At 42.6% G+C, this 288,358-nt stretch overlaps 1 protein-coding gene across 1 annotated transcript; it reads left to right on the forward strand.

Moving 5' to 3' along the window:
- Positions 1 to 60,870: 60,870 nt before the first annotated feature.
- On the forward strand, positions 60,871 to 227,274 carry LOC132592620 (glutamate receptor ionotropic, delta-2-like). Its single transcript, XM_060278450.1, has 2 exons — positions 60,871 to 61,289; positions 226,776 to 227,274. The coding sequence occupies exons 1-2, from the start codon at positions 61,202 to 61,204 to the stop codon at positions 227,042 to 227,044; spliced, it is 357 nt and encodes a 118-aa protein (XP_060134433.1). The 5' UTR covers positions 60,871 to 61,201; the 3' UTR covers positions 227,045 to 227,274.
- The last annotated feature ends 61,084 nt before the right edge of the window (positions 227,275 to 288,358 follow it).

Here is a 288,358-nt window from a genome sequence, read left to right on the forward strand (position 1 = left end):
TACTATACCTTACTGTGTTTGGTACAGTGGCTCTCAAGTTATATAGGCTTGTTCTAGAGGAGGGCTACAGATATGGTCCCCCAGATGTTGTTGAGCTACACTCCTGCCAGACCCAGCCAGCCAGGGATCATGGCAATTGTGGTTCAGGAAGATCTGGAGGGCCACAGGTTCTCATCCCTGTCCTAAAGGAAGCTTCTTGAACTGGACAGACCAGTAAGGAAGAAGTTGATGGGAACATTTTGGGGGGGGGGGAATAAAGAAGAGTTTGGATTTGATATCCCGCTTTATCACTACCCTAAGGAGTCTCAAAGCGGCTCATAAACTCCTTTCCCTTCTTCCCCCACAACAAACACTCTGTGAGGTGAGGGAGGCTGAGAGACTTCAGAGAAGTGTGACTAGCCCAAGGTCACCCAGCAGCTGCACGTGGAGGAGCGGGGAAGCAAACCCGGTTCACCAGATTATGAGTCCACCGCTCTTAACCACACTGGCTCTCCATGTTTTATGTACTTCCCCAAACTAACATATGCCTGAAAGCTCCAGCAGAGTGTCATAACAAATATTTCTCCAGGGCTAAATGTAGCCATTCTCTACAGCGAACCAAATATCAAGCCATTTCCCATGGCAGTTCATTGGTCTCTCTTATCTTTAAATGCCAGGTGGAAGAGATTATATTTGCTCATCCCTTCTTCTTTTTTACACATTCTTCAAAGAGGAGTTGATCTTTTGTTGAAGATTTGATGGGAAACCTGTTCAGCATCTTGCTATGTATTTTAAGCATGGACACAAGAACACAAAATTACCACACGGGGGTCTTCCCATTGGTGGTCACTACATTTTGCCTCCTGATAGTAGTAGCCAGACAAGTTCACAAGCTCAGCAGCCCAGTGGTGCTCTTTTTCACGTTGTTTGTACACAGAATCTGGTAGCATGCTATTTCCAATCTTGGGGCTGCAGCCACAAATGTGTTATTGCCTAATTAGCCACTGCTTTAAACAAAAACTCAGCAGCGGCAGCCATATAACTTTCCAGCTATATTCATGCTGGTTCTATTTATTTATTTATTTATTTAAAAAATGGTGGAAGGAGGAAATCATCTGTTCTAGGCAATCAAGCAAGTGTCCCATACAGTATACAGTGGTACCTCTACTTATGAATTTAATGCGTTCCGAACGCACATTTGTAAGTAGAAAAAATTTGTAAGTCGAATCCCATAGGAATGCATTGGGAGAAAAAAATCGTAAGTCGAAGCAACCCTATCTAAAAATTCGTAAGTAGAAAAAATCCTATCTAAACTGCATCCAAGATGGCGGACGGAGCTCCATTCATAAATAGAAACATTCGTAAGTAGAGTTATTCGTAAGTAGAGGTACCACTGTACCTTGGTTCTCAAACGCCTTGGTTCCCAAACACCAAAAACTCAGAAGTTTTCAAATGTTTTTTGGAAGCCGAAAGTCCGATGCGGCCTATTGTTTCCGGGGCGCCTACACCAATCAGAAGCTGCGCCTTGGTTTTCGAACTTTTCAGAAGTCAAACAGACTTCCAGAATGGATTAAGTTCGAGAACCAAGGTACTGTACCACTGTATTTGGCACTTTTGGTTTTGCTATTTATTTTGTATTTTTATTTTTGAGGCTTTTTCAGTCAATTTATTTTTGTGACTCTGTGGAACCCAGTTGAGCTGATTGATTGATAGTATGACTGCAGAAATGGATAAAAGTTTCATCTCCAAACAATGACTATCATCAAAACAAGTAAGAATTCTTTTTTTAAAAAAATTCATCATCTACAATACTGTCTTATTTTATAGTATAGTATATTGATTATTGTTTTCATTTTATGGATCAATGGTCTCCTTAGAGAGTAAAATTCATGTTAAACTGCTGTTTTAGGGGTTGTTTTTTAAAGTCTGGAATGGATTAATCCATTTTGCATTACTTTGTATGGGAAAGCGTGCCCTGGATTTGGAACGCTTTGGTTTTGGAATGGACTTCCAGAATGAATTAGGTTTGAGAATCAAGGTACCACTGTATTACACTGGAATGAAAACAATGCCCTATGTGATGAATGCAAAGGGAAAAAGTAAAGCAATGTATTCTTACAGGTCTATGAGGTGGTCTGCAGTGCTCCCTTTCTCTCTCTAAAATTTATGTTCTTTAAACTTTCTTAAAATGGCTAATTAAGGGTCATGTCATGACACATGACACAATGGACATCAGTGGATATGTTGCCACCCTTTATGCGCACCCATGCTTCTTTCCCCCCATGATTCACCCATGGCAGGAAATAACTGTATGCAGGACTACCAGTTATGTCATGGGAGCAAGCAGTGGTTGTGATCCATGAAAATTGCATGAAAATTGCACTGCAAAACTCCCATGGATTTTCTGGGTTAACGGGGCTGCAAATGGATTTTTATCTGGAAGCAATTAACATGGAAATAAGTGCTGAACTTCCACTAGATTCTGCTCCGTTTCCAGAAGCAGCTTTTACGTTATATGAAAGAACACATAAAACACGGAAACTATTAGATAAGGAAATGTTGAGAAAACGGAATAAAGCGCTGTCTGAATGCAACCTCATTGTGTCAAGAAAATATGGTGCAATACACCCACAAGGAAACACCAGTCTGGAAGGGCAGCAATGTTGGTGCTATGTGTGCTTATAATAACATTTTCTTGTACTCCTCTTGTGTAAAAAAAAACCCACACAACCTGCCTACTTTTTACCACAATTCCAGCGGAAAGGTATTTCATGTCCTTTCTTCTTCAGATACCATCACAACTTTAATTACTAGTTTGTCACTGTCCCTCGGGGAGGGGGGAGCATCTCTTGTCATCTTGTCACACCAGTTGTGTCCTCTTATCAGTCTTTCCTTGCTTCCTGACCTCCTCCCGAGTATGCCAGATCCTTTACAACATCACCACCACATTGCCTATAATTGTTTTTCCCCTTCAGGCTCTACACAACTTGTCTAGATGATTTTTTTTTTTTACTCTCCTCCATCAGGGTGGGGGTGGGGATACATCCTGGGCCAAATTCACGGCATATATAAGCAGGTTCGTATGGCGGCTGTTCCTCCGACCCACATACTCTGCACTTAAAATGAAGCTATTTTTATGTATATCTCTCAAAACATTTAATCGTTGCAAAAACACATCACACATCCCGACTGCGGAAAACAGAAAAGGTTAGTGAAATAAAAGGTGTGAGATCTACAGAGGAAAAAAGAGGAACACTGTTAAGTAAAGGTCAGCAATTTTAAAGGTCATATTAAATAATAATACTGTAAGGTCAAATTTTAACCAACCCTGTTTAACTTTAAATGCACAGGCCAAAGCTCCTTGGTGAGAAGTCTGTAGCTTAGGGAAATATGCGTGAGGGAGTATATCTTGATAGTCTTCAGTGTGTCTTATTTCTCTTTCCCTTAACAGACACCTAACCTTTCTATAAGGAAAGCTTCTGTGAGAATACCACCATATAGTAGATATCTCACACAATTGGCTATGAAGGGCAAATGTCAAAGGGTATTCTTTGCACTGAAAATTACAAACAAAACCATGATATAGAGGGGAAATAATTAATTATACTCTTATACCTCTTTTTAAACACCTATTCAGTTTTCTAGTGTAGTACATAGTAGTTAATGAACTATCAAAATAGAATCATTGAATGTAGAGTTGGAAGGGACATGGAGGGTCATCTAGTCCAGTGGTCCTCAACCTTGGGCCTCCAGATGTTTTGAGACTACAATTCCCATCATCCCTGACCACTGGTCCTGCTAGCTAGGGATCATGGGAGTTGTAGGCCAAAAACATCTGGAGGCCCAAGGTTGAGGACCACTGATCTAGTCCAACCCCCTGCAATTCAGGAATGGCTGTAATTTCACTTCTGTCACTTCTCCCATCCCTATCACACGAACCAGTGCCTATCTGCAACCTTACAAGTTATGATGATTTGCTACGTGGCAGGCAAAACCCAAATGGCCACAGCCAATCAGCCAAGTGGGGGAAATTCCTGCCATGCCCCTGTCCCAATGACAGACAACACATGATGGCATAGCAAGGTCAATCACAAAATGCCCTAAAATTAGGGAGAGGTGTGTGTGTGTTCCGATGCACAAGCCAAAAGAGGAAGCTCTGGGACACGTGCATGGGTTTATATAGGTCCCTCGATCACTTTAGACTGTGCCCCTTTGGCCAGATTACACCCAGCAACGAGGGACCTGCCAATCAGGTGTTGTGGCTATCCAATAGACCTACCCACAACCAGGAGGTCAGTCTCCAGGTCTCACCGCAACACATGCCCTCTTTTAGGGAGGTCACTATATATATATATATATATATATATATATATATATATATATATGTGTGTGTGTGTGTGTGTGTGTGTGTGTGTGTGTGTGTGTGTGTATAAGGTAAAGGTAAAGGGACCCCTGACCATTAGGTCCAGTCATGACCGACTCTGGGGTTGCGCGCTCATCTCACATTATTGGCCAAGGGAGCCGGTGTACAGCTTCCAGGTCATGTGGCCAACATGACAAAGCCTCTTCTGGCAAACCAGAGCAGCACATGGAAACGCCGTTTACCTTCCCGCTGTAGCGGTTCCTATTTATCTACTTGCATTTTGACATGCTTTCGAACTGCTAGGTTGGCAGGAGCTGGGACCAAGCAACGGGAGCTCACCCCGTCACAGGGATTTGAACCCCTGAGACCTTCTGATCAGCAAGCCCTAGGCTCAGTGGTTTAGCTTAGGGCCTCAATCTCTTGGGGGCCCAAAAAAATTTTAAAGGAAAGAAAACCTGGGTGTACATTTCCAAAATGTAAGATAAAAAAACAAATAAAATAAAACCTACACACAGCAACAGTGTTTTGTGTTGTATAGGCAACGCAAATGGCTTTAGGTACCTATTAGGTCCATAAATTACCATATAGTATATATTCAACACAAAAAACAGCAACAATTTGTTATTGACAAAGGACAGCTGGACACATAAAGGGCCCCATTACCTTCAGTAGCTTAGGGCCCCATCAAACCTAAATCCGGCCCTGGGAGTGTATATATGACTAAACCATGAAATGAAGTCTAACACCAGGAACTCTTTCTGCCCCCCCATTAGCAAATTCATTTCCTATTATCCAGTGTTTCCAAGATGAAAGTAGGGGCACCCATCTGCATGTACCCGTCACTGCATCAAGGATCGCATCCTGAGCCACCCTTCTTAATTATATAATGCTGATGTTTTCAGTGTAGAAAATGCCACACTTAGATTTTATCTATACAGTGGTACCTCGGGTTACAGACGCTTCAGGTTACAGACTCCGCTAACCCAGAAATAGTACCTCAGGTTAAGAACTTTGCTTAACAAAAATCACGCGGTGGCGGCAGGAGGCCCCATTAGCTAAAGTGGTACCTCAGGTTAAGAACAGTTTCAGGTTAAGAACGGACCTCCAGGACGAATTAAGTTCTTAACCTGAGGTACCACTGTATCTTCAATGAGTATCTATATTCTCTGTAAGTGTAATGGAAATGGATTGAGCACATACATTTGGAGCTGTCCAATGTCCTTTTCACATTGGGCTTTGCTTTCACTGGATCCCTCCTTCTTCCTCCATGGGCCTCAAATTCCCACAGAACTTGATATAAGTCTAATGTATGTAGAAGGAGTAGGACCATTTTTACCACAGATGTACACAAACACCACACCACAGGCTCCACCATCCCTGTCTGCAGTGTTTACATGTCAATTGTTGGCATTGAGGTGCATGCACCTAGGTCTCAACATGATCAGAAGTTCATGATTGTGTAGAAGCCTACACATGCAGATGTCTAAGTACATGGGCTTCCCCTTTGCAATCAACATGCAGATGTTAGGTCAAGACCAGCAAGGTGCATGGAATTTGGGTCAGGACTGGGAGGCATAGTCCTGCTCCATGTTATTGTATTCAAAGGTGCTAAATTGCTAACATGTGAACTAGCATTAATAATACATAAAGCACAACTATATCTGCTTCACTATATGGATAACAAGGTTTTAAGGAAAAAACCCATTTTCTCATCTTGTGACATTTTCCTATGGAAATTGATTGTGCCTAAATGTAGGTAGGGAACTGTCAGGAGATTCAGTTCCACCTTAAGACTTAGGCATGTTGCTGCTGATATATGTCACATGTCTAGGTATATCCTTTTATGGACTTCTACTTTCAGTTCTGTACTGGTTCTGTTCTGAGTTCTGTTCTGAACTGTTTGATCTGATGGAAGAGAGAAAGCATCGTTCGCTCTCTCTTCATGCTGTAATATAGCTGTAAATAAACCACTTTAAAATGCCTCTCTGCTGCTGCCTTATCATCTCTGCTGAAACTGCGTGGGCATCTCTGCTGATTGCGTGCTCAGGTTGCTGAGACCCTGAGTCATGTTCCATGGGAATCACCGGGACTGAGACGAAGAGGGAGCTGCCGGCTGGACCTCCCAATGGTGAAATCCCATCAAAAGGGTTCCGGGCCCAGAAGTACAAGGGTCGTCAAGCCCAGAGGAGATGGTTGGTGGTCTCTGGACCAGCCAGTTATGGATCCAGGAGCAGGCAGTGTGTTCCGAATGCGGCTTTGATCAGTGCTGAAAACATCGGAGCAATTGAGAGGTATGTGTGGAGAGCGATAGGCAGCAAAATGTTTATTCAGCAAGCTGCTGGCTGCTGCCGGAGAAAGCTTTGAAACAGACAGTCGTAAACCTGTCCCAGTGATTAATTGACTGTGAGATAGAGCTGGAGCGGAGGCATTTTTCCAAAGTGATTGCCTGTAACGGGTGGCTGGAAAAATGGAGAATATGCTTGGAAGCTCTAACCAGATAATTCTTCTGGATGGGACTAATTATCATACATGGAAAATATATGTAGAAGGCAAGTTAAGACTTGCAAAGCTCTGGCATGTGATTGAAGAGAACCCCCCCGCGCCTGTAACGAATGCTTGGACTCAATGTGACTCACAAGCTCGCGGTTTGATTATTGGATGTGTCTCAGCTACAGAATTAATTACCCTTGCTAACAGAGCGTCTGCGAGACAAATGTGGGAGGGACTACGTGAAGCCCATGAACGCAAACAGGCAGGGTCAGTTCTATTGTTTTTTCGGACTCTGCACAACATGAAACTCCAGCCGGGAGGTGATTTACGTGCCCACATTCTTGAAATGCAGCGGCTGAGGGAGGAACTGGTGAATCGTGAATTTGTTTTGCCAGAAGCTGTGTTTGCAGTGTTGATTCTGGACTCTTTAGACCACAGCTTTGATGCCATTGCTAGCCAGTTAGCAGCCCTCCCCACAAGAGATTTAACAGCAGCTAGAGTAATTGCTGTATTGCAAAATGAGTGGGATCGGAGGAGAGCTGAGGGTGCCAGTTGCAAATCACAGGAGCCAGCTGCTACGTGCCAATCTCAAGCTGATAACGCTAGAGCCTTCACGATCAGATGCTATGGTTGCGGAGGTCAGGGTCACGTAAAGCGAAACTGCAGAAAGAAGCAAGATAAGCAAAGACCGATAGCTGCTGCAAATTTCAAAGGCAAGCAAGGAAAGGGGGGTGGCAGCGGTGGAAAGCAGCCAAGTGGACAGCGTAAAGCTATGCTGGCTAAGATAACAGCAACTTCAAAGGCTAATAACTTCTTTGTTGTCGATTCTGGTGCCACGAACCACATCTGCCGAGACCGACATCTTTTTGTTTCATTTCAAGCCTTTAAGGGGAAGATTTTACAGGCAGGTGGATCATCTTTGGACATTCAAGGAACTGGGACAATTGTGTTAGAATCTCTAAACCTAGAGATTGCTGATGTGCTTTATGTGCCAAAAGCAAAGGATAATTTACTTTCAGTTCCACAGCTGGACAGAAAGGGTTTTCACATCTCTTTCAGGAATGGCATTGCCATTATCACTAAGAACAATGAAGAATACGTACGTGCTGAAAAGGTTGATGAACTGTTTTTGATGACTTTTGATGATGTAAAAGTGTCTGAGGGTGAACCTGATGAAAATGTTGCTTATGTTGCTAACACAACTAATAGGCCTCTTCATGCAGGTTGTATTCACGAATACCATCGCATTTTTGGACACTTAGGCTGGCAAGCAGTGTCCAAGATGCCCAAGGTTGTGCAGGGCTTGAAGCTTAAACCCTGCAAGTATCATATGAAGTGTGTTTCCTGTGCACAACATAAGGTGAAAGTTGCACCCAAAGGGAAAGTGTCTGGGAGGAAGGCAACCCAGCCTTATCAGGTGGTCCATGCAGACCTGGTAGGTCCACTTTCACCATCTGTGAGTGGATCTAGGTATTTTATGATCCTAATAGACTCCTACACCAGATATGTTCACGTGTTTGTGCTAAAACAGAAATCAGATGCCTTTTTAAAGTTCAAGGGTTTCTGTGCATGGCTTGAAAATGCCAGGGGCCAAAAGATAAAGTGCCTATTCAGTGACAATGGAGGGGAGTTCACTTCTCATGAATTTAAAGCTTTTCTGTCTGAGAAGGGAATTCAACACGATCTGGCATGCCCCAGAAGTCCTTGGGAAAATGGTCTGTGTGAAAGGGCAGGACAAACCTTACAGCAGGGACTTAAAACCTTGCTGCATGATGCCAATTTACCTGAGCAGTATTGGGCCGAAGCACTATCTAATTTTGTTTACACTCTTAATCGCAGGTGGCATTCAGCGATTGAGTGTACCCCTTATGAGAAGATGTTTGGCAAACAGCCTTACATCAAACACATGAGGATCTTTGGATCTGACATGTGGGTATACACCCCACAAAGTGGTAAGCTGGGGACACGAGGTGAACCTGGTATATTCTTGGGATACGAAAATGGAGCGTACAGAGTGTTGATGAAAAACACTCAAACTGTAAGAATCACCAAGAGTGTCCAGTGCAATCCCAAATGGGGGGAAAATGTGGGGATTTTTCAGATTCATCCTGTTGATGAAGAAGAAGAAGAAGCACAAGCTGAGGATGATGATGAGCAGGATTCTGGTTCTGATTCTGATTCAGTAAGAGGCGCAGGTGCACTATCAGCATCTGATAGTGACACTGCAGATTATTTAAGTGCAAAAGCCTCAATCAGACCATCAGATGCGTCTGACACTGAACTAGAAGAACCTCTGTTCACCATTGGTCGCTTTTCTCCTAAAAAGGAGGAGTTAAGTAAAGATGAAGAACGGACTGTTCGAAGGTCCGAGAGGGCCACAAAGGGGAAACCGCCCAAGAGATATGCTGATGAATATGCAAAGACAGCTGTTGCTGTTCTTGGTACCTCTGAAAAAATCTTTGAACCTGCTAGTTTCCAAGAGGTTCAGGAATTGAACCCAAAGCAGGCTCAGCCATGGCTGGAAGCCATGAAGGCTGAAATTGACTCCTTAGATAGAAATCAAACCTGGGAGCTAGTTCCAGTTGTCCCGGGAATGAGACTTGTTGACAGCAAGTGGGTGTTTAAAGCCAAGACTAACCAGAATGGAAAGATTATGAGACACAAAGCAAGGTTGGTGGCCAGAGGATTTTCGCAGGTACCGGGGGAGGACTTTCACCAAGTCTTTGCTCCTACCGTGAAATACGAGACGGTGAGACTCATGCTTAAATTTGCGTCTGAACAAAAGTTTCAGGTCGCCCATCATGATATCGATACAGCTTTTTTATACGGGGTTTTGCAGGAAGATATATTTTTACTGCCCCCTGCTGGTGTGGATGTACCAAAGGGAATGGTATGCAAACTAAAGAAATCACTGTATGGGCTCAAGCAGAGCGCCAGGTGTTGGAACACCAAACTTACAGAAACATTGCTTTCCTTAGGATTTAAGCAAGGTATCGCTGATCCGTGTGTATTTGTCAAACAAGAGGGGGAGCAAAAACTGTACTGTATTTGTTTTGTTGATGATTTGCTGTTCTTCTGGAAGAACAAAGAGTTGTACCAGAGTACACTTGCTCAGTTGAAGGAACACTTCAATATGAAAGACCTAGGTGAGGTTTCCAATTATCTTTCTCTACAGGTTGAGAGAAACAAAGAAGGTACTTTTCTGGTACACCAAACTCAAAAGATTACTGATGTGCTGAACAAATTGAATTTAATTGACGCAAATCCTGTTGACACACCTATGGTACAAGGTTATAAAGTTGATGATGATGCAGAACCATTTGCCGACACCACACTGTATAGATGTGTGTTAGGTAAGTTAAACTTCATCGCAAGAGTTTCAAGACCTGACATTGCTGTTAGCTGTAATTTGCTGAGCAGACGTGCCAACAATCCTACTGTTCAGGATTGGCGTGCTTTGAAACGCATTTGTAGGTACTTAAAAGGAACCATGCACTACAGATTGCGTTTCACAAGTCAAAAGACTGGAGGTCTGGAAATCTTCGCAGATGCAAGTTTTGGTAGTGATGTCACAGATAGCAAAAGCACTTCAGGTGTTTGTTATGTATACAACCATTGTCTTTTTGATTGGATGTGCAGGAAACAGACAACCGTTTGTCAGAGTTCCTGTGAAGCAGAGCTCAACGCTCTCTCACTCTCCTTAATGGATTGTGAATGGTTGTTGCAACTGTTCAAGGATATTGGAGTTAATGTGTCTTGTCCTATTCAGGTATATCAAGACAATCAGTCCTGTTTAGCTTTGCTAGCATCCGAGAGTTGCAAGCAGAGGACCAAATATCTGCAGATAAAATTACATCGTGCAAGGGAATGCATAAAGAAAGGACTGGTCCAAATATCATACATGCCAGGTAATGAAATTCCGGCTGATATGTTGTCCAAGGTTGTAAATAAAGAACAGTTGCACAGTTATATGCAAAAGCTACAGTTTGGAACTGCTGAGCTTAAGGTTTCACAGAATGGGGGAGTGATGTCAGGAGATTCAGTTCCACCTTAAGACTTAGGCATGTTGCTGCTGATATATGTCACATGTCTAGGTATATCCTTTTATGGACTTCTACTTTCAGTTCTGTACTGGTTCTGTTCTGAGTTCTGTTCTGAACTGTTTGATCTGATGGAAGAGAGAAAGCATCGTTCGCTCTCTCTTCATGCTGTAATATAGCTGTAAATAAACCACTTTAAAATGCCTCTCTGCTGCTGCCTTATCATCTCTGCTGAAACTGCGTGGGCATCTCTGCTGATTGCGTGCTCAGGTTGCTGAGACCCTGAGTCGTGTTCCATGGGAATCACCGGGACTGAGACGAAGAGGGAGCTGCCGGCTGGACCTCCCAATGGTGAAATCCCATCAGGAACCTCAGGCCCAGGTCCAAATGTGGCCTCCTAGACCTCTCTGTTTAGCTCTTGGGAATCTCTCCAGTGCACACATCCCACCAACCCTTGCCTATGCCTTCCCCACATACTTTTGCATGGCTGGAATGAGCTCTTAAACTGTAATGCTGCCTCTTGCTTGCCTAGATAGAGGATGGAGCAGGCATCCCCAAACTGTGGCCCTCCAGGTGTTTTGGCCTACAACTCCCATGATCCCTAGCTAAGAGGACCAGTGGTCAGGGAAGATAGGAATTGTAGTCCAAAACATCTGGAGGGCCGAAGTTTGGGGATGCCTGGGATGGAGTGTGTGTGTTGTGTAGAAATCTCAGTATTTTGCATAGCCAGAATGAAGCCTACAGCACACAGGTAAGAGTTGCAATCACTGCTCCATCCACCTCTGGCTCTCACCTACCTCTGGCATGCAGTGTCTGGAAGGTTTTCCATGTGGAAGCGCAGTCCTTGAACTAAAAACCCTAAACTAAAGGAAAGGAAAACAAATACATTCTCAAAGGCAAATATAGACCTTGTAAGAGATCTGGCTCGTTTCATGCTGATGCTGATACTCTAATGCAGGCATCCCCAAACTGCGGCCCTCCAGATGTTTTGGCCTACAACTCCCATGATCCCTAGCTAACAGGACCAGTGGTCAGGGATGATGGGAATTGTAGTCCAAAACATCTAGAGAGCTGAAGTTTGGGGATGCCTGCTCTAATGCTTAGGAACCTCAGGCCATGAACTAAATGTGAGCCAGCATGGTGTAGTGGTTAAGAGCAGTGGACACGTAATTTGGTGAACCGGGTTCATGTCTCCGCTCCTCCACATGCAGCTGCTGGGTGACCTTGGGCTAGTCACACTTCTCTGAAGTTTCTCAACCTCACTCACCACACAGAGTGTTTGTTGTGGGGGAGGAAGGGAAAGGAGATTGTTAGTCGCTTTGAGACTCCTTAAGGGGAGTGAAAGGTGGGATATCAAACTCCTCCTCCTCCTCCTCCTCCTCCTCCTCCTCCTCCTCCTCGCTTCTCTTCCCAGCCCCTGGAGGCTCCCTCCAAGCAACACATCCTTTCCAGCTACACCCCTGGCTGACCCTGCGTTGGAACCTTCTTGAGAGTGTTTTTGCCTGGTTAGAATGTGCCCTTGAATTCTGACAATGCCTCATGTTCAACTGGATGGAGAGTGGAGGTGTATGGTGTAGAAACTAGCCCACTTTTGCCTCTGGCTCCACTCACCAATAGCATGTGGCCCCTGATAAGCTACCCAGGAGGGAATGTGGCCTTCAGGCTAGATAAGATTCCCCACCCCTGCTGCAGCCACACCGCCACTGATGCCATTGGGTTTCTGTATAACGCTCCTCTATTTTACAGTAGAGTGTATAATATGTTCTGAGCAGGACATTGTTTCTTTTTTGTGCTGCAACACCAATGTCATGCTAATAGATTAGTTTTTTTCAGTTCAAAGGAATTTCCTATTTAGTGTAAGAGGGCTAACGCTGATATGCTTGATATGCTTTTGTCTTCGATAGGGCAGGATGATCCTATGGTCCCAGTATGCCAGACAGCTGCTTTGCTAGGGCTAATACCAGCATAGCGTAATCACTCAACCAGAGGCAGAGTCAACAGTAAAATAATAGCTACAGAAACAAACGCAAACATCAAAAAAACAAGAGATATGTTCACAGCGTCCCTGGAAGAGAAACCATGCCAACCACAATCATAATGCCATCTGCTGATAAAGCCCCTGCTTTACCTACGTGTGAAAGGTGTCTATTGCCATACAGCAATGGATGATTGCCCCCCATGACACCATCCTAGGGTCATCATCTCTCTGCATACAAGGCAAAAACCAGGCAGCCTGAAAAAGGGGAGCAGCATCCTCAGGCCTGCACACACTGAATATGCATAAGAAACACTCCGCTGCAACAAACTCCATAAAATTAAAAGCACATCGCATTTGTACTGCTCTCCTTGTGTCAGAGCAAAGCATTGTTCATGGAAGAAAGCAGCTATGTTTGTACACCCCAAATAATGGAAATTGCATTGCAAGCTCTCAGCAGGCAACACCATGGATAAGAGCAATGCAAAGAGAAATGATGGCAAGATTCCTGGCCAGGATATATATAGGAAAGGATTACTGAGTGTATTTCCATCCATGTCACTTTTTCATGTGTTCATCCGTATCTTCACTGTCAGTGAAGCCTTTGAATACCAGCTACTGAGAATCACGAGTTAAGAGAGTGGTGTTGCGTTCAGCTCCTGCTTGTGGACTTCCACAGGCATCTGATTGTCCAGAATGCTGGACTACATGAGAACTTAGGTCTGATCTAGCACAGCACTTCGTTTGTTCTTAAGACTGTTCTGTCCTGTTCTTGCATGAATCTGCATTTTTTTTAAAAAAACAACAACTATCCATGCAAAACTTTTCACTTAAATAATGTTTTAAAACATCGATAGTATTTCAAATTATTGCTTTTAAAATCCACAAAATCATGGCATTTAAATAGCATTTTTAAAATATTTTGTGTCAAAATACTGTACACACTTTAGGATGCATATTGGTACTTTTTTGAAGCCAAGGACTGTGGCAGAACATTTTGGGCAGTACAGAGATCAATGGATAACTTAGTGCTGATTGCACATTAATCTGGAGGAAGCAGATGAGGTCATTGTATATAAGGATATGCAAAGATAAAATTTCTTGAGCACCCCTAGATGTATACTGTTGGGAATACAGTAGTGGAAGACATGGTCTTCTCCAGGCTCTCCAGTGTGTGGGATACATAGACAGAAAAGAGGTGATCTCATATTAGTTTTTTATTGCAATGTTGACATATCCAGTACATATACCCCTATTTGTAAAACATTAAAAACTTCTCAATAATAATAATAATAATAATAATAATAATAATAATAATAATAATTTATTATTACTCATTCTGAACCTTCAAGATAAGGCCATAAATAAAAATGAATGAATGAATGTGTTCAGAGATGTTGGAAGTCAAACTAACAATAGAAATATAGGCAACTACCTTTATACAATATGACAGTTTTCTTTAAACATGAGGCTTGTCCTTGAACACTATCTGTGTTGCATAACAGAGAATGTTTTTAATTAATAATACTATTTATTAATGCAATATTTTAAATTTAAAACCCTGTGAGCTTTTCATAAGAAACCATTGTACATGTAACACTCAAGAGGCTGGGTTTTGAACACAGGTGTTATATGATGAGAATGAAAGCTTTGTCACAACTGGCCACATCAGACCTTTTATTTTTCAAAGGATGCAGGTGTAGCTTATGCCTTGACCTAGTATCACCTGAATGGTCTGGAATGAAGCATCAGAAATAGAGACATAAGGAAGCATTCTTTACATAGTGGGGCGAGAACACAGACTTGTTCGATCTAAGCTGCAGCTCAGATGGAGCGAAATTAGATTGTGTCTCCTGTGACTTCTTCCAAGTCATAAGTAAGGTCACTAAGGTGTCAGGAACAGGTCAGTAACAAAACACCTGGTGTCAATGAAGTTGACTCTTGATTCAAAGAAACTAAAACAGCCTAGAGATCACAGCAACTCTTCCCAGTAGGTCTTGCACCAATGAGGACTTCAGTTGTGAGGACTGAAGGTCCCCACCTTCCCACCTCTAAGATTCCTCCCCAGGATCCTTCCCCAGCAAGCTGATGCTCCTTGGCCTTCTCTCTCTTTGTTCCACCCTCTTCATTCCTCTTTGTGTTTGGGAAGACCATGGAAGAGGGGAGCAGGTCACAGCAGCAGGAGGAGACTCCCTGGCTTCTTCCACACTCTGCCTCTTGGCCTCCATCCTCTCCAGCCTCCTCTTATTATCTATGCCTCCAATTCTGGACTGATCTCTGCCAAAACCTCTTCCTGTTCATTAAACCCTGTTGCCTCTTCAGCTTCCAAACCTTCTCCTCTCAGTCAGCTCCCTCTTCTCCCTCTGACCAGTCATTGTTGTCCTACCACCAATCCCTGGGTTCTGAGCCTTCTTACCCTAGGGCAGGGGTGTCCAACACGTCGATAGCGATCTACTGGTCGATCCCTGTGAGGCTTTGGTAGATTGCGGTAGATCGCTGGTCCCCTTCCAGCCCCGTCCCCTGTCCCTGCACTGGCCTCTATTGCTGCAGAAGGAAAGCCAGAGTTTAGAAACGGAGGCTTTTATCCTGTAAGCGATCGTAAGGTTAGTGACTGCTTCTGTTCCTTCCCCAAATAGTGTGCTTTCCTCCTCCCTCAGAAGAGCTTGCAAAAATTCCCTGAACCCCTTCAAAATGGGTAATTTCCCCTCCCACCACTCCTCAGCATCCAGCCAGTTCATGACATAATGGTGTGCAACTCTGTCAACTTCAGTTTATCTGTTCTTCCACATTTTCACATCAGTATACTTTTTTTTTTTAAAAAAGCTCTTCATAAAAGCTCCTAATATGCAAAATTTATATGTAATTTCCACTAATCTATTCATCACTGCAAAACAATTTCCCATGATATCATTCACTTCTGTATATTGCTTTTACTCATATAAGCAGTATCTTTTTCTGTACACTTTACTTGGCAGGAGAATTGCAATGCAAAATACAGAGAAGGTTGTGTTCCAGTTTGCATGTTGTTTTGGAAAGAAGACATCTGACGGCAGACCTGTGAAGGTAAATTTTTAATGTTTGATGTCTTACTGTGTTTTAATTTGTTTGAAGCTGGCCAGAGTGGCTGGGGCAACCTAGTCAGATGGGCAGCATATAAATGATAAAAATTATTATTATTATTATTATTATTATTTGCAAATTAGGTAAATTCACCTTGCAATGTGAACTGAATCAAATTTCTTTCCCATCCTTAGTCACATGAGATGCAGATCAGTTTCCTTCCCTATGGTATAATAGGGGATAATATGGTATAATAGGAGTGCCTGGTGTGCTATGGTCCATGGGGTCACGAAGAGTCGGACACGACTAAACGACTAAACAACAACATAATAGGGGAACCAACTGTGCCACTTGCTGATCTCTGGCTATGTCGCCATGCCCTCAGGCGCTGTACACTTTTCTATTGAGGTCACATGGCTCCCGTCCAGCAAGCCAACAAACCTCTAACAAATTACTTTACTCACACTCTGTACTATGAGACTGAGGCAAAGGTGCCAAGTGCACTTAGATAGCTGCTCCATTGAAATCTGTAGGCATGCTTCCAGCTATGGAGCATACAGTCCAATGGACAATTATTCACAGAATAGTTGGACCAATATGCTACTGAAATTTGCCTTTGGATTTCTGAAGTCCCATGACGAACAATCAGATTATAGATGCTGTTCTTCCCTTTCCAGAGCTACATTCTTTTAATGGCAAATTTAAGGAACCACAAGTGATGCTTGTGAAGGATGCATGGTAAATAGAGAGCATGTAACGTGTGTAGGGGTTGGGGTGGAAAACCACTTGATCATTTTGAGTCAAAGCCAACCAAGACCCCTTCAACCTTGGGGCTCAATCAAAATGGCCACTCTCTACTAGGGCCTTTGCCATCATAGTGCCCTCTAGATGTTTTGGAATCCAACTGCACTTGCAGGGGCTGATGGGAATTTTAGTCCCAAGCATCTGGAAGGCACTAGATCAGGCATCCCCAAACTGCGGCCCTCCAGATGTCTTGGCCTACAACTCCCATGATCTCTAGCTAAGAGGACCAGTGGTTAGGGATGATGGGAATTGTAGTCCAAAACATCTGGAGGGCCGAAGTTTGGGGATGCCTGCACTAGATTGTCCTCCTGCCATGTCCTACTGCCATGTGACCTTCCTTATTATTTCACCAACCTTCATCAACATGAAAGAGAGGAGGTAACCATTGTTGGCCGGGGCTCTACCCCACGCCCCATGCCCCACACCAAATGCCAAATGTTAGAAGCACTTTTCTGGCAAAGGGGGTGACCAGCAGTAAGATGCAAAGAAACCTCTTTTGATTTTTGAGTCTTCCTTTCCAATGCTCAAATAACATCTCAAATAGTTATTGCTGCTATTCTACAAGTGGGATTCAATCACACACTTGCAAATTCAGGCTGCACCACTTGTGCATAAAAAATCCTGTAGACTTGTTGCAGTAAAGATAGTGATGGGGAAATGCACTAGATTGTAGAACCTCTGCACAAACAAATCTGAATGAATGCTCCATAAGCAGCTTCCATGCTACAACCTCTTTACAAGCTGTAAACAAATAAGGATGATTGTTCAATAAACAGGACATCTAGAAGATATGTTTTCAGCATCCCAAAGAATGCTGAAAAAGTTGTGTCATTGGGGTAAGGGAGCTGCACATTACTAGGAATTATTGCCTTAATGGCCTTCTCTGTTAGATGTAGTGACTATCCCTTTGCATGGGTTCAGCTTTGCCCCCCACTAAAGAGTAAGGTCCTTCCTGCCCATAATGCTTTGCACTGAACAGACTGCTGGAGTGGGCTATTTGTGTTTAGTATTATAGTGCCAGCTTGTTCTTTAGCTGTTTTTTATACAAGTGCCAAGTCAGCTCTTTCTCTGAGCTGGCAAATACCCAACGTCTTGAATCAGTCCAGAAAATAAGGTGGGCGGGGGGGAGAGAGAATAAGTCATGAAGAAGGGAAAATTCAGACTATAAAATCAAATGCAGGAGGCTCACTAGATAACTTAATACTAAGTTAATGCCATATCCACAGAAGTGATGCAACAAGAAGTTCTGCATTTTTACCACTTAATGTAACTGATTCCAGATGTGAAAGTGCAACACTGCAATTAATATATTAGCAGTCAGTTCCAAATGATGTGCCAGCAGCAGAATTGATGCAACAAATCCATTTTCTTTGGTGAATGTATCCTCATCCCCCCCCCCAATTTCCTGAACAATTTTATATCTGTACCCATGCAATAATTACAGAGGTGGTTACAGTTGGTATAATTTTGATGAGCACCCCACCATGTAATAGCAAACTCAGGTGTTGAATACCAACAGAATTGGAACCACAAACCCTGTATGGTGACCTCTGTCAGGAGAGAAACAGGGAAAATATGTCCCTGTTAATTCCTCAACCTCTGAGCGGCTTTTGATACCATCAACCATGGTATTCTTCAGGAGCAATTGTCCCAAGTTAGGTGTGGGTGGCATCGCTTTGCACAGAATAATGTGTACCATTTGTGGATGCCAGACTCATGAGTTTCAGACTCCCCTGTGTTTCTAAGAGTCAGACACTGAACCTCTGGATTCAGCAAATGTTAAAATATAACCCAGACCAGTTTCTTGATGAGGGAATTGCCTGCAGAGATGGACCATTAGGAGAACAAAATGAAGATGATGAGCCATTAGGAAAGTGAAAGAGAGGGAGCTCTGTGCCAGATGGCAAATGGGAGGGGCCCCTCTCTCAACTGAGAGTTAATTAGAAGACAAAGGCAGAGTTTGAATTAGACGTTTTTGGTTGGTATGTGAACTGAAGGGAAAAGGTTGCAATCTGGTAAAGGCTGCAAGCTAGAGAAAGGGTCGGGGAGCCACGACTGATGTCTGTTTGAATCCACAGCTGCAGTTATGAGAGAAGCAAGACCCTCTTTGGGTATGAATGCTGTGAACCTCCATCATAGACTCAGGTTGCATATATGTGTAAATAAATCATATATCATAAAGACACCACAGTCTCCACTGTGCCTCATTCCCAAAAGGAAACACAAAGACACCTGGAACCCCTGGAATCTCACATTGCTCAGAGATTGGGGTAGCTTGCAACCATATTATTAGCACAAGTGCTTCATTATGTTGTTGACTGCAAAATAAATCTCTCTGGCAGTGTTAAATCAAATGATTTCTTCATTGTAGCATGGGAATGGTACAGAGAATGCAGCTCTGTTTTTACAGGTACAGTGGGGTAGGCAGGGAAGGTGTTAGTGTGGGGTGTTGTATTGTGCTTTTGCTATTTTTTGTTGGGACCCACCCAGAGTGGCTGGGGCAACCCAATCAGATGGCTGGCAAATAAATAAATAAGCAAGCTGAATCACACAGGAGCATTAATTATCAAAATGCCTCTGGGTCAGAGAGCAACGGGCAAGTCTGTAAAGTGTAAAGAGAATGAATTGGTGCAGGAAAAGTGAACTGAGGGGGGAAAAAACATTGAAGGCAAAACAAGTATTGGAAAAGATTCTTGCTGGACAGACCAACCCCCTAGTCCACAGGCCACCAATGTGGCACCCATAGGTGGAGATGCACCCACAGGTTTTTCCTGCCGAAATCAGATTTGAAAAAGGCATTCTACTGTAGCAAATAGAGTATGTTGGGGAGTTTGCCCATGACGGTTTCTCCAGTTTGCAAATGAGAGCCGGGGGAAAATATTGAAGATAAAGCAAGCCAAGGATGAGCTGATTTCAGAACTATGTTTCACACAAGACAGAAGGCAGAGATGAACTCAAATGTACTTCTCTCACCCCGCCCATACCACCTGTCCCAGAATGCTCGCTAAATTCTTCTGGCAATGAGGGACAAACTAGACAGAGCTAGTGCTGTGCCAAAAATCTCTCCTCCAATTTCTCAAAACTTTTCTCCCCCTTCAAGGAAGGCTTCCATTCTGTCTGTCCCACCCATCCCGATTCTATGCAAATACTGCACAAATATGCACACTGATCTCCTGCACACAAGAGAGACTCCTGTCCCAAATTCATGGAGAAAAGCATTATGGCCATAGACACACAGACACTTATCACATACCTGCCAAATATATAGACAGTGCCCCAATCACCCCATACATTTAAAGCACTGTTAATACCACTTTAAACAGTGATGGCTCCCCACAAAGAATTATGGCAGATGTAGTTTGTTGAGGGTGCTGAGAACTGTTAGAACTCTTCCCCTCCTGGAGCTCATACCCTCCAACATTTCCCCAATGAAAATAGGGACGTCCCATTCCTTAATGATAATTTTACTATTTATACACCCACACATCTTACTGGGTTGCCCCAGCCACTCTGGGCAGCTTCCAATGTATATACAGTAAAAACAGAACAAAATATTAAACTTTTGTTGTTGTTGTTTAAACTTCCCTATATATACAGGATTGCCTTCAAACATCTCGGGAGTGAAAAAAAACTCTGTACCCTCCAACGTTTCTCCAATGAAAATAGGGACATGCTAAGGAAAAACGGGACATTCTGGGATCAAATGAGAAACCGGGACGACTTCTTTAAATCAGGGACATCCCTGGAAAATAGGGACACTTGGAGGGTCTGAAAGCTACAATTCACAAACTCAAATTGTAGGTCGGGGAAGGAAATGGGGGTCTCCTAACAACTCTCAGCACCTTAAACAAACTACAGCTCTCCCAATTCCTTTGGGGAGAGCCATGACTGTTTAAAGTTGTATCATAGTGTTTTAAATTTGGCCATGGCCACAGCTCACGTCTGTGAGCAATTCTATGTCCCTGCTCACATGTTCTCTCAACACATGGTGGGTGGTTTGAACTCACTACAGCATAATGCTGAGGAAGTAGAGCAGACTATGCCTTTTCAAGCTTTAGAGCATCTTTGAATGCTGTTTCATAGATATATGAAACTCTCCCTGCAAGTAAAATCTAGCATGAAGCCGCCAACCTTTTAGGGCCCATAGGCACATTTCAAGCTAGAGAAAATGTTGTGGACAGCACACACACAACAAATAAGTGTACACCACCACCCAGTCTACTGACTATAACATAATGCTTCTTTCAAGCCTACTTCTTTGGAGGGGCAGCTGGAGTGAACTTATGGGTAACAAGAAAAGCATCTGCAGATGTATGTGCATCCGTGGGTACCACACTGGCAACCCCAATCTAGCACATCAGGCAGAGCCAGTGTGGCATAATGGTTGAAGTGTTGGACCAAGACCTGGGAGAGCAGGAAAAAGAAGGTACTTTTTGCCATATGTGGTGGGAATGTAAGAAAGTGAAGGACTTCTGGAAAATGATTTAGAATGAGATTTTTAAATGTTGAAATATACATTTGTAAAAACAAAACAAAACAAAACACCAGAAGCCATTTTAATTGGTATTGTAGGTACAAAGATTCATAAGTGTAAGGGGAAGAGAATATAGGGATCCTCCTCCCCTCATCAGAAGTAGCTCCTCCCCAAGCAGCAATGGCAGCGAGGACGCTGAGGAGAGAAGCCAGGAAGTGGAGAGAGGGGGCCAGGGCTCTCTCAGCACGGGAGAGCCCCTGCGACACACGAGCGAGGAAAAGAGAGAGGGGGAAAGGGGGGAGAAGGAAAACATGGAGCGTAGACCCTTTCCTCCAGTTCCGGAATTACGCAGGAGAAGGAGGGGAAAGAGATTTGCTGTCCCAAGACTCTTATGCTGGAGGAGGTCCAGGGGCGGTCCAGTGCCGGATTCTGCGTCGGACTGAGCAGACATGTTGTACATACCCAGCTCACTGTAAATAGGCTGCACTAAATAAAAACTGCTGAAATACAAGCATGCGGAGCGTCGTTACTCTAGAGTAGCCGCAACAACCCCCTGACAATAAGCATGATAAAAAATTATTTTAATATGCGACAACTGCAGCAAGAATACTATTAGTCCAACGATGGAAGCAGGAAAAATTACCAACAAAAGAGTGGCAGGTGAAATTGATGGACTATGTGGAGTTGGCGAAATTAACTGGGAAAATTTGGAACCAGCAAGACCAGACTTTCCTGAAGGACAGGAAGAAATTCATGATATATTTGAAAGACAATTGTAATCAATTGACATCGCTTGTAGGGTTACAAGAAGTTTTGTAAGGAGAACTATATGAATTATTGCGAAAGAGGACAAAGAATGAGTTTATTTAGGATTTGGATTTTACAGCAATAACTATTAAAATAAAATGCAAAATTAGAAAGGAAGACAGAAAATCATCAGTTGAGGTTGATGGAAGTCCTAGGCTGTGATAGCCAAAGGTCTGTTATATTGTTTAAACAAACTGTTTTATTGTTTAATACCAATAAAAATTATATTAAAATGAAACTTGGCACAAATATTGCAGGTCACTGCACCCCCCAAAAAAGGACCTGGGAGAGCAGGGTTCAAATCCCCACTCAGCCATGAAGCTCACTGGCTGACCTTGGGCCAGTCACCATCTCTTAGCTTAACCTACCTCACAGGGTGGTTGTGAGGATGAAAATGGAGTAGAGAAGTAAGCCACTTTGAGCCCCTTGGAAGATAAAGGTGGCATATAAATTTAACAAATAAAATAATAAAGAAAGCTTTTAGCCAAGTGTGTTCTCTATATAGTCATATAGGCAGACATACAAACAGGTATAGAATCTTCTTTTCAACTGATCTGTGCAGATTCCTAGAGAGGGGTGATTTGAATCCCCATCAGAGCACTGGTCTCTGATCAAGCCATTATGGTTCCCCCACCTGACGTAAAGATATATATATTGCTAGGTAAGTGTATGGGAACAGCCAGTGGGAATGGACAGCATCATGTCTCTTGCAGCATCACTGCCGGATACCTAGAGGGTGCGGAGGCAGGGAAGGGTGGTAGCAAGCTTCAGAGCAATGCTGGCACACAGGAGGAAACCCCAAACTGGCTCTGCTGTTGCACCCATACTGCCCCAACCTCACTGCTGCTCTGCTCCACTCTGTCCCAATATCCAATGGCCACCACTGCCAGCTCCACAATGCCCATCTACACCAGCTGCTTCTCACTGTGTAGATTTGGTGAGACGGAAGGATGTGGTTTGCAGCTGAGAACTCTTCATCATGCAAACTTCAGTTGCTGTTGAGTTTGTTTGTTTGTTTCAAAGCAAGCTCCTAGATGGCTTTGGAAATGTGTGGGTGATACTTGTTGGGATGATAACTGGGAAGGCGGGAAGGTGGAAAAAGAATTGATAGTAGTCAAGGTAAAGGGTTCCAGAGCTTCACATTGCTCTTTTCCAATTATTAAGAGTAATTGAAACAGAATAAATTGTGCAAAGTAGGGATAAACATGCAAAACTGGTGCGTGGAAAGAATTCGTAGGGCGATACATACCAGATCTCCCTTCAACTGAGCACGCAGCATGTTATTAAAAGAGACATTCCAAAGTCTTTTCACCTTATCTATGTCTCTCTAAAAGTGGGTATGACTTTTCCCTCCAAATCCTACTGGTAATGAGACAATATGGAGGAGGGAGTTACTTTGGGGGGCTAGGTATTCAAAATTCTCCACCACCTACCAGCCAGTAATTAGACATGGAATAATGTGTATGCAAGGCACAAACAAAGTGGCCCAGAGCTCCATCTGCAAACCCACCTGAGAATAGGCAAAGGGCATAGAAGCCAACTCCAGGGAGCTGTGGGTGCTTGGGCACCTACAATAATATAATTGTGGGGGCTGGGCACCCACAAAGTCAATGACAAAAGCCGGCAGGCCGCAGCAGTGCTGCCAAAGAGAAAAGCAGTTCAGCTCCGCCTTCCAGCCAGCGAGCAAGACACCCTTTTCCGGGGTGTGTGGGTGTGTGTTTGTTTCCGGATGTGGAGGCAGAGAGTCCAAGTCCCTCCAGAAAAGTGTGCCTCGTTGACTGTGGAGAGGAGGAAGAGGAGGAGCTGTCACTGCTGCAACACGGACGTGCGATGTCACACACACACCTGCACATAGTGCATGCAACATCACACACACTACATACAGACGTGTGACATCGCACATCCACATTGCAGCGGCGGGCACCCACAATCCTGAGGGTGAGGTGGCACCCCTGGTAAAGGGAAAGAAAAGCTGAAGTAAGTTCTCCATAATATAATGGGGTAATGGATTCAAGTGGGTGTTCTGGTTGAGCAAATATAAAACCTTCAGCCGGAAAAGATAAGAATGGCTGGAAATGAACAAGGCATTGCTGGAGTGATTTGATTCATTCAGACAAGTTGCTAAAATGTCTCCACGGCACTGGATGAGCAGGAGAGAGGATCCTTCACAGGGGTTGGCGGTCAGAATCCCTTGGAGGCAAATTGACCCATAGGAATAAATGAGTGTATCTGTGCCCACCCCTTGCAATTGACAATAATCAACAACACAGACTTTCCCCCAATCCCATTATGGGAAATTAAGAGACTATAGCTAAATGTGCTGGAACTGTTGCTACATTAATACACCTTTCTGCATTCAACTGGAACACCAGTTGTACACATGCTCAGAGTTTCAGGGAAGCTTTACTCTTCCTATGACTCTCAGATTTGCAATGTCCAATAATTGGAATATTCTGCTGCTGCAGTTCACTTTCAAGTGGATAAAACTGGTAAGCTTTAGCTGGTAGAGTATATTACTGCTGATACCATCCATTATTAATATCGAGAATTTGCTGTTTACCTGGTGGTAGGGATGGAGGAGGAAATTTTTATTTTTATTAGTTTTTGCAAATATTTTAAACATAACATTCAATTTATATATAATGTAGAAAACATTTGGCTACAACAGCCCCTGAGACGTCCCTCCTCCTCGACTAATGGTTTTCCCACTTACTAGCTAATGCTGCATTTTGGAATTATAATTATTACTATTAAATCCTAATTGTAAATCAACAATTTATAAATTATACTTTGCAATAATTGATAAAGTCCACCTTACAAAACTTTTTGCAACCCTAAAACCAAAGCAATCAAATTAGAAGTTTCCAAAACAATAAAAAAAAACTTGGAAAACAACCATACTTCAAAAAATTTGCACTTACCAGAATTGTGGGATGCAGTTTTAACTATGCTTACAAAAATATCGATATATGGGTAAGTGTGCATTAAAATAAATATGTTCGTGAGAATAGCACTTTGAATCAAGATGGCAGACTGAACTTTTCAAAACTGCACTAATATTTGGGTTTCTTGGAAATTTTCAAGCAGGTTGCTAGTAAGATTGAAATAGAGAGCACTTTTTCAAACACAAGCCAATGAATGGATTGGGCACAAGACAATGAGCTGGTCAATAGGATGAAAGCAATGGAATTTGATAACTCAATTAAATAGATGAGATGGTGTGACCCTCTACTCATGTTTACCCCATATGACTGACTTGCCTTACTTTCCCCTTATACTGCCTTGTCCCTTACACACCAACCAAATCACTGCGGTCACCTGGAAAAGCCCTCTTGAAATGTCCCACAGTTATGTCATACCCATTTAGCTTCCAAGTGCATGAAGACTTTTAGGGGTATCAGTATTTTGGAATGCTGTGCCTATTGGAATCAGACAGGCACCTCCAGTTTGATATTTTGTTGCTTGCTGGAAAGGTTCTTGTTTTGCTTTGCATCCTTGGAGAACTAATTTAATTCAGTGTTGGTCATTTGTTCCGTCTTTCATGATATTATAATGGTGTGATGTTTTAATGACTTTTTAATACCCTGCCATGATATCTTTTATGAGTTAGCAGTTTATAAATATTCGTATAAATAAAATTAAAAATACTTCCCAACTGCAGCCTCAAGCACTTTCTCAGGGTTGTATCCTATATTTGTCTAGCCATCTGTAGCACAACATAACACAATACATCTATCAGTGCAGATGGCAATGTAGCAAAGCTGTAGATATGCCCGTAACCTCTTAAAACTGGGAACTATGAGAAAGAGAAAGAGAGAGATGTGAAATCATAGTGGGTTATACAAGACTTCATAATTTAGCACTAGGGGCTGAGCCAAATCCTTGGCAAAGCAGTCTGCAGAGTTTCTCTTGTAAAGGTGTAAAGAACACACCATATTCCAGCAACTGTGTTCATTACTACCGGTAAGCTCAGATTAGTAATTAAAAATGAACCATGTTGTTATTTTGTGCACACATCTTCATATATATACCAATAAAAATGACTAGCAGTTTTGAAGAATAATTGACAACAGGGACAGCGAGCTTGTGACATTTCAGAGGATGTTGAATTGCAACCCCCATCGTTCCCAGTCATTGGCCTTGCTATCTGGGCTGAGCCCAACATATGTAGGACTTTTTATGAAACCTGGAGGGTCGGGCTGATCTCTTGCAAGATGGCATCTCACCACAAACTAAGTCTGGATGAATGAAGTGTGAGAAGACGAAAATATTTAACTGCGTAAGGCAATGTTCCGCTATCTAAAGAGCTCCTCCACTTACACCCAGTGGAATGTTTGACTGCTGTCCTTTTTGAGTGTTCCACAGACATCCCAAGTCATTTTACAAAGTGCTGTTTAAACTCAGGTTCAAGAAGAAGGTTGCTGGGGACAATAGGGAACTGCTGTTTGAGAAATGCTAGTTACATTTCCCATGGGTGAGTAGGACTAAGCATGCTGTTGTTTGGATCCAGGCCAACAGCTGAAACTAGTGCTGTTATGGAGAGAGAAAATCATTGTCCGCTACCTAGTGAAACCAAAATCCTGTGCTTTTAAATTGAGCGCCAGGAAGAATCTTGCCTGGGGTGGAATTTCCAGGCACTGTTAAAAGTAGCCACACACTCACCAGAGATTGAGGGGGAGAGAAAGAGAAAGAGCTTATCAGGTCCACAAAAAACCTCATTTGGGTTAGGTGTTGGCAATCTTAGCAATTCTGAGTATTTTAATCAATCAATCCATTGATTAACTATGGTGCTTTCACTTATTAATCAACCAAAAAGCCTTTCCATCTTTGACATTCCTGCTTTTTATGGGGCTCTTAAAAATCATCCTCTAGGTACAGAAATAATGAATCATAAAACAGCTTCATCTATTAATTGTATGTAGTTTCTGGAAGAAGATACAGGCTAAACACCCACCCACACCAGAGCTGTTCACGGTACGCTTGTGTCCACTTACATGCACATAAACATTCTGTGTAAGAACATTATCTCAGTTCTGTTTCTGAAATTATATATATACATATATATAAGTAAAGCTCATTTTCCTAACTATACTGCTTAAGTTAAGGCTGAGTCAAAAGTCAGAGAATTTTGATACTAAAAACATTTGCTTATTTGTTTAAAGTGTTCCTCGTGATGTCATAATGTAGCCAAATCCAATGGCTATGCCAATCCAAATGATTTTATTTACTGACATCATCACATCAGATTTAGTGGCATGACATCATCCCATCCATTTTATTATTCCTGACTGGGTGAGCTCATCTATGCAATCAATTCAGGAAGTACTAGGAAGCAAAAGCTAGAGAAAGCAATGGTGCTGAACTGTATTGGAAAAAGATGAATAATTCACAAGTGTTTTTTCAGCTCCACTGGATTGCTAGTTTCAACTAGAACATCTAAACTGGTGAATAATTGACACAGATATGCACTGCAGTCTTAGTCATGTTTACTCAGTCCTGATATCTTCATTGACTCCATGCTAGAACACCTGAGCTTCCCATATTTCCATTTGTGTTTGTCTGCAAATGTATATATGCAGCACATGTAAGAACATAAGAGAAGCCTGCTGGATCAGGCCAGTGGCTTATCTAACCCAGCATCCTGTTCTCAGTGGCCAGCTGGTGCCTGTGAAGTGCAGGTAAAACAATATCCACCAGGGTTAACGCTTTATCCTTTGTCTAATCCTCTTTTAATGTTATCCAAGTTGGTGGCTGTCACTGCCTTTTCTGGGAGCAAATTCCACAGTTTAGCAACCCTCTGCATAACCTTTCTTTTGTCTGTCCTGAATCTTCCAGCATTGGATATCTAAAGGTTCTAGCATTATGAGAGAGGGACTATCCACTTTCTCAATACCATGCATAGTTTTATCATGCTGCCTCTCATATTGCCTTTTACTCAACATTTCTCTGAAGTAAAAACAAAACAAAACCCAGATGCTGTAACCTTTCCGCATATGTGAGGAGCATGGCCTTCTCTCACTCATCCATGTGAACTTTTGAGAGAATGGCTATTTTCCCTGACCCCAAGTGTGTGGACCAAACACTTCACCCCAAAGTAGTCCTATTTCCGATCATAATGATCTAACCCAGTGGTTCCCAACAGGTGGTCCGCGGACCCCCAGGGGTCCGCGAGCTATGCCAGAGGGGTCCGCAAGATGCTATTAGAATAAAAAATATATTAAATATATTTCGTATGATAACAGATTTTTTGTTTTGGCCGCTTCCTGCATGAGCAGAGTCTAGCGCAAAACTAGAATTAGATAGAGGCAGTAGTTCTGCTGTGAGCCGTTAGGTGGCGCTTTACAAACACTACTGTTTTGCAAAGAGGCAGCGCACGCATTCTACTAACGCTCACCTCCCCAAGATGCTTTGCGCGCGTCGGCTTCATTTGTGTGCTACTGCGCAGGTACCCTGTCTTCTCCATTTACCTCCCTCCTCCCTGGCGCGCGCTGCCTCTTTGCAAAACAGTAGTGTTTGTAAACAAAGCGTTGTTTTTCGCAGAAGCTACAGTTCGCGTAGTTAAAAATGGACTGTTGGTTAAAAAGTGGTTCATCTCACTAAGAACTGAAAATTAAAACTAACTGTATACTGATGGAGTACTCTGTTGTAACTGTAAAAAACGTATAAATATAAAATATTAAAAAACTTAATTTGGCTCTCACTTTTTAATTTTAGGATTAGGAATTAATGGGGGTCCTTGTCACAATAGCGGCTCGATGAGGGGTCCTCGAGAAAATTTTGTTGGGAACCCCTGATCTAACCCATCCTCCTTCACATTAAACTGGTTTGGCTATCAATGGGCAGTTGGGAACAGGCGTGCTAATTCTAGGGGGGATTGAAGGCACCTCGGCCCCGTCGAAATTTGTTTTAAAGGAGCCGCGGCCCCCTCATGCACATCAGGTGTGTGTGACGTCACAAATGCATGTTGCAGGTCCAGTGGGCTGCTCCTCCTGCACTCAGCCTCCTGCGTCTCACACATGCACAACACACCCAGCCTCCCCCCTCCCAATGTTGGGGGCAACCTGGCGCCTCTGGTTGTGAGTTTTTTATTCAGCATATTCTTGAAAGGGTATTCTCAAAGGGAAATCTGAATATTTCAGTCTAATAATAATAATAATAATAATAATAATAATAATAATTTATTATTTATACCCCGCCCATCTGGCTGGGTTTCCCCAGCCACTCTGGGCGGCTTCCAACCGAATATTAAAACAGTACAGCATAAACATTAAAAACTTCCCTAAACAGGGCCGCCTTCAGTTGTCTTCTAAAAGTAAAATAGTTACTTATTGCCTTGACATGTGCTGGGAGGGCGTTCTCGGGTGCCACTACCGAGAAGGTCTAGATATCTTGTTCCCCTTTACTTGGATGGTAGAGACTGAGGCGAGTAAGTGAGTGCTTGCCTACAGGGCATGGAATTTCAACAACAACAAACAACAAACAACAACAACAACATATTATTATTATTTGTACCCCACCCATCTGGCTGGGTTTCCCCAGCCACTCTGGGCAGCTTCCAACAAATATTAAAATACATTAAAATGTCACACATTAAAAACTTCCCTAAACAGGGCTGCCTTCAGATGCCTTCAAACTATTGTTCTTTAGCAGGCATCCCCAAACTGCGGCCCTCCAAATGTTTTGGCTTACAACTCCCATGGTCCCTAGCTAACAGGACCAGTGGTCAGGGATGATGGGAATTGTAGTCCAAAACATCTGGAGGGCTGAAGTTTGGGGATGCCTGTTCTTTCTTTCTTTCTTTCTTTCTTTCTTTCTTTCTTTCTTTCTTTCTTTCTTTCTGGGCAAATTTTGAACTACATTTTCCTGCAACTAAGAATTTGGGGTTCCAGTTGTCTAGATCCATCTCTCTCATGGAACCATCTATACAATTTTCCTCTTCATATTTTCATTAAAGATTTCTTAGTTTCCAAAAGAATGTGCAATGTCTCTTTTTTTCAAGTTACATTTTCCACAGATAAGTTTCAGCACAAAACCTCCGGATAAAAACCTGGCAAACCAAAGGCTTATATCACCTAACAGACTTCTACAAAAATAACAAACCCTTATCAACACAAGAAATACAAGACAAACTAGGAGGCACCATTTTCCTCCTCAGCAGGAGGTTGGACTAGTAATTCCAATTCTATGATTCAAAGTTAAGTGCAAAATTAGTTTGTCCTCAAACCCTCGCACCGCACCGCCCAATATTTACTACTTTTTAATAAAAGCATGTAAACTTTGGTTTCCTTAAATAACCATGTTATTTATATATCTGGGGATAATTTCACACTCAACTGTACTTGAGACTTGTTGAACCTATGCTATTAAAGGGTCCGGACAACTGCTGTGCCAAAATCTGTCCTCCAGTTTTTCAAACATTTTCTTCCCATGAGAAAGAGGTGTCCATTTTCTTATCTCTTTCTCAATGCACTTTAAAATTTCTTTATAATATTGGTGGGTGCAGGGTTGAGCTTACTTTATTGTTGTAAGGTGGCTATGGGTCTCTCTAGTGTTTTGGACAGAATTTACCTCATGATTCTGGACAGAATTTACCTCATGATTTCCCTAGAGTCTTAATCAAAGTGTGGGAAGCTAGGGGAGGTTGCCTACCAAGCACCTGAGGTTGGTGCAGTCACCATTTTTGTTTTCAAACAAAGTCCTGACTTTTTTTAAAGAAAAGAAAAGAAAACCTGCACCAGTTTCTTTAGGAGTAAAACAGACTTCACTTTAAACAAAACTGAATGAGAAACAACTGTCAGGCACACAGCAAACAATGTCCAACCCTTTGCAATGCAGGAATCTTTTGCCCAACATGGGGCTCAAACCCATGACCCTGAGATTAAGAGTCTCATGTTCTACCAACCAAACTATCCCAGCAGTGCTTGAAGGCATGATCCCACCCACCCATCAGGTGATGAGCAAATGGGAATGTGCCTCAAACCCCCACTTCTCTTTCAAATCTCTGCAGGGGGTGCCTGAAAGCCCTTTGCAAACATCCGTATGCAAGAATGTTTACACACCAAAAAAAAACCCTGTATGGAAGCATCTTTCAAGTACAGGCAATCAGGGTTTCAAAGGGAAGTATCACCTGATGTCCCCATGTCAAGTGGTTGACAGTGGGTGGCAGCAGGGGTGGGGAGATCATGACTAGGGGTCGTCAGAAAGAAAATCAGTCAGATATTGGTATAGCATTGGGCTTGTGTTTATGTTAGCTTCTTTGTCTTACCACAAAATGCTGATAGTAGTTTAATCTTATTGCATTTTGTTTTTCTAATTTTATTTAATTGTTTTTTTAATGGTTTTCCTCTATGCTGCCTTGAGAATCCCTTTTGGGGCAGAAGAGAAACTTATGAATTGTTAATAGCTCCTAGTTCCAACAGAATTTGCTTCCAAGTACATGCAGTTAGAAATAGGGATGGGGCAGAAATTGAGGTTGGTTTGCAGGTGAATGGAAACCTATCTAATTCATGCTCCCTGAAACTGCTAACCTTCCAAATTTGCTGACCTTTAAAGCCCTAAACGGCCTCGGTCCAGTATACCCGAAGGAGCGTCTCCCCCATCATTCTGCGTGGACACTGAGGTCCAGTGCCGAGGGCCTTCTGGCGGTTCCCTCATTGCGAGAAGCCACATTACAGGGAACCAGGCAGAGGGCCTTCCCGGTAGTGGTACCCGCCCTGTAGAACGCCCTCCCACCAGATGTCAAAGAGGAAAACTACCACCAAACTTTTAGAAGACATCGGAAGGCAGCCCTGTTTAGGGAAGCTTTTAATGTTTAATAGATTATTTTATTTTAATATTCTGTTGGAAGCCCCCCAGAGTAGCTAGGGAAACCCAACCAGATGGGCGGGGTATAAATATTATTATTATTATTATTATTATTATTATTATTATTATTATTATTATTTCTCCAGATTTTTAAACGTTTTTCTCAAACCAAAGAATTTGTGTTCAAAAATTCATGTACTGTATTGGGGAAAGTATGCAGAAAAATGCAGAAAATAGTGTATATATAGGACAATGCATTATATTAGGGAAAGTTTCTTGCAAAAATCTGTATGTTACGGGAAATACTGATGAATTTTCATGGGGAGTTTTTTTTTAAAAAAATAAATAAATCACAAACTGATGCAGAAATGTAACATACTGAACTCAGCACTGGGAAATTGAGAAACAGAAAGAAACCAACAATGCCAAACCCATCCATCCATCCCTACTCATAACTGAAGAATTTGCAGACACGTACATTTCTCCAAACATCTATAAGTGCGCTCACTGTCCCCCCCACACAAACCCCAAACAAACTGCTGCCTTTTAGTACCTCTCAGTAACAGGTAAGTGGTATTAAACTGCACCATTCCAAAATATGGCATGGTATATGTCCGTGGGATTTAGGTTTGGGAAAGTTGGCAGCTTTAGACATATGTCATTTTTAGTGCCGTGCTTTCAAGTACTATTGAAGTGTATGGTTATAAACACACCTCAGATCCGTAACATTTTAAGGGACTAAAGCTGTGGTTCTTAAAGTCTCAGACAGGTATCCCTGTGGAGGTTCAGGCAGTTACCCAATGATCTTACAGTTTCTTTCCTAACCCTTCCTGAATTGGTATTGCATCAGAAAGTTTATTCCACCGATCAAAGAGCACAAAGTGATGTGCACAACCCTCTGCCACCTGGTTTTACAAACAGACCTTCTATGGCTGATAACAGATGCTTGTGGTTTAGAAATCCAACAGGCAACATGTCCTGCATTTCTGTGCAGTAAAATAAAACAAAAAAACACTTTAGGGCAACTATTTCTTTATTGCCTGATAGGGTTAGTATCTATTTATGCTGCATTCACCTTCATTGGGTCTAGTTTCCCATGCACCCCCTCACCAGCACCAGCAAATCTCTTGTAGAAAGATCAAGCAATGGCACTGAAATGCCGTGTTTCTCCGAAAATAAGCCATACCCCCAAAATAAGCCATACCCCGAAAATAGGCCATACCCCCCCAAAATAAGCCATACCCCGAAAATAAGCCACTGGGGTTTTGGGGGGGGGTTGAGGAAAAATAAATATAAGACGGTGTCTTATTTTTGGAGAAACACGGTAAGTACAGGGTAGAAGATGGATTTAATGACAGAAAGAACAGCTACAAGTTAAGTGCACCACAAAATTCAAAGAGAAATGGTACAGGAATATCTAACTGAACAATGATGAAATAGTTACAGGTAGGTAGCCGTGTTGGTCTGAGTCGAAGCAAAATAAAAAAATTCCTTCAGTAGCACCTTAAAGACCAACTAAGTTTTTATTTTGGTATGAGCTTTCGTGTGCATGCATTTCGTGTGTATCTGAAGAAGTGTGCATGCACACGAAAGCTCATACCAAAATAAAAACTTAGTTGGTCTTTAAGGTGCTACTGAAGGAATTTTTTTATAATGATGAAATAGTTAAATGACGACATCTATTAGGAAGGGTCAGGGCCAGCCCTACTATCAGGCAAGGGGGACATCCTGCCTCAGGTGGCAAGTGCTGGAGGCTAGGGAGTTGCAGTGAGTTGATGGAGGACTGAGATGTAAAAGCCAGGAAGCCTTCCCTGTGCCTCCTTAACCAGGCTTCAGGAAGAAGATCCCTCATTGCCAATATTGCAGTATGATTCAACTGATAGTCTGGTCAACTTCTGTACATGCAGTGGACAGGAGCATCCTCATTTGCCTCAAGTTTGCCTTGGGCTGTCCCTGGGAAGAATGGAACCAGTGGTGGTTGGTCCAATGGAATTAATGTGGCACTACCCCACCAACTTCCATCTTCCTCAGCCAAGCCCCAACATTCTCCCTTCTTACTAATATTCAGTCCAGGGGATGGCCCTGGCTGTCAGGTTTTCCTCCTTCTTAGTCTCAGTATTGCCTTTGTAGAGCTCAGCAAGGTGGAGGATGGGCACAAATGCAGAATGAGTTGGCTGTGCCAGGCATTAGCTCTGGTGCCACCTGTTGTTGGCATCTCTGCCAACAATGGGCACCAACTACCACTGAACGCATCATAAAGCCCTCGACTTCAAGGGGCCAGATTACCTTAAGAACCACCTGCACACATACCAATCTTGTCCAAGCTCGAGATTGGTTCCTCTGACCCACCTTTGCAATGGGCTTCAGGAAAGAGGCATAGCTCAGTGACAGAGGGTCCCAGGTTCAATCCCTAGCATCTCAGCTCAAAGCGACGAGATAGCATGAGTTGAGAAAGACCTCTGCCAGAGACCCTGGTGGTCCACTTTGTTAGACACCAATGTAGATGTTCAATCTGACCTGGTATTGTCAAGTACCACCTTGTCAATGTGGCACCATAACTGCAGAATTTGCTCCTCAGATAAATATTCCTGGCTCTCTCTTCGTCTGCTTTTAGGCTATCTTTGAAAATAGCTTTCATGTTGCAATCCCATACCTGCTTTCTTGAGAGTAAATCCCACTGAAATCCACAGATCTTACTTTTGTGTAGACACATAATGTATGGTTTTACTACTGTTTTAAGTTACCCCTGTTTTTGTGTAGTCCAATAGATTGTTTCATTGATTTTTATATGGTTGCTTTGGTTTTGATTTTTCAGAGCTGCTTTGCATATTCAGAAGAGCTGGGGGTTTTTTTTAATAAAGGGGGGGGGCTTCTTTTGCAGCCGAATGACCTGGAACATCATTTGCTGTATCCATTTACTCACAGCAAAAATAATATCCCATTTCCAAAAGCAGGACTTCAGGAATTCCCATTGCAAAAATAGGTTCACCTGGCGTACATGTACGCTCACATCAGCGAGATGTGTGAATCCTCATTTCAGAAGCTACAGCAGATGGTAGCTCCCTCTTCCTGTGCTTTTATTGTCAGCATTTTCTGCAAGTAGGATATCAGATGTTTTAAACTCGGCAAAAGGTGAAAAACCATAACACAAGCTATGATCTGCAGCAGTCAGGGTGAATCTGAAGAAAATAATCACCAGGTTTTGATGAAGGGAAAGGCGTAAAAGAGAGAGAGTGCAATATCAAGCATATTTCCATCACTTCACACATTTTCAGTAAACCACTTAGGGCTTTTGACAATTAAGGGGTATATGCTGTAAATCCTGTTAAAATAATGAATAAGTATTTGGGAGGGGATGCTTAAGAGTTTAAAAGTCAAAACCTGTTTCTGGTGGAGAAATGAGCACCTTATCTTTAATTCCACATACTTCTAAAAAGTTTCATAAATAAATAAATTCATTTTAACCCTACTAGAAATAATTGAGAGAACAGTTAGATATATATTCTCCCTGAGCATGCTGTCAGTTTTGCCAGTTCTTTCTTAATTTATGACAGGAATACTGTGGTTATAAGGTAAATGTCAGGTATAATGATGCTCTGTCTGCTATGGGTGGAAACCACTGGAAAAAAGAACTTATGTTTAATGCATCAAAGCCAGAAATTTCAAGCAGGTTATCCCAGCTACATCTATTGTATTTTTAACAATTGGGCTCACCCTTCTGAAATGGAAAACCTTGTAACATGCTAATAATAAGGATCATTGCAGCCAACATTAGTTAAGGACACAATTACACTAAGAGGCAAGGGGAATAAGCCAGAGCAAGTAAAAGACACGTTTCCACTGAGAGGAAAGGAATAATCTGCAGTAGAGCTGGTTCCTGATGCTGTGCTGGAAGGGCTCAAAAGCAGCTATGTCTAAATCCCTTGGAAGTCCTTGGACTATTGAACACTCTCTCCTGCTGTGAGTGCCCACAGGCCCTGTCCCTGCCTCTTTCCACCTGGTCTAGGGCGGGGCCTGGAAGGCCTCATAAAGGACTGCTGCCGCTGCTCTGCTGCTGGTGCTGCCCAGGACTCTCTCCTGCTGTGAGTGCCCACAGGCCCTGTCCCTGCCTCCTTCCACCTGGTCTAGGGCGGGGCCTGGAAGGCCTCATAAAGGACTGCTGCCGCTGCTCTGCTGCTGGTGCTGCCCAGGACTCTCTCCTGCTGTGAGTGCCCACAGGCCCTGTCCCTACCTCTCTCCACCTGGTCTAGGGCGGGGCCTGGAAGGCCTCATAAAGGACTGCTGCCGCTGCTCTGCTGCTGGTGCTGCCCAGGACTCTCTCCTGCTGTGAGTGCCCACAGGCCCTGTCCCTGCCTCCTTCCACCTGGTCTAGGGCGGGGCCTGGAAGGCCTCATAAAGGACTGCTGCCGCTGCTCTGCTGCTGGTGCTGCCCAGGACTCTCTCCTGCTGTGAGTGCCCACAGGCCCTGTCCCTGCCTCCTTCCACCTGGTCTAGGGCGGGGCCTGGAAGGCCTCATAAAGGACTGCTGCCGCTGCTCTGCTGCTGGTGCTGCCCAGGACTCTCTCCTGCTGTGAGTGCCCACAGGCCCTGTCCCTACCTCTCTCCACCTGGTCTAGGGCGGGGCCTGGAAGGCCTCATAAAGGACTGCTGCCGCTGCTCTGCTGCTGGTGCTGCCCAGGACTCTCTCCTGCTGTGAGTGCCCACAGGCCCTGTCCCTGCCTCCTTCCACCTGGTCTAGGGCGGGGCCTGGAAGGCCTCATAAAGGACTGCTGCCGCTGCTCTGCTGCTGGTGCTGCCCAGGACTCTCTCCTGCTGTGAGTGCCCACAGGCCCTGTCCCTGCCTCCTTCCACCTGGTCTAGGGCGGGGCCTGGAAGGCCTCATAAAGGACTGCTGCCGCCGCTCTGCTGCTGGTGCTGCCCAGGACTCTCTCCTGCTGTGAGTGCCCACAGGCCCTGTCCCTGCCTCCTTCCACCTGGTTTAGGGCGGGGCCTGGAAGGCCTCATAAAGGACTGCTGCCGCCGCTCTGCTGCTGGTGCTGCCCAGGACTCTCTCCTGCTGTGAGTGCCCACAGGCCCTGTCCCTGCCTCCTTCCACCTGGTTTAGGGCGGGGCCTGGAAGGCCTCATAAAGGACTGCTGCCGCTGCTCTGCTGCTGGTGCTGCCCAGGACTCTCTCCTGCTGTGAGTGCCCACAGGCCCTGTCCCTGCCTCCTTCCACCTGGTCTAGGGCGGGGCCTGGAAGGCCTCATAAAGGACTGCTGCCGCTGCTCTGCTGCTGGTGCTGCCCAGGACTCTCTCCTGCTGTGAGTGCCCACAGGCCCTGTCCCTGCCTCCTTCCACCTGGTCTAGGGCGGGGCCTGGAAGGCCTCATAAAGGACTGCTGCCGCCGCTCTGCTGCTGGTGCTGCCCAGGACTCTCTCCTGCTGTGAGTGCCCACAGGCCCTGTCCCTGCCTCCTTCCACCTGGTTTAGGGCGGGGCCTGGAAGGCCTCATAAAGGACTGCTGCCGCCGCTCTGCTACTGGTGCTGCCCAGGACTCTCTCCTGCTGTGAGTGCCCACAGGCCCTGTCCCTGCCTCCTTCCACCTGGTTTAGGGCGGGGCCTGGAAGGCCTCATAAAGGACTGCTGCCGCTGCTCTGCTGCTGGTGCTGCCCAGGACTCTCTCCTGCTGTGAGTGCCCACAGGCCCTGTCCCTGCCTCCTTCCACCTGGTTTAGGGCGGGGCCTGGAAGGCCTCATAAAGGACTGCTGCCGCCGCTCTGCTGCTGGTGCTGCCCAGGGGAACTTGAAACAGCACAGAGTCCTTTTTAAAATGCTTTTTAAAGAATTTTTAATGTTTTTATCTTCTTTGGGGTGGTAGGTGGGAGGGATTTTTAGTTGGGTGTGGGAATCTGTTAAATTTTAGTGTATTTGTAATTTTTATTGTTTTTGGTTTTATTGTTTTATTGTGTTTGGGGTGGTAGGTGGGAGGGATTTTTAGTTGGGGGTGGGAATCTGTTAAATTTTAGTGTATTTGTAATTTTTATTGTTTTTGGTTTTATTGTTTTATTGTCTTTTTTGTGTTCTTCTTTTGTTGAGTTCTTTGCTGTTTTTTACAGAGGTTTTATTTTGTTTTTAAGGGGAGGGGTCAGGGCTGCCCGGGAGGGGGTCCCAGCAAGCAAAATGGCTGGGGCAGATTCCACAGGGGTGTGTGCACTGGAACAACCGATCTCAGTGGTCACGGGTAGGAGGAGGAGTTACGCTAAGACCAGACCATGTCATTACCGAGGAGGCAGACTTAGTCGTTGTCTGAGGACTATCCCTGCCTCCAGGTCTGGTCCTGACCGGACGGATATTGGAATCAGCAAGGGATACCCACATGACCTGAAGGTGCTGCTGTGCAATGCCAGGTCGATGATGAATAAGACCACCGCCATTCACGACCTGATTGTGGATGGAGGATTTGACCTGGCATGTGTGACAGAGACCTGGTTGGAGGAAGCCGATGGGCCCGTTCTTGGCGCTGCTTGCCCACCAGGTTTCTCTTATGCACAGCAACCCAGGCCATCTGGGCGGGGAGGGGGGGTTGCAGTGATTTTTAGGAAGTCATTAGTTTGCACCAGGCGTCCTATTGGGAAGACCCAGTTCTCTGAGTGCATGTTCTGGAAGTTGGGCAATAGAGGCAGTACAGGATTCCTTTTGGTGTACCGACCTCCCCGCTGCACCAAGGATTCCCTGCCCGAGCTGCTTCAGGTCGTGTCGGATGTGCTCCTGGAGACACCTAGCTTGGTTGTCTTAGGGGATTTTAACATCCATGCCGATACGACCTTACAAGGAGCCGCTCGGGACTCGTGGAAAGCATGGCCACCATGGGGCTGTCCCTGAATAAGTCTGGCCCAACTCATAGCCGCGGACATGCCTTGGACTTGGTGTTTACCTCTATGGATGTTGGTGATCTGACATTAAGTAAAAGCGAAACAAAAGAAGTGCCATGGTCAGATCACTTTCTGGTGCAACTGGACTTCTCCGCAACCCTTTCCCTCTGCAGGGAGGTGGGACCGATTCGGATGGTCCGCCCCCGCTACTTAATGGATCCAATTGGCTTCCAAAGAGTGGTAGGGGATGTTTTATCCCATGTCGATGGCCTTTCAGCTGATTCCCTGGTGGCCCGCTGGAATGCGGAGTTAACCAGCGCTATTGACTGTCTGGCTCCGAAGCGCCCTCTCAGATTGCATGGAGCCCGGACAGCCCCGTGGTTTTCCCCGGCGCTGAGGGCAATGAAACAGTCGTTGAGACGGCTAGAGCGCCGGTGGCGGAAAACTCATTTTGAATCAGACCGGACACGGGCTAGAGCTCAACTTCGAGCCTACCAAGTGGCAATGGCGACGGCGAAGAGGACCTTCTTCACCGTCTCCATCGCATCTGCAGAAAACAGCAGCAGGAGACTCTTCCAGGTGGTTCGCAATTTAGCGGAACCACCTGCTCCATCCGGGCCCAGTACGGGCCACATGATCTCCTGCAATGATTTTGCAAAGTTTTTTGCAGATAAAGTCGCTCAGATTCGGGAAGAGGTAGACTCCACCGTGGGAGCAGGGCCGGGGCGGGGGAGTGCTAGAGTCCTGTCTAGTCAAGTTTTGTGGGATCAATTTCAATCTGTTACCTCCGAGGATGTGGACAGGCTGCTTAGACGAATGAAACCAACCACCTGTCTCCTTGATCCTTGCCCATCCTGGCTTATAAAAGCTAGCCAGGAAGGGCTGGGCGATGGGCTTCGCGGGTTGGTAAATGCTTCTCTCCATGAGGGAGCCTTCCCAGACCCGCTGAAAGAGGCGGTTATTAAACCGCTTCTTAAAAAACCATCTTTAGATCCGGCCAATATGGCCAACTATCGCCCAGTCTCAAATCTTCCATTCTTGGGCAAGGTGATTGAGCGAGTGGTTGCGGAACAACTCCAGGCACGCCTGGAAGAAGCGGACCATTTGGATCCCTTCCAGTCAGGATTCAGGCCTCATCATGGGACTGAAACTGCCTTGGTCGCACTGGTCGATGATCTCCGGCGGGCTAGGGACAAAGGTAAGAGCTGTTTCCTTGTTCTGCTGGATCTCTCAGCGGCTTTTGACACCATCGACCATAACATCCTTCTGGACCGTCTAGAGGGCTTGGGAGCTGGGGGCACTGTCATGCAGTGGTTCCGCTCCTTCCTCCTGGGCCGTGTTCAGAAAGTGGTGGTGGGGGATGAGTGTTCAGACCCCTGGGCGCTCACTTGTGGGGTGCCTCAGGGTTCTGTCCTCTCCCCCATGCTTTTTAACATCTATATGCAGCCACTGGGAGAGATCATCAGGGGGTTTGGGCTGGGTGTCCATCAGTATGCTGATGATACCCAGCTCTACCTCTCTTTTAAATCAGAACCAGTGAAGGCGGTGAAGGTCCTGTGTGAGTGCTTGGAGGCGGTTGGAGGATGGATGGCGGCTAACAGATTGAGATTGAATCCTGACAAGACAGAAGTACTGTTTGTGGGGGACAGGAGGCGAGCGGGTGTGGAGGACTCCCTGGTCCTGAATGGGGTAACTGTGCCCCTGAAAGACCAGGTGCGCAGCCTGGGAGTCATTTTAGACTCACAGCTGTCCATGGAGGCACAGGTCAACTCCGTGTCCAGGGCAGCTGTTTATCAGCTCCATCTGGTACGCAGGCTGAGTCCCTACCTGCCCACTGACTGTCTCTCCAGAGTGGTGCATGCTCTAGTTATCTCTCGCTTGGACTACTGCAATGCGCTCTACGTGGGGCTACCTTTGAAGGTGACCCGGAAACTACAACTAATCCAGAATGCGGCAGCTAGACTGGTGACTGGGAGCGGCCGCCGAGATCACATAACACCGGTCCTAAAAGACCTACATTGGCTCCCAGTACGTTTCCGAGCACAATTCAAAGTGTTGGTGTTGACCTTTAAAGCCCTAAACGGCCTCGGTCCGGTATACCTGAAGGAGCGTCTCCACCCCCATCGTTCTGCCCGGACACTGAGGTCCAGCTCCGAGGGCCTTCTGGCGGTTCCCTCATTACGAGAAGCCAAGTTACAGGGAACCAGGCAGAGGGCCTTCTCGGTAGTGGCACCCACCCTGTGGAATGCCCTCCCACTAGAGGTCAAAGAGAACAATTACCAGACCTTTAGAAGGCATCTCAAGGCAGCCCTGTTTAGGGAAGCTTTTAATGTTTGATGGATTTCTGTATTTTAGAATTTCTGTTGTTTTTTTTTGGAAGCCGCCCAGAGTGGCTGGGGGAACCCGGCCAGATGGGCGGGGTATAAATAATAAATTATTATTATTATTATTATTATTAACACATTACCCTTATTGGTATGAATCAAATTAATGGTTCCTTCACATGTACATGTTGTTGGCTACACTTTCATCCTCCTCTTCCTCCAAAGCCCTTAAGATGGTGTACATAGTTCCACCCTCTTTATCCTCACAACTACCCTAAAAGATAGGTTAAGTTGAGGGCAGGGCAAGATCACCCATTTAGCAGCAATTTGAAATGTGTTTTCCTATCATCTAAGGCAGGTATGGCCAAACTTGGCCCTCCAGCTGTTTTGGGACTACAATTCCCATCATCCCAAGCTAACAGGACCAGTGGTCAGAGATGATGGGAATTGTAGTCCCAAAACAGCTGGTGGGCCAAGTTTGGCCATGCCTGGCTAAGGCCTGTGCTCTAACCACTATACCACACTAGCTGAGATTTCATAACTGCTACTTCAAAAGTAAACTTGCATGTGTGAATGACCTGTCACATTTCAAATAACATACAACCAGTGCTATTTTTCTAGGGGGGAAAAGAGGTGTCTGAACTCACCACGAACACTTCCCTTGTTCTCTTATAATGACAATGGTACCCATCTGGGAGGTGCTGGGATTGAGTTCCAGCTGGGGGGGGGAACTCTGTGTACAACATATGGAACTTTCAAATCATCACAAACGCAATACTTCTCAACTGTGTCTGTTCGTATTTATCAGTGCCATGCCATCAAGTGTTGAGTATTCAAGTAGTGGCATGTATATGAGAACCTGCTCTAAATTATAACCAGGTCTCCTGCCCCACTCAAGATTCGGCCTAGAAAGACAACCCATGGGATTTTCTTTCTCTTTAGGTCAGGGATGGGGAAAATGTGCTCTTACGGTAATTTTGTCTCTGGATTAGAACTTCCATCATCCTTTGCCATTGGCAATGCTAGATGGGGCTGATGGCAGTTGGAGTCCAGCAATATTTGAAGGTACACATTAAGTAATACAACACAAATAGGTGGGTGTACTTCATTTTAAAGAGATGAGCAATATCCTTCTATAGTAACAGATTACAACCTGCATATGTCCCTTTAAGACAACCAGATCTCACCCTCCCTGTCCCTTTAAATATTACAGGGCAGCTGCTGAATTTTCTGCCCCATTTATACACCTGTTTATTTAGTTACCCTGAGGACTTCCAGCTTCCATCAGCTACTCCTTTTTACAGCATCTTGATGGACAGCCACTCACAGGTAATCAGGCTTACAGCTAGTCACTTCTGCACAGCAAATTGCATTCATGAAGATACAAGAGCAGGTTAAGGCATCTTCTTTGGTCAGTTGGCAATGCCTCCCAGTTTCTGTCTGCTTTAGCAAATAGAACTTGGCTTTACCCTTTGGTGGACAGAGGAAGGGATAGGCAAAGGAATGGCAGGGAGTGCAGTGGCCTCTCCAGCTGCCTCTAAACACCGATGGACAAGCAGGGTATGGGGTTGGCACTGTGGCACAAACAGGCAGTGTTTACTTTGCAGCTCGAGTCACAAAAGCGCTGGCCCATTCACAGTTGTATTTATATCTGCCCCACCGACTTCCCAGCACCAGAAAAGAAAGGTCTCTGTAACATTCTCCCTACCCCCAACATGCATGAAGTGAGCACAACCAAAATAAGAAAACGTAAGGAATATTGCCTCCGAGATAGGGTAGCACACAGTCCACTCGCACGTATACCCCAAATCCTAAAACAGAGATTAGATTACTGCAACTCACTCTGCCTGGGGCTGCCCTTGAAATCAGTTCCAACCTCAACTGGTACAGAATGCAGCTGCTTGATTACTGGCAGGAATAAGCCACTATGAACACAACCACACTGCTTTTAAAACAACGCCACTGGCTCCCAGTTTGTTTTTATGCCCAATTCAAGGTGCACCAATGGTCTGAGTTCCTAACTGGGTGGAAAGCGGCATCACAGCATTCAGAGAAGTACACATTTCAAATGCTAGCAGGGTTTGGGTCACTTAATTGGGCGGCATGCACACCGTACATTTAAAGCAGACAACTCCCCCCCCCCAAAAAAAATCCTGGGCATCGTCATTTCTTAAAGGTCCTGGGAAAAATAGTCATGTAAGGGGTAAGCTACAGTTCCCAGGAGTCTTTGGGGAATGTCAAGTGCTTTACATTTGGAGTACGTACACAGTCATGGTTGGGCAGGGTTGCATTAAAATGCAAACGAATCAAATTTGCCTCCTGCCTCCAAAATCCCATATTCTTTTTCTTTCCCCAAACAAATCTTGAGTAGTTTCCCCATGTACCATGGGCAGGTGGTAGTGGGTTGGTGCATTTTGCAAAATTAAAGAATACAGTTCTTTATATGCACATATATTTTAAAAAGCCACACTTAGTAAGAGCAAGCAGTTGCTCCTTTGATAGACTTACAAAAAGAGGGGAGAAATGTTGATTCATATATAATCAGACAAATGATTTTGTCTTAACTCTGAATAGGGTCAGAAACTTCATATCTGCTATAAGTCTCCATAGGAAAATAAGCAGGGGAAGTGACATCCCTCCCCCCTTTTAGAAGTACGGTATTATGCAGTTGGGGTGGCAGAGACCCATAATGTTATAAATTGTCACCACTAGGGGGAGCTGCATGGTAGCATCCAAGCACTCTTTGCCGCTGGAAAACCTCTGCAGTTTTCATTCTCTTTCCCTGCCAGTTTATTCTCTCTTCTATCACACACATGGCATGCAGAAAAATGTGGGTAGGAGGGGTAGGGTGAGGAGTTTACCACCTCTGCATTGTTAATGTTTCCATACCTCGCACGGCATACTCTGTTACTATGCATATATGCCATGGATAACAGGAGCTGTTTTCTTAGACTCCAGCTCACTCGTTACATTGAAATGTTAGGTTTATTGTGTCTTCTTTTCAGAATGGGGAAGCAGCAAGTGATCTGCTTGCTGGCAGGTGGGGAGAGAGAGAGACCTTCATCTCTTGACCTAGTGACAAAGTGCGCACAGTGGTGCTACAGAGAGTGCAGAGTCATTAAGTGTGAGGGGAGCCATTTGCCTTCTGGAGGCAACACGGGAAGATGAATTTCAGGTTGTTGTGGCTGCTGCTGGTAAGATGGCTGACTGCAGTTATATTAAAATAAACAGTTAATAAGCAGTAGTGTCTGCTAAGAACAGATGTTGCCCCTCTACCCCAATTTGCTGGATCAGAACAACATGCTGGATCAGACCAAAGCACACACGCAAAAACCATTTAAAACAACTTGCAATCATAAAAAGAAGGTGAGTCCTAAAAAAATGCACCTCCAGTGTCAAAGGCCAGAGTAAAGTCTTCAGTGTTCTCTAGAAGCAGTAAAATGAAGGTGTCAGATGCATGCCACTGTCCCCATCCCACCCAGATTCTGAGGGCTGAGGAACTACCAAGATCTCAGCACCCAAGAGGGTCTGAAGCGAAGGAGGCCATCTTTCAGATATTTGTCCAGCATCCTGATCTTACAGCGGCTAACCTGTGAGAAGCCCACATGCAGGACCTGAGCACAACAGCACTATATCCCTCCTGCAGTTTCCTGGTACTCAGAAGCATACCGACTCTGGCAGTGGAGGTAGGTCATAGCCATTGAACCATTTCGAAGTAAAGGGTTTTCCGGCTGCGGTGCCCACATATGTAAGAAATGAAAACAATAAGAAGGACACACACACACCCCAGCATTCAGGGGTCGACATGAGGAGCCTATCACTGACCACTGGAGTCTTCCTTCCCTGTTCCATTCCTCAGGTGCCATGCAATAAGATGCACCCTCCCCTTGTGCTTTGACCCTGTCACTTGGTCCTGCCATCCTCCATGTCAGAGACTGAATATCAGCTGCAGGGAGCTTGCTGTACTTATGCCCTTTGCCAGATCTTAAGGCTGCGATCCCAAACAATTACTATTCGGTAGGACTTTATTCTAAGTATACCTGGATTTTGCTGTCAGAGAGCAAACCTGTGCAAGTCTGCACAGTACTATGTGTCACTGAATTCAGTGGTACTTATTTGCAAGTAAGTGTGTAAAGGAATGCAGCCTTGGGGCAGTAGGTCCCCCTAAATATAGGATTACACCTTTCATGTCCTCTGTGCTACCAAAAAGCAGAGCTCACAATAAGACATCCACCAGAAGTTTCAGTTTGCAAAGTCTGTCACTGTCTTAGTTGTGACCCCACCGAGGGGACTGCATTGCCACTAGGCTAGAAGAACATTCTGGCCTCTTGAAAGTTGGGCAAGTAAGCAGCCTGCTCTAAACAGAGCTCTAAACACCAGCACTGAAAGGAAAGCGAAATCCATCACAGCAGTAATCTCCCTAATTTACTCTGATAACACCGATTGCTTTAAGCACAGACTGTACTTCATAACCTCTTTTCAAGTCCTGGTTAGCAAATCTGAAGGACACAGGCCATGGTACGCAGGCTTGGCAAAGTAAAAATCTGGATGGTTCTCGTTGTGCATCAGACACCAAGTTTTTAACAAAGTAAACACCTCCAAGGGTTAGCCTGGTGCATGTATCACCTTTTCTATGTGATAACACTTACAGCCTGTCAGTCTATATTCCAAACTGACAGCAAATCCTTTTGTTGCAATTCCACTTTTGGATTTACTTGCAGAAACATCAAAGGAGGGCATAGCTATCTGTTCACACACATGTTTGGGACATTGGGGAACAGATAAGACAGAAGTCTGATAAAAAAGTGATATTTAGTATTTTCTATCTTCAAAACATTTTGCTAGAGAACACACCCTGAAAGTAATATTCCCTCCACCCACTGTTGTCAAACAGAAACTACATGAATTACCAAATGCTTATCATGAGCTAGCAGGACACCAAGGAAGGGGAAGCAGATCCTGGGGAGGGGTGCAGCCACGAATGGTACACACCAGGACAAGCAAAGATGGGGTGGGAGATGTTGGGGACTTAGGAGGTACTCACAGGACACCAGAGAACATTGCAAGGGCAGTAGACAGTTTACAGGAGCCAGAGGAAGGAGACATATCACCAGAACAAGAGGTGTCCCTTGATGTAGCAGACTCTGGGGCATCAGAACAGCAGGAAGTGCACTCCAGGAGACTAAGGCAGTGGACCAGGTGGAGATCATGGGGCTCATTAGGTCTGAGAGGAGGTTTGTGGCCAATCAGTTGGCTTAAGTTCAGGGCAGGTGAGAACCACAGGCTTCATCAAGTGGAGAGGCACAGCTGGAGCAAACTAAGGTGCAGCAATCAAGATTGGGAAGGATAAAAGGGAAGCAAGGCTTTGGGTTTGCTCAGCTTTCTCTGTTGATGGACCATGGCTTGGCTGCTTTGGGAATGCCACTGGACTGTGATTTTGGGACTAATCCCAGGTGTTCCAACCCGGGATCCTCTGCTGACGTGTGAACCTGACCTTGCAGATGAACTTCACACCTTGCTTGTTGTATTGTACAAGGGCTGGCATTTGACCATTTGGACTGTCTGACTACTCTGTGTGCACTATCAGGACTTGTCTCTTGGTACCCTGGGATTCAGGACAATGCTGCTGGTGCCCAATCACACTTGGATCCCAGATGTTCTTGCAAAGGAGCATAGAGCTGTATTATGCCATGGGAAGGGACATAGCTTGATGACAGAACACATCTTTTGCATGCAAAAAGTCTGAGGTTCAGTTTCCACCATTGCCTAGGAGGGTTGGGTTCCTTTCTAAAGCCCTGAAGAGGTGCTGCCAATCAGTGTAGTAAACAGTACTGAGCTGGATGGACTGCTGGTTTCTCCAGAATGTTAAGTAGATGTCCTTCACATTATTATTTTATTATTTTATTATATTTTATTTTATTTTCACCTGCCAGGGATCGAATCTAGGACTTTCTGCATGCAAAGCTTGTGATCTACCATTGAGTTAGTCCTTCCCATCCATCTCTGCCTTCAAACATCTAGCAGTACCAACCTTACTGCCCCACTTGAATTTGATTCAGGACTGCATTTACCCATTTCTTGCTGTAAATAAATCCATGCTGTTTTTTTATTTGCGCTGCTATTTTTGCTTTTAGCCAATTGTATCTCAAGGACTTGCTGTGTGTAACAATGCTTTAAATGAATTTATATGTAGGAAAGTGTATGTGCCAACAGTTAAATGTACCATTCAGTAATTCTTGCTGTCAAATTTAAAATACATATTAAAACTCCCCCTTCTTCCAGTTGAGCTATAATAAAAACCACCCACATTTTTTTTAAAAAAAACCTTTAAAAGGTGTTTCTTGCTGGTTGCATATCGTGCTAAGCCAAACCTTGGCTTAGTGTGAACACACAGGCATGCAGGCTCAATGAGAGGAGACTGCAACCACTTTGCTCTCCCCGAGTCATTCTACTCCTGCGCTGTGCTGAGCTAAACCATGGTTTGATTCAGTATGCCATCCAAACCTGGTCTCCTCCTAACCTTGAGGGTAGCATGAGTGCCCCAGTGGAGTCAATCTAGTGTTCACATGATGAATGTCAGAGGCTGTTGTTGTGACTACTCTAGAGTAACGACGCTCCACATTCTTCTCTTTAGACAGTTTTATTTAGTGCAGTCTATTTACAGTGAAATGGGGGTGCAGAAACATGTCTGCTTAGTCCGAGCCAGAATCCGGGAATGGCGCGCCCCTTGTCTTCTTCCAGCATAAAAGTCTTGGGATGCCAAACCTTCTTCCCCGCCTTCTCCTGCATAATTCCGGAACCGGAGGAAAAAGGGGCCTGCGCTCCATGTTTTCCTTCTCCCCCTTCTCCCCCTCTCTTTCTTCCTCCCTCATGTGTAGCAGGGGCTCTTCTGTGTTGCCGGAGCCCTGCATCCCTCTTCCTCCTTCCTCACTTGACCCCTCCCCCTCCCCGCTGGCATTGCTGCTATTGGAGGAGCTGCTCTTTATGATGGGAGGGGGGTCTCTGTATTCCCTTCCCCTTACAATGAATCTCACACTTCCACAACTTTGCCCCTGCCCTATCCCCTCATTTGCACGTGACAACACTATGCAATGCAATCTGAGTACAGATTTCAGAAAAGTACAAAACTTAACTGAAAATTTTAGCAGTAGACTTGGTTCAACAATTAATGGAGAAATACCTAGAAAACTCCTGAGTCCCTGATATATGTATGTTTGTTTGGTTCTCTGTGATATCTCCTCTGCCCCCCCCCCGCCCCCAGTAACAATACTGGGAAGGTTATTCTGTGCAGGGAAAACTGGCACTCACTTGATGGGAATCGACCATTCTTGGCTTGTTCTGCATAGAGCTGCTTCATTTGCACATTGTCTTCCATTCTTGACATTAGGAGTACAAGGAGGTTATAGGGAAGCCATTTTCCAAATATCCAATGCCTACATTGTCAGTATCGCTGATTTTTCCTTCAGCATGACAAACCAGACTTGCTTTGCAGTTGACTGTATATCTAGGGGTGTACAGACCCTCTTTTCTGTTGTGGACATCAAAAGGAGAGAGGAAAACTAGCAAAATTACGACTAATTCTCTCCCCCCCCCCAGTCATATCTGTCCACTTACAAAAAGATCCTCAAGGACTCCCAAGAAGAGGGGGCTGTGGTGTAAAATGGAAACAAGACATATTAAAAGTCCAAAAATAGCAGCGAATCTCTAGCATTAATAGGTGGGTCTTTCTGGCAGCTTTCCCGAGTTTAGATGGCATCAATAACAATTTGGGTATGACTGTTCGGCATTAATGATGGATGGGCTCTCTGCTTTTAGGGCTGATCGGTTCTTTGTGATCCTACCCACCAATGCAAGAATACTGAGTTATTAAAAAGGGTGGGGGAGGAAAACTGGGGAGTACATTTTGAATTGAACACAGTAAAGGAAATGCTCTCTCTCTTTTTTGGTCACCTTATAATGCCAAAATTCATTGCTACAGAAGGTCACTGAGTTAAATGCTGTGGTTGGAGTTTTTCAAAGGCTATATTCATGACCGTTAACAAGATTTGCAACTATGCATGCTAAATAAATATAAGAATGAATCTCTAACTTCTCAGGTGACCTATTGGGAATCAGAAACAAATGGCTCCCTTGCCGCAGCCCAGAGGCTGCTTAAGGCTTCATTCCCAATGTGGCAACAAGGTGCTATTGTGTGTGCACATTACAAAGAGAGGCGATAGAGTGTAATGGTGTGAATGTTAAGCTGCAAGACAGGAAGTCTTCAGTTCAACTTGCAGCTCAGCCCACCATCTGTGATATGGTGATAATAATACCTGCCATCTCTATAGGGCAATTGTACGGATTACCAAGATAATGTATGTGGAGTGCTCGGAATGCTTTAACGCACTATAGGAATGCTGCTATCAGTGTTATTATGTTAAACCTGTCTGCCAGAAGCAGGTAGTCACAGCAATTGAACTAAAGCCCCATCTCTAAAATGAAGCAATCCTGTCTTTCAGTTATGAACAGGGAAAAAATGGAGCAGCCTCCTCACTGGATCAGAACAAAGGGCCACTGAATTCTGGATGCAATAATGACCCTAAGTGTTGTGTTTGTGCGTGTGTGCATGTACACACACACTGGGAGCCAATTCCCCAAGCTACATAGCACTGGGCCAAAGTGGAAGCTGTACAAAGACTATGTGAGTTGGGATGCTAGCAGCAGAGTCCTGAATTTTCTTGATCCTTCGAGTAACATGACCCAAGAGGGAAGAGGGACATCATATAAAAAGAGGACTCGCCATGTGTTCTTCAGCTACAATGAGAACCTGGTTTCGCAACTGAAATGGCAGATGTGCAAAAGTGAATGCTGCCTCAGCAGAAAGGCTTAATCCTCTTCACTTACCTGTTCACCCATTGCTGCCTCCACCCTCTCAACTGAGAAACATTAACACACTTCTAGGTTTTTGAAATAGGTGGAGACTGTGTCCCTTCTTTGGGAGTTCTGCACCAAGTGAGATGATTCTCTGCTTTCTCTCCTCAGGAGTGGGGGGGGGGGGCATAGCAGGCCTGTTCTCAACACTTCATCCAGATCTTCACGGGAATGGAGAAAGAGGAAAGCCTTTTTTATATCAGGCATCAGGTCTCAAGGTAGCGAAGAAGCAAACCTCCTTTAATCAGAGGCATCTGACTGTCAGGAGGTCGTACACATGAGTAGGAATCCGGCAGAGAAACATGCCCGACTGGCATGTTCTCTCCCTCCTGGTCAGTCGTTCGGGAGCTTCAAAAGCTTTCTCCAGCCCGAACATCACAGTGACTGAAACCAAGAGGCATCAACACACTTCAGGATTCTGCAGAGTATTGGCAGTCAGCGTAATAGACTCAGTAGCACAGCGTTTGGCTACACTACATTTATTAACATACATACACTTGGAGCATCGAAACTCAGCTCCTTCCTCTTCAGCATCAGACAGCAAAGAGAAAGAGACAAAAGACAACAGACAACAGACAACAACAACAAAAATTATTATTATTATTATTATTATTATTATTATTATTATTATTAATACCCCACCCATCTGGCTGGGTTTCCCCAGCCACTCTGGGCGGCTTCCAACAGAAAAATAAAATACAGTAATCTATTAAAGATTAAAAGCCTCCCTGAACAGGGCTGCCTTCAGATGTCTTCTAAATATCTGGTAGCTGTTTTTCTCTTTGAAATTTGATAGGAGGGCGTTGCACAGGGCGGGCGCCACTACCAAGAAGGCCCTCTGCCTGGTTCCCTGCAACTTGGCTTCTCGCAACGAGGGAACCGCCAGAAGGCCCTCGGTGCTGGACCTCAGTGTCTGGGCAGAACGATGGGGGTGGAGACGCTCCTTCAGGTATACTGGACCGAGGCCATTTAGAGCTTTAAAGGTCAGCACCAACACTTTGAATTGTGCTCGGAAACGTACTGGGAGCCAATGTAGATCTTTCAAGACCGGTGTTATGGGGTCTCCGCGGCCACTCCCATATACCGGTCTAGCTGCCGCATTATGGATAGTCCCATGTAGAGCACATTGCAGTAGTCCAAGTGAGAGATAACTAGAGCATGCACCACTCTGGCGAGACAGTCTGCAGGCAGGTAGGGTCTCAGCCTGCATACCAGATGAAGCTGATAGACAGCTGCCCTGAACACACAATTGAACTGCACCTCCATGGACAGCTGTGAGTCCAAAATGACTCCCAGGCTGCACACCTGGTCCTTTCAGGGGCACAGTTACCCCATTCAGGACCAGGGAGTCCCCCACACCTGCCCGCATCCTACATCATGGAACAGAGTAATACAAACATCCTGTCTCCGACACTTCCCACTATGTGGAATGAAAACATACACCGTCATGTGATAAAACCAATCCCATGACTGCAACATGGGAAAAGAATATTAACACTGACTACAGTACAAGGTTTCAATGGAAGGGATAAATACTAAAGATTTTTCTGTCAGGAAGGAAGAGGTAAACCTCCTTTGACACTAGACATGTGGCTGCATTGTGTTTCTCCAGCTGGAGGAAACACAAGTAGTGGGTTGGCAAGAGGGCAGGCCAGACTGATGGTGGAGCCAGGATTCCAGAAGAACATAAGGCGAGCCCTGCTGGGTCAGACGAAAGGCCCATCTTGTCCAGCGTCCTGTTCTCACAATGGGCAACCAGTTTCCAAAGGGAAGACCATAAGCAGGAACCGAGTGCAACAGCACACTCCCCGCTTGTGATTCACAGCAACTGGCATTCAGAGAAATACCACTATTGATAGTGGAGACGTGCTGATATATATGTCTGTGCTCACCCCACTCCAGTTGCAAAGCTAGGAGGAAGCCGCAGTAAATTCCTATTTTATATTATGTGTGCCTTCACCCCACAAAAGCCAATCCCATTTCCGTCACACTCCCCTAGTCTTACTTAGAAATGAATGGAAGACCTCTGTGCCTCCAGGACAACTGATCGCTCCTGGTGCTTGCCACTTCTTAAGCAGAGTACAGTGGAAACAGCCTATTTCTATTCTTCATCTCCTGCATCTTGGAATCTAATATATACAGTTGATTTGCGCCTCCTCCTCCTCCATACAGTTCTTCAATTACAAGCACTTCCACAACAGAAAACTCCTCATCCTACTGGAACAATAACATATGTTTAAATTAACCCTCATTTATGGAAATGTTAATGTTTACACTAAAAGTTCCGCATTACACAGTTATGTTCCAGTGTGCTAATTGCCTCCTAACACGGGAGCCGACAGAAGGTTATAAATGGGAGTTTTATTGCTATGTTCAATTCCTCAGTAACTACAGAAACCAAAGTTCCCCAGATCAAAGCAAGCATTGTGCCACACAAAATACAGAAGTGAGGTGGCTCCCTTGGCTAGCTGCTGCTCCTTTGGGGGGAGCTCTTTAGCCTGCGTGGAGTCACGGCTGTCTTCCCTGAGAAGACAACCCTGCAATGGGCCATGGTTCAATTTCATAGCTGAAGGAGATCACAGAATGGCTTGTTCCAAAGAGCAGGGCACTGCTGCTATTATTGGAGGGAAAACATGCTGCATTTAAGGTACTGGTTGCAGTTCATGGCTTCCTCAATGCTTTGTGCTGAGTTTATCAACACAGACAGCACAAAAAGTGGCAAAACCACATTACTGGCAGCTCCCAGGCTCTGATTTATGGAGCTGAAATAAGCAACTCTTTCACTTGCTTAATGTATGAGTTTTTATAAATACTATTCCATTTGTAGGTGAAGCTTGGATGGGATCCTGTCAAAAGAGCAATCCTGCCCCTAGTCCTCCACCCCACCAATTATATTTTGCAAAGGAAAAGCATGAATGAGAACAGCATGTTGTGTATTGCCTTCCCACCACTGCTGCACTTACAGTGGTCTGTTTCAGCTACTGCCAAAGACTGGAACAGTTTGGGTCAGATTGACCTATGTCAGGGGTCCCAAAACTAAGACCCGGGGACCAGATGCGGCCCAATCACCTTCTAAATTCTTTTACATGAGTAGAATGTGTCCTTTTATTTAAAATGCATCTCTGGGTTATTTGTGGGGCCTGCCTGGTGTTTTTACATGAGTAGAATGTGTCCTTTTATTTAAAATGGGTTATTTGTGGAATTCGTTCATTATTTTTTTCAAAACATAGTCCAGCCCCCCACAAGGTCTGAGGGACAGTGAACAGGCTCCCTGCTGAAAAAGTTTACTGACCCCTGACCTATGTGGTGGCCTCCAGATGTTGGACTAGAACTCAACATCTGGAGCAGGGGTCAGCAAACTTTTTCAGCAGGGGGCCGGTCCACTGTCCCTCAGACCTTGTCCCACTGTCCCTCAGACAATTTTTTTTTTTGGGGGGGGGGATGAACGAATTCCTATGCCCCACCAATAACCCAGAGGTCCATTTTAAATAAAAGGACACATTCTATTCATGTAAAAACACCAGACAGGCCCCACAAATAACCCAGAGATGCATTTTAAATAAAGGGACACACACTACTCATGTAAAAACATGCTGATTCCCAGACCATCGCGAGTCGGATTTAGAAGGCGATTGGGCCGCATCCGGCCCCCGGGCCTTAGTTTGGGGACCCTGATCTGGAGGATGCTACATTTGTTACTGATGAACTAGAATGGCATGGTGATAGTCTTGGGCAAATGTAATCAGAGATGTGCAACATATACCTGCTAAGTAAACCCTCTTTCCAAGCACCACCCACCTAATTCCAGAGAGCAAAGGAACTCAAGGAAGGATCTCTAAAGAAAATCCCTTCTGCATTGCTTCTAGTGGAAAGGTGCAGTCCTTTAGATATCCAGGTCGTAAGCTGTTCAAGCCTTTAAAGGCAATCACCTGCACTTTGAATTGTGCCTGAAACGCTTATGTCCAATGCCAGTTTCCATGGGGAGTCAGCCGTGCTAGAAGCTCACTGAAAAGCTTGACTTGAGCATTTCGTCTGGCATAGTACATTTTCCCCCCCTTAAAATGCACCATTTGGTAGGCTACCCATAGGGTTCAGTCAGCCCCGAAGTTTCCTAACTTCTACTTTGTGAAGCAGCTCTAAAGTGGGAGGACATTAAGCAGAATGAGTTCTTAGAGCATATTCACCTTCTGAACAAAAATGGTGTTTTATATGAGTAATTGTGTTCCCCAAAGAATTGTGGGAATGTTCAGGGTGGCAGGAGAGGATGTATTGTTTATTAATATCCTTCCTAACTTGCACTAGCAAGTTCCTTTACTTAGCAGAGTGCATTCCCCTTTACACAGCAGAAAACTAGTTGCAAACTTGTGTGTTTCTTAAGACAATACGCAATTCAATCTGGCTTGTCCAGATTGAAATGTGTTCTAATATTTTCCTCGTAAGACCCCTTGAATCCCTCCAAAAAGAATAAAGACACCACAGTCTTATTCATAAGCAATAAAAAGAAAGTTTATTCATGATCAGGCAGAGCACAGTGTGATCCCTGAAGAAAGGCTTTAGGCTTAAAGTTACAAACGTATATGAACAGGTTTACCCCATAAGGGAGAGGACCTGAAGGACTGCTTGCTGGTAGCCAGCAGTTCATTCCAGGAAGTTCACAGGACAAAAGGAAGATGGAAAAGAGGGAGAGTGGCAGCATGTCTTGGCCTTTTACCAGGTTTGGAAAGGTCACACCTACCCACTAGTCACATGCAAGGAAGGATGCACCAGACCAGGAGGAACAGGAAGTTTCAACTGGCGGGACCAGTCATAGAATCATAGAATCAAAGAATCATAGAGTTGGAAGAGACCACAAGGGCCATCCAGTCCAACCCCCTGCCAAGCAGGAATCACCATCAAAGCATTATTGACAGATGGCTGTCAAGCCTCTGCTTAAAAGACCTCCAAAGAAGGAGACTCTACAACACTCCTTGGCAGCAAATTCCACTGTCGAACAGCTCTTACTGTCAGGAAGTTCTTCCTAATGTTTAGGTGGAATCTTCTTTCTTGTAGTTTGAAACCATTGCTCCGTGCCCGCTTCTCTGGAGCAGCAGAAAACAACCTTTCTCCCTCCTCTATATGGCATCCTTTAATATATTTGAACATGGCTATCATATCACCCCTTAACCTTCTCTTCTCCAGGCAAAACATGCCCAGCTCCCTAAGCCGTTCCTCATAAGGCATCATTTCCAGGCCTTTGACCATTTTGGTTGCCCTCCTCTGGACATGGTCCAGCTTGTTCCACATTCCCTTGCATGTCCACTCTAGGAAAACAAGGAATGTTGTACTTGACTGCTCTCAGTGGATTACATCCCACAAGAATAATGGGAATGGTAAACTGGTGAAAGTGCTGAGGACACTCTGTTAGATGTCCCAACACATACATACACACCTCCAGTTCCCAAGATTCCTTGTGAAACAGGCATGACTGAAATCAGTGAAAGTCTGAGATGAGTACCAGTATGAGTTCTGGGTATAACCACATATAAAAATATACAATAAATCATTTTGCGAGGTTTCACACTGCTTGAAAAGGATATGCCGTCATTACACTGAGACTCTTGGGCTTGCCAATCAGGTCAGCAGTTCGAATCCCCGTGATGGATTGAGCTCCTGTTGCTCTGTCCCAGCTCCTGCCAACCTAGCAGTTCGAAAGCACGCCAGTGCAAGTAGATAAATAGGTACTGCTGTGGCGGGAAAGTAAATGGCATTTCCATGCACTCTGGCTTCCGTCACAGTGTTCCATTGCACCAGAAGTGGTTAAGTCATGCTGGCCACATGACCCAGAAAGCTGTCTGTGAACAAATGCTGGCTCCCTCAGCCTGAAAACGAGATGAGCACTGCAACCCCCTTTGAATGGATGTAACCATCCAGGGCTCCTTTACCTTTTTTTTTACCTAGCATACCTTAATTTCTCTCTAGGGAGCACAAGACAGTATGCATGATTTCTCTTTCCTCCTATTTTATCCCCACAACACCCCTGTTGGGGTTAGGGACAGTGACTGGCTCAGGTCACCTAGCTCCTATCTGAGGATTTGAACCTGGGTCTATTCAGTCCTTGCACAGAGCTTTAACAGCTTCACCGTTATTGGCTGTTTCTGTTTGCTTTTCAGATATGTAGCAATTTCTATGACAGGGGGAATTCCATCCAGTGGATAATTTTGTGAAATACTAGTACGTCCTTTAGTAATGTCTAATCTAGTATGGATTTATCTGGCACTTTAAACCAGCCAGAGGACACAGCTTGCTTTTAGATTAGGCATCAAAGCTCTTAGCATTAAAGTGAGAATTAAAAAGTTATCAGAGTTGACTAAAAGGGTTTCATCACATTTTGTACTCCACCTGCTGTGCATTGTACATAGTTAAAAGAGTACTTCTCCTACATACTCCCCCAAGAACCAAATTAGCATGTTATGTGAACTCTTTTATTTTGTGGGGAAGTCATAATGACTCCAGATAAAAAAAGTTTCTTGGGTATTTATATTTAGTAAAGTTATTGCCCAGTGGATTTTCTTCCTATATACATAAAATGGTAAGTCTGCTCTCATGCTGCAGTTCACATGACTGCCAGTTGGGGGTCATACCAATTCCACCATGATGACAAAATGGCAGGTAGGTAAAGCAAGCAGGTGGCCCAAGCAAGTTGTTACGGTAAATGACGATGGGGAAGAGCTTGAGAGCATTTTGTCAAAGTGTTCTCTGAAGCACCTCTCCCCTCTTTTAGAAGAGGCTGGGGGAAAGCTGTGATGGGAGAGGGTGGGGTGAGCTGTGAAGGGATAGGTGACAAGTGGGGTGAGATGTAAAAGGAGGACATTATTTAGCTTTTCTGTGGGTGTGAGATTTTGTTGTGTGCTGGCTGAGAGTGGGGTGGTCCCCTCACCCTTGTTTCCTGTACAGCCTCACCAGCTGCCTGCAGTTCCTGGTCTGAGAAAATCTCACGGGAAGAGCTACCTTATGATGTCTCTTCTGTGCTTTAACAGAAGTGCAAGCACCTGCTATGGCTGCAGAGCACAGACTGCTGGTGAGATGGTTTGTAGAATGAAAGGATAGGTGAACACTCCTGGACACCAAAAAAGTAAGGTAAGCACACGCGCGCGCACGCGCGCACAAACAAACTAGCACTCCACTATGGGCTGTATTTTTAATATAGGACATCATGTATAATTGCTACTTTTAGTTTTGCTAGGTGTAGTGTTCCAAGGCATGGCCTGAGGGCACACAGCATAGAAGAAAGACAGGATAAAATGGACCAAATAATTATTAATCTGAAATGTTTAAATACATAATAATGATTCATTATTAAAATAAAGAACGTCTGCCAACATTATCTCCATCTGACTTGAGGTGATTTTAAGGATTTGTCTCAGGAACATGCTCTTCCTGTGCCAAACCTGCCACCGTGGTCAACTCAAAGTTTATATATAGATATAGGGGCAAAGGGTAGGTAAGACAAGTAACCATTTTCCATTGGAAAATTCAGGTCACATCTGCAGTAAATTTGGTGGCCTTAGCTAAGTGCCTGCCAAAAGTATAATTCTACCATAAAGGTTTCTGAATAAGGAGAGATCAAGAAAAGGACACTGGAAAAACAGGTGCCTGCATGGCACTGGAATGAACTTCACTGCTGTTGTTTGCAAGTGTGCTATTTACCCAATCTGTTCAAGGCTTTGTGTGCAGAATTTCTGCTTTGAACAAGGCACTGCCCCTACCAACCATAGCCAGTTTCTACCTGCTTACCAAAGGGTGGCACTGGCTGTCAGCTTCTTCCTCAGTAGCCTCAGTGTTCATGAGCTCATAGAATTGTGGAGTTGGAAGAGACCATGAAGGTCGTCTAGTACAACCCTCTGCAATGCAGGAGTAATATTTCACCCAATGTGAGATTAAGAGTCTCATGCTTTACTCACTAAGCTATCCTAGCAGCTCATCAGGGAAGTGGATGGAGGCATAACTAGAACCAGTTGGCGCTGACTGTCATTGGCTCTGGTTCCAGCCACTGTGGGCCTCCTGCTTCCTGCCGTTCCAGTCTCAATGAGAACCAACCACCACTGGCTTTGGAATGACGAGGCATGCAGAGATCCATGGTGGCATTAAAAGTTTTCCAACATTTGTTCAGACAAATTAATGCTTATATTAACATGGAAGGAGATAGCTGGGCCACACTAACTGGATCCTCTGCTGCTCCCAGCCCATCCTCCAGGTTGCCCCTCAGTTGAGGACGGAGGGGAAGTTTGCCGAACTTGTACAAGCTGCCCCCGTGAGTTGGAACCCTGAATGCACCATAAGCAGTCCTTCGTGTGGTGTAGTGGTTAAGAGCGGTAGACTCGTAATCTGGGGAACCGGGTTTGCTTCCCCGCTCCTCCACGTGCAGCTGCTGGGTGACCTTGGGCTAGTCACACTTCTTTGAAGTCTCTCAGCCCCACCCACCTCACAGGGTGTCTGTTGTGGGGGAGGAGGGGAAAGGAGATTGTTAGCCGCTTTGAGACTCCTTCGGGTAGTGATAAAGCGGGATATCAAATCCAAACTCCTCTTCTTCTTCTTTAGTCCTCCCAATGTACCAACAGAACTGATGCTACGTCATGAATCCTTATTTCTCCCCTCTAAGAAGGCCACAGCAGATGACCTCAGCACACTGCACTGTTCCCATTGTGGCATTTTACAGGGTTGAAAAATGGGGAGGGTTGCTTGTCACAGAAAAGCTCGTCCCAGATTAAAAGGCGAAGTTTAACTTTGGCCACCTCATCTTAATGGTCTCCTAACCCACACTGTGGATTTGGCCTCATCACTTTGCTTCAAGATGTACAGGTGACTGCGTGAAGGATTCCTTAAGGTCTAGAATCCAGAATGATAAATTAGCTCCTGCACATTTTATACAGATCTGTGCCCTCTTTTCCCAGATACATATGACCATTAGATATTGGCTTCTGACACCATGCTGTTGAAACCTATAGTATAGGGCAGGCATGTCAAACATGCGGCCCTCCAGATGTTTTGGTCTACAACTCCCATGATCCCTAGCTAGCAGGACCAGTGGTTGGGGAAGATGGGAATTGTAGTCCAAAACATCTGGAGGGCTGCAAGTTTGACATGCCTGGTATAGGGAATACCAGACGGGAATTTAAACAAGAGCTTTATTATCTCTCTTGAAGAACAAGAAACTCCACCCAGCTACAACTAAGTCTTGTGCCACCTAGTGACTAAGCTATGTAATGACACTGCCCCCTTAGGGACTGCTGACATATGGGGGGGTTGTGTTTCTCCCCCTTTTCCCTGCTTTGGAGTCTAAACTAGGAAAGTAGCTTAACTAATACCCTTCCATGTCACACAAACAGCAGCCAGGGGTTATTCAGGCTACCATTTTATGATGGAAAAACCACTGCTTTCCTTCTTCCCAGAATCACACTACCCCCTTCCTCCCTGGAGTAATTTCCCAGCCTTGAGATTCATTTGTGAGCAAAATCCCATCAAAAACGTCGATAATTAAGCGCATATTAATAGCACTCTGGAGCCTTATTTTTATTCTCCTCCCTTCGGAATCAGCTGCCCTGGATACTTCCCCCTCCTTCCCACCCCGCTCTGGCTCCGCATCTTGAAGCTCTGCCCCTGATTCACTTTCCAAAGACTCCCAACTTGAGCTCTGCGGTGGAAGTTGCAAGGTTAAACGTGTCGAGAAGCGGAAGCCAGCGCGCTCTAAACTAGGGCAAAGAAATGCCCAGGTTCCCTCATCCCAACCTCTCGCCTTCGGATTGAAGTGATCCACCCACCTGACACCTGCTTTTCACACCCACTAAAGAACCTCCTCGCCGGCCCCCTACCTACCACCACCACAGACCAGCATAGCAGGCGGCGCTGGAGCTGTTCTAACGTTGCTTCTGCCTCGAACACCAGATAGGGGGAGAAAGTGGTTGTTAGGAAGCCTGCCTCTCGGTTCTTCCCCTCTATTCCTCCTCTCTGGCTGATAGCACTCTTCTCTCTCTCTCTCTCTCTCTCTCTCTCTCTCTCTCTCTCTCTCTCTCTCTCTCTCTCTCTCTCTCTCTCTCTCTCTCTCTCTCTCTCTCTCTCTTCTCTCTCTCTCTCTCTCTCTCTCTCTCTCTCTCTCTCTCTCTCTCTCTCTCCTAGGTGATCCATTTCTAAGCAACGTGCTAGCTAGCGGCGGAGCTGCCAACAGCTAGGGGACTCTCTCTCTCTCTCTGCATCCCACCAACCAAGCAAGCTCCAAACCGCCTCCTCGGCTGCTGCTGCTTCTACTGCAGAAGACCACCTTCACAAGTCCCGGGGCTGCCGCTGCTTGGCTTCCTGGCTGCATCAGCCTCTCCGTGGAACTGCTATCTCGGGTGACCACGTTGGAGAGCCGTTTTCGCAGCGGTCGCTCTCTTCACTACCCTCACCAACCAGCTGCAGGGGGGAAGCAAAAAAGCGATCAGTTGCTTCTCCCCCTCCCCACCCCGTTTCTTTTGGTGGAGCAGAAAGAAGATTGAGATCTAGTTCTGCATTCCCAGCTGCATTGCCTTGAAGTTCACTTTGGGTGGTTTTGTTTTTTTTAAATCATCGTCATCATTATTATTTTTTGGAGGGAAGCTTGGAGACGAAGAGTGCTCTCCCTCGCCACACACACACACACACACTTTGCAAGGATCTAGTCCCTCGCCTGGGAAATTGGAAAGAAAAGCTGCAGTTATTATATATATTTTAAAATTGTTTTACCCCCCCCCGCTCTCGAGCACCGGCTGGCTGGCTGGCTGTGGGGGGCACTGGAAGGGTCCGTCGGTTTGCCGATTACAAGTTACCCCACTGGAGTGGCGTTGGGGACCTGGCCTTGCGGATCGCTCCGAAGGAAAACAACCCTATATATTTAAAAGATATACCATTGAAACAAACAATAAAAAGGCTGAGGATGGTGTGATCGACACGGGCACGCCGAACTGCTTCCCGATTGACATCTCTGGCGGCGGAGGTGATGTGCTGCTGGATGGATTTGCTGCAGCAACTCCCCACAACTCTGGTGATGCCCGGCCGCCCCCCGAAGTGACGCGGGGCTCGTTGCGAGAGGCTCCCCAACCAGCCTGGGATCGGCTCCCTCTTGCAGCTTTTTCCTTTCCCCCTTTAATTTTTTTTTTCTCTTGGAGGATCCAACCGGGATTTAGAGGCTCCTCAAACTCTCGTCTCTCTTTCTCGGGCTTCCTTCGTCCTTGTCGCTGGTGTGATCGCTAACCTCCTGCTCCCCCCTTTCTACTACCCCCCGTTTCCCGAACCAACCACTCCTCCCCGCTTGCCCGAAGCGCAGGAGATGGAAGTTTTCCCCCTCGCTTTGCTCGTGTCCGTGTGCTGGACCGGAACCTGGGAAGCGGCGCTGGCAGACTCGATCATCCACATCGGTAAGGCGCGCCGGAGCTGCGACTGCAGCGGGCTTACTTCGCAGCCTTTCCCCGCTTTCCTCGCCAGCCTCCTCCCGCCTCGAGCTGCCCCGGGCAGTATTTCTCTCTCCCCCCGCTTCCTCCCCGCTTCCTCTTATTGAACGAAATAATAACCGCCCCCATAATCGGCTACGTGTCGTTTGCTGCATGGGTTTTCTCGATTCGAGCGCGAGTATGTGTGTTCGGGAGTTTGCGGGGGGGGGGGGGGGTTATTTTCTAGTCCCCTCTACAAATGAAGGTAAACAACCAGACTTTGCTTTTTGCATAGTGTGTGTGTGTGCAGCTAGCTAGCTAGTTCTCTCGAGCAGAAATCTCTAGCCTCAGGCTTCCCGCCGCTGCTAGCGGGGAAAGCCTGAAACGCGCCCCCCGCCCCCTCCTCTGTATATGTATTATAAAGCTTGCAAACCTGTACCGCACACACACGCACATTGGCCCCACGTTGCAACACAACGTACGTCCGCCCCCGTCCCCTCCCCCCCCCCGTACGGAGGAACAGGTGGTTTGGCAACGTGCGCTCTTCCATTTCGCCAAGCAGATCTTTGCGAAAGGGGAGGGGACTGAGCGCCGTGGGGCTCAACCTCCCTCCAAACGGGCGGGAGGCAGGAATAGCGTCCAGGTCTGTGTCTCTCTCTCTCTCTTTCTCTCTCTCCCCCCCGCCCCCCAGCCAGGAAGCCCGCGACGCAGGAGGATCGTGGGCTCTGTAAAGGTTTATACATTGACAGGGCCTGCCGCGCGTGCCCCACGGCCACCCTCTACAGTGCTGGTAGGATGGTGGTGTTGTTCCCCCCTTCCCTTTTGGGGAAAGGAAGAGGGCAGCGGGAGAGCCAGCCCCGCTTCGCGTGCCTCCTTTACAGCAAAGAGTGTTGAATGGATGCAGCACGGCAAGGGTTAAAGGAGCCGCGGCTTTTCTCTTTACCCGCGCTCCCCCGAAGCTGCTTTTGGGCCCCACCTATTGGCAGCCGCGTCGACGGCCGCACAGAGATTCGAGAGCGCGAGGAGGATGAGGAGCATAGCAGTGCTTCTGATTCACAGAGCTCTTTCTGCAGGGAGAGCAGCCTGAAGCTCACATTTGCCAACCATTGGAGATGGGGGGGGGGAGAGAGAGTGGGAGGCACAGGAAATAACTCCATCCCTCGCTTATTCAGAATCCTTGCAAAAAAAAGAAAAGAGAAAAAATCATCTGGCCAGGGCTTTCCCCCGTCACCATCAAACCGAGAGGATCCTCCAACTCTCTGTCCCCATTCTCCTCCTGAAATTTTTCAAAATGCATCCGTGGGGGATGTTTTGCTTAGCAAAAATAAATAAATAGTGTGTTGGGGAGGAGGAAGGAGTTTGTGTGTGCGCGCGCGTTTGCTGGACTGCTTTGCAAGCAGCGCACGCAGGCAGAGAGAGCATGGAACGAGCGGGCTGCTTTGGCTCGCAAGAAGATAAGCGATCCAAACGTACTGGGGGTGGGGGAAGCCTCAGAGTCCCCCTGCTGGCTGGATGCGGAGCAGGGGGACAGAGCAGGCGCGCTCCTTTCAGGTACCAGCAGAGTGGAAAGTCTTGTCTCTCTTCGCTCACACTCCTCCCTCCCTCCCTCCCCCCGCTCCAAAATGTGCACGTCCTGTGCTAGAAAGGTACAAATAGAGATCGTTCCCTGCTGTTCCGGAGCTAATGCCAAGCAGCCACCTACCCCCACCCCCAATAAATAAATAAAAACCACACAACTTGGTGTCTATCGGGGCTTCATCGTTTGAGAGATGCTCGTTTGTAAACATGTCCGCCAGCCCTTGGTTATAATGCGATGTTTCAGGGAAGAGGATCAAGGCTGAGAAATCCCTGCTTTTGAGTGTGTGTGTGAGAGAGAGACCTCGCACTATAGGATTTGGGCAGATCCTGGAGTGTAAGTTAGCTTAGAGTTTCTAAGGCAAGAGACCTCTGTAGGAGTCCTTGCTTGGGTCTCTGAATATTATTGGAGGGATTGAAGGTTAGCAGCATCAGACATCCTTTAGAAAAGAGGCAGAGTATGGTTTGTTCATGGCATTTAAAAAACTTGAAATGGTGGCTTGGGGACAAGAGTGTGGGCTTTGTTACAACCAGGTGAAGTTGCAGCCTTCTCTGTCTATGGTGAAAGGTTTTGGAGCCGTTCTTGTATTCCAGAACAATATTTTCACCAGTGAATAGTTGGGTTGTGATGTGTGGTGGGGGGAGAGACTCCCAGAGCAAATACCCCTTTCTTTCTTCTTTGAGCAAACAGTTCCATGCACTGTGGTTTTGCATCAAACAGCCCCTTCTCCCCGCCTCTCTTCACATTAATTGCTATTTATGTTTGCTGGATGCCCACTTTAATTATTTATCGCTGGCAAATACAGCACTGTGTAATTTATTTTTATCCCCCTCCCCCTCTGGCTTTCTTGTAAGTGCCATTGGTGGTTACAAGCAGCAACAAAAGTACATTTGCTTAGAAAGGGGAGGGGGGAATCCAAAGTGGCTTCTCAGACAATTAATTTCACTTGGAAAGACAATTAGTACATTTGACAAGGGGATTAGCTCTTTTTATGGATGGCTTTATGTTGCCATGAAGCTGGCAAATTGATAATTGTCATCCAGAGCTCTCAATCTTTCTCTCCACCCCCCCCCCTTCAATTTCCTGCAGGGTATGGAAAATAAGTAGCCAGGAAACAAACAACAATTTCATGTTAAAGTGGGTCAGCAGCTAAATGCAGCAATTCTTCCAAAAGTATAGAGGAATTCATCGCTAGTTTCCAGGTCTGAAAATATTGTGAGCTGTGACTCTGGTGTATTCCCACCCCCACCCCTTGCACAAACTTCTATCTTACAGAAGACGCAAGAAATAAGAACTCTTTTTGTTCATTTTAAATTTTGGGAGAGGGTTTACAGAGAGGGTGGAAATTAGTGTTCGAATCACAGTGTTTCCGAATGAGGGTTTGCAAAGACAATGAGGGAAATGAAAGTTAAACATTCCCTTGGGGGAAAAATATTGAAGCAGCAGGTATAACAGATGTTCTGAATTCAACGAGGAAAAGACTGATGATTCCTCAATGTAATCACACTTCTAAAGTGTGCAAAAAAATAATAATTCAGTGTATCTTACAGAGAAAAGTATGTGGGGGGGGGGGGAGAGGGTGAAAGTAACTGGGAATTCTCCAAGATAAATGTAACTTGTATGTGTTTCTCATCCATTTACCCAATATTTGTATTTATACAGTTATCATGTAGGTTACCTGTTTAGAATAGGTATCTCTGATAACAAACTCATCTCTTTGCCAGCCACCAGAATGGAAGCTAAGAGTTAGCTTTGGTTGTAAAAGAATTTAGATGCTATCTCCCCACCCCTCGCAAACCATACTCCTCTAATTAATATAATTATTCTGGTTATATTGAAGGGAATCCATGTTGCAGGCTATGTGTTTCTGAGCATTGAGAGGGTTTGTATAGTTGTATGTGTTTCTGCTGACTTGAACATTACAGAGGGGAGCAGGCAGTTCAGGAGGACTACATTATGCATGCTTATGAAAATGCTAAAAACAATCACCTCCACTGGATATTTTTTTTTGAAGCATGCACACTGAGGAAGAAGGGGTTCATTCTCTCATTTTTTACATTCTGAAACTATGCAATTCTGCATTATGCTGCTTCCTTGAGCCTATGCATTGATTGAATAATTTCATCAGACTCGCATTACTTGATTGCTTAGAAGTTTCCTAATGATCTGTATGCTGTAGGAAGAACTCAAAAGCCGTGAGCGGAATGGCAATGATATTGTGTTTTATGAGGCTATTCAAAAAGTCGCTCTGATTTATGCAGCTCAAAAGCTCTGAAGTCTTTGAGATTAGCCACGCTGCCTGCTATTTTCTTCGTACATTGCTTGTCCTATACTCTTCACTCCCTAAACACAACAGGAGTTGAGAACACTGCTTTAATTAAGCAGGGATTAGCTGGCATTTCCACCCAAGTGCACAATTTATGTATGGCTCATAGCGGGTCTCATGTTCTAGTATATTTAGTGATATGTGATTGTCTGTTGATTTTGACCTCGAAGTCCTCCAATGAGAAGTGTGTGTGTGTGTGTGTGTGTGTGTGTGTGTGTGAAAAAGATGAATGAATTTACCTGGATAAACATTTTTTCCCCTTCAGATCAGCAAGTGCTGCAATGACATGACCTCCACTCAACTGAAAGGGAGAGTGTGTGTGAATCTTCTACAATCCCCATTCCAACAAATAGAGGATACACAGTGGTGGTACATTGTGGGTGCATTATCTGCCTCTAAATTTCTCGTTAGCTTTGTTTGCCTGTAAGATTTACAGCACTCGTCCTGTGCACCTTTACTCCGAGCAAGGTCCCATTGAGCTCAATGAGATTTGCTCATTTGTATTACTAAAACACTAGCACATGACTGCACTTAGCATAGAATTACAATGCTGTGCATTACTACTAAAATACCAGGAAAACTGGGATGGCCTTCTCAAAAAGAAGTTGTGCCAGATGAATATCATTTCTTTCTTTGAGTTACAAGCTTGGTGGACAAAGTCCCCAATGATATTCTGATGGAGAAGCTGGTAAAACATCGACTGGATGAGGTCACTGTTAGGTGGATTTGTTGTTTGTTTGTTTGTAACCAGATTTGTAGCTGGTTGACTGACTCACAGCCAAACTAGGACAACTTTCCAAGCCTTACAATTCTGATCTTTGGCTACATTACTATTTACATGCAGTACACATTTCTTGATCTCAAGATGTCCTGGCTAATAGGTAACATGTCTCTTTGGGTCCCAGAGAAAGCAATATGTGGTCCACTCTAATCATCCTCTGTTCTATTTATGTAATTTAGATTTGCCAGCCCACTTGGTTTGAGGGATCAAGTACATTACTATCTGTTTCCTTGCACATGCTCTGTACCTTTAAGTCTTGTTACAAGAGGCTTTCCCTGCAAAAGGAGACAGTCAATGCACAATTTACAGCATAAAGACCCATTTAAGTGAATGACTGATACCTTTGCTGGAAGCCAGTAATTTGCAGGGCTGAACCTGCCATGTAGCAAGTTGATGTGACCAGCTTCAGGGAGCATCATGTGGTGTGGGATAGATGAAGGCAGGAATTTATGTCTGGATGGTGCTGCAAGACTTCTTAAAGTGTTGTCCTTAGAATGGGAACTGGGCATTTGGACTTTGCTTCAAGCAGCAAGAATGTATTGTGCACTGCAGGTAACTGGACTCACATAACTCTTCTTGGAGGTGCTCAGAGTTTAGTGTATCAATAAATCCTCACCAGTTACCTCTATTTTAAATATGTAACATTGCCCATTGAGAGTTCTGGCCTCAGAGTCTGAAGCTGGAACCTAGCCTACTGAGCTACCATGGACAGCGTGCACCAAGTCATCTGAGTGCTTGTTTAGTACTGAAGGTAATAAAGGCATTCAACATTGAGAGCTGGTGTGGTATAGTGGTTAGAGTGTCTCAGACCTGGAAGACCATGGTTTGAATCACCATTCAGCCATGAAGATCACTGAGTGACCTTGGGCTAATCACTCTCACTCAGCCTAACCTACATCACAAGATGTGAGAATGAAACAGGGATGAGAAGTATACATGCACTTTAAACTCCTTGGAGTAACGGTGGGACATAAATAAGCAAACATTGGCCCCTTGGATTGTCTGGCAACATGAAGTCTTTGGATTGGCACAACTACTAGAAAACTGCCCATTCATTAGTTGCATTTACACCTCACATTTCTTCCAAGGAGCTTAAGATAGCGTGTGTGGTTTGTCTCCCTCCATTTTGCCCTCTGGACTATCAAGTGATGGAGGCTAAGCTGAGAGATAGTGACTGGCTAGGTGGAAATTTGACATTAGTTCTCTCCAGCTCTGGAACAACATTAGCTTCTACAGCACATTGTATTCTTGATCTCCAGGTTTCAGCCTGTGAGCTTGGTAATCCTTCAGGTTACACCATGGCCCTCATGTGGCCCCCTGACATTTTTCTGGTTTCAGTAATGGCTTGTAGATAATCCTTTGGTTGCTATTCTCCCATATATTCCACATATTCCTAAGGGAAGTTGGAAATCGCAACATGCTGAAGAGAGAATTGTCATGTTAATAGTTATTTGAGAGCTAATGGTTGTTGAAGGGAGAATCTGATGCATTTTATTTGCAGCAGAAACAATAGGTTTCAGTCCATTCTCAGTTAAATTTCTTTCCATGATATTATGCACTACATGACTACAGAACATATGTATAATTTGTTTAAAAATGGAATAAGCAGACCTGATTCTCTATAAGTGCCATCCTTTGTTCATCATTCCACATCATTGCTCTTTTTTGTGATGCTGATAAATTGTCTTACAGTAGCAAGCCAATCCACTGTCAGCATCAGCTGAAAGATAATCTATTAATTTAATTACAGCCATAACAGAGTGTGCAATTGCTCTTCTAGAACAGCTAGAATGGAGTGATTCAGATGCATATTTACAGTATTAACCCAAATTTCTTAAATGACCTTTGAGTGCCAACTTGGAAGGTGAAGATTGGTGTGTGAAAAGACAGGAGATGAGGATGTAAATTAACCAAATTTTCTTACTTCTTTCATTGCTGAGTGGCTACACTTCTCTGGATGAAGTAACCTTGCAAACCCATGGATGTTGTGTAGTAGTTAGTGTGTTGGATTAGGGTCTGGGAGACCAACATTCAAGTCCCCACTGCAATTTCAAGTGATAATGTGCATGTGTGAATGGACAGATCTAACCTCATGGATAGATCTTCCATAATATAGCATCTGAAATACAATGCTTCTCAGTGGAGACAATTTGCACATGTAGCTGCCAGTCACCAGCCATCGAGAAAAATAAATGGCCTGCACATAGTGTGAACAAAGTCTGGAACTATCTGAATTCTCAGGAACTGGCATGATTATGGCACTGCTCTTAATAAAAAGCAAAGAGAGATGGAGGCTTATAGGAGCTAGTGAACCTGGTCATGTGGTTGGCAATGATTGCATTTCTATTTAAATGTCACAGAAGGACCAAAATAGCATCTGAGCCTGGTAGACAAATATAGCTGCAGGCTGTGCCTTTTAGATGATGGATATCAGGAGAGAAACCCCATCATTGTAGTAATGTTCTGTAGTTTTGTCAGGATGAAAATTAGAGAAGTTGAATCCATCTTGTTTATCTTGTCTGAAGTAATAACTAGCTGAAGATGGGCCAATTCATATAAACCAAAACAAAGGAACAAAATCTTCACATAACATGCCCTGGGTGTCCTTGGGAATCCTTTTCGCATAGGGAATGTCATGTGTGATCTGGGCAATTAATCAGTGCAGCCATAGCTTTCTGGTGGTGATTTCTGCAATTGTGACAGCATATTTTCCAGCTGTGGCTATCACAAGAAAGTCTTCTGAGTAGGTGCAGTCAGAACTGTGGCTTGCCCAGGTTACAAATATAACATTCTTCATAAGAATATGTTCCTGTGGATAGTTGGGGTAAATGTGTACATATCTTAAATGGTCTTGTGTATCAGTATGTGTGAGATATCAGTAAGGACAGTTCATTGCTTTTCATTGCTGTACCACTTGAGCAGATGTTTTCTCCTTTTCCCCATCCTTTTCCATGCGTGAGGGGAGGGCTGTTCCTCTTAACTTTTGGGAGGAAGTAACTTGTCAAAGATCCTGGAATTGGTGCAACTGCATACCAGGTTCTGTGCAGCTGAAGAGATTCTATCTAAGCTCTTGATTTGCAATGCCAGGGTATTTTGTGCTCTGTCCTGCCAAGAAGTGGCTTTCAGACCTTCTACCCTTGAATCATTTCCATATCAGCTTGTTTGTTAGGAGCCCCAACACATTTGCCAGGGAACGGTAATGTGTTGCCAAGGATTCTGCATCATGCTGCATCTAGGACCTCACTGTTGTCTCATCTGAGCTAACAGCATGGCTTAGAAGAACACACCCTGGATTCTCATGTGCAGTGGCTGCATACAATAGGGAAGATCAGTAATGAGGTGTCCGCTGTGTTTCAAGGATGTTTGCCACTATTACTGATCAAGAACGCTTGATGTGTTTCAAAGAACTGCCAAGTTTGCTCTAGACCAGCCTTCTCCAACCTGGTTCCCTCCAAATGTTGTTGGACTCAAACTCTCAAAGACCCAGCCAGCATGGCACATTGGTCAGGAATGATGGGAGCTGTAGTCCAAAAAGATCTGGAGGGAACCAGATTGGGAGAGGCTGCTTTGGACCATAACTGGAAGAGGAGGAAGCAGTCTTGGGGAGCAAAGACCCTAATGGGTGTGGTGCTACTCATACCCTCCACTTCCAATGCAGCACCTGTGCACAACATAGTTCTCCTGTGTTTCCCATGTAAACATGTTGGGTATTAGTGTACAGGATCTATGTGGTTCTCAGGTGACCTTGCACCTTGCATATAAATATTTATGCTGCATTGTCCCAAACCTCATTGTGAAACGGAAGCTGAAGATCTACAAGATATGGTAAACTTTCAAACAGCCAGTGATTAAAAGGACTTGACTAGACTGGAAAGCTTGAATATAGACTGGTTCTTGTTACCGTATTCTTAACACATGACTACTCCAGGTATGTGTGAACAGGAAAGCTTCTGCTGTATAGCTTTACATTTACTTTGCTATAGGTTAGATTTTGCTGGATTAGATATGCCAAAAGGCCAACATTTGCGGTTTCAACAAAGATAGCATAGCAAATTATTATATTTATATGTGATGCTCAAATTGTATTTCAGGGCTGTACTAGGGTAGTAAACACAGTGGTTCCTGCAGTTGTTGTCTGATTGGAATGAGATCTGTGAGAGCAAGGTTAAATTTAAAGTAGGTTTCCTGAGCACACAATGGACTGAGAATTAGAGATGGAGGGAGGAGGAAGATGAAAGGCAAAAAGTTTCTTGAAAGTTGTGCTAGGTTTATCTGACAAGCCATGCTTAAAAAAGAAATTGAAAAGAAAGATGAGGGAGGAAATGAAAGTAGAGGGATAAAAAAAAAGATATCAAAAGCAAAAAGTCCCCAGTAGGCAATAAGCTGAAGCTTGTGCTGGACTATTGTATGGTATTTCTGCTACAGTGGAAAAGATTTAAATCAGAAATCTTACACATAGTATTTAGCAGAAAAATGCTGTGTGCCTTTTACCAAGTTAGGCAACACATATAAGATAAATGATATTGTTCCTAATTATTATATATTTCTTGCTCATGAATAAATCATGTGAGTAATAAAGGCTGGATTTGAAATGGACTGATAATTCTTAATTTTTATCAGGCAGACTTAACATAACTTAAAAGATCCAACATTTCTTTTTGCTCCCTGCTCTTATTTTACTTCATTGGCTGCTCCTAGGGCTGCCCAGCTTCCCTCAGCCTGGTCAAGAAATAGTCATAGGCTGTGTAGCAAAACTCTTCCAGAACTCCACTGCTAAAGTTAAATACACACCCCTTTGACATCTACCAACTACCCAAGTTGTTGGGATGTTGGGATATGAAAAGAAATAATCCCTCTTCAGGCATTGGCAAACATGTGTAGGTTGGGAATGTGTGATGAGTCAAGGGTGTCCACATGAATCCCACCCGATAATGTGAAGTCACTCTCAGACCACAGGCAAAAAATTAGGCAGAGCAATGAATGCAGCTCATTGTCCAATTGATTATATTCCAGTCATGCAAAACTCAGATGTTTCTGCATGAACAAACATGCACACCTGCCCATCCATACAGCAGGCATTGAGGATAAGGCTATCAATGGCCACTAGCTATGATGGCTATGCTCTGCCTTGATGGCTGGCATCAGCAGTAGGTCTGGTTTAGCCCACACAAGTGGGGAGAGTGCTTTTGCACTCTCTTAGTTCCTACTTTGGTTTTCCCAAAACAAACAGTAGCTGGCCATTGTGAGAGCAGAACTTGATGGGCCATTGGCCTCATCAAGCAGGCCCTTTTTATGTTTTTACATTCTCTGCCCATCTCTGCCAAGCAGCTACATGAAGTTCCAGGGGTTCCAGGTGCTTATACTGGATTGAGTTTCCTTTGGGAAGATCGAGGCACAGCAGAGGCTAGTGTCTTTAAGAAATATGGTTTATGAGCACATATTTACAGGTGCAGAACATGTCTCTTGTTGTCCCTCTCACGGCTTCAGCAAGGTTGGGTCCAAAGTAGCAGCCAGGCATGGATCCTAGTCTTTTAGGGCAGCTTCCTCCAGCCAGCACCAAGCTGGTTTTTACTTTGTTCTCCTCCTCTTTCCCAGCACACCTTTAGCCCCCAAACCCCAAGCCTCCTGTGAACTTTCCCTGGCACCCTCTGTTAATTGCACAGACCTGAGCACCTTCTTTGATGTATAGATAGATGCCTGGGTATTGCTTCATAATGGCATATATTTAACCAGCCTGACTAGGCTAGTTTGCATAGTCTAAACCCAGGAAGTTCCTTTAGCACAGTTCAGGAGAACTGCTGTGGCCTGTATCCTTTCCTTTCAATACCCCAAGTATTAGCTAGATTCTGACTTTTATTGATTTCTTGGGTTTAATGAGGTCTCTAACCCCCCCTCCCCAAACTTTTAACAATAGCAAGTGTTTTAGACAATATTGAGGCAACCAGTGTTGCTGTGGGAAGTAACCATGCCAACTAGGTGATTCAAGTGATAGGCGGTTGCAAACATTGTTGCTGACAATGGCAACCTGGTATATTGCCTAGCTAAGATATGAATAGGGATGCCACAAAGATCATTGATTCCTCCACTCCCCGTATGAAGCCTGAAAACTTGCCGGTGTGAATAAGTGCATGGATAGCAAACATTTTCATTGCATTTGTGAAAAATAAAAAAGAGGCTTAATAATACAAGCTGTTGTGAAATAGAGCAACTGAATATGCCATGCATAACAGTGATTCCATTCTGCATCAGAGTGCTTAGTAATATTGTGATTTCAAATGGGGAATGATGAACAATTAGGTCAATTGCATATGTGAGGCATATAAACAGTTCATAAATGATTCCAATCACTCTGATTTTTAATTATGTGAGCAGTTGAGTCTCTGCTCAAACATAGCACAGAACTAAGTGTCAGTTCAGATGCTGACAATCTCAAGAGGAGATGCTGTCAGTTTTTGAACTGTACCAGTTGTAGCTGCTCATGTGTTGGCTTTGTCACTGCAGATGGCCCACACTAATGAATTGGACCTCCTTAATCCACTGCCCAGGCTTGGGCCCCAGGGAGGTCACTTTGGTGCTGCTAGTGGTTTGAGGCGTATTCAGTTGTCTCTCAAGAAAGATGGATGCCAAAAGTCTAGCAACCTGCCCAATGCTCAGGGTGGGGCAAGGAGGGCAACCCCACTCCCTATTAATCATGCTGTGCCATTTTCATGTGTGCGCATAATTTCCATTATGCAAGTGTGTGTTCAAGATTATGTGTATCTGCCACTGTACTTGGAGAACAGTGCTGGAGGACAATGCACCAATGAATTGATTTGGAAAAGGATGTTCTCTGTGGTGGCACCTATAGGATGGAACAGTCTCCTCTTACAGATTCAATGGGCACCTTCTGCAATGTGTTTCTGCCAGTAGTCAGAGACATTATCGTTTGCCTAGGCATTTCTGGACTCTCCACCAATCACTTTTTGTTATTTATCATTGGTCTACTGAATCATGCATAATAAATATGCAATTTTGGGAACTGTCATTATTTTGCATTGCTGTACACTGCTTTGACATATTTTGTAAGAAGTGGTATAAAGGGAAAGGTAAAAGGACCCCCGACCATTAGGTCCAGTCGTGGACAACTCTGGGGTTGCGGCGCTCATCTCGTTTTACTGGCCAAGGGAGCCGGCATACAGCTTCCGGGTCATGTGGCCAGCATGACTAAGCCACTTCTGGGAAACCAGAGCAGCACACGGAAATGCCATTTACCTTCCTGATGGAGCTGTACCTATTTATTTACTTGCACTTTGACGTGCTTTCGAACTGCTAGGATGGCAGGAGCTGGGACCGAGCAATGGGAGCCAGCAGCGGAACTTCATGCTCCGCCACCAGGGGAGGAGAGCAGGCACGCTGCCCCCAGTGACGTGGCGTGCGTTCTGGAGGAGGGGCACGGAGGGCATTTTGGGGGTGGGGCGCACCATGCGCAGTGACGTCGAAGCATGTTTTGGGACGGGGCGCACCGTGCACAGGGACGGGGGTGCATTTGTGGGCGGGGCACGCGTTTGGGGGCGGGGCGGGCAGCGGCAGCGGCGCCCCTAGGATCGCGTCACTCGGGGCGTGCCGCCCCCACCGCCCCTATCTTCCTACGCCCCTGAAGGGAGCTCACCCCGTCACGGGGATTTGAACCGCTGACCTTCTGCTCGGCAAGCCCTAGGCTCTGTGGTTTAGACCACAGCGCCACCCACGCCCCTAAAAAGTAGTATAGAACTCTTTAAATAATTTCCTCATCATCATCCAAACGTGTGCTGATAGATGCAGACTTTATCTAATGTTCACTTCTTGGTCCATGTTTTTGGAGACAATATGATTGCAGAAACTAGGTAATTCATGTGCTTCTGCATATGCCTAGGTCTCACATGACATTAAATGCATAGGAGGTCAGCCCTTAGACCAGGCATCCCCAAACTCAGCCCTCCAGATGTTCTGGGACTACAACTCCCATCATCCCTAGCTAACAGGACTAGTGGTCAGGGATGATGGGAATTGTAGTCCCAACACATCTGGAGGGCCGAGTTTGGGGATGCCTACATTAGACTCTACCCTCAAAGAAGACAAAAATGTCACAGCAAATCCTTTAATGGGGAGCATGGTGGGGTCAAAAGCATTTCCAGAAGCATCGGATCAGAGCTAGGTATCAGAATGGGAGGTCACTGACTTTTGAAAGCAATGCACATCCACCTTTTTGGGAGGGGGGTGTCATTGCCTTTAAAAATCACATCTCCATGAAATCTGCTAGGAAGAGGTGTGAATGTATTTCATAATGAAAAGAATGAAGCAGGAAGACAATGCCATCCTTTTTGCAATATTATAGAAAGCAAAGCTGTGAAGGAGCTGGAAACAAAAGAAGAAAAGTCACTCTGGTCATTAAATTAGCAGTTGCTACTCTCTCTCTCTCTCTTTCTCTCCCCGCCCCCAACCAATTTTTTTTTATTTTTTTAATGTTGTTAAGCCTGCCAACTGTTCCTAAGGCTGCAATTAATTGGCTCTTTGTATTGAGGAGAGTGCAACTGTTTTTAGAAAATACTAGGTTCATAGTCTCCTATCAATGCCGCAAAGCAAAAAGGCAGCTTCTCGCTTTGTGAACGGTGCTGAGAATGCTGGGATTGTTCATGGTGGTAGCTTTGTATTCCAAGTGCGTTATGGAAATTGACAGTTTGTAAACTTGCGAGCTGTTAAAATAGCTCCTGCAACCTCTCCACTTTTCCTAATTTGGTTTTCAGAAAGTGCTCCCTTTCCCTTCGTCTCATCACCTCCGGCATCTGCAATGAAGGAGAAAATATATGCTGTTTAGAGCTAATCCCTTTATGGTTTTTTTCAGACAGCCCCACATATTACTGATGTTGCAAAGACTACTTTAGCCAAAGAGAGGCAGACCCACCATGATATTTTGCTCTTGTTGTTTGATGTCATGCGCTACAGGGAAAAAACGCCCGATAAGTGCATTCTGAAGGGGGTGTTCTCTTATCAGTCTGCTACTTATGCTTCCCGAGACCTTGGTTCAGCTGTTCTGGAACAGAGAGAAGCACCATCTTTGATGGTTAATTGCTTGCAGATCTTAACGCGGCTGTTCTCAGCTTGCTCCCTCTGGTAAACACAGGCCTGCTGGATCACCATAGGCTACAATTTCTCCCGGTAGTGGATTGTTTAGTAATTGCATGAAGATAGGGAAAGAAAGAACAACCTGAAGTCATAGAAGTGCCAAGGCTGAGGAAACTGATGATGTGAAGGAAATGAAAGCTGTTGACAAAACTAATAGAGAGGGTAACAGATACAGAACTGAGAAGGGGGCCTCAACCAGAGGGGTCTACTTCCGAACCCTGCTGCTGCCTTTTATAGGCAGCTTTCCATCCGTGTCAAATTTGTCTCTTGCTTGTGAATAGATCCTTTAACCATGAGGAGGCTGTTCTCCATTCAAGTGCTTCCCTTTGGCTCAAGGGAACTGGCTTACTGGAGGACCCAAGTGACGACTGCCTTCCAGGCAGGGCTGCTGTGGCTTCCTCCCCACTTCCTGGCTGCCTTCAGCCACCTCTCTCATGGATCCTGTTCCCATATCCGAGGGCTCTCAAGGTAGGAGTGCCTCATGAATCCCCACAATATTTATATACATGTGTTAAGACTTCCAAGATGGATCCCAAATGGAGGAGGGGGTCTGTTGCACAAATATTTTCCTCACTTTTGAAAAGTGATCATCTTTTGTCATGAGAACATACGTGTCATCCTTTTTTGGTGTGTGAAAAATATGCATGCAGTGTGGGCACATTCTGTGGATTTTTGTATGGTTTTTAATGTAATATTTTTTCTTCTTGGTGTTTTTAAGACATTGTAAGTCATTTACAGAGTCTGCACGTGGCAATGAGCAAAGATATTAAATTGATTAAACAATGATGATGAGGATGGTGACCTGCATTAGCTTGGTTTAACTCCTCAGCTTCACTCAGACCCCATTTACACCATACACTGGATGTGCTAGGATACCAATCAGTCAGTCGTTTTATTTGTATGCCGCCTTTCCAAAGTTAAGGGACCCAGGTGGCGCTGTGGGTTAAACTACAGAGTCTAGGGCTTGCTGATCAGAAGGTTGGCAGTTCGAATCCCTGCAACGGGGTGAGCTCCCGTTGCTCGGTCCCAGCTCCTGCCCACCTAGCAGTTCGAAAGCACATCAAAGTGCAAGTAGATAAATAGGAACCACTCCGGCGGGAAGGTAAACGGCGTTTCCGTGCGCTGCTCTGGTTCGCCAGAAGCAGCTTTGTCATGCTGGCCACATGACCCGGAAGCTGTCTGCGGACAAACGCTGGCTCCCTCGGCCTATAGAGCGAGATGAGCGCTGCAACCCTAGAATCGGACACGACTGGACCTGATGGTCAGGGGCCCCTTTACCTTTTTTCCAAAGTTAAAAACATGCCCAAGGCGGCTTGCAACATATATATAAAAATACATAACTACAAACATAACAAAAGCCATCATAAACAATCAACAGCATCAAAAAGTACTCGACCAAATTGAACAATTTCCACATAAATCATAAGATCCCAGATGAAGATACAAAAAAATTAATGGCAACAACTGTCTCCCAACAAAACCCTCTAAACAACACCCCACCCCAAGATTCTGTTCAGCAGCCCCAGCTTTCAATACTTTCAATAGTCACGACCTTCCCCAAATAATCATGGGGGCTGAGAGCTGTTAGGAGACCCCTATTCCCCTCACAGAGCTACAGTTCTTAGAGTTCTGTGTGAAAAGGGGTTGACTGTTAAGCCACACTCAGAACTGTAGCTTTGTAACAACTCTCAGAACACTTAAGAAACTACAGCTCCTTGCATTCTTGGGGGAAGCCATGACTGCCATAGTGCTTTAAATACTGTATATGGTATGAATGTGTCCTCAGTCTTATATTTGGACTGTAGTTTATGTGTATGTTTGTGTCAATAACATCCACAGAATTGCAAGCAAATTTTGAGGTTACTGTAGTTGTTAGCTGCAAGCGTGTTAATTTCTTGGCAGATGTGCATGTTGGCACCAGTTCACCAGTAGTTGCTTCCCCCCCCCCTGTGCCTACTCCTGTCTTCCAAAATGGAGCTATTAATGCGATTTTAATCAACTGAGCTAGCATGACAGATTTATAATTGATCAAGGGTCAGTAAGCAGGTTTTGAAGATGGAAGAGCAGCGATTGTGAAGGACACTGAAGGTTAACTCATCCCCCGTCTGCTAATTTTACACATACCTCATTGAAACATAGTAAAGGTAAAGGGACCCCTGACCATTAGGTCCAGTCGTGACCGACTCTGGGGTTGCGGCGCTCATCTCGCGTTATTGGCTGAGGGAGCCGGTGTACAGCTTTCAGGTCATGTGGCCAGCATGACAAAGCCTCTTCTGGTGAACCAGGGCAGCACACGGAAACACTGTTTACCTTCCCGCTGTATACATGGTGGTAAATTGGAAAAACAATGACTTGAAGGTTATTTTCAGTTCTTTTTAGTACTTCTGGGTTGTGAACCACATTTTCTCTTAGATCCTGAGAAAATCCTTAGCTGTGTGGGTTTTAAAAACTCGTGTCAGCTGTCCCTAATCCTCTTGGTGAATTTTTAAGAATTTTCTTTGAAATTGTGTTTGTTGGACTTCTTTATTTATTGGCTTATAGTTATTGTAATATTTTGCGCTTGTGTGAGCTCCAGAAAGTTATTTATACATTAAAGAAGCCCACTACGATAAATAAAATAGCAGACATCTGTACTGGAGTGTTTAGGTTTTAAAAAATAATATTGAGGCCTGAACAGTTCCTTTTTAGTTTAAATAGCTCAGCTGCTATGAAATTAAGCATGGCTTGGGAGCTTCTGCACATCACATCAATAGGACTTTGGTACCAAACTGTCCTTTGCTACCAGCAAGTAGAGAAATTGGTCAGTTTCATGGAGGAGTGGTCTCTCAATTGCTGCTACCCATCATAGCTTAAATGAAACCTCCAGATAAAGAGACAGTGTATATATGAGTACTGGATGCTGAGGACAAGTGAAAGAGGATGACCATCACCATCATTGCAGTAGGAAGGGTCATAGCTAAGTGGCAGAGCATCTGCTTTGCATGCCTAAGTTTGCACGATCAACCCTAAGCATCTTCCCATGGAACCTTGGAGAACTGCTTCCAACTACTGTTGACAATGGACCCCTGTTCTGACTTAAGGCAGCTTTCTATGTTCCTAGCCTGTGCTCCCTTGAATTTCCCAAGCTGAGGATGGGGTGCTGGACTAGTTAGACCTGTGGCATAGTTAAACCCCTCATGTGCTTTTCCTTTGATGAAACCTCTCATTGGACTGCAATAATGACTCTTGCTTGTCTAGACTGAGGATGGAAAAAAATGTGTGCCTTCCTGTCTGCCTATGTGTAGAAATGCCTGGCTTTTCTGTGGCTGGAATGTAGTTCATTGTTCTGTGCATTTTGGCACCACTGGCTTGTGGCTGTGCATGAGGGGATGTGGCCCCAGGCTAAAGAAAGGATCCCCATTCTTGCTGTATATCTGTTGACTGGGAATATTTCTTGCCTACATCCTGAAATAGTGGATATTGTCTTACTCCCCTTCACAATTGAGATCTGAAAAAAGTAACCCTCTTCAGATTTCTGGGAAACTGTGAGATGTGAGCAGGGCATGTCTTGCTCTTTGAGTCTGTGTACATGCTTAATTGTTTCGCTTTATCGAACACTGCTACATTTTGAGTGGCTAAGTCCTTCAGAACATATGGGCCCATTTTGTGCAGGAAATAGCTGTCATTGGACATGTTGCTATGGTGGAAACTGCAGAATTGTGTTCTCTGCCTTTGATCTCACTTAAGGGTAAAATAAATAAATAAAGCCTTTAAAAACCAAAACCAAATTAAGGCTCATGGCTGAGAAAGAATAAATGGAGGCCTGTTTTTATGGTGACCTGACCCAGACAGTTTATGTGCTATGCCGTTTGCAGCATGCCACCATCTCTTTGAGGTATTTCATCTATTTAAATGTTGATGTTTTGCTGCTAGCATAATTGGGTGAAGCGATGGTTTAGCAGAAGTGCTGACAAAAAGGTCTTCTGCAAAATGGAATTGCAGATATTGAAAGGGAGGGCGGAAACCCTTGCAGAAATCAGTGTAATTGCTGAACACTTGACATTACTCCTTCTCACTTTCTGTCCCCTCTACATATGCATTACTGTCAGGGACTCTGCCAGGATGGCAATGCCTGGCTGAAAGGGTTCAATGGCTAGCTAGACCTCCCTGTCCGTCTCTCCTCCCCTTCCTCAAGGGGGAAAAGGCCTTACTTTAGAGAAGAGGGTAGCAAGCGGGTGAGGGCTGCAGTGCACAAAGGAAAGACCTGATGGCTTGTAATTTCATCATCCCTGGGAAGAAACACCATCCCCCATCAGAGGAGAGGTCTCCTATCCTGGGGTCTATCCTGGGGTCCTCCATCACCTGCTACCCTATCATCTCCAGTATCTGAGTACCATTCTTATGAGTACCTGTTTGGTCACCTGAGAAGTTTTACCCAATAGGGCTCTTCTTATGTTCCCTTCCCCAAGGTGTGACTATTTTCTGCTTGTGGGAGGTGAGGATATAAATGTGGAAAGGCTGGTGCTAGCAAAATGTATGACACTGCTTGAAGCAAGCTGTGTCCACCTCAGTTCTGCTCACTGCCATTCGTTCAAGCAGGGACAATAGGGTTTGCCCCACCATACCACTTTAAGAGTCATGGCTTCCCCTCCAAAATCCTGGGAACTGTAGTTTGTTAAGGGTGCTGAGTGGTGTCAGGAGACCCCAGTTCCCCTCACAATTGCCAGAGTGGTTAAACAATCCCTTTCCCCAGGTAATTCTTCCCTTGTGCCCATCCCTCTTTTGTCCTTAGATTCCTGTTTGTGAGTCTGTGGCTTACTTTGCACGCTTCCTATATTCACATTACCCTGCTTTCTTGTTTCTGTACTCCGGTTCCCAGCTTTCCCACAATATTATTTCCTGGGGGGCGGGGTATTTTATTCCACTGAAACTGAACTTTCAATAGGTCTGTCTTCCGAGTAAACAACACTAACCATGTCTTCTCTGAAGTAAGCCCTTTGAATCCAGTGGGTCTTACTCGCATGTAAGTTCAGTTAGTATTGCAGCCTAAATATTGTATCCATTTCCGAAAATTATTTGGGAACTGTGCTGGGAAGAAAGCAGTCAGTGGAAGAAAGGAGCTCTTGAGGGAGTGTCATAGGAAGAATGAAAGTTGCATTAAGGTTTAAGAGTTAGGTTGTCTGGCTGGTTGGAAGTTGTTTGGAAGCCATTAAGTGGTGTGTGCCTTTCAGCATTTCAATTCATCATCCAGGAGGGACTGAGAAGCCTTTAGAAAAATGGTTCAAATGCATTTTGCCACAATAAAAGAGGCAACTTAGCCTCACTGTGCACATTCATACATTTCGGAACATTGCAGCATGTGGCTTCATATTAACCTAATTCTCGCAGCAATTCAGCAGTAGCTGAGTGGAATCTCAACTTGTTAAGCGAGGAGGGGGGAGGAAAAAGAAGAAGTTCCATTTCAGGAATTATCTGGTTCAACACGTTTCGCTTTATTAGGATTTCTATCCTGCCATATCCAAGGCTTAGCTTGGGTTATGACTTGCCTCTTCCTGCTGCAACCAGATTCCGTAAGAACATTAAAAACCACCTTTCTGGATCTTACGAAAGGTTCCTCTAGTCCAGTGTTCTTCAGCCTTTGGTCCTCAGATGGAATATTGCCATGCGTACGCCACTGCTGGAAGAATTGCAGTGGTTGGCAATTAGCTACTGGGTTGGGTTCAAGATGCGGGTATCGGTAGAGGAAGCCCTGTACAGCTTGGGACCAACATACACAAAATGTTGTCTCATCCTCTGCATAACCAACCAATCACTGCATTCTGCAAGAGAGAGCATCCTACAGATACCATCCTGTTTGTGGAATTGGGACTGTAATGTGGCAGCACCTACCCTCTGGAACTCTCTCCTGTTGCATATCAGACAGGTGCCTTCTCTATTCTTCATTGCAGGATAGATTAGAATCTCTATGGAGAAGGTTAAGTGGATGGCCTGGGGTGAGGAGTTGTGGAAGAATGCAGAGTAACCACACTAAATGCTATGTCAATTTGTGTCTCTCATCTACTTGAGCAGGCATGTACAATAGATTTGATTATAGTGGTTAAGTGTCTTCTTTTCTCCTTCTTAACAGATTGTCCCAGAATGAGCCATGTGTAGCTGGTGGAGAGGGGACAGCATTGTCCTCTCCAGTGTCCTGATTAAACATGTAGCATGCAGTTTCAAAATTGCCTTTGGTATTTGTGCTCCTCAGTGCTCTAAGATGTTTTGTTTGTTTCTCCGTAAGAGCTATGTTCCACTGTCTATCCCACCATGTTGCTAGAGTTAAGTTAGTCCCTAAACAGTTAATTCTTGTGGCCATCTACAAGCCAGTTTAAGAAAGCTAGCCTCGAAATCAGGTTGTATTACCTTCCCTGTAATAGTAGAACCTTCTTCAAATGCCATTTTCCAATACCATTGCACAGGTTGGCATTCCCATCACACATGGAAATGTGAAACTAACAGTTGACATTCTCTCCAATGAGAGCTTAATCTGTGGCATTTTGCGGATGTGTGATGTCATCTGTGTATTGTTTTAAAACAATCTTCTCTCGTTTTAGCTGGCACTGACTTAAAAGGTCCCCAGGTTTGCCAGGCTGCTTAATCTTAAAGTCATTGGGCGCAGCTGACAGGGAAATTCTCCTATGCATTTGCCAAGACAGTTGCCAGGCGGGTCATGCCATTTGGCTACTTATGCTTTATACTGGGTACTCCGCTGGAATTTCTCTCTGCAGCTCTTTTGATCTTGGAGAACATGAGGTGTAGTTGAGCATTATTCATGTTTTAGTATCTAAGTTATCTGCTCTTAGTTGACGAGGAAGTTCTTGGGCTGGAAACTGGAGGTGATTTATGTGGCTGGCTGGTATCCCCAGTAAGCAGGCGATGTAGAAGAGGGCTCAACACGACAGTGACGGATGTACCAAAGTCGTTGAAAAGAATGAACAGGTACAGGATTCTTTTTTCATTGCAGTAACTGAAAAATGTATGACACCTTCATCCATTATTTAGCTAAAATTCATTTTCTCCAGTCAGAGGAGAGTTAATATACTGTACCTTAAATGATCAGTGTTTCCTTTTTAGTAACTTTAGTAAGTTGAAAAAAAATTGTGTCAACCACAGTGGCTACTAGCCATGATGTCTGTGCTCTGCATCCATGCTTGCAGGCAGCAATCCTTCTGAATTCTGGAAGCCACAGGAGAGGAGAGTTCTGTTGTGTTTGCAGGTTTTCCACAGGCATCTGTTGGGCCACTGTGATAACAGGATGCTGTACTGTATGGGCCATGGACCTGATCCAGCAGGCTTTTCTTATGTTCTTTGTGGCAAAAAAAAAAGCAGAACTATTGGAGCAACTGTATAGCTAGCATTTGGTCAGAAGTAGCATTTTATTTTATGCACTGCATTTTAACATGCTGGGCACCACCATGTGAGAGGACGGCCAACATAATAATAAAATGATGACGGTGCTGCAGTGGTAACAATTTAATCTGGCCCTCATCTGTGTCTTAGCCTGACACAAGGTCATAATTTTCTTTGCTTCCACTGCTAATGTCCTTGGTTATTTCCCCCCCCTCCCCTCCAAAAGTTTTTAAGACTATCCAAAAACCAATCTCCTTTCAAAGTTTTCTGACTAAGAAACTTGCTGCTCGTGCAGTTTCCATCCTGGTGAACTCTGGACTCTGAATGTCAATATTCAATTGAAGTGGAGGAAGCTGTGTCAGGTAGTGGAAGAAACACATTTGGATGTGAACACCCATTAACAAAATCCCTTGAGAATAAGAGAGAAAATAGGTAGAATACCATCTGGGCTTTCATTTGAACAACAGGATGTCTTCAGTTTCTCCTTCTAAAAGTAGGTTTTGGCCTTGGCAATACTTTGCCTGAAATTAGGTTGGGTTTTTATGGTGGTTTTTTTGTTTTTTTGTTTTTGCAAACTTTGCAGCCCAACCAGAAGAAGTGAGACACAGGACAGTGTAGGTTGGATAAGATGGGGAATCAGGTGATGTAAAATTTTGCATAGTGTGGAAAACATGCATAGGTGACCACACACCCCAATAGTAGAACCTAGGGTTATCTCATGAAGGTGAACGGTGGGAGATTCTGGACAGAGAAAAGGAAGTACATAGTATGGAATTTGCACATCCGGTAGTATGGAATTTGCTACCACAAGGTGTGGTTTTGCCCACCAAATCAAATGGCTTTATAGGTGACAAGGCAAATCCATGGATGCTTGGATTATCAATGGCCACTAGTCATGATGGCAATATTACCTCCTAGATCAGTGACCTATGAATAGATCAGTGATCTGTGAGAGCCAGTGTGATGTAGTGGTTAAGAGCAGTGGACTCAGGTTCAATTCCCCGCTCCTCCACATGCAGCTGCTGGGTGACCTTGGGCTAGTCACACTTCTCTGAAGTCTCTCAGCCTCACTCACCTCACAGAGTGTTTGTTGTGGGAGAGAAAGGGAAAATGAGATTGCTTTGAGACTCCTTAGGGTAGTGATAAAGCGGGATATCAAATCCAAACTCTTCTTTTATGAATACCAGTCACTGGTGAGCAGCAGTGGGAGAGAGTTATTGGCTGGTCATTATGGGACTAGATAGATCTGATGCAACAAGGACCTTCTAAGGTGTGTCTGTGCTGTGTCTATGACTTGCAGTACAGCGTGAGCTGGAGGACATGCAAATTTGTCCAGTTTCCTAAACCTAATCCTTGCTGCACTATGAGCTTCAGGCACAAAACTGCCTGCAAAGGAGTAGAAGCATAATGTGCACACTTCACCCTTGTCCAAAGCCTACCCAGTCCCTGATGAAAGAGGGTCTACTGTTGCAAACTCCCAAAGAGACTGCAAAGTTAGCATTGGGATTTGGTGACTGGAAGGTGTCTGAAACTATACTACTCATAGCGGGTTGCATATTTGAATGTGATAAAGTGTTCTCTGCAGCAAATATTCTCATGGAGGAGAGAGAACTAGTGTAGAAATATTATCCCTGATATGGTGTTGTCCTATCAGCCCAAGGACTGATAGCCAGTGTGGTGTAGTGATTAGAGGGTTGGGCTAGGACCTGTGAGAACAGGGTTCAAATCCCCACTTAGCCATGAAGTTCACTAGGTGACCTCACTCAATGCTTCTCAGCCTAACTTGCCTCACAGGGTTGTAGTAGAACTTAAATAAGGAGGGGGATAACCATGTATGCCACCTTGAGCTCCTTGGAGAAAAAGGTGGGATATAAATGGAAATAAAAAATAATATTGAATACATGTAAAATCTGTGCAGGGTCAGTTAGTCATAGGAAGAGACTAAAACCCATTCAGTCCTATTTCCATGTAGGTTTACCATATGAATTCCTTTTAAAAAATTAAAACCTACAAAGTCGAAGGGGATGGGTAGTTATGAGGAGGCCTGAGGGCTGCCTCTCTGCCTCTCTAAAAAAGTAATATTAGCTGCCAAAGGGTTGCTAGCTAATGTGTGGGGCTCTTGGCGCCACACGTGTTGAGATCTATGCAGTAAGTCCCAGTGGAAAAAATGGACCTTGATGTCATGCAGATGTTCTCCTGGGAATCTTACAGATTTCCCTTTCTGTTCTTCCTTAGAGCCTTAGGGGGAACTGCACATAAAACATACATAAAATACATTTCATGTTGGCTACCCTGGTATACAGCAACTTCTTTAAATACTCTGTAGTTCATCCTCACAAAGTGTTTGAGAAACCCGCGAAGAAATGAACCAAATAATGAGAGTCACGAACCCTCACATTAAAGGAGCTTGTCAAAACGTTCTTATGCTCTCTTTGGTAGGGGGGGGAAAGTACCCATGAAATTGGTAATGTGAGCTTTCCCTTAGATCTCTGGTGATATAGAGTGATGATGATATACACAAGTGGGGGGGGGAATTGTGAGAGCATTTTGTGTTCATCCCCAAAAGCTAGATACAGAATACTCCCTTCTAGACCATCTACTGTAAATAACGGTTCAGTATTTTATTTCTGAACATAAAAAGAGCCGAGTGGAAGTTTATTATAGAAAGATGCCAGCTTGATACCTAAGGGAATACGGAGGCTGAAAGAAGATATTTATTATTTTCTGTAAAAAGAGGGATTTCGGCAGATGAGTTTATGTAAACCTTGTCAGTTTGCTGTGAGCCACATTGATTGGTACGAAACCTATCATAAAGCAGGAAGATTCATTAATGCAAGCTGTTGCACAGCACGAAGGAGTCCACCTACTGTATGTTTTGAAATGACTTACTTGTGAATAAATACCATATGGGCTGTGATTCCAGCTTCAGTCCACTGCTGTCAAAAATGATATGCAAAATTATCTGGTCAATGCTTAGAGAATTCTAGATGAAAACTTGCCATGATTCTCAGAACTAGGGGCACTAAACGCATCCAGTTTTCTCAGTCCTAGAACACATACACTTGCTTTTAAAGATGAGACCAGCAGACCTGCTAATATCATAAGACAATAAGAAGAGTCCTACTACATCATGCCAAGGGTCCGTTGAGTCCATTGTGCTGTTTCCAGCAGTGGTGAGCCAAATGTTTCTGGGAAGCCCAAAACATCTGTTCATCACCTCTCCACCCCATTCAGGAACAATTGCTCAGAAAAACCACAACCTTTTGGATATGGAGGTTCAACTTAGTATCCATTAATAGATCTGACCCATAAATTTGTGTCATCCTATTTTAAAATACAATAGCATGAGGACCCATAGGGAGCGGCATCCAGGGCTCCCGTTGCTCTGTCCCAGCTCCTGCCAACCTAGCATTTTGAAAGCACGTCAAAGTGCAAGTAGATAAATAGGTACCACTACAGCAGGAAGGTAAACGGCGTTTCTGTGTGCTGCTCTGGTTCGCCAGAAGCAGCTTTGTCATGCTGGCCACATGACCTGGAAGCTGTACGTCAGCTCCCTTGGCCAATAACACGAGATGAGCGCCACAACCCCAGAGTCGGTCATGAGTGGACCTAGTGTTCAGGCAGGGCACCATGCTGCGCCCATAGCAACCGTGCTGTACCTGCCCACCTGCCGCGCAGCAGCGCCTGTGGCAGCCGCGCGGCACACGGCGCCCGCCCACCACGCTGGGAAACGGGGTGGGGGGGCACCGAAAGGATCTGTCGCACCACGGCGCCAGGGGCGTTTAAGACGGCCCTGTGGTGTGGTCAGGGGTCCCTTTACCTTTACCTAGCATTATGATAGAGGGATGCAAAGCTTTTCTCTATCCACTTTTTCACATTGCATATAATTTTGCACACCTTTTTTTCATGTCCCCTCTTTGCTTTATGTTTATCACCATACTTCCTAATTCATTTGTACCTCCCTTTTCCTTTAGAAATTTTAGATTCTCAAACCACTACCATCACTATCCGGGTCCACACTTGCTTAACTTTTTTTATGCTGCAATCTTATGTGGTTTCAGAGCATTCATTGCACCCTGGGAAGGCATTGTGAGACCGTTATGGAATATGTAGTTGTCTGCAGTCCTGATTTTCTGATTTTTATTGAGCAAGAAGAAGGGAATTCATTAGTGAGGGTGAGAATTATTTTTTCCTCTCTCTCTCTTCCTTTCCCCATAAAGTTTGAGAAAACTGTTATGCTGATTAATTTCATGGCATCTGTTAAGCTCTGATGAATCAATTCCAGCCTTTTCTATTATTCTCAGTGTGTGTGTGTGTGTGAGTGAGAGAGCACTAATTTGCAGTGATTGTGCACCATAATGAATCTCTTTTAAAAACTGTGTTAGAAGTGCAACACCTATGGATGTAATGCTACTAATGGATTTAACGGGATGGTGCATTGTCTACATGCTGAAATTAAGAAGGAGCAGGTACAGTAGTCTTTGCTTGCTCCCACACCCTCTACCCCCTTTTTAGCTCATTAAATTTCCCTTGCAGAGTGCTGCTGCATACGTTTCAAAACACCCATTGAATAGCTCCCAAGCAGGAGATTTATTCCCTCTTTTCCTGAGCATTTTGCAAATTACAATTAAAAAAATAAATCACAAATCACATAGCACTGTATATTTGATACTATGAAGAGCATTATGCAATTGGCAGCAGGAGATTTGTGGAAGAGAACTAGTATTCAGTAAAAATGTGGGAAAACTCAGAATTTAGATAAGAAAATCATAATAATTTCTGTTTGAAGAAAGATGTGTGATGTGCCAGGGGATCAGAGTGACTTTAATTTGTTTTAGTGTGAATTTGGCAACTTTTGATGTTTGGACTGTATTCAAGGCCATGCACTGTCTATGGAACAACTAGAGATAATTGTATTGTTGTTGCTGTTATTTATTAAATTTGTATACCACCCTATACCCGCAGGTCTCAGAATGGTTACAACATAAAATCACAACATAAAAACACAAAATACACAATAAAAACAAAAACAATCAAATAACCCCACCCCTCAGCTGGTTAAAAAGGAATGTTTTTTGCCTGCCGCCTAAAGGTGTCTAAGGAAGGCTCCAGACGAACCTCCCTGGGGAGAGCATTCCACAAATGGGGAGCCACTGCAGGAAAGTCCCATTCTCGTGTTTCCACCCTCCAGACCTCTTTTGGAGGAGGCACATGAAGAAAGGCCTCAGAATATGATCTCAGGGTCTGGGGTAGGTTCATATGGTGGCCTGTGAGGTAATGGTATATCTGTCACTGGACCAACCACAAGGGCCAGCACTGCCCCTTCTGCCTCCAACCATCTCACATTGAGCAGGAGGGTCTGAAGGGAGACTGTAAGCATGTTTGGCTGAAGATAGTTACAGGCCTCTTCACAACCAGGAGCCCTGGGTGGATAAGAAAGATAAATCTCTTAAGGAAAAAGAAGGGTTTGTGCTCTCCAATATTATCAGTTACTGCTGGGTTTAATGAGGTTATTTCACAAGTCATAACTTTTCCTTCAGCATTCTTCTTTGACATTGCAAAAAAAACCAAAAACAACCCAACACCATGTTGAGCCATGTTCCTACTAAAGACTTGGAGGCTTCATGGTATATAGATTCTCTGGCAATTGGCACATGCTGACTAGAGCTGTGGGCCACTTTCACAGATCTCCTGGGTGCCAAATCCCCACCAGGATGTAGGAGCTACAGGTCTCTACTAGATGTCATCATTTTCCTCCTCAATACCATGGTAAATTGTTAAGACGCTTCAAGCTTAAGGATTTCCATATATCGCCTATGCCTCTACATCACAACAGGAAGGTATCTCAGGCACAATTGTATACATACTTACATTAAGCTGTCAGTAGGGGTTATTTCTGGGTAGACTTCTATAGGACTGCACTGACAGTTACCTTTAAGTCTTTTGTGGCAAAAGGAAATAAATAAAATTAGATAGGTACTCTGGTTTAGGGTTACCAAAGCTATTTGGTGTGATGGTAGGTCTGACTTCCATGCTTGTTTGTGATAAGAACAGAGATGACCCACCGCAACTTCAAAAAAAAAAATGTTGTTCGTTCTGTGATTCAGCCTGCTAATCACACAGATCCATTTGTGTGAATACATCCATAAGCAATTGCTTGTGGCACAAGTTGACCTAGACTTCATCATCAGAAACACTGAAATGCATGGAAAGGAAAAGGTTTTAGAGAAGGGGACTTTGACCTTTTGGGTCCCAATGGCACATTTTGAAATTTAAGGATTTCATGGGCACACAAAATGACTCATTTCACAGAAGAAAAGCAGTTGATGCTCAGAACCTAAACAGACAGAATACCACCAGAAACAAATAAAACACAGACAAAAAGAACCAGGCAACACCCCCTAATGCAAACCAGCTTTGTTCGGTGCTAAGAGTATCACGGTATCCACAGACACCATGTTGGGACCCCCCATTTTAGGTCAGTGTTTTAAACAGTTGGCATCTTTGAACTATTTTGTTTTACTATATGTATGTAAGTATGCTTTTGGTGCAACTCAGGGTGGAGGACCACTTTACAGGACTCCATTAGCCCCAACCAGCATGGCTAATGTTAAGGGGTGATGTGAGTTTTGGTCAACAACACCTAGAGGGACACAGGTTTCCCATCCCTGGCATAAAGCCTACCTGCATATCCTCTCAAAGGAAAGTTTTTAAAAAGAGAGAAAAATATTTGCAGCAGTTGTTTGAAAAATGGCTGACCATGCCATTGAAACAAAAGCTGAACAGTGGATCACCATGCAAAATTGCAATCTGCTTTTGAAAATCCCTCTGAATTTCAAAAGCAGTTTGCCATATGGCATATGGGGCAGCTGTTCAAGAAACGGAAGCCACTTAACACGCTTTGGACATGCTGAACGAGTTACACCATCCTTTAGACTGAGGCCAAAACTCTTATACACACCCCATAATGCTCCCTCCCCTTCTTAAATACTACAGTCATGCAAATAGGAGAGTGCTCTTAGAATGAAATCTCTTTCGAGTCCAATAGAGCAAATAGACCGTGGCAGAGATAAAGTGTGAGCAGAGGGTTGGAAGCCAGACATGCAAATTCTAATCTTGGCAGCCAATGCTGATGCCCTGTATTCTCCTGGGCATGTGTCTTAATCTTCCTGCTTTGTTTTATACATGTATAATAACAGGGATAATGCTCAGCTTCCTCCGAGTTTTGCTGAGGTTAATGAGCTGATGTATGTAAATTCCTTTGAAGCTTTGGCATGCAAATGATAAGCAAAGAAGTGGTGCCTTTTGGAATGTGACTGGGAAAAGATGGATGACCATGATACAGCGTCGACATGGGGGAGGAAGGAAAAGTCCAAGCAAAGGGGAAAAAAGAAGCAGAGCACAGGCAAGTCACGCAGAAGAAAGATGTCCTCCTTTATCTTCTCTGTCCGTGACTTCTGCTTGGCCTCCTCATCTATCAAGTTACTTTCTGTCTTAAAGAAGTAAGAACTGCTTCCCTGGAGCTGGCATGATGCTAAGCTGGGAAGCCTCTAATTAGAAGTCTAATCTCAAACACAGATGAAGTGGGTGGTAGAAGGCAAGCTCTCCAACCTCTCTGTAGAATAGGGATAATATTGAGCTACCTTGATAGGTTATTGCCAGGATTACTGAAGTTATGCACATGAATGATTTGAACAGTCTACAGGCATTATGTTAGCATTTTGACGAAGGCTGTAGCTCAGTGGAAGAGTATTTGTATTTGCTTGCAGAAGGCCCCAGGTTTAATCTATGACATATTCATGTAGAACTGAAACTTTTCCCTGACTGTAACAGTGCAGAGCAGCTGCCAGCTAGTCTCAACACTACCAAGCGAGATGGATGGATGGTCTGATTTGGCTTCTTTCTTGTTGTTACATTTGTTTGTTTGTTTATTGATCACCCTTCATCAAATTGTCTCAGGGTCAATTATTTGAAATGAAGGCAGACCTGTTTTAGGTGTGAATGATAGGTGTGTGATTGCGCACACACACACACAGTGCTGAACCTGGAAGTGACCCGGAAACATCATGAAAGACATCACTTAAAGAGCAGCTTAGGATGGGAGTGAAAGCCAGGGTGGGGCAGAATGAAGTAGGGGCAGAATGGGGTGTTTCAATTGCATTCCATTTCACGCAAGTGCACAATGATGCAGAATGCAACCCAGGTGAAAATCTGGTGTTGCCTGTATCACAATATCATAGCTGCCAAGTTTTCCCTTTTCTCGCGAGGAAGCCTATTCAGCATAAGGGAAAATCCCTTTAAAAAAGGGATAACTTGGCAGCTATGCAATATAAAGGCAATAGACATTGAAAAAATTAACCCAGAATCACAAAACTAAACAGAATCACAGGTTTGGATGAGGCCAACCCTGCTTGTCTTTAGATGCCTTTTGAAAACTTACTTATTTACCCTGGCTCTTAGCTTTGATCAAGGAAGCATAGAATCTTAGAGTTGGAAGGAACTCTGAGGGTCATCTAGTCCAACTGCCTGCAATGCAGGAATATGCAGCCGTCCCATATGGGGGATCAAACCTGCAACCTTCGCATTATCGGCACCATGCTCTTAACCATGCGAAAGGATCTTTCTCCCCCTCTGAACTGAATATTACTGTTGCTGGTTTTAGATTGCTTCATATTCTTATATGCCACTCTGGAATTTTGATGGGGGGGGGGACCCAGCTAAAAGTGCTATAAAGGGAGGAAGGGAGGAAGGGAGGAAGGAAGGAAGGAAGGAAGGAAGGAAGGAAGGAAGGAAGGCAGGAGAACAGCAGGGTATCATGGGAGGGAAAACATCCGCTCTCCCCAAAGCCTGGGTAGAGAGATGCATTTTGCATGAACTGACACTGAAAACTATACAAGAATTGTGCAAGATCCTTCTTAATCAGCATATAACCCACTCCTTCAACGATGAATTTACTTGACATCGCTCTCTGCCAGTGCTATACCTTGCACATGCCTACGCTTGCCCAGTGTCTCCTTTGATTCTTTTTAGTTACTTAGAGAGCCAGCTTAGTTCCCTTCCTGTATTCTATTCTGTCTGCATAAAGTATATTTTTCAGTGAAGCCCCCTAGGCAGGATTTTCTCCTCCTTTTTATGTTGTACTGTGCCTGGCATATTGCTGCCAAGAAAACATGGCATAGCCATCCTAGGATTATATAACTTTAAGAATGAAGATGTGTGATTTTGTTGGAATGTTCCCCAAGCCATGTCTAAAAGCTCCATGCTTGTAGAAAGGTAGCATGTCAGGGTGGCGGATTCTAGCCAGCTAAGTCTGTAACCTGCTACTTTTGTATGTGCACAGAGTTTTTCCAAATGGGAGAGCACTGAAATCATACTGTGCATTCCAAATTAGTAGGGTCCCAGAAGTGTTGTACTATGTGATATATCCTGAAATATGCAGCTCAGCTTTTACATTCCAGAATCATTTTATGCAAACAGTTACAACTGTTTCTCAGTAGTATAGTTGTTTCTCCATCTTCTCATGGTCACAGCTATGTTGAAAGAGTAGTACAGTATATGCAACAGGATGCAGTCAAATTTTATGCAGTTCAGTTTTGGCAGTGAATGCAGTGAGACAGAACATGTGTGACAAATATATGAGACACCAGCAGGAGAACATGTTTTATACAAATTTAGCTGGGAGCAGAAACAGGGAAGATTTAAGATTACCAAATCAATCTATACTTATGTCTATTTCACTGGGTTTATTGCAATGTGAACCCACATGCACTGGGAATTCATGGCCCATTGATTATGTGTTGGTGGCAGATGTCAGCATTCAATACACAATTTACATTATTTTCTTCCTGTATGTTTGTGCAATCTGGATTGCTTAAAGCAACCCTGATTTGGGGAATCAGGTTTTTGTGTGTGTGTGTGTGTGTGTTTGTTTGTTTTTGCTGCTTCACATGCAGGAGATTATTTCGGCTAGGTGAATGAACCAAAGGAGCAATTGATAATGTAAAAAGAAAATCACCAGCATCAAGTCTCAATTTCTTAAATACAGAGAGTTCCATTTGTCACCTGATGACCCAATCATTCCTGTGATGACCTAATCTCATGTTTTACTGGTCATCTTCCTTAACATATTAAGACGGAATATGTCCCCATGTTGGTCTGATGCAGTCAAAATATATATAAAAAAGAAAAAAATTGTCCAGTAGCACCCTAGAGACCAACTAAGTTTGTTCTTGGTACAGTGGTACCTCGAGTTAAGAACTTAATTCGTTCTGGAGGTCCGTTCTTAACCGGAAACTGTTCTTAAGCTGAGGTACCACTTTAGCTAATGGGGCCCCTCGCTGCCGCCGCCGCCGCACAATTTCTGTTCTCATCCTGAAACAAAGTTCTTAACCTGAGGTACTATTTCTGGGTTAGCAAAGACTGTAACCTGAAGCGTCTGTAACCCAAGGTATAAGCTTTCGTGTGCATGCTCACTTCTTCAAAATACACTGTATCTGAAGAAGTGTGCATGCATATGAAATCTTATACCAAGATTTCTTGATGGATTACATCCCCCCCCCCCCCGGTAGTTCTTCATCCTACTGCATATGGGGTCCCTTCCAACTCTACAATTATGTGATTATATGTTAAGCCCCTTCTGTGCACCCACAGTGTCAACACAGGAGTCTATCACTCTGCTAATGTGTCACTCACACAATATAACCACCACCACCACCACAACAACGTCGTATACACCGCCCATCTGGCCAGGCCTCTCCAGCTACTCTGTAAAATGTAAAAGATGTAAAAATTATACCAGGAATTTTGACAGAGAAAACACCTGAAGCTCAGAAAGAAAGTGTGAAGGGTGATTCACTTCATTAGACCAACTTCTTTTGATGAGAGGAGTTTAATCTTTTGTAAAGCTAGTGGAAAGAGCCAGAAACTTAGTGCTGGTCAAACAAATTACAGTCGTACCTTCGTTCTTGAACAGAATGTGTTCTGGGAGTCTGTTCGACTCCCGAAACTGTTCAAAAACCTATGGGCGGCTTCCAATTAGCTGCAGGAGCGTCCTGCAGCCAATCGGAAGCCGCAGAAGCCACGCCAGATGTTCGGCTTCCAAAAATCGTTCTAAAACCAGAACACACACTTCCGGTTTTCAATCATTCGGGAGCCGAAACGTACGAGTTCCAAGGCGTTCGGCAACCAAGGTGGGACTGTACCATGCTAAAGTCTTGTTTACAGAAACTGTTATTTGGAAATAACCACCCTTGACCTCAGATGGGTTTATTCTACTTAACATTCATTTAGCACTTTTTCAAGGTGATCAAAGCACTTCAGCTGCATTATCTTGGTGACCCTTACAACAATGCTATGAGGTAGGTCTCTGTTAGTGTGTTTATATTGCAGTTGGGGATACAGTGATTGCAGAGAAGAGGGGATTATTCGTCAAGTTTTAGCACAGAAGCCTGCTCAGCTGCAGAGATGCATTCAGTGCACCTTTATAAGCCAAGATTTTACACTCCCCCTTACCTAAGCTTGCTAATGGGGAGCTGGACAATTGGGAGAGTTGCAAGCAGTTCTGAGTACTTGCTGAAACCATCGAAATTTTACAAAGATTTGAAAAGAATGCTAGCAAAAACCTGATAATTTTTGTACAGGTGATATATTCACACATCTCTACTTCAGCTGAATCACAGGATAACCATTGCACTTGAACTATCTTGTGGGGACTTTTAGGATCTGCTTCATCCATTTAATCAATGGGACAAAAGTTAGTTTCCCATTGATTTCATGGGGAAGGAGGGATGAATGCAAAATTAGATTTATCTAATTTACACTACAGAATTTACAGAAACAATATACAAAACACAGCCACCATTTGACATTCACAGCTCTCCAAATTTTGCACTGTAGTCCTCCAAGTAATGAGTAGAAAAAAATAATATACTGGGGTATACTGATCTTAGGGATGGTGGGGGAAAAGAGAAATGGAGGGAAACCAAAACTGACAGATTCACCCATCCCTAAAGGCAACTAAAGTGTGACAAACGTGGTGTGGACCCAACCCATTAATAGCATTCATACTGTTTAATGGTGGTGTATTCCTGCAGCACCACACCGTTTAATGTTGCTTAATCAGGTATTAAATTACTGTGAAATTTGAAGCAGTGGTTCTGTTTGTACACACTGAGGAAGCCTTTGTATCAAAGCTAACCAGGAAGAGAATGGGAACAAATCATATCAGTCCTTGTAGCTCTTGGCTTTTAATTCACTTAAACCATGAATTTCCGATTTTCCTTTTGAACTGAACAGAAAATCTTTCTGTTGACCTAAACTGATTTGGATTAATCCCTTAATTAGGAGGAGTGCTTTAGGAAATCTATACTATACCTCCATGTTCTCACAAAACAGTTTTCTCCGTAGCTGCACCTTTGGAGAAGATTTTGTAATGGCTTTGGCCATCTCTGCTGTAGCAGTTGCAGAAAGGTGCTTTTTGCGATGCCTTCTCAGGGCCACGGGCAGCTGCTGTCTGTGTTCCCTGGGGAAAGTGTGGCTAAACTCAGCCTCTTCCATCCATTGGCCCCCACATGCCTCTATGACAATACATCACATTCGTACAAGGCATGCCTTCTAATCCAAGCAGTATTCCAGGGTTTATTATGTTGCTGTGTTGAAACTGAAAGAAACTGCAGACTCTCTCATTTTATTTTTTAAGAACATCCAGCTTACAATTGTACAGTAGGAAGGGACCATGGGGGTCATCTAGTCCAACCCACTGCAATGCAGTAATCTTTTGCACAACATGAGGCTTGAACCCACAGCCCTGAGATTAAGAGTCTCATGCTCCACCAGCTGAGCTCTCTCTCTCTCTCTGAGTTCTGTGTAATGTGAATGCTGATGCACCCACAATATTGCAAATATTGACTGATCCTCATAAAAGGTGTTAACTTACTATCATTTGTGAATTTTGTTCTAATGCCTTTTTATTATTGTTGTCACAATACTTGCTGGTGTATGGGGAAAGAATTAACCTCCTCTCCATGTGCTTCATTGCCAATCCTGCTTAGACCCCTCATGGCTGATTTTCAGAGGCTAAAAAATGTGCGCAGATGCACATTAAATACTTGCATGCCTTATGTTTGGCCTTCAGACTTTATTTTAAAATAATATGATTTTACACAAATTATTTAGGTTAATATCTTAAAGAAGAATTATGTCTTTAGGGGGGGGGGAAGGCAAATTAAAAACCTCTCTTTTCCTTGGTCAGTTCCCCGCCCCCCTTTGACATTATATGCTGCATATGCATTGTGCAGGAATGCATTCATTTGGCGTGCTTAATTATCTCATGGGTCTTAAGTGAGTTCTAAGCTTTCCCTAGTGCATAACTACAAAGTTCCTAGTACCACACAAATAATAATCCCAGGCTTATTAGTTTTACAGTAATACTTGCAGTAAGCAAACTTGTCAAACAGGTAAAAGGAATGACCTAATTATATGAAAAACTAATAGGATGGATGCTTCCATTGAGAAAATATCGATCCTTCTATGTGATTTAAGCTATCCCTTAATTCACGGGGATCAGCAGTTCAAGACAAAGAGCATATATGAACTCGTCCCAATACAAAGAACAGACCACTTTGGTATGGAGAAGCGAGGCTTTATTTCAACAAACCAATTCCCCGTTTGTGATCAAATTAATTCAGTTGATGTAATTTGGTGTTCTGTGGCTTTCCACTTGATGTATATGTGATGGTGTCATTTCCGCATCACAATTATTATTATTCTTTCTTCTTTGGCGATCACTCATAGCCAAGTAAGATTGTCTTCCAAAAACACGATTTTAACAATGGGTCCGTAAGTGACTGTGGAGGCCAATTTTGGATCCACACATCCTTCCACAGTGGGGAAATTGGTTTACAGGCGGGAGTTGATCACGGTGAGGATTTGCCAAGCGTGCCTTCCTCTTAGCACGTTTCTCCCTTGCGTCCTGAGATCGAGTTTCTTCAAAGCCCATGACACTTTTGGTAAAGGCTGTTCTCCAACTGGAGCGCTCGCAGGCCAGTGTTTCCAAGTTTTCAGTGTTTATACTACATTTTTAAAGATTTGCCTTGAGACAGTCTTTAAAACTCTTTTGTTGACCACCAGCATTACGTTTTCCATTTTTAAGTTCTGAATAGAGTACAGTGGTACCTCTACTTACAAATTTAATGCGTTCCAAATGCACATTTGTAAGTAGAAAAAAATTGTAAGTCGAATCCCATAGGAATGCATTGGGAGAAAAAATTCGTAAGTAGAAAAAATCCTATCTAAAATTCGTAACTGCATCCAAGATGGCAGATGGAGCTCCATTCGTCAGTAGAAACATTCGTAAGTAGAGTTATTCGTAAGTAGAGGTACCACTGTAGTTGCTCTGGAAGATGATCATTAGGCATCCACACAACATGACCAGTCCAACGAAGTTGATGTTGAAGAATCATTGCTTCAACACTGGTGATCTTTGCTTCTTACAGTACACTGATATTAGTTCACATCACAATTACTTGTAAGTAAAACTGGAGGCACCCGTGCATGTCCAATAATTGTTATTGATAGAACATATCAATATGTGATTTTCCTTAGCACAATGTAGATGTTTGTCCAAAAAATGTGTCAAAGAAGAAGTGGGGCCACACATACTGACCCCACTTCGCAACATCCTTACCCCATCCTGACTTCATCCCCAGAGTTTTACACCAAGGGGAGCCAATGTGGCATCTTCCACATGTTGTTGGGCTGCATATTCCATCAACCTGAGCTGGTTTGGCCAATGGTCAGTGATGATAACAGCAACACCTGAAGAGCACTATGTTAGCTGGCCCTGCTTCGCACATTGGGTAGAAGTTCTGAAGGGGAATGAATTATTTGTGCATTCTGCTGAATATGCTTAGATTCATGCTGCAGTTGGGGATGCTGATTGCACAGGATTTCTGATCACAGGGAAGCTTCTAAATACATCCAGCAGAATTAGCATTCCTCTTCAGATCTTCTCACTCAGCATGGGAAGGTTGAAGTGGAGCTGGCAAGGCCAGTGCACGTGAGGACAATTGTGGTGAACATTGCACATGCAGCCCTGTGCGTGCACAGGGCTGCTCCGTACATCATTTGGATTTGTTGACAAGGACAACAGAACAAAGGACATTTCCCTAATGCAGAAGTTTCACTTTGCAAATGAGACCAGGTAATTTAGAACGCCTGATTTTTGGAGAGAAAATGGGATGAGCAGAATTTCAGAAGCATCCCAACTTTATATTGCCTGCCCGCACTCTGACTGACTGCTTTATTATTATTATTATTATTATTATTATTATTATTATTATTATTTATACCCTGCCCATCTGGCTGGGTTTCCCCCACCACTCTGGGCGGCTTCCAACAAATACCAAAATACATTAAAATATCGCAGATTAAAAACCTCCCTAAACAGGGCTGCCTAGGTGTTTTCTAAATGTCAGGTAATTGTTTATCTCCTTGACCTTCGATGGGAGGGCATTCCACAGGGCAGGCGCCTGGTTCCCTGTAGCTTTGCTTCTCACAGTGAGGGAATCGCCAGAAGGCCCTCGGTGCTGGATCTCAGTGTCCGGGCTGAACAATGGGGGTGGAAACGCTCCTTCAGGTATACAGGACCGAGGCCGTTTAGGGCTTTAAAGGTCAGCACCAACAGAGGAGTCTGCTAGACTGGTAAAGAAAAAGTGATTTATATGTGTTGCATATGCGATATAACATTGTGCCACCAGATGGTGATGTGGAGTCCCGTTTTTCTCTACCTGTTTTCCCTGTTTAAATTTACAATGCTTTAAACTGAAATGCATCTTTGATGTGTCTAGATCCAGCCAGAAAGTATCCATTTCAGGTATGGTTACAGGTATGGGAGAAAGTGCCTCTAAGCATGTGCAGGTTGTCATTGCATTGCAGATTGGTGTGGCAATTTAGTGCTTTAAATCCCAAGCACATGGAGGCTGCTTTATACCACACCATTTTGCCAAAATATTCATGCAACCAACAAAAACTGTTCTGCTAGGATGGTGAAAATTTGCATGGCAAGCTTCTATACACAGAACATCATCTACAAATGCCCCATAGGAAGCTTGTTGGCCATACTGAAAAACAGATGTTGGATGTGGACCATAGGTCTGATCCAACAAGGCTCTGCTTAGGTTCTTAACTTTAGGAGCTGCATTATATTGAGTAAGATGAGCGCAGTATTATCTACAATGACTGGCCAGTGGCCATGGCTCTCCAGAGTTGTACATATATGCTTTGGAATTGATAGGAACATCTGCATGTATGAACTGAGCCTTACTGTCTTGAAATTGCACCGAGATACATTGGAAAAATGGGACGTTGGTGGTTTGGCATAATGAAAGATAAGACTGTTCTTCCATGACTGAATGTGAGACAGAAGTGTCTATAGACTTTGGAGCCGTTTCCCTCCCCCGTCTGTATTTATTAAAATGATTGCCTCAAGTCAATGACATTACATTGCCTCCCGACAGGTGAAGGTGCTTCCCTTTTAAAAGGAAGCCAAACATATATCCAGAAGGGGGTATCCATGGAAACAGCTGAGCACATTTGTAAAGATAGCCACGTGGGACAGGATAGAGGCCAGCATGAGCATTCATGGCAACAGCAGACATGGTGGGGGAGAGAGAAAGAGGGTCATGGGAGGAAAGAGAATGGCAAAGGAAAGAGATGTTGCTTGCCAGAATTCCAACCGGCCATTTTTCAAAGGGTATGTTTTGGACATGATTCAACTTGATGGGCTGCATTACAAAAGGAAAAGAACTTTCCCCACAAGGCACATTCTGTACCTCCAGTGTGTCACTTTATTTCTGAAAGGACAGATTATTTCTTAATGGCTACTCCACGTCAAAAGTGATTCTACCAGGACGCTTTTAGTCATTAATTCTTGTGTTGCAAGCCATGTACATCTTCCAATTGCAGAACGTTAACTGCCGACTTCCTTCTAGAAATAGAAATATATAAGCAGTGTTGCTAGAACTCATCAAGCATGGGTGGGTGTCAGGGAACCCACACACCCAATTGTCCAACACAATTTTGTGTGTGTGTGTGTGGGGGGGAATTCTCCTACGATGTCAGCAGCTGAATACAAAGAACTGTGGGAGTGGATCCTGATCCAGTTCCTTGAGATACTATTCAAATAGTTGTGCCCTCCAGATATATTGGATTACAGCTCCCGTCAGTCCCAGATAGCTTAGACAATTGTAAGGGAGGTTGTAAATTGTAGTGCAATAACATCTGGAGGGCACCATGTTGGCTGCTTTTGGTGTGAACGATACTAAGCTAGAGGGACAAAACGGCCTGACTCAGTATAAGGAAGGGATGGAAGAGAGTTTCATTTGATCCACATTTCTAGGAGTACCAGCTGAATTAATAGCTTCCAAACTAACAGATTGGATCATAATTAGCCTTTGGATTTCATACTTCTCTGACCACACTTTTTTATGCCTTCAACCTTCCCAAACCTAGCCATCCCCTTGTTGATGCTAGACTACAGTGACGGTTCAACTTAACACTTTGCGGCCTGCCCGTCTTCCTTAGATGTAATGCATCCCTCTAGTATAAGGTTCTTATAATAAAATTTACCACATACACAAAAAGATTTTTCTACAATGTTGTTTTGTGATATTTCTGGCAAATATGTATCTAATTATAGCTTTCACACACAGAGAGAGACTTGGGTGGTGCTGTGGTCTAAACCACTGAGCCTAGGGCTTACCGATCGGAAGGTTGGCGGTTCAAATCCCCGCAACAGAGTAAGCTCCCATTGCTCTATCCCAGCTCCTGCCCACCTAGCAGTCTGAAAGCACGTCAAAGTGCGAGTAGATAAATAGGTACCACTCCGGTGGGAAGGTAAATAGAGTTTCTGTGCGCTGCTCTGGTTTTGCCAGAAGCGGCTTAGTCATGCTGGCCACATGACCCGGAAAAACTGCCTGCAGACAAACGTTGGCTCCCTCAGCCAGTAAAGTGAGATGAGCGCTGCAACCGCAGAGTTGTTCGCGACTGGACTTAACTGTCAGGGGTCCCCCCCCCTCTCTCTGAAAATGGGGCAAAATGGATCTGTGATTGAGCACATGCTAAAGTGACATAGACAGAATCTTCCATCCATAGTAAAAAAACACCTTTCCATGATATTTATCCATCCATCTATCCATCCATCTGTCTATCTAGTCTTAGTACTGGGACTTTCCATCTATCAAAATGTGCCCCAGACCAATTGCTTTAAAGCAAATAATATCCTACAGTTCCTAGCAATAGTGTCTGCATTTCTTTTTCCACCGGTGTTATACTAGACATTCATTACTAAACCTCAAAAAAAAACATACTGCTAAATGGATATGCACATTCATAAGACTAAGAATAAATGTTTATTTTCATACCGTCTAAAAAATACATTGTTTTGGGGAACAAACAGTAATATTATATATATTGCTTAGAAGACGGCAAAGTGGTTTTGGAGACTGCATATTAGATGAAGGAAAAATGACACCTTATTACAATGTGAGAAGTCATTGCCTTGAGTTTTGAAGAGACTCCTTAGAGTTTGTATTGCAGCTTCGGATGTTAAAAAAAAACTAAAACAAAAGCTGCTAAGGCTTACATAAGCTATTTGAAAGCATACACAATGCTTATTTGGGGGCATTATTAATGCAGCCTCCATTTAAATGTGTTTTGTTCAGCTGATCATCAAATTTGTAAATGCCTCCAAAGACAGTGCCTCAAGTTATAAATAAGAAACAGTGTTGGGCTTTCTTTTCCTGCATTTGTTTTCACGTGCCTGTTGGTTCCTCCAAACAATATTCTGCTCATTTCTGCCTGACCCCAAAGTTGGCATGTGTGTGTGCATGTGGGGAGGGATGCATGTGCTTGGGGAAGAGGCAAGACATGGATGAAGTGTATGGGTGCATGTTGTCTCCATACACAGGGCCAAACAAGTCTATAATGCCCATCCTTAACCCTCATTGTAGGGGAGCCAGTGTGGTATAGTGGTTAAGAGTGGTAGACTCGTAATCTGGGGAATCAGGTTCACGTCTCCGCTCCTCCACATGCAGTTGCTGGGTGACCTTGGGCTAGTCACACTTCTCTGAAGTCTCTCAGCCCCACTCACCTCACAGAGTGTTTGTTGTGGGGGAGGAAGGGAAAGGAGATTGTTAGCCGCTTTGAGACTCCTTAGGGTAGTGATAAAGTGGGATATCAAATCCAAACTATTCTTCTTCTTCTTCATTGGCAATTCATTTTGGCACTTACCTTCTCACTCATTAGGTAGTGTTGGTGTAACTGATCACTTCAGGCTAGTAGAAAATTATTTGCCTGTTGACTAGACTGTCAAAGGACACAGGTTTTCCCCCTCTGCCTCCGCTTAAGCTGAGTCTCAGGGGAGAAGGATTAGTTTTTATCCATTGGCAAACAAATGGGTTGGTTACAATGACAACTATCCAATTTGCACTTCTTTAACCAGCATACAAACAGAATCAATGGCAACTATCAAGATTCACACTTCCCTGAATTTTGCAATGCTCTTCTCCAGCGAAACCTTGCATACAAAATGCATATATTAGGGAAAATAACATGCAAAAGTGCATTATATTAGGATAAAGTGCTTGTACATGTACTGTCTTCACATAATACTGACACATTTTCATGAGGATTTTTTTTAAAAAAACCCAACAACCAACCAATCATAAACTGCTGTGAAAGGAATTTCCACATCCAACATTCAATAATGGGGGTTGGGGGTTGGGAGGGAGGCACTTATATATATCTTATGGGCAGTTCACAAATTTTAAAATAATAAAATAGACTGCTACAATCCAAAGCTAAAACAGTCATTACAATAACACACCCACATGGAAGTCAGCATAAAAACAGTATAAACCATCACAAGGCAGAAACATAACAATAAAATAAGCACTAAAGGCCAGCTCAGGAGAAACAAAATAGTTCAGAAAATGAAGAATAATTATGGTAATGCCATTTTTAAAAGGCCTGGTAAATTAACAAGGCCATCTTCTGGTTTGCAAACCCCGCTTAATATTACTAGCACTTTGAACTGGTGTTCCAGAAATAGTCTGGAAGACAAGCTTTATCTGGTTGGCTGGGAGTCAGAACAACCTGGAGAATTTGGGCATTCAGTATGCTCCACCAAGACTGCTCCTAAGCCTTTATTTGAAACCAGTGTCCAAAATGAGAATACCTCTGCAGGTAGCCGGTTTTTGGCTTGTGAGATTGTGGGGATTGATTCCAGTTTCAAACACTTCTGGATTTTCTCTGAAATAATGAAAAGAAACTTAATCATGGACTGGCAATGATATGTATGCTAAAACTGAAATGTTTTCTGGCAACTGTACTGCTCTGTTTTGTTTTGTCTTGTAATGGAGAAATGAAAAGAGAACCTTAAGCATTTATCTTTGCACTACTTAACACAGTTCTACATTTATGAGCTCCCAAACCAGGGAGTCCCAAACTAACCCACTTGGAGAATCACTATTCCCCTTGAAAGAGAGGGAAAAATCATTAACTTTTCTGCTTAACTGAGCACAGGAAAGACTTTCCCTCTGATGCTGTGCTGCACAATTCCCCATTTTTTCCTACAAGCAACAGTCTTTTTATTAGATGCCTCTATGTTTTTCTAGCAAGAAAGTTAATAAAAACTCACTGATTTTTTTATTTTTTTACAGAGTCCATGTCTTCCTGTAGCTCATAAATCAAAGCTGCTCCAGATACTTGGGATCTCATCTCTCTTTTCAGTGCTTTTGAATTACTGAATAGTAATTTCCTTCCTTCCTTCTTTTTTTGTTTTGGTTGTACACTCATGAAACGTGTGTCTCAGTGATATCTAATAGCTTTTGGGCAAAGTGAGTGATCTGCTACATCCCAGAAATATTGCTTGACAATGCATGCAAGAAAATCCAGATAAACTATTTCAAGTCAGATCTCCCTTCTTTAATGAAGAGGCACTCCATCCTTTTTTCTAATGTTTGAAATCTTGGCATCTCTGCTAGATGTCAAGCAGGCTTCTAGAGTTTCTCTGTCCAAGGGCCCAGGGCTATTGCTAAGAGACATGAGGCATGCTTGTTACCTTGCCACATCCCTAATGTGGAATCTACACACATATAAAAAAACGCTGTGAAAATGCTTTTTTAATAAACAAAGTTTTGAAAAATATATTGGATTTGCCCTAGCTCACCATCGCCATCTAGTGTCACACTTGTATATTGCACTTTACAAAACACTTAAAACGTTTTATTTGCAGTTGTATAGCTGAGTCCCAAGGGACACGGGTGGCGCTGTGGTCTAAACCACTGAGCCTAGGGCTTGCCGATCGGAAGGTCGGCGGTTTGAATCCCCGCGACGGGCTGAGCTCCCGTTGCTCGGTCCCAGCTCCTGCCAACCTAGCAGTTCAAAAGCACATCAAAGTGCAAGTAGATAAATAGGTACCGCTCCAGCAGGAAGGTAAATGGCTTTTCTGTATGCTGCTCTGGTTTGCCATAAGCGGCTTAGTTATGCTGGCCACATGACCCGGATAAACTGTCTGCGGACAAACGCCAGCTCCCTCGGTCAGTAAAGCGAGATGAGTGCCGCAACCCCAGAGTTGTTCCCAACTGGACTTAACTGTCAGGGGTCCTTTACCTTTACCTTTTTAGCTGAGTCCTGAGAAGCCCTTAAAATCAGGGAGAAGCTCCATTTTGACATTTGGCTGTGGGTCAGGTCCTGATTGGCCAGTATATCATTTTATATAACTGTACCACTGTATCCTAATGAATCAAGAGAACTAAGAAGCAGAGAATTGTTGAAACAGTTTATTAAATATTGGGAGCTCCATGGAGCTCACTCCCAAGTAAGTGTGAATAGGTTTCCAGCCTAAAAAGAGTTAGAAGAAACAAAATGGAGGCACAGAGAATAGGTAATCTACTGAAGTAGTTTGGAGGCAAAAGGAGAGAAACATAGTGATCATTTGGAAAGAGGTAGGGACCAAATAAGTTTTTTAAAAGAATTTTGGAAACAGTTGCATGCTTATAGCCTGAAGAGAGAGGGGGAGATAAAACAGAGCATCACTTAAAACTGAGAGGGAACTGGATCAGTGGACAACTGAGAAAATGACAGGGAAAAGCAAAACTAATTTGTTAAAGTGGAAGAAGTAGGCATAATATTACAATCGGGTGGTAGTAATGAAGGAGAGACGACAAAATTCTTACCCAAAATATATAGACCAAAGTCATCTCAAGGAATTGTGGAAAGAATGGTCAAAGAAGGAGGTTGAAAAAGAGAATTAAAATAGCAAACAGATGTGGCCAAGAGAAGAAGATCAGAGAAAATATTTAAGATGCAGGAAAAATGAAAAAGACGAGGAGGAGGAAAGCATGAATGTATAATTAGCAAAACCAGGCATAGTGAGATTTACCACAGATCTTGTCAGTGGCTCTGACACAAGTATGAAAATAGTGTCAGAAAGAGGAGAACCACAATGAATATCTTTGACACTTCAGTGTGGCTTTGAGTAGCAGTTGCCGGCATTTTTTATTGGAGAGAGCACTGTTGTGCTCAGGCCCTGTCTGCAGGGTTATTCATAGGCATCTGGTTGGCAGCTGTGAGAACAGAACGTTTGACTTGATGGGCCTTTGATCTGACTCTGTAGGGTTCTCCTTATGTTCTTGGAACCAAGACTAAGACAGAATGGGAAGAAGAAAATCAAATTGGGGGTCTAGGCATATAAAGTATTTGAAAGTAGATGTGGCCTATAACAACAAACAACAACAACAGCAACAACAACAACAACAACAACATAATAATCTATATTGCTTTATATTTTTATGATTTTTTTAAAAAGTGGTTTACAACCCACATTAAAACAGAAGAATACAGAAGAAAACAATACTGAAGAAAGTGAAATATAAAGGATATTTTCAAAGCAGCATTTATTAACAGGAAACTATAAAACATTATCTCAAAGATTTCAAAACAAAACATTATGAAGGAGGTCAGCTACAGAATGCACATTTAACGCAGAAAATGAACAAACAAAATTATCTTAAAACATTTCAAAAGGAATGATTGCTAAAGTGAAATCTAAAATGCACATTTCAAACAGCATAATTAACAAGAGAATAAAATATTATCACAAGCATAGAACATATTGGCTGCCGTTGCTGCCAATCCTTCCAATGATGGTTCATGGCAAGTGGCAGCTGTGAAAGCGCAGGCTCCATGACCTGGGCCTTTGCTAAGAGACAGCCAAGATGATCTGGCCTCTTCAGCAGCCTCAGCTTTCGTAGCTGGATCCAGTCAGGGTCTTGCCCTCCCAGGCCAGGTGATAAAAGGCTTGCAGGGCAGGGAGCAGGTTTTACAGAACTATGGAATATGGTCTCATAAAATTATATGTCTCTTCCCTTGCCACTTGCTGTATTATACTCACTAATACTTCTTCCCATTCTCATTTCCATGGCACTGACCCATTGTGTGGCAATTCCCGCGGCCTCCCGGAATGAAATAAAGACACTGGACACGTAGCTTAAGGTTAATGGGTCGAATAGGCCACAACTTTATTGATTACGGAAGAAGAGAGGTATTGGCATAGGCATTGGATCTAACAGACTATATCTGACTCCAGCCCGCTCTGCTGGCAGTCTGTGAAGGGTTAACCACCGTTGGATGGGACCTGCGATGCACATCAACTAGGTACCCATCCTGGGGCCACCATTCGGGGCGTGCCCTCAGGCCCTCACCTTCCACGGTTTCGGACTTGGCAACGCCCCTTGGACTCCTTAAGGGAGTACCCCTCCGCATTTTGGGGAGGTGATGGCAGTAACCTCCCCACCACACCTGTACCTACAAGGGATAATCCAATGCCTACCGCCAAAACCCAAGTTGTGACGATTACCACGAGGTAGGCGAAAACCACCTGGCCGGAGCCAATTTGCCAGGTGGGAAAATTCCTACCAGGCCCCGAATACGGCGACCAACCAAAGTCCGTAGGCAACGTCAGAAGGAAACCCTGCCTGAAAGGGGGAGGTGGGTGGGAAAAGAAGGTGAGTCGCTTCCGAGGGCAAGAGGGAGAACTCCTGCCGCGGGCTCTCCTTTATAGGTAAGCCATGCCCCCGCGGTGCGCCCTGATTGGCTGCACCGCAAGCGTCCCGCGGCAGGAAATGGCCAATGGGCTGGGGAGGAATGCTAGCCATTCCTCCCCCACGGGAAGGCCGCGTGTGCCCACAACACCTCCTCCCGTCGAGCCGGGAAGAGGCTTTGTGTGGCAATTCCCGCGGCCTCCCGGAATGAAATAAAGACACTGGACACGTAGCTTAAGGTTAATGGGTCGAATAGGCCACAACTTTATTGATTACGGAAGAAGAGAGGTATTGGCATAGGCATTGGATCTAACAGACTATATCTGACTCCAGCCCGCTCTGCTGGCAGTCTGTGAAGGGTTAACCACCGTTGGATGGGACCTGCGATGCACATCAACTAGGTACCCATCCTGGGGCCACCATTCGGGGCGTGCCCTCAGGCCCTCACCTTCCACGGTTTCGGACTTGGCAACGCCCCTTGGACTCCTTAAGGGAGTACCCCTCCGCATTTTGGGGAGGTGATGGCAGTAACCTCCCCACCACACCTGTACCTACAAGGGATAATCCAATGCCTACCGCCAATCGGGCCCGAAGGGCTCGCCGCCAATACCTTTACTTCCGTAACCAACACCTAATAGTATCCAAGACATCAGCCAGCCAGACATCATTGCCATCATTTGAGAGATGCACGCCATCGGCACGGTAGAATCGTTCTTCACAGAAGGTTATAGCAGGATGCGATATCACAAGTCCATTCGAGGCCAGGACCTTTTTGGCAACAGCCAAATCCAAAAACTTCCTTGCTTTGTTCACAGCAGCAGGTGAAATGCAATCACGCCAAATGCGTCTCTCGAGCAGCGCAGACCAACAGATGGTCAAAGTTGGGCATGCAGCCAAAAGTTCCTCAAAGTCCCGAAATATATTCCACTTTAAATCTAGGCCTTTCCGGTACGCCAAATCGTTCTCGCCAAGTTGCACCACCATGAGGTCGGGGGGCCCACGTAAGGCAATCTTAGCCTTTACAGCCGGCAGAAATTCAGACCAGCGCATGCCACGTCTGGTAATCCAGGTGATCCTGACACTGCATGGCAGCCCGAGGTTCGGGCCCATGTTCCGATCGCAAGCACGAGCGCGAGCCCAGTATATAATGCTATGGCCCACCATCCAGATGTTAACAAGATTTCCTGAAAGCAAAGCAAAGAGAACATAAGTGCGGATGCCAAGCGTGGCCTGTGGAACTACTTAGTAGGGTGGAGGTATCCCTTGTATGCCTTGGACTTCCACCGGCCCATATCCTGAATCCTCTCTGTTGATAGGCCCATGTGCACAGCCGTAGTGGCGGCCCCAATACGGAATGAATGAGGTGCAAATTCCGAGGGAGCTAGTCCACAGGACGAAATCGCCCGGCGCATGACGCGTGTGAACTGGTGGCGGGTTAAACAAGAGCCATCCTGGTGAATCAATAGAGGGCCAGGCAAGGGGGGCCTTAGATGTAGGAAACGCCTGGTGTCCTTTACTGGACACGGCCCTATTTGGCCCGTAGCGGGCAAACGCATTAAGGTGCCCCTTCCGAGTTGATCGGTTTTCGATTGGCGAATGCAAATAACTAATTCCTTGCTGGACAATGTCAAGTCTGACAGCAGGATGCCCCTCTTAATATTGCCAGGAGGGCCCTCACATACCACTTCGCCAACCCTAAGGGCACCAAAGAACGCGATTGAAAAGGCTGCCGAGAAAAGCCTGGTCTCAAACTTGGACCAGCAAAGGACCCTGAGGTGCTTGTGAATTTGCATCAAAATATCGAATGTTATTGGCTTACGATAGTCCCTACGCGGGGGCTGAAGCCTGCGCCACCCCTCAAGGGCCTTACGAACTAAAAAATCCGCACAAGGGTCAACTGAGAAGCTGGCCTTACTAAAAAAGGAAATAGCGGCAGTTTGGATGTGAAGGGTCCTGGCGGCCCTGCCCAACCTCCTCAGGCTTGTAAGGTACATAAGGACTTCCTGCTTAGTGGGTGGGGTATTAGGGCCCGAACCCAGAGTTTTAAACCGAAAATTCCTGAAATCAGACCAAGCTTTCTTATAGGTGTTAAGAGTGGAGGGGGCAACCGACGCCAATACTCCCTCTAGGACATCTCGTTCCCAAGATTCCAAAGGTGTTCCGGGAAAGCTTCCGGCAACTCCTGAGCCTCTGGCGCTAGAGAGCGGAAACGGTCCATCTGGAAACGAGATAAAGCGTCCGCGATATCATTATTAACGCCTGGTACGAATTTAGAGGAAAAGTAGATGTTCAATTTCAGACACTGAAGGATGAAGGCCCGAAGTAAGGCAGTGACCCTAGGAGAACGAGAGGATTGTCTGGATAAGATGCCAACGACCGCCTGGTTATCCGTCCAGAAGCATACACGGTGATTCTTTAATTCCTCAGCCCATAAATGCACAGCTACTACAATAGGAAAGAATTCTAAGAAGGTTAGGTCGCGGGTGATAGGTGTATTTTGCCACTCAAGAGGCCAGTGCTGGGCGCACCATCGTCCCCGAAAGAAAACTCCAAACCCAAGGGAGCCAGCGGCGTCAGACTGCACTTGGAAATCCGACTGCAACCTCAAATTATCCTGCCAAAGGGACACTCCATTAAAGTTCTCGAGAAACTCCAACCAAACTTCCATATCAGACTTAACCCCCTTATTAAGGCGTACCCTGTGATGGGGTTTATTGAGCCCGGCCGATAATCTGGCCAATCTGGCGCAAAAGGGGCGCCCTGGGGATACCACCCGACACGCGAAGTTAAGATGGCCCAGGAGAGACTGTATTTGCTTTAAGGTAACTTTTTTAAGGGGTAGCAACTCCGAGATAATTTGTTTCAATGCTGATAATTTTTCCCTTGGCAACCGAGAAGTCTGTGCAACTGTATCCATTTCAATCCCTAAATATGTTATCGTAGACACGGGTCCCTCCGTCTTGTCAGCGGCCAGAGGTACTCCCAATTCAGCGGCTAATGAGGCAAAGGCGTCTAGGAGATAAGCACAGTCTTGGTTATTAGCACCCCCACAGAAAAGGAAATCGTCCAAATAGTGCGTGACACCTTCCAAGCCGGTTTTGAAACGAAGGGCCCAATCTAAGAAGGTGCTGAAAGACTCAAACACGGAGCATGCCACTGAGCAACCCATGGGCATGGCTTTGTCCACAAAGTATGCCCCTTCAAATTTGAAACCAAGCCACCTAAAATCCTGAGGATGTACCGGGAGAAGGCGGAAGGCAGACTCGATATCGCATTTTGCAAGCAGGGCGCCTTTGCCAAACCTCCTAATTAGTTTGATTGCCTGATCAAAAGAGGCGTACTTGACAGTGCACAGCTCCTGAGGGATGCCGTCATTAACGGAGAAGCCTTTGGGATGTGACAAATTATGAATGAGTCTAAACTCACCTGGGTTTTTTTTAGGGACTATTCCCAATGGTGAAACGTGTAAGTTTGCAATAGGGGGAGCGAAGAATGGGCCAGCCACCCTTCCCGCGTTAATCTCCTTAGAAATCTTCTTTCTAGCCACCTCAGGCATTTCCCTAACTGATTTCTGATTGGGTGGTTCGCCTGACATAGGAGGGACAGTTACTGGTATTCTGAAACCGGAAGAAAACCCTTTCCATAAATATCTGGCTGCTTGGCTATTAGGGTAAAGTTGCAGCATAGACTTAAGTGAGTGTAATTTGATCGGGGAATATGCCAAAGCCAGGGACAGATCAGTAGCGGTTACCTGATGTACCCTGGCTGGCTGTTGATCCGGTCCTTGGGCCTTGCTGAAAGTTGCCCCGCCTCCCCCGAAAGGACTGCTTGCCTTTGAAGCAGGCCGTGGCGGGATGCGAACCTTGACATTTATCGCACTCGTGGCTGTATTTGCAATAAGCCCTGCCACACGTGCCCTTATTATACTCCCAACAAACAAGCCTGCGGGTAGACTTCTTGTAGTCTGTCCTCGCAGATCGAAATGATTCGTGTTGTTTCTTCTCGATGTAAGGCCCCACGTGCTCACCCCAGAAATTCTGGTCCCTCAAATCCCACCTAGTGCTGGACAGCAAGGAGGCATTTCTCCTAAAATCCTCGTCGTACAGCAATGCCGGACCTTCGCCAGCTAGAGCGTACGCCTTTCTGACATGGGCCATGTAGGCCAGGAGGTGCATGGCCCTCTTTGGGTAGCAAGCCACTATAGTTCCCATATAAATTTGGAAACCATCAAGCCAGTTTTCAAAGGTCCGCTCGGCCCTAGGCTCGCGGTATTTACGCTTCCCGTAAGTGGGTCTCTTTTCACCCTTCCCTTTCATTTTTGCTGGGGGGAGGAGAGTGAATATATCCACATAGTCTCCATTCAAAATCCTATTCCGCTTTTTATTAGACAAATGATTCCCTAAAATAAAATCTGAAGATGTAAATGTGGATTTCTTTACCTCAGGGACAAGGGCACCATCCCTCCACTCGAGCGTACCATTAAAGGTCTTACGGTGTGAATTGGCTCGCCTCTCATGTGCCCAAATTGGCAGGCCCACAAGGTCCTCACCCTCGCCCCAGTAGCCCTCTAACACGGGGTCCTCGTCCTCTGAACTAGAAGAAGAAGTACCTGAATCATCGTGGGGATCCGTATGCTTGGTCTTCTTGGTCTTCTTCTTGCTGGTTCTCTTGGTGGCGTCTCCCTCTGTCTTGTCCGACCCGTTCTCCACCCTTCTATGGACCGTGGCCGGTTCGCGGTCTTGAATCTCGCCATCAAAGGTGGTAACAGAAGACGGACGTCGCGATCTGGACCCTGTACCCTGAGAAAGATCGCGCAGGCAAGTAGGGGTACCTGGGGTCAACTGGGAAGCCGAAATAGCGCCACTGGAGGCAACGGGACCATTGCTCGAGGAGCCGGAGGGGGTCGCCGGAGCGGTAGAAGCGGACTGCGACCTAGTACCCATGCGGCGAGCCTCATTCGCAGTCGCGGAGGCGGAGGTTCCAGGGCGCGCCTCTTCCTCCCTTGGTGTATCTTCGACGAAATCCTGGGACCCCTCAGCCGGGAGTTCCTGAATCGAAACCCCAGGCCTTGATACCTGTTGGAAAAAGTTCTGGATGCCTGAGAAAAGGTTAGCCACGGCCTCAGAGGGAATGGAAATAGTGGTGACCATAGGTGCATTGGAAGTAGCGGCCGAAGCTGCCGTACGCTTCCTTGTGGGTGCTGCCGAGGGCTCTGCCTGTTTCCGTTTAGGAGCCATGGTCTCTAACACTAGTGGGGTACCACAAAGCGCCCGAGGATAAAGTTGCGGCTGATATCAATATAAAAGGAATCAGGTATCCGAAGTAATGAGCAGCTTAACTTGCCCTATGAGAGCCGGTAAATGTAATATAAAACAATATTCCACGTGATAGACCAAGGTAGCAGGCTTTGGAATGTTAAGGAAGATGCCCCAGTATTTATTCCAGGAATGTTAAGAAAAGCACAATAATTATCCTTACGCAAGGCTAAGAACCAGATCTATATCCTACAGCCAGAATAACAATCCAAATACTTAACTATAAAAGAATCAAAACATAAGCTACGTTGAGTTGGTGGGGTGATGCGATCGGCTATTGGTAGATTTAGACACAGACGATAAGATAAAGATGTTGGAGAATACACCAATAGGCCCGCTAATGAATAGAATAGGGCAGCAGCAAACTGTTATAATGCTTGCTAGTGAGATAGTTTGTGATCGACTACAGTGGATAATTCACACAATTTACTTAGAGACGCTTACGCGCCAGTGTCCCACCACTCAATATGCACTGAATTGGGAGGCGTGCTAAATGAGGAAGTAAACAACGTTTTCCAGTCCAAATTATAATTTCAAAAGCAGCGCCACAATAATAATAGCAAGCAATCTTGGAACCCTTATCGTGGTGCCAATGGACCGCGTGTAAATCCCGTTGGAAAAGGGGTGCACTTGCCTACGCAGTATGATAAGGCAAGCCACCCTAGAGCGGTAAGGTACGCCCGGGCCAGGAAAATTGCCCGGCGCGGCTACAACGGGAAGCGATCCCTTAGATGCGACCCACAATTAACCCACTATTTATTTATTTTATTGTATTTATTTGTTATACTTCGGTTAACTATTTCTTTACTTTTATTTATTTATTTATTTATTGTTTTATTTTTTACTTTTTTCTTACTTATTATTATTTTTTATTTATTTATTTATTTTTATTTGTATTATTATTATTATTATCTAATTATTATTATTATTATTATTATTATTATTATTATTATTGTATAACTATACAGCCAATTAGTTTAATTATTTAGTTATACACGAGTAAAGGCCGTACGTGATAAGCACAGGATGGTAAACCACACAAAATTAGCTTAGCTGATAAGGCTATACAAGGTATCTGAGAGAAGGGCTAGGAAGGCCGAGATCGGAGAAGCGACCTTCCTAAAATGGCCGCCGGGGCCCGACGCCACGTGGCCACACTCAAAATGGCGGAACCAGGAGAGAGGTGCACGTGGTGAGGTCAAGATGCAACCCTCTCAAAATGGCCGCTGGGCCGGCGCCACGTGGCCACACTCAAAATGGCGGAAACAAGGGGAGCGGCGCATGCGGCGAGCTCACAAAATTGCCACTCACAAGATGGCCGCCAGGGAAGACACACGTGGCCACCCTCCCAATGGCGCCCAGCAGCGTTCCTTTAAAGTTTCAAGGCAATATCGCGAGAAGAGAGGCGTGACTAAGAATAGGTTGTAACTATGGCAACCCCCCAGCTGCCCGCAAGACCAGGCAAAGCGCCGAAGTGCCTAGTAAAGGCAGTGCCGAATTCAAACTGCCCGCTTCCCCCTGGAACCCGGACCGCAAAGCGAGGCAAGGAAAATAATACGATACCGCGCTCCAAGGTTGCTTCTGGTGTAAATGCTGCGCGGGAGAGGTTGGCGCTCCGATGCGGCTGCAGCGCTAGCGCTGGATGGCAAGGGCCGGCGGCTCAGAAAGGAAATGGCCAATGGGCTGGGGAGGAATGCTAGCCATTCCTCCCCCACGGGAAGGCCGCGTGTGCCCACAACACCTCCTCCCGTCGAGCCGGGAAGAGGCTTTGTCCTCCCCAGTCCTTCCCAGGACAGGAAATCTGTACTCCTCTAAAGCTAGCGGAAGGAGAAGCGGCAAGAATGCAGAGATCCCATGCATTTCTCTGCACTTTATTTCTCTTGTTATCACCAGTTTGGTGGCTCATACATGTGTGCCAAATATATTCACTTCCAGTTTATGTCTGAATATGCTCTGAAAATAAATGGAAATTATTTTGGGAAGTGCATAACAGTATGAAGATAATGAAGTCATCAGGATTTTGTCAGGGGGGAAAGAAATGATTCACAAGTTAAATATATGCCTGTATGTATTTAAAATACTTCTGATTACTTGTGTTACAAACTGAAAGTGAACGCTGAATAGAAGCAAATGTAGTACATCAGTATGTATTTGAGATATAGTATGCGTGCACAAACTGCAAGAATAATATTTTTGTCTCCTTTAAAAAAATACTGTAGTGACTGTCAGATGTTATACTAAAATAATTACCCTTAAGACTGTGTAGTGGCAGCTTCTGAATAGATTTTGAATAGATAACACATCACAGAATCATAGAATCATAGAGTTGGAAGGGACCTCCACGGGACATCTAACCCTCTGCAATGCAGGAATCTCGACTAAAGCATCCATGACAGATGGCCATCCAACCTCTGCTTAAAAACCTCCAATGAAGGAGGGTCCACAACCTCCCAAGGGAGGCCGTTCCACTGTTGAACAACCCTTACTTCCTGATGTTTAGTTGGATTCTCCTTTCTAGTAACTTGAAGCCATTAGTACGTGTCCTACCCTCCAGAGCAGGAGAAGCCCATATTATGTTGTGAACCGCCCTCAGATCTATGGATGAAGGGCAGTATACAAATTTAATAAATAATAATAAAAATATTATTTTGTGTATCTTAAGATTTCAGAGGTCAAAGAGAAGAGAACTATGAACCATAAGGTTTCCATTCTTGTCGTGACAGTTCATAAATAAACCCCATGTTCCTGTGGACAGGGAAACTATACAAACTATTTTGTAGCCCCTCAAGGAATTCTTCAAATTGTTGTGTCCCAACCACAGCTTTCTAATTCTATATACGGTATACAGAAAGAGGAAACTGAATTCCTTTTGCATTTTTGTATCCATCATACTCTTTCTCAGAGCCACAATGCAGCATGGTATTCAGAGTCTTTACAGCATTTGCACAGTATTTGTTGGGTTAGCAAGATTTGACGAGATTATAGGAGTGGTGTAGCATAAAATGATATTTAAGTTGCACAGATATACTGATATTGCAGTGAGCATACTAAAATAGTCATGGATAAAGAATACAGCAGATTTGACTAAAATCCTTGGGATTTCAGAAGGGATAGGCTGAGCAGCTAATTTTATCTTGTTTTGGTGTCTTTGGCACTCAATCATAGGTGTATTGCTTCCTGTTTCATCGTACTGTGTGTGTCACTGCATCCTGTCCCATCTTATTGCATACTGGGAGACCACCGTATGCATTTGTGCACACTTTTTACGTAAAATACACAGCTATATGTAAAATAATACTTTCCAAAGCTGTCCTCAATAAAATGTACATTTTGTATGCATCTTTTTCTGCTAACCACCCCCTTCATAATTCTGTGTACCCTTTTTGCACCAAAATTGCATTGCAAAATCCAGAGAGGCGTGTGATCCAAATGGCAGTTCTGTTTCAATCTGACAGTAAATTTGGGGTCTTTGGATGAGATCAATCTGCTGTGGAAATTGTACTAAATGAATCCTTCTACCTTCCCTAGATTTCCGGAAGGCTGTCGGAATGTTCAGGATAATATTCAAAGTTGGTGGATCCATGATGCTTGAGCCACAATTACCATTGTCCCAAATTTGATCTCTGAGCAAAACTGTATGGCTCAGTGGCAGAAGAACTTTGTATGCAGAACTTGACAGGTTCAGTCCCTGGCAGTAGGGATGGGAAAGAGTCTCGTTCAAAACCCTGGAAAGCTGGAGTTAGTTTTGGTAGACAGTATTGAATGAGAGGGACCAGCGATTTGCCTCAATGCAAGGCAGCTTCCTGTATATGCTTGTGTGTCTCTGTTCTTATTTTATAAAAGGAAGTGATGGCGTATTGGCAGCAGACTCCCCAGTGCAATGTCCAAAAGCTCTTTGGCCAAGGTAAGCTGCCATGTACCTCAAATCCATGCTTGTGGTGACTTCTTATTTTGGGCAAAGTAGACCTACTTACGTCTGTGACACTGTTGGCAGCTGCCACTTCATGTGACAATGTCAGTTGTGCACATACTGCACACATGACAGAATACAAATTGTCTAAATTTAAGAACTCTGGCATTAATAGGCATCTTACTTTCATTGCTAAGCTAAACTGTAGCTCAGTCAAAGCCACAGGTATAGTTGGTGAGATTCAGGTAACTTATACAGGGATTGGGCCCTAGTTTCCCACCCATTTGAATGGCTGTGGCAATGGAAAGTTAAGCCTTGTGGAATCTTAACAAAGATAAATTGCTCACTGTCACTGGGCATGCATAATTGCACATAAGTTCTCTGCACTTGTTGAAGAGACAACACATTTTATCCAACACTGTTCATGACTTATTAGCCTCGTGTTTTATTGCTTTGCATTGCTGACAATGAATGATACTGCATGCATTCAAACACTGTCTTCATTCATGGGATGAATACTAACAAAACATTAAAAAGTGCTGCCATAATGCACCTGAGTAATTTATTGGTTTCTTGATTGATAGATTCATTTTGGAAAGTATTGTAGTGCCACATTAGATCATTAGTATTCCTTCTTTGGGCACCACTGATGATAAAATTCGGACTCAGAATGTGTTGAAGTTGTCAGGAGTAGGCCGAGTTAAAGGATCAAAACCGCAGGTAGCATTAGCAATAATATTTTTCATTACCATTTTAACACACTTGGATGGAGACAATGCTATTATCCAGGTAACCAGAACATTTAAATTTCGGGAGAGTTTTAAATGTGCGCCGAATGACCCTTTTGCTGCCTCTGTTGCCAGGTAAGATGGAGCAGAACAGGCATTATTCAAGAGGCATTAAGTTAAATAGAACAGTCATGTATGGAATGGGCCACTTTACTCTTTGCTGTTTCAAAATGAGCACACAAACTCATACAGGCAATGCTGTTTACCTCTTTAGCTAGAGAAACTTCTTGAGCATGATCAAAGTCACTGTTTCAAAGATTGGTTTTCTAGAGGGCTACATTTCTCCAGAAACTACATTTCCCCTTGCATTTTGTTTATTTCCTTATTTACCCTTCACCCTTTTGAGCTATTTGTCTTTTTTTGGGGGGGGGGACTTGGTTGGAGTAAAGTTTTGTTAAATGGACATTGACTAGTTCATTTGTCTCCAAGTAAGTAAAAGTACACTATGTATACAGATACATACTCAATAAGTTGCTCTTAAATTGTTCCTCCGTTCTTGTAAGGGGGCTTTTGCTGCCAGTTCCTCCTTCAGCCTGTAGCCCCCACCATCCTTAATGGCTCCCCAAACACAGGAGCAATTGGGGGTCTGCTGCAGGGGGCTGCAATGGAAATAGGTACCACTTTCTAATCATGGAAGGAATGTTAGAATGCAAACTGTAGTTTTAGAGGGTTCCATGTGGTAGTGGTCTCCCACCAGATTGCCCTGTTTATGGGTTATGTCCAGTGTCACAGGAACACAGAAAGCTACCATATACTGAGACAGACCATTGGTCCATATAGCTCACGATAGGCAAAACTGACTGACCTGCTCTCTAGGGTTTCAGCAGGGGACAATCCTAGCCCTGTTGCAGGTAATTCATGTGCTGTACCACTGGCCTATGGTGCCATGCGTTCAGTATCCACATTACAAGACAGTTCAAAGAAAACATTTTTATGCATGAATTCGAATCTTTGCTTTGTCTTTTTTGTCCCGCTTTTTCTTAAGCTTGAAGATACAGAAGTTTATTGCCTTCATTTGCATGGATGTCCACAGATCATATAGTAACGAAGACTGATTAACTAACTGGAACTGTATCGTATTGAAGACTTGCTTTCAATAATAGAAGTAATTTCATCCTCCCATATTTTATTCAGCAACTTGTCTTCAAACTGAAGATTTAAACTTGAAAGATTCATTAATGTCTTCTATAATTATATAAGCTCTCAAAATTTTGTTTTGACTTGATATAATTATCATTTGCATACACTAATTGAAATAAATTTGCTTGTGTAAATCAGAATACCTCTTTGCATATAACCAACTTTTAATAGCCATGTAATTTTGTGAAATTCCATCATCCTCTTAAACTAGATCTTATGCTCTAATTTGTCTGTGCCTAACATGCAAAGTAGGCATATACTTACTATACCTCTTGAAGGTTTCACTTAATTTTAATTACCAGACTTCCTTTCAAGTCACAGAAATGGGAGGCACCCATTGCCTTTCACTTTTGGCTCACAGAATCATACTTTATGAACGATTACCTAATAAACATGCTACTACTGAAAAAGGCCCTGGCATTATTTAATTACTTAAGAAGGCGAGCTAAAAACACTGTTGCACAGCAGAATCAGACTTTTATTTGCTTTTTTTTTTTTTACAAAGCAGTATCCCACAGAGTGTGAATTAGAGCAATAAGGAGCTGTAAATCCAGTTGGCTCTATGAGCCATGAACTTCTTAACCAACTGGACATTCTCATTAAAAACTTAAAGTTTTATGAGCTGGATAATAACTATTTTGTAAAAGTCGGTAAAATATGGATGCCCGCTCTAAAAATCAGATTGTGTGTGTTTGTAGCTGGCCAGGTATCTTCTTACATATTATACAGTTGCATCTGATTTGATTAGTTGCATCGAAAGTCAAGGTTGGTACAAAGGTTTTTGCTGCCCTAGGTAAATTAAATGCTTTCCACGTATTTTATTGTACATTGAGCATCATAACATAATGGTACATTAAATTAATAAGAATTAACCAGGATATGGTGTATTTGTTTTCAATTCTAGCATAATATGATGTACTTGTTTTCTATTTCAGCATGATGTTTTCCATTTTAGTTCATAGGAAGGAGCTTTTGATTCTTTCTCCCCACTCAGTGAACCTTGAACCTTTGTTCTAAAGAGAGTTGAGTGTCCAATCTGCTCTCCTAAGGGTTGTCTCTAAAGAGCTCTCTTTCTGTTTTGCTTCCTCCCTTGCACTGGCAACTTCCAGATTGGATTGCTGCAATGCTTTCTATGTGGGCCCGCTACCCTTGAAATTGGTTAGGAGGCTGCAGCTGGTGCAGAACATGGTGGCTAGGTTGCTTGTGGGGTTTTTTGTATTGGCTGCCATTTTGCTGCAGGGCCAAGCTCAAGGTTGTGGTACTAACATATAGGTCCCTATACAGCTCAGACCCAGGTTATTTAAGAGATTGCTTTAACCTTTATATATCTAGTGGGTCACTGTGGTTTACAGGAGAGCTTCTCCTTCAAGTTCAGAAGATCTCAGGAGCCCACTCCACAGTAACTCGGAGCAGGGATTTTAGTATGGCAGTCCACATTCTGTGGACCGGCATTCTGTTGAGATATGACAGGTGCTCATTTTCTGCATTTTCCAAAAACAAACAAAACAAAACAAATGAAGACATTTTTGTTCTAAGCATTCCCAGCTGGATGAATAATCACTGCCGTGGGTGTCAGTTTTGTTTTTTGTTTTTGTTTAAATTTGCTATTTTCTCTGTTGTCTTAAACTGTTTTTCAGCCATTTTTAGAGCATTTTATATATCATATTGAGATGTGTTCCACATGTGATAAATCAGTACATAATGCTATGCCTATGTATGCCATGAGTGGCCACTGCAGACCCAAAAGATGCAGTTGTGTTAATTACAATGCAAGATACATCACCCAGCAGACAAGCTCTCTACTGCCTCCATCAAATTTGTAGCTGCAAGATGTTTTCCTCCAACACATTTAATTAGCTGTACCAGGTATCCCTGGAATTTTGGCTTCCCCTGAAGTTGCCTTGTTTGTCTCCAGGGTTAGCCCAGCCTCACTGAAAGCCATCAAGTTACCAGGGTCTTACCACAGGTAAGGTCCATAGATGCTGGTTATTGACCATAACAATATTTTATTGTTTTATTTTATTTGATAGGGACTGCAACATACACAGTGCTTGGAAATGGTGTTGAAAGTTCAGCTTGGAGAAGCACCTGGATGAATAAAAATGATGCCTTGTTTCCTGGTTATAAATCCCTTGGCAATTCTTTTTCAACTCTGTGCTATTTTTATGGGCTTGTTGGACATTTTTGGCAGCATTGTTAATTAAGCAGACGTTATCCCTGATTAATGTAGTGTGAGCTACTCCTGAAGTACTATAAATAATATGATGATTAATTGCTATATCTGAATTCTGTCGTTCTTTAAATACTTTATAGTGAGACTGGACTGCTTGGATGAGATGTCCCATTCTCATTATGTTCATCAAGTGCAGAGAACTCTCTCTCCCTCTTAAAAGGTTTATTTCCCTTGAGAGAGACCATAGGCAGAGTTCAATTGGAAACATTTTCTTCCTCCTGACTTGGAGTATATTAAAAACTGAGTGGGGCATTCTTTTGAAGATGCACTTTGGGAGAAGCTATCTGTAAATTATTGCAACAGTTATTGAAACAGGGAACTAATGTTAAGTTTTGACTACTATGTGAGTGAGAAGGGATTCCCCCTGTACCTTTTCTCATCAATGATTTTATGGCAAAGGCTGCCTCAAAGTAGACCTTCAGTTCCTATAGCTGTTACCCTTTTCAGTTAATTCATGATATTTTACCGTGAAGCTGTGACAAGGGGAAGAGGTTGAGACTGCCAGTATCTGAAGGCAAGGTTTCAGATACTTTTATAATGGGAGTGCAAACAATTACCCCACACACATTCTTACAGGTGATGTTTCCAAGACCAACGTTGTGTTTTGAGTCCTGTCCTGAATGAGGACAATTATCATTGCACCTTCAAGGCTCCCAGCCTTGGGGTAGGCCCTTTGTCACAGTTAGAAGACCTTTGTCACAGTTCCTGATGGGCCAGGAATGGTACAACTGGTGGTAACTGGAGTATGCAGATTTGTTCCACCACCTGAATTGGACCTCTTCTTTGTTCATGGATCCATTCAGTTTGAACACAGTCAGGTAGGCATAGGTGTGACTGAATGGGCAGGAAAGTCTTTCAGTATGCTTGAGACAGAGCTCCAGACCTATAGAAGTTGTGGAATCTGGAAAATAAGAAGGAGCTAGGAACAAGAAGATAGAGGAGACAGTAGAGGAGCATGAATAGAAGAAGGCACCCTATATGCTAAAGATGGCTCTTAGAAAAACCCAGGAAAGATCTGGATTTGCCCTTCCCTTATGCAGCAGCTAGCACCCTCATCTTATATAAGGCAATGCTACGGGAGACAGTGAGGTTTGGTATGGAAGCTGACTGCTGTAGAAGCAGACATTGAGTGCTAGGGAAGATCAAACAGTTTTGCACCCAGCTAGCAGCTGCATATTGCATGTGGAAGGTAGAAATATCATCCAGGCAATTCCTATGTAGCAATTGAATTTGACCGTAGGTGTCTCCTGGGTGATTTGCAGACTTCCATATGCATACACAGTTTCCGACAGCAGCATCAAGCTTGTGGCTAGAGGTGAAATGTTTTCGCATTGAGCTCTGCACTTGAGGGACTGCTGTATCTGTCAGGTGGCTATAAATGATCTCAAAAAGATCCCAATATAACATAATCCATATTTATCTGACAGCTGCCTTGGCTGTATATCCCAGGCTCACAAGATTACTTCAAAGTGAAGCCACAGTAGCCTCTTCTGAAGGCCCATTCTGCGAGTTACACAGCTGCATGAAGATACCATTTTGAAAGCCTGAGTACAGGTTCCAGGCAAAATTAAAGAACTGAACTGCTGAATTACATTTGCTTCCTATAAATTGACTATGTTGCTTCATTCATCAAAGGGGCAATATTGTGCTTTCCACAGGGAGACTCATAGTTTAGGCATGGACAGAGAGTGGGGACATTAATTTAGGAGCAAGATTGCTTTTTATCAGTCAGAGTTATATCTTAATCCATTGTTCCACTAAGAAAAGAAAATTAATATATTTCCATAATTGGATGGGGTAACTCAAGATGTCTAGTGAAAATTAATTGCTGGTGAGTTCTCTTTTATTGGGGATAATATTTCTTCTCTTTATGAGCACAGTTGCATGTTTGTGGATATCTGTGCTACACTCACTGATAATGAAGAAACCGAATCCTAACACATTTATGGATGCAAAAGAAATAAAAATAAAAATATAGCTTTTCTCAGAAGATAACAATCTTGGAATCAAAAATACAAAAAATCCTGTAGTCTGAATGTCAATTAAATTGGCATTTGTAAGGAACATATGAAAGATCCAGTCAAAGTAAAGAGTGTTTTGAAGACATTCCAATGTACTGGTGATGACCTGAAAGCCCGTAACAGTTTTGGACCAGGCTATCTTAGGGATCACCTCTTGAATCCAGCTGCCCACATAGAAAACACAAGCACATAAGGAGAGCTCTGTCTATCTAGTCCATCATTTTATTCTCACAGTGGTCAACCAGAAGCCCGCGAGAAGCCAACATGAAAGACATGAGAGCACAATAGCAGTCTTCTACTATGGCTTAAACCACAGAGCCTAGGGCTTGCCAATCGGAAGGTCGGTGGTTTGACTCCCCGAGACTGGGTGAGATCCTGTTGCTCGGTCCCAGCTCCTGCCAACCTAGCAGTTCGAAAGCATGAAGTGCTTCCGACGGGAAGGTAAACGGCGTTTCCATGCACTGCTCTGGTTCACCAGAAGCGGCTTTGTCATGCTGGCCACATGACCCAGAAGCTGTACGCCAGCTTCCTCGGCCAATAAAGCGAGATGAGTGCCGCAACCCCAGAGTCATCCGTGACTGGACCTAATGGTCAGGGGTCCCTTTACTCATGATCCCCAGGAACTGGTTTTCAAAGCCATGCCGCTTCTCATCATGGAAATAGCATATAGCCCTTGTGCCTAGTAGCCATGAAGCCAATGATGGAGTTATCCTCTGTGAATTTGTCTAATCTCCTTTAAAAGGCTATACAAGCTAGTGGCTATTGCTACGTTTTGTGGAAGTGAGTTCCATAGTTTTTCTATGGAGCAGAAAGGGGGCACAGAAGCAGGGGGCAGGAGGTGGCAATTCCTGTTTCACCTCAGGTGGCGAACGGACTGGGCTGCCCCTGAAATGCTCCTTGGGGTCCCTTCCAACTGTACAATTCTATGATCCTAAGTTACTGTGCTAACTCACGGAATACTCTGTGTGCACCCACATGTACACATAAGAGTAGGCAGCTCCTGCTCAACCAGTAAATAAAAATGTACAATTGCTGTCATTCAGCAGTTCATCTGGGGCTGAGTAGCTACACTCTTCCCTCCTCCCTTTCAAGACATACAGTTCTTAGAAAAGAGGGGAGGCACGCAGCCATGCATCAGATCACCCAGTTGTCAGCAGGAAGACATATAGTTTAATTCAGGTTCTACAGCTCTATCTTTTGGAAGCGGCGGGCTTCTTTTGTAATAATTCCTTCCTATAGGGATCATGAGAACAACAGGGGGAGCGGGGGGAATAATCCTAAGGGACATGCACCAAAATGCTCCACAATGCCAATATTTTTAAAAACCAGACTTCTCAAAGGGAATCTTCTTGATATAACCTTCTTGAAATTTAGAAATCAAGGTCAAATTACAATTGAAATAGGGCTGGAAATAAAACTTTATTGAAATAGCTTTTGGAAAGGTGAGACTTTACGGGAGGCTTTTTAAAAGAATATAAACTATGGATCCCTGGGGGTGTAAAAGTTCTGGTGAGACTCTTCCAGGCCATGATCCACATAAAGTTAGCTGGGACAGATGAATAAAGTGGATATTCACTGACAAACTTAAGAGCTTTTTTTCATCTTTCTTCACCGTTAGTTTTACAGGCGTGCTTTGGACATGTTGCTTCCCTGAGTGATCATTAAAAAGAAGTTTATTTACTGCCATTCATCACATAACATGAACTAAATTGAAACCCAACTTTGCAACTTTTGTCATAATAATAATTAAAAAAATCACCTAAAAACCCATTTCATTGTAAACCTAATTACAGGCGCATAGCAAGGGAGGGGCGAAGGGGGCGGGCCGCCCCTAGCTCCACTCTGGCAGGGGCAGTGCGTGGGGGCAGTGCCCCCACCCCTGGCCCGCCCCTGGCCTCCTCCGCCCGAGCAGGAAGAAGCAGAGCGTGCTACAGAGGCAACCCACCACTTCAGAGTGCGCCAGCCGAGCAGAGCAGCAGCGCCAACCCAGAAGGAATGTGCCTGTGGGGACATGCGCAGTCTGTCCTGGCTCGTCCTGGCATGCGCAGCGTGCGTCAGGACACATGCACGCTGCAAAGCCCGCCCCGCCCCAGGGGGTGCCGCCCCGGGCAGCCAAGCGGCACCGTTTGCCACTGCCTAATTATACTTTAGAAATAAAGCTACCTCTGAATAAAGCCATATCCAAAAAACCCACAAAACTTCTGCAGAGCTTATTTATATAATATTGTGAGTTGTTTTCTTACATGAAGCATATTCTTTTCAGGCTATGTATTTTAATACTGAGCTTGTGGATATTAATGTGGTCTGATGATTAAGTTGGTAAACTGATGATGATTATTCAGAGTTCTTATCTCAGGTTTGTTATCCAATGTTCATGTGATCATATTTTATCTTCTTTAGTCCTAATCCCCAGAGCAATGATACTATGAAGAAAACTGCAGTGAGATTTCACATGCCATTTATTTCTTACGAATGCTCCCCATGTAGTTGAGAGCCTGCTGGCTCCCAAATCTTCTGTTTAAACATGCCTGTTCATAATTGGAAGACTACAGTATTAAGTGCTGCAAATCAAATACAGGTCCATGTTATCACTTGATGCCAACCCAACCACAATGTTTTCCAGTGTGCAGCCATGCACAAAGTGTCGAATAATCAAGGAATGGAATATCAAGGATTGAGCATGGATGTAGGAACCCACCCTCCCACTCAATAAAGTAAATACCAGCTGCTACCAATTGAAATGGCATCTTTCTTACAACATGTGAGGTACACTGATATTTACTGTAAGATTGGAAAGAATGGGTGATATCCACTCCGATCATTCATTAGTGCAAGGGTTTTTGTTTCTGCAGTGGAACTCGCCCCACCCCGAACTTGGGGCAAATACGACTGTCATAAGATTTCCAAAGCTAGTACTCTATTATAAATGTTTTGAAAAGACACTGGAAGCACACATTGTGTGTTTCCTCTAACAGGGAGGGAGGAAAGCCTGCTTGCTGCACACATTGACGTCCATTGTTGGACCAGGGTCAAAATGTCTTGCTCCAAACTTTTCTAAGCCCTGCATCATTTATCCGTTCAATAAATTTTTCATCTCTTGCTCACCTGTGATTAACACTATCATGTAAGCTAAAGGGAAATTTCATGCCCTGAACTCGGTGCCAAATCCTTAATACAGAAAAGGGAACTTGACTTTGATATTCAGTGTTTCCTGTGAGAACAACTCACAGTGACCGTGTTAGAAGAAGAAAACTGCAAAGGCAATTGAAAATGTGCAAGGGGAAATCATCCTTGTTCCTTTAACCTCTCCTGTTTAACTGTACATTCCTGAGGTTTGGTAAAATATCTTAATTAAGATGTAAGGATATTCGCTGGAATCTCAATGCATGCATTATTATTTATTTGCTCTAATAACTTTTGGGGGGAGGAGTTTGGCTGTGCTTGCTAGCCCTGTCCAGGGCCGGCTCTAGGTAGACCCCCGGTGGTGCGCCCGCTCGGAAACCATGCTGCGCCCTGTGAGGGCGGGGGCGCCGGAGCAATCTCCGCCCCTCAGCGCCAGGGCGCCCGACCTGCTCGAGACTGCCCTGTCCCTGCCCCAGTGATTCTGTGTGGAAGGGCAAAGGATCCCCACTTTTGATGCAGGAGATCTTGCATTTGCAATAGTGAGGAGCTCGAATTCTTGGCCAGGATCCGGCAATGCATGCACTCCCATCCCTAACAAGTTGCTTTTCCTCCATGATGCAATCTAACTGATATTGCAAACCGCTGGTACAGTTCTTTGCCATCATGTTTGTTTGTTCTGTGCATCTGATCATCACTACTACAGTTATTTTAAATAGTTAAGATGATGTGAAACTTTGATGCACTCATTTAGGTGAACATTTACCACAAAACAACAGCAGAACCAAGGAAGCCTCCTCTGATTCTCCAGAGTCATTTAAAATCTAAACTGGCATTCTGCTAAAGTACCCATAACTCTTTTAATTACAGTTTCCAAGTATTCTACTTGAAACTTTCTGCATGCATGTGTTATCCGACCGAGCAAGAGCCCCTCCTCTAATTACAATTAGGACCACCAATTGCAGGGTGAGGAGGTTTAATCCATCTTTCCCCAACCACAATCCTGATACCTGGGTAACTCTTGTTTGGTATCAATGGGAGATTTTCTGCCTAAGGCCATTAACCTTCCTTCCCCATCCATGCACACAAGTGCCAGTGAAAATCAGGTGCCCTGTGCCTAACATGGTTGCTAACTATGCAATCAAAGTAATGTCTAGTTTGATCAATAGCATTGGTAGGGAAACTAAGGCCCAGGGACCGGATCCAGCCCAATCGCCTTCTAAATCCGGCCCGCAGACGGTCTGGGAATCAGCATGTTTTTACATGAGTAGAATGTGTGCTTTTATTTAAAATGCATCTCTGGGTTATTTGTGGGGCATAGGAATTTGTTCATATTTTTTAAAACACACACACACATATATAGTCTGGCCCCCACAAGGTCTGAGGGACAGTGGACCGGCCTCCTGCTGAAAAAGTTTGCTGAAATACACACAGTGAGTGGTAGTTCTTCTTGGATTATGTATTTCTGCCCATATTATTATTATTATTTATTAAATTTGTTAGTTGCTTTATCTTGCCCAAGGCAATCTAAAGTGACTCACAACCAAACATAATTCATTCTGGCCAATTGGTGAAAAGTACACATACAAATAATTTATTTAGGGTAATGTAATATGCTCCTAAGTACTAGTGTCCATGTGTGTGTGTGTGTGTGTGTGTGTGTGTGTGTGTGTGTGTGTGTGTGTTGTGTGTGTGTGTGTGTTTAGACACTTAATGTGCTGTCTTGATCTGAGTCTTTTAAACAGAAGCTTACAATTAAGTTATGTAGTCTTTAGTAAGCCTTTAATTTATAATAGCCATTATTCCTCATGATTATTTATATATATTTTTCCTAACTTGCAATAATAAATTCTATTAAGCTGTGCACATGTATGATTAAGCTTCAGTGAATCATAAAGGTCTGGGGTTACAATTACCAGTTGTATTTTGCATTTCTAATTCATACTTAAGTTACTTTATATTTAGGTTAATTACAATTTTTAGCAAAGGAGATTACTCATTATAGTTGAGAGGAGAGGGACATCTGGTGTAGAACAATTGCATTAGATACGCAGTTTGGAATGTTGAGGGGATCAGCATTTTAATTGTTAAATCTAATTATATATATTTTCTAAAAATGCTATCATTTTAAAATAAATATTGCTAATGCTCAGTGAATAATCTTTTTTAAAAAATTCACTGAGCCTGTTTGAACCAGCTGCTTTGAGTCAGGTTAAGGATGCAATCCTATGGTCTCCAGGAGGGAACAGCAGGACCCATAGGATATTATGGACCTCCCTTCTTGGTGGAAAAGCAGGATATAGATAAATATAAAGTCATATAATTGATCCATCCAGCTCAGTATTGTATTATCTGTGCCTTCCAGTTGTTCTTGGACTATAGCCCCCATCTTCTTTGTTCATTGACCAACCTGGCTTGGACTGTTAAAAGTTGTAGGCCAGCAAGGTACCAAGTTGCTTGGAGAGCACTGTTTTGTGCATATCCTGCTTGTAGGTAACTGTTTGGCTACTGTGAGGGCTAGAAAGGCCTTTGGTCTGATCCAGTATAAAGGCTCTTACAATGTGCTTACATTGACTGTCATTGGCTCTCCAGGGTTTCAGCCCTGGAGATGCCAGGGATTGAACTTGGGACCTTCTGCATAGAAAGTATGTGCTCTGCCACTGAGTTATGGCCTCTGCACATACAAAGAAGAAGAAGCTAGAGCAACTCTCCTCCACAGCAGGGTTTGTAATGGAGATAAATCTGTACCCTAAGCAGGACTCCACCTTCTCTTCCACAGAGTTTGTCTGGGCTATGAAGCTGGGACCCTTTGCAATGCACCCCTAGCAAGAGTGATATTTCCCAGCCAACAAAGCAAGTATGGAAATTGTTCACAATATGACCTTTCTGACAAGGAACCTCCATGCCAGTGCTACCAGCCACCAGTTGAATGTTCACAGGACATCCATTTAATGATTGCCCTTCAGGTGTTGTGGCATCCACAGGAAACATTGCTTCTGTGTGCCAGTATTTTCCATATTCTTATCACACGGAGGCTGGATTGCAGTAATTATACCGAACCCCTTTGCACTGAAACTTCTTTGAAGTGGCCAGTATTGCTACAATATCTTTGCTTTCATTAAGCACATTGTCAGCAGGACAGAATAAAAGTGCCGTAAATTGGGGAAACAAGGTGGTGCCTTGACCCCAATGAAGTTGACAGAACTGGTTATAGCTGGGCTTTCTTTCATGGTAACGGTATGAGGGTACGAATGAAAGAAAGAACGAAAGCATCATCTCATTCCGCAGCTATTTCTAATTTTAAAAATGACTTTCTCCTCTGAAAGCTGAATTACCAGGGATAGTAGGGATATTATTGCAATCTAATGCAGGAAACTGATCATCCATCACATTTAAATTATAACTTGAGCCAAAATTATATTTTATATTGGAACGAGGATTTTTCCCCCTGCCTCTGATGTTCAGCTCCAGCTAAGTTTTTATGCACACAAGAATGGAGGGAAATGCCTGGAATTGAATTTCCATAATGAAAAGGAAGCTAAATGGATTTTCAGGGGGGGGGCAGGAGAAAAGAATTTCATGTGAATTTCTAAGGTTAATTTTTTTTATAGAAAGAGAAGGATCAAAAGCGGATTTTATGCTGGATTAATACATTACCAGAGATAACGGAAACTGCTTCTGAATGGCAAGATTCCATGTTAACTCACAGTAATGTCTGCAGCGAGGAACTATGAGGCTCAGGTAAATTAGGTCATTTCATCTTGCATCAGCATTATGCACCTGTTTTAGGGTAACAACCTTTTTATTATTTATTTCACACTGCTTAATATTCAGAACTTCTAAGTGGTATACATAAAATGTTAAAACAACAACAACACGAAGAACAATTAAACTTCTTCAGGAGAGAGGAGGCCTGTCAGATTTCAGTCAGAAGGGATATCCACAGGATTGGGCCCACAATACTGAATGCACAGTGTCTGGTTGTTACAAGGTGTGCCTCTGATCCATTGGAAGGGGCAGTAACAGCATCTCTCCTGAATATCACATAGATCAGGCAATAATATAAGGAATCAGCTGTCCCTTAAAGTATCCTGGACCCGAGTTGTAAAGGGCCTTGTAATTTAACACAAGAACTTTGAACCTGGCCCAGTAACATAATAGGGTGTGAAGTAACAATTGACTAGCTATCTCCTTTAAATGTTTCTTCAAAAACACATCTGAAGCTTTTTAGGATACAGGCACATACATGCTGAGTTTATGCGAGGATGGCTTCCCTATGTTATAGTGATCCAAATGGGTGGTTTCCAGATATTGGATGACTGGAGTGGGCCTATCTTTATTCCGGTATGGTCATACAGTAAGTAGTTGGCATTTCCCACGAAGCTGATAAAAAAATACACACTTACTGTTTTAGTTGTGAAGCATGTCCACTTCTGGCAATGTGTGCTTGCTTTTGTGTTCCTTTAATTCCTAAAACAGACTGTAGTAGACCTTCATTTTTCTGTGCTCCTCTCCAAAGGAAAATGACTGCCTTGAACTTTCCGCTGTTTAGAGAAGAGGGAAGAATGCAAAATAATACTATATTTGTTATAAAATAATAATAATAATAATAATAATAATAATAATAAATAAATAAATAAATAAATAAATAAATAAATAATAGCCAAATGTGGATGTGAACTCTTGTTGTATTAAGGCTTCATTCTCTGTATATGTTTCAGCCCAGCAAAAGTAGTAGTGCATTAGGAAGAGGCTTAGTGCCACTAAAACTCTGATTAAATTATGCAGGCTATTTCATATTCAATATGAGACTCTAGGTATTTCTGTATTAATCGAGCTGGACATGACCTAAAAATGTCTTTGTCCTAGATTCCCTTGTCTGGGAAATGTTGGTGACTTGTTTATGTGATCAAAGCTGGAAAAAGCAACTGTGTGTGTGTGTGTGTGTGTGTGTGTGTTTATATGTTTATATAACATATATACTATGTTTAAAATTAATACTGAATAGCTGTTGTCCAAATGCCTGCAAGTTGGTAAGTGGAATTTCTGCATTCAGAAATTTGACAACATTAAATACACAGTGAACATGATTTGAGCAAAAATGCAAAGGACGCATCCAGATGGGTGTTTTATTGTGGGATGGGTGCTCCTCAGGCAAACAAATCTTTCACAGCATCCACATATCATTTGACATTAGGGCTGGGCGATGTCTGGTTTTCAACGTTGTAATATATCACCAGCAAAACATTGCGATATGCCAATATATCTTGATGTCTGAAATAAGGATGGACACAACACACGTACACATACAGAGGGGGAGAAGGGAGACGTAGACACAAGGAACACACACACACACACACACACACACACACACACACACACTGTACACACAGAGAAGGGGAGAGGGGAGGAAAGAGACTTAAACAACAGGGGAAGATTATTATTATTTATTAACTCAGAAGTAAATAACCCCAGTTTATTTTTCCATGGGACTAGTGGTGGCTTCCAAATGAGACCCAGCTGAGGGTAGCAGCTGTTCAAAAGGCAGGACTGGGCAGTAACGGGGGCGGGGGCTTCTGGAAGGCAAGGCAGAAATAGCTTCCTGCTCTTGGGAGGGCCCTGGAGCAACTTTGGTGTTAGGAGGTGTCCACGCCCTGCTGAGGGCCAGATTTAGGTTTGATGAGGCCCTAAGCTACTGAGGGTAATGGGGCCCTTTATATGCCCAGCTGTCCTTTGTCAACAATAAATACATATTTTATGTAGGCACCCTATATATAGAAATGAGCAAACCAGTGATATTTTAGGGAGCAGGCTAGCAGGCAAGGCCCATTACTTACATCATAGGAGCCTACACAACACAAAAAACTGTTGCTGTATGTAGGTTTTATTTTATTTGTTTTTTATCTTATATTTTGGAAATGTACATCCAGTTTTTTCCTTTAAATTTTTTTGGGGGGGGACCCTAAGAAGTGGGGCCCTAAGCTATAGCTTGTTTAGCTTATACATAAATCTGGCACTGGCCCTGCTGATGGAGAGAGCCCAAAGAAGGAGAAAGGAAGGGGGAAAGGAGCTCTCATCTATAATAATAATAATAATAATAATAATAATAATAATAATAATAATAATAATTTTTGTACCCTGCCCATCCAGCTGGGTTCCCCCAGCCACTCTGGGCAGCTTCTAACAAAGATTAAAATACATTGCTGGAACCTGCACTTCAAGCAAGCTCATGGTGTCTATATTACAGAGGAAAGTGGTTTAGAAAGTGGTTATCATACTTTTCCTACAATATATTGTGCAAATATTGTCTTCCAGGTGACCTGTTTATTTCCAGTATGCAGTTGAATCTGGAGGCACCATATAATTACATTTGGAGGCACAGACCTTAAAACGTTTTTGAAATCTGCTTTAAAACTCAATCTCCAGCACTTGTCAGTATAAGGTATTTATATGCCAAAAACCGAATTGTAAAAGGTGATCTAGGATAGAGTATGAGTAGTGTACTGGAAAGCAACTGTGGCCATACTCAGTCAAACATGAAGCTTAATGGGTGACCTAAGACCAATCACTTTCTCTCGGCCTAACCTGTATCACAGGGTTATGGTTGCTATAAAATGGGGAGAGTGGGAATATGCTGCCTTGAGCTCCTTTGCAGAAAGGAAGGTGGGATATAAATGAAATAATGAACAAAACGCAACCATGCAGCATTTCAATTACAGACCTCTGTGTCCACTGAGATTTTCCCTGATGTAATCAAGTATAACTGTTTTCTTATGACCAATCACCAATCTCAGTCACTGTCCATATTTCTGTGTGCTTGGGTTCACTTTTCCACACTTGAATAAACAGCTCTTACTCACAGTCCATTGTACATATGCCCTGAAGGGGTGGGAGAAAGGATAACTGTATGCCAGAGGCATGCCAACTTTTCTCTAAGAGTAAATGATACAGCTGTGCTATGCATTATGACTTTTAAACTAGGGCTTTCTGACACATGGCATCACTTGCTAGGAAAAGCTGCTTGAAAGAAGATGCCAAGGAGGAGTAAATATAGGCTTGCATCCATAAACCTAACTCCTCTGAAAACAGCAACAGGAATACATATGCCCACTGATCTATGGCAGCGTACCTTGTCAGACACTGCAATGTAGGAACATGCAATGTCAAGAGATAACATGGAGATACTTACCAAACTATTTGGATTATGCACCAAAACACATTTGATAAAGGGGAGGATACAGTAGCAAATGCATCAATATGGAAGAGAAGTTGCATAACATTAGAATATAATAATGAGTGAGAGAGAGGGAGTTCCTTGGAAGTAAGTTTAGGGCTTTTTCAGCTGGAACTCGCTGGTACTCAGTTCCAGCCCCTCTGAGCTGGATGCTATTGCCATTCTAAGAGAACGAGGGAGGTGTTCATAGTGAGTTCTGGCACCTCTTTTTCTAGAAAAAATAGAACTGTGTAAGTCCCATTGATTTCAAATACTTTCAAGTATTTACCTACTTGCTTGCGTCCTATATTTATATCCTGTCCTTTTTTCTTTTTCTTTTTGCAAGGAGCTCAATGCAGAATACATGGTTCTCTTCCCCCAATTTTGACTCCATAGCATCTCTGTGAGCAAGGTTAGCCTGAGAGACAGTGAGCTTCATTGCTGAGTAGAGATTTCAGTCCTGATCTCCCAGGTCCTAAGCACTATGCTGCTCTGGCTCTCTCAGTCAGTGTGCTGAGGACTGTAGTTTCTGTTTCCTTTCTCAAGATGCAAATGGAAACAAGGGTTACCCCAAAAGAATCGCCACCATATTTCAACCCAGAAATTCAGTGATGAAATTTGCAGCAGAATCAGGAGACAAAGCAGCAAGTGGCTTTTTCCACCTCACCACAACCACTTTAGGTCTTTTTATCCCTTTTCCACACTTCACTTGGAATAGTTAGGAGGATGGCAAATATTTCACACTGCATAAATGGGATGGACAGAAGGAAAGGGCAGGGGGAGAGTAAGGATGGATGAGAGAAGCAGCCCTACTTCCTCTTCTGATTCAACAGGTGTTTAAAGGAGAAAGAGTTCTGGCTTGAATCCTGAAAATTCTAATCCTAATTGGAGGATGGGGAAGGCTTTCTATGGAGAATGTAAGCATGCAACCAATACCTTTGACAGGGTGGCCAGATATGAACAAGAACACAGCTTCTCTACCTTTCATTGTGTGAAAGAAATGTTGACCTGAACAGCTTTTCTAAAGCATCCATGACAATTTCTCACCATTGAGAGAAATTTCTCACCATTGCACTGCTGGAGAACCATTAAGTCCAGGATTCTATTGTATTCGATCCCTTTCTCCTACAGTGTGCTGGCCCAACTTCCATCCTTTGCATTGTAACTTTGTTTGATGTGGCACTTAATCCAGTTTGTGGGGCTACAGCAGAACCAGATGTTGGTTTTGAACAGTTAGAAGCATCAGCATTTGGGTTCCATAGGGGAAGAGGTGCAAAGATAGCCAGTCACAGCTAAGGATTCTGTCCACATAAGGTTAACAGTTCATATGGTGAAACCAGGTTCTATTGGAAATTCAGGGGACTGGGGTTTGGAGAAGGGAGGTAGAAATATGGTAGCATCAGATGACACTAGGTGAGAGGGACAGAAATGGAACTTTAAATGCATAAGCATATATATATATATATATATATATATATATATATATATATATATATATATATATCGTCCATTTTCTAAGTGAAAGAATGATTTTATAATTTCCTGCCACAAGGTTAATACTGAAGAAACAAATGCTTTTCTTGAGAACAAATTATGCCATTATAGTTAATTGTTGATAAAGTCGGAGTAGGGTCAGTCCTTATTAATAGTATTGTATTAGAAAGCACATTCATATTTTTGTTGGTTGGTCTGAAAACCTGACCCAATTTGACTGGCATTTTGAAACGCCATTTTCATAATTTAATTGTGTCGTGCCCTTTGTCAGTCACAATAAATCCATGCTGTCTTTTACACACACGTGAGTAATATATATAGACACACACACGCATACACACACATCTATATAAATATATAGACGATCGCAGGGCCTGGAGACGGTCAGGTCATACGCCCATAGCAGTGACCAGAGAAGGAATGACTGTTGGGAGGAGAGCAGAGAGAAGAAACATCATGGTGCATCTGCAGCAGCACAACTGGACGCCTTCATCTGCCTCAGCTGCAACAAACCATGACTCTCCTGTATCGATCTCTACAGCCACAGCAGGCACAGTAACCTTCACTCACAAAGGCACATTCCTCCATTGTCTCCCGAGACAGACGGATGCCAACAACATATATTTAAATAACTCCCATGTGTCCATTATTATTTTCCTGACTTTGGCGTTTAGGGAGTAGAATATTTGGGTGTCTGCTATTTTAGAAGCTGTTATTAAAATTATCTTTCTAGTTTTATCACTGCAGATGCTCTTGGCAGCTGCAGAAAATTGATTTTGTTTGCTGCCGACAAACAAATGAGGCAACTGGGCAAAGAGTGCATGCTTTGCAGAGAGAGACATCTGATGGGTCTGCACATTGAACATCATGGTTTCGATGAAGTTTGGGGACCAATGATCACCTCCAAAGCAAATATATTTGCCTGATATTCCTTTTTGCATAACTTGTTTTCGTGGCTAGCATTGACATATATACTCACTGTAGGTCAAAACATTTTCTGCTTGGCACATGGACTGCATGGATCACAGAATCATAGAATCTATGAGTTGGAAAGGAAGGACCCAACCCCTTGCAATGCAGTAATCTCAGCTAAAGCATCCATGACAGATGGGCATCCAACCATGGTTCGCTTAAATGTTAGGTACAGGTCAGGTCTGAACAGGTTTGGTGTAAACTGGACAGCTATTGTAGGCAAAGGCACTCCATATAAACTGGCCACCCAAATGGCCTCACAAAGGAAGCCAATTTTATAGTTAATATGAGCCCTCTTCACATATTATATGCAAGGAGCCTTGGCCTTGCTCCCCGAATATGTGAAAGCTTCCACGTCATTTGGAATGGAGTTGCACAGATGAGTGAAAATATAATACTGCAATTATGATATGATATATGATACGATTGAGCTCTGAGCAAGGGCTTTCCTGCCGGCTTATTTTTCTGTGGCAGCAACATAGTGTGCAGAAGTACTATGAGCAGTGCTGGGCACCTGGATCAAGCTGCCATTTTAATTCCCCACAATATCTTTGACATTGCATTGCTCCAGGGAATGAGAAGCCTATATTGCATATGTCCATCCTTCTGATGGCGGGAATATTTACAGAGTAGGGCCTCAGCTGTTGATCAACTATTCCATCTAAAGTGTACAGTATGGAAGACAAGGGAGCTGTGTGTGTGTGTGTGTGTGTGTGAATGCCTTGACCCTACAGATTTTTGATTTGTTCACCACTGGTATGTGGCCCTTGGTCATTTTCTGCTGAGGCGATGTGGCCCTTGGGTGAAGAAACATTCTGGACCCAATATATAGAACATCTGAACAATGCATTTGGTTCACACATCTATGGTGTGTCACTGATGCGTGTGAATGAGTTATCACAGATCACCCATTTTCACAGCCATGCTTCAGTTATTACTCATTCAACATCTTTATCAATGACTTGGATGATGGGCTTGAGGGCATCCTGAGCAAGTTTGCAGACGACACCAAATTGGGAGGGGTGGCTAATACCCCAGAGGACAGGATCACACTTCAAAATGACCTTAACAGATTAGACAACTGGGCCAAAGCAAACATGATGAATTTTAACAAGGAGAAATGTAAAGTACTACACTTGGGCAAAAAATAATAATGAAAGGCACAAATACAGGATGGGAGACACCTGGCTTGAGAGCAGTGCATGTGAAAAGGATCTAGGAGTCTTCGAAGACCACAAACTTGGCATGAGTCAACAGTGTGATGCAGCAGCTAAAAAAGCTAATGCAATTGTGGGCTGCATCAATAGGAGTATAGCATCTAGCTCAAGGGAAGTAATAGTACCACTGTATTCTGCTCTGGTCAGACCTCACCTGGAGTACTGTGTCCAGTTCTGGGCACCACAGTTCAAGAAGGATACTGATAAGCTGGAACGTGTCCAGAAGAGGGCAACCAAAATGGTCAAAGGCCTGGAAACTATGCCTTATGAGGAACGGCTTAGGGGGCTGGGTATGTTTAGCCTGGAGAAGAGACGGTTAAGGGGTGATATGATAGCCATGTTCAAATATATAAAAGGATATCATATAGAGGAGGGAGAAAGATAGTTTTCTGCTGCTCCAGAGAAGCGGACACGGAGCAATGGATTCAAACTACAAGAAAGAAGATTCCACCTAAACATTAGGGAGAACTTCCTGACAGTAAGAGCTGTTCGGCAGTGGAATTTGCTACCAAGGAGTGTGGTGGAGTCTCCTTCTTTGGAGGTCTTAAGCAGAGGCTTGACAGGCATATGCCAAGAATGCTTTGATGGTGTTTCCTGCTTGGCAGGGGGTTGGACTGGATGGCCCTTGTGGTCTCTTCCAACTCTATGATTCTATGATCATATGAAGTTGCCTATTCTGTTGAAAGGAGGTGTAGGTTTGTGCCTCTGGGCCCACCTCTAACAATGCATAGATCACCTGCCACCCACACATTAGCATGAACATCTTATATAGTTTCTACATGTGAAGGCTTCTTTGGGTCTCTGAATCTGGGACTCAGAAAAGCCTTCATGCCTAGAGGTCTCTCCACCTTGGATATAAATGGAATTGTACAGATGAGTCTGGGAGGAACCATGGGTCTTTGGTAGTCATTTCTACTGCCCCGTCTTAAGAGCATTACATGCAGGAAGTTACAGGTGCAATGCTTTTCACTGAGGTCAATTCACACATCTTGATGAGAGGCATACAGTGCACAGTATTAAAATAATGTACATGGAGGTGGAACTCTGCCTAAATATGCTGGAGTTTGAGCATCCCAAATAAAAAGCATTTGTTAAATTCTATGGAAATGTGCAGAGACCCTTTCAAATAACGGATAGAGCTTGCCAGATAACTTTGCTTCACACTGGATATTGGTCCCCCCCCCCCAATTCATGAATGATTTCTCATTGACTGGAACCTCAATATTTCATTTCACCGGTATATTGCAAATTGCCTTGCAAACATATTGTTAACACGCACACTTGACACGGTGGGGCTAAACACATTATGCAGAACTAACCACAATAAAATACAAGGGAAGAAGAGCAAAACAAAACAAGAGACTTGACCCACTTTTCAGCAGAAAATACTGTCTTCTGCTAATTATGAGAATTTGTAAAGGCCTTGAGATCCACGTACCTGAACTAAGCCCAAGTGTGTGATTCTCTGAGAAAAGATCTAGAAGCATGAAACTGGCTTTGGGAAGCTTAGTTATGTTCTCTGGAGTATTGTGTCCATTTTCAATTTCAGTGGGCTGTGTAATTATCCCACAGAACTAGGGAAATTACCACAGCACAGGCAGTACCTCAGTGTAGAAAAACAGTAGGAAACAGAGACTTCCATTGCCCAGTTTCTTTCCTTCTTCTTTTTCCTTTTCACGACCAGGGTTGACTGCACCATTAGGTAAAGCTTCTGTACTCAGATTGGGGATAGAGGAGCCATCTTGTTCTTCACCTCAGGCAACAAAATATTTCGGGCCAGTCCTGTTCATGAGTAGGGATGCTGAAAAGCTTTCATATTAGAGAAAATCCTAGTTCTGTCTCCATGTCGCCGGAGGGACAACCCTCCACAAGCAACCAGCTACACCGGGGGTGGGGGGTGGGATCTGATAGGCATCTCAGATGCCACTGACTGGTACCTTCCATTCCAAATAGCAGCTGAGGCGGCCACCTGTGTGCGATGATTTCATTCCCGCAGGCGCTCTGCAACAACAATGTGAAGTGGTTCTATGGCCGAATCTAAACGGCCCTCTTCTTTCTGCCTATTTGGGGGTGGCGAAATGGGTGGAATTGGAGTTAGAAGGGTCATCTAGTCCAACCCTCTGCAAATGCAAGAATAGTCGCTGCAATGCAGAAATAAAAAGCAAAATGCCGAAGAAGGGCACTCTTACCACCTTTGAGGGGGGAACGGTGCTCTGTCTCTGTGCATGTGAGGGGAGAAATTTTCAAAAGGGCAGTCAGGCTCCTTTAAAAAAAGGGGGGGAGACTAAGTTAGTCTTTCTGCGTATGTTTGAAATTGAGTCAAATGGAGTCTGCTGAAACCCGAATGATGTTTGTGTGAGGCGTACTTTCCTTACACAGTATTACTCTCATTGTCCCCTGAAGCCACTCAAAAATCTTTCCCCTCAGCGTCACCGTCAGGCTGAAAGGTAGGAAAGGATATTTGATTTCTCAAGATAAATGTAAAAAAAAACCCCTGTGTTTTTGTTTCTTTGTACTTGCTTTTTGATTGAGGTCTTCAAAGAGGCTGACAAAATTTATAAACGGTTGAAATTTTAATGTTGAATCATTAGCGGTGTTGGCATGTGGTTGTTTTGAGATGTTCTTAAATGTTTTTAAACGTTCTGGATGTTTTTAGTTGTTTTTTTAAAAATTAACCCTTAATTGCGCAGTTTGGTTACCTGTTTGACATCCCAGGCTCATTTATTCTATTTTGGTAAATAGAATAAATAATAATTTAATCCTCTACACCGAAAAGAAAACCAGTCATCTGGAACAGGAAACTGATACTGTCTTTGTGTACCTTTGTCTCTCTCCTTGATTCCTTCCCACAGTAGTTACCCACTCTATATATGGGCAGCTTTTTTATAGGTTTTGTACAGCAGACATCAAATATTACTTCTACAGTACGTGCTAAAAATATTAGTTGACTTTAATATATAAAAATATTGTGTGAAAGTGCTCTTTGTGGTGCAAAATTAAACATTTCAGCTGGCGCCGGTTAGCCCGATTCAACAATTTTACCTCACATTTTGCCACAGAAAGCTATATTTCTATAGAGCCAGTATGGTGTAGTGGTTAGAGTGTCCGGCCAAGACTTGGGAGACCGAGGTTCAATTCCCACTTAGCCATCAAGCTCTCAGGGCAACCTTGGGCAAGTCATTGCCTCTCAGCCTAGCCCTACCTCACAGGGCTGTTGTGGGGATAACATGAGGAGAGGGAGAACCATGTTTGCCACCTTGAGCTCCTTGGAGATAAAAGTGGGATAGAAATGCAGTAAACAATAAACAAATATAATAATAGCTAAGATGCATGATCTGATGAGTATTTTTATGGGTTGCCCAGATTCTCATCTTTTGATTTGTGGTGGTTTTTGTAAGGATGGGGGCTGGTTTTGAAAGGGAGTATTGATTACAGGAAGAACCTTGTTGTAAAATAAATTAAGGTGGTCAAATGTTGCATTTCATTATGTATAAAAATCAGTTAGTACATCTAACTGAAAGTCCCCTAGACTCCGTGTGTACAGGTCAGGGAATAACTGAACATGTGAAGTTATGTTCTGTTTAGTAGCTACAGCACCTGTTTAGACAAATCTGCAGTACCCATCATGAATGGGGAGGGCGGGATACGATTATTATTATTATCATCATTCCAAAGCAGCCTTTCCACTGCAAAGCATGGTCAGGGCAGCACACCACTTTTAAAAGTTTATATAATTTACTAACAGTTGCAAGGCATAACAAGTTTTAGTTAAAAACAACAGGCTAATGAAAATATAACGTTATTAATAAAAAGCAATAAAATTGAACCATCTACTGATAATTTATAATAAGGTCTAACAGTAAAAACAGAAGAATCCCCTAAAACAGCAAAAATAATGCATCTCCAGAACTAAATCTTGACTCCAGCAACAATTCCTAAATGATGGTCTCTAGACTCTACTGTAAATATCCTCAACAGTAGCAGCCTTTGCAGCTGGAGTCAATCAAGGCCCCATCCTCCCAGGCCAGATGGAAAGAGGCCAGACCAAGCAAGGAGCAGGTTTTGCAGGGCTCACAGCAAGGTGGGTCAGCAGAAATCCCAGGCCATCCTACTGCATCTTACTCTGAAAATCCTAGCTTCTCCCTAAAATCAAAGGGCCACTTTGCATGTACATTTGCCAGTGTCTTCCCAGCAGCTTGTGCTATATTGCTCACATTTCTCTGCATATACAGTAAATATACGGTACCTGAAAACCAGACTGTGTGTGTGTCTAATTTGGGAGGCACCAATGGGTTGACCTCCAGAGAGTGCTGGACTACAACTCCCATCATCCCTGCTAATTAGCCATGCTGGCTGGGGCTGGTGGGGATTGGAGTCCAACAACAGCAGAAGGTTACCAGGTTGGCTACTACTGGTCTAACCTTTGGCCTAACCATTTTATTTGAAAGTGTATTTCATGTAATCTTTTGTAAGTCTCTTTGACAGCTCCTCAGAGCTATAAACTGGGAAATAGGTATTTGGAATAAAAAAAAAATAAGAATGCCCTCCACTTTTTATCCAATTCTCAGTGTCGCAAGTTACGAATAAAGGTAAGCATAATGTTCTAACCCAGTGGCAAATTATATTCTTGTTAAAATAGTGCCATTCTCCTATTTTCTCCAGCACTGGTTACCAAGTTCTGTAGACAGTCGTTTGAGATTAACCAGGCTCTTTACTACACTGTTGCTCTGACATAAATAACATCAACGAGCTTTAGAAATTTATTTTTCCTATTATATTTCCACAACTTCAAGCATTATAATTCATTACATTCCATTACTTCTGCCAGTCAGTGTGTCATTTGTTGAGGCACAGCGGGTGGGAAGAGAGAAGAAATATCTTTGAAATGCTATGTGCAAGCTTCATTATATATACCAAGGTCAGGTAAATAATAACAAAAATTGCTACATGGAAGATCCTTCATTTGTGCTCTCTGAAGAGCTTGTTATCTTTTTCTGTGCATATGAACCACATCATTTACATATTGCTGCAGTGTTTGGTGGGACATATTTCACTGCATTGTTACTGTGTCTAGTCTCTGCTGGTATCCATCATTCATTTAATTTACTGCATTAAATATGGAGGTTTGTAATGAAACCATCATGTTCTGCAATGTTATTACATTTTTAACCTAGAATGGGATCTGCAGTTAACAGCACAAGCCTGGAGCTGCAGAGCAGCGACAACAAAATGCTCTCCCTTCCCTGATTACTCATTTGACTCATGGCCTTACATAGATTACTTCAAATTTTTGTTGACCTATTAATCTTCTGCCTGGAACTGGGATGAATTTGATGTTCCTTATGGGATGGAGCTCCTAAACTAGAAGAACTAGGCCTACATAGGCCAGAAATCAAATTATCAACTTGAGCTTATTCTTATTTTGTTCTGTGAACTGCCCATAGACCTCTGGGTATAGGACGGTATATGAATTCAATAAAATAAAATAAATAAAAATAGTCCAGTGATGCAGCTTCACATAGAAGGAGAATATGTACAGATGTATCTGAAGCGTAAAGCAAGTTTGTTCCTTACTGTTTGAGTGAACTTCTCATTCAGAGTTAAGGAAGAGAATGTTTTTTGGGGAAGTTGGCACGCAGCCAGTCATGCTTGCCATCTTTTTGAGGGAGGATGATACTAAGTGAATCTGGAACAGGATGGAGTGAACTTTCAATGAGGTAGAGGACTCCAAGTGGCCACATTCTTCTGGGAGCCAACGATGATAATATAACACTGTGCTACAGTAAAATGTAGGAAACTCTGGCAATGGGCTAGAATCAGAAAGGCAGAAAATGAATGATTTTCCAAGCAAACTGTAAGGGTTTTAGTTCACAGTATTATTGTGTAACCCTTGCAACCTACTCTAGCAGTTTTACTAGGCAGATTACTTCTTCAAACAATTACCATAAAAAGGCTTTTAGAAGATTTATATGTCGTCTGCTATCACAGCCCTTGACGCCAGAATCTTTCTCTCCCCTTCTCTCTGGTTTCACGACATCTTAACAAATATCTGCCCACAGAGAAACTTATGACATACCCCAGGATGGTGTAGATAGCATGGTACAGTCCAGATGTTATTGGGTTCCAGCTCCCATTGGTCCTGGCCAGCATAACCAATGATCAGAAATAATGGGAGCTGCAATATAACAACATCTGTAGGACATCACATTGGAGACCCCTGCTTTATTGAATTTCTCTAATTGGTCCTCACTTCTAAATATATTTTCCTCTTCAAGTTTCTATTTTGTTACTTGCTCAAGATGTGTAATTATCAGGAAATTGCTCCACCTTTAGGTATATTTGTATTCTTACCAAAAGAGAGTCATAAATAAATTGTGGTAAAACCATGGAATATCGCCAAGTATGCAACTGGAGAATAATTGGCCCGGAGTTCCCTCACCTCCCCAATTTTACATAAAAGAAAATTTGAAAGTGTTCTCAGAAGGGCTGGCATTGTTTCTTGTGGAGATGATAAGGAAGAGTTTCTAAAACAGAAGCAACTTTTTCAGGGGAATGAGATATTAAATGCATGAATCTCTCCTGAAAAATCCATTCAGACTTTGCCTACGATCATTAATATATTCATGTATTTTTCTATATGTATCTCTATAGAAAAAAGGTGCATTATCAGATTTGGGGCATAAACTGAGGCTGTGTGCGTGTGAGAGAGAAAGGAAACAGTGTAATTCTGGAACTTGGTTGTGTGTGTTGGGGGGGGGGTGTTGAATGGTTAAATATTTGCTACACTGAACCATCACAAAAATATCACACTTTCAGTGTTTCAAAAGGCTTCTGACAGTCTCTTTCTTTTTACATACACTTCAGAAGTCAAGTACAGGCCTTTGCTTAAGAGAACTTCCATGCTGTGCCGATGTCCTAGCTGCAGGTCAGCATAACACAGAACAAGTGATAAAGGGATATACGAGTACTTATATGGGTTCTTAAAGGATTGTGGCTTTAAATAGCTTCCCAACTCTGGAATTAATGCAGAATACTCAGATAAAAAGGTTGTGTACAATAGCTTCACATTAAAGTCCGTATGAATAAACGGATAGTGTGAAGTTAAAACTCCTTGCCAAGGGAAATTTGTGGTGCTGAGTAAGCAACAACAACAACAAGTCACTGACAAAAATCAACCGATGGGTGGGATTCCTTCTTCTCTTTAGACCTCCTCGTTTTACTATGCTTAATATTGTAGTTACATTATTAGCCCTCTTCTGGAATTGCAGTTAAGAGTTCTCTGAACGTGTGGGGAGCAGTGGGGGTGAACATGGCAGCTTCTTCCTCCCTCTGACGTACCTCTCCAGTCACAATTTAATTGAGTACAGGAGGTCCCTTGCTTCAGAAGCTGGCTCCCATAATAGACTGGCTCAGAATTAGATAAAATAGTAGGTGGTTCACTGTACATCATATTGGTCATAGGATATTTTTTACACAATTTTGGATAGTCACCAGTATCACCACAGATGGTTTCATTATGCTAGCTCTGTTTTTATTAACACAGTAGGGAGTATAAAGAGTATTGCAAGGGAACTGCCAGCCAGGATAATTAGAAATCTTAGTGGATAAGCCTGTTGAATATTATGTGCTGACTTTCATATTAATCACTGGTACACACTAAGCATATCTATTATCTTATTTAGTCATCTTGCTACCTGTAGTTTTCTTTTATGTCCCCCTCTCTATAACAAAGAGACTCTTCAAAACCACTGACACATTGTCTTGCCCCATTGGCACATGTCTTACGTTTTTCTCCCTTTCTTGCATTTAGACAAGAAAGATACATTTAACACATACTTTTTTTTTGAATGATAAATCAATAGCTAGGGGTGATTATAAATGTTTGGAGACCTTTTAGCAAATACCTTCATATCACTGGACAACATTTCCATTTTGTGGATATAAGCATAATTATCTCATGTGAACCACAAATATAAATTGCAGAAGGTATGTTTTAATAGGGTTAAGAAAAATGGCCACAAGCATAGTTCATAATGACATTTGGAACTCTTTAAATAGGACAGTCTGCATTAGCCTAATTGAATTCTAAGGGGGGGGGAATAGTTAATTGATATTTGTGTGCTGTGCTGAAGCCATTCTTCTTACATTTGACATGTCATTCTGGGTTGTCATGGTTGTAAATTATGTGTGAATAGAACAAATAATGAGTTTGGGTAATGCTAATCCTGAGGTCAACCCAATTTATTACTGGTTTGTCATAATGCAAGAGCTTTTAACATTTTTGCGAATGTGGTAATAAACCCCCTTCCACAAAAGAGCAAACTTCATTAGTTACTTACCAATCATGTAAGCACAATCAAAGACACGCATTGTGGAAAACAGCATTGCTATAAAGCTAAACAATGGCTTTTAGTACGATAATTACAAATTAGTAGTTAGTGTATTGTTTTATATTGTTTGTGTAGGAGCTCGCTACAAGGTGAGGTAATGGAAAATAAAACTTTATTTCCAGTGAGTCTTAGGAGCCTGCACAGAGTTAGTAACTAAGTCCTCTCGCTGGAGCACAACTCCCTGTGCTCTCCAGGAGCTGACCTCCTGGGTCATAGCTATTTCTCTTAAAGGGAACACTTGCCAGATGTTTAGTTGATATTGCGTAAGTTATAGTGGGTAATAAATATATTGCAGTCACTTTAAAATATCATGCCAAACAAATTTCTGCAATGCCTCTGCAATATTTTAGAGAAGTTGAGATACCATTTTACATAAGTAATCACCTAAACTAAACCTACAGCCTCATCATGCCACTGTTCTCCTGCATACTGTACTGCTTGCAAGCATTCAACTTTACAGTCTCTCTATTCAGCCCTCTGAATAAGCCACAACTCACATTGGCCCTGCTCAGCACCCTCTGCAGGTGCTTTTGCCTGGCTGGGACGTGTCCTTGTGATAATATCGTTTGTTTGGATGGATGGATGAATGGAGAGATTTGTTTGTATAGAAAATATATGGTTTATGGTAGAATGTAACCTACTGTACAGAGGTAAGAATCACACGTTGCTGTGCCTGCTTTTGATTCTGGCCTTTGCCTAAGCAGTGTGAGGGTGGGTAGGAGAAAAAATACAGAGCTATGGGGTTTTCTTTTTTACAACCATCAGTACAGACCAATTGAGTGTCACACTCACTCTTTCAGTGTAGCACAAGACAGAGATTTACTGTGGAATGATGTTCATGATAAAATACAGCTTGCAAACTGAAGCTGACATGATATCCATGAGTAACAACTTAAGAAATAAAACGAGTGAGGCACTGAACCACACCAGGGAAAAAATGCCTAGATTTTAGTGAGAGTTTTCTAGTTGTTTGGAATAGCCTGCATTAGCTGTCAAACACATCCCAATGAACAGTTTAACATCACCTTCTTCATCTGCGAGAAAGGCTTATTTTGAAGAAGGAAACCCCAGGTGGTAAATTGGGTAGCTGAAAAATTAAGTTTTCCCTAAGGGCAGCCTCAAAACATGAATTTCATCCCAATGGAGTAACTGGCTAATATGTCAGTAAATGGCAGATTGGCCTTCTCTGTTCTCTCTCTCTCTCTCTCTCTCTCTCTCTCTCTCTCTCTCTCTCTCTCTCTCTCTCTCCTTTTAATGTGATTTCCAGGCATTCTCTATCAATTAATTTGAACCTGTCTGTTCTGTAAAATTACACACAACTCATACAGAAAAAAAATATTATTATTGATTATTATTGGTGTGCCTGTGCTTGAGAACAGATTCTGAATGGTAGTTCTGATGGCTGTCAGAGGGGAATGAATAAGAACCATTAGGCAAAGTGCTATACAGGTCCTGAAAAAATATAATATAACTGATGCAGACTCTTTCATTTTAGAACCCAAATAGCAGGTCACCGTTTCCCCCCCCCCAATCTTCTCAAGACTTATTGTCACAATTCTGTAAGGATCTACTATTAGGTGATGCTTGATACTTTTCCATCCAAATATAGTAGTCATGTCAGGGAGAGTGTGATCCAATGACCAAGGATGATGGGAGTTCATAGAGCTGTGGAGTTTGAAGGGACCATGAGGGTCATGTAGTCCAAACCACTGCAGTGCAGGAACCTTTTGCCCAATGTGGGGTTTGAACCCATGACTCTGAGATTAAGAGTTTCATGTTCTCCTGACTGAGCTATGTAATCAACATGTCAAGGGCCATTGTTCATTTTTTCTGGGTTAGAGTATTGGTGTAGGACTGAAAAGAAGGTTCAAGATCTCAACCTGCAGTCACTATTTCTCAGCCATACTTAACTCACAAAGTTGTGAAGATAAATGAGTGGGAAGGGACAGAGCTATGTATTCTACTCTGAGCTGCTTGATGGAAGATTGGAAGGCAAATATAATAGCAAGAAGAACCTGAAATCCATTATCCTGAGGAAAAAAGCACCCCAAATCCAATGCATTGCTTTACTCTGGATATATAGATGACATCTTTTGTTTTAAAACATTCCATTTCTTTGAAGGCTGAATACTGACCTACCAGTATCTAGTGTACTAGGAATCCAGTCTCCTTTGCCCATATAATCATATGGGACAAGACTTCCATGGATTTCAAAGCAGGAACTGAACATTTATTTCACCAACCCCCAATTATCCAAATCCAATTGGCTGGAATACTGTTGGCTCCAGATTGCAGGAACTGGACATGTTTTGCCTAAAGGAAAGGCAAGGATGGTGGTAGAGAAGAAAATTTGCTGACAGCTTTTAAATATTTAAAAGACAGGGAAAGAGATGGAACAGCTGCTCATCCTATCCACTGAGGACAGTGTGTGAAAACAAAGGGTTTAAACTACTGGAACAGAGACTGTTGTTAAGTATTAGGGAACTCTTCTAAGAGAAATTCAGCAGTACAATAAGTTCCTTTGGAAAATGGCACCAACAATATCTTGAGGACTCTAAGCGAGACAAGTGGAACCTGTGTACAACTATCCCATGTACACCATTCTGTATAGCTACCACAACATGTAGTGATGCCTCACCTAGAAGGTCTTGGTAGAAATTGCCATGACTAGCACTATTCTTCCACTGAGGACGATGTGGTCTTAGTCCTTTTCTCAAGTAGGAAAGGAAGCTCCAATGCTTATGCCATGGACAAGGTTTATGGGCTCTAATGCAAGCAACAGAGTAACATGGGAAGCTTTACCAAGTCAGACCATTAGCATTGTGTACTTTACACTGACTGGCAGTAGTTCTTCAGGGTTTCAGGCAGGGGTGTCTCCCAGCCTTGTTTATAGATGCCAGGGGATGAAGGTGGGATCTCCTACATGCAAAAAAGATACTTTAAAGAGATGTGGGTTTAGGGAGATCAGTGATGGTGAGCCCTCAAAGGTGATGTAATTCAGAAACCAAACAGGAACATTCATTTTTTTAAAAATTTTGTTTTTAGGAGCTCCAAAGTTATCTTGCACGATATTCCGAACACTGTGAACATTTTTGCAGCACTGCAGTTTACAAGGCACACCACTCTCTCATGCTAGAGACTGCCCATCTTGGTCTTCTTCATCCCCACAGGGTGAAACTTACACTTCAGTCATTTGGCATTCAATCTAGCTTGACAATATGTTCTGTAGGACAGTAACTTGGTAGCATCCAAACTGCTGTAGCAAGCTGTTGTTTTCAGGCTGCTAGTTAAAAATCTTTTGGATTCCCTTTTCTACCCGAAATCTGCATTTCCTATCAAATGTGCATGCTTTGTTTGTTTGTTTATTGCAAAAACTTCGCTCAGTTCTAGGACAGGTCATCTGCCATTCTTCCTAGTTACTAATGATCTAAAATCCTGCCTGTGGAAAAAGCAGATTTACAGCACTGGAACTTCCAGTCATATTTTAAAAGAGTGAATTTTGTCTCTCATGGTAATTTTTAAATGTATAATTCATACAATTTAAGTCACATAATAGGTGCTGTACAGACAGCCTCCTCCTCAGTTGCACTGATGGCATGTGAAATTCAAAGGAAATGAGACTAAAGGGAAGGAAATCTGTGAAAGGATCTCCTTACAGTCATCCCTTCAGAGCACAGGGAGAGAGTAAGCCTTCTTCCGCACGTGTTAGGGATGGGAGAAAAATTTGATTCACTTTGCATTTCAAGGTGAACCTGCTGGGCAGTTCTTTTCACCATTGTGTCTAGAAATCTGCACTGTTATCATCATTTCCACACCACAATAGCAGAGACTAAGGAAAGGTCAAGTCGTGGATGACTCTGGGGTTGCATGCTTGTGGTGAGGTTACCCGGTAAAGGCCCCCAGACGTTTCACGGTCTATTGACCCAGTGCCTCCCTCGCCTATATTCTTCCTTGCTGCCACCAGCCAGTAAGTCTGCGTACTGGTACACATATATTGGATTCCAGTCAGGTAAAAGGTAAACCAAACAATTAAGTTTATTTAGGTGATGATCTTACAAGCATATAAATACTTCACGGTTTCTCAGGTACTTTTGCTTAAAACTTAACCTTTAGTACTAGTCCCCCCCCCCATTTCCTCCCTGACTGAAGTTCCCTTCTTATTTCTCTCTCAGATTCAGCACCACAGCTCACCTCACTAGCTTCTCTAACCCTCTGTCTATCTCAAATCCTCTCCACCTCACTCATCAACCACTCTTCTGACTGACTGCTTCTCCCTATATACCCCTGCTTCTGCCTGGAGAGCTCCTATTGGCTATTCACCTCCCATACAACTTAACTCTTGCTGGTCCCCTAGAGGTGAAACGCCACAGCGCTCATCTCGCTTTACTGGCCGAGGGAGCTGGCGTTTGTCCACAGACAGCTTCTGGGTCATGTGGCCAGCGTGACTAAGCTGCTTCTGGCGAACCACAGCAGTGCACGGAAATGCCGCTTACCTTCCCGCAGGAGCGGTACCCATAGCTGCCAAGTTATCCCCTTTTTAAAGGGATTTTCCCTTATGCTGAATAGGCTTCCTCGCGAGAAAAGGGAAAACTTGGCAGCTATGGCGGTACCTATTTATCTATTTGCACTTTGACGTGCTTTCAAACTGCTAGGTGGGCAGGTTACCCACCCACAAATACCACAGACTTTTTTCTTAGTTAATCCCACCAGAATTAAGCAGATTTGAATAAATACACCCTTTCACCCCTGATTAAGCACAAGCTAAATATATAATGTCGCCTTTCACCCACACCACTAGTCTTTTAGATCTATGTGTGCAGTGAATTATTTCACTTTGACTTTTAATTTCCATTTTGGGCATGGGATGGTTGTTGGGGCTAGAGCCATCTCCCTGTTTGCGTAGAGATTTAATGTATGTAGCAATTTCTGTATCTCCGCAGTGCAGTTTTTGAATTTTAAAATTCACACAGCTCCGATTTATTGAGATACAACTCGCCAAAGAATTTCCAGAAGAGTCCAGTAAAATTTAACCATCTGTGTGATTCTTGCTCTTCATCCAGTGTTGGGACTGTTCTCCCCAGTCTTTATATGTGTGAAGCTTTGGCAGAGAACATGTCGTCTGTACAGCAGATGTGCTGAAGAATTAAATTACTGAATCCTGCTATTCATAATTAACTCTACAAAAATGTTTTAGGTCATACTGAGGGGCTTGTCAGTTTAATCTGGAGATCTCCCAGATATGTTTGGTGTAATCATATTAAATTAATCTGTCACCAAATTTGGCACTGTCATATCTAGAAGATTTTAAAAACCACATGTCATATGAAAATTTGGTTGTATTAGATGGGTTGATGAAGATGCAGCTGGCTCAGTCTCTTAACTATAGTTAAACATTGGAAACAACCTGGGGAGATTGTGTTCTCTTTCCCTGCGTGCCTTTTTGCTGAAAAAATGTATTTATTTTTATTATATATATTATTATAGCACTGCTCAATCATCTCCCAAGGGCAGTACACACACACACACACAAACACATGAGTATTTTTAAAGAAAAGGAAATATAAATAAAATGATGAAACAAACTATAAGGGCAACAAGACCTCAGTAATAATCAGGCAAGAATGAAACTATAAAGTATGTAAAAAGCTTGGGGAAATTTAAAAAAGGGAGTAGGGAAGAACTGTGTTGCAGGAGCTGATCTGTCCTTGCGGCCTGGACACTCACCAGTTCTGCTCCAGGATCTGAACCTGTGGGGAATAATAAATCCCACCTCAGCTCCATAGATCACAGACCACATGCTTCCAGGGGGACACAACCCTATGGATAGACTTTTTTTCTGGTTACAAAGAGGGAGACGGGGGAGGAAAAAGATTGGTTGTGTGAGCTGTCTTATCTTGCAAACTACTGAGTACGGCCCATGCAATTTAAAAATAGGTGTAATTGGAATGTTCCTATTTTCATGTGGAATGTTGGGGGTTATGCATATGCTTTTTTGTTACGTTGATGCCTTTGCCAGGACTCTGACTGTCATAGAAAAGTTTACTGCGTAACCTGGACTCATTTTCTTAGACCTTCACAAGTAAAAGGCTAGAGATTTTGCTTTTTTGTGTGGAAGCTGAAACATTGGTTACCCCAAAACAGCTCTGAGAGAGCCAAGCCCCCACAAGCTCGACACTGAATTGGAGATTTTATTCCACGAAGGATCGGAGCTACAGGAAAGGAATGTGACAGTGGCTTAAGGATCACAGTCTCCTAAATGCAGTTAAGAGACCAGCCTTTCTGCATACTTTGTTGCCAAAGATAAAAGGGGAGGTGAGAAAGGCTTTTTCTCAGTTCTCAAAATGTATAAAGCATTTCAAGAAATCAAAAAGGAGAGGGAAAAAAAGTCCAGTCCAATTGCTTTCATTCCCCATAATTCTTTAAAACAAATTGCCTCTGAAACAAAGTTTCTGTGCTTGATGAGGCTGATATATTAAACTGCAATGCCTAGGCTTGGAATAAATCTGCTAGAAATGCTGACACAAATTTAAACAGTCTTTGTCAGATTGAAATACAGCGCTTTTGTTTCTACGAAGCTCCTTTTTAACTAGTGGTGGTGACTGCATTTATTTTTTATATCAAGTGTGAATGGTCAATTATAAAGACGCTTCTAATCTGTCTTGCTCTGTAAGTGTCTGAAGACAGGAGAGGGGAAGGGACCATGAAAGAACTTTGAATAATATGCTATTGAATATGAAAAGCTGGAGAGGGTTATTTGTTTAACGCTGAAGAGTTGATAAGACTAAACAAAGTCTACTTCCCCACATTACTTTTCTGGCACAGAAATTAATCTACGCATTGGCAAAGTAGCTCCTGAAGCATATCTTAAAACCATTAGGATAATGTTGGGAGTTATTAATTAATGTGGGTGGTGATGGGGCTATAGAACTGAAGATGTGTTAGCACTTGGCTGATTCCTATCCTGCCTTTTCCAACCATCCATGCACATTTTATTATTATTACAACAACTCTGTGATGTAGTTACAGGTAGGTAGCCGTGTTGGCCTGAGTCGAAGCAAAATAAAAAATATTCCTTCAGTAGCACCTTAAAGACCAACTAAGTTTTTATTTTGGTATGAGCTTTCGTGTGCATGCACACTTCTCCAGATACACTTGAAACAGAAGCCACCAGACCCTTATGTATATACAGTGGGTGGGGTGGGGGGTGGGAATGGGTGATGGGCTGATAGGAGTGGTAAACCTGTTGATGGCTGTTAACAACTGCTGACTGCAATTGGTCCTGTATATACATAAGGGTCTGGTGGCTTCTGTTTCAAGTGTATCTGGAGAAGTGTGCATGCACACGAAAGCTCATACCAAAATAAAAACTTAGTTGGTCTTTAAGGTGCTACTGAAAGAATATCTGTGATGTAGGTTAGGCTAAAAATTTGTGACTGATCCATGACCACTTAGTGAGTTGTATGGCTGTATGGAAATTTGAATACAGGTCCCCCATCATATAGGTCCCCCATGGGGACTATTTCACACTTGCTCTCTTAAATACACAGTTGTATTTGCTGATATTCACAAGCCATTGTTACCTGTATGTATGCCATTGTTGTTTACTTCACAATTGAAATTTTTAAAGTAAATTCTTTACGAGAGGGCCATCTGCTTCCCAACCTTAATTTGGTGGTATTGCCATGTAATAATAATTCATATTAAATTTTGCACTCCTGATAACAAGTCTGGCATTGCCCGTCTACCTACCAGAATATGTGAAACAATTTCTGGATAACTCTGTATATTTTCTATTGAGCACTGCAGCAAAAGAACTAATGGGGATAATATAAGCCACTTTTTCTTCAGTCACCATTTTTAACATTTTAAAAATGCAGACAGCCACCATTAATTACAATTATGAATTGTTATGCTGCCAATTTTTCATCCCCAGGACATTGAACTGATTAACTATGCAAAAGAACTTTGTTTACACCAGGGTGGGTGACCTGTGGCTTTCCAGATGTGGTTGGGCTACAATTTCCGCCATCCCTGACAAATGGCCATAGTGGTTGATGCTCATTGGAACTGGTAGGGCAGAAGGCAGGAAGACTGACAGTAAATGGAACCACAGCCAATAATGGCTGGAGCCAGCCAATTCTAGCCCCGCCCCCATGCACCTCCCTGCTGCAAGACCAGCACTGAGACCAAGGAGGAGGAAACTCAACAACCAGTGCCACTCCCTAGTGTAGTTGTACAAAAGGAGGCAGGGCAGGTGACGGCAGTTGTTGATAGCAGTAAGAGTTCACCCCCCCTCTCCATTTACAGGTTATTTCATACTGAATAAAGTTAATCCAGGGGAAATTTCCTAAATTGGATAAGTTTTGCAACTTCTTTCCACCATAAAATTTGAGAGTTCTGTACCTAAACGTTTGCTTTCTTTACCTTGATAATAGGTTGATCTAATCACTGTACTAGTTGTTTTATTTATTTTTAGATTTATAAACCACTTCATAAACAAAATCAAAAAGTGGTGTACAATATGATAAAATACAAAAGGTTGTGCACTCAATAAACTAAACTAAAAATCATTTCCATATTCTTAGCAACATGCCTGCGATTGAAACCTAGGCTGCAGTGTAAACATCTGTTTAAACATGCATTTGCTCCAGCGAAGGATTGGGTGCTCCAAGCTATGCCTCTCTTCCAGCACCTGCTGTGCTTGTGATATTTATAAATTGCCCCTAGGTGACTCAATAGTGCTGGTTACAGGATTAGGGGGTATTATGTTCATAGCAGGGACAGCCCCCTAGAATAGAGCTTGTCCTTTCATGCTCTACGATAGGGAACGATAAGCTACTCCTGTTCTAGAGGAGGAGACAGCATTTACTTTACACAAACAAGCAAATACTAAGGGAAGCCAAAGCAGATTGCCCACATGAGAGGGCTGTTGGTAAAGAAAGACTGCAGTAATTGTTATAGGAGTCATTTTTAAAAAATAATCTGCATGAGCTATCGTACAATTACCTGGGATAAAGATATAAGGTGGAAACCCTGTGCGGCTCTTAGATCAAGTTTACTGGCATAATTTGAAACATAATTCCTTCTATTGACTTTGCTTCATAACTATATGAGCTAAAATATATAAAGGCAGGTACTCAAGTGAAAGTGTTGCCATGAACCATATTACCTAGGTTTACTGCAAGATGCTAATTTTTCTTTTAAAATATCCCACGAAATCCAATATGGGGGTTCTTGACTCCAAATGATTAACTTGGTATGGAAAGGGAGCAGGAACACACACAAAGCCCTTGCCAACAGATCCCCTGCTGGTCCTGCTCCCATGTTGTCCATGCATTGGGGCATGTCTGCAAAGGGCAAGCCTACTGAAGTACATAGATTGATAATTCATGGTTCCAGCTCATAGGCACAACCTATGCAGATTCAGGGGGTTCTTTTCTGCAGACGTGCTTCAAACACATGGACACCATGGGGATGAGGCTGGAGGGGGACATGGCAGTGGAGATGGGGCAACTATACCGTACCCCACTCTCTTTCCACATGATGTTTATCACCAAACGGTATGTGTGCAAGGATGCCTGGATAGGTCTACAAGCAGACTTGAATTCAAAGGGCAGTTGGCTAAAACATGTCCCCAACGCCTTTGACAAATCCTGGGTCTGCTGACATCAAATAATTTTTATTTCCACTATTGTTGTTGTTTAGTCGTTTAGCTATGTCCGACTCTTCGTGACCCTATGGACCAGAGCATGCCAGGCACTCCTGTCTTCCGTTGCCTCCTGCAGCTTGGTCAAACTCATGTTCGTATCTTCGAGAACACTGACCAACCATCTCATCCTCTGCCGTCCCCTTCTCCTTGTGCCCTCCATCTTTCCCAACATCAGGGTATTTTCCAGGGAGTCTTCTCTTCTCGTGAGGTGGCCAAAGTATTGGAGCCTCAGCTTCAGGATCTGTCCTTCCAGTGAGCACTCAGGGCTCATTTCCTTCATAATGGATAGGTTTGATCTTCTTGCATTTCCACTATAGCCATTGCCATATTGAAGAGCATTCAGTGGTAAGGGGGCTATATGGTAGCTCCCAGAAGATAGTCACTGTGACTATCGTTGTCATTACCACATACAGCAGTGGCTCAATGAGAAAAGCAATTTAAGTTGATGTTGCAACCAATTACTAAACATCCCTCCAATCTTTCCTAAAACAACAAACAAACAAACAAACAAACCACCCCTAAAAACAATAATGGAAGAGTTTTCACTCAGCTCTAGAAAAAAAAAAAGATAAAAGCAATTCGTCCCCTGCTTATCTGGACCAATGGCAGCATAGGGAAGCAATTCCATAATATAACAGTGCAAAGCATTGACGTTGGCTCTTGAATCATTTCCCAAGACGAATAAGTAATTAAAAATCTAACTACCAAGCCAACTAGAATATTCATTCTGCTTTTATCCCCTGTAGAGAATAAAGTCTTAAGATGCTTGAATTACTACAGTTGTGGAATCTTCTAAAGCATTTCATCCTACAAGGATATTGCTCACAGAGACATGCTATCTGATTCCTGCTCCCCTCTCAATGGGACTGTGAAACAGTTTTGGCTGCAAGGCTGTCTCATTTTCTTCCTCTACAGATGTGTTCGTACACAACAAAGAAGGAGATTTTGTGGCCTTAAAGGTGGGGTGGAAAACATGTCAAATTTTGAAATGTACACGCCTTTGCTGTGTAACCACCTGTTCTGCACAAGCTTTTCCTGCCTCCAAATTCACCAAATGCTTCCAACATGCATCATAAGCCCTTTTCAGGTGTTTTGGCACCTGTGGGCATCAAACATGTGTACAGGCTTCTGAGAAAGTAGCTGGTGAGACTCACCTACTAGAGGTCAACACAGATGCTGGTCATGCCCCCTTGCCAAGATGTGATTTGAATTCATTTGAAAGGTGCCAATGTGCATACAGATGTATGCATTTTTTCTTTCTTTCCAGGGCTTGCTTCCCTATGGAGAGGGTCCCATGCCCATAGGCCCCATTCAGATTGGTCCTGATCACCCGTAAGATGGGGGTGTGGTGGGCATTGGTATCCAGGGAATGGGGCTAAGCCATCCATATTCTCATAAGTCCACATCCAGTATTCATGAGCACTGAATGACTGAACACTGGTGTGGTCTTGAAACAAATGTGAGGGGGTCATAATAATAATGTTATTATTTGTATGTGTGGAGAGCAGAAACAATTGAGCCCTGAGCCCACATGATGGCAAAAGGAAGAACTATAACGACAGGTCAGTGGCTCCTCTCTTTGTGTGAACAAAGCAAACTTGCACCATTTGTGTAGTTATACATGTATACCTTTAAGAAAACAGAGCTTTTGAAAGGCTGGCGGTTGCAGGAGATAGAACTTATAATGTATTACCATAAACACTTGGCTTAGGCTGCTAGTATTTTAGAAAGCAGGCTCACTATTAGCCTACTTTCCTGCTAATATTTGCCATTGACTCTCTCATGTGTTTTCTTCACCCTTATTATAACCACCTGGGGACATGGTGGTCCCTTTAAAAGCCTGAAAATAATGATCTGAAGGCACTGACATGCTTAGGTGTTTGATGTTCAGCACATGACAGAAAGTGCTAGGGAAGCATCACTTTCCAGTGCAGGTTGGAAAGCCAAACTTCGCATAGTGATGGACATACATGACCATTTTGCCCTCAGGGTGAGGACTTCCGTGTGCATTCTTCTCAAGTAGCCACTACACAAACACATCCTTGTCTGAACAGTCCCTTCTTCTGCCCTGCTATGCAATGTTGGCCCTAAGCAGTAGTAGTGCCTACTGAATTTGCACAGTGTATTCACAACACCATTTTGGAAAATGGCAGAGAAATCCATGTATATGGTATGCTTTTGAAAAACAGTTGTATAAAAATGGATCTGGAGACAGCACCAGTGGAAGAGAATAAATCAAAGTTTGCCTGGATGCATTTCTGTTTTTCTTTACAGAGGTGCATTGAGGCCACTTGCGCATAAACTGTGGCACAGTAGAGTAGGGGTGAGTGGTGTAAGTAGGCTAGCACTATTCAAGCTCTAGTGCAGGCTTCCTCAAACTCGGCCCTCCAGATGTTTTGAGACTACAATTCCCATCATCCTTGACCTCTGGTCCTGCTAGCTAGGGATCAAGGGAGTTGTAGGCCAAAAACATCTGGAGGGCTGAGTTTGAGGAAGCCTGCTCTAGTGGTTGGATGATGTTTGGACAGCAGCTGCCCATGTTTAAAATTTCAGACTTATGTTCTTCAATCATGCTTGACTTTTGGATTAGGTTGGCTGTTTCAATGGGGCACACTCACAGTGTGTATAGAATAGCAGTCTAAATCTTTAATGCTTTCTGCCATACCCTCAGTGAAACTGGAGCATTTGCACTTGAAGAGAGAGATGAAAAATGTGTTTGCTTTTATTTTCCAGGAAGAGTGTCAATTAATAACATGCATCTTTGTCAAGTTGACAATGGAAAGACAAGGAGAATGTGCTGAGAAAATAAATCCCCTTTTCAGTTTAGGAAATTCGTAATCAATCCGGTGCTTTGATGTAGTATATTTACTACGCATCTCCTTCATCCTATCATGAAGGGCCAAATATTTTGGGATTCCATGCTGCACTAAAGACCTCTGGATGACAGGAATAATAATAATTATTATTAAAACAGGAGACTTTAAAAATACTGTTTATTTTGCAGTCAAATTTTCTTTACCCGTGTCATAATTTAGGGTTGCATTTAAAGATTCTAGTGTAGGACCACATGTACCCTTATATGAAGCCAAAGACCTTTTCAACTATGTTTGTAGCAGTGTGTGAACGCAGGGGGCTCTTTATGGCTATATTGGCAAGCATTTCCATCAGTAACAAGGCACCTAGCCTGAAATCCAGAGGCTGCATACAACCTCTTCCTTCCCTAAGAGTTTTTTGGTGTGTTTTTTAAAACAGATTTCTCTCAACTGGTTGTACCAGACAATGATGTTGTGATCCCCACAGGTTTTTTGGGGGGCCCCCAACACACTACCCCTTCTCTAATTTGTCCTTTTTTGTAATTATTTTTTTCAGGTAGTTTTTAACTGTTCACTTCCACAGGTCCCCAGATGTTCTTTTATGATGCCAAAAGTTTCTTATGACCCTCCCAAACTCCAAGATGTGTCCTTTAAACATATTTTGAAATTGGTGACGTGACCCCAAGAAGCTTTATCATGGATCAATGCAGCTTTTGGATCCACCCCCCCCAAGTTAACATTTACCCAACCTGGCATCATCCATATGTTTTGGACTACAATCAACATGGCCTATGCACAGGGATTGATTGGAGTTTTTGTCTAAAACATCTGGAGGGCACCAGCTTATGGAAGGCTGCTCTAGAAGAACTAGTCCGGATTTATTGATGAAATCTCCAGTTGCTGTTTTTGAGCGCTTATAACTACAATCTGTCCCCAAGTTAACTCTAAGGATGGACATTTCATACGATATATGGAAAATTATACATGGTAAATTATGTGTAAGCTTCATTGACTCAAGGTTCTGAAAAAGGCGTTTATACTATGCGTAGGCTGGAGTAGGATGGTGGCAGGCTATCAGAATGAATGAGGGACATATAAAAAAATTGTTGCAAATTGAACAAGTACAGGCAACTTAAAGGAGGGGACAACTGTTGTTCACTGTTCCTTATATGATGTGGCAATTTGATATACTGTTCCAATGTGCTTGGTTAAATTGCATTCACTGGAAACACTTGAAAAACTAAATAGTACACAGGAAATGGTGTGTGATTTAGGCCATCTCAAAAAATACACTCACCAGTCTTATTAACAGTTGTCTAAAATGTTGTTGTTTTTTAAGTGCAGTGCTTCTTCATAAAAGAGAACATTTCTGCAGGCTATTCTTTGAATATGTCCAGAATATGTGGTATTGCGGGCAATACCACAAGGCAGTCAGAATAAATGCCTTGCATGTAGAAGGTTCCATAAGGACATAAGAATAGTATAGCTGGATCAGGCCAAACACTCATCTAGTTCAACATCCTGTTTTCACAATAACCAGCCTATGGGAAGCCCACAAGCAGGACATGAACACAAGAACAATCTTCTCCACTAAAGTTCCTCACCAAGGGGTATTTAGAAGCTTACACAGCCATCACAACTAGTAGCCAGTGACTGCCTTGTTCTTCATGAGCTTGTCTACCCCCTTTAAAAGTTGTCCAAGTTGACAGCCATCATTATATATTGAAATTATATATTATTTTATCGTTTCATTATAACTTGAAATCCCATATCTAAACTGTACAAATTCAACCTGCAGCATCTCCAGATATGGTTGGGAAAGACTTCCATTTGAATCAGTGGAGAGACACTGTGAGTCAGTGTAGACAATGCTGTGCCAGATTTACCAATGATCTGGCTCCATATGGGATTGCTTCTTATATTTCGGGGGGGGGGGAGTTGTGTCTCCCAAGCTTCTAGTGATGAAACACCCTGGCAAGAAACAGTTGGAGAATTCCATCTCCCCTGCAAAATACTCAGCATACTTCACTCCTCGGGGGTGGGTGTGGGTGGGTTTGCTGCAGATAGGGTGGAGAACCCGGAGATGCTATTTTTGCTCAGCCCTTGATCAAAAATCTTCGATCCCTTATCACAAGACTCCCAATGAGTTCCAATTCTTTTGGTAGCTCCTTTCTTTTATTACTGACTTACTCATTTACTAACCACATTTATTAGATATCGAATAGCTAGTGCTCTCTCAACATCATACAAAGTTTACTATTGGAAAACTGGTTTTTTTTCCTCCTTTTTGCACATAGCCACAGGCTGTATACAAATCTATACACCCTATATAGGCAGTAGGCGCTAGTAGGGTTTGTAGACTAAAAGGCAGGAAGCTTTTAATAGTTTGAGAAATGTTGGATTAAACCAAATGTAGCCTACCGAAGAATATACCAGCTAGTTTGTAGCCCATTTGCCACTAAATAGCTTTGTGTGCAAGAAAGCATCCCAGGTTTTTTTTTGCAATCATGCTACATGATCACTTGCCATTTTAGCAGATTGACAGCTATAAAAGGAAAGCCCATTGGAACATTACAGCACTATTTGTGCACCTGTGGTGTGTTCTTAGCATTACATGATTAACATCTAATGATAAGTACTACCCAGAGAGAACTGGAATTGTTTAAAAAATGCAACAAAAAAGCCATAATATTTTATGATTGACCTAACCTCACCTCCAAATAGTTGAGGTCTTCCAAGAACTAGAGTAGTTGGTGTCAAAAGAGTAACTCTGAAAATCATGTGAGGCTAGCTGAAGAGTGCAATAAATCTAAGGTTGGTTGGTCTGATCAATTGAAGGGCCAGCCAAAAGTTCAGCGGCTGTATCACCATCTGGTAGAATATTGCAGAATATGTTATGACTTTGAGCTTCCTGGCTGTGTGCTTTGGCTTTAGCTCCATTACATAATGGTGTAACATTAAGGTAATGTTGTGAACCAGTGGGCGGCGAAATCGTGCCACAATATTGTGCAAGCTTTTTATAGTCTACCTGCTGATTGCTCCACATTAATGCAGCACTTCTGCCAATAGGAGTACACACCAATTTCCGTTCAGGTTGGAATGTACATTCTGCCAGACTTGAAAGCAAGCAGTTTCAAAGCTCCAGCTATTTTTTATTATTAAATAATGCAAAAAAGAAAGAATATAAGCTTCATAATAGCTTTGGAGTCATGATAAGGATTCTGTGGTGTTTTGATGCACGACTGTGCACTTCTTATAGGGTTGGTAAAGGAAATCAGGTGACATTGTCAGTTCTTGTGTTTGGTTTCCACCATTGTCAGCATCAAGATACTGCATAGACATATGCTCCAGCTATCCCCACTTACCAGGGCAAGTCCATATTTATTTATTTAAGACTATTTCTGTACTGCTTAATATATAAAATATATCTAAGCAGTGTACGGAAAATAAAAAAAAATACCATTACAAAAATAAACAATTAAACCATCAAACTACTAAAAACAGCAATAAAAGGTACATAAGTGCAATAAAGCATTATAATTTACAAAAGGCAGCATACAGCTTTAACTATCTGGAAAAGCCTGGGTGGGAGAAGGGGTGTCTTCACCTTCAAATGCTGACTGAAGCAGGTAGTTAAAGGTAATTATAGTTAAAGGCAGCATCGTATTATGATGCATAAACCACCAGTAGTTGCTCAGGTAAGCAGATACAGAAAAAGTGAAGAAACTTGAACCTTCATAGCTGGGCATAAAATGAAGCAGAGATGTGCAAGAGGCAACCTCCTGTGTATATCACCCAATTCCTTTTGGAATTCTGAAGAAGTGTGCATGCACATGAAAGCTTATACCTAGAACCAACTTAGTTGGCCTCTAAGGTGCTACTGGACAGTTTTTTAATTTTTAAATTTATTTCGACTGCGTCAGACCAACACGGCTACCTACCTGAATCCCAATTCCTTTTGGTTTGGGTCAAAGAGGCAAGGAGTATTAAATCAGAAGCTGTATCATCTCTCTCCTAAATTGGGTGTACAGTGGAACCTCGGTTTATGAACACCTTGGTTTACGAATTTTCGGTTTACGAACGCCGCGGACCCATCTGGAACGCATTAATTCACTTTCCATTACTTTCAATGGGAAAGTTCGCTTCAGTTTATGAACGCTTCGGTTGATGAACAGACTTCCGGAACCAATTACACCCATGCTTCAGGTTAAGTACGCTTCAGGTTTAGTATTCCGCGGACCCGTCTGGAACGGATGAATCCACTTTCCATTACTTTCAATGGAAAAGTTCGCTTCAGATTATGAACGCTTCAGTTTAAGTACTCCGCGGATCATCTGGAACAGATTAATCCACTTTCCATTACTTTCAATGGGAAAGTTCACTTCCGTTTATGAACGCTTCAGTTTATGAACAGACTTCCGGAACCAATTGTGTTCATAAACCGAGGTACCACTGTACATACTGTATATGAGCATTTTGAAGCTCCCTTATCCCAAGTAGCTCCTTACTGTCTCTACTGACTGGCAGTGGCTCTCCAGGATTTCAGCCAGGTGTATTTCCTAGACTTGCCTAGAGACCCTTGAAGAATTTGATTTCTATGAATTCCAGTGCAAACTGTCCTGATCCTTACTTCCCTTGCTAATGTGTGGATTGGAACAAAATTATACAGTACTTCAGATTTCACACATCTGAATGTTGTGATGCAATTCTCAGCTCAAACAAAATATCAAAATACCTCAAGAGATGCATATTTTAGGATAAAATACATTTAGTAATGTGAACTTGCAGTCAAATGCTCTTGAAGACTGAGAACAATCTGGAAAGGAGATTGTCAATATCAGGATTGGAAAATTGTGAAGTAATAAAGAAGATAACAGAAAGATAAAGGATGGACATTTAGCTCTTGAAATCCAGAACAGGGAAAGTCCCATTTAAATTAATTAATTCAAATTATATAATTGTCTATATATATTTTTATTTTTGAATGTGGAAAGATTTGGTTTGATTTGTCATTAATATGAGTGGTTTTTTTAAAAAAAAATGGAAAATGAATAAAAATTATTTACCAAAAAGAAAAAGAAATGTGAACTTGAAGATAAAATTGTGGTTAAATCCATTTTTTCATGCAGTTTTTTCTTTTGTAAAAACTTGCAGATTAATGTGGAAATGGGAGGGAACGGACTTATGAGTTATGTGACTAACAATACATTGATGTATCAATTCCTACCTGAACATAGAAATCTGCCTCATACCAAGTCAGACGATTGGTCCACCCAGCTCAGCATTGTCTCCAGCAGTGGTTTTCCAGGGTTTCAGAAAGGAGTCTTTTTCCAGCCCTACCTAGAGATCCTTATCCGCTGCCTTGGGGAGCATCTTTGGGGAAAGAAAAGGCTAAGGAGTAAAGCCTACACAAATTCAGAGTGGAGTCCCTAAGATGGTTGGATAGTGTCTTGTACACCACCCTTCCAGCAACTCCTGCAGCCAAGCTGGTGCCAAATGCATTGCTCTGTTTTCCTTTGGACCACACCAGGGAGGCTGAGAGTGGGGTCTTGTCATCTGGGTAGCCCAGGACCACCATACATACTGCCTAGGCTTGCACCCTGAAGAGGTCACTTTGGTGCTGCTAACACACCAAAAATAATGCAGGAGGCAGCAGTTATGAGTTACCAGTCTTTGCAGCCACAGCAGGTGCTGTAATTCTCCAGCAGTTTGATTTCACCCCAGGGGGTGCATTCCATTGTCTCTCAAGGCAAATGGATGCCAACAATCTGGAGATCCTGGGTATTGAACTGGGGATCCTCTGTGTGCAAAGCATGTGCTTTCCAGGTGAACCATGACTCCCTGTATTTCACTACTTCTTTCTCTGGAAAGTCATTGCACCTAATTGGGGATTGGGGATGCCTTGATAAAATTCAATTAGTGAGATGTCATTTCTCAGGGTTTATCTGCAGGGTTCATCAGACCTGCAAGGTGTCCAAAGGCTAAATATTTGCCAGGGCTGGAAGATGGGCATGCATCCATTATGTGTCTAGTGTGCATACATGTAAAGGCACACACATGAATACTGAGGCTTCATGCAGTACATAACTTGCCATTCACACCTGACTAAGGCTGATTTTGTACAGCAGATTGTAGAGGACAACTGTGCTTTTCTAGCATATATTTAACTGAAAGTGCAAACATCATTTTGGGTTTTAAAACTGCAGGAAAGGCTGTTGAGGAGTAATGAATACAATCTAGAACAGATGGAGAAGAGTTTTAATAGGCGGCACCCAGACACTGATCCTTGGTTTTATAATAGAGGTGCTAAAAGCTTGTAAATATTTTCATCTGAGACATGTTGGTTGCCATTAGAAAAGGTTGCAATATGGTGCATTGTAATGAAATTAACTCTCATAATTATTTTAAAGCCAATTCAAATGTATAACTATTAGAATGCATTCTATTTACGGTATATTGATTAAGAGAGATATCCTGTGTATGCTTACTCAGAAGTAAGTCCCACTGGGTTTGCAAGACCTTACTCTGAGACAGAGGTGTAAGGTGTGCATCAACTCTGTTTGTACCCCAAATAATGACGTGGATCTCTAGTCAGTTCTCACTGTTAACAAGCTATGTCAAGGTGGATCAAAGTACCTCTTGCCCCATTCCCCTCCACCCATGAAGTTAAATGTATGGTGGCCCCTTTACTTTTTTGAGAAACAAAGTCAAGGTGAATGGGGAAACCCCAGATCTTGGGATGGGGGGTGGTGGAGAGAAGATGTGGGGTGATCTTTCATTTTGACAGACAGGTCTAGATTTTAACCACAGTGAATTATTTCCCCTGTGCACCTCAATGTACAGGAGGAATAAGCAGAGATTATTCACATAGGTTGTCATTCTCCTACAAGTTGTGAGAGCAGGGTGAAATGGCAGAATTAGAGTGGGTTGGAAAGACAAACATGTCTTTTCCTGTTTTTTATAGCGAAGGTAAAATCACCCAACACAGTAACCACTTGATGCAAAAAAGCATTTTTTCTATGTGTAAATGTTCCCTGCACCAAAACTCATGGGTGTATCTGCTTGAAATACACCCTTTTTTATTAAAGATTTTCTTGATTTACAGAAATATGTGCAATGTCGAGAAGTTTTGTTGCCTATGCATTTCATCCACATGTGAAAATAGAAAAAAAAGTTATAGCCATTTTTAGATTCCCCATTGCATTTAGTGGGGACAGATTTTGACCCAAATAAGAAATCAATTCGCAAAAACAGAGTAGATACAGAGCTAATTGTGTGGTCCGTGCATATTCCTAGTGGGGACTTATTCAAGTATTTTCTTTCACCATATTTTCCCTCCCTTCAAATTCTGGAAACTGTTGTTTACCCCTCACGAAAATAAAGTTTCTATCACCCTTAACAAACTACAGTTCCCAGGATTCTTTGTGGGGGTAAGTGTGTTTTAAATGTATGATGAGTGCAGAACCCTAGTTACTGTTACACAACTGTCATGCTCTGAAATGCCCCTGCCCCAGATTGAGACTTGATTGCATTCTTGCATTCTTGATTTCAGTGACAGTTTCTGTCTATTACCTTGTGTCTGTGCAATGGCACTTGTACAGTGGTACCTCGGTTTACAAACACAATTGGTTCCGGAAGTCTGTACTTAACCTGAAGCATACTTAACCTGAAGCAAACTTTCCCATTGAAAGTGGATTCATCTGTTCCAGACAGGTCCGCGGAGTACTTAAACTGAAAATACTCGGGCTTCCGGGTTCAGCGCCAGCGCCGATCGGCGGGGTTTCGTCTCGTCTCCGAGACGGCCCGTCCCTGCTAGGAGTGGGGAGGGCAGCGAGAGCGACGCTGCGCCCCTTAGAACCTCGGGAAGGGCGTCCCGGGGGCAAATTTGCTCGGCACAGCCCCAATCCGGACTCCCCAACCCTTCGGCTAGCTCTAATAAGAGCTCCGGAGCGAGGAGGGTAGAAGTCGCGGGGGCCATTTTGAGCGGCAACGTTATTCTAGCAGGGAGAAGCTTCAAGCCGAAGGCGGAGAGCGCTGGAAACAAGACTGTAAGTAACCTCACGATTTGGATTATAAAACAATTTGGATCTGGGAGAGAGGGGAGAAAAGAGGAAGCCACCACCCCCCCACGGCAACAAAAGAGACAGTAAATAGAAACCCGAAGCCGTAAACAGAAGATTTGCAATTCAAAAGGATCCCTCAAAGGCATCAAAGAGAATCTCCCCTTTGATGCAGGGTGAAAGGGGAGAGAGACTGTGGTTGTGAGTGCCCTGCAGCAAGAGGTAAAGACTAAGAAAAACCTTTCTTTTCCTCGGGAGCCGGCAGCCCAGACAACCCAGTGAGTTGATCAGGATTTATAAGTCAATTTTTATTTCACTTTGTATTTCTGGACTTTGTGGAATTTCTTTTTTGGTTTAAATGTTTGTGAAATGTGAGTTTGAACTTTATTGTTAATAAGACTTGAAGAATGCAGCCAGTTTGTTAAAATGGAGTCGAGAAAATAAACTGTGATCATATTCCACCCCACGTGACAAGTTTTGACCTTGGCAGGATTGAACTATGTCAACAAAAAAGTGTTCCCCTGAGTTCCAGCGGTCTGTTTTGACCTTAATGTGGGAAACAAGAATAGAACTATGTCAAGAGGAGACACGACGGCAAGAGTTACAGCAACAATTTCAGATGGTGATGGCAGAATATGATTTTTTAGAAGATGAAGCTTTTGACACTGAAAAAGATGAATGTGAGAATGACAATGATGGTGACTGTGATTTGGAAGGAAAAGATGAAGATGAGGACTGTGATGATTCAATACAAAATGAAGCACACCACGAAAAAAATGATGACTTTACTCTACAAAAAGTTGGATGGAGTGCCCTGCCTTTGAGGGGGGCACGATTGGTATTACTGGAACTCCAGAACGCCCACAGGGAAGAAGGAAAAAATATGCAGAGAAGAGAAGAAATTCAGGGGTCCTGTATGGTGGCCTGGATGGCAAAAGACTGTAAACAGGGGGTGGGGTGAAGGGAAAGTGATGTTGTGATTATAAGGATGGATTAACAGGTTTATAACTGGTCTGCTGATTATGGAATTTGCTGGATTGGGGGGGTGGAGCCGGTAATCGGGGATGTAAGGTTAAATTGAGAATAGTTATAGTTTTAAAAGTGAATGGATTTTGGAAAAATGTGAAAATATGGAGGCTTATAGAGGGAGTAAAAATTAGGCACGGGAAGATAAAATGGGAGTTTGATTTTTCAGTGATTTGAATATTAGATGAAAATGTTAACAATTGATTTATAAGTTGTATAAGATACAAAGGTGTATTTTTATAAAGTAAGAAACTGTTGCAGATGATAAAAAAGGGATGAAAACCGGGGAAGGGGGGGGGAGGGGAAGCCCACAAAATATGGTTTTACAATTATGAATGTAAGAAATTTTTTTCTGTTTTGTATTGTTTTTTTCTCTTTTTTTGCCCTTTCTTTTTTCTCTTTTTTCCTATTTCTATTTTTCTTTTTTTTTGGTATGACAATAGATGGTTGGATGGATGGCCTCCTGCGTACTGCCCTGGTTTGCTGGAGCTCCCTGGTGGCAGGGGGGGGCTTTGGGGTCAGGGGAGGGGGAGGAGGACAGAAATCCAAGCATAAAATGGACCATCTCTGACTGTTCACATACATGGGATACTTCTGTGGCAGGGGAGGACCCATGTGGGTGGGTAGGAAGGAGGTGGAAAAGGTGTTTATGTATGTACCGTTTTTTTTTTGTATTTTGTAAAATTAATAAAAAGTATGTTTAAAAAAATAAATAAAAATAAACTGAAAATACTCAAACCGAGGCGTACTTAAATTGACTGTAATTTTTTAGGAGACATTTTCCACTTGGAGATAATACCAAGAGAACACAATGGAAAGGTGTACTAAGAGTGGCCTTATCCAAAACCTGTGATGCCACTCATATGAAAAATATCAAAGGAAAGGTTTGCATATTCTGGCATACATGTTTTTAACCTCCAACAAATTTCTACATTCAATCCCAGGGATTTAGACTTGCTTAATTTATAGATGTTAGCCAGCTCAGAAGGTAGGTAGGTTTGTTACATGAAAAATGACTGAAAGGGTTAAATGGTCTAGCCGTTCCCTGAGAAAACAGAAAATATCAAAGGATAAAGAGCCAATTAGAGAGAGTAAGAGAGACAGATGCCAAGATGTGAAATATCAAGGTGATAATTTTAAAATAATCACTTAGAAGAGGAACAAGAAAGAGGTAACAATAATATGTGATTGAACGGGAGACTATATAGGGAGCTGGGTGGAAAATAAGGAGATCCAGACAAAAAAGAAATTAGGGGTCTGAAAATAAGCAAATGTTCCCTCCAAGATTAGATATGGCTAGTAAATGAGATTGTGAACTTTGAATTTATGAAAATATTCAGATACCATGTTAGCATACAGATGTTCAAAGACTATCACATCTAGCAGTTACTCATGTACTTTAATTCATTCAGATCCAGAACCTCGTCCACTATATGTGACAGAATGCAAGTTAAAATGGTTCTCTTGAACAACATGTTTTACAAAGAAACATATTGTCCTTTATACCCCGGTAGCCAATTTGGTCCCCTCTACATGTTGCAGAACTACACTTCCCATCACCCCTGACCATAGGCCATTCTGACTGGGGTTGGTGGAAGGAGGAGTTCCAACAACATCTGGAGAGTACCACATTGGCTACCCCTGCTATATTCCAATAGCAAACATGTTAACCAAGTGTGGACATATCAGGAGGCTTTAGGGAACCCCCGGCATTTGCAAACATGCAAAAAAGTGGGGGGGGGACTTGAAAAGGCCTAGAAATAGAAGGGGTGTGGAAGAATAGAAAGAAAGAAAAAACCCAGTAGGGCTGAGCATATTCAGTGGGAATGCTGATGGTTGTTATGGTGCCTGGAAAGTAAAAAGGAGGAAGCAAATGGAATGGAATCTCCTGAAGAGGAGCACTCTACATGGTAATGTCTTGTTGCAAAGGCCGCTTACAGTACATATTTATAAAGAATCTGTCACCTGTGTCTAATATCTTCCTCCAAATGCCTGTTATCTTGACAAAGTTTCATTATTGCTAAAGTGTTTATACATTACCTGAGAAACAACTAACAGGAATGGGGAGTGATGGGAGCATATTGGTTCATATTTATCTGCAAAACCCATTTAGCAGACCTTGTTACCTGTTCAATGCTTGTTCCCAAATGGTATGCTGCAGTTATCCAGACCAGATCATAGAATAATATAATTTCATCTGAATGGGACTAGAGAATGACAAAGAAAACTTAATCAGAAATAAGGGAGAATGAGACTGAATTCACAGTATTATATTTATATCCAGTTATACTGTGAATTCTAATAACAAAGGGTTTTGGATAATATGATCTGAGTGATGTGGATTTCTACAATACTTCAGTGGGTACAATAATAATATTGATAAAGATAAAAGCAATGAGTAAACTGTGGTGCCTCAATACAGCAAGGCATGTTTGAAGTAAATATTAAACTTTGCTTGTTGCAGAAGCGTTTGGTTGTATCTTGGCTAAAAGCAGCTCATAATTCAGATAAACATAAACTTTTCTGTGATTTCCCAAGGCAGTCAGCCTTTTAACACCTAGCCAGCCTTTTAACACTTAGTTCTATGCATTTTGCTCATGAAGTGGTCTAGGCTAATCTGCCAGTTATGGGTTCTCAACATTTTCATTTTTTAAAAACGTAGTCATGAAAATTCACCAGCATTTTAGTATGAATTTCTCCTAATATACACATTTTTGCAGAGCAATTTCCCCCATAAGATGAATTTTGTATGGTGTTTTTGCCCCATATACATTTTTAATGCGAACCTTACCACAGTATACACATTTTTGTACACATTACTCGACTGGAGAACTGAAGTGCTTTTGTCTTGCATTTGTCTGACCACCTAATACCCTTAGGAAACTTTCACAGAAAGCAACAAACAAACAAACAAACAAACAAACCCACCAACCTGTGAATCTCAAATCCCTAAAATAAAGTTTATTTTGCTATTCTGTATTATTTTCACTACAAGGGTCAGGAACAGAGAAGGGCTTCTTTACGGAATGATTCGGTGCTGCTCTGATCAGCTTCTAAAAGAAGGAATGTAATGAAATTGGAGTGAGAGAATTGAACCCCTTTGCTTCAGGGCATCAAATTGTTTTGGGCCAGCCCTGCGAAGGTGGCATCGTGATGTCAATTGGACCACATCGTAAACCAAAATGTACCAAAAATGAGTGGGGTTTTGTAGGAGAAGAACATAGCAACAAGCAGACTGGTTTAAAAGTTGAATATTGTGCAAGGAAGTTAACCACTTAGGGGTTTTGTAAATTAAGTGGTATATAAATATTAAGATGATAATAATGTTCCTTTCCTTTTCTCTCCCCCCTCCCCTGGGGTGTTCATAGCCTTTGCAAATGCTTCATGTTGTCTGGAAAGGGCAAGGTGGTTTGTGGTTTGTTTCTAGCATTATTAAGTTCAGACCTAGAAAGTGCACCTGTGTCTTTAAGATTGGTATAGAAGAATCTGTTCTGGCAGGTGTGGTGACTCTCTGCCTCTGTAGGGAGCCACACCTGGCAAACTTTATTTTCATTTTTTTGTGCAATTCTGAAAGAAGTAGGAATTCATCCAGTTGCTATTTGCTTCTGCATTGACACTGTAAAAAAAAAAGACAACTGGGTTTGTTTTGCTTCTACAGTATAGCCTCTGAATCCTGTTTTGTGGTGATGTGTTTCTCTTGGGTAAGTAACCTTTGACCCAAATGTTTCCAAAAGTCTATGAAAACCTTTTGAAAGTTAGGTTCCAGTCCTTGTAGTTGCTGAAAAAAGGCTTGAGAAAACAGTTGTTGGGACAGGACTGTTAGGAAATATCCCAGGTATTATGATAACTGGAGCTTTCTCTTTTTTATTTTAATGTTTTCAGTGGACTAGTGGCGTGTGTAAGGCATGGGTAGGTAAACTAGGCCCGGGGGCCGGATCCGGCCCAATCGCCGTCTAAATCCGGCCCACGGACAGTCCGGGAATCAGCGTGTTTTTACATGAGTAGAATGTGTCCTTTCATTCAAAATGCATCTCTGGGTTATTTGTGGGGCATAGGAATTTGTTCAACCCCCCCCAAATAGTCCGTTCCCCCCAAAGGTCTGAGAGACAGTGGACCGGCCCCCTCCTGAAAAGGTTTGCTGATCCCTGAAAGGCTACAATTCGTTTATCTGGCCTTACCCAGACTGCCTTTTGTGCTGCAGTTTCTTCTAGGAAGAAGCTGTGAGGAAAAAGCTACTTCTAGTTCCCTCGAAATACCTAAATTCCACTTTCCTACTCAACATTGCACTGTCTGGCACTGTAACTGTGTCTCGTTTTTTGTTTTTGTTTTAATCACCTCACATCAGTTTTGTCTGGATTTCCCTTTAAAATGGAGCAAGTCCAAAGGGTGACAGAGGGGGGAAAGCAAATGTTAAAGCAACATGGCTGCAGCTTTTCTTGGCATGGTGGGAAATGCTTACAAACGTCTTTATCTGCTAAACTTCCATTTGTGTCAGGATGCTGTTGAAGTCAAAGGCACAGAACCAGTTAGAATGAAGCTGATGACCCTTTTGCTGAGATCAGTATATGGTCTTCATGACCTGAGAGGTATAAAGTGTAAAATGTTGCAAAAAAAAAAAGCTTCATGGTTTGGCATACTTAAAGGCAAAGGAGCAGGGCTTGCAAAATGTAGGTGATATGGTTAATTCTCATGTGAAAAGATGAAAACGGCCCAGTTCAGATATAACACTAATCCAAACCATAGTTTATCATAAAAAAGCAAATGTGGGGGTTCTCAGAACAAATATCAAAGCCACAGTGTTCCTCAACCAGTCCTGCTACTGCCATGGTTTGGCTTGGCATTATTTACTAAACTGGTTTGGCTGATGTCTATGAGGAGGTCAGCCTAATGATATGCTAGGCTAGGTTATTACATCTCTTTTGTTGCAGACATTACTGATGTGCAGGAAATGAAGGATTAGAACTCGTAAAAGAGAGTGTCTTCTATTGTTCTACTGGCCCAGTATGCATAACCACAGATCTCCCTCAGGCTTGCTGAAGCCTGAATAAATTGGCAGCTAGGGAAGAGTTATAAACTGATTGCAATTTACAAATTTTCCTATTTGCATAAGGACTAAACAAGCTAGAAATATGAAAATATACATGCTGGCAAAGGAAATATTTGGAGGCTTGTGACAGTTGTGTCTAAATGTATGTGAACTTGTTCTGTACCAGGAAACCTTTTTGTTGGACTTGAATATACAAAATGAGAGCAACATCCAATTATATAACTTTTCGACACTTTGGAGAGGCTAATGACTTGGGTGGGAGTATGGCTTAAATGTATTTCAGAATGAGATTTTCATATGACTGCCTCAAATATTTATCCAGAGTTAATCCTGTAATTGGCAGTGGATCCCTGCTTCCAGTCTGCTGGTGGGTGGGAGAATCTTTAAGGACATAAGAGCGCTGCTGGATCATAGCCTATCTGACCAGCATCCTGTTACCCACAGAATCAAACCAGATGCCAAAGCAGGACATGAATGCAATAGACCTCTTCTGGTAGTTAATTTCATAAAGCAGTGCTTGACAAATTCATTATTTTTGTTTGTCCCGAATTATCTGCCAATTTGGTATTATTACATAACCCTGAAAGAATACCTATCAATCAGCTTTCTCTGTGTTATGTATGATTTTATATATATTCTTTTAATATAAAAAAATGTTCAGATGTTGTAAACTTTCACTATAGGAGAGCTGCTCCATTTCCACAATTGTTTTGGTTGCCCTTTCCTGCACCTTTCCCAGCTCAACAATATCCTTGTTGAGCCGCAGCAACCAAACTATGCACAGTAGTTCAAGTGTGGTCACACCATAGATTATTAAGTGTTATCACAGGTTAGTCATAATAAATAGTTCCAAATGTGGGCTTTATTGTAATTTATTTAAATCAGTTTCTCAGAAGAGTCTTTTCAGCTTGCCCTAATTACCCATCAGCTTTCACTGGTCACCTAGCATGAGTTTTTAAGAGAACGAGAAATGCAGCCATTGTAACTTCTTGTTTTTGTTTCAAAAAAATAATTCTTTCTTTGTGGTTAGGAAGACGATGAACTATTGGCCCTCATAGGGTTTAAGAAATAATGGTTCTCTTCCTAATTTAGCAGATGCAAATCCTTCAGTATTTCACAGATGGAAACAGGGGCAAGTGTACTTGGCAAACCCCCCTTTCATGGAAAATTATCATTGCCCCAACATGCCATCACATAGGTAAATGGCGTTTCTGTGCATTCTGTCACTTGCCATGGTGTTCCGTTGCACCGTTTAGTTATACTGGCCACATGACCCGGAAGGTTGTCTGTGGACAAATGCTGGCTCCCTCATCCTGAAGCGAGATGAGCGCCGCATCACATAGTCAAGTTTGACTGGACTTAACTATCCAGGGGTCCTTTACCTTTATTGTAGAAGCTTCTTGTCAGCTTGCTACATGCTATATTAATTTGCTCTGCCCTGTAACACATTGTCATGTTAAAAAGGAACCTTAACCAGTTTAAGTGTACAAAATGGCAGGCTCTGTTCTAAACTATGCCTTGGTGGCCATGCATACTTGTGTCTATATACAAATAGACCAGGGTCAAGATCAAGATGATTCCAGCTCTACTGCTCAGAGAGCTGGAAGAAGGGTTTGAAACATGAAGAATGACCTTTTCTCCTCCTCAGAGTAAACCCCTTGTGATGGGGAGATTGGAGACGATAAACTCCCCCGAGTTTCTCCAGGTGGACGTACCACAAACTTAAGAGTTATTCTGCTTATAGTCTTGTACTAATCCACTGGAGTGAGGAGGTTTAGGAGCAATCTTTTCCTGCTTAGCAGACATAAGTTGAGAGAAGGATTGTTGATGTTAACTGTTTATAAAAAAAATAACTAACTCAATGTGTACAAGTTATTAGCTAGCCAAGGATGCCTCAGAATTGGCTTCTGAAATACAATCTTGCTTTTATTAAAACATAACAGCTTGTAAAATAACCTCACCATTATTTCTATATGGCACCCCAGATTTTTCCTTCTGGAGAGGCCAAAGACACTGAAGGTTTTCTTCTATTTGCATTTTTCAATTTCTCAGCAGCCTTGCAAATCAACAAGTGCCAAATACGAGATAAATGATGTTGGACAAGCTATGGGAGACAATTACCCAAATGTTGTATCCCTCCAAAGCTCAGCTTAATTTCCATTTAGAATTGCCTCCAAATGCTCTGTCTTTCTTCTGGTTAGCACTGAAAAGGGTAGGGTGAAATATTTGGAGATGCAATCAAGTTAGTATTGGGAAACCATGAAGTAGCTGTTACAGTGTTTCTGCTGCTGTAACGTATTTGTGGATGGATAATGTGAGACATCTCCAATCAAGTGTGTGTCTGCCTGCCAACATAAAATGGGGGGAACAAAAGATTAGCACAGAATTGTTAGGATATTTTGGCTTCATGTAGGTTGTTCTGTTACATTATTCAGGTTTTGTGCTTTTATAGTGATGGGCTTTTGATCTAGCTATTAAATTTAATCTTCTGAAAAGTAATTTGGAGCAGGAAAGAACTTAGCTCTAAGGAATTCTTGATTCTAAACATGCCCAGGAAAGGCAGAAATTTGGTTTTAGGTTTGTAAATCAGCATACCTGTGATAAGAAATGAAAACATTATTTGCACCTTGGGATATGGCCAACATGTTTTAGTATTTTAACTTTGTTTTAAACTATTATTTCAGATTTTTCTTAGTGTTAATGCTATTGTTTTATCTTTTTTGTAAACCACTTTGTGTGTTTTTCTATAACGAAGCATTCTATAAATTTTATGAAATAAAATTTGCAGAGTTATAATAGGAACAGTTGAAAAAGCATGGAGAACACTTGACAATTCTAGCTTTCATTTAAAAGAAATAGACAAACAAAAACTATTTTCCACTGAAGATAGGCTAGAGAAATCACGTGTGAACAGTGTGTATCAAAAAGAACATTAAAAAGATATGAAGTATAGATGGATAAATATTTTTTATTCTGTTTCTAATTTTTCTAGTTTTTAGTTCAGTTCACCTGGTTTAGACATACATTTGTGCTTAGAAATTTGTAGGGCCTATACATTTTTTGTAAACATTTTTTTCTAATATACACATTTTTGCCTAGTACATGTATTTTTACTAGGAATTGTTGCCTAATAGAATGTAATTTTGTGCACTATTTTTAAATAACACACGGTTTTGTGCAGATTCCTTTTTGGAGATATTGCACAATTCAGAGTTGTGAGAATTTCAAAGGCGAGTTGTGCTTTGGTTTGTGAAGTGCAAATTTGGTGAGTTTGCATTGAAATGTAGACCAAGCAAATTCTTCCTATCCCTAATAAGTGCCCTACTGGATCAGCACAAAGGTCTTTCTAGCCTGCCATTTCAATCCCACAGTGGCTAAGAGGAGGCCCCTGGGAAGCCAAATTATACAATATATAGAAATGTATGCAGTTAGCTAACTAACCTCACAGATTACAGGTAGGTAGCCGTGTTGTTCTGACGCAGTCAAAACAAAATAAAAAAATCCTTCCAGTAGCACCTTAGAGACCAACTAAGTTTGTTTCTTGCATAGATTAGTTCATTGTTAGGTTGATGGTGGGGTGAAATTCATTGAATGTCTGGTGGAAGGTGTCCAGGGTCTGTTGACCATGTGTCCAGATAATAAAAAATATCGTCAATGTATCGCAGGTACAAGAGAGGTTTGAGTGGGTAGGAGTTTAGGAAACATTCTAAATCCACCATGAAGATGTTGGCATACCGTGGGGCCATGCGGGTGCCCATTGCTGTGCCGCTGATCTGGAGGAACAGGTCATCACCAAATTTGAAGTGGTTGTGGGTAAGGACAAAATGGCAGAGTTTGGTAGCAAAGTCCGCTGTGATTTTATCTGAAATGGTGTTCCTTATGACTTGTCAACCATCGTTGTGTGGGATGTTGGTATAAAGAGATTCCACATCCATAGTGGCTAGTATAGTGTTGTTAGGAAGATTATTCAAAGATTGTATTTTCCTCAGAAAATCTGTGGTGTCACGTACGTAGCTGGGAGCACTGATGGCATATGGTTTCAGAACAGAGTCCATATAGCCAGAAACACCCACTGTAATAGTGCCAATACCTGACATGATGGGGCGTCCTGGATTTCCTGGTTTGTGTATTTTAGGTAAAAGATGGAAAGCATACATATCACTTTGAGCTCCTTTGAGGAGAGGGGAGAGATAAATGTAAAAATAAAATAAAACTAAATAATTGCTACTGGTGATTGAATTCAGCTTTTGCTTTTTGACCAGAATTTACACAATGTTGGTGCAAAATCTGATTTTCTTAGTTCAACCCTGGAGAATTACCAGTAAGTGCTTTCCAACTCAAATGAGAAAGCTAGCAACCACTGTTTGTTTAGATGTGATTTTGTCCACAGATTTTAAATAATAATGAGATAATAAGATAGCATGCTGTACTAATGGTTTCCTAACCAGTCACTCAAACTAAGATCCTAGTGTGTTAATCCATGAGATATAGACATTAGAGACCAAAGTAAAACTCCCCCTGGGGAACAGCTAAGAGGTATGCTGTTGGTTCCTGAGCAAGTACTCCATCAATCAATGTCGTCTGCTTCAGTAGAGGGCAGATAAAGTGCCTTGTATCTGCAAAAGTGCCACAGATTATTGAGGGTAAAACCAGGGCTCAGTGCAATTTCATCTGTTTTTAAACATAGCACTTTCCAACTGGTTAGTTAAATGGAAGAAGCCAAATGAATAAAAGCTACAAAGCTGCTGGGAGTCCAGTACTAAGAAACACATCTAATTTGAGGATTTTGAAGCATTTGAGGTTAAGTAAAACTGACTTTCAGAACAGCCTTATCTATGCAAACCCCTTGCCATACCTTTCTACAGCATTTGAGTTTGCCGTTCTGTATGTGACTCATTAGTGAACTTTGAAACCATCAGAATGTGAAAGCCGGATGCAATTATTTGTTCAGTCCTAGGGTTTTCTAGATAATGCTGGAAGTGTAAAGCAGACATTTCGTAATTGGAGGTTGGAGAAGATGGTAGTAGAAGTCAAACTGCCTCTTGCTGAAGTGTCAGTATGGTGGTGTTGGCCTCTGTCTGTCTTGGGAGACCATTGAAGAGTGCACCTATGGGGGGGGGGTAAAGTTAAACTGTTGAGAATTACAATGTCTGCTGTGGCTATAGACTATATAGAGACTGATTTAGGAATCATAGAATGATAGAATTGTAGAGTTGGAAGGGACCCTGAGGGTCATCTAGTCCAAACCCCTGCAATGAAGGAATCTCAACTAAAGCATCCATGACAAATGTCCATGCAACTTATGTTTAAAAATCTCCAGTGAAGGAAAGTGCACAACCTTCCAAGGGTTCCACTTTCAAACAGCTCTTAATGTCAGAAAGTTCTTCCTGACATTTAGTCGGAATCTCCTTTCTTGTACCTTGAAGCCATGGGTTTGGGTCCTAACCTTTGGAGCAGGAGAAAACAAGCTTGCTCCATCCTCCATGAGGATGTCTACCATATATTCTCTCAGTGTCCTTTTTTCCAGGCTAAACATACCCAGTTCCTTCAAGCACTCTTCATAAGGCTTAGTTTCCAGACCCTTGATTATATTGGTTGCCCTCCTCTGCACATGTTCCATCTGGCACCAATGTTCCAGGTGTTGTCTGTCCAAGGCAGAATAGACTGCTACTATTACTTCCCTTGATTTGGACACTATACTTCTGTTGATACAGCCTAGAACAGCATTAGCTTTTTTTTGCTGCTTCTGCTTCACACTATTGACTCATGTTAAGCTTGTGGTCCACTAAGACCCCTGGATCCTTTTCACATGCATGATTGGTAAGCCAGCATTTTTGTGTGAATTTTGCCTAATGTGATTTTTGCATTTGAATGTGTGTTTATATGCACACTATACCATAGTATATGCATTTTTGTGGACATAACTGGAGAAATGCATTGTAAAATACAGAGAAATGTGAATTTCAAAAACTGGATGTGTTTATGTTCATGTATTGTTTTGAAAAGTGAATTAGGTAAGCTTAGCTTTAAATCCAAACTGAATCAAAATTATTCTCCCTCCCTTGTGTGATCTCAAAGCAGGAGTAGAAGTTTGCCATTGGGAATAGCCAGACTGAGGCAGAATGAAGGCAGCTTGATGGTCTAGGCTAGGACATTAATAGGCAATGTGGCATCCTCCAAGTGTTGACTCCAACTCTCGTCCTCCCTGACCATTGGCCATGCTGACTAGGGCGGATGAGAGTTTGAATCCAATAACTTCAGGAGGGCACTGTTTCAGGTTTGGTTAATTATCACAGGAGTATTATAAAGAAAATCATTTTATTTAAACAAGCTTGCTTTAAACTCCTAACTCTTTCTCATCCTCCTACTCTGTCTCTATGCTGTTTAGTGCTGAGCAGAGGCGCCGAGTTGCACCCAACATTGGGGGAAGGCATCTCACATGTGTGATGTTGCGTGCACCGCCCTCCCTGCAAGCTAACTTGGCCGTCATCCCCCACCCACTGCCTTACCTTTGTCCAGTGCTGCCACCATGAAGCTAAGGCCACCTCCCCAGAAGGTTTCCTGGCAATCGCCGAAGGAGTGCGCCAGAGCAAAGGCCCCTCAACAGCGCGAACACCCCCCTGGAGTTGGTGTGCCTCATGCTGAGTCACTTCCTGGTAGCTGTTCCCTTAAGCCAGTGGTGTCCAAACTTTTTTCAAAGAGGGCCAGATTTGATGAAGTGAAGGGCCATGGGAGCCAACCAAAGTTGTTGACTGTTTTTTTAGGAATGAAGTTGTTGAGCTTTTTTAAGGGTTGGAGTTGTTGATCTTCTTTTAGGATTGAAGTTGTTGAGGTTGTTGTTGTTTTTTAGGATTTTACCCCAGGAAATAAACTGCCACAGGGGCTGCATTAAACTAACCAGCAGGTCGGATTAGGCCCCCGAGATGAACTTTGGACATGCCTGCCTTAAGCTTTGCCTTCCTTCTGTGTTTCCTAAGTCTCTCCCCCTGACCCTCTTACTTAGTAGTTTCACAAAAATTGATAGAGGCACCATATTGGCTAACTGTGCTGTGTCTCCTCTCACTAGGAATATTCTGCTTTGTAGAAGTGCCTGATGTTTGCCTCCACATATCTGCTTGTCAGTGCTTTTTTTCTTAAAAAATGGGCTACTCTCATTTTCCTACTCATATTGAAATACTGCCCCTCAATGAGGCCAAACTTAGATTCACAAAATATTTAGGGGGATGCGTCCCCCTGCGCCCCCCCCCCCAGAAAACAACAACACTGCTGCTTGTACAGGCAAAGCTTGGATATATTGTGCTTCCGTTTCAGACCACTGCAATAAAGTGAATATTGCAGTAAAGAGAGTCACAATTTATTTATTTTTTGGTTCCCCAGTGCATATAAAAGTTGTGTTTACATTATACTGTAGCCTATTAAGCCAGGCGGAAGGGGAAAACCCCAGATCCGACCCTAGCTAGCTCCGCCCTAATGGCTAAAAGGGGGGGAGGGTGGCAGCATCAGACATGGTAGGGGACTTCCTTCCCCTGGGAGCAACCGGCCTGCCTGCAGCTGCACCCGCCTCCTCTTAAGGAGCAATAGCTGTGAAGCGCAACAAAGCAAAGCGCAATAAAGTGAGATGTGCCTGCATATTTGTAATCGTATCTGTTTGTATATGAGGTCCCTCCATACTATTTGCTTTTGAGTCTTTTGTGTTATTTCATCCAAAGAATAGCAAACCCAGTTAGTACGGCTCTGGTTTCTATCACCGCTTGGGGCAATTGGGGAGTTTACAACTGTATCTTTGAAATCTATTGTGTTGGAGCCCTTCAGCAACAGATACTAAAATATTTTTTAGGATCATTTCTAAGGATAAAGGGTGTTAAATACCAAGTATGCAGCAAATAAAGATAGAATTACCTAAGGCCAAAATAGAGCAGATTAATATGAAATATATAACACAATTCTGTAGCAGTTGCCATTAGCAACCACCATAACACTGCAGTGCGCATTCACTTACAACTCTGATTTCTGGACCTTCATAGCATAGCAGAACATTCACATTTTCAGCTAGCTAGCTTTTCTCTTTCACAGCCTAATCAGTGCCTCAAGGTGATTGTGTCTTTTTCTTAGCTGAGCATTTCTTTGTTTTAGTTTTTATTGAATTATTGACTTGGTAGGTAGGAAAGTTGGAAGCCAAAACAAGAGGCCATGGTTGCCTGTTCAAGAACAAGAGGAAAAACACAGAACTGCCACCTGCAATTTGATCTCTCATTGTACAGGAGCAGGCTTATGAATCCTCTCTCTCTCTCTCTCTCTCTCTCTCTCTCTCTCTCTCTCTCTCTCTCTCTCTCTCCCACCCCCACCCCACACACTTACTACTGAAATCTGAAATGGTAGCCTTGGTTCCCCCTGCTTTTATTTGAAGTTTTCCATGATGCACCCTGGAAAAATGAATCAAAATCCGGTTGGGTACACAGATTAGTTATGTGATTCTGTGGATTATCACTAAGTCCAAAGGTTGTCCTGTCATTTGTGATAGCATTTGGGATAGACCCATGGTTGTCACATTAGGTAAATATAGATCAAAAAATATCTTTTTCAATGGGCTGAGAGAGAAACTTTCAAGATTTGCTTTGGAAAAAAGCAGAACTGAAGGAATTTGTCTGGGTTTTGCATGTGTTCTTGAATAGAGGCTTTCTTTTTTAAAAGCCTGGTAAACATTTCAAAAGGGCTGGGATGAAAAGAGCTCCATTTCTGACCATGTTACAAGTCTATCGTTTCCTTATCCAGTGTTCTTCAAGTCCCATTCTGGATGGGCCATTTGAGTCTCGTAGGAGAAAGTCTGGATACCACAGATGTATACCAAAGCATTAAACATGGCTTCTGCCAGCCTGGTCTCTTCCAGATAGAGTCATGGAATCATAGAATTGTAAAGTTAGAAGGTACACCAAGGGCCATCTAGTCCAGCCCCCTGCAATGCAGGAATCTCAACTAATGCATCAATGACTGATGGATATCCAACCTCTGATTAAAAACCTCCCATGAAGGAGATTCCATCACCTTCTGAGGGAGTCTGTTCTATACCCACAACATTCCTTGGATGAAAATAGGGAGATTCTATTCTACATCAGTATCACTGCTTGAGAATTTCCTCCTGGTTGAGTACAAAAGTTATTAGAGGAAACACACAAAACTATAGTATTCCAAGCACAGAAATCTTTGAATTTATATATTGCATTTAGGGAAACCAGAGGAAAAAGAAAACCCCAAATCAATAAATACTACGGTAACTGTGTGTGTGTAGACTGTGTGTTGTCATCCTGCATTTATGAGTATTTTGGAAGCATGATTGTTCCAACTGTGCAGGTGTATGTATGGGGTATCCCAGTGTTTATTTTGAGGTCCAGGGCATAGCTGTCAAGTTTTCCCTTTTCTCGCGAGGAAGCCTATTCAGCATAATGGATTTTCCCTTAAAAAAAGGGAGAACTTGACAGCTATGGTCCAGGGACATATAAACTTTTGAGTTCGGAAATACACAAACTTCCCCTTTATTAGTGCTTCAAACTTCTGAGCAAATTAAGAACGTGTAAGCAACTGCAGCATCCTAGCGCTGTGGTTAATGGTGGATGGACCAGCTGTTGGTTTTAAATTCTAACTCCTCTGAGCCCCAACAAGCCAAAGCATCAGGAGGAGACTGGGTTGGGGAACGCTGGTTTCAGAAACAGCTGATAAATTCCAGGTTGATTAAAATGAAGGGCAGGACTATAGCACATCCCTTGTCTTTAACATATCTCTGATTCCGGAATGACAACTCCAAGTGGGATTGAGAAAGAACCTTATTTCTTACTTAGCTGGGCCCCTACTGCCAGTTAGTATGCAGCACTGCAATATATAGACCAATATTCAGCGTAAAGAAGGTTTTAATTTCCTATGGAAAGTATTAATATAGACTTGTCTATATAAAAACTGGATTGGTGGAAATCAGCAACTTCTTTTCCCTTCTGGACTGCAAAAGAAGGAGGCCAAGGAAGAAAGAAGTTACAATATTATGGATTATAGAGAGTTACATAGTCATCCAAGATACTAAAACAGTTGAAGCATTAAATGAATATTTTCAGATATATTTACAAGAGAGAACATTTATGACTATGTATCCTAAATCAGGATCACTGAGGTGAAGGCAAAAGAAAGAAAGAAGGAAAGTGGTAGAACAACTTCAACCCAGCAAGCCTTCAGGATTAAGGAAATTTGGGGCTGTGTTGGCAGGCAAAGAAAATTGAGTAGTTATGACAGCTTAGTTTGGGCAAGAGCCCAATAGAGCAAACAGTGCAGAGCTATTTTGAAAAAAAGAAAAACACATGCATAAACCCAATCAAGAAAACTTAATGCCTATCGAATTAATATTTGTGAAACACATAAGCCCAAATACATTTTAGGTTCTTGCGTAATGCTCTTGACTTCTTTCAAACAGGTAAGGGCAAGGTTTATAATGCCAGGAGCTATGTGGATGAGAGCCTGTTTGCAAAGCTTTGCAGAAGATTTATTAAAAGGAATAAAAAGCTCCCGATAGTATGTACGTGACTTAAAAGTCAATCCAGTAAATTATAAAGCCAAATACAGACACTGCAAAATGTATGAGAGGGATTGTGATCATCAGGGTGAAAAACTTTCCTGCGTTCCATTACTAAGCCAAGCAGGATCCACCAGGCATTAAACCACATCCAGGCCACACATCAGCTGCCTTGCAAATGAAGTCATATCAGCTTGACTATAAGCAGAGGCAATGAGGAAATGAGATGTGCTATTGCAAGTGCCTGTTAGGTTACAAGGAACCATTTCATAAAACAACCCAGATACCTCTGAGTGTCCTCCAGATGACCTATTTGTTGAGCATTCATCCTGACTTGCCTGCACAAAGCTTAAGTGGAAGTTAGACTATGTCCAGTCTTTATTGAACATTTGTTCTTATTTGTTTACAGGGCAGTTATATACCAATGAGCATTCATTCTGATTTGTTGCAGGGTGTATACATTGCATTTCATTGCCTCATTCCTAACTTCAAAAAGCTCATTTCTTTTTAAAGTGGATTTGCTGTACTAGGGTGACAAAGCACTTAGATCCACTTCTGTTGCACAAACCTAAATACAGGTATCTGATATGTGCTTGAATCCCTCCTGCAAAATAATAAGTCTGAAGGCCAAGTCAAGCAGGTGAGGCACAGCGCAGCCATATACTTTCTCGTTCCTCCACAATACTTAGTAAGACAAAGTGAATGGTTTTTGAAATATAAACATACACAGAGGTACACAGTTTACCAAAGTGGTTTATAAGTGGGTTTGTTGTAAGTTCCTCCAACTTTGCTACTGGCAGCGAATGAAGTGGAACATACGGTAGTTGAAGAAACCTGCAATGTTGTGGCCAGGAATGATGTAGTCCAACAGCTTCTGGAAGGTGTTTCACGGGTTCCCTCCAGATGTGTTCTTTTAAAATATACTTTTATTTCTGTGCCTCTGAGGACAAATGTTGCATCTGTAATTTTATTGATTCATAAATGAAGTAATTTCAGCAAAAATAAAAAATAAAAACTTGATAAATATAACTATAATGATAATCCACTGATGAACAAACCAAACTTCTATAATAGGTTAATGTATATGTTACAGGCCAGTCCCAAAATGTGGACATATCTGGATGTGCCTGAACAAATCTAGGAAAATCCACATCTTTGAGCATGTGTACATGCAGTGACCGGAAAAAACTAAATTTTTGATTGGCCTGAGGTAAATTTCCATGTTCCCAAATAAACAGTTCTAGAACTGCCTGGTCAAATCCCTAAATATGTTGTGACAGCCATATTCTTTTCAGATTTTTCTGTGATTTTTTTGGGTTGCATCTATACTTGCCCAGGGGGTATCCAGATGTGCCCAAGGTTCAGGATTCATCTGTAACAGTGATATATGCAAATATGGCCTTTGAATCTTGCCACAGTGCATCTGTGTATATCCACTTGCAGTTCTTATTTAGCTGAGATCCAAAGTGCTGCTTTGCTTCTATATATACTGTAGGACCTGTGTCAGCCCAGTAGAATTGGGATGTTTTTTCTTTGAAGTGACTCTCCTTACCATATGAATAGCTGTTGACTATCTGTGTTCCATGTCAAAAGCAGTTTGACATGTATACCTGAATGAGCGTCTCCACCCCCATCGTTCTGTGCCCCATGACGTCCAGTGCCAAGGGCCATCTAGTGGTTCCCTCATTGCGAGAAGCGAAGTTACAGGGAACCAGGCAGAGGGCTTTCTCGGTAGTGGCGCCCGCCCTGTGGAATGCCCTCCCGTCAGATGTCAAAGAGATAAACAACTATCTGATTTTTAGAAGATATCTGAAGGCAGCCCTGTTTAGGGAAGTTTTTAATATTTGATGAATTATTTTTTTAAATCTTTTGTGGGAAGCTGCCCAGAGTGGCTGGGGAAACCCAGCCAGATGGGTGGGATATAAATTTTATTTATTTATTTAGTTAGTTATGGCAGAGTGGGGTGGTGTTTTAGTGGTGGTGGTGTGGAGTCTGAAGCCCCTTTGGGCTCCTGGAACTAGTTTCACCATTCTTTAGACCTTAGCCACACAATTTACAAAAAAGTGGGTTCCTATACTGGAGATAAATGACAGTATCAAATAAAGTGTTTCTGCTGCAAGGATTTTCATTTACACAACGTAACTTCTTCTTCCTCTCCTCTTCCCCTTGCCATCCCCAAATCTGCCCCAGAGAATTGTGGGAGGGAAGAGGACAGAACAGATTTAGGGGGCATGTTGGGGCATGGAGATACAGGAAAGGAGAAGTTTTGTTGTAGACAAAAATTGAGGGTCTGTAGCTCATTTGAGGACCACATGAGTTCAATCCCTGCCACCTGCAGTTCAATACTGGGTAAGATGAGAGAACCCATTGAACAGAGAGTCCTGAATTATTCCAGAGACCTCTCTCCTAATGCTGCTACCCAGTATTGAACTGCAGGTGGCAGGGATTGAACCCGGAACCTACTACAAGCATTGCAGGGGATTGGACTAGATGACCCTTGGGATCACTTCCAACTCAACTGTTCTATGATTCTGTGAAATGACGTGGTCCTCAGTTGAACTAAAAATATTGGTTTATAATCTGATTAGGTTAGGTGTAAATCAGTTTTAGATGCTTATCCTGATAATCACACCTTCCTACCGTATTTAGCCTTCAATTTTTCGAAATGTATTCATTGAGCACCTTTACAAAGCACACAGCTGTGCACAGAGAAGGATTGAGAGGCACAAGAATGTGAAGAGGGGGGAAATATGCATTTGGAAACATAGTAAGATGTGAAGAAAAGAAGGTAGATAATAGCCTTTGGGATAGGATGGGGCAGAGAAGCCTCTTGCAAAATTAAATCAAGACCTTCAACCCTTGATTGCTTTATACTGTCAAGGAATTGTCACCCAAATCCTTTCATGTGCATTGGAAATACTGCATCTGATATATGCAATTGTTTCTTTTAACAGCCAAGTGTAATATGCTCTGTGTATCTTTTTGTTTTTAGGTGTGACTAGTTGTAACTATAAATCTTGGTTTCCGTCATAATAAAGTTGAACACTTTGTGCTATCAGACAGGGAGCCACAACCTTTTGTTCCTCTGCCTTGACATTTCCAGTGCACTTCAATGTCGCTGCGAGATACATTGCAATTATAATGTAATGACAGAATGTTAAGATGATGAAATATAGCAAAGCTTCATAAGCCAGCATAATATTTTCTTCACAGATGAACACATCTTATTCTCTTCTTGTATAATTACATAGAATGTGAGAAGCTTCTTCATTTAACATTAAATCCCCGTGAGCCAGGAGAAATGGGCTTGACACTGTGTCTTGATCCTTGTGTTCTCTCTGGTTGTCTACAGGACAACAATTTCAGTTCTTCCTCCAGGAGGTATATTTTAATGGATGTGAAAAATTAGGCTTTGGAAAACATATGTTTTCCCTATAGTTAAATAAACTACAGAGTGGTGTTTGCAGAAGGATTTGCTGCAGGCAAAAAAAAAAAAATCATTTTAAAATTCATAATGCCAGTTGCTGGCTGCAGCACATGAGGGCACTAAGCCCTAAACCGGCGTCACCAAACTTTTTGAGCCAGCGGATGCAATTGCAATTTTAAAAAACTGTTGTGGGTGCCAGACACAATATGGCTGCCATATCTAAGTGAGCAGAAAGACAGGACCACTGAATGGTGCACTCACCTCCATAAAGGGAAATTGGGCCCCTGTATCAACCCTGCTATGCTTTGTCATAGAGTACAGCTCTTTGCACATGTCCTCCATTGGCAGGGAGAATGGGTATCTAGTTCTGCCATCGATTGAAATAGGGGCATACATGGCAGAGGTGGTTCCATGTAGCAGAGGCAAATCCTTGAGTGTCTTTTTAACAAAATACAGGCAAGAAATGCAACCTCTAACACAGGCATCCCCAAACTGCGGCCCTCCAGATGTTTTGGCCTACAACTCCCATGATCCCTAGCTAACAGGACCAATGGTTGGGGAAGATGGGAATTGTAGTCCAAAACATCTGGAGGACCAAAGTTTGGGATGCCTGCTCTAACACCTCCTGCAAAGAGCAGTGATGTAACCAACAAGTTATCCCTCATCTCTGCAGAAGGTGAAAATAAACTGCATTAATCTGGAGGTGAAGCTGACAGGATACTTTAAAAACTAGTGAGGGGGTGGGTTGCTTTAGTGGGAAGAAACCTTAATGATTTCAACCTTGCCTGTTGCAGACTTTCAACTGGGACTAGATAATGCACAGTTAGTGTGAGGGCATACATAAAATTATGTTTTTTTCCTGAAATTGTGCTTCAGAAATTATCCATAAATTTTGAAATTACATTGAGACACACCGCAGAGGTTTCACGGATAATAAAGGGGCAACTCCCATCAGCCCCACCCAGCATGGCCAAAGGCAAGGGATGATGGGAATTATAGTTCAGCAACATGTGGAGGGCGACAGGTTTCCCATCACTCTGGTAAACCCTCTCTTAAATTATTCTAGAAATTCTGAAAGGATAGTACGGTATATTTATTATTGATTTCAGCATTTATATGCTGCATTTCAGGGACAACACTCTCAATGCAGCTTCCAACATATTAAAAATATAATAATAAAATTATTATTATTATTATTATTAATAATAATAATAATATCAAACTACAAATGAAATATATTATACCAGCAGCAGTTAGAATAGTCTAAAACAGGCATCCCCAAACTTCGGCCCTCCAGATGTTTTGGACTCCAATTCCCATCATCCCTGACCACTGGTCCTCTTAGCTAGGGATCATGGGAGTTGTAGGCCAACACATCTGGAGGGCTGCAGTTTGGGGGTGCCTAGTCTAAAACAATATAAAGGTAAAGGGACCCCTGACCATTAGGTCCAGTTGTGACCGACTCTGGGGTTGCGGCGCTCATCTCGCGTTATTGGCCGAGGGAGCCGGCGTACAGCTTCCGGGTCATGTGGCCAGCATGACAAAGCCGCTTCTGGCTCTGTGGTTTAACTCACAGCGCCACCCGCATCCCTCTAAAACAATATACATACATACAAAATAAAGGGGGGGAAACTTGAAAAATTAAAGATAGCAGGTAGATATGGAAACTTTATTTCATTGACATGTTACATAAATGCAAAATGCAAACTGTAGGAAGATGTCATGTTATAATATAATCTGAAAGTCCTAAATCCGCTATTAGTCAATGTTTGAATTTTATAAAGGAATATGTTGGTGGCTGGCCATTTTTTGTGTAGGTTAGAGCTGTTTCCCCCAGCTTCTGGATGTTTTTGAATACAAAGCCAATAGCTATACTATCTGGGGCCATTGGAAGTAGTCCAAGGCATCTGGCGGATACCAGTTTGGGAAGACTAGCTTGGAGACTTCCAATCCAAGACTTCTGAGTTACAGCATAATGGAAAGAGGCATACAGCAGATTTCAGATGGGCAGTTGTTGCTCATAAGAATGAAGATTTATTGGGTGACATTCATAGTGCAAAGAGAAATGCAATTTATAGTTCCAAACTGGTTGTACCTTGCTCATGGACTTTCATTCTGTTAGAGTTACAGCTTTGCCCTTTGCAGCATGTATCAAAGAGGAGGCATGGCCTCATGAGCAGGAGGATGGTGCTCATTGTTAGGAGACTCCATGTGCCAGATTGAAGTTTTCTGTGAGTTGCTCAGTATGACTAATTGAAAAACTTCATCTCTGAAAAATGCTCAGATCATTTTTTTGCAGCAAGCCAATTCTGCTGAATCAGAAGAACCATTTTGCTGGTGTCATGTTTTTTTTTTCAGTCTTGCTGTCTTAGGATTTAACTAATATGGGGGAATTGATTTTGATCATTGTGTGTGCCTAGTGTGAAGGACTAGAATGATTAATTCTGGTAGAACTGTGTACCTAGTAACCATCTTAAAGACTATCCTTTTTCAGTTTGATCCATTTTAATGTGGTGCCACCAGATACATTTCTGTCAGTATTGAGAAGTTATGTCTACCTCTCATTTAAATTGGAACCAGTGAGGTGGTAAATGTCCTGTGTGAGTGGCTGGTAGATAGCTGGTGGCTAACAGATTGAGGTTGAATCTCAACAGGATAGAAGTATTGTTTCTGGGGAACAGAGGGTAGGCAGTTGTGGGGGGCTCTCTAGTCCTGAATGGGTTAACTATGCCCCTGAAGGACCAGGTATGCAGCCTGGGAGTTATTTTAGACTGACAGCTGTCCATATAGTCACAGGTTAATTCTGTGTCAAGGGCGGCTGTCTACTAGCTCCATCTGGTACGCCGGCTGAGACCCTTCCTGCCTGTGCACTGTCTCGCCAGAGTGGTACATGCACTGGTAATCTCCTGCTTGGACTACTGCAATGTGCTCCACGTGGGGCTACCTTTGAAGGTGACTCAGAAACTACAACTAATCCAGAATGCGGCAGCTAGACTGGTAACTGGGAGCAGCTGCTGAGACAATATAACGCTGGTCCTGAAAGACCTACATTGGCTCTTAGTATGTTTATGAGTACAATTCAAAGTGTTGGTGTTGACCTTTAAAGCTCTAAATGGCCTCGGCCCTGGATACCTGAAGGAGCTTCTCCACCCCCATCATCCAGCCAGATTCCTTTGGGATCCTGCAAGTTGCACTACAGCACTCTGCCACAGTAATGTAGCTGGGGTGTGTGTGTGCACTGGGCAAGACATTCATTGGGGGCGGCATGGCTGTGGCAGAGGATGATTGGAGCCAGAGGGCAGGGTTGAATAACATGAGTTCTCCCTCCCTTTCTTTCTTTCTTTCTTTCTTTCTTTCTTTCTTTCTTCCGTCTCACTCAACAACTTTTGGAGATCTCCCTTTAAAAAGCACCCTTCCTGGGTGTTACCGGGGCTCCCTACACAACTGCTCTGCCTACCAATGATTCCCAGCAACTGGTCTTCAGAGGCATAATGAATCTGACAGTGGAGGTAGAACATAGCCCTTATGCTCAGCAGCCATTCACAGGCTTGCCATCCATGAATTGTTCTAGTCTTCTTTTAAGGTCATCCAAGTGGGTGGCCATCTTTGCCTCTTGTAGGAGAGAGTTCCATCGCTTAACTATGCAGCGTGTGAAAAAGTACTTTCTTTCATCTTTCCCGAGTCCTGCAGGATTCAGGTTAATTGGATAGCCAAAGTTCTATGTTATGAGGGAGGCAGAAAAACTTTTCCTATATCAGCTTTCTCCATGAATTGTACAGTTCTATCAGCTTTTGCCACTGAGAGCGTCTGCTGTACAACAACCAGGGTTGGCTTCCAGTGTTCTGGAATCTGAATAAAAGTTAAACTTTTATTTTTTAAAAGGGTTAAAATAAGGGAAAGATATGAGTTAGAAATCTACCTTAGTTTGCTCTTCATTTTTGGCGCTGGCTCTTAATTATTCATAAGTCGTGGTAGCTTTTTCTCAGCCTTTTTCATGTTCCTGTTTTCTATTTTTGAAACCTGGCACGTTGCTTGGTAACTGTGTGAGACAGTGTAAATAAATTATGTAGCTTTTTATCTGTTTCCACATCTCTTGTGAAGGTTGCTTCTCCACCCTGCCCCCTATTAAATAGGTACAGTGATATTATAGAAGACAGGGGCAAGGTCATTTGTTGGAAAGGCAAGATAGTGTATTAGTTTAATAACTGTGCAAGGAGGCATTCTCAGTATCACATTTCCTCTGATTTCTTACTCAAAACTTGTTTTAGGACTGCTTTTGTCCTCATGGTCAAGGACTTGGGAGTAGGATTGGATACCCCTCTGTTGCTGGCACTTCAATAAAATAAATAAATAACTGGTCCTCCTTCTGAATCACATCTGATTCAGCTTACCTTCAATGCTACCTGGTTATGCCTCCCAAGGATGGAGAATCTGTGCCCATCTAGTTGTTCCTGCACTCCAGCTGCCATTATTCCTGACCATTGGCTATGATAGCTGAGTCTGAGAAGAGCTGAAGTCCAGCCACATCAGGTGGAGACACCCACCAAACTCAGCCCTCCAGATGTTTTGGGACTACAAATCCCATCCTCCCTGACCACTGGTCCTGTTAGCTAAGGATGATGGGAGTTGTAGTCCCAAAACATCTGGAGGGCCGAGTTTGGGGATGCCTGATCTGGGGCATAGTTTATGCATCCCTGAGATTGATGTTGGGTTCATCTTTATTGGCTTTTAAACAGGCCTTGAATGCCTCCTGTTTTCCAGTCTGATTTTAGCTGAGAAGTTGGAGGAAGTTTTCATATTTAATTATTGAAACTGCAGATGATTTGCTTTTGATTTTTTTTTATGTAGTTCTGTTCTGAGGGCTGTACAAAGTTTTTAGGCTGCTGTTTTAGTTTTTAGTTTGTTAAGTGTAATTAAATGGCTTTGGACAGCTTTAAAGGAGGTTTGGACAAATTCAAATCAGTGGCTACTGGTCATGATGACTGTGCTCTGCTTCCACAGCTGGAGGAAGTATGTTTCTGAATCCCAGTTGCTGGGAACCACAGAAGAGCAGAGGTTTCTTGTGCTCAGGTCCTGCTGAGGGGTTTCCCCAGGCTTTCTCAACCTCAGCCCTCCAGATGTTTTGAGACTACAATTCCCATCATCCTTGACCTCTGGTCCTGCTAGCTAGGGATCATGGGAGTTGTAGGCCAAAAACATCTGGAGCGCCGAGGTTGAGGAAGCCTGAGTTTCCCATAGGCTTATTGGTGGCCAGTGTGAGAACAGGATGCTGGACTAAATGGGCCATTGGCCTAATCCAGCAGGGTCTTCTTATGCTTTTATGGTTTATTCCTATATGTGAGTTACGGTACTTTTGAAGGATTCTGTCTGAAAGGGCAACACAGAACTATTTGAAATAAATGGCTCCTGTCAGTGGACACCTTTCCCCATTTAATTTTCTTAATTGATTAAAAATTTAGAAAATTGTAATTCATCAGTGCTTCATAGTGGTTTGCAACAAAAAAACTAACAATAAAATAGTACAGCACAAATTTTTCCATCTCTCCACTCCAAGCTTTTCCCAAATCACAAGAAAGGACCATAGTAGGTTAAATGATTGACAGTGCAATTCTAACTGTGTCTACTCAGAATTAAGTCACACTGTTCACTGGGGCTTACTCCTAGGTAAGTAGGATTAGCACTGCAGGCTGAGTCCATTTCCCTGGGATTTATTTTAGGATAGAGGCAGTGCCACTCCTGTTGCTAGGCAGAGTAAGCCATTTTCTTTTATTGGGTCCCCTCCCCCCACTTTGGAAACACCCAGGAGACTTCAATTCATGGGTGGGCTAGACATACATACATACATACATACATACATACATACATACATACATACATATTTACTTATAGGATTTTTACCCTTCCTTTACAAGCAAATGCCCTCAAGGCAGCTTTCAAGAATCAGTAAAGGAATTAATAACACACTCCCAAACAGCAACAACAAAATTTTAATACTGTATATGGTTAGCAGATTTTTTTCATTGAATTGAAGGGCACTTTTTTTTTGAAGCTGAGTAGCAACAGGGAGTCAGTAATGGGGATGGTGAAGCAAAAGACCCTGGGCCCAAGCACACATGCATATTGTATAAATGTGCAAATCCCTTCTTTCACACCCTGTGAAACAAATGGGCAGAGTTTTTTTTAAAAAAACTGGGCAACAGTGTGCCACTCACCCGTGACTCCCGAGCCTTCCCCGATCTCCTTCCCCCTTTCCCCTTTGTTTTGACAGATCAGGGGAGGCTCAGGAGTCACAGGCGGGCAGCCGTTGCCCAGGAGGGGCCAGCCTGGTAGTGCAGTTGGCTCTGGCTGGCTTCAGGAGCTGCTCGCTGCCATCGCACCCACCATTTTTCCTGCACCACGGCAGCGAGCAGGCTGGCTCCGGGCTGCTGAGGCTACTGCTGCCATGTTTCCCGGGCACAGTTTTACAAATCTGGGGACATTCCGGGGACAGATTTGCAAATCCGGGGACTGTTCCTGGGAACTGGGGACATCTGGTAACCCTACTTTAAGAATAAAAAGATCAGAAGCATCAGACTAGTGTTCATGCAATTCATGGGAGAATTGTGCTGTTGCCCACAAAGTCTGCTGAAGCACAATGCATTGTTTCTTGGTCTCTATTTTAGGTTTTTCAGCACATAAGGTTGGGAGGAAGTGTAAGCAAAGTCCCAACCAAAGTCAGATGATAGCTGCTAAGCTTTTCACTTGTCATCAAGACCTAATAGGTATTTTTAGTCTCATTAGATATTCTTAGTGACTTTTAAAGTGCCACATCAGTCATGATGATTACAAATTGTCAGAATGAAATGCACTAATATACTGTTTTAAATTTCCAAATCATTTTTAGAACCTGAATGACCTTTACATGATCAAATATATGCTTTCTAGATTTTCATGTGCGTGCTAACATGTAGGTCAAACTCTGAGATTAATGAAAGAAACAAATATCCATCTTTTGGAGGCATGCAGCTGGCAACCTGACATTTCCTTGACCTCTTTTTGAATACAGATGATGGGGCTGTGAACTCTTGTCAATTCAGAACCATTCTTTCTGCAAAAGCTCCTTGCAAATTTCTGTTAGGACAATAACACAGAAGCAAATGTTAAATGCATTCTCCCCAAATGCCTAGTTCCTAACCCAGAACACCTGCCCCATGCACTGGTATTTTAAAAAGTGCACGATAAGTTGAACTATGGGTTGGATAAAGGTAAATGGACCCCTGACCATTAGGTCCAGTCGTGACCGATTCTGGGGTTGCGGCGCTCATCTCACGTTATTTGCCAAGAGAGCTGGTGTACAGCTTCCAGGTCATGTGGCCAGCATGACAAAGCCGCTTCTGGCGAACCAGAGCAGCGCACAGAAATGCCGTTTACCTTCCCACTGTAGTAGTACCCATGTATCCACTTGCATTTTGACATGCTTTCGAACTGCTAGGTTGGCAGGAGCTGGGACCAAGCAATGGGAGCTCACCCCGTTGCGGGGATTTGAACCGCTGACCTTCTGATCTGCAAGCCCTAGGCTCAGTGGTTTAGACCACAACCCCACCTGCGTTTAGTAGAAATGAGCAATTTAAGTTGAGTAGGAATTCCCCTGGTCAGTGCAATTCTACGCATGTTTACTCTAAAGCCAGTCCTATGGTTTAACCCGTAGCACCATCCGCCTCCCATGGGTTGGATAGTAAGGTCTAATAAGTGGGGTACTTTTTTTATTCATGTGTATTTCTTCTAGATTCCTTCTAGATGGTACAATAAGCTGTTAAAAGAAATAAAAGAGGAGGTGAGAATGGTATTCAATAACAGCTTCAATAAAGAAAATTAAGGAACTGCCATAATGTTCCATATGAAATGGTCAGCCAATCTGAATGGGGGAGTGTTTTGGAGAAGAAGGAAGATAAGAATCACTGCATGCTTTGAACCATTAGAAAATGGTATGGGGAAATATATAACATGAAGCTCCATCAAATTTAAGATGTAGCTGTGTCAGAGTGAACATCATTTCTAATGCTAAGAGCTGTTTGAGGTCCCAAGGCATCCTTCTCTCTCTGTCTTTCAATGTTACCCTTTGCATTGGAATTTTCATTGAAATACTTGTGGCATGTTTACAGCAGGAGAAGTTGGTATGTTGATAGTAAAAGGAAGCACACCAAATTTAAAAAGCAAGCTCTGTAGAGAAACATGCTTTGTGTTGTGCTTCCTCACACATTGTGTGTATTATCCCTCACCCCAACTCTCAATTTCTGATTTTCTGTCTTGAGGCTCTTGTGAACCATTTCTGACTGATACTTGTTTTGTACCTTTGCTTTTGAAGAGGGTGTGTGTAGGGGGCTCACCTCATATATTAAATATTGAGACTTTTGAATTATAAGTTGTGTTATTAACAGGGCCGTCTTAAGCATATCTGGCGCCCTGGCGCCATGGTGCAAAGATCCCTCCGGCGGCCCCCCGCCCCGTTTCCCAGCGCCCGCCGCGCGGCTGCCACAGGCGCCGCAGCACGGCACCCCCCCTGGCGCCCTGCGCCACTCAGCCTTGCCATAGGGCCGGCCCTGGTTATTAATGTTAATAAGCATTTCACTTCTGAGAAAAGAGTTACCACCACTGAATTAAAGTATTCCTCCTCCAGCGAAACATTCCAGACATTTCAAGGGAAGCCAAAAGTCTACATAAGATCCAACCTCACCAGGGGGAAACAAGTTACAGAGATTGATCTTTCCTTGAAGCCTACATGAGTATGGAGGCTCCTTGCATCAAACAGTTGCCCTCTGATGCTTGGAAGGTGGCAAAAATGTCCACAGGCAGGCAAAATCTGTCCCCATAACTCCCTCCTTACTTGGAAACTGCATGGGGTCAATCTTCTCCCCCAAAGTTTGCACAGGCAGGGGTGATGATCGGGGTATGGTTGTACTTGTATGCATTTTCATGTAACATTTAGTAAGCTCCAAACTTGTTTGTTTGTTTCATAAATTTTATACACTGCTCAAAGCTCTCAAAGCGGTTTACAAAAGACCTATCTAAATGCAATGCTAATAATGTGTATTCTTCCAGGAAATTAAGCCATAAAGCTGTTTCTCAGTCCTTCTTTTGGTTTGTGACCTTTTCCTCTCCCCACTCCCATCTTGGGGTTTAGAATTTAGGGAGGAAGAATTGAGCAGGCAGCTTTTAGAGCAGCCCATAAGTTCCTAGTATGAGCCATCAAAGCATTTTAAAGATGGTTTTGGTAGATGAAAGTACAGCTATGGGTGAAAAAAACACTGGTTAAGTGAAATTCCCTGCTGCTTCATTACCTCCATCTTGCAATTTTTTGCGCTAAATGCAAGCACCTAGGGATTAAATTAAACTTCAGATATTCACCCTAGTTTGCTAAGTGGATCTTGAGTTGGCTGTTGGGGAAGCTACATGCAAGCATCCAAATAGAGCTGGGTTGAAGAGTTCAATCCTACATTTAAATACAGTGCATTTGACTGTTGACTCCTTTGAATCTAATTTCTGACAACCGTGTATGCTTTTCTGGAATGTAGATGTAAAGACAGAGTGACTGCTTGCTTTTCAAAGTTTCATTGTATGAGACATGAACCTCTTGAGTGATCCACATAGACATAAATATTCAAGGACCAAGCTGGTTTTGTTCCTTGCCATTCATGTGAATGTAAAGTGAAAGTGTGCTCCTCCAAACATGGATCTCCCCAGGGCTGCACGGTGCAATGATGTAACGCAAGGCAGATGGAAATCCAGGCTAGCTATAAAAAAAGAAAAGAATTAGATGGTGTTAAAAGGGGGCTGTTTAACCTATAACTTGGACCTAGCTCACTGTGACAGTGTAGCCAGTAACAAGGATGAATACCTGAAAATATAATGCATGATGATGATGATAATAATAATAATAATGATAATAATAATAATACCCTTAATAATAATAATAATAATAATAATAATAATAATAATAATACTGACCTAGGTAACTTCTGCATTGTGATCCATTATGATCATCACAGTATGCTCAATAGGTGGACATTGGACCATTTGCTATTTCCATCTAACCCATCTTTGCACCGTAAAGACTGCATTATAATCAGCTATACAACCGCCTGCTGAACAATATCCCTTGTGATTTTTTTTTAAGGTGCAAGTGATGTATTTTCACTAATTGCTCCATAGATCTGGGCTGGACACATCAATGAAGTGATTCAGTTAATCGCATTGTAAACTTCATACAGAGAAATCCCATTGGTGAAAAACAGGACTCCACAGCACCATCTGGTGTCACAGTGTTATGACACATACCGTGTTTCTCCAAAAATAAGACACCGTCTTATATTTATTTTTCCTCAAAAAAACACACATGGTGGCTTATTTTCAAGGATTTTTTAAATTATTAAGTATGCCTATCACTATGGCTTATTTTCAGGGTATGGCTTATTTTTTGGAGAAACACAGTATAAAGCGCTTTATCTTGTGAATGTAGCCGAGCCCCTGGTTTGTTTCATGCCTGATACTAAGTGGAATAGAGGTATATGTACAAGGTCACAAAATATCTGTAGAGGAGGCACGAGAGTCGTTTTTATCCCTGGCATAAGGATCAGGTAGCAAGTGATAGAAAAAGACTTGTGTCTTTGACCCTTAAGAACTTCCAGCTACGGTAGTAAGTACAGGATGATGGTGATAATTATGACTACTCACATTTTACCAGCAGGGTGGGTTACTATTTAAAATTCAGGATTGATTAAAAACTGTTAAAATAAATGACAGACAGTCACAGGGATACAGTGGGTCCACCTTGATGATGAGGGATTGGTTTTCCTCACAGCATTTAATGCACGAGGAAGAAAATCCAAATGACATACCTTTCCTGCCCCATCAACATGCTAGTAAAAGTATAATAATAAAATAAATAATTGACAAGCAGAAGATTGCCTGTCCTTGACTAATAGCAGTGTAGGCAGCTTTGATGATTGCTTTATTAGATACAGGCACTATGGGAAGGGTGGTGGTTCAGTGGTGGAGCTTGCAGAAATTTCCTATCATCTCCAGGTAGGGCTGCGAATGCCCCTTGTCTTGAAAAATGACAGGGCCACCACCAGTCAGTGTGGACAATACTGAGTTAGATGGACCAGTGATCTGACTCTGTGTAAGGGGGTTTCCTGTGTTCCTTATGCCTTGTCTCTCATGTGTCCTGTTACATATGAGATTGATGAATGGGACTGGCAACTCACTTTACAGCTATTGTAGGCATAGGTAAAAAAAATCTCAGAGTATATTTGTTTGCCCTACACTCTTGTCCTGGTGTTTTTAATCATTTGTCATAAGTCAATTACTATGTGATTGCAATGATATCTAAACTCATGGCAAGTACATTGCCATGACTGATAAGTTCTGTTATCCATTGGTCAAAGCAAAGTGAGGAAAGGCTGTCAAGAGTCTTCCTGTTTTTATTTTTATAGCTCTGATTCCAAGATCTCCTTTTATTATAAACCTCAGCTGCTGCCTCCTGAACAGAACCAATAGAAGTTTTAATGTCCTCCCTCCTCTCTCTCACTCCAGATTGGTGTGAACAGCAACAGAAACTTTGTCACATAAAAAATAATTAGAAACACATGAGATGCGTAAGGAAAGGCCTCTTCAAAAATCTCTGTTATTTGCATAGGGAGATGAGTTCAGGAGAGCTTTGCCTGTATTGTGGTTAGTGTGGAGGACAGTCAATGTGACACTGTGTGATCAGATTGTAAGCATTTTGTCCTTTATTTGATTCAAAATGGGCTTTGAGGGGGCTCTCATGGAATAGTTTACTCAACTATCCACTCAACAGCCGAAACACATAATACAGACAGTTCATTTCTTGTGGAGCTGAAGATTTACACAATGTTTTCTGAGATTCCCATGGCTAGCATGGCATTCCATTCTTTTTCCTTAATTGTTTGCAGAAAAATGTATAGCATAAGTGCTCTTTCAACAAATGGTATATATGTGAGAATGAGTTTAGGGGAACGGCGTGTCTACTTCCCTGTTCTCAACTAATGATTAATATTGCCAGAGTTGACAGTGAAGAGTTTTAATTTGGGTTGTGTGCATTCATCATACATAGCAGCATGTGCACAACCCACTGCTGTGTGTGAATATTGGTGGATTATGGCTTGTAATTTCGAGAATATTTACAGCAATGTTTTCCAATAATTTTGACAGCCACCGACAGATTGGTGTTAGTTGAAACAGAATAATGGTAGCCTTGGGCAAAGCATCCATCTTTGCATCTAATGGGTTCTTTGTGATTTATGCGGCTATTGTAAATAATGGGTCAGGAATTAAGCACACTGAGGCTATCTTGTCTAATGTGTTACCTAATTATGTAGTAACATTCAAGAAAATTATTTGCACTAAAGATCATTTCCACCTCAATCCTCTTAATTTCCTTTTCCTTAAAATTTTAAACTTCATGGGTAAGCACTATTGAATTACCCCTGGTATGTTGGTAGCTTTTCAGCTTTTGCAGTCTTTTCAAATTGATGCATGAGAACAAGCCTTTCAACATTTCCCTCCCCTGTGACCCACTGATCCCACCCAATTAAGGCAGATAGATATTATCTATCATAGTGGAGGATTATTTCCTTGGATCGCTTATTGTGTCAGTTATGACCCACTTCCCCTCTCTATGCTAATGGGAAGGAAAATGAGAGTTGGCTGTTGCTTGTATTGTTAAAGTGACTACTCTCTCTCCCACCCTCTCCCCCTCCCCACCATAGCTGCCAAGTTATCCCTTTTTTTAAGGGATTTTCCCTTATGCTGAATAGGCTTCCTTGCGAGAAAAGGGAAAACTTGGCAGCTATGCTCCCCACCCTCTCCCTCCCTTTCTCTCTTTTATGGAAGTTTCCACTTTCAGATGCATGTCCAGGTTTTATTAGCAATTACAGAGGTAGCATGATGAGCAGTTACAAGCAAAAAAAACAACAACACCCCTTACCATGGCAGTTGGCTAAACTTTTTCTGTTAAATTTATGATGGCCCAGATGAAGATAGTTTTGAGAGGAAGCAATACACATGCACATTAGTTATTTTTATTACAGTACTGGCTAATTGTGGCAGGTGCATTAAACAAAGATATCTTACAGTCCCACTAGGTATGTTGATAAAATATTACTTGAGCTCAACATAAGGCTATGCAAGGCACTCTAGATGTGGTTTGGGGTCCAGTTCAGCAATTCTAATCAGGCCCTGATCCAACCCAAACTGTTTTGGTCCACAGACCTAACAGGGGGTCTTGCACAACCACTAAATAAAATTTAGGGTTTTATACTGTAATTGAACATGCAGTCAGTGACACAGAGAGTGGGAGAAGGAGATGATGCCGATGAGAATCTCCACCAGCATCATCCCCTTTCCCTCTCCTCACTGCCCCCCTTGCTCCGTGTGCAATCAGCTCGATTCAGTTCAAGTTGTGAAGCCTTACATCAATCAATAGCCTCGTCCCAGTTGTGCCCAGAAAGAACTGATACAGTTACATCAAAGTGATCTATGGGACCAAAGTGGGACTCATGTACTCTGGATCTAACTCGAGGTCTCCTATACTATAGCAGGAATAAATCAAGCATGGAAATTGTGCATAAAAACCATGAAATGTGCTACAGAAATACAAATTGAGGTGGGTGCAGAAGATACACCTTCTCTAGGGTGCCATTTGGTTTTAGGGCCAGACTCCTATCATACCGTACGTACTCTGTGACTTCTGCACAATGATCTCCAAAATTAGTTAACCTGTCAACAGTTTCTTACATTTGATTAAACATTTAAGCTCTGAGTGATGATTTTACCTAGTCCACCTGTCTTGAAGTATGGATTTAATTGACTGGTGCAATTAATCACTTTAATTACAAATTTGCATTGTGATTAATAAGTAAAGTTGATTAATAAGTAAAGCAATTATAGTTTTGAAATTTGGACAGCCCTAACAGTGTATGGTCTTCAAAGTGCTGGTTAGTCTGGTAAGTCCTGTCAGGGTCAGCGTTAGACACAGTACTACACCAGACATCTTTGGATTAGGTTTTGGACTCCAAGGTATTCCACACACAGAAGCTGTTCGCCTCCTTTAAAAAAGGAACTTTGGTGAGGTTTTGCAGTTAATATGTTTATTTAAATGTAGGCTGCAGTCCTAAACACACATACTGGGCAGTAAGCCCTACTGAACACAGCTAGTCTTACATCTGAGTAAAGAGGCACAGGAGGCACAGGAGGCACAAGATCAGTTAGTAACTTAAAAGCCAAATAGATAATTAACAATCATTAGGTGGCTGACAGCCCTTCTTAATCAAAAAGACTGTAGTTTTGTAGCTTAAATTCTTCAGCAGGATATGTGTTAGATTTCCCTGATTCATTGGACTGGTGCCTGCTCTTTACATTCTGTTTTTATTTGTAAAGATACATGCCCGCAACAGCCCAGTTCACTGGAAAATAAGCATTATTTTCTTCATTTATAAAGGATTGAAGGAGATGAGAAATAGAGATGGCATGAAGAAGCTGGTGTTATCTTAAGAGAGTATATGCTTGCTTTCATAGCAGAATGATTAGTGGAGTGGATAAAGCTACTTGTTCTGGATAAAGTTACACTCCCCTTGAAGGAACAGTGGCTTAGCTTGGGAATACACTTGGATCCAGCATTTTCAGTGGAGGCAGAAGTGACCTCAATGGCATGAAATGCCTTCTACCAGCTTTGGCTAGGAGCCCAGCTGTGATCCTATTAGTGGGGTCAACTTTTTTTTCTCCACTAGTGATCAGATTTTTGCAAGCCTGGAATAATAATAAGTTGTCAAGCATGCTGCACAACCAGTTTTATTTCTGAAACAAACATCAACATGAAGCATTGTGGTGGTGGTGGTGGTGGACAGAATATACACTCATTTAAATTAATTATGGGCAGTTCTGATAATGATGATTTTGCCGTGTGCCCTTTTAAGAAGGATATATATCAATGTTGGAAAGATGATTGGCTAAAAAGAGACTAACTTGACAGTTTCTGTAAATCTCATGTATATATGTTTTAATTTGATCTTCAGAGTTTACCTTGCAGTATTTATGTGACCAAAAATTACACCAGGTGTAACACCAGGGACCCAGGTGGCGCTGTGGTTAAACCACTGAGCCTAGGGCTTGCTGATCAGAAGGTCGGCGGTTTGAATCCCTGTGACGGGGTGAGCTCCCGTTGCTTGGTCCCAGCTCCTGCCAACCTAGCAGTTCGAAAGCACGTCAAAATGCAAGTAGATAAATAGGAACCGCTACAGCGGGAAGGTAAACGGCGTTTCCATGTGCTGCTTTGTCATGCTGGCCACATGACCTGGAAGCTATACGCCGGCTCCCTCGGCCAATAATGCGAGATGAGTGCGCAACCCCAGAGTCGGTCACGACTGGACCTAATGGTCAGGGGTCCTTTACCTTAATTTATGTGACCAAAAATTACACTGAGTTACCTATTCCTGTATGTGGTGATATGAAAATGAATCAAGCATAATTGCTGAGTAGCAAGGCTGGCGTGTTGCAAATGCACTGTGTATTAGCTCCTCTGGTGCATTTGAACTATGTGTTGACTTCACCCTTCCTAAGTTAGCCATCCCTGGCAAGTAGCACCATTCCCTTGCTTCTGCTGCTTCCACCCTCCCCTCTGTGTCATTATTTTTGTTTTCTCCTATTGAAAGTATAGGAGTCCTGCCCACTAATGGATTAGGTTGCATCAAAAACCCACTTACCTGGGAGTAAGTGCCATTGAATTCTACAGGACTCACTTCTAAGTTTAAAAAAGAACACACACAACAATAGCCCAGGAGCAGTGATACGAATACTGTCATGTTGTGGAGCAGGGGTGGTGGAACTCAGGTGCAATGGCCAAACGCAGCTCTCCAGGCCACACACTCTCCCTAGGCTCTAAATAGCTTTGCCCTGTGCTGCCTTCAAGTGCTTTTGCCTGGCTGGAATGCAGACCAAGGGCTGAAAAAGTTCCCCCACTTTTATTGTGCAGAAACCACAAAGGCTACCTAATAATAGGCCAAAAACAAAACAATCCCCCCAAAAATGACAAATTGTGAAGAAGGGTTTGATGCAAGCTCACCTTAACTGTCTGTGTAGCTGATCCTCAGTCTAAGTCTGTCCTTCACATATCAGTGCAGTGCTAAATAAACTTCACGGACTGCTCACTGTGCTACTTAATTTCAGCTGTGATACTAGCTGGCCCAGCCCATGAGTATAGCTGTCTTGTTCATAGCATGTCATCCTCAGTAATAGATAGAGTTTGACAGATTTGTACAAAGAACATCAAGGAAACTGATGTTTAACAACCTGGTATACGCTCACTGTGTTGCTGGGAACAGCACATAAAGAAACACGTTGAAGAAAAATAGCAATGTCAACAAAGTTCAATTTTTACCTGGCTAGGAATAGGAATTTGCCCAGCTTCTACGGCTCAGCCCTATCCACGTTCCATTGAGCTTATCCACCATGACCTCAAAATCTCTTTCTTGGTCAGTCATCACCAGTTCAGACCTCATATACATACATATATGTGTATCTGAAGAAGTGTGCATGCACACGAAAGCTCATACCTATGACAAACTTAGTTGGTCTCTAAGGTGCTACTGGGAGGATTTTTTAATTTTGTTTTGACAGCGTCAGACCAACACAGCTACCTACCTGTAACTGGCATATTTATTGTTCCAGTGCACATCACTTTACATTTGCTTAGCTTGAGTCAAATTTGCCATTTTAATGTCAAATGGGAAATGTCCCTTTTGAGCTCCTCACAAATATTTTATTATTAATAATAATTTATTAGCCATCCTTCACTCCAAGGTTCTGGGGGTGGAGGTGATCAGAACAATTTAAAATACAACATTGTTAAAATCAGACTACAATCATAATAACAAGGTGGGTCCCAAAATATAGATTAGGTTCATGCAACTTTTTTGTCCAGTTTGATAAAAGGGAACTTAATTGAGATGCCGGAAAACTCCAAGAAGAAAGGAGAAATTGGTTTTTTTTGTCTTCTGTTTCTGCTCAAGTTGCGTGTTACAAGTGGATTATAGGATGGGGGCAGAATCCTTATGCATCCGGTGCTGCTCTGATTTTCTTTGCAGGAAAATATATGCTTTATTAAATGAAGTTGAAAACAAAGCATGAATGCAGGAAGAGTGGAAGAGAAGATAACAAGTGATATGTAAAATGGATTAGAAATGGTCTGTTGTTGCTGGAGGCGACCAACCTGTGTCAACCAGTTGGAGACAAAGTTGGTAAAATAAATAGCAAGGACATACAAGGAAAGTAGATTGAGAGGTATCTTTTACACCTCTTGAGAGAAGCGCATAATGACATGTTGGCACCCACCTAGTGCCCCATTAGGTTTTTGACTTAGCGCATCATTGAAAGAAACAAAGAAAAATTAAAGGGGCAAGTCCTAATTCTGTTCTGCAGGCATAAATAATGCAATCCTGCACTGAAGTAGTGATAGGCAAAACTCTGTTGTGTAGTTTTATGCCTATTTGGTTTTCCTTGTCAAACAAACATACTGCATATTAATATAAAAATATACAAATTGTGTTTATACACAATGCAATGTTTGCAGATGCGAGATTTTCTACTGCTAAATTGCTCATTGCTCTGCATTTTAAAACTACCTTCCATTGTCATTTGATTATTCATTGAAACAGGTTTTGTTGTGCTACTTGCATCCTTACAAACAAAATGGGAAGTCTTTTCAGAATGGAACATCTTTGAAATAGAGAAACTTCTCCCCATTTATCTACCTAGATGTAAATCATGAATTACGGTCTCAAGATTTGTATGCTAGTTATTTAAAGATACTACATATGCAGTAAATATTTTGAGAGCAGAGGCTTGGGAGAACATATGGAATTTAATCCAATTCTGAGTGTTCATAGCGGATGGGCACTGATTTGTGTAATTTTGTCCTAAACCTTCTGTCAGTGCAAAAGAATGAGTCATCCTCATTTCTCATGTCTGTTTGACTGAGGAAAATGGTATCGTTCAGAATGCCATGAGGTCAAAGCCTATTCAGGCAAATGGAACTCCACTTGTCAGCTTTCCAGGTGCTCTGAATTAGCATACAAGTTTGGTTTTTGTTTTGTTTTTAAAGTTGGATTGCCTTCTGTGTTTTTTTAATAAAAAAAATCATTTATTTCTGTTTAAGCAGTATCCAATTTTTAACCATTGACTCACAACAGTATGAAGGTCTGGCTGTGGAAGGCTGCGCTGTCACTAGGACACTCATTTAATTGTTTATTTTATTAATGTCCAATCCTAGTATGAAGACACTGCTCAAGGACAGCTTACAACATACAGAACATTGGATAAGAAGCCAGGAGTGACTTGGCCACTGTAGAGGAGCCACAGTAGTAGGTTCCCGCCAGCAGTGTTGCTGTTATGTAATAGGAGTAGTGACAGCAAGGGCAGGGTTGTGTGGTTGTGCCCCTGGAACCAACCTGATGTGCCTGCACAGCCTCTGCCTACCTGACCTCTTCCTTTCCAATACGTGGCAGTGAAGCTGCTGCTGGGAGCCTCTTCGTGGGAATTAGTCCCAGAAGGTGAGCCATTCCTGTATAAAACAATTTCAAAATCAAGAGATAGGCTCAACAATTTTAAAAACCTATTAAAATCTCTGCCCCGTAATGTAAAAGCCTGCTGGAATAGAAAGGTGTTCAGTAAAAAAATAGTGATGGTGGGTAGGCAACTGCACTTCACAGGGGAAAGTCTTCCATAATCTGGGAACAACAACTGAGATGGTACTCTCTCTCTCTCTCTCTTGTCCCACCTACCTGTGCTTCTATCCTAGATACCGGTATTTGAGCTGTTAGTTGGTCAGTTGGCAAAAAACCATATTGTCAACCTGATTTCTGATCCCTGCTGGATGAGGCTATCCTGCCTCCCCCTCCCCCGGAACACCCCCCCCCCCCACATGCAGATGTATGCACACACATGCATGATCACACACTGCATGAGCTCCTTTCCATATGGTACCATTGCTCAGCTCTAAGGTGTATGTGTAAATTAAGCAATTATATGGATGGGTCAAGTACATAGGTCATTTTCACTGGATTAGCAACATCTCTTAGTGGGGTGTTGACCATGGAGGAAAGATACCGGTAACACTATCAGTCTGCTTAATTTTAATATACTCTCTACTTTTGACCATCACAGGTTTATGGTGGAAATGTGCCCTTAAATGAGCCTTTGTTGCCTTGTTTCATAGCTCTTTGCATGTATATAAATGTCTTTTTTTTCTGTAAGTAAACAAACTTTACAAAATGGATTGGCTAATCACCTTTTTTCCTTTTTTTTAAAAAAAAGCCCTGTAGTTCAACAAGCAATTGACTTCTCTGTTGTTCTATATCATGTGTAGATGCCTGTCTTCTCTCATAAAGCCAAGGGATTAAAGAGTAGTGTGATACACTCGGCGTCATTGATAGTGGAATGGATCCTGCGGCCTTTCCTCTTCTGTGCAACTGCAGGACTTTGTCATCCCTTGCTTTGATAGTGGCTCCCTTTTGGGTTGTGCAATTTTGTCTTCCTTCAAGCCGGTATAAGCCAAAATGCTGGTAACTTATCTTTTACTGCCTTTTGATTCCAGTAGCAGTGCACCGAGGTGGAGATGAGAACTCTTTAGCTGGTTCTTTTACATAGCCACTGGGCAGCTATGAAGTGGCAAGTTACTTGGGAGATTAAACCTGTGGCTTTCCCTGCAGGCAAATGTGAAAAGAATCTGATCCCAGTCAGCTTAGATTCTCTCTGTGTGTTTAACCTCAGGCCTGTTTGTTTAAAAAAAAAAAGGAGGTGGGAATGAGGAGAACAAAGCTCCCTGTGATACATAACTGATTTAGTTTAACATTGTCTTTGCGTCATTGCATTGGTACATGAACAATGAAGGTCCTCCATGCTTTTGGAACCCACGTGCATTTGCACAGGCCTAAGATTAGGGGGAGAAAGGGAGGTTACAACACATACGAAGGCTGGATTAAAGGATGGGCTAACTGGGCTATAGCCCAAGGCCATCTGTTTCTGGGGGCACCCCTATGTTCTAGGCCCACCTTCAAAATACACACATAAACATGTGCCAATTCTTATAGCACAGTATTCTGTTACTGCCATGTCCTATTAGGTGATCTCTTCTCCATTCATTACTCATGTGCACAAAAAGCACAAGAGATTCCATACTTTCCACTGAGAGCTTGCTGGCAGGCATGCCAGATCCTTCTAAATTTGCCATCCCTTAAAACAAAAATCTTTCCTCTCTCCCTCCCTCCCTCCCTCCTTTCCTGTCCCATTTGTCAGTCATATAGGCTTCCCTTAAGCAGTTACCCATGTGGTCATGGACATCAGGGGCAGGGGCAGGGGCAGGGGCAGGGAAACCATGTGATGTCAAGAGCAATATCCGCCTGCACTGTTGTTGTACATACTATAGTTTTCTTTGACAGCATGACATTGATCTGCCTCTGGAGAAGGAATAGAGACCAGTGCTCTTCAGGGTTACCTTCAATTGAGAAACAATTTCCACCATCACCACCTGTATGGAAGCTTCTCCTACCCCTCTTCCCATCTAGTATTTTCTGATAGCAGGTGATGTGCTTCCTTCTAGCCTTCTCCCAATCCTGTGTTTGCTATCACAAGTTTAGATGTCATTCACTTAGATGGCTCTAAAGCGAGATTGGACAAATTTATGGTGAAAACTGCTGCAGGCTTAAGCCCAGCACTCTTTACTCAAACCCCGCCTATAGCGTGCTTTTGGACACAGTCACCAATCAGATTTGCCATTCCCAAACTTGCTTGCAGGTTGGGACACACAATTCAAAATCAGATTATGCTCTGGATTTTATAATGCAGTTTTGATGAACAAAATATGTATTTTATACAAAATATGCACAAATATTTAACAGATGATCACATTGAGAAATGCATATTTTATTTTGATAATTTACATTAAAATGTGGATTATTATTTTTTAAAAAAAATCTGCATAAAACAAGGTGGAACTGAAGTTGGAACAGATTGATTGATATATGCCATATGCGGTTGTGAGGTTACCAAATACTGTAAGTAATTTTTGGGAAAAATATTTTGGAAATTACAATTTTATGAAGCCTCTTGATTTCAGCTCTGAAATGCAGCTAAGGATTTTATTTATAAGCTCACAAAATAGGGAGGTCTTTGTGTCTGAATCCAGGAAATTAGAATTATCGAAATCTTACAGCTGCATACTCTGTTGTGGCAATTTGGTTGAGTTCTCTGCTGCTAATCCATGGGGTCTGTATTAACAAGGGCTTTCGACTGCTTCAAAAGCAAGGCCATTTTGAAATGACTGCTGTGCTTTCGGTCACATTGCAAGGAGTAGAATATGAAATGTATTGTTGTTATATTTCTAAAGTACTGTATGCAAGTCAAGGGATGAAATCCAAGCCAGCACTTTTCAGGGCACATTTCCAGATCCAAATGTGAAATAGCACATGGTTTCTTCTGTTCCTTTCTAAAACAGAATTCCTGCAAAGAACAGCAGGACTTCCAGCTTAGTAACTGAATTCAGTTTGATAGGAAGACTTTGCCAAATGGACCCAAATTAAAAAGAGAGAGAGAGAGATGGAGGAAGGAACATTAAATTTGTTGACAGCGTGTCTGCCCATTGCAATCCAAGACAATAGGATGCATGTTAAGCATGACTGGATCTATTCATTCACCCATCAGCAGTTGGCATATTTACCCTGCAACAGCGTCAGAGCTACAGGAAATGGCTCTTATACGAGCACAATATACAGAGAATTTTTCATTGACCCCAAATTCCCCCTGGCTCATCATCTGAAGGCCTTGAGGGGAGACTGTTTTAACAGAACTGCCAACTAATTAAGAAGAAGAGTCAAATTATTATGATTATTATTTTGGGGGGGGGGAGATGTGATACCCATTCCCTGTGTGCAAGCAAATGCTCCATGGGACACTATAATGCATGTAGAACATTTGTGCAGCCCTGAATGTAGCTGCCTCCTTGCTGCATTGTACCAATGTATATCGTACAACATTGTGTGCAGCTGTTTTGAATGCTGTGGTGTTTCTCCAGATAAGCTCTATCGTAATAGTCCTGCCAAATATGATGGCTGATCATCAGCTGCTATTTGGTCCCATGCACTCACTCTCTCTCCTTCTGAAATGCTGCCCAAGGCAGAGATTTGCTTTGTTAAGTATGACCTCAGACTTCTCATTTAATCACCTGCCAAGCCCTTTAATTTGGCGACTAATGTGCTTGAAAATGAAACATAAAATGAAAAGCGAAACCCCAATTACTTGACACTTGAGTCGGGCACTCGAGCCTCTCATTGGCATTGTGATGTGAAGTGAGAGCATGTTGACTTCTTAGCTTGTCTGGAGAATGCCTGCATCGCCACCACCGTAATGCTACTGGAAATTATAGAAAATCAAAGACATTTTGATATTTTAAAAATATAAAAATAACTAAAAATGGTTTTTTGTGTGTTTGTTTTTGGTAATGCGCCTGCCACATCTCCCTTCATCGCAGTCCCAGCTGCTTCTCCCAGCTGCTCAGTCCCACTCTGATCCCTCTTTGCAATGCTTGCCATTGAAAAGTAAATACATTCTATACAAATAGCTATTTACTGTTATGTTAATGGTCTAATTTAAAACTGATGAAAGCTCAGGGATTCCAAATGAGGGCTGCCAGTACCAGCCTTGCAATCATTAAGTCATTCCTTTGAAACCACAGCGCTGGCTCACTTTGAAGGCATTTCTCCAGTTTTCAGATCATGTCATTCTTTTAAGGTTCAGGTTTGGATATCTTCAGCAATTCACTGAAGCCCCCCTGATACCATATCAATTTGCTCTAAAGATGTGGATTGAGTGGGGTGGGGCGGCCGGGGGGGGGGCATTAATTCAGACCAGATCAACTTGAAACGTTCTTCCACAAACTGAGCTATTAAAGATGCATGCACCTGATCAATTTTACGAGGATCTTAATACAAAAGTAAGCTATCCTTTTCAATGCACTGGTTGCTTGTTCATACAAACAATTCCTATTGTGTTGATGTAACGTTCTTTTAAATGAAAAAAAAAACCAGCATTTTTGTACAGCACTCCTGGCTATTTAGTTTTTTACTTGTGGGTACATCTCTAACACATACACTTGCATGCATGCCTTCCTCCATGTCCACATCAGATTATAGGAATTTTGTAGTTGATATACCATGCCTGTAGGCAAGAGTGCCAACTGGAATAAAATATTGGGGGTGCAGCAGGTAAGCCCTGTCCTCCATAACCGATCACAAGAAGTGCACACACACACACTATTTGAATGGCAATGTCCATCAACTCTGGAAGGCCTGCCCCCCCCCTCAAACATTTTATTGGTGGGGCCACAGTCCCTAGGAGTTGGCTCCTATGCCTGTAGGAGAAAAGGATGCATTTAGCAGCACAATCCTATGCTTAATTACTTGAAAGTCTTGATGGGTTTAGAACTGCAACCTAGGACCAAGGACCAATTCAGAATCAGAGCTCTTAACATGCATTTCCAATAAGGGGAACAACCATAAATCAGTTGTAGAGCTTCTTCTTTACATGCAGAAGGTCTCAGGTTCAATCCTGGCAAGTCTTGAGAATGTTCCATGCCTAAAATTCCAGAGAGCCACTGGCATTCACTGTGCAAAATACTGAGCTAGAAACACCCGTGCTTCAGCTCTGTATGAGACAAGTTTCCTAGGTTCCTATGTTTGTTCAGGCATTCAAATAAAGGATGTGTTATGGCATGAAGTATGAAGTGGGTGTTGAGTGTAAGTGCCATGTTTCCTGATCACAGGGAGGCCTCTGAGAACATTCACATAAAATGTGTTTAGAAGTCCTATCCAGTCTCCATTAGTGGAATGCTCTCTTCTCATTGGTTTGTCTGGCGCCATCTTTTCTCTCTCTCTTTTTTTGGTCATTTTGGTGCCAAGTGAAGACATAGGTGTTTACTCAGGTTTTATAGGTGCTTAATGAATGACCTGGAAGCTGTACGCCGGCTCCCTCGGTAAATAATGCGAGATGAGCGCCGCAACCCCAGAGTCGGTCACGACTGGACCTAATGGTCAGGGGTTCTTTTACCTTTAATGAATGGCTGTTTTAGCCTTCTCCTCTGTTTTGCTGTTATTTATTTAGTTGCATGCCACCCTTGTTATTGCACATATTACATAAATTTACTAGGGCTGTACACTGGATTTGGCCAAAGCCCGAATCCTAAACTGAACTGGGCCAATTCAGGGGATCTGGGCTTTGACCAAATTAGGTAGAGACAGTCTTGGGTTGGGAGCAGTCCAGGTCTGTAGAGGTGAGGCAGCAGTGGGAAAGGAGGAGAAAGACCACTTTGTCTTACATCACCACCCTTGTCTTCACCAGCATCACCATCCTTCTAGCCTCTGCCACAGATGGGGTCTTGTAGCAGGGCACCCTTGTGTGCAAGCATGCCTCTTTTTATGGATGGACTGAGAATCCTTGGTAACTGGTAGCTATTTCAAAGCAAGCGACAACAACAAAAATCAAAACCAAGCCTTAGATGTGTGAAAAAATATTTCCTGAGCAGGATTCTTTATCTCATTACTGTGGTTGTCACAAAGAAACAATGTCAGGTTCAGAAGCGGCAGCCGAAGCTTCAGATAAGAAAAATCTGTAAGGAATATTGTTCTTATACTCACAGCCTAGCCACAGTTCCTGGGGAATTAGCCCTAATAGTTCTGATGGTTGTGTGTTAACCTTTATTTCCTTAGTCTGCCCATATACAAATTTGATTCCCCGCCCCCCACGTTTTGTTTTATTTTCCCCAGCTTTTAATGCAATTAGGCAGAAAAAGCCTCTGTCACCACCAGTATGCTTTTCTTTCTTTCTAAACTTAAGATCACTTCAGGAAAAAAGCAAAGAAGCATGGAAGTAGAGTGCCTTCAACTTATTCCCAGATGCATCTGGGCGGCCACCCTAAGCGGAGGATGCAGGTCCAGACTGGACTTTGTTGTGAATCAACAGCGGGGCTTTTCATTGTTCTTGTTTTCTCCTGATGTTCTTATATGGACATGTATTATTAGGACAAATTATACCTTATACAACACATGGGGTTGGTCATAAAACAATGGCCCTTTGCAAGTTTCCCCACCCTGGTTACATGTAGTAATCAGCCTCATTGGTTGCCCCAAGAGTGGGTGAGATAATACACTGATTGTGTATTTCATTGCCTAGGCAATCCTAAAATGTTAACTTAAGGAGGTTCATTGAAAGTTTTATCCCCCTACCCTCAGAAGGGAGGGAGGAATTTTTTACCCCCTTAACCTACTCTCATAGAATCGTATAATCGTAGAGTTGGAAGAGACCACAAGGGCCATCCAGTCCAACCCCCTGCCAAGCAGGAAACACCATCAAAGCATTCTTGACATATGCCTGTCAAGCCTCTGCTTAAAGACCTCCAAAGAAGGAGACTCCACCACACTCCTTGGTAGCAAATTCCACTGCCGAACAGCTCTTACTGTCAGGAAGTTCTTCCTAATGTTTAGGTGGAATCTTCTTTCTTGTAGTTTGAATCCATTGCTCCGTGTCCGCTTCTCTGGAGCAGCAGAAAACAACCTTTCACCCTCCTCTATATGACATCATTTCATATATTTGAACATGGCTATCATATCACCCCTTAACCTTCGCTTCTCCAGGCTAAACATACCCAGCTCCCTAAGCCGTTCCTCATAAGGCATCGTTTCCAGGCCTTTGACCATTTTGGTTGCCCTCCTCGGGACACGTTCCAGCTTGTCAGTATCCTTCTTGAACTGTGGTGCCCAGAACTGGACACAGTACTCCAGGTGAGGTCTGACCAGAGCAGACCTCACCTGGAGGTCATGTTTCAACACACTCTCCATAGAGACATTTTTGGGTGGCTGCAGAGACATTTTTGGGTGTTCAATGAACTGTGAAAGTTATCATGGTGGGATCCAAGCCACTATGTCTAGTTTTGCCCTTTGACTGCAATCTTAAGTGTACACATGTGGAGGGAAAAAAAAGCCTCACCAGCTTGCTTTATATGGGAATAAACATGGGGCCTGGAAGTCTGGTTTGGAATGGGAAGTACGGTATCTGTTGTTGTTGTTGTTGTTTACTATACTCTTCCTTCCGACAAACATCACAAAGTATCCTTAAACTATGAAGTTCAGTGAGAGAATTTGCACTAGAAATGCAGAATTTAGTGGTCTAAACAACAGAAACAAAAATCACTATTCTAGGGCCAGGGTAGGGAACTTATGACTTGTGATATGTTTGTGGACTATAACTCCTATGATCCCTTATTATTGTTCATGTTGACTGGGCTGATGGGAGTCCAACAACATCTGGGGGGGCTACAGGGTCCCCAGTCCTTTTTCTAGGGTAAGACTATTGGAAGTCATGCTGTGCTGAAAACAGACACAAGGCAGTAAGAATGCTAGTTATAATTATAGAAGTCGCACAGCAACAACCCCACTGGGTCCCAAATAACCTTGATCAAAACTTTCAGGAATGTTTTTATTCAGCACTTTGTAAAGATTCGTGCTGCAGAAGGTATTTATGGCCAGCTGATAGCCTCTCTGTCAATCATGACAATTTGGAAAACACACAAAGCATTCAATCTATCTGGTGGTGCGCACATGTAGCCCATATCATTTCAAAAGATCTACGATAGAATCTTGACTCAGGTTGTACCCCACTGATTCTACCCTCTGTATTGTGCTGCACATTAAACTTGATGACCAACATGTTCCATATTTACGGCAGGCGGGGGCTGAATTAATTTTGCTCCCCCACCTGCCCTCTAGATGCATATGTATGAGAAGCAGACAAAATATCCTCATAATTAGTTATAGCAGATTTGGCAGGCACAACGTTTTTTGCCACATCAGACAGTCAAACCGATGCAGTTTGGTTCTTGGATGTGACTAGTTATGTTTAATGAAGCAGGAAAGGGACATTACCCTCCTCCCTCTATAGGGATAAGTCAGTGCTTCTATTTGGTATGACAGGCAGCATGTGATTGTGAAGGAAGTCTGCTAAATGTCCTAAGGTTGTTTGCAAGAAAACATTGGTTCCTGTTACTTTAAACCTGGTGCATTACCTAAAATTAATTTCCAGCCTTGCTGATTTAAAGGCTGCCCATAGCTGCCAAGTTATCCCTTTTTTTAAGGGATTTTCCCTTATGCTGAATAGGCTTCCTCGCGAGAAAAGGGAAAACTTGGCAGCTATGAGGCTGCCATGTTTTTCCTTCTGCTCTTTATTCAATAAGGGACCCATATAATCTGAAAATTGCTAGGGACAGAACTGAACTCTTGTCTATTTAGATTTCACCTCAATCTACTTTTTTTTGTACTAAGTCTGGTCTGACCTCCCCTTAGCACCACCCTCCCCATTCTATTTAAGGTTATTGTAAATGTAATACAGTTTTTGTTTGTTTTCTTAGGGAAATTAGGGGGGGGCATCTTTAAAGTTGTTAAATGTTACACATATTATGCCTGAATGTATCTTTTCAACTTGACAGCTCAGGGAAGATACCTAGCTTTAAAAATCATATAAAATCAACTCCTTTGCCAGTTTCCTCTATTCCAATACTATTTTGCCCTTGAAAAAAGGACTCCAGGAAGTGCCCAGAGGTGACAATTGCTGAGCTGATTGTTGGCCAAGGAATGCCATCACCAGACTTGCCTAGGGGTCCAGACATCCAAAGGAAGTTCTATTGTACTTTGGGTGGTGGGACTTCAGAGGTGTTTGCCTATGATACCTGGGTCTTGACCTGACATGTCTGCTTATGCTAATCTTGTACCAAGGACTTGTCTGGACATGTTTGCCAAGGTTGAACTAGTGTAACCCCTGTCTACCCCCCCCTTTGTGACATGTCAGTGATGTATCAATGATGCTGTACGAACTGTATTCTGGGATATGGTGGGAAAGTTTTAAAAGTGAATGTCGCCCCATGCTTGGTGTTCTTACTGCTCTTTGAACCTGTTGTGCAAAAATAAAGGATCTAAGTCTACTGACTGCTGTTTTGCTCCAAATTACTTGGCTGGAATTTCCTTCTTTTACTGACCGCATGGACCCGCGGGGGACTTGTACCCCGACGAGCTGGGCTTTTGAGTAGTCTCTCAACCCATAATTTTCTTTAATGGTTTGTTTGTTTTGTTTGTTTAAATAATCTTGTCCAGAAACACCCTTTTCTGCCCCCTCCTCCTCATGGTCTCCACTGGGCCTATGGCATGATGCCATGGATGGGATCTCACCTGGCACCAACCTAGACCTCCTGCCCTTGTATTGCTCACAATCACCACCATGTATTCTTTATTTGTTTGCTTATCTACCACTTGTATGCCAAAATTCAAAATGACTACTGCAGTCATTGCATCCAGTCAGTCACTTACTTCAATGTATATTCTGGGCAGGTGGTACCAGCCTTTATGTGCAGTAAGAGTTTCCCCCCCCAAAAAAAAACAAGCAGCCTTGCACCCAGTATTGCTTGAGAATTTGAAGAAACCCCAAAAAAATCAGTGTAGTTTTGAAATCAACGGTTAAAATCAGCGCAGTTCTGAAAGTTTCAGTCTACTATGTTGAGTCACAACTGCATCCAGTTATTTCCAGAGATAGACAGAAATCTGCTCCTGGATCTCAGGAACCGTCTTGCAAAATTTAGTTGTACTATCTTTAAAATGTCCCAATGCTTGGAAAGCAGTCAACTTTTCAAAATATATATAGTAGATACAACATTAGTAGTATGTTTCTTTAAAAATGCATTGCCTCAGAGCTCCTTATGTGTGAAGCCGCTCATAAACTGAATAAATATTGTCATACACCACCCCAATCTCTACAGCAGTGCGAGATTCCAGGGGTCGAGGTGCTTACCGAGGGTCTGTGTTTCCTTTGGGAATGAGGAATGGTATATGGCAGCTCTGTTTAGGGAAGTTTTTAATCTGTGATATTTTAATGTATTTTGGTATTTGCTGGAAGCCGCCCGGAGTGGTGGGGGAAACCCAGCCAGATGGGCGGAGTATAAATAATAAATAATAATAAATAAATAATTTACACATATATACTGCTCTGTCTTGCAGGCCCTGCAGAAAGATGTCAAATCCCGCAAGAGCCCAAGTCTCTTGCAGGGCCGGCTCGCCGTAGACCCCCGGTGGCGCAAGGCACAATGGCGCCGGCCCGCCAGGAGGGCGCCACGAGCTGCGGCCGCCCGCTGGCCGGCCAATCCGCCGGTCCGCTGCGCAGGTGCGCGCAACGCCCACCTGCCCACCGCGCTGGGAAACGGGGCGGGAGGGCGCCGGAGAGATCGTGCCGTGCCCACCCGCCCACAGCGCTGGGAAACGGGGCGGAAGGGCGCCGGAGAGATCCGGCGCACCATGGCGACAGGGGCGCTTAAGACGGCGCTGGTCTCTTGTGACAGAGCGTTCCACCACATCGGGGCCAGTGCTGAAAAGGCCCTGGCCCTAGTTGAAACCAATCTTTGCCAAATGCCTCACAGCTATGAGTCAAATTCATATTTAACTTTGATTGTCCCTCTAGGGACATTAATAATAATAAATTTTTATTTATACCCCGCCCTCCCCAGCCAAGGCCAGGCTCAGAGCGACTAACACCAAATATAAATCAACTAGTTAAAATTCAACTCAACAACAAGACTAAATACATTGAAATTGAAATAAAAAATAAAAAATGCAGCCTCATACAAGAGAAAAAGAAAGGGAAAATGGGGGAGGGGATCAGGTTGGCTCCAGGCCAAATGCCAGGCGGAACAACTCTGTCTTACAGGCCCTGCAGAAAAAAATCAGGTCCCGCAGGGCCCTGGTCTCAGGAGACAGGTCGGGGCCAGTGTTGAGAAGTCCCTGGTTCTAGTTGAGGCTATTCTGATTTCCTTCGGGCCCAGGACCTCTAAGGTGTTACTATTTATGGACCTTAAGGTCCTCCACAGGGCATACCGGGAGAGACGACCCCATAAGTACGAGGGTTCTAGGCCGTAAAGGGACCTGGTTATTCTAAAGAGACCTGTTTATTCTAAAAGGTTGTGCTGGGCGAGAGCTAGCGGATGTAATGGAAGCTGAGAAGTAAAACTTCTTCGCAGCTTTCACTGCCATCTCATAGGCTTTTATAAGCATCTTATAAGATGTTCTTGAGGCTCTGTTACGAGTACACCGCCATACTCGCTCTAGCCGTCTGAGGTCCCGCTTCATTTTCCAGAGCTCCTCGGTAAACCAAGGGACCCAGTTTTGGCGGGGTCGTAGAGGGTGGTTAGGTGTGATCTCATTGATGGCTGCCAAGAGCTGGATATTCCAGTTCTCAACCAGCTCATCTATTGAGCCGCCAGGGGGAGCAGGGTCCTGCAAGGCCTGACGATATCCATTAGGATCCATCAGCCTCTGCGGGCGAGCCCAAATAGGCTCACCACCCAAGCGAGGGGGACTGCAGCGGAAAGTCAATCCTGGCTTTCAGAGCGTAGTGATCAGACCATGGTACTTCCACAAGGGAGGACATGATCACATCTATCTTCTCCATTGCCAGCCCAAAATCAATCCATGAGATCCATTGCTGAGTTGGAAATTTGGACTCTTCCTCTTCCAAATGCAATATTCATCCCTCTTTATTCTCTTAAAAGAATCTGGAAATTATTCTGTCTCTGTGCCTGACAGCAGGAGCTGTTCAGGGTTGGTATTATTCACTTCATCAGTCCTGTGCCAGTTAACTATGTGCATTTTCTCTCTCTGTCACATTTGATTAAAACTGGAATTATGAGCACATATGGTAAGCAAGCCCTCATATTATTTATAGGTCTTTGAGGCTGTTATTTCTCCCTCAAATTATATTAGAAGCTAAATCCCTAGGCTTACTGCCCTCGGGCAATGTGTATTTTTTCTGTGTAAACCATTTATTGCATTATGAGAGAACTAAAGACAGTAATTAATCAAGATGGACAAGTATGGCCCAATCCCATGGCAGAGATCAGTGTGCACATCACTCTCTGGAATTGGGACCCACAAGTGTGACTGTAATGTTCCTAATTTTGTTATATGGTGTGCTCAATAAAAAAAATACAAATAAAGAAACCCAATAAGATGGAAAAAATTAAAATCATGCAAACCAATATTCTGCAATAATAACTATCGAAATATCAAACAGTCAATAATTAATAAGATAGCAAAATAAAGTGGTGGTATCCACTCTGCTGATGGAAGGTAGAAGGGGGGAGGGAGGTATTTTTGACCAGTTCCTCCTCCCCTTGCATTCGCCACAATCTGCTTCAGCATGTCTCCCAACCTTCCAGAACAAATTGTTTTAGGGGGCTACAGGAGCGAAGAGGAACTGGCAACAACTGCTTCTCTCCACATTCCAAGCATTGGATACCACCCAACGAATGAAAAAAAAAAAGATATTTAGAAAGCCCTAATTATTACACGAAGTTCAAGAAAAATAAATAAATAGGATGCTGCTTTGTACTGAGTCAGACCAGGTTTCCAGCCACGCCTAGGAGTCAATGGCAGTTGTTCTTCATAACACTTCAGTCTTTGCGAAGAATTTCAGACGGGAAAGGGAGGGGATGAGGCATAAATCCTCCTCATGCTTTCCAGTGGGGGTCTGAAAAGTTCACTGCAAACAGCAGTGTCGCGCAATCCCGTGTCTGCCAACTTGGAAGGCAGAACGGGAATGATCTGGGATTGTGCCCCTTCCATGGACGAGCTTCTGTTACCGGCATGATTTGTGCAGTGCCGGATTTACGTATAAGCTAAACAAGCTATAGTTCAGCGCCCCACTCTCTTGCCCCCCCCCCAGAAATTAAAGGAAAAACAAATACTTTTTTGTTATGTGCAAATGGCTTTAGATACCTATTAGGTCTATAAATTACCATATAGCATATATTTAAAGTAATTTGGTTCAATTTGTAACAATTTGGGAAACACACACACACACACACACAGTCAGACTGTTGGTCTGTCTTGTCCAGTACTGTATTGTCTATGCTGACTGGCAGTGAATCTCCAGGATTTCAGACAGGGTTCTCTCCTACCCCCAGGAGATGCTGGGGATTGAACCAGGTAAAGCCTCCTGCAGGTGAAGCTGATGCTCTGCCATTGAACTATGGACCCTTAACAATCTTAATCATTGGTCATAAGCAAAAATAAATAAATAAATCTGAATGTTCATTGGAGAATGTTCACTTAAATGGAAAGGAACCTTTGGATCCGGTCCTTTGTACCCAAAAGTGGTTCCTGTACAGAGTTAAGTGCGAGGAGACTTCCTTTCAAATTCATGGATCAGTATCCGGTATCAAACACAGTGTGTCTCTGAATACCAGTTGCTGGGTTTGTGAGTTAGAGAGTGTTATTGTGCTCATGTCCTGCTTGCTGATCCAAGAGGGCCCATTTTGCATACTTAGGTTGAAGGCTCACTTTTTACTCTTCTAGTTATTAAAGTTCAAATCTAACTCTTATCCTATCCACCCTGCTATTTATAACATTCATTATTGTCGACATTTAAATTTCACAAAAATAATGGAGTTTTTTTTTTATGTATATACTGGTTGCATTTTCATGACAGCATCTAACATTCCCCATTTTTTCCTATTGAGCTGTGGGTGTGCGTGCACTTTTTTTGCTTGAGGTGGTTGCTAACAACTGTCTAATGAAATATGATTATGTATCAGCTTTCCCCTCGGTTATAAAGCATCTATAAGTAGGTTACTAATGACCATTATAAGGGCACATTTTAGTGTGTTCCACTGCAGGGACATTAATAACACTCAGCAGATTTATTGCCATTGCAGTAACTTTCTTTCCGGGGCATTAATAATCATATGACAATAATACCTACCAAACTACCCATTTTTAACAACGGAGGTCCAATTGGGCTGTAATGGATATAGTGGGAAATTGAGGGGCTAGTAATAATCAACAGGTCACTGGCTATATAATGGACATATTGCTATTACAGCTTCCCCAAAACTGTTATTTCGACAGCAAAATAATATTAAGAACCTTTATGCAGAATGGCAGGGTGCAGAAAATCTAACTTGATTCTTATGCTATGGAAAAGAGTGTTGTGTTCTTGAGGTTTATATTTATTGGTATTTTAATTCTATACCTAAGTCAACAAGGAGGGGCATATTAGTGTTGCTCTATGAAGTACTATGCAAGCTAACTGAAACAATCGCTGAGACGGCTAGAGCGCCAGTGGCTGATAACACATTCTGGAGCTGACCGGACACGGATTAGAGCTCAGTGTCGAGCCTATCAAGTGGCGGTAGCAATGGTGAAGAAGACTTTCTTCACCACCTCTATTGCATCTGCAGAAAACAGCAGCAGGAGACTCTTTCAGGTGGTTTGCAATTTAGTGGAACCACCTGCTCCATTGGGGCCCAGCACGGGCCACATGATCTCCTGCACTGATTTTGCAAAGTTTTTTGCATTTAAAGTCACTCAGATTCGGGAAGAGGTAGACTCCACCGTGGGAGCAGGGCCGGGGCGAGGGAGTGCTAGAGTCCTGTCTAGTCAAATTGTGTGGGATCAATTTCAATCTGTTACCTCCGAGGATGTGGACAGGCTGCTTGGACGAGTGAAACCAACCCCCTGTCTCCTTAATCCTTGCCCATCCTGGCTTATAAAAGCTAGCCGGGAAGGGCTGGGTGATGTGCTTTGTGGGGTGGTGAATGCTTCTCACTGTGAGTGAGCCTTCCCACCCCTGCTGAAAGAGGTTATTAAACCACTTCTTTAAAAACCATCTTTAGAAGCGGCCAATACGGCCAACTATCGCCCAGTCTCAAATCTTTCATTCTTGGCAAGGTGATTGAGCGAGTGGTTGCTGAACAACTCCAGGCCCGCCTGGAAGAAGCGGACCATTCGGATCCCTTCCAGTCAGGGTTCAGGCCTCATCATGGGTCTGAAACTGCCTTGGTTGCACTGGTCGATGATCTCCGGCGGGCTAGGGACAAGGTGAGAGCTGTTTCCTGGTCCTGCTGGATCTCAGCGGCTTTTGATACCATCGACCATAACATCCTTCTGGATCGTCTTGAGGGGCTGGGAGCTGGTGGCACTGTTATACAGTGGTTCCGCTCCTTCCTCCTGCGCCATGTTCAGAAAGTGGTGGTGGGGGGGATGAGTGCTCAGACCCCTGGGCTCTCACTTGTGGGGTGCCTCAGGGTTCTGTCCTCTCCCCCATGCTTTTTAACATCTATATGCAGCCACTGGGAGAGATCATCAGGGGGTTTGGGCTGGGTGTTCATCAGTATGTGGGTGATACCCAGCTCTACCTCTCTTTCAAATCAGAACCAGTGAAGGTGGTGAAGGTCCTATGTGAGTGCCTGGAGGCGGTTGAATGGCGGCTAACAGATTGAGGTTGAATCCTGACAAGACAGAAGTACTGTTTTGGGGGGACAGGGAGCGGGCAGGTGTGGTGGACTCCCTGGTCCTGAATGGGGTAACTGTGCCCCTGAAGGACCAGGTGCACAGCCTGGGAGTCATTTTGGACTCACAGCTGTCCATGGAGGTGCAGATTAATTCTGTATCCAGGGCAGCTGTTTTTCAGCTCCATCTGGTATGCAGGCTGAGACCCTACCTGCCCGTGGACTGTCTTGCCAGAGTGGTGCATGCTCTAGTTATCTCTCGCTTGGACTACTGCAATGCGCTCTATGTGGGGCTACCTTTGAAGGTGACCCAGAAACTACAAGTAATCCAGAATGCGGCAGCTAGACTGGTGACTGGGAGCAGCCCCCAAGACCACATAACACCGGTCTTGAAAAAACCTGCATTGGCTCCCTGTACGTTTCTGAACACAATTCAAAGTGTTCGTGCTGACCTTTAAAGCCCTAAACGGCCTCGGCCCAGTATACCTGAAGGAGCGTCTCCACCTCCATTGCTCTGCCCGGACACTGAGGTCCAGTACCGAGGGCCTTCTGGCGGTTTCCAGAATTTGCGAGAAGCCAAATTACAGGGAACCAGGCAGAGGGCCTTCTCAGTGGTGGCACCTGCCCTGTGGAACGCCCTCCGAGCCAGATGTCAAAGAGAAAAACAACTACCAGACTTTTAGAGGACATCTGAAGGCAGCCCTGTTTAGGGAGGCTTTTAATGTTTAATAGATTACTGTATTTTATTTTTCTGTTGGAAGCCGCCCACAGTGGCTGCGGAAACCCAGCCAGATGGGCAGGGTATAAATAAAAAAGTATTATTATTATTATTATTATTATTATTATTATTATTATTTCTCAAAGGGGTTGTGTTTAGTGTTGGGCTATCATTTTTTGCTGATTTGGGGAAGTGACAAAAGACTCTTGAGAAAAAATATATTGGGTGATATTCAACACTAGAGCTACTCAGAGTAGCCTGTTGAACCTAATGAACATGGCCAGAGACGCCAGGTTGCCTCCCAAGACTGAGGGGGCCTGGTGTTCAGTGTTTGTGTATGACATCATGTGTGTGATGTCGCGTCCTCTGGAGGAGACCAAGCATTCTGGCAGAGCCAGGCGCTGAAGCTGTGATGCACACAATGTATGCCAGGCCCTGTAAACACAAATATCAAGGGGGCTGAAGACACATCAGCCCCTTATAGTTGGTGTGCCTGAACATAGCTAATATTAATCATTGTGGACGTTATAGCATTAGGCTACAAGACAAATCATGTTGTTGCTTTTTAATCTTTGCATCTGAAATGCACTGAATCTGTATCTGCAAAAGTGTGTGTGTGTGAGGGGGGTGAAACGCATGTTTGTGTATAAACAGAAGAATTTGGCATTAATCCATCCTATGAAGGCTTTGGAGGTTCTGTTTCTTCTGCAAATATGAGCACAACTCTCACTGACAGTAATGTGTATCCTCAATGCAATAAGTGAATTAAGGGGAAAGCCTACTTGTCAGTAATACTACAGAAGAAAAGCAAGATTTCTTACTACTTTTTGAAATAATGCAGTCAGTTCAAATAGTGCTGTTCAATGCCATTGAAGATAGCAGCTTTCTGAAATCCCCTTCTACCTCCCTAACATTTTAAGACTGTAATTTTTGTTGTCTTACAAATAATGAGTCTGACAGGCGGCAAGAGCTGATGCTGCAGGTACTGTATGCAAATCCATTCAGGTGAGCTTCTTCCATTACAAGCTGAGTCTTTTGAGTCTTTATTTTCTTTGTCAACATGTCAAGCCACCTTAATACTGCTGAGGCGGGATAGCAGACTCAATGAAAAAGTGTAATAGAGTAAAGCATTCTCTTGTAGTCAAATAATTTATAACAATGGGCTTTAGGAACTGACATGCTTGTGATTGGCTTGCAGTAAGATTGGGGGAAAATGGAATAAAAAAATGCCATTTTGCTTCATCAGCAGAAGCAGAAGATTTGATATGATTAGATGATAAGAGCATCCCTTTTTCCTTCTGCCGTGTTTTAAATAGAATTGCCTACAGAATTCTGTCGTAGGAAAAAAGCAAATAGATTCAGCTGCATTCAGACATGTTTTTGCTAATCCTCCAGACCATGATCTTGAGGACTGGAACAAGTGCTCTTTATTCTCCTTTTCCTCCCTCTCTCACATGGCGTAATATAACACTTCCTGGATTAATCAAACCATAGTTTGTTCTCATGTCTGGACAGGCGAGCAATGGTGTGAGCCAACCCTCCAAACCAGTATGTACCCTGTTTCTCATATTTTAAGGCATCCCCATAAAATAAGCCATAGCAGGATTTTTAAGCATTCAAAGAATATAAGCCATACCCCGAAAATAAGACATAGTGATAGGAGCAGCAGCAATGCCGGCCGCGGCAGGAGGAGGAGGAAAAAAATAAGACATCCCTTGAAAATAAGCCATAGTGTGTTTTTTTGAGGAAAAAATAAATATAAGACGTGTCTTATAATATGAGAAACACGGTACTAGTAAATTCTTGTAGCAGTAAAAATTGAAATTCAGTAGCTTCATTGTAACATCCTTACATAGCCACACCCCCAGTGAATTTGCAACAATGCAGGCAACTGTTTTGGCCTATTACTTTCAGTTGTACCTTAGAAGTCGAACAGAATCCATTCCGGAAGTCCGTTTGACTTCCAAAACATTCAAAAACCAAAGTGTGGCTTCTGACTGGCTGCAGGAAGCCGCAGAAGCCCCGTCAGACTTTTGGCTTCCAAAAGAATGTTCGAAAACCGGAACAGTCATCCGAGAACTAGGCTGTTTGAGTTCCAATGTACGACTGTATTTGTATTGTCATAATGATGGTGGCCATGAAATGCACATACTCAAGGAAGCAGGAGCAGAAGGTGAGAGAAGGGAAGCAGAGGCAGATAGGAGTGTGGACACAGAGTAAGTGCACAGCCTGGGAGTCATTTTGGACTCACAGCTGTCCATGGAGGTGCAGGTTAATTCTGTATCCAGGGCAGCTGTTTATCAGCTCCATCTGGTACGCAGGCTGCCAGCAAACAGAAGAGGAAGAAAACTGTAGAAAGAATACCAATAAAGTTTGAATTAACCAGGTAGAAAGTTAATATGTACGCAAGGTCCAAAATGACATTTATTCCAATGATCTAACCTTATTTTAGAAACATTAAACATTCAAGCTTCAGTTTAAATGAAATAGTTTAATTTCACAGATGGGTAAGATGATGCCTTGATGACATTTCTGTGGTCACAGAAACAGTTCGTGAAGAACTAGGGAACTCTTGTGTTTGTTTTTCTGTCCTGTAACTGAGCCCTCCACGGAAGCATACCTTGTAGCAATATTGGGTCTCATGTATAGGATAATAATGCAATATCAGCAGTTTGGAAACGCAGTGTAATTGGATTCACACACTGGAACGAACTAACAATGTCACCGGGGACAAGGAGCAATCATATTAAGCAATGTTCATTAGAACATAAAATGACTGGGGTTTTTGTTTAAATTATCAAATACTTGTGATATAGTAGAAGAGCTGGTGCTTAGTTGAGATACTCAAGTCTATATTAATCCATTTTGGATTACTCTTGTTTACATGTGCATACAAGAATATTTCCCCATGATATTTGCTTATACTTTTTTTTTTGGCAATGCACTCCCTCAGTCTCTGTGATTCTTCCCATCAGAATTAGTTATTTGTAGCTTATTTGTTTACTTAAGAACATTAAAAACCCACTTAACTTTAATTTAAAAAACCTCAAAATACAAAACTCAATAGATAAAAATATATATACAAACATTAATCCCCCCATCTTTATAACAATGGATAAAATGCAAATCAACATTTATAAATACAGGTCCCAGCTTCAAGCAAACTGGTCAGGGCATAGACCAGTTGAAATAAATAAAACAGCAAAATAAATTTCAGCAATATGGAAATGTTTATACATTATAGAATATAATTTTGTATTTCTGCAAACCATCTATTTACTTATGTGATTATTTATAAAAATGTTTATATACTATTGTATCATAAAAATATATTACAGTGGTTTACAACAATATAAAAACAAAAAACCAAACATGCATGTGGCAGGTGCAGTTTTGACTACACAAAACACATTTCCCACACTTGGGGAATAATTATATATACTTTTTATTGCTAGAGCATGGTGCAGAACCTTTCACACTCCCAGTGTTAATTAACAAAGTTTGTAGACCTCTTGATTGTAAGAAAACCTATACGGTATACAAAAATATAAAATTGAACATTAAAATTCTTGTTAAAAACAGTTTAAACAGGTATTTAAAGGGATTCAAAAGATGATTAAAATCAACAGCAGCTAGAAAGATAACACAATTAACTCCTACATGTTCGGATAGGCTTGCCTGAACAAAAGCCTTTTAAGCAGGCACTGAAAAGAATACAGCAAAGATGTCCTTAGGCAGGAGGTTCCAAAGTGTAGGTGGTCGCATACTGAAAGAACAGTTTCTTACAAAAGCAAAATGAATATTGACACCTATAACAGTGCCAGTTTTGCAGATATAAATGGTTGAGAGGGCATATATGGGGTAAGGTGATCCTGCAAGTAAACTGGTTCCAAGCTGTTAAGGACTATATACTAATAGTAATACCTTGAACTTGACCTGATAGTTGTAAAACTCCAACTCAAATCAGCCCCAGACAGCATGGCCAATGACCAAGGATAATGGGTGTTGGAGCCCAACAACATCTGGTTGCCCACCCATCAACTTTTCTCTTTTTTGTCATCTGTCAGCTGGGATTTAAGCAGCAATACTCTATTTTTGCCCAGTGGAAAAGTCCTTCATTAACACCCTTTTTATGAGTGCAGTTGGTTTGTGTTGGCGTGATGAGCGTCAGATCTAAGCTCCAAAATTCCACTTGGTTCACTGTTCTGGAATTGAGTCTGTTTAGAACTGTGAGACACCAAAACCATTTCACCAGGGCTAAGATTAAATGGCTCTCACCTCTAAATAGTACTTACCAATTGTCTCCACTGGAGACCACTTTTCACAACAGCTGTTGCCAGGAGCCCACAATGCCTTCAAGAAGTTAAGTGAAGCTACTCTGAATGTAAATAACTCTCTGGCAAAATGACAGAGGAATTAAGAAGGAAGGGAGAAAAATGTGCGTGTTTCAGCTGAGATTTGCAAGGAAATGACAGGTCATTGAGATGGAGAGGTATGAAACAGCTGCTCCAGATGGCAAGAGATGCAGAGAAGAAAACTCCTGGGTCAAAGTGGACAAAGTTTTTGTGCAGGGAGCCTGCTGGCACTGAATGAATAGAGCTGGCAGGAAAATTGATGGTGGAGGATACGGAAAGGAGACCATGATAAATTAACGCAATAAGGTTTTGTTCTTTTTCTAAAATACAGGATGTGTCTGAGAACACATTGCTCTAGGATGTCCTCATAACCTGTTTTGACTGGTGTGTGGAGGACTTGCGTTATAATGCAAGTTCTGTTATATTGTGAAGATTAATGCAAGGAAGTGCAAAATGAGTAAGAATAAAATAGTCTCTCAGCATTCTGCACTCTGACGTAGGACAGTGGTTTTCACATTTTCCCCACCTTCAGAGCACATTGTCTGCTAAGAAAGCCATAGAACCCCTGCTCGTTTAAGAGCAGGGGTAGCTAACTCCTTTTCCAGATTTGGTTGAACATCAACCCCTGTCTTCCTTGTCCACTGACTATGCTGGTAATTAGAATCCAACAGCACTTGGATAGCCCTAACTATCCAAGTTGTGCATCAAAGTTGTGAGCTGGGCTACAAATGCCATTAAATGAGACATTCAAAAGGATTTGCCTACACTCACATTGTAACTGTACATTGCAGAAGATCAGAAGTCAAGGGGGGGAATTGTCCTTCAGAGAAGCATGTCTTCTGTTCTTGGTCACCTCATTGAGGAAACCCCAATAAGGTTCAAAAAAACTCCAACTTTCCCTAGATTACAGTAGGGGTTTTCAGTGGTGGTCAGATGCAAAGGAATGAATCCCTCCCTAATTTTTTGTAGTTATGTAGAAGGGTTTTCTACAGGTCAAACTTTCCTTGGTCTGTTCCTATCAAGGTTTCTGCTTCAGTACATTTGCTATGTTGTTCTCTGTATCTGGCCACACTATGGTTCACCATAAAGTGAAATATACTCTGTTGGTTTCAGTGAAATTTGGTAAGTAGTCTTGGGATCATAGGTTACAGCTTCAACCATTGTGATGACAGATTTAGGATCAAAAACATAATGGTGCAACTTTTAAGACAGATAACACTACTGTACACGGACCTCATTGGGACACGGGTGGCACTGTGGTCTAAACCACTGAGCCTTGGGCGTGACAATCAAAAGGTTGGTGGTTTGAATCCCCGCGATGGGGTGAGCTCCTGTTTCTCTGTCCCAGCTCCTGCCAACCTAGCAGTTCGAAAGCATGCCCAAAAGTGCAAGTAGATTAATAGATACTGCTCCAGCGGGAAGGTAAATGGCGTTTCCGTGCACTGTTCTGGTGTTGGTGTTCCATTGTGCCAGAAGCGGCTTAGTCATGCTGGCCACATAACCCGGAAAAACCTCAGCCTGCAAAGCGAGATGAGCACTGCAACCCCAGAATCATTCACGATTGGACTTAACTGTCAGGGGTCCCTTTACCTTTTTACATGGCCCTCAGCATTGTATCAGCAGAGCAATGTTGTTCAAGGCTACTATGCCAGCTGCACTCATTGTAATTAAATGTGGTGTAATGGTGGATCAGATGTCCACCATCCCAAAAGCAAGGAATTCAGGACCATGATAGGCAGTTACAGTGCAACTTACATGCAGCATAGCAGGGTAGACTTGTAGGATGCTGCTGTAGCTATGCTGTCATAAACCACACTCCCACCTGTTGTTGATCTTGCCAGCTGCTGTATCTTTTATTGCAAATTTATGTTCCCTAATTGTCATTTGCAGGAGCCATCCTAGCTAGCCAATCTGTTATAGTTTGTAAGGTTATTACCTCCGTCTCCTGGCTGCATTCCATTTTGGATTACTTATACCATGCCTACCATAATTTCTGCAAATCATTTTTTGTTGTTGTATGGTCAGACATCCTCCTTATTTTGCCCTAAAGTATATTGAACCCTTGCCAAGCATCGTTAACAAATTTCTTGGCTTGCTCATAAACAGGTGGCTGTGCTGAACTGCAAACTAAATTCATGCCTTTGAATTATCAGCAAAACGTGTCTTCATGCATTGCATCCTGAATCTCTGCACCGTTCATATGTAGTACTGCTCTTAATTATTCACATGCCTTCTTTCTAGGGGCAATATTTGATGAATCTGCAAAAAAGGATGAGGAGGTATTTCGCATGGCAGTTTCTGATCTCAACCAGAATGATGAAATCCTACAGACGGAGAAAATCACAATTTCTGTGAATTTTGTGGATGGCAACAACCCATTTCAGGCAGTTCAAGAAGGTAGGCTTTCTGAGGAAGGCATATTTTACAGCTCATGTTTTGGTATGGATACATACTTCTGGATTGTGGTCTCCTTAATCATCTACATTCAAGCTAAACATATACATTGTTGACAATGTTTTTTATTTATAAAATAGCAGAGCATGGAAATTGGCTTTGGTTTTGGGATGGCAAGTTGTGAACTGGCCACTGGCTGGATTTCATGCAGCAGGTCAAACTGATAAGGTGTTTCTTGTTGACTAGCGTCAAAATTATGATGACCTGGAGTAGCAAATCTTGCTTTCATTCATGTTAATAAATTAAAAAATGTAGAGAAATCTGACAGAATTATATTTTTGTTAGAAGATGTGAAGTTTTAACTAGTGCTTGAATTACAGAGGAAGAGGGGGCAAAAAGGGTTTGTCCCCTTATGTCTTATGATGGTTTTGCTAGCCATTGTTTTAGGAGGCTGTGGAAGCCTACTGCAGGCACAGGGTCTTATTAATTCAGTATTTCAGTCTCTGGTTTATAACGGATAGATTGATAACTATCATTCACAAGGGGAATAGCTAAGGTCTGTGATCCATTATGTGGATCATAGTATCTAGCACACAGGTATTGCTCGAGAGTACCCACCTTTTATAGTTGGTGGAATGTGTTTCCATTAATAGATTCAGTATAAGTGTGTGCTGCTGTATTTCTGCTTTTGTATGGGCATGCTCATAGGAAACTTTGCAGATAACACTGGTGGATCACTTGGAAAATCAATCTACCTGTTCTCAAGTACAGTGGTACCTCTACTTATGAATAATTCTACTTACGAATGTTTCTACTTATGAATGGAGCTCCGTCCGCCATCTTGGATGCGGTTTAGATTGGATTTTTTCTACTTATGAATTTTTAGATAGGGTTGCTTCTTCTTACGAATTTTTTCTCCCAATGCATTCCTATGGGATACAACTTACTATTTTTCGACTTACGAATGTGCGTTCGGAATGCATTAAATTCGTAAGTAGAGGTACCACTGTAATTGTTATTAATGTTGTGCTTTGTAGCCATGATTGCTTTCTTATTTCAGGCAGTGGGTTGTATCCAATGCTAGCTGTGCTTGGAGTAGACCAGGGGTAGGTAACCTAAGGCCTGTGGGCCAGATGCGGTCCAATCGCCTTCTCAATCTGGCCCACAGATGGTCCGGGAATCAGTGTGTTTTTACATGAGTAGAATGTGTCCTTTTATTTAAAGTGCATCTCTGGGTTATTTGTGGGGCCTGCCTGGTGTTTTTACATGAGTAGAATGTGTGCTTTTATTGAAAATGCACCTCTGGGTTATTTGTGGGGCATAGGAATTTGTTCATATTTTCCCCCAAAATATAGTCTGGCCCACCACATGGTCTGAGGGACGGTGGACCAGCCTACAACTGAAAAAGGTTGTTGACCCCTGGAGTAGACCCATCGAAGTTAATGCACATGACTAATTTAGGGTAATTAATTTCAATGGGTCTACTCTGAGTAGGATTTAATAGCCTACAACCAATACATTTTATTCACCAACTGATGTTTTGTGAGAAGAGCTCCTTGAAAAACAGCAGTACTGTATGTTTCAAGACTTATTTTCAACAAAATAGGCATATCAGGCAAATGCACTTAAACAGTTCTTCCTGGTAACATTTTTGTTGTTGAGCTTGTATCTTTGTACAGTTATCAGTGGCTGATTATGATTATCATTGCTTTCTTTTGACATCTATTGTTGGTAAGTGTGACAATTTGCCAATTATAGCAAGGCTGAAATTGGTACTACAGTTGGTTTTCTCAGAATATTGAATTTAGGTTCTTAGGGACCATTATTACATGCTTGAATTATTGCGTTTAAGCATGTATTCTATGAAATGGAAGTGGGGTTAGCTTTGTGACTGGAATCTGGATAGCTTGTACTTCTCTTTGGATGTTTCTTAGGATTTAAAATTGGAATTCAATAAGCTGTTAAGGAAAGGAAATGTTTGATGGGGTGAAGGCAGATCTACCAGCATGCATGGGTGGGAAAACTCCAGTTATTATATTAAGATTGCATTTAAGAAAGTATTTACTGTAGCAATACTGAAGCTATTGGGTTCTCTCACTGAGGGGAGCTGATCCAATCTTCTGCTGAAAGCTTCCTAAATCTTACTAACTTTCTTAAACTGTAATGCCTTTTAATGAGTATTTAGATATCCTTCTTAATGCCCATTGTAGTTGCCTTCTGAATTTCAAAAAGGTGGCACTCATTCAGGTTTGGGTTTAGGAGAAGAGAAATTTCAGTAAATATTTCAAACAAGGATTTCACACAGCACAAGACAAACACCTGCTCTTGGGTGTAATCCAGATTAAATGGTGAAATGTGCATTTGCCCACACACCCAGGAGTGAAATCTCAAGTGACAAGAACCAATATTGGTAAACCAATAGGAAACTCACCTGCTGCAGGCATATTCAAGTTGCATAGACAAAATGATAAAGACCCTCTGGATCTTTACCTGAGCAAGCTTACCCAGGTTAGATGCCCAGTACCCATCCTTAAACTGATGTGAACCTTTCATTGCTCGCTCATCATGGTGAGCTAAAGGGCACCTGTTTGCCCATCCCACCCAGTTGTTCAGTGTTTGGAAGCATGCGCCCCCAGATTCCAAGGGAATTATACTAATGCAAACCTCTTGAACTGGTCAGCAATTTTACCAATGTTGGTTAAATATCTGAGAGTGCCTCAGAGGTGAATGTGGTGTTTTACAGCGCTGCTCACATTTACCGCCTAGTGCCACAGGCAAATATTGAATCATTCAGCTTTTGGGAGCCTTAACAAACTCAATGCCAGGGCTAAAGCTCTGACCATACAAGATTCTGAATGAAGTCACGTAGGTGCAGCCATCATTCTGTTTGTGGAGGTGGGGGGGGGACATCTGGAATCTGAATGCAAGATTTGGACAGCAGGGACTTTTGTCATGCAAGATCACAGGCCAATATTAGGCCACTTCAGATAAAGCCCTCACTCATTTAAAAAAGTATGTGTTGGGGGGAGGCATACAGGGTAGCCTCACCACTGATACACATGCTGACCACGTGTTTGGGGCATGTCTACTGATGTACAGGCAAACCTGCAATGAATAATGATTCCCTTTGCATGCATATTCTTTTGTGTTTCACACAGCAACTGAACAGATGGCAAGGGTGGTACTGGTGGGTCAATCCCATCCAGGAGGGCGACCTTCATTTGTACACCTTTTAAAGAGCTTTTGTTGGGACAAGGAGTTCCATGTTTTCATGACCTTTCAGATGCTGAATTCATACATGAAGCGCAACACATGTGCCTCAAACTAATACCGTAGCAATGAAGTAGTGGAAATGCAGTGGGACTAAAAGCTTTTCACATACTGTGGGGTGTTTTAACCACATAATATTAGGCAAGAAGCCATAAAATGCTGCAAATTTGGTGCTGGTAGAACCCACTGCCTGTTGGAACTCAGTATACATGGTTGTCATAATAGTTGTTACCAGCTGTCCAAGCTTCTGCCAACAGCAGCAACAAAAAAAAAGGTTAACCACATATGCTTCCATAAAGAAGTACTGCTGAAATTCTGTGGAATTCTAATTAATTCCAGTGGGATCTGCAAATGAGATATTGATGGCTTCTACAACATTTCTTACTTTGATAGCAGACATAAGAACCTTATACCTAATTATAAACTAGTCCTAAGTCACTCTGCATGCAATTTTGTAGGTAAGTGTGATTGTATTTCTCAGACTCCTGTCTCTCTATTTTATCAAGTGGTCATCCTTTTCAATCTCCTTGTGTAAATTACCCTGAGGCTTTCTCCGTATAGATCTCAGGGTAACTGGCGAATACTTCTCATTTGATTTATGAAACTTCACTTACAAAGGTGAGTCATATATTTTCCTCCCCAAGACTGGAGAAGAGATATCTTGTAAGTAAGACTAGATGTGGCCTCAGGAGACAACTGCATATATTATAGAGTGCTGAAATATAAGATTCAATTGGTTTTAATAATAAAAGAATTCCCTTTAGCATAAAATATTATGGAGAAGTCCTGAAGTTAACATGGGTCTGCAGAAGCTGACCCACATGTTCCAAAAAATCCACTGAAAAAAAATCTAAAGCTGTTACTTAGGTCTATTAGAAATAGATGCTGCCATGGCAGGAAGGTAAAATGTGTTTCCATGCGCTCTGGCTTCCATCACGGTGTTCCGTTGCACCAGAAGCGGTTTAGTCATGCTGGACACATGATGTGGAAAGCTGTCTATGGACAAACGCTGGCTCCCTCGACCTGAAAAGTGAGATGAGCGCTGCAGCCCCATCATTCCCCTGACTGGACTTAACTGTCCAGGGTCCTTTACCTTTTAACCTATTAGAATGGATTTCTCTGCTTATGATAGACATAACCATACAAGTTGCAGCAGCTAAAAAAGCCAATGCAATTCTGGGCTGCATCAATAGGAGTACAGCATCTAGATCAAGGGAAGTAATAGCACCACTGTATTCTGCTCTGGTCAGACCTCACCTGGAGTACTGTGTCCAGTTCTGGGCACCACAGTTCAAGAAGGATACTGACAAGCTGGAACGTGTCCAGAAGAGGGCAACCAAAATGGTCAAAGGCCTGGAAACGATGCCCTATGAGGAACAGCTTAGGGAGCTGGGTATGTTTAGCCTGGAGAAGAGAAGGTTAAGGGGTGATATGATATCCATGTTCAAATATATAAAAGGATGTCATATAGAGGAGGGAGAAAGGTTGTTTTCTGCTGCTCCAGAGAAGTGGACACGGAGCAATGGATTCAAACTACAAGAAAGAAGATTCCACCTAAACATTAGGAAGAACTTCCTGACAGTAAGAGCTGTTCGGCACTGGAATTTGCTACCAATAAGTGTGGTGGAGTCTCCTTCTTTGGAGGTCTTTAAGCAGAGGCTTGACAACTCTATGATTCTATGAAATTCTGTCCCAATAGAAGAACCCAGCTTGGAAACACATACAGAACCCACAATCAAACCTTAGGCATGCATGCATGCATGCATACATAATTTTATTTTATGTCACCTTTCCACAGTTCAAACCATGCTCAAGGCAGCTTATGACATGAAGAAAGATATAGCTACAACCTAACAAAAGTAAAGCATTAAAAACATACAACCCAAGAGAACAGTTTCCACATAAATCACAAAATATAAAAGAAAGACAAAAAACCAACATCATCAACAACTCCACAACCAAGCCCCACAAACAACCCCCCGAGCCCAAGAGTGTGTTCCGCAGTCTCAGCTTTTGTATTTTGAATCAGTCAGGAGATGGGAAAAGGCCTGTAAGACAGGGAGCAGGTCTTCTAGGACTGACAGCCAAGGCATGTTTACTTAGAAGTAAGCCACATTTCCCTTAATTACCTAATAAGTCATTTGCTATACCCATGGTTTCTGTTTACTCTGCAGAAATTGTCATTCAGGTTTTCCTAGGAGGAAAGAGAGAGACAGACAGAAACTGATAAATAATCAAATTTCACTTTTTCTGGAACATAGGGACCTGCCTCGGGTTGCATCAGACTATTTGTTCATGTCGCCCAGTATTGTTTCTTGTAATTGGACACAGATCTTCAGGGTTTTCACATCATCAGTTATCTACAGAATGGAAAACTTTAAAACAATGTAAAAAGTAATTAATTGTGTACCATTGTGGACTTAAATCCAACAACAATGATGTGAATTAATACCAATTAAATTTACTTAACTAATTTCCATTCCTGACCACAGAGGAACAGAAATTTCTGCTTCCTTTTTCCATTTTCATTGGAAGTCGACCACACAAAACCAACAAATTTTCAGGGACCAGTTCCAGCAAACCAAGGATATGGAAGCAAGAAAAAGCAGCATACTTTCTCTTTCTGCCTTTGTGAATGTCAGAGGTGATTTGAAGAAGATCTTAAGCCACCCAAGTGGATGCCAGCCTCTTCACAACAGTGTTATTGGTTGTCCCTTTAGTGACAGCAATCCCCCATCCCCTGAATCTGGGCTGTCATATATCATTGTCCGTCTTGTTTCTTGCTTCACAGCATCAGTCATGGAGCATCTCTGCAAGGCTTAGTACTGCCTGAGGCATTGCTTACACCTGGATAGCTGTTTGTTCCATTCAGTGGGTTCAGCAAAGAGGCACCCTCTTCGACAGCCTCTGCAAACCTCTGGCTTTCAAATCCTTCAGAGTTTCAGCTCTGTCAGCTTGAAGCTCTGATCTCATAAATTGGACTTGCCACACTTGCCTTCTTTGAGCCTTTCAAGGATGCGTCCTGACAGTAAATTTCAGTGCGAGAGTTTTCTGTCGTTTATATTGTTGACTTTGAAAAAGTCCTTTTATTTCTGTCTTTGTGATGTGCTCCTAAAGAGTTTGGCAAACAAATATCAGCTTCTTTGATAAATGCATTCAAGTACGTGCATAAATAGTTTCCTAAATCTTGGAGAGGCCTTGCAAACAGATTTTTACAGGGGCCTTGTTCTTCTCCTTCTCACTCCTTAGCAGGCCTGATCCACACCTCTAAAGGAGGATGGTGAGCAATCACAGGTGGCAGCAGACCCTTGCCATTGCCATTCACTTGCTTGTCCACTTGAATGACTGCAAGTGGTGATGGTGGCAAGGAACAATCCCTCTCTTTAGCAGAAGGGGGACCTGTGACCCTCCAGATATTCTTAGACTTCAAATCCCATCATCCCTCAGCACTGACCAGACTAGTTGCTGTTGGGAGTTGGAGTCCAACAATATCTGTAGGACCACAGGTTCCTCCATCCCTGCTGTTGATGGTATAACCCCCTCTCAGATTAGAACAAAATGGCAGGTGAGCAAGTTTGGTTGTCAGCTCTCCCCATTCTGCACTTGCCTGTTTGCTTAGGCCTGCAAGCAAATCGTATCCATAGCTGCCAAGTTATCCCTTTTTTAAGGGATTTTCCCTTATGCTGAATAGGCTTCCTCGTGAGAAAAGGGAAAACTTGGCAGCTATGATCGTATCTGTGCCACCTGCCACCTGCATCTCAGTCTCTGTCCTGTGGATCAGGTTCTTAACCCCCCCCCCCAAAAAAAACACATTTCCACCTCTAAAGTCCTATAAAGTAACACATAAATAAGACACATAAATAGAATTTATAACTGTATTATCTATTCAATATACATATCAGATCACAGCTGGCTTAGGGTGAAACTGGAGCTGAGTGACCCTAGGCTATGGGCTCATGCCCCTAAGGGGCTATCAAGAACGGCTGACCAGAGTGGTGAGCTGTGTCACTATAGCTTTTTTAGTGAAGAACCTTCTGACCTGATTCAATCCAGGCTGACAGTTGCCTCTTTCTGGTCAAGAAGGAATATAAAAGGGCACTTGGTCTCCGTGGAGTTTTGCTTGAGCAGCAAGGTCTACCTGAACCCTAGCAACTCTTGCATTTCTGGTCTTGCTTTTCGGTACTGAGTCCTGGCTTGTTCTCCTTCTGGTTTGCCCTCTGATCCTGATAGCTTTTCAATCTGGACTCCTAATACCTTGGTCCTGTTTTACAGCCCAGCCCTGATGGTTGTCACACTGACACCACACATTTAATGCACATAAGAGTGCTGGGAATTGCTGCAGTTCCCAGGATTCCTTGGGGGGGTGGTGGATGTGACCGTGACACTGTGTTTGGATTCATCTGGAAATCCACGATGTACTTCCGTTGGAATGCTTTGAATGTAGTCAGTTTAATCAAAGTATTTCACAACAAACCAATGTGCCAAAACCAATGACCAAGGCCCCTCATACTCATTCTGCAATTCCCTCTGTGTCTCACCTTGCTATAAATAATTGCAAATGTTTTAAGCTTGGCAAGTGTGAAGAATAGTGCTGGCCCTATTATAATTTGAGTAGATACTGACTGCATCCTTTGTCAAGTTGGTGTTAAAAAAAACAAACCAAAACTTGCCCTGGCTAGGGAAGAATATAAGGCAGTGAGCCATAGCAAAAATATTTTATTTTGGGCACAGAGTAGCAGAGGTTTGACAGGAAGAGGGATATGTGAAGGTTACAGCCAGGATTTCATTGAAGGAAAGTTTTATGTAAAGAAATTATGGCCTGGTGGATACAGCTCCTCCAGTTGTTTGGGTGCTTGAAGTGATGTGATAAGTTTGTCCTTTCCAGTTTTTCTGATTGCCACAGAATCCAGTTCCAAATCCTCACAATTCATGGACTGCTAAATGTCTGCTAGATGCACTAAAGGCTTGGATTTCACCCCCACCCCTGATGCTTTTTGAAGTACTGTTTATTAACTGGGGCACGTTCAGGTTGATATTAAACCTTTATAGTATCACAATTCTTCACTGCCTTTCCATTTCATTTCAAGTCCACTTTCTTATTCCATAATAAAATGGTCTGATGTAAAGTGATATGTTCGTATTCAAACTCAAGGGTTGGGGGACGAAATCATTTTTGCCTTTTGAAATGTAAAGCGGTCAGGGTAGGTGAGGAGGCAAGAAAGAAATAGAGACACGTTGTACAGTATATTGGCTAACACTTCTCTGTAGCATGATAACTGGTTATTTTGTTTTATGTCTTAAGTGAATTCTGAGCCAGATAGACCCTCTTTTCACCTCCTTATTATTCACACATAATTGCCCCGATCCAGAATTTGTGATCTGGAAAGAAAAAAAGTTTCTATGTTTCGGTCTACTGTGGGTGCAAAATGAGTACCAAGCAGAAAATGGCATATTCTGAAACTTACTTAGTGTCAGAGGTGTTTGCAGCTACTCTTGAGTAAAGACGCTCCACTCCATCTTGTCTTTCAGAGTTTTATTGTGTATATATTTACAGTGCAAAGATATCAGCAAACATGACTGCTTAGTCCGTGTCAGAACCCCGCAATGGCTTCTTCCGGGTTCTTACCCAGCATAAAAGCCTGGGCACCCCAAAGCATCGCCCCCTGGCCCTACAGGTGAGCGCGCGCCTCAATTCTGGCGTCGGACGGAACGGTCTCCTTTTTGGCGGCCCTGTGTCCAACATCTCTCCAGACTCCTCCTCCCCTGGCCTTCTCTCATAGCGGCACTGAGGCTCCGATACCTGAAAGAGCCCTCTCTCCTCCCCACTCACTTCCTCTTTCCTTTCTCCTGACTCGCTGCTCGTGCTGACGCTGGGTGAGGAGCTTTTCAGGATGACAGGGGGCGGCTCTCTGTAATGTGTCCCCCTGGCAGATAGCTTGAGAGGTTATTCTGAATAATGTCCCCTGTGAGCCCATTGCTTCACCTGCTGGCTACCTGTTGCATCTGTACCCAATGGTGGATTTACTCAGTGGTTGCAGCCGTGCTCCATCAATCAGTGCTGTGCTGCTGCCATTTAAAAATTCCCAGAAGACCCATTCCTATAGAGCATTGTGGGAAATGAAAATGGTGGCAGTGCTGTGTTGTGTGTTTTAAGATACTGTGAAAGATTTTAAATGGTGGCTTGTGTTGGGTTGCCATCCTGCGGGAGCACTTCAACAGCCAGGTTCCCACCTCCCCCACTTTTCCTTGGTTTGTCTTCCTGGATCTACTCCAGGCATGTTCTAACAGCTCACCCACCATAGGAAGGACATTTGGCACTATATATAAAAGGCAGGTGTTGGCTTTGTCAGTGAAAAACATTTAAAAACATTCTTATTTACTTTTGATGGCTTATAGATACTGTTGCAGGCAAACCTGAAATCATTGTTTGAGAGAAAGTTGTTAACTGTTTTTTGAATGCTTAAAAAGAAAACATCAATTTTTTTAAAGTGTTTTATTGTTATTATTGATGTTTTTGTTGCCTTTGAGTCCTTTGGGAGGAAGGGAGGAATATAACTTGAAATAATAATAATAATATACGTAAAATATTTCTCATATGAGTCATATTTGGTGTTATTGGCTGAATCTTAGGAACGCAAAAAGATGAAGCAAATAAATACTATTCATAATGGACCCGTTTGCTCTCTTCTCATTCCTTCCTTCCCTTCCCCTAACCCCTTAGTTATTTGACTAGTACCCAGTCATGTAAGGTCCCAAAGCTTTCATCTCTCCCTAAAGGAAGATATAACTGTAGAACTTTACAATACTGTATGCTCAAGGCTCATGCCATCACTGGGCTTAAATTGCTTAACTGTGTATTCGATTGTGCCCAAAATCTATTTTCTTTCTGGACTAAAGATATCATGCTTATTAAAAAATTATGCAAGTGCAAATGCTTGCAACATGTTCAAAATCCTAATTAGTCAAATTAAAAATATAAACTGATCAGTAGGTTTAGATAACTGTTTTCTCCCACCCTGTCCCAATGCAGTTCCATGGGGCACTTCATACTTAGCCCTGTCTAAAATTATTGGTGGACTGCAATTGCAACCCATTATTTTGTTTTCAGTGCTGTTTGGTGAGCAGCTGATACTGCTGAAGTCCTAGGACATGGGCATTGTGCGACTAGCACCCCATAAACATTACTCCAGTCGGATCAGTCAGTTGGGTGAACTGTGAAGCAGGTTATTAGCTTTTGAAATGGACTTGAGTTAGAACTGATTGAAGATGATTCAATCTTGGTATGGGATTACAATGTTCTGTTTCTAATGAATGTGATTCTTGCTGCTCTTCTATGTGAACAACTACAGTATAGATTCTGGTTAATTGCATTTTCTATTGTTTTGGGGGGGATTCTAATCCAGGTTGTTTCATCTTTAACTTTTTTTTAACAATTCACCATCTGACATAGCCAACAATTTCCTTTGATAAATTCAAAGCAGTATTATTTTACCTTTCTTTTAAGAGAGCTGCATGAATTCAGACCCATCTAAAATCATTTCTGTAGTGTGCTGATGGCCACAGACCTTTGCACAGATCTAGAAAAGAAATATTTAGGTGAATGAGTCATGTGGGTTCCCTGATCTCCAAAGTTAGTCACCTTGCACTAACACTTTGGGTGGTAATCAGTTAAGCTTTGCACAGAGTATACACATTGAAATTAATAGACCTATCTTAATCATGTTACCGTAATTTCAGTGGGTCTGCTCTGAGTGAAACCTAATTGAATACCACCCATAACCTCCCCTCCCCTCCCCCAAAATAAAAAAATGTCTTTGGTAGTCAGAGTGAAGTATTACAGTATGTGGGGGGCAAAGAGCAAGCCCATTATGATTTTACCTCATTGGTATGAGCTGTGTAATGAGTATGTTTCCTTGTAATCCACATGGTTTCTGGCAGGCTGATCATTTAGCTTTAATAAATGAACTTTATCTACATCTTTCGCTTATCTGGTTTCATTACATTTACTCCTGGTAACCCCATATCAAAGGGATGATTAAACTGAAATTCCCTGTTATTAATCATTCTGTGTTTTCCAACATTCATTTAATTAAATGAATTAATATTACAAACAATAAATGAAGGCTGCAGTCCTGTGAATCCTTTGCTGTAAATAAGCAGTGCCGTTGTATTCATAAACATGAATAGGGTTGATTGCACTACATAAACATAAGAACATGAGAAGATCCTGCTGTACCAGACCTATGTATGGCCCATCTAGATGGCCTTTGGGAAGTCCCCCTGTCTCCTCTTGTGCTTTTCAACAACTGGTATTCAGAAGCATTGCTGCCTCCAACCACATGCAGAGGATCAGGATGCTTATATCCAGTTCAGTATGACACCTTCACGGATATATACATAAGGTATCTTTCATACTTACAATTTTGCAATTTATTCACCTTTCCTGTTCTGTTTCTTTGTGATATGAAACATTTTCAACAACCAATATTTATGCAGCCTTTTTGCAATATTATTGTCCCAAGCCAAAATCCCACTAAAAGTAGTACCAGAAATCTAATGAAAATTGGAGCCTTTTGTAATTTTGATCACAAGGAATACTATTACTAATGCAGCCTTTCATAATTTCTAGCACTATCGACGTGGTCAGATGTGAAGTACATGTGGCAGACAACAGCAGCGTGATGTGGCTTAATTCTGTCAATGAGTGGATAATAAGCCATAACTCTTCAGAGACAAAGCCCAGAGTGAATTATGAAGGTCATTTCCTTAGGTGTTGAAATTAATTGCATTTTAGCCAGGCTTTCTTTATACAGCAACTTACCAAGAAATTTTTTATTAAATTTCCATTTATGAAAGACTTCTCTGAACAAAAGGGAGCAGTTAACAAGGACAAATTTGCAAGACAGGCAAGTGCCTTATTAGAAGACTAATCATATCTTAAAGAACATAACCTGCTTGCATTTTAAGGAAACTCCTGCTATTGAATTGCCATTTTAATTGTATAACTAAATGTCAGTGTGATCTCAGCCCAGGTGATTATTCATCCCTCTGAAGCAATCTTTGATGATTATTATCATATTAAGCTAAATGCAACGCCTTTAAATCCTAATACTTACAAGATGAACAGGGGACCTGGACCTTAAGTGTCCATGAAAGAACTCAAGATCCACAAGAAGTTTCTGCCAGCAACAACAACAACAAAAGGGGGGGGGGGTTACTCTCATGCCATCTCCCATACTGCTCCAGAGATTTATCTTAAAACAGATTGTGGGGGTAGGGGAGACAAGTTGCTGCAGATGAAAGGGGGATAGGCTAAAGTTACTCCCCCCCCTGCTTTTTATTGGAATATCCTATGAACAGAACTCAAGTCGGCTCCTAGCAAAACCCTAGTTAGCACCTAAGCTGTGGCATCTATGGAGGACCAATCAGTTTGCATGGTTATCCATCTTCAGCAACGTTTCCATTTGTGATCTGTGTGATGCAATATTAGTGAAAAGTTTCAGCTTCATGCCTTGGCATCATATAAAGCCAAATCAGAGTGGAGGCAATTCTTCTTGCCCTCACTCTGGAGCCTTGTACAGGAAAAAAAAATCAGTTTCCAGTCCATATCACTTTTGTATAAGTCAATTCTAATCTGTTTCTGCATTAATATGTGCTGCTTCTATAAATAGCAGTACACATTTAAATACTGTATGTATTTTTAACACATTCTCAAAAATGCACCTTTCTAAATTAATTGTAATACTTTTTAAAAGCTGAGAACTGTGTAACATTTCTAGAAGTTTGAAACCTAATGGATAAGTTCTGATATGCACATTAGTCTGGAAGCTGCAGATCAGGTCAGGACGGTATCATATTGAAGTTCACAAAGAATAAGTGTTTCAAGTTCCATACGAAAGACACTGGTGCCCGCCAGCAACTGGGAGCATGAACTTGACCTCTTCTACCCGAATCATGAAACAGTGTTGGCAATGACTATGTGATGTTGACAGTTTTGTGAAACTTGACGCACACCTAACCAGAACCTTCACTTTCTGCTTGGAACTTTCAGTTCAGCTCTAATAATAATAAAGGTAAAGGTAAAGAGACCCCTGACCATTAGGTCCAGTCATGACCAACTCTGGGGTTGCGGCGCTCATCTCACATTATTGGCCGAGGGAGCCGGTGTACAGCTTCCAGGTCATGTGGCCAGCATGACAAAGCCGCTTCTGGCGAACCAGAGCAGCACACGGAAACGCCGTTTACCTTCCTGTTTATCTACTTGTGCTTTGATGTGCTTTTGAACTGCTAGGTTGGCAGGAGTAAGGACCGAGCAATGGGAGCTCACCCCGTCATGGGGATTCAAACTGCTGACCTTCTGATCTGCAAGCCCTAGGCTCTGTGGTTTAATCCACAGCGCCACCCACATCCTAATAATAATACAAAGTGCTTAATTAGTTGTTTCTTGCCTCATATACATTATCTCAGTAATCCTTTCTTATAAGGTAGATTAATTTTACAGTCCACACTTTATAACTTGGTGGGTGGAGGCTGATGTGTAATGATGGCATGATGTGAAGACTACCTAAGATGTTTAAAACCACCTATTGTTTTTAGATGTCATTATAAACCATGATTTACCATGATGGAAGTGAGCCTCTGTGAACCTTGGACTTGTGTTGCTCTCTTGTTCCTGCTCCTCGTTTGGTGCAACTTCAGGGAGGAGTTCAGAAGCTTCTAAAATTTTTAATTGATTGCAGGTTCTTTCATCTGAATCTATCATACTGTGGTTAATCTTAACTATGCTTTAAACAAACCAACTTAAAACTAAAATTGACTTGTTTCCAAAAATCAGTTAAGATAAACCACATGTTCTGTGGTTAATTAAGCAATAGAAACATCTCCCCTTTTCAGGTGTGTCAGGGAAACCTGGTGATCACTGCAGTTCATTCCCATCACACTATACAAGGCTTCCTCAACCTTGGCCCCCCAGATGTTTTGAGACTACAGTTCCCAGCATTCCTGACCACTGGTCCTGCTAGCTGGGGATCATGGGAGCTGTAGGCCAAAAACATCTGGAGGGCCGAAGTTGAGGAAGCCTGTGCTATACCATGGTTTATTGTGATGTTTAACCACAATTAGCAAGTTCATGAATTGCATAAAAATTAAATCAGTAACTTCTTGGACAGTTGTGCAGTATCTGTTTTGCTGTTATGGTGCTTTCTTGGTTATAGGTAAGTTGGCTTAATTATAGTTACACAAAGATACAGGTGTTGAGTTTACTGCAAGTGTAAGAATTCTTCTGTCAAAGTATTTTGCATGAATAAGCTCATACCTATGACAAACTTAGTTGGTCTCTAAGGTGCTACTGGAAGGATTTTTTTATTTTGTTTTGACTGCGTCAGACCAACACGGCTAGGTAAAGGTAAAGGGACCCCTGACCATTAGGTCCAGTCGTGACCGACTCTGGGGTTGCGCACTCATCTCGCATTATTGGCCGAGGGAGCCGGCGTATAGCTTCCAGGTCATGTGGCCAGCATGACAAAGCCAGTTCTGGCGAACCAGAGCAGCACACGGAAACGCCGTTTACCTTCCCGCTGTAGCGGTTCCTATTTATCTACTTGCATTTTGATGTGCTTTCGAACTGCTAGGTTGGCAGGAGCTGGGACCAAGCAACGGGAGCTCACCCCGTCACAGGGATTCGAACCGCCGACCTTCTGATCAGCAAGCCCTAGGCTCAGTGGTTTAACCACAGCGCCACCTGAAAGCCCCAGTTTAAAGATGGTTAGCTTTGAACTTTGTCTATGGAGAAATCAAAAGTGTTTTATTTCTCTGGGTTACCCAGAATTTATAACTCCAGGAGGTTCGGAAATGCTTATGGAGTGAAAAATCCAAGAAGTGTCCCATAGGGAAAGGAAGGGAAATATTTTTATCTAAATCAGAAGTTAACACCTTCTGTGAGCTGACCTTTTAAGCACCTCTTCTAAGCATATGTCAAACCATTCACAGTCTAGAACATTTTGTGTAATGACAGGAGGTCAACCACATGCTACTTCTGTGGAAGGCAAAGTTATCGTAGGGCACTCATTTTAACTTGCCCTTGCCTGCCATGGCAAGATTTAAATCTTCATTAATCACCACCGAAAGGCTAATTACCACAGCGAACACAGCAGCCCATTAAACACTCTTACTGTAGCATGCAGTTCAGCAACACAGTCTGAGAGCACAGCATTTAAGCATGCAAAATGTATAATTTAGTTTTCAGTTTGGTAAATTTTACCAATTCAATCACATTGATAATGACTTTTTAAAAACAGTAGCAGCAGCAGCAAACCTTTCATTTCTGAAAGCAGTAGGAATAGTCCCATGGTGACAATGAAACCCTTGTGGTCATTGCCACAGAAGATTTGTATGCATATTTTCAGACATGATACCATTAAGGCATTCTTAGACAACCCTCCTTCTTTCACTTAATGTGTTTTACAGCCAGATCCAATGCAGGATAAAAGGAAAGTAAGTCTCATTGAGTTACATGAAGCTGCAGTCCTGCGCACTCATCGCTAGTATTAAGTTCCATTAAACATTTTTTTATTGATATGCCACCTTTCAGCCTAAAAAGCCCACAAGATGGCTCACAAAGAATAAACATGCAAATGCAAACAGTACAGATGATAAAAATTCAAAACAAAAGCTTAACATTTTAAAACAAAATGCATTATTTTTTTCTGCCACAAAGGCAAGGACCATTCCCCACAATAAAGCTTAGGGGAGAGCAAAAATAAATACTTATGAAGCTCCTCCCCCTTACTAGGGTTTGAGGCAGGGGCAATATATGATCTTTTAAAAATATAGATATTTTTGTAACAACCTGCAAATGTTTATGTTTTATGAATCTATCCATAAAAGGTATTAATGTTTGTATATTTAATTTTAGCAACAATCAGTTCCTTTACTTGCAGTCTCTAGTTCTTTCTTAATATAGTAAAGTGAGTTCCAATTGCTTAAGAATATAGGATTCTTACAAAAAGAGAAGTCTTTTGTTCATCAAGACTGCTAAATCACATCTAGTTCTCCTTGTCCTCTGTAACATCCGTTCAGGCTTAACACCTGGGACCAGCCAAAGGTCTGTTTGGATGGGGGGGGGAGGGGAAGGTGATGGAACACGAGAAAACACCTAATGGCTATCACAATATAAAGGAATTTACTTATTTATGGATGTGAACTTAAGTATTTTTTCCTAAGAAATGAGTCCTGTTGTACTCAGCATAACTTATTTCTGTATGGAGATGCTTAGAATCAGGTTGTAAATGTGGTGGTTTTCTTAGTTAGCATGGTACTGTGGTTTCAGAGTCAGATTTGAATTTGGGGGAAATTGGAATCTTTGTTCCATTGGTTTTCCTAATTCCTCCTCTGCATGCAGGAGCTTGTGCACCTCCAACTAATCTAAAGAGTTGGGGGGAATTTCCATAATAGCATAGACTGGATCTCCACTCTTTCCATGAATGGAAAGACCCCTTCTGTTTGCAGAAGGGCAACTATTTGAATCCTTACAGGAAGATAAGAGAATATATTTAAAGAAACAGGATACTAAAATAATGATTCAACATGAATGTCCCCCCCCCCCCAATCTTAGTCCACACTGAATTTATTTTAAGAAACAAGGTTATGCTCATATGACCTTGACTGTGGTTAACGCTAGCAGGGTAAGATCAGGTGGAGCTTCATCTGAGAAGGAAAAGTTTGGCAGAGGTACAAGACAGTCTCAGTCTGCTCCCAATCTCTTAATCATGGTGGGAGAAATTTATACGTGCATATAAAATGTAAAGTTAAAGGGACCCTTGACCATTAGGCCCAGTCGTGGACAACTCTGGGGTTGCGGCACTCATCTCGCGTTATTGGCCGAGGAAGCCGGCATACAGCTTCCAGGTCATGGAAACGCCATTTACCTTCCCACTGTAGCGGTACCTATTTATCTACTTACACTTTGACGTACTTTCGAACTGCTAGGTTGGCAGGAGCAGGGACCAAGCAACGGGAGCTCACTCCATCATGGGGATTCGAACCGCCGACCTTCTGATTGGCATATACTGGACCACTATTTTAGCAATTGGTGGAGCTTTTACGAGACTATATTCACAGCTGGTAAACTGCAAGTCACCACGAAGAAAATAATCTCGAATATTATAGTGACAGTTTGCTTTCAGATGATACAGCTAGCTGCCATATTTGCTTTTGGATTATTTTCACTGTTACGAACATTTCCCCTCCTCTGTATTTTATGACTTCATACCATAAGAGACCTTGAGCTATGCCTTCCCATTTCTTTCTGTATATATGATTCCTTGACCCACAGCAATCCTAAGACTGCAAATACATTTTTAAGGATTTATTGGGCAGCCTTGTCTGTGTCACAAAGGAAACGTAGTACTCATATTTCAAGCAACAAAACACCTTTACCTCCCACCAGATGATCTTTGAGTCAATAAGACATTCTTTAGATAGGTTTCTGGACCTTCAGTGTAGACAGAACACTATCAAGAGCCTCTCGTGACAAAATGTGATGTATTGGACTACGGCAGAGTAGTGTGAGATAAGGTAATAAAATACTTTATTTTGCCAAAGCTATTTGTGAAATAAGACAATAGAGCATTGTAAATATGGATCTGCTTTCGTAAAAAGCAGGGGTGCAGAACCTGGGCCCCTCCAGATGTTACTGGACTCTAATTCCCATCAGCCCCAAACAGCAGGGCCAATTCAAGTCAGTGGGGCCATGCTCTGAGCACACACACACATTTATCACAACACAACATGCAAAACAATGCCACTGTTGTTACCATTCCATAAGTGCCAGTGACACAGGCAGCAATGCTCTTTCTACTGCCATCCCTGAGCATCCTTCTATGGGGGCTTGGGACTCATTATGCTGTTCACAATCACTGTTTTGCTGCATGGCCATCACAGTGATCCCCTGGGCAAGAGGCCTGCACAGAGCACGAACAGTTTTCCTGAGACAAGGGCTAAAGATCCACACACGAGAGCAATGATAGGGAGAACCAGAGCAACCAACAAAGGGAACAACGGTCACACGCTGCTAGTGGCAACCTTCTGTGGCTCATGGCAGAGGCAGATTTAGGAGAGAATGGCCAGTTCGGTCGCACTGGGTGTGGAGGTTCGAAGAATAGAAGGGGTAGAATAGAAGGTGAGAGACGTGTGCGCGCCAAATTTTGGCATTGCACAGGGCACTGCCAAAATTTGAGGCCCTAAGGTCCACCACTGCTCAGTGGCAGGGGAAGTGGGGGGAAATAGCTCATCTTTTGCACCCCTGCCAAAATAGTGAACTAAGGGTCCAGAAGACCTTCGTGACATTATTGCACATTGCAAGCTTCCTAAAAATTCATGCACAGTGGCTGATAGGAAGCAGGCGCATCATGGGGCACTTGTCCTCCTGCCCTAGGTTCAACACCCGTAGATAGCAGGAACACAGGAACTGCGGAAGAAGCGCTCATTCACTGGAAAGGATCTTGTTTTACATGCAGGGGAGAATCCAGGGTAGAATTAGAAACTTTAGGTGAAAGTGGGTCCCACTCTCAGCCCCAGATGAGCAGAAGTGGGATTCAAAATTACCTTAACAGATTGGAGAACTGGGCCAAAACTATATTTTTAAAAAAAGATTAGAATAGGGACAAATGTGGGGTTCTACAGTTATCAGAAATAACGAGCTGCATACTGGGGGGGGGACACTTGGATTGCCAATAGTACACGTGAAAAGGATCTAGGGGTCTTAGCTGACCACAAGTTTAACATGAGTCAACAGTGTGATGCAGCAGCAGCAGAAGAAGAAGAAGCCAAAAGCCAGTGCTATTCTAGGTTGCATCAACAGAAGTCCAAATCAAGTAAAGTAATAGTTCTGCTCTATTCTGCCTTGGTCAGACAACACCTGGAGTAGCTTTCCCAGTTCTGGGCACCACAATTTAAGAAGGATATTGACAAGGACTCTTTTTCCTTGGAGGTTTTTAAGTAGACCATCTGTCTGGCCACCTATCATGTATGATCTAGCTGAGATTCCATCATTGCAAGGGGTTGCACTAGATGACCCGTAGGGTCCCTTCCAACAGTACAATTATTCTGTGGCCAACTCATTTCTTTTGGCAGCCCATGTGACAAACTCCTCTTTCTATTTGTTCAATAGGCCAGTCCTGCTGGGTAGCATCTTATCAGATCTCATTACTGCTCCCTCTTACCATTTCCCCCTCACCCGTATATGGAGTTTATGTTCTGTTAGTGGTTTGCTGCGATTGGGTGCTGATTTACACTATATCTAGTGCTCTAGGCATGGAGAGGTAGTTTTTACTGTAGAAGCCAGTAGGAGAATTGAAGCTCATATGTAGTGTGGATGGTGTTATATGCAGTTAGTTCTCATTAACTCTCAGCTGAATAAAGTAACTGTATTTCACTGCACTTTGAGTACAGCAAAATTGAAAGTAAAGAGAGCTTGATTCCTTTTTAACTGGAAGCCTTTGACTGTGGATGGGCTTCAAAAATTGCTTTCTTGCTTTAGAAGCTGTTCAGCAGATATTGTTCATTGCCTGGCAGCTTGCTAAGGCAAATGTGGTATGGCAAATATTTTAAGCTATTAAGCCCAAGGATGTTCCAGCCCTTCTTAAGCTAAATAAATGTACAAGTAGCAGGTACTTTTAAGCCTAGGGGTATTCCAGGTCATCTTAACCCCAATAAACCTAAAAGTTGGAATGCTCCACCTTTCTCCAAGTTATGTAGTAGTCTATTTATCCTATATACTAATAGCAAATTCATTATCCAAATGTGGTTCCTTTTGTAGCCACAACTTTATCATTCAGATACAAGAAGAGAGGTTTTGGGAAATCTCAAGGTTTCCAGAAGTACATAAAGTATTAAGGGAAAGGTGGGGGCAGGCTCACAAGCAGCCCATTCTCAATGGGCATGGAATATGACTTGGTTGAGAATAGAAAATGGAGGTGAGGGATGGAATGGAGTTTTCTGAAAGAGGGCATGGCTGGCTGGCTGCAACTCTAATACAGCACTCCAATCTATAACATTTTTAGTAGGGTTGTACTTGTTTATTTAATTACTAATTTTATATACTTCTTTTACCTTTTAAAAAAATCAGAGCTGTTGGCAATCAAATGAAAACACTGATGCTATTTGGTAACTTTTCAAAGAATGTCTCAAGTGCTCAACATAAAGCAACCTACCTATGAAAATGGATTCTCCCCTTCCTTAAATGGAGAAACCAGCCTTGCAATTGAGAGAATATAACACAGTGAAGAAGGCTGATTAGAAAAAGACAAAAAAAATGTTAGTTAAAAGTTATGAGACTGTCTTTCCATAATCATTTAAGGCTGTAACTGTTAGAGTTTGGTGTCCCTTTTGTTGACAGGCATTGTAGAATAGCAGAAGGGCAAATGTAAAAAGTTCAAGGTGGGTTTATGTTTTTACCCACTGGAATATATTGAGGTGGAGTAAACAAGAGTGTAGACGTTTATTGACTGTAGTACAATAAAAGTGCTTATACTGTAAGTCATTCTTCACTGCAGTGTCTTCAGACACTGAATATTAATGCAGGCAGGTTACCGCTTGGGAAGGAATTTAGGATGTAATTCAGATACAGAACTATTGAGTAGCGGTAACAGTGCAAGTTTTGTGAAAGGTTCCGCTTCCTCCTGCTGGGAAGGTTTCTCCTGGCTATATTTTGATATTTGCTGGGCTCATGTTCTAAGTCTTGTACAACAGCAAACCATTATGGCTTCTGGAGATAGTGAACAACTGTGTGATATCAAAGGAGGTTAATGGCATTTCTGTTTAGTGCCTGGAATAAAAGAAAGTGTTGTTTCCTGCTTTCATTTCTCCTTGTGGCCTGTGAATCTCTGGGGAAATATCCACAGAAGTTTACAAAGTGGCTAAGAGAAAGAAATATCCACTGCCTTAGTTACAACCTTTGGCCAGAATATTGCTCCTGCAATTTTTCACTTTCTTGACTTCACATGCATGCTGCAAAGTGGGAAGGAGTGATGTCTTTAATTCAGGGGCATTTCACACACATTATTTTCTGCACAAAGATACAAAAAGAAAGATCCTTAACCCAAAGCACAACAGACATGGGCCTTAAGGAAACAATTATTCAATCACAAATGTAGCATTTAATACAGATAAACTACAAACTGAACCTAGATGCCTAGCAATGGTCCACAAGCAATATATAACAATAATACACATAATAATACAATGATATAATACAGTCATACCTCGGTTTAAGTATGCTTCGGTTTGAGTACTTTCAGTTTAAGTACTCCGCGGACCCGTCTGGAACGGATTAATCCACTTTCCATTACTTTCAATAGGAAAGTTCGCTTCAGGTTAAGTACGCTTCAGGTTAAGTATGCACTTCCAAAACCAATTACACTCATACTTCGGGTTAAGTATGCTTCAGGCTGAGTACTCCGTGGACCCGTCTGGAACGGATTACTCCACTTTCCATTACTTTCAATGGGAAAGTTCGCTTCGGTTTGAGTACTTTCAGTTTAAGTGCTCTGCGTACCTGTTTGGAACAGATTAATCTACTTTCCATTACTTTCAATGGGAAGGTTTGCTTCAGATTAAGTACGCTTCAGGTTAAGTACAGACTTCCGGAACCAATTGTGTACTTAAACCGAGGTACCACAGTATGTGCATATAATCCCCCCCCCCCTAAAAACCAGAAGTGTTTCAGTCAATGCTTTTCTTCTAGAAAAAAGGTGCCGGTAGTCACCATGAAGTTGTTACAGTAAGTGCCACACTTTTAACCAGTGCTTATCTTCTAGGAATAAATGGTGTTGGTACTACATACCCTCGAGTAACCCTTGAAAAAAAATACTGGTTTCAGCCTATATAAGCCTCCCTCAGTAATAAATGTGCATCAGTATATTGATATATAGCCTGTGCAACCAAACCACATTTTGAAACATAGGAAGAAAATAAGCTGCTGTATACTAAGTCAGACCATTGGTCTATCTATCTCATTATTGTATGTATATTAACTGGCAGTGGTTCTCCAGAGTTTCAGATAGGGCCTCTCCCAGTCCTACCTGGAGATGTTTAGGATTGAAATTGGGATCTTAATGCATGCAAAAACAGATGCTCTGTCATTGAACTACAGCCCCATCCCATTTGCAGAACCATGCTAGAATAAATAAAATGCCTCAGTCTGGTTACAAGTTACCACAGAAGAGGATCACACCCCTATAAATATCGATGAAAGGCATTTGAAACCATATGTTAACAATATTAACAGAGGGGGATGCTAACCCCATGTTGAATAGATATTACTGAAGCCAAATTTTTGAATAAACATTAACTATCCTAGTATCCGAGCTTCAGTAACCTAGCAAAATATATGCCCACACTTTGACAGGAGGGTTCCAAAAGGCTTCACTCCTTACCAAAGGATGAGTTGGTTCTAGTTTCTACAGTGGTTTTTATATTTTTTTTACATTTATATCCCAATTTCCTCCAAAGAACTCAAGGTTGTGTACATGGTTCAAGCCTTCCAATGGAATTTTCTCATAGTCCAGCTTCTATATATTTCTAACTGGGTTTTTAAAATCCAGATTATTTGCTCCTATATCTGTTCTGGGTGGCTTATTCTTCTTAGGAAGGCTATGTTTTTAAGTTAGGTTTCATACATAGCTAAAGGTTTCCATGGAGAAAATGTTTTAGATACAAAATCACAGAAACTTGCATTTTCTTCTACCCCCCCCCCCCCACTTGGACACAAAATTACATGGGAGGTGATCAAGGAACTGAAAGGTAAAAACATTTTTTTAGAAACCTTACAGAATTAGGCCACACCATTTTTAACTGCATCAAAGCATCAAGTATGTAAGGCTCCTTAATTCTGTATGAATTATTGTTTAGTTAAAGGTTATGAATCGTAGCCTGCCATCCAGGTAATGGCAAGTAGCCAGTAAACCACTTAGAGAAAATTCCTGCTCGGCTGTGCAGAGTGTAATAGAGTGTAAGTACTTGAATGAAAGGCTTAGCCAGCCATGTACCGTGTTTCTCATATTATAAGACACGTCTTATATTTATTTTTTCCTCAAAAAACACACTATGGCTTATTTTCAAGGGATGTCTTATTTTTTCCTCCTCCTCCTGCCACGGCCGGCATTGCTGCTGTGCCTATCACTATGTCTTATTTTCGGGGTATGGCTTATATTCCTTGAATGCTTAAAAATCCTGCTATGGCTTATTTTATGGGCATGTCTTAAAATATGAGAAACAGGGTATATAGTCTATGGTTGTGTACTGACTGTGGGAAGGCAGAGGGTTGCAAACCTGATTTGTTACCTCCAGATTGCTGGTATTTTGCTGGAGGGATTCAAGTGTGTCATAGGTTCTTGCGGCTACTCTTGAGTAATGACGCTCCACACCTGCTTGTCTTTAAGGTGTTTTTATTGTGCATCGTATTTACAGTGCAAAGAGTCTGGAAAACATGTCTGCTTAGTCTGAGCCAGAACCTCGCAATGGCTTCTTTCTGTTTCGCGCCCAACATAGCAGTTTGGGTACCCCAAAGCGCCTCCCCCTTGTCCTACGGGGTGCCGTGCGCCTCAATTCAGGTGTCGGGGGGGGGGGGGGAAGGGCGTCCTTCTGACTGCTCTCCCATCATTTCCTCCCCAGCTGTCTCCTTCTCTACTCGGTGTTGAGGCTCTTTTATGCTGCTGAAGCCTCTTGCCTCCCTCTCTGCTTCCTGATGCCTGTAATCTGATCAGCTACTGGATTTACTGCTCTGAGAGGAACTCGACCTGATTTTTTTTGGGGGGGGGGGGCTGTTCCCTATAAGCCCTCCCCCTTACAAAGTGCATACCAGAAATTTAGGTTTGTAGAATTAAAGTGGATTAAAGTGCTTGATCACCCTAGTGCAGACATCCCCAAACTGCGGCCCTCCAGATGTTTTGGCCTACAACTCCCATGATCCCTAGTTAACAGGACCAGTGGTCGGGGAAGATGGGAATTGTAGTCCAAAACATCTGGAGGGCCGAAGTTTGGGGATGCCTGCCCTAGTGCAACAATTCTTTTTTAAAAAAAATCAGTATTTTTGAGGTTAGGAAAATGAAGAGGAAATGCACCAAAAGGTGTGGGATGGAGGAATGATTTATAAGAAGATGTATAAACACTGGAGAAACAAATCAGGATGAATGCAGGATGAATGCTCATTGTCATATAAGCCCTCCACAAACAAATCCAAGTAAATGCTTAATGAAACCCAGACATAGTCTAACCTCCACATAAGTTTTCAGCAAGACCTGTTGTGTTTACCGTGTTTCTCATATTATAAGACACGTCTTATATTTATTTTTTTCCTCAAAAAAACACACTATGGCTTATTTTCAAGGGATGTCTTATTTTTTTCCTCCTCCTCCTGCCGCGGCCGGCATTGCTGCTGCGCCTATCACTATGTCTTATTTTCGGGGTATGGCTTATATTCCTTGAATGCTTAAAAATCCTGCTATGGCTTATTTTATGGGTATGTCTTAAAATATGAGAAACAGGGTACTAACAGGTCATCTGGGGCCCTAAGTACTGGACACAGTCCCCACTTTTTCTTGGTGTTTATGAAGTTTCAACGCAATATTAGCATAGGAGCAATGCATTGATACTAATACGTAAAAGAGTGACATACTAGTTGCAGATGTTACAAGAAGTATTAATGATGCTTCCAGTGAAACATCTCCTTGCTTGTCTCTCATTATTTGGTTCTAGGTCAAATGGGGGAGGGAGACTTACACATTGCCAAAAGGAAAACAAAACAAAACTTAGAACCAGGCAGAGGGTCTTCTCGGTAGTAGCACTCACCCTGTGGAACGCCCTCCCATCAGATGTCAAGGAGATGAGTAACTATATAACCTTTGGAAGACATCTGAAGGCAGCCCTGTATAGGGAAGCTTTTTAATGTGTATTATTTTACTATGCTTTTATATACGTTGGAAGCTGCCCAGAGTGGGTCAGATGGGTGGGGTACAAATATAATAATAATAATAATAATAATAATAATAATAATAATAATAATAATAATAAATTAATTATTTAATTGGCAAGGTACCAAAAAAGAGGGGCAAACAGGAGGGAGATAGAGACAGATAAACACACACACACACAGAGAGAGAGAGAGAGAGAGAGAGAGAGAGAGAGAGAGAGAGAGAGAGAGAGATAGTACATTTCAGCATAGTGGGAAAGACTGTGACCAGGTGACCTGTATGCCAACTCAGTCTGCTGTTCAGGTGTTAACATTTGATGGCCAGCTTCAAAGCCATATTTAGATTTTACTTGGACAAAACAGCCCATCAGATGAAGGACCATTCTTTGGAAAATAGGACACATGGCCCCCTCAAAGACAGAACTTGCAAAGGGGAGGGGGCAGACATCCAAAGCTTCCCAATGAACTTCTTGGTGGTGGTGCCAAGACTTCAGAACACACTCCTCATAGAGATTTTCCACTCCCTTTCTCCCAGCTTTAAATTAAAGCTAACTTTTAATTGGTGGCCTGCAATTTTGGATAAGTTCTCACAGAAGGTTTAGTGCTGTTTCTTCTTGTAGATTATTTTTGATATTTTACTTTTAATTGAATGTAATCTTACTGTTCTGTCTTACTACATTGAAACATTTTCTACTGTATTCTGTCTTGGGTTATAATTGTAGTAATATGGTAAATGAAATGAAACATGGAATATGCACAAAAGCACTTTGGCACAGCAGCGCTTCATTTGGTGGGCATATCTCCTTGCCACATATGTTGGCTTGTTTACATGTAACACTGAGACACAAATGCCAGCCAACACCCCAAAGAGGGCTTTTTGGAGGTCTCCATTGTGGGGTTGCAATGCTTGAAAACCATTTGGCAAAGCAAGGAAAGCATCAGAGGCTGCTCATTTTGAATCTAATGAAAGGGCAGCAGATTGCTGGGCCTGTTTAAACACTCTCTGCAAAATGTGCCTATTTCTGAGTCAGTCAGTACTTTCCTCCCCACAATGCAAACAGATGGAAAGGGAAAAATGTGGGAAAACAGACTGGGTAGGAGAATGCAGGGTAGCTGCAGCTGGGTGCAGCTTATTACTTCTTCTTCTTCTTCTTCTTCTTCTTCTTCTTCTTCTTCTTCTTCTTCTTCTTCTTCTTCTTCTTCTTCTTCTTCCCCCACCCACCTGGCTGGGTTTCCCCAGACACTCTGGGCAGCTCCCAGCAGAATATTTAAAACATGATAAAACATCAAACATTAAAAACTTTCCTAAACAGGGCTGCCTTGAGAGCCAGTGTGGTGTAGTGGTTAAGAGCAGTAGACTCGCAATCTGGGGAACCGGGTTCAGGTCTCTGCTCCTCCATATGCAGCTGCTGGGTGACCTTGGGCTAGTCACACTTCTCTGAAGTCTCTCAGCCCCACTCACCTCACAGAGTGTTTGTTGTGGGGAAGGGAAAGGAGAATGTTAGCCGCTTTGAGACTCCTTAGGGTAGTGTAGGATATCAAATCCAAACTCTCCTTCTCTTCTCTTCTTCTTCCTTGGCATCTGATTGTTTAGTCTGGTCTGTCTTGGGTGAAAACGACAGAGACTTGAATTAGATAAGGCATTCCAGGCTCCAAAGTCTGAAAAGGTTCATCATATCCATCAGCTGACTGTATAAAATCCAATGTGGTTCCCACAAAGCTTCCTGTTATAGTCAGCCTTACCCCCCAATAGATCCGATTTAATGTGCAGAGAGTGTTAGTTGTAAGAAGGAGCTCTTAGTCCCAGACGTGCTCACTTGTAGGTTGCAGTCACACCGTCCAGAAACAGGTTCATCTGTTTCCTCATTCTGCTGTTTGTGAGAACTAGGCACTTTGTCATATTGCAGTTCCAACAGCTGGTCTCTGATGACCTGCCAGATTTGGCACAGCAGCCAGCTTTGGGGGAGTTTCTCAGCTGCTGAATATACATCTCTTCCCAGGGGTGTGTGATACAAAGCTCTTGCAGGGGTGGGGGGTGGGGAATTGTCTGAAGGTTCAGCTCTTGCCTTTGGCCCTACTGAGCGTCCTTGTAGCTTGTGAAGGTGTGAGAAGGGAAAAGAAATACCTGACAGGATGCATGCATACATGTATGAGTGTGCTGAAGTAATTTCTGGAAAAGGATTATTTTGAAAAGACATAGGAAAGATGAGGGCGTTGAATGTAGGAATTGGAAACAAATTAAGTTCAGTTTGCATTTGAAGGCAGACTTAATTCATTTGCAGTTCCTGAAAGAACAGAAGAACCAATAGCACAGCCATCCTTCAAAATTCACACTTCAGATTTTTGCAAGTAATGTGTACAGGAATGCACGTGCACAAGAGTGCATGTAAAATGCATGAATTACTGAAAATAACATGGAAAAATATATTATATTAAGGGGACCACTTTGCAAAACTGCATGCAAAAATCTTTCTACTACTGTATTTGAACTGCAAGGCTGATAAACACTCATTCTGCAATTGCACAGGAGGTTTTGCCATAGGGTACAATGTAACTGTGTTTACATTGGAAGAATTCTTTATTAACAAACAAAGTGTCTAAGAGTTTATCTCAACTGGGGGGGGGGAACTCAAAATACTATTAAATCAGAATGCATTTGATTTAACCATTGTTCCATGTGCCACTCAAAGCACATAATGGAATAAACTTAAACTTTCAGAGTGAAGGGGAAACCCTCTGGAGCATTTCTGTGCATATTTTTTTTTTAACCAGAGCAACCTGCAAAGCAGCAGGAGGACTTTAGAGTTCATATCGACCATAGCAAAATAGGCAGACAGTGTGATGTGTTTTGTAAGTAGTTGGTTTAGCACTGACATGAGCCTGTTAAGAAAGACTTACCTGCCATGAATCTTTTGAAAGAATCATTGGAATTGCTGATATGCTCAATAAAAAGATAAGCAGAATCTATTTTATTGGTATTATTGCCCATGGGCCCATTTCACACCTTGCACAGGGTAGCCCCAGGCCAATCCCAGCTCCCTAATGATCTGTATGCTATACAATGAGCCAAAGTTATTCCCTATGAAAGGGAGAGGGAAATTCTGCTATTGGGAGGTGAGAGGTTTTTTTTTTTTTTAGGAGGGGTGTGTGTAAAGGTTTGGACTTACTGAAATGTGGTAGCAAAGTGTGCCCCCTCCACCACTGTGGTTAAATTTTGCTAAAAATAAAAAATCCCTAGTCAAGTTATCTGCTGGAGATGGACCAGAATGCCCTTTGAAACATCCCCCTGGGCATTTGGGCAAATACCCAGCATGAACCGTGCCAGGGTCAGAAGATTCCAGTGTTCCTTGTGCCCACTCCAAGCAGGCACATGCAAAACTTTTATATGCCAGGGTGAGAGCAGGAGAATTAAAGCCCCTTCATTTAAGTATGAACTTTACCCAAACCTTCCCCCAATTCTCACATTGAAAACTTCATGGAATTTCTTCTGCCCTCTTTTGATTTCTTTCTCTTACCACCCTATTGCCTAAAAAAAAATCACCCTGACTGATTAAATCATCTTAGGAGTACGGCTGAATATGTAGTGTGTGAATACCTCCAAAAGTAGCTTTAAAGCATAAAAGTGTACATCATCTGCACTATTTTCCAGCACAAACACCTCTATGTGCATGCTGTGGAGAAAGAGGACAGGGATAAGGTTTTCAATCTGTCCCATAATACTAGTACTTGAGGTCAGTCTATTAAAATTGATCAGTAGAAGCTTCAGGACAGGCAAAAGAAAGTCTTATTTCATACAACACAGATGGCTTGGCTTAAGAGCGATTGTGGAGGGTGCCAGATATTGGCCATGATAATAAAATGGAACCTCCAGCTTCATGATGCATTTCAATATTAGTTGCTGGGGAGCAAAAGTGAGAGGGGATTGTTGTTGTTGTTTAGTCATTTCTGACTCTTAGTGACCCCATGGAACAGAGCACGCCAGACACTCCTGTCTTCCACTGTCTCCCGCAGTTTGGTCAAACTCATGTTGGTAGCTTCGAGAACACTGTCCAACCATCTTGTCCTCTGTCACCCCCTTCTCCTTGTGCCCTCAATCTTTCCCAGCATCAGGATCTTTTCCAGGGAGTCTTCTCTTCTCATGAGGTGCCCAAAGTATTGGAGTCTCAGCTTCAGGATCTGTCTTTCCAGTGAGCACTCAGGGCTGAAAGAGGATTATTGCCTTCTAAACCTACTTTTTAGCTTTCCAGTGGTGTGCAGTTACCTACTGTGAGTGGCAGGATGCTGCACTTGATTGGACTTTGGTCTGATCCAGCAGAACTTATTTTTTTAAAAAAAAAAATGTGCTTGAGCAGCTTGGCCTCAAAATGCAGCTAGCAACCATACATAAGCATAAATTGGTTTTTCCCCAGTAAAGGAATGTGGGAGACAGAAATCACTCACTAATGTGTGTTATTAGTGCTGTGATATCTCTGATATATTCAAGAAGCTCAATGAAATGGCAGTTCCTTCAGAGTGATCCAGATACCAGTCTCACAGCTTGGGCATGTTAATTTGAACGGCCAGGGGGAAAATGTGTTGTCTAAAAAAGAAAAACAACAACAGATTGTGAAGACCAACACTGCCCCCCCCCGGTGACATCCACTCTGTTTTGGTGGGGGGGAATTTTGCCTTGCCTTCTCCTTGATAGAAATACTAAACTTCCCATCACATCAGTAAATGTTCCAGATCTCAGTTCAGAATCTATACATACTGGATGTGATCCTTAGGGCATGCAAGTCGACTGTGATGAGTATAATGACTACTGCACCTGATCATCTCTGATACAGAACAGCCCTCTTCAACACCTTTCCTCATATTCAGTGAAGTTATCATTGTACCATGATGGGAAGGAGGGTCTGAAGAGAAAGAGCAGAGGAAGAGCCATGTGGGCTGGTTGACCTTGCTTCTTGATTCCGCTGCCAAAAGTCCAGGAGTCAGCAAAGCAAAAAGGACGGCCAGCCCACCAGAGCTCTCTGCCTAGGGATCAAGACTCTTTTGTGTGGGCAGCTCTACATAGACAGGAGCACATTGAAAGGGTAGTTCCTGTCACAAAGGCCTTGCTTTATAAAGAGTTCTCACTTGTATAGATTTTCAGTGAGTGACAGATGGTCCCATAATATTTGACCTAGCCTTGTCACTTTTGAAGCCGTCTTCTTTTCCCTGGAGCCTCTCTTACTTAACCAAAAGGAAAGGGCAGTGTTGGCTGAATCTGATAGGCAAGCACAGACCCATGCAGTTTATTTCCAGTTGCAATAAACTCCTAGAGTGCAATTTTGGCAAAAGCATTTGACAAAACAGCCTGTTCCAGGCACTGTCAGCCACCAGCTCCCGGTATCATGGACTGTCAGGACTGCAGCTTTTTTTTTTACCCCAGTGCAATGTTGTTGTGTTGTATTTTTTATTATTATTATTTTAAAAAATGTTTATGGTCCCACACCATGCACCATGATCTGTTATGCAGCGTTTGTCCCTGACATTTATAGATACTTGGTAGCTTGGGGATAGTTAGCAAAGAGTTAACTGTTGTGCTTCTAAAACAGAATGATCCATCACTAACTCCACATATTAATCAATAATGCTTAATTGCATGGCATCACAACTGCAGTAGAAAGCTCTGGGGTACCTTTTCTTTTCTTTTTTCTTTGAGGGCTTTATATTCCTCCAGATTGGTATTCCACAAGGCGAGAGGTTTCATTTTTATTCAACTCTTACACTTGGCAGCTTTTACCGTTATGCCTATTAACTTTTATAGATGTCATACATTTTTATGTTAATCCTTCCACACTGTGTATGGTGAGAAGTCTGATCTCTGTTCATCAAACTGGTGTACAAGAAAAAAAAAATATTGCATGCCTTCAAAATATTTAAAAGGGCTCCTTTTTTCTTGTTTGACAATAATTTATTAGCTTGCTTGCTTAAATAATAAAAATAAATTTACAAATGAATTACAGCTGGCATAACATTCAAAAAGGAGAGGCATAGTAGTCATGGAAGACTTCAGCTAGCCCCAATATCTGTTGGAACTCAAATTCTGCCAAGAATGTAAAGTCCAACAAATTCCTCAGTTGCATCATTGACAATTTCATTTCCCAGAAGGTGGAAGAAGCAACAAGGGGATCATCTATCTTGGACCTGATCCTCACTAACAAAGAGGAAATGATAAATGAAGTGGAAGGCTGGGAGCCTTGGGAGGATGTGATCATGTCCTTGGATTTCATGATACAAAGGCAAGGACGAGCTGAGTGTAGTTAGACATGCTCTTTGGACTTTAAGAAGGCTGATTTCAAAAAGCTTGAGGAACTACTGGATGTGAGAAACCATGGTGAGAAATACTCAAAGAGAAGTGAGTCCAAGATGGATGGTAGTTTTTTAAAGGTGAAATATTGAAGGCACAAATGCAGGCAGTTCCAACGAAAAAGAAAAGTGGGAGGCAGTGTGGCTTATGGATGAGCTGACTTTTACAAAGAGCTTCTATAAGAAATGGAAGAAAGGGGAAATCACAAAAGAAAAGCATATATGAGGGAGAAGGTCCAGTGGGCCAAAGCTCAGAATGAGTTCAGATTTACAAGGGAGGTTAAAAATAATAATGGGACTGAAGGAGCTTCCTTAGATCTAGGTGGAAAAGAGAATTAGAGCTAGGTGTCCTCAACATACTGGTGGCACCAAACCTTGGAACTCTGGACAATGTCTCCCAGTGGAACAGGAGTCTCTCAGCACCACCTTCTGTGTTCACCCCTCCAGAAAGGAAAAGAGCCAGCTGCAAAACATTCTAAGGAAATGTTAATTACAAAACGATAACGATGATAAAAGAAAACAGCAACAGAAGTAGCAAAATAAAACATGGTGTATGCAAAATCTAAAGCAACAGTGGGTCAAAACTGAATAGCAGTTCTGTTTGACTATGGCCACAATCATCTGTTGTGTGTGTGCATACATGGATACACACACACACACACACACACACACACACGGGGCAAGACAGGTATTTCTTTTCTGGCACTATATTAGTGGCTTCCTTTGTGCTCCTATAATGTCCAGCTGAGAATTTCTCAGAGAACCAGCTGAAGCCCCATTACATCTGGCAGAGTAAGATGCTTGATTACAGGCAATGAGTCCATAACACTAATTAATGTTCACAACCTCTAGTTAGAGAGGGAAGGTGGTGGAGCGTAGCTGGCTATTTCCAGGTTTGTTTCTATTGTACGTTCTCAGCCAGAGTTCTGGCTTACTGACAGAAGGAAATGAAGTGAAATGGATCAAAAAGAGGGCTGGCTGCTTTAGTCTTCTGTAAACAGCTTACAGCGAGATTTTTTTTTTTTTAAAAAGCAGTTGTTTGTTAATGATCAAATAGAAATGGAGGCTGAAAAGGAGGTTTGAAAAGAAGAGGTGTACTTCAGGGAGGAAGAAGGACAGGGGAGGATTATTTCCCCTGGGAAACTTTGCCTCCAACTTCAGTAATAAAACATGGTCTTTATATGACCCTCTTCCGTCTGACTCTATTTTTCCCCAGAAGAGATGAAAGACAGTGTTTCTGAATCTCTAAATTGTGCTTGCATTTATATACAGTACAGTGGTACCCCGACAACCGAACGATTCGACTTCCGAAGGTTTCGACTTCCAAAGTCGGCAACCCTGGAAGTCTTTTTGTCGCACATTCTGCGCCTGTGCAAAGCGGAGCGCGCGGTTGGCGCATGGCATGCGCTGAAACGCGAAATTGTGCTTCGCGCATGCACAGAAGCGGTGCTTCGGCAACCGAAGACTTCAACTTACAAATACAGCCACGGAACAGATCGTCTTTGTAAGTCGAGGTACAACTGTATTTATTGGATAAAACGTGCACAGCTGAACATTGTCATTTGGGTTGCCATTTTTCCTACTTTACAAAAGAAAATCCTCTGGAATTTGAAGCGCTGTCAGATTAGAGTCCCCTATTGACAGAGTCCTCAATTTGATGTCCAAATGAAGTCAGGTTTAAAGATAAGGAGTCATAAGAAGGGAGATTGGAAGAGGGCTTGAAGTTGCCCATCACCAGGTAGTAGCTGAACAGCAGAAGAAGCAGGTGTACAGATCACCTGACCACAGTCATCCCCACTATTGCGAAATATGCTGTATTTTTTAGCTAAATCACAGTAACTGTGTCTGAATCTGCATCTAAATACCGGTACATTGGGTCCTCCCATCAAGAGAGGGCATGCGTTGCAGTGGGGCTCGGCAACCAGGTCTAGGGGTTGGGGCGGGACAATTGGAGCGACCACAACACCCTGTTGGTGTTCCCTCTGATGGGGTGCAATTGTGCTGAGGACATGCCAATTAAAAGAGCCAGAGTGAACACTATTTAACTGCTGCACATGGCCTTTGAAATTCTCTTCTCAGGCACAGTGCATCAGAACACCCGCCCACCTCTCCCTAATTTAGGGCTTTCGCTTGACCTTGCTATGCCGTCGTGTGTCATCTCCCGTTGGGGTAGGGGCACAGCAGGAATTTTCCCCACTTGGCTGATTGGCTGTTGCCACTTGGGTTTCGCCTGCCGCGTAGCAATTCGTCACAACTTGTAAGGTTGCGGATAGGCTCTGATTCATGCTGATAAGGGTGGCATGATCCCTATCCACAGGTATTCCTCTTAAAGGAATCCATTGGACTTCTGGTTGGTCTTCCCCAAGTGGGGTTGTGCCCTCTCCAGAGTTCTGGGCACACATGGGGGAATTAGAGACCTGGCGGTAGTCAGGGCCCCCGTCCCAAATGTTGACCTGGCTGCTGACGTATGGTGCGCCCAGAGTCAGTGCTACCCTAGGTAGCTTTGGGAACCAGAGCCTATGCAACCACTCACTTGGTTTGTAATCAATAAAGTTGTGCCCTTAATTTCTGCCAAAAACCAAACCATGAGTCATGTCTGAATTTATTTCTAGGCCTAGGTTAAAGGATCTCCACATGCAAATCAGCAGGTGTAAAATTTATGCCAATATGTGTCATCCTTTATCTTTTAGGGGTAACACTGGATGAATGGGCACTGTAGTTGCATTTCAAGAGGCTGTGGGCACTTAAGAGTTACAAAGATCCATAACAGAATAAGTGATTGGCAAAGCAAAAGAAGCAAAAATCAGCTCCCACATATGCAGGTGAATGCATTCTCTTCCTGGTGGTTGTGCTCTTCTTGGCCTCTCTGTTCCCTCCTGCTACCAGTAACACCCTTTGGTACCACCACCTACTTGACTAAAATATAATAGAGGTGTGGGAGGAACACAGAAAGAGGGTGTACCATCAACATTCTGCAGTGGAAGGATCTATTAACCTCCTTCCAGATTTATCACCTCATTCTGTTGCATGTGTAGACTAGACCGGAGTGGCAAATCCCCAGGAATTACTGGTAAGACTGCTGCATCTTGTGCTTTAGTGGTAATGAACATTTCCTTTTTCAATTAGATTTAAAACATTTAATTATTTGGATAATTGAATTAAGAATAATTGAATTAAGAATAATTTTCTATATGTGTACTTCTGTTGGTTCATTGTACTTCTGCTATTGGCCATAGCATGACCAAAGAACTGCAACTGAGTGCAACTGTGATACCTTTTAAGACATAAATTGATATGCAGTTCATCCAGCTGCTCAAAATATAGTAGAATTTCAGAGGCACCAGCTACAGAAAAACCAACCAATCTACTAAAAGCCCCTTATAATCTCATTCACTTATTACAGAGCTGCTGTGCAGAAATGCAGGAGGTTATGTGATTGTGTTATTCATGAGGTCATCTTGCTTTTGGCAGGGCAAGAGCTCTCTCTCCCTTTGTAGCTTTGGAGCTGATGGGAAAAGAGGAAGGGATGCTGGGAAACTTGTAAGAGGTGATTTGAGGTCAGCTGCTTATAGCAGCAGAAGAGGGAGTGCAGGAGAAGTAAATTAAAAACATCCCCATTCCTGAGAGGTTCATATCTAATGGGATTTACTGCAATGTAACCTAACACCATAAGCAGCAAATGAAGCCATTGACAAAGAAACATGAATCCAAACTGGCTACAAGTCTGTTGAAATGGACATTTTGGAGGGTCCGGCTTAATACAGTACTAAGGAATTGGAGTTTACTTGATTTGTCACTCCTGCACAAACAACCATCACATTAGGAGAGGTGGTCCTGGCCCCACAATTTCCCCCATCCTCACAGGTGTACACATATTGGAGGGGACCCTACATGCCTAGTACAGGATCCCATCTACAGATGTGCTCCAACCAAGGCATGGGCAATGTAGTTTGGACCAGGAGGCATGGCCCTCATATGATATGCACCTTATATGCAGGTGAAGCTAGAGATGCTTGAGGAATCTGATATTTGCTGATTCCTGTATCTCACAGCTCCTGAGTCCAGCAGCAGTCAAGACTCTCAAATTTAGGAGATAGGTCAGGTGCAGGACTCTGAGCTTGCTATGGTTTATCAAGAAATTACTGATGGACATGAGTGCTCCCCCTCCAAGAACCTCCCATACCCGTAGAGCAAAAGCCCAGACTCTCACAGGTATCTTCCACTGAACCTGAGGAACCAAATGCTTCCCATAGAACATTACCAGTCCACCAGTGCAGGAGGCTGTGGAACAGAGCAGGAGTGCTCACTGTCATGTGAGAAGCTTAGTCCTTTCAAAATCTAAAGTTAGCCACACACAAGGGAGCAGAGCCTAGGAGAGGAGATCTGGGGGCAGAGGTGTAAAAAACAACAACAACCTCAATCTGTGTTGACCTTTCTCAGGGCAAGTTGCTCATTTGCACTATCTTGATCCTGCAGCCTCTTACTTGCCTCACTGCTGGCATGGCACTATGGGAATTACTATTTTGCATCCCTCAGACTAATTGCAGATTAGATATTAGCTATCTACCTGATTCCACATTCTCAATAATGTTATGATACAGATCTCCACAGTTTAGGCTACTGCTGACTTAACAATTGTCTGCTCATTTGCAGGACCATTCTGTCTGTCTCTCCCACCCCCCACCCCTTAAAATGTGGGGCAGTTTCTACTGTTTCAGGGGAGAAATTATCCCAAAGCTTTGGGTGTGATGATGTCTTGCCTTACTTTATTTTTAAAAGGTAGCCAAGGATAATATTTTCAGCTGAAAATATCAGCACGGCATTAGTATCAAAATATGCATTCATGTATGTATTTTGAGAGAATATAGGCATTTAAATATACCGTATTTTTCCATGTATAAGACTACGGTTTTTGTTTTGTTTTTACAAAAAAAAGGTTTAAAATTGGGGCTCGTCTTATACACGGGTAGTGCTGAGGGTTTTTTTTTTCTTATTTTGGAGTGTCTTATACACAGAAAAATACGGAATATTTTTTAGGGTACTTTTTTTCCAAAAACATTAGTGCAGAAACAGAACGAAGTGGAATGATGGGTCAAAACTTGTGAAAGTCGCCCAGACTAGAAACTGACATATTCTTCCAGCACTATGTGCATATTTAGTTAGCTCAGAAATGCTTCTTTCCTCTTAGGTAAAACAACACAAAAATCTTAACCTGTATAGCAGCGATATTCAGTAGGTTAAGAAAAAGACTTTGAAATCGTTCTAGCAAGCTAGTGTTTTTGCTTCACCTGCCCATGGGGAATGATTTGCTTTCCAGAGTCAGCTTAGGTAGCAGTGGGAAATGACACGCAGGCAGTATTATGGAAAAATCTGTGTGCGCAGAACTTTATAAATTTCAAAAGATTCCATTTAACAGAAGTAGCATTTCTGGCAGGCTGAAACTGACTTGCCTGAATACATTTCTAAAGCAACTTGCTTGCCTTTCTAACAGCAACAGTAACAACAAAAACTCATTTCCTTTCTTCTTAGGCCAAGCAGTTGTTGCTAATGTAGTTGGCAAACAGGTCCGTTATCTCAAAGTGCTGACTCCTCTGCTGTTTCTTGCTGGGCTGTGAAGTAATTTCCGTCAACAACTCGTCTGTGGGAAATAGTATGGGCTGTTTCATATAATCTTTGGGAGTGATGGGGCCTGCCTACTTAGGATTTAGTCTTTCGTTTTATTCTATTTTTTTGCAGACTTGGAAGAAATCAGGTGACTGGCAGATGGTATGGCTTACAAGAGCCAAGTAAATTTGTCAGCTCTCCCTTTCCTCAAATCAAGGCCAATTGATTAGCATGGCAGCTTTGCAGCCTTTTTATTGGGCAAGCGTCAGCAAATCGGGCTATGGGGATTGTCCTCTTTCCCATCCTCTAACTGGGTAATAACTCCCAACAGTCTTGACTCCAAACAGCTTTTCAAGCCCATGTCTGAATTACTGCTGCAATTTAAACCTGTGTGTGCAACTAAATCATTCTAAAAAACGAAAAGTAAGAAGATATTGAGCAGCTTAAGTATTTATGGCCCCCAGTTAAACTGGTGCTGGACACTGGGCAAAATAACCTACTTCCACAGGTAGTTGGATTCATACATCACTAGTCAAGTATGCAAACACTTTGTAAACTAATGGTACCAAGCTATGCATGGCTGCAGCCATACTGGCAGTATGTATTCCCCACTTTTTTATTTATTCTGAAGAACATATAGTTCGAAGGAACATAGTGACTGTCCTATAACAGATAGAGCTGGTTGTCTGTCTAGGCCAGTGCTCTTTGCTCTAACTGGCAGCAGCTCTCCTGGGTCTCTTGTAGAGATCTAATCTTTTTTGTTGCTTGTGAACCTGGGACATTCAATAAGTAAAGTATATACTGTGTGGCTAACAGTAGTTCCTACCATTGACGCAATCGGTCCTAAGTGCCCTTTCAATCCCTATTCTTCAAGGCTAGTAAAACCTAGTAGAAGGGGATTGACTGGATAGTTTCAGGGAGTGTTTAATGCCCACCACCTTGAAAGAGAAAGCAGTTAGCCCCTCTTGGAAAAACCTTCCCTGGCTCACCATGGATAGGTTGGATACCTCTCTTGGTTAGAACATGGTGCTGATAACACCAAGGTTGCAGGTTCAATCCCCGTATGGGACAGCTGCATATTCCTGCATATTCCTGCATTGCAGGGGGTTGGACTAGATGATCCGCAGGGCCCCTTCCAACTCTACAAATCTATGATTCTATGGATCTAGAGCAAGTGCGGCCCTCCAGATGTTTTGGTCTACAACTCCCATGATCCCTAGCTAACAGGACCAGTGGTCAGGGATGATGGGAATTGTAGTCCAAAACATCTGGAGGGCTGAAGTTTGGGGATGCCTGATCTAGAGGTTTTAGAGAACTTAGAACCCAGTCTCTAATATGTGTCTCCTGTGTAAGGTGATTGAGAAGGTGATGGTCAGACAGCTGCAGATATACCTGAAGGAAGCTGATTATCTAGATCCATTCCAGCCTGGCTTCAAGCCCAGTTTGGAAACTGAAAACCCTCAGTCACCATGATTTAGGATATTTATCAGGAGAGACACAAGGGGCATGCAGCCCTATTGGTTCTTCTTAACCTCTCAGCAGCTTTCGACACCATTGCTTCTCATACCTGTGCCACATTGAGTGTCATGGCATATTTTACAGTGCATTCCTGTACATGTCAGCTCAGCAATAAGTTACAAGGTTTTCAATGAAGCTTACACCCAGGTTAGTGTGCATATCTTCAGAACCTTTATCTTATCCTTATAGCAGCCACGTAGGCTGATTGTATCAATAGACTCATTCTGACTTTTGGAATTCAGGTTTAGAGGGCATGACTCACCAATGGTCTACACACCATTTTTAGATTTGGATCTTCAATCCTTTTGTTTGCTCTTGACTTCTGTTGTCCTCTTCCTTATCATTGCTTTTTCATTCAGCTTTCATGGTATTTTGTCCACATAAAGAATAACAGTTAGAGTAGCACAGAAACAGAAGACAGAAGGTTGTTGTTATTTACATGAACATGGATCTAATTGTCATGTTTAGGTGTACAGTGGTACCTCGACTTATGAAGGCGATCTGTTCCGCGGCACTCTTCGGAAGTTGAAAACTTCAGAAGTTGAAGCGTCCATTTTGCGCATGCGCAAAGCGTGATTTTGCGCTTTGCGCATGCACAGAATGTGTGCGTTGTGAAAATACTTCCGGGTTAGCGGACTTCGGAAGTCAAAACCTTCAGAAGTCGAGGCATTCGTAAGTCGAGGTACCACTGCTCCATGAATCAAATTGCCCTTACATTCACCTGTGGCAATTAAAAAGTCATTATTTGCTTGCTAAGAACAGTTGTGACTAGATTATTGTCCTTTACCCATTTTCCTAAAACCATCTTTATTAAGTTTTCAGGGCGAGAAAATGAACTTTAGCCAGTGGGGAAAGCTTATTCAAAACCTTTAGACGGAGTCATTAAAAATACCTCTATGGGGATTTTTGTTTATTAAAGCAGTAAGCAAGAATTTTAAAGAAAGTCAAAATAAGGGGAGGGCTGATTATTCATCCTTTGATTGAGGTGGATTATTGCAGTGTCCCAGTTCTCCTAAAGCACCTAGGAAAAATAAAGCAATTTAATCATTAGGACAGGGACTCAAAGTTCATTATGATGATAATTCATTCCTGACAGGCATGCTGTGAGTTATTGAACTTGAGAAGTTTTAAGTCCATGGATGCAATTGCAAGAATCACCTCCAGGGCAAGTCCTACTACAAGTTGGGGGGGGGGGGTTACACTTATGTCCAAAGTCTGTTTTTCTGTGCAAGCAAACAAGCACTTATTTGTAGCGGCTGGACTGGTATGTGAGACAGAGCCATAATAACATCCTGCAAGCTGATAATCAAACCATTTCATCATGTTGTAATTGACTCCATGCAGACTTATAACTGCATTCGCCAGTGTTCATTTGTTTGTGTGTGTATGTGTGTGTATATATATATATATATATATATATATATATATATATATATATATATACATGAGGATTCCTTTTGAGTGCAATTCTGTAACTTTACAAATAATGAAGTATTCCAGAGTTACTGTTACTTGGAAAAATTCCTTCAGTAGCACCTTAAAGACCAACTAAGTTTTTATTTTGGTATGAGCTTTCGTGTGCATGCACACTTCTTCAGATACAGTGAAATGGAAGTTTCCATTATGAATAATCAGCCCTTATGTAGAGAAGGGGTGGGGAGGGGTGGGGATGGGGAGGGGGGATCACTCAGAAGGGTGGTGGAAATGGGTGATTGACTGACTGATAGCTGTTGATGACCGCAAACGACTGCAAATGGTTTTGCATGAAAAAGCAAGGGTTGAGATGGCTGAAGATCGCTTATCATGTATAATGAGATAAGAACCCGATATCTCTGTTCAAACCAGGTCCCTCCATGGTTTTGAGCTTGGTGATAAGTTGCAATTCAGCAACTTCTCTTTCCAGTCTATTTCTGAAATTCTTTTGTAGTAAGACAGCTACTTTGAGATCTTGTATAGAATGTCCTGGGAGATTGAAGTGTTCTCCTACTGGTTTTTCTGTCTTCTGGTTCCTGATGTCAGATTTATGTCCATTTATCCTTTGGCGTAGGGTTTGGCCTGTTTGTCCAATATAGAGAGCTGAAGGGCACTGTTGGCATTTGATGGCATACACAATGTTAGAGGATGAGCAATTAAATAGTCCTGAGATGGTATGTTGGATGTTGTTGGGGCCAGTAATGGTGTTGTCTGGGTGTATGTGGCAGCAAAGTTGGCATCTGGGTTTATTGCAGGCTCTGGTACCAGTGTCCATGTTAAGTCTGGTGGTTGTATTCTTGTGGGTGAGGAGTTGTTTAAGATTGGGTGGCTGTCTGTAGGCAATGAAAGGTCTTCCTCCCAGAGCTTGAGAAAGGGAGCGGTCATTGTCCAGGAGAGGCTGTAGATCTCTGATGATGCGTTGTACTGTTTTAGCTTGGGAGCTGTATGTGATGACTAGTGGTGTTCTGTTATTTTCTTTTTTGGGTCTGTCTTGCAGCAGGTTCTCTCTAGGTATCTGTCTGGCTCTGTTGATCTGTTGTTTAACTTCATCAGGTGGATATTTTAGTTCTAAAAAGGTTTGCTGTAGATCTCTTAGGTGAGATTCTCTGTCTGTAGAGTTGGAACAGATGCGGTTGTAACGTAAGGCCTGGCTGTATACGATGGATTGTTTGGTATGTTTGGGATGGTAGCTAGAAGCATGTAGATATGTTTGTCGGTCAGTTGGTTTTCTGTATAAGGTGGTGTCTATACGTCCATCCTGTATTTTTATAGTAGTGTCCAAAAATGTATTTCTTGCATAGATTGGTTCATTGTTAGGTTGATGGTGGGGTGAAAGTCATTGAATGTCTGGTGGAAGGTTTCCAGGGTCTGTTGTCCATGTGTCCAGATAATAAAAATATCGTCAATGTATCGCAGGTACAGGAGAGGTTTGAGTGGGTAGGAGTTAAGGAAACGTTGTTCTAAATCTGCCATGAAGATGTTGGCATACTGTGGGGCCATGCGGGTGCCCATGGCTGTGCCGCTGATCTGGAGGAACAGGTCATCACCAAATTTGAAGTGGTTGTGGGTAAGGACAAAGTGGCAGAGTTTGGTAGCAAAGTCCGCTGTGGTTTTATCTGAAATGGTGTTCCTTATGGCTTGTAAACCATCATTGTGTGGGATGTTGGTATATAGAGATTCCACATCCATAGTGGCTAGTATAGTATTGTTAGGAAGATTATAGACATTATAATTAAAGAGGCAGACAAGGGTGGAGCTGTCGTCATCATGAACAAAACTGATTACATCCAAGAGGCCCACAGACAACTTTCCAATACTGCCTTTTACATGAAATTGGACTCAGACCCCACACAAGCATACAAAAAAGAACTGAACAAGATTATTAAGGAGCTACCCCTACACATCCAAGAACAGATCCTCACAAACACACCAGCGGAACCTCGGCCAGGAACTTTCTATCTTCTACCCAAAATACACAAACCAGGAAACCCAGGACGCCCCATCATCTCAGGTATTGGCACCATTACAGTGGGTGTTTCCGGCTATATGGACTCTGTTCTGAAACCATATGCTATCAGTGCTCCCAGCTACGTACGTGACACCACAGATTTTCTGAGGAAAATACAATATTTGAACAATCTTCCTAACAATACTATACTAGCCACTATGGATGTGGAATCTCTATATACCAACATCCCACACAATGATGGTTTACAAGCCATAAGGAACACCATTTCAGATAAAACCACAGCGGACTTTGCTACCAAACTCTGCCACTTTGTCCTTACCCACAACCACTTCAAATTTGGTGATGACCTGTTCCTCCAGATCAGCGGCACAGCCATGGGCACCCGCATGGCCCCACAGTATGCCAACATCTTCATGGCAGATTTAGAACAACGTTTCCTTAACTCCTACCCACTCAAACCTCTCCTGTACCTGCGATACATTGACGATATTTTTATTATCTGGACACATGGACAACAGACCCTGGAAACCTTCCACCAGACATTCAATGACTTTCACCCCACCATCAACCTAACAATGAACCAATCTATGCAAGAAATACATTTTTTGGACACTACTATAAAAATACAGGATGGACGTATAGACACCACCTTATACAGAAAACCAACTGACCGACAAACATATCTACATGCTTCTAGCTACCATCCCAAACATACCAAACAATCCATCGTATACAGCCAGGCCTTACGTTACAACCGCATCTGTTCCAACTCTACAGACAGAGAATCTCACCTAAGAGATCTACAGCAAACCTTTTTAGAACTAAAATATCCACCTGATGAAGTTAAACAACAGATCAACAGAGCCAGACAGATACCTAGAGAGAACCTGCTGCAAGACAGACCCAAAAAAGAAAATAACAGAACACCACTAGTCATCACATACAGCTCCCAAGCTAAAACAGTACAACGCATCATCAGAGATCTACAGCCTCTCCTGGACAATGACCGCTCCCTTTCTCAAGCTCTGGGAGGAAGACCTTTCATTGCCTACAGACAGCCACCCAATCTTAAACAACTCCTCACCCACAAGAATACAACCACCAGACTTAACATGGACACTGGTACCAGAGCCTGCAATAAACCCAGATGCCAACTTTGCTGCCACATACACCCAGACAACACCATTACTGGCCCCAACAACATCCAACATACCATCTCAGGACTATTTAATTGCTCATCCTCTAACATTGTGTATGCCATCAAATGCCAACAGTGCCCTTCAGCTCTCTATATTGGACAAACAGGCCAAACCCTACGCCAAAGGATAAATGGACATAAATCTGACATCAGGAACCAGAAGACAGAAAAACCAGTAGGAGAACACTTCAATCTCCCAGGACATTCTATACAAGATCTCAAAGTAGCTGTCTTACTACAAAAGAATTTCAGAAATAGACTGGAAAGAGAAGTTGCTGAATTGCAACTTATCACCAAGCTCAAAACCATGGAGGGACCTGGTTTGAACAGAGATATCGGGTTCTTATCTCATTATACATGATAAGCGATCTTCAGCCATCTCAACCCTTGCTTTTTCATGCAAAACCATTTGCAGTCGTTTGCGGTCATCAACAGCTATCAGTCAGTCAATCACCCATTTCCACCACCCTTCTGAGTGATCCCCCCTCCCCATCCCCACCCCTCCCCACCCCTTCTCTACATAAGTGCCTGGAAACTTCCATTTCACTGTATCTGAAGAAGTGTGCATGCACACGAAAGCTCATACCAAAATAAAAACTTAGTTGGTCTTTAAGGTGCTACTGAAGGAATTTTTTTATTTTACTTCGATCCAGACCAACACGGCTACCTACCTGTAACCTGTTACTTGGAAGACACTGTCAGAGAAGTGTACTGTCATCATGGTCATCTTCACTGACCCCCTCACAGAGGTGAAGCTGCTATTTGAAAAAAAGAAGAAGTAGCAGCTGCTGCCAGTTTGAGCCTGGAAGGGCAGCCATAGGGGTGGGTGCAAAGCTTGGTTCAGATTGCATTTTAATGCAAAACTTTCTGATTTTTTTTTAAAAAATATTACTTATTGTTTGTATACCACTCTTCATCCAAAGATCACAGGGCAGTTCACAACATAAAAATACAAAATGAGGACACAAAATACATAATAAAAACAAGAACAAGAACAAACATTGCTCCCACTAACACATTTAAAAGAACATAGAATGTTAATCATCCAAAGGCCTGGTTCAAGAGAAACATTTTTGCCTGGTGCCTAAAGATATGAAATGCATCCTTCCTGAAACAACATGAGAACTAAAATGCAGCTATTTTAAATTCATGCTGCTTTGAATTTTGTGATGTTCTCCAACCAGATAATGTGTACAGAAATGTGTATATTAAGAGTACATAAAAACAACATAGAAAAATGCATCATGTTAGGGGAAATTACTTGCAAAATGTATATGTTAGGCAAAACTGCATCTATGTGTATAGTCTGGAAAATGCAGAGTAAAATGCTGATAAATACTGGGAAGAAGATTAATTGTTAAACCACTCTGGGAATTGTAGGTCAGTGAGGAGAATAGGGGTCTCCTAACAACTCTCAGCACCCTTAACAAACTATAGTTCCCTAGATTCTTTGGGGTAAGTCATGACTCTCAAACTGGTATTAAAACACTTTAAATGTATGGTGTGCTTGTACCCTAGGAAAGATTTTTCAGTAGCTCCTTCTAGTCATTCATGTTTGATGAAATGAATGCACAATGTTGGGAACATGATGTCGGCAGGCACTGTCTCTTACCTACACACACGTTCATTAGAATCTGTAGACAGCTCTCACTATGTATAGTTAGCATGAGTAAAATTTGGGTGCCAATCCCATGGAAATTCTAATTTAACCTAAAGGTCTGTGGTGCCATCTTGTAGTTGAACGTGATGGCCCGCCCATCAACCTCACTTGCTGAATACACACAGCTTAGATTCTTAAAAGCTCTTTGGAGGTTTCCATGTTCATAGTTCAAAAGAGTAAGCAGATCACTTTCTGGACTGTGAAGAAAATTCCTGTCACTGTGTAAAATTGTATCATTATGGTATTATGGAGTTAAGGTCACCGAGGGAGAAAAGCATTGCCACACTCCATTTATTGAAATAGCCCTCATTGGTACAGAAGTCACAAAATGAGAACCACAAGGGTATGCTCTTTAGCACCATGACTGTATGAATTCTAAGTCGGTAACACTTTGGCTTTTGCATGCTAATTCTAAGTTACTGTGGGCCAAACTGATCATCATATAAAATATATATACAGTATGCACAGGTTTTTTTGGGGGGGGGGAATGGGGCAGAGTTTTAAAGTGCAAATTGCATCAATAGAGAAGGGTTGCCTCTGACAGTTATTGGGATCACAGCAGGCATAGGGGGGGGGGGGAAACGTAATCCTTTCATTTCTGAAGGAAATATGTCTTCTGCTATTGGCTTTTGGAAGGAAATCTTCCACTGGCATCACTATAGGACTTTCTCCCAATGCAAATAATAGCACTTTGCAAGTAACACTGAATCTAGTGTGTGTGTGTGTGTGTGTGTGTGTGTGTGTGTGTGTGAGAGAGAGAGAGAGAGAGAGAGAGAGAGAGAGAGAACTGTCAATTATTTATGAATTGTTTTTGTAACAGAAATAAAAAAAAACCTGCACACCAGTCACCTTTCTGCTCCTTTCCCAGGCCTTAGTTTAATTCTACAAATCCCCTCCTTTACTTTATTTCTTCTATTCCCCCAAGAAATCTAACTAATATCATTGTCCTCAGATGGTGTGTGCAGAATGCATGCCGTGGGGGTTGAATCTATATTTCAAGCTTCTCCTTCTTGATGAAGCCACAGAGTAAGATTCGCTGAACACAAGAGTGATTTGTTACGCTTGTGAATAGTTGGTCTGCTTTACAAATGAGGTAGCTTCTCAGTAGGTGTGTGTTCTTGTTGTGGCTATGTAATTATCAAACCTGAAGCAGGAAATCAGAATCCACATTGTGCCTCCTTAGAGACAACTGTACTAGAGTAAGCACAGGATGATGGGGAGGGAGGCGAGTAAAAGGGAGAAAGGCGTGGAGACAGGAGGCTCTCTCCTTTAAATGTGCTGCCCTGAAACAGTAGTTTCAATGGCTAATCTTGGGAAGTAAGACAAGTGTGGAATTGAGACCATAATTATATAATCATAGCAGGAACGTTATAGCATGAAAATGGGGAATGCCTCTGGTATTCCCCCACTCAACCCCACACTAAAGCACCATGTTGTGGGGCTTTGCATTGCCTAATGACAATGGCAGGTGGCCGTCTTCCTGGGGACACCACAGCCAAGACACCCTCACTTAGTGGTGTGCCTCTTCATTGACAGAGGCAAGCGGAGATGTGACATGCCTCTTCTCAGCACCACCAACAGCAGGGGATTAGGACTGCCGTCTTATTCAGGTTTTCTTTTAATACTCTTTTAACAGTTTTGATTGTATGTTCCTGCTGCGCTGAATTTGTATATTTTACAGCTGTAAAAAATGGAAAGAAAATCCATATACTGCCCAGATAACTTATTTGTAATGGGCAGTATAAGAATGCTGATTATCAGTGCTTTTAACCAGTGCTTTTCTTCTAGAAAAGGGGTGCTGGTACAGTGTACCTTTGAGTAGCCTCAGTAAAAAGCACTGCTGATTGTTATTATCATTATCATTAGCAGGGGCGGAGGAAGGGCTGTGGTGGGTGCGGTCCGCCCAGTGTGTCACCACTGAGGGGGGTGACAAAATGCTGGGCAGCACTCACCACGGGGCCTGCAGTGCGCCTGGGCCACGCATCTCTCCTGGGAGTGGCACGGTGGCTCAGGCGCACACAGCCTCCACGCAGCCCCAAACAGTCCACCTGCTGCCTCCCCCCCCCAGCTGTAGGGTGAGTGGGAGGAGGCAGGCATACTCCGGAGGCCCCGCGGTGCGCCCCACCCCTATGGTTGGCTCTCCCCACCCTTGACCCGCCCCTATGGGCGGCTCGCCCGAGGGGTTTCCTCCGCCGCTTGTCATTACCATTTAACCATTTTGAAATAAATTCTTAAACGTTGATTTTCCCTTGCTATTCTTGAAACAGTGCCATTAGCAAGGCATTGCAATCTCTTCTGATTTGTTCTTCTAGTAAGTCACTCCAGAGGTTCATGGGAGGACAAACTTTTTTTTTTCCTGTTGAGGGTCACATTCCCTTGCTCCATAATCTCTGAAGGCCCACACATGGCAGGAAGAGTGAAAGCCAGTGGTGGTGGAGGCAGAATTAAAATGGTCAGGATCTCTCTCTCCCCTTCTCTCCCACCACCTAAAAATACAAATCCTGCTGTTTCTAGCAACTAGTATGTTCACCAGTTCTAGAGAGAGGGAGAATTTTTTTTCTTTGCTTTATCCACTTTCTCCATACTATGCATAATTTTATACATTTCCGCCTCTTGCTTGCCTTTTCTCTAAAGTCCCAAATGTTACATCTCTTTCTAAATACCTCCTTCTAGTATGGTTCAGTTTAGTGCACTGTCCTAGACCTGAACCGCTTCCTCATCCTTCTTCTCTATAAGTGTATGGTGGCCAAAGCTTTTGGCACAATAAAAAGTAAAAATTCACCCTTTATATCCTTTCCAGTTCATTAACAGAGGAAATAATGTCATTTAAGTGAAGTACTTCTCATTATGTTAAAAGTCACTGTTTTGTTACTAGATCATAACATATAATAGAAGGTCAATATCCACAGTGTTGCGCAGAATCTGTGCTAATGGAGTAACATAATTAAAATTAATTGAGTATGATTCCACCTATTAAATGCATTAAGATTGATGTGAGTTATTTTCCCTGGCTGCTTTTTGTTAAGGTCCTGCATTGCTCAGAATGCCACCTCCTCTTGCTCTGTTATTGATAGACAAAAACCAAATTAGGATAGAATTGTTCAAAGGATTAAGGGAGTAAATGGATTTAACCACATCATCAAAGTCCCTTGTTGAACACAAGCTGGCTTTTACAAATGCCCTCCTTTCTCCCATATACTGATGATGGGGAATTCATGATAAGGTCTCTTTTAGATGTTCCCCACACTGGCACACCTGGAGAACTCCAGGGTCCCCATTGCTGCTGTATGAGTTGGGTTCACAACAGGTGTATAACAAAGCTGTGGTGTAGCCACTGAAAGTACTTTTTAACATCTTCTCCCCATGCTAGTCAAGTAGCTGGAGATCTTGCTGAGTTTTCTACTGAAAGGCCAATGAATCATTAGTGCCACAGGAGAGAGTTTTAATAGCCTTTGATTAATCTGTAATCTTACCACCGCTGCAATATCTTTGGTAATGGAATTTTCAATTAGATTGTTATTTGAAACACAATTCATTTTACCTTCCTTTTAAAACAAAAAAGTGCTCTGTGCACAGTTATTTTGTCATTAGGTAATGTTTGGTTCAGAGATAGCAGAAGCCTCAGAATCAACATCTTTTTTCAGTGTTGGCAAAATGCAACTTTCCCCTTTACCCACCACTTATGTCTTGCTAGGCAAATAGAACTACAGTATCACCACTCTTGCTAAGATTAGCTTATCATCATCATCACCAAACCTTTTATTGGCATCACATACAAACATCCATATCACATCAATACAGAATTACCACCTCCCCAGTGACACAAAACATTTGCCAAAAGAAAAGAGGCAAAGCAGTCTATCGTCACATCTCTAGTTCTTCAGGGAGATCGGACATCTGCAAAGTGTTTCAATGACAAACAACCAAATAAATATATTTAGCCACTAACTTGGTGAGCTCCTGATTATTCCCCAGTAATAGAAAATGTATGACCTCCAACTCTGGTTTCCATTTGGGGATGCAGAGTTGATCTGGGTATTGCTGATGGAGAACAGCATATAGTTTACATTTTAAGAACCATATGTGTAAGAGTTTCCACTGGGTGGTCTTCACATGGGCAAATTCTTTCTCCTTCCACTCTGCCCAAGAACCTTCCCCAAAGGAGGTTTGATGGATTTGAATTAAACCTGGCCAGCGAAAGTGCCCTTCTTTCTTGAGGGTTAAGCAAAAATTCAAGATAATTGTGGTTAATTTCATGTGCCCAAGAAGGTTGAAAGTAAAGAGGGGAACATATTTTCTCTGCTGCTACTGTTAGTTTCTGGCATTCAATATCCCACAACCTAGTTTTTATTATAGCCTTGGCAGATGGTAGGGACGTCGATCACAAAAGTTCCACTGACAGCCCGAGTTGCTGTACCTTTATGTTAAATTGTTGTAGCCCTGGGGAAAGAAAGGGGTCTAACAAAACTTCGCTGAGGAGAGGATCTTTATCTGTTGTAAGGCAGATGTTTAACCAGCACAGAAGAAATCTCGCCCAGGCGACAGTCTCTACCTTGTGTTGACCTCCCTCTAGACCAGGCATCCCCAAACTGCGGCCCTCCAGATGTTTTGGCCTACAACTCCCATGATCCCTAGCTAACAGGACCAGTGGTCGGGGAAGATGGGAATTGTAGTCCAAAACATCTGGAGGGCCGAAGTTTGGGGATGCCTGCTCTAGACACAAGGCTGCATAGGGTACACAACATGGGACAGCAAAAATCTTAAAAAGGAAAGCTGCCTGCACTCCTTCTACCAGCTGGGTAAACCCTAGCAGCCAGGCTCGAATTCCATAGAGCAATTGAGCTATAATATTGGCGTTGAAGACCTTAAGGGCAGAGGGGATATGCAAATTACCTCTAATTATGAAGAAATGCATTATGGCCTGCATAGACATCTTACTGGCATTCACATGCATTGCACGGTGCGAGGACCAAAGAAGCCTATGATGGAATGTAAAGCCACTTCTGCCTGAGCAGGAGGTGGGGCGGTCCCTTCACATGCGCACAGAATGTTTCCCAGTCCTGTACAATTGGGGGGAATCCCGGGACGCGTCATCCACCAGCCGCCCAATCCGGTCGGCCGGGAAACAAACTCCTGGGTGGTCTCCACCCATTAAAGCGTTACCACCTACCTGGAAATTAACTCTTTTTGATGTGGTAGGTTCTGAATTATGGGCTCTTAAGAAATCATCCAGTTTACTCTGCTTGCACTTCTGCTGTGGGCTCACTTGTGGTGATGAGGCCGATTGCTTCTTTTTCTTAGACATTTTCCCGGAGATGCAGCCGCTACTAATTTCTGCTGTAAATCCGATTAGCTTATCCCTTACTCAGATACACATTCTCAGTCCCTCCCTTAAGCAGCCTCAGGCAGAACAAAGTCAATGTCAGGTTTGCATCCTTACAGCTGTTTACTCTATTTATCCCAAAGCCTTGCTGGAGGGCTTATCCACACAGCTCAACATGTATATAATGAACAGATATAATACATTACCAGTAACAATTATATAGTCTTGGTGTGTTTTAAAACAGGGCAAGTGTTAAGGAAGTTCTAGGTGTCAAGATAATGTGCTACGTCTTGCACAGAATTCTAAAAAAATGTGGAGATGTAATATTTTATTATTATTACAGTGGTACCTTGGTTTACAAGCACAATTGGTTCTGGAAGTCTGTACTTAACCTGAAGCGTACTTAACCTGAAGCGAACTTTCCCATGGAAAGTAATGGAAAGTGGATTAATCCGTTCCAGATGGGTCCGAGGAGTACTTAAACTGAAAATACTCAAACCGAGACGTACTTAAACCAAGGTATGACTGTAATGATAATAATACTCCACCCATCTGGCTGGGTTTAAATTTATAGGATGCCTTTCTGCTACACACCACTCAAGTCCTTTTTATTGCTGTTGCAAAGAAGCTGGTTTGTCACCAGCTTGGCTATAGGAGTTGCCGGAAGGAGGTGTATAAGGCGCCATCCAACCACCTTAGGGACTCCACTCCAGATTTACTCTTTAGCCTTTTCTTCTCCTGAAGACACCCCCCAAGGCAGCAGAGGTTTAGGATCAGAGCTTTCTTCTCTTAGATGGGCTGCCTTCCCAGGTTGATGAGCCCCATCTGCCCATATATTAATACTGCATATTAATATAAACAATAACAAACATAATTCATCAGATATGTGTATTAAGATCAGCCTTGCTTTTGAGAACTGATTGTGAATGACTTTGGGTAGAGAAAATTATTAGTTGATCACTTTCTTAAAGAGGCGCTGATCTCTCTCTACATAATTATATGCGATTTTCAGCTACGGTATACACAAACTGGCAGTTGTCATGCCCTTAATGCGCATGGTTTTCACTGCTATTTTCACCACCATATTAATCAGTTGTGCAAGGTTATTCTTTCCATGCCTTCCTTAGTTGTTTATATTAATACTTGAATAACGCTCAGAGTATGGATGAGTTAAGAGCTTATCTCATCAAGGTATTTAAAATCATGTCAAAAGTCCTTACATAGATTTGCAGATTATTAAATAACACCAGTCATGGAAATAAGGCCAAATAACCAGGCTCTTGAAGTCAGTGGCAAATTTTCTATTAATAGTTCTGACCTGGTTTTTGCTGGTAATATTTAAACAAGGAGGGGAAAGGGGGTAAAATGAGAAAAACAATAAAAGAGTACAACAAAAACAACACAGTTGTGATCAATATGATCCAAACTGACATCGACCAAGAAATTATCATCTGTGTTTTTTCTTTAAGTGTCTGTCTAACTTTACCAGGGTGGAACCGTAATATGGATGAGGGAAATCAAGTTAATACAGAGAGAAGAGTTCTGCCTCATGGGGAAGAGTTCAAAAGTTAAATATTTAGCTGCTGGGGGAGAGAGACTGAGAGATGGCCTAATTATTTTTTCATGTATATATAATGGTATGTTTAGTGCAAAGATATAAAGCACGACCTGTTCTTTCTTCTATTTATATGGTATGGACAAATAATTTGTGGTCATAACTGGAAGCAACAGAATGAAAAGACATAGAGCATGTTCAGCTGCTTACCCAAGCAGTGAGATTCTTGATATGGTGGGGAAATGTGCACCCACTATTTCCTGTACCAAGCAAACACTATAGATGTGCTTTGCTGCAGCGCAATGACATTGCAATGGCATAGCAGCACAGAAGCCCCCAGGCTAAATCCCTGGCATCTCCAGTGAAAATGATTTTGGCTAACAAAACCATGCAAAGCCAGAACATACAAAACTACATTAGGAACTTCCATTAAAAGCTTCCCTTCAGATGTCTACAAAAGGTCATATAATTGACATCTGATGGGAGAGCATTCCATAGGGTAGGCACCCCTACTAAGAAGGCCCTCTGCCTGGTTCCCTGTAACTTCCCTTCTCACATTGGGGGAACTGCCAGAAGGCCCTCAGAGCTAGAACTCAGAATCTGGGCTGAATGATGGGGGTGGAGATGCTCCTTCAGGTATACAGGGCTGAGGTCATTTAGAGCTTTAAGGGTCAGTATCAACACTTTGACTTGTGTTCTGAAATTGTTTCCATGGACTGGGAGCTGATGTAAATCCTTTAGGACAGGTGTTATATGGACCTGGCAGCCACTCCCAGTCACCAATTGAGCTACTGCATTCTGGATTAGTTGTAGCTTCTGAGTCACTTCCAAAGGTAGCCCCAGGTAGAGCACATTGCAGAAGTCCAGGTGGGTGATAGCCAGAGCATGTACCACTCTAGCGAGACAGTGCACAGGCAGGTAGCAGATGGAGCTGGTAGACAGCTGCTCTGGACACAGAATTAACTGGCACCTCCATGGACAGGTTTGAGTACAAACTGACCCTCAGGTTGAACACCTGGTCCTTTAAGGGAACAGTTACCCCACCCAGGATAACTGCCCACCCCCTGTCCCGCAGAAACAGTACTTCTGTCTTGCCTCAATCTGTTGACCACCCTCCACCCTCCAACTGCTTCCAGGCACTCACATTAAGTGTTGTTGTTTTTCTTTGTAGTAGTTGGTGGTATATTTTCTTCCCTTTTTGGGTTATCTGTAATGTTTGAACCTATGTTAGGGTGTAAGAGGGATTGATTTTACAGTTTGATTGTCTCATATTGTTCTTCACTTTTAATTATTTTGTTTTTCATCTTTTGAACTGTCTAGTTTACTTTTATTTGTAAGGGTCTTTGAAACATTTGTGTAACTGGGACTGTCTAACAGTGACTGAAACTTTCTTAAATACTAATATTCTATCAGTGCACTATTTTTCTTTCTTACCCTTGGCCATCATCTTAAAATCTCAGGCCCATTTTTATACTGTTGCCCATGCAGTTTCTCTTGCACCCACAGATGTGTCCACACTGGTCATAGAATATCTAAAGCAGGCATCCCCAAACTTCGGCCCTCCAGATGTTTTGGACTACAATTCCCATCATCCCTGACCACTGGTACTGTTAGCTACGGATCATGGGAGTTGTAGGCCAAAACATCTGGAGGGCCGCAGTTTGGGGATGCCTGATCTAAAGACTTCCTTCCTATGGTTTCTAGGATGACAGAGTTAGCAAGCAGGCTGACTTCACATTTGTGGGAACTAGCCCTTTGGCTCAGTACAATTCCCTTATATCAGTGAGTCACTGCCAGCACAACCTCATTCTGCTATGGGGTGTGGCTCAATACAACATGTCACAGTGGAAGAGGACAACGGAAAAGCAAGTAAAATTCAGTGGCCTCCTGTTGTTTAATTATGAATGGTTAGTTTCTAACTCATTTCAAATGTGGGCCCTTCTTCAGGGGAAAAGGCTAATGAAAGTGATCATAATATAATACAATAAGCTTAAAGGAGGAGAAAGTGCAGATTTATAGGAAAAATGTAAAGATTCATGTTGGGATTCTGACAGACAAAAGTGAACTAAATTGCAATGGCAGCGCTGGTTTGATTGTACTCTGCTAGCATGTTTGCCCTATGTAGGAACAGACTGGCAGAAGTATGTACAGTATATATTAGGGGTGTGCAGCAACCACAAGATTTGCCTTGAGTATGAATCTGTACCATATGGAAGCAGCCTGATCTATTTCAGATCCGCTCTGTGTCATTCTGATTTGAGTCATTATTCACGTCCAAATCTAATTTGTTAAATTCAAAGCACTGTTTCACCCTCATTGACTATTAATGGGTAATCTAAAAACAGCTACAATTTATTTTATTTTCTCAAACCTGCCAAATTTCAGGCAGATCCATCCCAGGGTTTTCATGAAGGGAACCTTTGAATTTTTGTAGTTGTTTTCTCAAGAACAAGTATCTTTAAACAAATTTATTTTGTGCCCAAATTGGAAACGAATTGCAGGCATGGTAGTCACTTATCAGGAGATGAAGCCTGCCAAATATTAGAAAGATGGGTGCAGTATTTTTCCTTCAAAGGCAGACTTTGAAGGAAATGAACCCCCATTGGGGTAGAAGAATTGAATGTGCCATCATTTTAAAAACTGGGGACATGATGGATAAGAAACTTGCTAAAGTTTATTTAAAAAAATAAAAAATAAAAAGGTTCTAGAGTTGGAAGGGGCAACAAGGGTCTTCTAGTCCAACCCCCTGTAATGCAGGAATATTTCTCCCAATGCACGGCTCGAACCCACAACCCTGAGATTAAGCGTTTCATGTACATAGATACACAATCTTATTTGTATGCCACCTTTCCACAGTTCAAAACATGCTCAATGTGGCTTACAACATGAAAAAAATACATAACTACAGCATAATAAATGTAGTCATAAACAATAAATAAAACATTTGAAAATACACAACTAAATAGAACAATGTCCCCATACATCACAATATATAAAATAAAGATACAAAACAAACAAACAAACAAACAAACAAACAAAACCAGCAACAACTGTTCTCCTACAAAACATCCCAAACACCCTATCCCCTCTCATCATCCCTACGGTATTTGGCATGGCAAACAGATAGGGATTATGAGATTTTTAGTCTGACAGTATGTGGAGGGCATCATGTGGACTAGCTTTGCATGATGGTATTTTATAAGGCTAGGCCCCTCCCTTTCCAAAAGATGCTATTGCCCTTTGGTACAGTTAAAAAAGTAAGGGGTAAATCTGGAAACCCTTGGCCACTTCATAAATATTATTTTGGGAGGAGTTAATTTGTACAGCTCTAGTATTGACTAGCTTTAAATAAATACATTGTGCATTAGACTAATTCATTTTCACAGACGGAGCAATACTTAATTTGAATTGTTACAAGTTTACACACTCTTTACCCTCTGTTTCACAGGAAATTTATTTTGATCCTTTAATGGCCTCTCAGTTGCATGTGAAAGACCATTTGTCTCTACTCTTCTTCTTTTTTATAAAAAGGGGGGGGCGACTAAATAATGAAGCTACTTACATGAATGGGAATGGGGATCCGATCAAAAAAGGGAAGCACCAAGAGAGCTAACAGCAGAGGCTAGGAATATAAATTGATTCTTTCCTCTGGACTTTTAATTAGAAATGTGTAACTTTGAGGAGGTTAAATTTACTTCTCAGAAATGATTCATCTGTCGAAAGTACACTTTCATGTTTTTCTCTCTAATGGTTTGTAACAGCTAAATGCCATCTCCAGCTTAGTTTTCAAGAATTCCTGTCTCTCGCCTCCCAATAGCTGAAGCTCCCCAAAGCCTTATCTTATTTGTTTGTCAGCAGAATTGATTTGGTTCCTTCTTGGGCTTTGTTAATCTTGGATCTGTTCTTGGGGAAGGGCTGCAGATGGGAAATGCAGATCTAGATGGTGACAGGCCATGGTCCTGAGGTGTGTGCATACATTTGATTTCCTCCACAGCTGACATTGGCAACAGCCGCAATATTTGTACAGATCCGTAAGGCTTTGAGCAGTTTACGAATTTAGGAACTTGGACAATATGAATAATTGGCATATGGGATGCCAATTACAATCACAAGGGTTTCAATCATACTTAAATGCTGCACAGTGGTCCTCTGTAATAATAATAATAATAATAATAATAATAATAATAATAATAATAATAATAATTTTATTTATACCCCGCTCTCCCCAGCCAAGGCCAGGCTCAGAGCGGCTAACATCGAATATAAAACAACTAGTTAAAATACAATTCAACAACAAGACTAAATACATTAAAATTAAAAATTAAATTTAAAAATTAAAAATGCAGCCTCATACAAAAGGGAAAAAGAAAGGGAAATGGGGGAGGGGATCAGGTTTCGGTCATGTATTCTTTTGGTCATGGTTATCCATGGCCATGGACCATGCTGGCTGTGGATGGATGAGTGTTAGAATACACCAACTTCTGAAGAGCCACGGGTTTCCATCTCTTGTTCTGTTGTTCTGTTGACAAAGCAAATGGTCTGCAATGCTGTTGAGAAGGGCTAAAAACATGCTTGCCAAGGACCTGTATTTTACCTCCTCAATAATCCCTGACGTAGATCAATAAACACACAACATCCATAATAATAGTGTATTTAGTTATTTGTGCATAATGCATGTGTTTGAATTGCATGGATTGTGTTTTGTCTTTTACTACTTGGGAAATTGGGTTTTTTTGTGTGTGAAAAGAGATGAGCTTTACACTTTATTGATTTAAGATTATCCTGTTGGTGATACTTCTCATATCAACCAAGTTACATTTTTTTTATCACAGCAGTTGCCCCAGACACACTGAGAACTGCTGCCATGTTATATTTTGGATACAGAACCTTTGATCACGTTCTGCTTACTGTCTATCGATGGAATCCAGAGTTTCTGTTGATAGAACTTTGTTCACAGAAAGCTTTCACTGGAGGAAAGGGGCTGGTTTTTAGTCAGTTCCTCATTTCTTCATGCAACCTCCTAAAAAAACTGTTCCGTGGAGTAGGTGGGCCATCTGCAACAGTTTGGGAGGTGATGGATGGGGTGAAAAGAGCAAATGAGTGAGAATCGTCTAGCCACCTCCATCAGTGAGAACATGTTCTGGATCCCCGTTGCTTTCATTAACTATACAGAAGGGAAACTCTGGATCCAACCCTGGGACCCTTTGGACCCATTTTTAATGTGTATCACTCAATCCATGATTTAGTAGTGCTGAACTAAATAACATTTCATGTTATAATTACTCTCCTCCAGTCAAACTAAAAACTAGACTGAAAATGTGAACACACTGATGTGTGTTTGAGGCAAATTTCTGCATTTTAATTTCTTAATTACAATACAGAGATGAGTTATTAGTATAATAGCAAACTATCCATCTTAGCTAGCTGGAGGGAATTTCATTTCTGTTTAACTTCTAACATTTGTCAAGTTTCAAGTGGCTAAGAATTAAATTGGGCCCTTGGAGATAACACTTCCCTACCAGTGTTACACTGAGCACGACACTAGCATCCAGGGGTTGCATTTGGAACTACATGATTGGCATGAGTAAAAATCAAGCTAAGAAATATTTCACATTTTCAAAACATGAGGGTTTCTCTTTGCTTAGAGGCATTCCTTTTGCTTCTCATTAGAAATTAAAATTGCAACTCAATGCATCAGCATTCTGTACTGATACTGCCTAATATTATCAAGTGTCAGGTCTTGCAGAAATCAAAAGCATTTTTTTGGCCTATGTTGCCTTGACAACACATCTTGGTTTTGGCCTCTATTGTCAACTTGACTTCTTTGGTTCATGAAATTTAATTAAGATATTTTTATGTCTTGAGTTGCAATTGTTGGGGGGCTGCCTTGTAGCTAGAACTGTATGTAAATTAAATAATTGATTTCTAGATGCCTTTGTCTAATGATCTGAACTAGATGTTGAGAGACAAAAGGTTGTTACCTTCTAATGGGTTGGCCTTCCACTGTTTCCTGCGAGCGTAGCTCTTATCCAGTTGAGATGTTCTTGCTTTTTATTTGGATTCTCAGGCAAATTGATCCTATAGATTGGATACTTGGGCATAAAGATGCAAACTGTTTAAAGAGGGTACATAGTGGGCACTCTTGTGAAAATAACAATTGTTGCCCTCCAACTTAAAATAAGCTGTTAAAAAAGAATTGCACAAAAAAACCACACTGGAGAAATGTCACATGTCTCATACAACTTCGTTAAGCTTCCCTTGCAATTCCTCAGACATGTTGCCTCAGCAGGAACTTTAATAATTGCCTCAATTTTTTAGGTTTTTTTAAAAAGTGGAAATCATTGGCAATCTAAGTGTGCATGAACTGTCCCCGCTTTAAAAAGTATTATTATTATTATTATTATTATTAATATTATTAATATTATTATTATTTTATTTCCAGATACTCAATTTTTTCTATCTAAAAGATGGTTTCTAAAGTAGCTTGCATTTTATTAAAAAAAACACAGCCTGGGACAAATATAAAACAGCAACAGTAAAATAGCAATGATAAAGAAACATATGGTTACAAAATGACAATATCAGTCAACTGTAAAGGTATCCTAAAATGACTCAGCTTCCCACAAAATGCTCTTTAAAAAAACCTATACATAAAATCTTCAATAATGCAGCAGTTTAACAAAAACACTTGTTTCAAAAGTAACAAAGAAAGTTCAAACATGACAATTACAGGTGTCTATCCTATTCAAATTTCTACATAATAAGATTGATTTGAATCTTTTGAACCTATTATGCTCTCTCTCTCTCTAGCTCCAAGAAAATTAACAAAAGAGAGCCTTTTTTTAAAAAAAAAGTCTCCAAATACCAGGGGGATCAAAATTATTTAATCCAGGGGTCCCCAAACTTACCTCGTCGAGGGCCGGTGCTGCCAGAGCCGATCGTGCTGCGGGCTGGAGCGTGCAGGAGCGTGCACACATACGCATGCACACACACGATTTCCGGTGCACTTCCAGGGTGTCAGAACACCAGAAATAGCTTGTGCGCATGACCTCCTCTGGCCCAGAAGTGCGCTGGAAATGACGCTTGCACATGCGTGCAAGCTATTTCTGACGCTCTGGTGACCTGGAAGTGGGCAGCCGCGCCGCGCCAGTGGGAGCGAGCGGTGGCAGCAGGGGATGCCGGGGGCCGCATAAATGAGCCCCGCGGGCTGCATCCAGCCCTCAGGCCTTAATTTGGGGAAGCCTGATTTAATCTGTGATTATATTTTGTACATCACCAGTAACTCCCATATTTTATTAAACCCTGTTTGTATAGCTCAGATTTTGACAGATTTGCAATTCATTACGAGAAGTATTTTGGCAACCTTTATTAGATGCACAGTCAAATCTTTCAAAATATGTAGGATAATTCTGATCTTGGGACATCTCCATCAAATGTGTTCCCCTTGATGTAGACAGAGCTGAAACTTAGGGTATTGACCTCAGAATTTGCAGCAGAGTTCGAATAGGGTAAGAGAGAGAAATAGGAAACAACTCAGTAGAATATTTGAGGGGGCTGGGCCCCCACAAAGTTGATGGGCATTCCCATTTAACTGGTGTTTGCACACTGTGTCATGTGATTGATTATGCAGGGTGGGGCTTACCTGGGCCCCCATAATATTTTATTCAAGTTGGCACCCCTGGAAAAGAGAAATAATGTGAATTTGGTTAGGTATCCAAGATGATAAATGACAGGGGATGATTAGCTGTGTTGTTTTAACTGCTAAGTGAGGAACAGTCAAAGATGAAAATGATCTTAAATTGTCACTGTTGCATCTTGTATGACTAGGCACATATCAGAAGCAGGATGAGGAACTGAAGCTGCTGCGACTATTTTATTTTTAAGCTTCCTGCCTTGCTTTAAAGGGTAAAACCTGACAATATACCAACAGTATAAATAACAAATAGTAGAAACAGTTGGTGTTAGGGGTGAAAATTATGGACCATTGAAGAGTTCCAAAGGAGTCATAGCTCACAAACAATCAGCAACTCCCCAAACCTATACAGTTGTACCTCGGGTTACGTACACTTTGGGTTGTGAACTCCGCAAACCCGGAAGCGTTTACTTCCGGGTTTGCCGCGCGTGCATGCGCAGAAGTGTTCTGCGCAGTTTGCGCATGGGCAGAAGTGCACTTTCGTGGTTTTTCGGGTTGCATACTTTTCGGGTTACGTGCTGCACCCCGGAACGAATTAGGTACGTAACCCGAGGTACCACTTTAGGTGGGATTTTCAGACAACAACTGGAACAATGTATACACAATTAACTTGCAGATGGCAGTAATGGCCCTAATTTCTATGTGGATTCACCTTTTGTGCTCTCATTAGTGCACCAAATAATAATATTCATCAATGATAAACATGCTAACTTGATTGGCTAAGGACTTTCTCCTCCTCTAGTACATTCCTGTTACAGTACTTGTAAATGACACATATTGTTTGCCAATTGTCCACTTATTTTCTAGTTTTCATTTTGTTGACTACAAATCTAGTTCAAAGCAATTGAAAGGTGAATTATTTATTTTACTCATAACATTTCATTATAAGTGTTAATCTGCTACACTTCATAGAGTTTGGTATATTTGTTTTGGCTGCTGCCTGCCCAGCCCAGCCCAGCCCAGCCCAGCCCAGCCCAGCCCAGCCCTGTCATCTTTCTGTTTCACATGTGGACATTATTAGATGTAAGCAAGATCAAGTAACACTTCCTATATGGAATATTCTTTAGTGAGAAAAAAGGATAAGCTTTGAATGTGGCGGAGCTCTGGTCTGGACAACACTGTGTGCTTTACATTTTTTAAATGTTGACTTGCATGTGCAAAATAACAAATATAAATGAATACCAAGTTAATATTGCAATATTTAAAGAGTCTCAAAATGCATATGCAAAGTTCTCTCCTGTGGATTGCTGTACCTTTGTAGTAGATGCCTGTCATCACACAGAAAACTGACGTTGCACTGATGAATTCTGGCAGGCCTACAGGTGTGCACAGCTTAGAGGTATTTCCAGGTCACAGCTGGTATCCAGTCTGTTTCCAAAATAAAATTAAATCAGAGGAAAGTCTGAGTGCTCATAGGTATTATTCTGCTGATATTCAGACCGAGTGTCCATTAACTAGTAAAATAAATTTGAGATGGGGGTGGGTGGGTGTCCCTGTAAAAACATAAGCAAGGGAATGCGTGTTAACATCACTTGTGCCTTTGTTAATTATTTGATGCATTGTGTAAACACATCTATACACTGTGAGTAAATGGACTTTTTTTCATTGGGAGCTAGTCCCATTGTACTCAGTGCAGCATATTTTTAGTTCTAACAATCTTAATTCAAGTTAGTATTTCCCCTTAGTCCTCATCCTCTACTTCAACTATGACTAAATATGTGTGCCTAACTTCAGTATGGATTCTCGATTCAGGTAGGTAGCCGTGTTGGTCTGACACAGTCGAAATAAATAATAATAATAATAAATTGTCCAGTAGCACCTTAGAGACCAACTTTGTTCTCTGTATAAGCTTTCGTGTGCATGTGTA

Source organism: Zootoca vivipara, chromosome 9 (assembly GCF_963506605.1).
Source record: "Zootoca vivipara chromosome 9, rZooViv1.1, whole genome shotgun sequence".
NCBI lineage: Eukaryota > Metazoa > Chordata > Lepidosauria > Squamata > Lacertidae > Zootoca > Zootoca vivipara.

Bases quoted from the DNA above. Each gene is read 5' to 3' on its own strand.
- LOC132592620 (XM_060278450.1), top strand. From the start codon at position 61,202: ATGGAAGTTTTCCCCCTCGCTTTGCTCGTGTCCGTGTGCTGGACCGGA. The intron at 61,290-226,775 runs GTAAGGCGCGCC...CCTTCTTTCTAG, and splicing joins AGACTCGATCATCCACATCG to GGGCAATATTTGATGAATCT.